Here is a 288,358-nt window from a genome sequence, read left to right on the forward strand (position 1 = left end):
TCACAGAACAGTGTTGTGTTATAATATACTTTCAACAGGTGAAATTGCTTCTATGTGTATCCTGCCTGTATTAGATTGTGGACGACTATTTGGAAAGGAGCAGAGTGCATTTTTTAACCTCTATATCATTCAGAAAGTGTCATCTGTCTAAAAGGACCCTGGTTTTAGTCTGTCAGACACCTTTGCCACTGTGTAGCAGGTACAGTTCAAGAACTACCACAGGGCACCTCTCCTTGCTGGCAGCCTGCCCCGGAGCACATCAGCACCAAAGCACCGACTTGCTGCTGTGTGCTTTGTGCCATCCCACTGAAATAATCTCTTTCACTACAGGTCCTGATAATGACAAAAGACGCTATTTCACTGTTTCTATGTCTGTGGTTAATTTTCTGTTTAAAAAACCTCAAAGTGCTGTTAATCCTATTAGTAACAGCACTTTGCAGTGCTTTCCTTACGTCTCAGAACACTTTACCTAAGAAGTTGAGTTGATACTTCTGTGCCTCACTTGACAGAAGGAAAAGCTGAAGCAGATGATGTTGAAGTGAGGTCCTGAGCACCCCTTTCCCAGAGGAGGTACCGGATAGGAGACTCACAGTCATCTCCCATCATCACTTCTGCTCCTGAGAGATAAAGGGCACACTTGTATTGTGGCCACAAGCACCAATGAAGCTTGTGTAGATGTACCTGAGCATACTTCAGAAATACAGGTTTGACCTTCAAGAGTTCCTGCTAGTTTGTTCAGTGTTCATAGAGTATGTAGCATAGGGGGCCACCACCCGTTACTATGCCTCCTGGGTGCTGCAGCAATAGGGGTTTCAGCCACTCTTCCTCTGTCTTGGGCACCTTTATCAGCCCAGCTGAAGGAAACACCTTGTGGGCTGTGAATTCCTCTCAGATGACCATGCAAATACTTGGGCAGTCAGTTCATGTTGGTCCCTGAGCTGCCACTGCTAGTATTAAACTAACTAGTTAAAGCCGATTTGCATACATTTGCAGCTGCAGCAGAAGTCGAATGATAAATATTCCCAAATGTAGCTATGCAAATAGTGGCAAATTCAGGATAAATGTATGAAATGCATTGTAGTAGTCACAAATTCTTCTCTTTTTCCTTTTAAGAAAAAAAACAAAAGACAAATTTTGCTTTATGCTACAGGCCAGGCTCTCTTTTATAATATTTTGAATTTTGTGTTGCCTTACAAGTACAAAAGGACCATAAACCAACGGTAAGCATTCAAGAATTATTTTAGCATGGACCATGTTAACTCACTGATAGCTTTCTATCCTGCCCTCCACTTCAGGGGCAAAGGGGGGTGGTTACATACTGTGGCTGTACACTAGCGAGCGCTAGTTAACAAATCACCACAAAACTGGGAGATGTTGTGTAAAAAACTTATCAGTTATAAAACCCCAACCAAACAGAAGCACCTACATGCCCTTCATCATGTTGTAAAGGATGATAAAAACTGGAGTTGCAAATGGTAATAATCCCATCCATGTATAAATTCCAAAAGATGAGAGACGGCATTCTTGGAAAAACATTGCCACCCCAAAAGATAGAGCATAGAGGCTAATCTTGTTCAAAGGAGATAGTTCCCCCTTGGCAGTGGCCTTCCTTGTACCTGAAATCACTCATCTGTGACTTAAAATCCAGTAAAACTGGCTTCTCCCCAGCCCAATGGGGACAGCTAGCTCTCAAGGTCAGCTATGGAGTGGTTCATCAGGCCAACAGCTCCATTCCCCTTTACTGTCCACCTCCATGAATGGTTATGAAAGTAAATTTCTATGGTTGCTGAGAAGGTGCCGGCAGAGAGCTGGGAAGGAGTCGGGCAGTTCTGAGGGCTGGAGCTCGGCTGCAGGAATCTGCTTCAGCTGCTGTGCCATCTCCAGAAGATAGATGAAAACGAGTGTTTATCCAAAGAAAAGGACATCCACGGGTTTATATCCATACCAACTGTATATAACTTACTAAACTCCCCAAAGAGGCAATGTCCTGTTTCCCTCCCTCCCAGGGCAGACTGGCTTCTCCTGAGCAAACCAAGTGTTTAACTGTGGGTGACCGATAACTGCTGCCATTAACTAAATGCTGTGCGTCTAAGTCAAGTGCAAGCCTTTGAAAGTAAGAGTATCGTTTTAAAAATGAGGGTTAGCAAATGAACAAAGAGCTCACAGAAATGCTGAATTTGTTTCCTTGGCATTTTAGTAACTGTTTGACCTGACCATTTCAATTTATCCCTTAAAAGAAACATAGATGTTCAGGAAGGCAGAAACTCTGTACTGCTAAAGCAAAGTACTTTTCTAAAATACTTTAACATAGTGCTTAGATATAGCTATCCAAAAGGGTATTATGCTGAGCTGTCATATTTTGAGCTGCAGCTTTTGCATATTGCTGAAATATCAATACTGTATGTACTGCATGTAAAGTACATGGTTAACTCTTGGTTTCCTAGTGTAATATGGGGCAGGAAACCTTTGTAATGTAATAACATGACCAGTGCAACGCCCACCCACCCCACCCCCAGTCCATTGTAAATCAGGCAGTATAATGTAGATTGAGGAATAATCAAAAGACATGCAAAATGAATGGTAGATTCTCATATGTGTGCGTATTCTAAAATATACTGATCTACTGTTGAAGTTAGAAAGCAGGAAAGACAGTGAGACTAAGAGAATGTGAAATTTGCAAAAATGTTTGATGCTACAAATTTTATTTTGTTGAATATTTGCATGGGAAAAACCCCTAGGTTTCCAGTGATAATCGCATGTGTTCTCTTATAATTATTGTTCTTACTCTGTATCTTGATGATTATTTGCTGTTTTTTTTTCTGTCCAGATGTAAGAACTATTCTAATTTCAGCTAGAAAAAAACAGCACAGAACACAGACTGGGATCCACTATGGAGAACATAAACAATCAGAAGCACCTGCGTTATACAAATATGTTGTTTACAGACACTAAAAGAGGCGTAAGTGCAACATATCCTTAAATATTTGTATGTAATTCTGTAGCTTTCATTCGTTCCTGTGTCTAACAATTTCTGTGGCGTGTGATAGGCCTTTGACATATGTCTGTAACTGTCGAGAGACTTGTTACGCTGATCAGAGTACAATCGGAGCCCCCAGAATCCCATCGGCTGAAGTTAAATATCACTGTGAATCACAGGTATTATTGTGTTACCAGGCAATACAACAAAATTTAATCAGAGCAAAAAACTTCATTTGATGCTGTTAGAGCCAATAGGTCTGAAATGAAAGATAATTGCATATTAAAATAGAGTGGGTAGCTCTGTTTTGATGTAGAGATATGAAGATTTCAGGCAAGCTAGTCTGTAGCAGAAGGGAATAGGTGCCCTGAAGTGATTGAGGAGCGGAGCCCAGGAGAGCATTCCTTGCATTCCTGTGGCACTCGCCCTACACATATGCCCCACAAAAAAGGGGAATCTTAGCACTCCGGGTTGGTAAATTGAGCTTCAGAAGAGCTGGCACTTTCCTGTAGCTGCAGGCTTGATTAATTTGAAGAAATGATACTCTCTGGATGACGAATGCGAGGCATATTTAAAACTCTTATTTTTTCAGGGCAAAGGACATTACATTTTCAATCTGTTAGTTAAAAAAAAAATAATCCCCCATAAAGACTACTAATAACCACCAATGAGTCAGGATGTGGAGCCCTCCCTAGTCTTTTCCCATGGTCTGTCCAGAATTATTGGTATTAGGTGCAAAAATATTTTGCTGACACATATGAGCGGGATTAACCCAGAGAGTTATCTGTGTTAATGAACCATATGTAGAAAATCGGTTGGTTTAGTAGATTGCTGTCTGAAGACACAGCCTGTGTGAGAGCCATGTATGCCTAAAGGCGTAAGATTTTTGTCTCCCGAGACCGACAGCGTATCTTGTGTGAGGGGAAAAAATGGTTACCCCTGTGAATTTTTGCAAATGAAAAATACAAATAAAAATTACACCACCGTAGTTGTGATTAAAATGTGTAAACCCCTGCCAGCGACTGGAAATTAAACGTATTTCTTAATGTTCACGTTATTTACATTGCGTGATCCATATCAGCAAAGGGTATACACCGCTTGTGAAAGCAAATACATTTAATAGTATTACCCCGCCGCTAATGGCACATTAATAATACTTTCATGGTTCCTATTTGTCAAGCCGCTGCTGAGACGTGCTCGGTGTCGTGGTAAACAAAGAAAATCAGCCATGTTGCAAGACCTTTATTCTTTAAAAACTTAAGCTCACGTGGGGAGAAGCCGCTAGGTAACCCCCAGGAAAGTGTTCGGTTTAAGGTTTCACCCGCTTCCCCTCCTCGCTTTTGTCCCAGGTAGCAATGACGGAGGGGACAGCCGGCCGGTGCGGATTCCTCTCGAGAGGAGGGGCAACAGGTGGCCTCCCCAGCCCAGGGACCCACTGAATGCAGCAGCTCAAGCCTTTCCTCACTCACGCCCGGCTTGCTCGCCACCAGTACCCGCGGGTCGCACCGCCGAGGCTGCGGGGACGCGCGCCCCTCGGGACCAAGGCGACGGCCCGTCAGCCGTCTTTTTTTTTTGGGGGGGGCGGTGGGTGGGTGGGTGTGTGCGTTACAACCGGCAGGGACAGCTTTCCCAGGGCGGCTGCGGGGGAAGGATGCTAAGGCAGCCCCCCGCCCCCCGCCGGCCCGCCCCGGCCCGCCCCCCGCCGCTCCGCCTCCCCGAGCCAGCAACTTCCCAGTCGCCGGGGCGGGCGCGGAGCCCCCCGTCAGCCCGGATGGGAGGAGGGGGAGGAGGAGGCGAGAGGCGGCGACGGCGGCGGTGCCCGGGGGGATGCGGCGGAGCGGGCCGGCGGGAGGCGTAGCGCCGGTTGGAGAGGGAGCGCCGAGCCGTTGTCGCCGCCGTTACCGGCGGGGCTCGGCCGCCGCCTCCTGCTCCGGGCGGCGGCGCTGCTGAGCCCGCGGTGCCTCCGCGCCGCGCCGCCTCCCACCTCCTCGGCTCCCAGCGCTCCGGCCGCGCAGCGCCAGGCCGCGGCCGGCCTTCCCCCATCCCCTCCCCGGGCGGCGGCGGCGGCGGCGGCGGCGGCGGGAGGCGGGAGGGGCGCGATGGCGTCCTACGTGGATAACAGCTTCCGCCAGGCGGTGATGAAGAACCCGGCGGAGAGGAGCCCCCAGGTAGGCGGCCCCTTCCCCCGCACCCCCCGGCGCCCTCCCTCCCGCCCAGCCCGGCCGGGGGGAGGCCGGAGCCCCGCGGCCCCGCTCCCGGGGGAGCCGAGCGGAGCGGCTCGGCGCGGGCTTCGCCCCCACCCCCGAGCCCCCCAGCGCGGCGTTCCCGGGCGGCGACTCCCAGGAAGGGAAGAAACGCGTTAACACCGACAACTTTCCCCCTTCTCCCTAATTTTTTCTTTTTTTTTGGGGGGGGGGGGGGGGCAGAAACGCCAGCTGAGTTTATTTTGAAGGTTGCTTCCGGTAAACAGAAAAAATGCACTTGGAGTATAATTTTATTGTTTTCTTTTTGTTTTGTTTCATTTTGTTGTTATCCCGCAGTACGCTGTGGCTCGGGATTTGAATTCAGTCCCTACTTTTACATAGCTGGCTGGAGCTGGCAGCGCTGTTTCATAATGTTGGGGCTGAGGTCAGTGGTATTCTTGGCAAGTCCTGGCTCTCCAAAGTAGGGTGAAATCCTTACACAATGGCACCAGGCAGGAATGTTTTAGATACCTGCGCCGGGCTCCTGGAGCCCTCTTTGTCGGAGGAGTAGGCGAGTCGAAGCTGTTTGTGAGCATAATTGCACTTGGAGAGGCTAAGAAAGGTTACATCGGGGGCTGGAGTACGTAGAGAAACATTTTGACTTAACATGACCTGAAAAACAACTAAACTGAATGAGTTCCTTCTGCTCCCGAAGGGTTGCTGCAGTGGCTGTTGCTGCCAACTGTCTAAAGACTAATAAGCTTTACACTGATCCCCACATCAAGCCGCGGTTCAGTAGCTAATGATACAAGGAGTTACTTTGCTTGGAGTTGTAATGCCATCTGTCCTATTTTCTGAAGGCTCGCCCTGCTCTCTGAGCAGTCCCTGTGTTCTGGTTTTGGGGAAGAGATGGTATTACTGATTATTTTGGCAGGCGGCTGATTGGCTGGTGACGTTTTCAAATTGGGGGCAAAGAGGAAACCTTGACTTTTGGTCGGCACCCATAAGTCATTCCTCCTACTATAGATACGTCAATGTGGTAATGTTATTTTTATCCTCATGCTCATGGAATATGTGTGAGAAAATAAAAACTCCCATGGAAAAACATACTGACTGCATAGGCATTGTATTTAGTGTGTCTTTTTTGCAAATATTTTTTATTTTGTCTTTTCTTTTTTAAAAAAAAAACAAAACCAAACCCCAGACTGCTTCTGGAATGTGTTTTCGTGGTGCTAAAGTTGTTTCTCTGTCCTTGTTTGACCTTTTCCAAATGTCTGTTTGCCGTCAGTGCTGGACCCAGCCCTTCAGTGCATTGTGAAAGCTGAAGGAGGCCGAGTGCTCTCCCCTGGGGAGGACACTCTCTGCAAACTGGTAGCAAGGTTCCCTGCATTGGTAGAGACATAAATTCCAGCCAGGGGAGCCTACCGGTGGCGTCCAGCCTCAGGAGATGGCTATCGAAGGATTGGCGGTTGTTCAGGAGGAGCGACACCGGCAGATGCTCAGAAACCAGTTGGTCAGGTAGTGGGGCCACCAGCCTGGGCTCGGGGGACGATGCTTCTCCTGTGACATGATCTGTGCCGTGTGAACTGTTAAAGCTTCTCCTGTCCTTGCCGGTCGGCTCTATTCTCTAGAAGGGATAACCAAAAAAAAAAAAAAAGGACAGAAAGTAAGAAATGGCGCAGTGAAGAAATCGGCCCAAATGCAGGGATAAAGCCGGTGTGAAGGGCATGGAGCAGAGAGCTAAATCAGGAACACCAGGGCTGCGTTAATGCTGTAAAACTTCCCGAATCAGCAGACCGGAGGCCTGCTGTGGCAATCGCCACAGGAAAAGAAACCCACCCTTAAATCCACGAAGCTGACACTGGCCAAAATAATCCACAAATAAGACCAAATTTGTGGAAAACATAATGTGTTGTTAGCACTGGAAATACTTGAAACCAGTGATCAGGCGTGCCCTCCTGTTGCTGCTGGGGAGAGCAGGGCTTGCAGCAGAAAACTTGGTTGGCATTTTTGTGAACGGCTCTGTCTAATTGTGTGTGTTGAGGAGTTTTCTAATGTTAGGTCTTTGTTATGGAAATTTAGTTTTATTTTACAGCAGTATTGGAATTTGAAAGGAATATGCTTATGCGCATCTTCTTTCCGCCACTAAGTAAAATTAAAAAGATGTTTATGTAGAAACACACAAAGACCTTGTTTTTTCTTCCTCCATTAAAGTAACTTCTTATTGTCTGTTTACTTGTATTTTCCTTTCCTTGCTACGCTATCTCATAAAGATAGTTAATTTTGGCTTTTGAGAAGTCATGAGGTATCTTTAAAGCTGAGAGAGGGTTGAAAAGAGAAAATATATTTATCATATTCATGTCAGTACAGGAAATAACAAGAGAAGTATGTTAGTGGCATACTTGCTGCTTACTTGCCTTAAATTCATTGGGGCTCAGCTCCTCTTAAATCATGAGGAGGTAGATAATGCGTTTGACATTACTATTTGCCCTGGACTGTCATGGTGCGAGTTTGGCAAAATGACTGCACTGCAGGCTCAGAGGAGAGGAGTGACAGTGGGATAACCAGCTCGTATCTATATGTACAGCTTTGAGAACTGCTAGATCTGATACACATTGTCAGAGAAAGCAAACTTAACTTTGCATGAACTTCTGTAGTGCAAAAGTCTTTCGGTAATTTTGGACTGGACTCTTGGGGTTTTTTTTTTGAGGGAGCTAGGCAGTGTACTCTGCAATTGCTTTAGAAAATTCTTAGCTACGTATCTCTGGTGTATCCTCACAGAGTGTTTCTGAATTGTGTGAATTACAACTCAACACTCCATTGACTAAAGAAGCTCAAAAATAGAATACGTACGTGGCCTGTACTTTAACATGCCTGTTGTGTAACAGAGCTCTCTTCTTTAATTGCTTTATTAAACTATTCATTTTCTCTTTGAAGACGTGAACTAGGAAGTTAATTTAACTACTTTGGGGAATCTAACTTCTAAATGTTCATGAATTACAAATGGCTTTATGCCCTTAAGCTGTGAGTAATAGCGATCTATTTTTTTTCTCTCCAAACATCGTCTTATATGAGCTGTTATAGCTTTGTTTTTTCAAACCAAGTTCTTATTGGCATCATAGGCCATCTTAGGTAGTGTGCAGTTTTATACTGGTGTAACTTAATCTGAAAAAATAGGGCTGCCTTTGTTTTCAAACAAGAGAAACCAAGCTCTAATCTCTTTCTTTATCCTCGCGACTCATTTGCATGGCATGGTATGTGAATAACTAGTTACCTCAGAAACTCTGCATACTAGTTCACTGTTTTCATGCCATGTAGTGACGTCTACAGGAAGAATTTTTTTTTAATGTATGCCTTATATGTTAGGTGCCTAAGGTTTTCTTCTGGACACTGCCAGTGTGGTACATGGAGGCAATTCAGTACAGTAGTAATGAATAGCAGAGAAGTAACAGACAGCATCAGACCGTGTCTTAAGGGGAGAGGGGAGAACTGTGCAGTAGGTCTTAGTTTGATACTAGCGCGCCATTTAATGTCAGAAGACATCTAAACAGGATGCCGCTGCTGCGCAGATACTCCCTTCTTGAGCACTCAAGAGGAACAATGGTTTAATTATAGGATGTACCTGTTCTTTTTCTAAATAAACTTTCAGCTTGTTCCCCAGCTGTGTTATTTTTATACTTGTTACCACTGATAGTGTGATTGTGTGCAATCTTCAGATAAGCCAGAAACGAACGTTTCATTCTTGCTATAGTGATCTCTTAGCAAATAGGTATGAGGCAGCCTAGTTTCGTGGGATTATACAAAATAAGTGTTTTATGTAGGAGTCTAGCATAAAGGATTATACTTAGTCTTTAAATTCAGGCTTATTGTGTGTATTTATATCAAACACAGCAGAAGACTAAAATTATCATTTTCAAAGGAGCTTATTTGGGATTTCTTTCATTTGGAAAACAAGTATTTTGGAGCTTGAGTTTTGGTTTCAGTTTTTTTTTTTCCACTGTCAACATGCTACATTACTATCTTTTTGATGCTAGTATTTAAAGAGAAAGATAACCCCTGTTGTCATGCTGCTAACAGCGGTAAAATGCTGAGAACCGGTTCTGTTGCTAAACTCTCCTGCTGGTTCTCAGTGGCTTTGAAAAAGTGTAGGACTGCGACACCTGATGCTTGATATTTGGCTGCATTACATCGTTAAAATGGTCTTGCCATCACGCATCTCAGGGCGTTGTAATGTAGTAATTCAGGAGTAGCTTCAGTTTGCAAGATTTGGCATTCTGGTTTTTTTGGGAGGGAGCCCGTTTGGCCAACAAAATGAGATTCCTAACTGCACTCCCCACGGTGGTGTTTAGGCTTGCTGCTGTCTCCAGTAACTAATTCAGAAGTGAGGGCACGAGCCTGTTACATTTGGTGTTAACATTGTGAGCGTGGTTAACAACGCAGCTTAATGAAGAAAGGCAGTTGCAAGATCTTGGTCCATGAACTTGCCTCTTGCTTGGCAGTCGGCTTTAGGTAAAGTTACCATCATAAAGTAAGGGTAGCTGGTCTGAGCAAAAAAAGCCTTCCAGATGTTGCACAGTTTTGGAAACTTGTTCAAAATAGTTAACATCCCCAGAATGTGGCTGACGAGCTGTAAGTTAAGTGGTGTCTTTTGGTGTCTCTTGGGCTGTAAGTGGGAAATGGATACAGATAAAACAGAAGAAGTTATAATAGACAGTTATATATAGACCTTTGGTCATAGAAGGTTTTCTGGCTGTGTTCACCATTTAACTGGGAGGATAAAAACCCAAAGTAACTATTTGGAAAAAGTGAGACCTTTACCTGACAAAGCAAGTAATGTATTTGTTTAGTGCCGAAATAATATTAGAGAATGTATTTTTGCAGTAAGTATACTTGGTTTTGCTTTTAATTTTTTTCTGTTGAGCCAGGATTACTATGCAGGATAATTTTATGCCCAACAAACTTAATTGTATGAATGTCTTTTTGTGGCTGATAGCTAAAACCAAAACCCCTTGTGTAGTTCAAGTTTTCTTGCAACCTCTCTAATCTCAGTCTGTCGAAGCAGCCCTGGAATGTCTGATTATGAACTTCCACTGACAGTTTTTGTGTCCTTCCCAAACCTAAGGGCATGCACTGCAACAGGCTGCTCAGTATCCTGTTTGTTTTGAAAGAAAATATGTTTATTTCCCAGTCTTTCTGACAGAGGGTGCATTTTCCCATAGCTGTTCATATCTTTGTTGCTAAGAGCTTTGAGAACAGTGAGAAAATTGCATTTTTAATTTCTTTTGCAGTAGTTCTTCCCTGTCATAGGGCTGGTACTTTCTGCATTTGTACATTTCTGTATCCTCTGGTAATATGAGTTTCACCAATGCTTACAAGGACCTCGGTGTGATCAGGGAGCCTTCGCCAGTTTGAAGCCTTGCCCTAAACGCTTGTCTGCTTTGTCATTATGTCAGAAGATTGCAGCTCGGTTAGCTGTACATATCCAAGCCAACTGGAAACTAGGTAACTTGGAAATTGAGGTTTAACTGTAGCACTGATAAGCTCTGTGTAGTTTCCTACTTGATTAATTGTTTGTTAGAGTTTGCTTTTGATTTCTGCCCTGCTGTGGCTGCAGAAGTGTTTGCACTGGGTTCAGGCAGGGTACGTTCCTGCGAGCATGTTTTTGACAGCCTTGTGGACATACTCTCCTGCATGTAAAAGCTGGGAACGTAATGATGGTGCCTTGCCTTTCCGTGGCAAGCTTGCCTAGGAAAGTTGCTGAAGTGAGCAGCGCTGAGCCTGAAGCCCAGGAATCTGCTGCTCAGCCCAAGTTGTTTTTTTTTTTTTTTTGTCTACTTGCCTCTTAACGTGCTGCTGAGATGTAAGAGCATGTGTCTGGACCCTTGGTCATGCCAACGAGACAGCACTGTCCCACCTGTCTTCACTCACCCCTCTGGTGGGTCAGGGGGTAGCCGCCCGTGCTGCTGGGGAGGCTGCGGTAGAGGAGGGTTATCACAAGGCAATACCAATTGCTGTGGCTAGGCTTGCCCTTCTGCTAAAACTAGTAACAAGAAAAATCATCTGTTGAACTTGAGAGGCAAAAAAGACTGACAGTTTGTTCTTGTCTTGGGTGTGAAAGTGTAGATCAGCAAAAGTAAATGGCACAAAAGCGTTTTCCCAAAATCATGTTTTTCCTTAATAGGAAGATAGTGTTCTGTGGGTTATTTATGGAAACACTTTGCACCTGAAAAAAAAAGGTTTAAATGCAATCTCTGAAGATGCTTCATTTATTTTATGCTTATTACAGTAGGAGTTAGTGAAGGTTTTGTGAAAACAGTTACTGTTTTGTGAGTTCCATTGTTTTTAAAAATCTGTATGCTTAAAAGTCTTTACAAGTCTGTATGTTTATGCGAATTATTCAGTGGTAGCTACCAATTCGTTCTGATGAATTACTGATCTGATTTTGATAGCTTTTTTTCCCCTAAGTCAGAAAGCTACTACTCAATTTGCTAGCATGTTTCAGGAATAACCATAAGTATACTGAACAGTCATTGTAAGAACTCTGACTTCCTCGTTGAGGGTTTTGTATCCTCATGAGAAAATATATTTTGGCTTGTGTTTTGGGAACTTTCCCACAGTAGGAGATCTAATTTTTGCGAGGTATTGTTTGGGAATTCAAAAGGAGCGCTGGCAGAAAGATAGCTCTACAAAGATGCTTTGTGAAGGGCAGCTGAGCCTGCGCGCCTTGTTTGCTGCAGCCAGTGTTGCAGATTTAATTTGCTGGATGTATTTTGCGTGAAGGGATGTATTTGAATAAGGCTCGAAATGGAAGTGGTGCTCCGCTTCCCTTTTTTCTGAACTTGGTGAGGCTGACCGCTTTTCTTGAAAAGGGAGGGAGAGGAGCCCTACTGCAGTGCTTTTCTTACAGCTTTGTTTTGGAGTTAAAAATAGCTATTTGTTCTCTCTGGGTATCTCTGTGTTATGCCCTTATATCTGTAGACATATTCTTTGTGTATCTCTGCCTTGTCTGACCTGAATAAAAGTGATTTAATAGTTGATAGTTCTAAAGAATTCTGGCCAACAATAATGAGCAGCATGTATGTCATTACCTGATCAAAACACTGAAGGAATAAGATATGGTTAAAATATTTAAATGTTCTTACAAAAAAGAAAAAGCATGAGTTTACTTTTCAGGACTGATAAAAATTGAATCCTTCACTTTTTTCTTGTATTAATATTTCTGTGGATAGCAAGATTTTTCAATTTTTCTTACTTTTATGTATTCTGATAAACACAAGCAACACAATGAAGATGCATTTGGTATCAGTGTAAATTACCTGGGAAAGGGTATTAAGTTTCATGGAAGTCATGTTGATCCAACATGCCTGTTGTTGACTGTCTTTACCAGACTGTTTTTGTTTGCTTGCTTTTGTATATCTTAAAGCTAAAATAAACTTGGCTTAATAAATAAAAACACTTATTTCATTGTTATTTCTAAAGGGGAAGATGGATCCTGTTGCCTGTGGGAAGATGCTTTAAAATTTTTGATTCTGCTTTTTTCCTTTGTTTTGTTTGTATTTGCAGTTCTGTATTTTTAAGGATACTCCTGCCCCTCCCATCTTTATTTTAATTTTTTCTGTAGTTGGGGGGAAAAAAATATTGGTACAGCCTTTTCTGTTTGAAATTAGTCACTCAGACTTGTTCTGGTAAGCAAAAAATAAACTAAATCTTAGAGGGGTGAGATAGGATGTTACGCACGTGTGGTTTGTAAGCAGTTGATGGGAAAACAAGGCTGTACCACCAGTACAGTTGGAAGAAGCTTCTGCTCGAGATTTGACTTGCTGAAACCAGAGTCTAAATCTTTTGTGGTACATTGTATTTTTCTAGCAGCAAAGCTTGTTTAAGAGCTTTGTTTCCCATGCTGATGTTCTCTGCTGCCTCATTTGTGTTGATCCAACTGTTTGTGAGGCTACAATATAAACAGGATAAGTGATACAATCTTGTTAGCCAAACAGAAGTGACTTATTTTTGAGAGGTGGTGTGTGAGGGTTTTTTTTCTAAAATCTAAGCGACTCACTATGATTTAGATTATGGCTCCAAATGTCAGTGTTGATGCAGCTGAAGTTGTGAAGACTTATGTTACAAGATTGAGAATAAATACTTTGGCTGTGTGTAGGTATGTCTGAAACAGCTTAACCTCTCCCAGAGAGTGTACAGTGCTCCATTTTCACACACTGTCTTGAAATATCAGAAAAATTAAACTGGATGGAATATTGTGAGATATTGTCCTTGATGCATTTTCTAAAATGAGAATCTTTTTTTTTACTTATGAGGCATTTGTGCAAGATGCTTCTTGAGAGAGAAGTCTTCCATTTTTGTTTCCTCTGAAAATTAACATTAAAGGAAACTTTTGTAGTAAGTCCCTAGCTCTAAGGTTTTTCCCCATTAAAATATAGCAATGGCAAGAAACCTGGGTAGTAATACTACCTTTGCGTGCCTTGAACTGGATCGATAAGAGATGCTAAAGCCTTTTTTTTTTGTGTTGTATTGCGAAGACTGAAACTAAACTTGTCTATATTTGTGTTGCTTTGTTGTATGGTAGCTGAAAAATGGATGCTGGTGTGCTCTCTTCCTGGGGGGAAGCGAGTACGTGGGGTGAAACAATTCTATTGGTATGCAAGTCAAGACACGTACACCTTTCTGTTTGGTGTCTGAAATCTATTGGGACATACCTAAAATATGTACCCTATGATGTTTTTACTTTGACTTTAAGTGCTTAATCTTGCCAGGGAACCATTCCCTCACCTGCACGGAACACTTTCTCAAAATATGTAGCCTTGCTGAAATCAATAGTATGTTGCAACTGTGGGAGTAGCCAGCACTCATTTGAATGGTTGTGTGGATTTCCTCTATTTGTTGAAAGACATGTCAGAATACGCAACGTACGCACTAGTAGATAGTTAGATACACTTCGAACTGAGAGACTTGGCTGTGCAGTCTTCCACATTTCTTTGAGTCCATTGTCAGTGTTGTTGTGGGTGTCAGAAGCGTCCTCCCCAATCTGCACAGCGGCGCAGGGACGTGCTGCTGAAGCAGACACGGTGCCCGATCACGTACTTTTACGGGTGAAAAAACTGAACGACCTACAGCACAGCTATAGTAAAAAAAGACACACTTTTGTTTAAATAGCTACCTCAATATTTTGAAGTCAAGTTGTGGCATTTTACTACATTTATGAAGACGGTACTAGTGTTGAAATAGGTTTGAACTTCATAAATTAAATTAAAATGTAGTTAAATTGCATTAAGTTGTATCCTTGAAGAGGAGCAGGCCCCACAGCAGACAAGCGATATTAAAGTATCGCTGCATTCTGTGATAGCTGGCAAGAAAACATTGCTATTAAAAAGCAAGAGGAAGGGAGCTGGCTGTGCCTGCCCTGACAGTCCTGCTGCGGAGCTCTGCCTGTGGAATTGTTCTTTGACCCTGGAGGAACCAGAGTCCCCAAAAAGATTCAAAAATGAGAAGAAAAATGTGGGTGCCGGGTGCTGCTGAAGCAGAGTGCGTGGCAAAGATGTTTTGTGTGGCTGGGCTTTTTGTGCCAGTTACTAAAGTCATAACAAGATGCTGAAGTGATGTAGCTGATCTTGACGCATGTTGTGATTTCCTGTTGAAGGTGGTTAGAGACTGGCAGCTTCTCCAGTGAAAGCAGTAAGCGGCCCATCGATTGAAATTACATTAGTACTGTTCCTTTGTAAAATATTAATTTAGCTCATGGATGAAATATGTCTTGAGAACATGGAGAATATGGTTTGTATAGATTCCTTTTTGGTTCTAGTCTCAAAGGACAAGTATCTTAAGAAAAACAATAAGTGGGGATATAGTTAATGGAGGATGCTCCACCAGAGTATGAAGAAATAAGATTTTGCATTGGTTAATGACTGCTGGTCAGGTGGTCTCTCTCTTTCTCTCTTGCTCTAAACTCTTCTTTATTAGTGCAGTAGCTAAGTAGTTTGAATATATTCCCTGCTAAGGAGGTCATGAGCAGATGGTAAACACTCCCAGTGAGGCAGTTTTCACTCTGAATTATGGAAAGGTAGTTGTGAGGGTCTCAGTCTGGCTTGCATTTTGTGGTCTCTGTTGATCTGGTGTACACATTTCTAGATGGTACAACAGATTTGTTGGGGGGTCTATAATGTATTCGTTACAAAAAGCATAAAAAAATCGGACCCCTGCGTGAATGGCATGCAGTGGTCCGATCTGAGAACTGAAGTATTTCACACGCGCTGTAGGTGTGGAAGCACAAGTGGCCCTGCCAGCTACATGCTGACCGGGAACAGGCGCTTGCTGGAATGAGGGTAATTGAGTTTCCATCCTTGTCACTGCTTCTCTGTTACTGCTGAACGCTGCTAATTGGTGCCGATGCTGTATTTCAATGTGTGATGATTTAGTTCGAAAATGCCAACTCCTTGGTAGTAGGCCACTGAACGACTATCAGATGGCAACACAATTCCAGGTCAGCTATTAAGAATGATTTGAGGTAACAGCGCCAAGGGAAGGATGATAGTTGTGTGCCGATATGGAAGAGAAGAGTATATTCTATCTCAGCTATATTTTAGGTAGCTGTCTATTTTAGTGCTCCTAGCTCTTACTTTACCAGACTGAGTATTGGTGGATAGCTGGTCTCCACTACTCCTAAATCCTCTTTAAGAAGCTTGTAAGACTCTCTTATTTAAGGCACCTTTTAGAGACATACAGCTTTAGTAGCTGAAAAATTCCTGGACTACTGAATATTGCTGGAAAATACAATTGTGTGTGACATGGTGGTGTATAAAGGCCTTGTTAGCTTTGTAAAGCAATTCTAAGTACCTTGAGCAAAGAAATTTGAGATTTGTGGAAGAATACTTCTTTATTGATCCACATGAGAAGATGGTATGTTTCTGAATCCCCAGGTGAATTATTAATCTTTCTTTTTAATTTCTACCTTCTCTTATTTGTTCTTTGTACCTAGCCCTGTACAATGATTTAACTTCTGTCTTATTAATTTGATGTGTTGTTTTCTCCCTTTCCTAACCTCTCTTGCTGGTATTTTTAAATTTTGTACCTTAAAGTCACCACTTCATATATTTTTTCTTATTAGTAGAGCACTTAGAAAGAAACAGCAGGGTGGTTTTGGCTAATGCTTTCATTCACATCTATTAATTTCCGAGTGGGAAGTAAACTCTTTATTTACAAATTGCGATGCAGTGTACATTAGACAAGTTGTTGTACAGTTTTAAAACAAAAAGTACAAATACCCTGAGTATGTCTTCATTGGAATTGGCGTATGTCAGATTTCTAACTTTACTGGGTCGATAAACTAGCATTGCTCTTTAAGGTCTAATGTTCTTATGTGAACAAATATTCTTTGTGAATTTAAAAGTAAAGAGAAAATAATGGCACTTTCTTACAGTCCATTGTAGCTTGATAGTAAATGAACATTTAGCCATGACCACAGTAACATGTTTTATAGTGACACAACCTACATAAATCCAGTTGGATTTGCTGTTGACATTGGCCCATGTTCCAGCATATGAGTTACCTTACATTTCTTTTGAACAAAGGAGGTTTGTTTGAAACAGGTGCTCTAACGGTTACCCCGGCCTTTATAAATAGCTTTTAGGTGAAGTATTACTTTTGTTAGCTGTGGGTAATTTCACAAGGCATCTTGGTTTATTGCATGAGGTTTCTATTTAGAAAAAAAAAAAGGCAGTCCAACATGTTGGCTATAGCTTCATGATGTTTACTGCTTCATGCCTCATACGTTGCTGTTTATTTTTAGAGTGTGCTTGTCACAATTTGTCAGCCAAATATTGGCCTGTCACCTCTGCTGTTACATAGCTGCTGAAATGCTGTTCCCAAGATGACTTTTTTAAACTACACATAATGAATTAATACCTGCCCTGGATGTTCCAGGGTAATCTTAGTTTTGGTAGGAAATAACGCAGGTAGAACTTGTCAACTTGGCAAAACCCATAAAGTGCTAGGAAGAAGTTAAATAATCTTGCCGAGTATTGTGACCATACCATAATGTGTTAAACTCAATTAACGTGCTAAAATGGTTTTGAGAGTCTGTGGTAAGTTGCCTGAGTGTGTTGAAAGGCTTGAATGTTATTTATGAACAGTAGTGAAGAATATTTCTAAATCAGTTTTAAAATGAGCCAGGAGATAACGAAGAAATAGCAGGGCCAGTCTCTAGGTTGGTAAGACATGGCTACTTACACACTGTGCTTTAAGAAAATTATATCAGAATTTCTTTTAAGGAAAAATGAAATTTCTGCTTTATACAAGTGACATACGATATCTTGATTTCTTTTCCTGTTTTTTCTATTTATAGATGTCTTGACTTTGGGATTTATCTGAAAGCTAAGGTCAGGAAGTGCCTTCCTCCAAAAACGCTACTTGTTGTGGTTTTCTGGCATGTCCTCTCCTCTCTCCTTCCCAAAAGGAATTGTACAGAAAGTATTTTTCCACAATGAAACACAGAACCTCAGCTCTGCAGATTTCATGCTCTGTGGCATATACTGCTTCACCTCCAAAAATGAAACTTTTAAAATCATCTCTTGGTGTCCACGTCAGTTATGTGACTGATTGAAATGCAAAAGGCAGTAACAACTTTATTTTGAATTATTACTGTTTTGAATAGAGTCTACACATTGGTTGTGATGTGGAGGCAGGGGAATATAGGGTGTATCCTACTTGGAGGACTTATTTCCTGTGTGGATTTTCAGACCTTAATGACTTTGTTTCAGACAGAAGCGTATATATTTGTTGTCCCCCCAACATCCCCATGCTCATCCATTCACTATGCTTCTACCAACCATTTAAGGCCATGGAGGACCTTAAATGTGAATGGTGTCTCCCCCCTTGGAGGCAATAATAAAAATCTCACGGCCATGAAACATGAAGTTTTCAGCAAGTTCTGGGGTACAGAAGAGGTTCTCCCCAACTAGTAAACAAAAGGCAATTACTTAAACCAGTCCTATGAGACAGTATGACAGTTTTCAGGGCAGCAAAGACGTGGGAGTACAAAGAATGTTTTTGGCAAAATAACTGGTTTTGTTGGAGTCATGTTTTGGTGCAAGGTCTTAAATTCGGGACTGAGTTCTCATGAGCAGCCCTGCTTAGTGATTAAAGCTTGTGCAGTTGTTTATGCAGCAGAGCAACTGAACTCGGATGCTTGTGGTATGACCACTTAGAGCAAGCATGTACCTTAAAGTACTTTTGAGGAATAGCTATCGCTATAAGGAGTTGAAAATGAAGTTATATTTGAAGGCATGATTAAAATCTTTAACTAAACAAAGGCCCTGCCCCCAGGTCTTGTTGTGAGGTTCTCCTTTTTAAAATTTATTTAAATCTATGCACTTACTGAAACTACTGATGACCAGTAACTCCTCCTTTTTGGAATACAGATTTGGCAGTATGTTATATAGACTATAATGACTGTTTTGTCATTTGACTTTGTCTTACATTGTTTTATATTTTCATATACAACAAACTATATTTAGAACTAGGACTGTCAACAGTAGTTGAATATTTTGTTTAACTTCAGATTCCTGTATCTGGCTATGGTATAACTTCATGTAATGGACCTGATTTGTGTTTCATACTTTGCATTTACTTTTAAGAGACTCTGCAATCTGTTGTCTTGAACATGTTTCAAGAAAACAAGTTGTGAATGTAATTGTCACTGTTTAACAATCTCATCCTCAGTGTGCAGTGCCAGTTGAAAGAGGCTTATGAAACCAGCTCTGTATGTCTCAAAGCTTTTTTAGCTGTTGAAATTCAAAGTATGGACCAGACTTCTTTAAGTTTATTCCAAAAGTTAGTGTGGCATTTGTTAAGAAACAATAACAAATAAAATCTTTTTCTGCATTTACGCTGCTTCTAACCTTCTTGCTGCCGTGATGATTGGGATATCAGTTTTTAATTCTGTATTTAACTAAGATGGGATAAAAAAAGCAAGTGTCATTTTAATGTGAGTCCCAGTGCTCAGCAGGCTTATGAAGCGGACCTGGTCCTTTTTTCTTGGCCAAAATCCTCCATAGACTCTGCAGAGGGAGAGTAACTTCTGCATTTTCACAACTTTTCTTTTGCTTTCAGATAGTCACCATAATAATTAGGCTGCTTTCACATTTTTCTTGTGTTCCAAATTGCTAACCCTGTAAAATAACAGGGACCTACAGTGAAGACAAAAAAAATCCTTAACATCTAACCTCTGTGTCAGGTCTTCTAGTTGTAAAACGTAGAGGGATGGTAAGCATCTTTTTGGTGCTTTGCTGTCTGTTTAAAGTTGGCCTTGAAACCAATGAAAGCAGGTTGCATGTCAAAATGGCTAAATTTGTATTCAATTTAAGGAGTAGAAGTGGTAGCGCTGTAAAATAAGGCGAGAGACCACGTGTTAAGTGCTGAAGATGATCCTTTTTGCATCAGCTACTCTGTTTCTAGTATCTCAATGCTCTCTAAAATGTCAGAATAAATATTTACTTTTTGAGGTGGATGTTTTGGGTGTGTTTTTTTTTTTTTCAGAAGAAAATGACAAATTAGTGGCTGTAAGTAGTGGTAAAAGCAAGATCTAATTGTTCTGTAGATGAGCTATGACTGCATCCAGCAACAGACCATCACACATGGTGGTCTGCAGGTAATGCAAGGGTGTTCAGCAGTGGGTTGTTGATGTTGAGGCATTTCAGCAAATTCCAGCTCTATGGATAGTATGGTCCCTGTGATGCCTGCATTGCAGCTGCTCTGGAAGGATAACCTGCTTGGAGTACACTTGCAAAACTTGAAGATGCTGCAGTCATGAGTAAGAAAATTTTAATTAGGAGGCTGCTCTGGAAGGAACATACATTTACAAACAGTAGCTGTTCAAATAGATTTTGACTTAATTCTCTTACAAATTCTTTACCTTGAGAATGTTAAAGGAAAGTTATTCCTAGGGAATTCATTCACCATTTTAGTTAATCTTTGAAGAACTTGATAAAGGTTTTTCCTGCTATTAAAAAATAAATAAAAAGAAACAAACCCCAAAAACCAAAACCAAAACCCAACCCCCCCAAACCCCTAAAAGATAACAAAAATACTAAACCCAAACCAAACAAAAAATGGGGGTGGGGGAAGTAAGTGATGCATGAGATTGTGTTTTGATCCAAGATAGGTAAAGAAAAGAGTGAGAAGCTTCCAGGTAGGGGCAAGATAGTGGCTTCTTAAAAAAGCCAGATACTGAAAAAATTATGGACTTATGTACTTATGTACATATGTACTTAGTACAGCATCACCCACATAGTGGGTAGTCTTCTGTGTGTGTCAACTTGCATATTATACTACCATCACCTAATTCTGTTTCTTGGATGAGCAGAAGGCTTTTTTTCTCTATTGAATTGAGAATCTCCAAGTTAGTATCAACTGTGATTTTTTTTTTTCTTTTCCTGTCTACTCTTCTAGCTTTACTGTTCATTCTCGCTTCTTTTCTCATTTGCTTCATAATTACAGGCATTTCTGTGTGTGGATGTTTATTTCTGATCGGTTTGTGCTGCCAGAATTCAGCTTTCTGAAATTCCCAAATTATTCATTTTGATTAATGAAAAATACGAGGAAAAAGTTCTTTAGGGGTAAATGGGAATTCAGTTTGTCATAATCACTGAAGTGTACTTGCTGCTTATGGACGGAGTCCTCCCCAACTCTAAAAACACCCCTTTTTATAAATCCCATATACCATCAAAATCTGAAGGATAAGATAGTGATTGCACTGACATCTTAGTGTGCTGAAATTTAAAAAAAAAACAACAAACCCTAGTTTTTTTTTGCTTGTTACTTATGAAATTTCTATTTAACCAATAGTCTGGTTTACATTTGCTTTTTATTAAAAAATAGAGATCCCAGTAATAACAACATGATACTGAAATGACACACATTAGAAATGGTTTCTGACTGTGTTTATATTTAAAAAATGCTATTCAAACATCTGTTTACACTTGGATAAAATCAAGAAAATGTCCTTGCTGTCCTGCGGGGTGTGTGCGGTTTCTTTGGTTTTGTTTTATTTTGCATTAAGAATAAATGTGTTATGGCAACTGAAACTAACTTAGCTGCACTGAAATTGTATTGATTGGTAGCATGAAATGTTTGAAACAACAGGAATATGCTCTGAATGTTCAGTTGTGGAGTGTTTTTTGTTATTTTGTTCTCATTATGATGTCTGTCTTCAGTTATTGTGGGTTACAGTTGCTATTAATATAGATGCAACATTTCATAATTATTCTCAGTTTCAACAAAAAGTATGTTCTTTTAAAAAGCAACAACTTCTCCACTTTGTGTAGGAGGATTATAAAATACCATTCAGAAGTGTAAGAATGAGGATGTACTTTCCTAATTGGTATTACATATTTGGGGTTTTGGGTAGTAGTTTGTCAGTCTTACCCCTGGCCTGTTAAGGCTGTAATCTAGAAAATCAGCTAGCAAATAAATTATTGAAACATTATGCTAGCTTTAAAAATATAGATGGTATCCAGAAGTACTAATTAATAAATTCTAGTGGAATGCTGAAGTTTAACTGGATTTCCATGTAGTTTGAGAAATACGCTTTTTCTTGTGCATTTTCTGGTAGCTGCTGATTGTTTAGCACTTCACAAAGTGTTGGTGGGAAAAATTGTGGATATGGATGCTAAGAAATGCTTTTATTGTCAGTGTAAACTTAGACTGAGAATAAAAGGTATATTTTTACATATGCAAGCAAATATTTTAATGACAGACTGTTTTGCTCTCTATTGTCACTAGAGCTGGGAGAGCGAGCAGAGGACTTGAGTGCTCTTTTTTCCATCCAGTTTGAATTCTTATAAATAAACCCTCTGGTGTGTGTATCCTTGTGTCCAGCTCCTTTGAGCATCACTGGAAGTTATGGTACTTCCAATGACAGCAATGTAGAGAAAAAAACCTTTCTAGTGTTTCTGCATTATGACTGTGCTGCTCTTCTGTAATTCTGTGGACAGCTGAAAGCCATTGCCTGTTTCACAAGATTTTAAGGCTTTGCTGTTGATGGGACTGTTGTTGGTAGGCTGCTGTTTGGAGGGACCTTAAAGCCATTTAAATTGGCTGAGTCAGTAAAAAGTTAATTTTAAAACACCACAATCACTTTATCTGATGCTGTCTTCCTGCCACCCGTATGCACTTACTGTCAGCACCGCCAAGAGAAAATTATTTTGTGTATCTTCCAGTTCTTTAAGGATGACCAAAGATGTTTCTGGTGCCCTGCAGTTTTACTTGCTACACGAATGTGGAAGGATCATGTAGTCTTCAGTAGCTAATGCAGTTACACCACATCCTTACATGGATTCTTGGATCTCCGTGGTTAGCCTATAAAAATATTCAAAATTGTGCGGATGAGGTGAAAGCTTTCACCACTCAAACTTAATAGTGACAAGAAAAGATTATTAGTGAAACTGTCTTTGGATGCTTTTTTCTCCTTTCTTCCCTGTGGGGCTTGCCTAGATGAGATGCGCTGCGTCAGCCTGAGCACTGCTCTGCTGCTGTCGAAGGCTTTTATTGAAATAACCATCTGTAATTTTTTTTGTCCTTCAGAATGAAGAGAGCATCCTGTAACTCTAGAACGCATTTTGTATACAAGTAGTATTTTTCCATGTTAATATTACCTTTTCTTCCTAATGGAACATCCTCCATTATCCAAACCCAAGAAAGATAATTTGGTACCGATATTTTGCCCTGTTTCTCTTAAGAGGAACTTGGTGTAGCTTACTTGGGGGGGTGCGGGAGAGTGTTCATATGCAAAAGGCATGTAATGGCCAGCTTGAAAGTGTACGTTGTATCTTATGAACGGGTGCTAATATTTAAGAATAATATGGGCAATAATTACTGTCTCGCACAACTTGGAAATATTAGCTGCAGGCATTTTAAAATGTTAATAACCTTCAGCCCACTAGTCCAGACAGTTTCTGAAGGCTGAGGAAGCTGTTAAATAATGAAGTGCGGTGATGTTCACCAGCAGCAGCCTAACAGCCAACAGTTGGTACTACTTTGTGAGATGTTCTGACATGTAGTAGGTGAATATTAACCACTTTATCAGAATGATATCTTTCTAAGAGCTTGGTGGCTTTTAAAAGCTAAACCCCAGATGGGTAATGTAGGAAAAGGAGTGAAATAGAAGTGAAATAGGCGGTCAGAGTACGTGGTGCATGTTTCCAGGTAGCTCCTTTTTCCCCGCTGTTAACTGTCCCCTCCAGCCACTTGGCACTTGATTTGTGCCTCTTTAGAAAGGCAGATTGTTTCATTTACTGTAGTGGCACAAGAAAGTAATGTTCGGAGGAAGGTTAGGTAAGGAGAAAGCGTTGGACTTGAGTTTCTAGTGACTCGGCCTTTTTTTTTTTTTGCTTACAGACAACTGTAACTGTAATTTGAATTTACAGAAGGAAGTATGTGAACATCTTCTATTACAAAATTGTGTGAAGGGCTTTTAAAGTATGACCAGCTTCTTATTTCTGGTTTGTTTTTTTTTCCACCCACTATTGCTTTCATTCAGATCCAGGCAGAAGTATGCTTTAACTGGAATCGGATTTTAGGAACTCCTTGATTTAAATGAATTGTATTGGCAAAGCTGTTCATCCACTGACTTAAGAGACTATAGTGTCATACCTAAATTGCATACAGTGTTGTAGCTGTGGGAGTTTCTTGTGTCTGGATCGGGGCTCTCAGAAGGAAGAGAAATGTTGGTGATGCTTATCTGTACAGTGGTACCAGCCTAACTTACGGTCTGATCAGTTTTTACACCAACAAAAATGCTTTTAATCATGTCATATCACCAAATACTCATTTTGTTCTGAGAAGTGACATGAACTGTACTGGCAAAGCAGCTTTTGCAGCTGTCTCTGCTCATGTCAGCTAGGTTCGACTGCCTTCGCAGGCTGTTCTTTTTATAGACCTGTCTGGGGAGAGAGGGAGTGTAGGAGTGATAATAACAGCTTTCATTTTAACGAAATTTGGTGAAGTGTTTGCAGTCTCCTTGATATCTTCCTGTACAAGGATTACTTCACCAATGAATTAAATGACTGTTAAGCTAACTGATCTGCAGGTGTTCTTAAGTTTTTGGATGTCTGTGATGTTGATAGGTGTGCCTCATCTCACTAGGCTGCTATTAGTAAGAGAAACTGAAACAGTCCTCTAACTTTTTCCAATAGATTACAAAAACATAACACAACTCATTACAAACCCTATTTGGAGAGGAAAAAGAGAGATGATAGATATCACTGTATGAAACCACTGGGCAGGCTGACTTCAAAGTAAAGGTTGGGCTACTGACTATTTCATATTTTGGGAGGATGAGCAGGGGCATGGGATGACTGGCTCTTTTATAGTAGTATTTATGACCTTACTAGTTTGGCATGTCTTTTGAAAAGAAAGTGCTGCTATTGTAAAAGGGAGGAGGGAAATACATAGATTTGTGACTGTATGGTTATAGGGGGGGGATAAACTCTTCCTGCGGAGGGACCAGATATAGTAAATTAGTAAGATAAACAACCTTTCTGTACTTTTATGCTTGGCTACAAAACAGTGCTTGTAGGGGGAAAATTGGGAGCTAGTTAACCTCTTGTCCCTGTTTCATTGACAATATAGTATCTGTAAATACAGGTCTGATACCTGAAGTTTTTGTTGCTTAAAAAATTGTTTGCGACAATTTGGAATTGATAGCAACAATGCTAATGTAAAATAAAACAGGCAAGAACTTCAAATTTTGAAGCATCCTTACATGCAAAACTTGCTGTGGTGGGTTGACCCTGGCTGGGCACCAGGTGTGCACCAAAGTCGCTCTATCACTCCCCCTCCTCAGCTGGACAGGGGAGAGAAAAATGTAACAAAAAGCTCATGTGTCAAGGTAAGGACAGGGAGAGATCATTCATCAATTACCATACTGGGCAAAACAGACTTGATTTGGGGAAAAAAATTAATTTATTACCAGTCAAATCAGTGTAGGATAATGAGACAAAAACCCCCAAATCTTCAAACACCTTTTCCCCCCTCCCCTTCCTTCTTCCTGGGTTCAACTTCACTCCTGATTTCTCTACCTCCTCCCCTCCAGTGGCACTGGGGGACGGGGAATGGGGGTTGTGGCCAGTTCATCACAGTCTCTGCTGCTTCTTCCTCCTCAGGGGGAGGACTCCTCCTCTTACCCTCCTCCTTTCTACAGGAGACAGTCCTCCATGGACTTCTCCAATATGGGTCCTTCCCACAGGCTGCAGTTCTTCACAAACTGCTCCAGCGTGGGCTCCTCCCTCCATGGGGCCACAGGTCCTGCCAGGAGCCTGTTCCAGTGTGGGCTTCCCATGGGGTCACAGCCTCCTTTGGGCACATCCACCTGCTCTGGTGTGGGGTCCTCCACAGGCTGCAGGTGGATGGGTACCTACTGTACCATTAACCGCCCTGGGCTGCAGGGGGACAGCCTGCCTCACCAGGGTCTTCACCAGGGGCTGCAGGGGAATCTCTGCTCCAGCACCTGGAGCACCTCCTCCCCCTCCTTCTTCTCTGACCTTGGTGTCTGCAGGGTTGTTCCTCTCGCATATTCTTGCTCCTCTCTCTAGCTGCATGGTTTTTTGTTCTCTCTTAAACATGTTATCTCAGAGGCACTACCACCATTGCTGATGGTCCCTGCCTTGGCCAGTGGTGGGCCCATCTTGGATCTCTCTGGGATCTGGCCTTGGACACGGTGGAAGAAACTTCTAGCAGGTCTCACGGAAGCAACACCTAAAACACCTACATTCTTCTTTAAGAACAGGCAAACCAAAAGAAAACTGAAGGAAGGTATCTGTGCTGGCATTGGTAGATACAGTGCTAGCACTGCTTCAGAACAGAAGCAACATCCAAAATTAATACATGAAACAAAGTTTAACTTGCAAGCATGAAGTAAGTAAATAACACTTCAAGATCTCCATTAACTCCCAATTTCTTTTTTTTACAGTAAAGCTTATAGACTCTCTTATTTCCATACAGCAACACAGTCTAAAAGCTGACCAAGCTCAACCTTTTGTTGCCATTAGAAGTGAAATATATGCACTCCTTGGTATCTAAGACAGCCAAGCATTTCTGTGACTTCAAATGATCTGGAAGTGTAAGGGTAAGGTTTGTGTGGGATGCCCTTGTTTTCTCAAAGACTGTATTGTATGTGAGGGGTTAAAATAACAATCATGGCATAATGTTAATAAATACCTTAAAGTTTTCTTTTTTAATTTTTGGTTCCAAACTGTACTGGAGAGAGAGTTTATATTTTGGTAATCTGAAAACAGATTTGTTTCCATCGTAGCTAAACAGTAATTTTAGAGACAATACTGCTTGTGTAAACTACAGAGGCAAAAAATAGACTTACAGTAGTCGTAAGACTTGCTTATTTTTCGTAGCTGCATTGTTGCTCATAGGAAGGTTCACAATTTGTTTAATTAAAGCTTGATCTGTAAACAGTGGAAAAAGGTGCCACTTTTTTACTTGATGATTCTTTTTATATCCTTTGAAAACTGGCATGCTGAATCTGACAGGAAAACTGACAGTGTGTTTTAAGTTTGCTTGTCTTCCACACCTGAAATTAAGAAGGAACTTCTTTTAAGTAGTCATAATCTAGATTTACCAGATTTAAAAGTGAATCATTTTAGTGCTTTTGACAGCATGCATTTAACAGCACGTGTTCTGTGTAGCAAATAGAGGGAGCAGCAAGTAAGTAGATGGAGTGGTCCATCAGCAGCTGCCAAAACTGTGCACTGGATTTAAGCTATAGCTACTAATCAGTTCTGCTATGAATAGGAATAAAAAAAAACAGGCATCAAAAGCCCTGTAGGGTGTTGGGAGGGGAAATTCCTTCACTCTACTAAACAGGAAAATATACTTTATTTAGTCATCCAGCAGCTTCTTAAAGTGTCTGAGCTAGTGGAGTGCCTTTAAACCATGTTTCACTTCAGTGAATTTCACTTGTTGCAAATAGGCTAATAAAAAGGTTTTTTTTTTTTTCTGAAAACGTAACTGAGGCTATCAGGATTAATTTATTATCTTTTAAACAAAGCTGCAAAAGTTTCATCTATTAATTTTTCTTTCGCTGTTTCCTCAGAACAGAGAAAGGAGGATGTGAACCAAAATTACTTCTGCTGTTTCTTTCAGGTATTGGAAGTTCTCTTTCCCCATATTCCCATCTGAAATACCTTTTCTAAGTCCCAAGAAGATAATGCTGTAGTATTTCTAAGTTACAAATTGTGCAACACTGAAAATGACTGAGACATCCTTTACTTGTGTGGTGTTTGTCAGAAGTATGAGTTTTGCTGGATTGGAAGTAGAACTCCAGTCGGTGGAACCTGAGGAAAATGTTTTCTTTCAGATTTATATAAGCTACCCATACTGCCTGACTTGCTCAGATTTAGAGATGTATCTGGCAAAACCCCCACAGTGAGTCACACAATTTTTTTTCTCAGGAAACTTTGAATTTCCATTTCAGGAAGTAGAATATAAATAACCCTCTGTAAGAAGACCTAAAATTCTTTAGCTAATATAAAACTTCAGTTAACATAAAATTTTAATAGTAGTTATTAGATTGCTGATATTTTCAAGGCCCAGAATTAAACAAGTGGAGTCAATAGTAGTTGTGCAGCTTTCAAAAGAAATTTTTGTTTATGTTCTTCTAGATCAGTAATGTTAAAATAGTTGCAGAGATTGGAGATGGATATAGCTATAGTGAGTCTCTGTTTTGATTTGCTTCTTTAAAGTTGTAAATTCGGGATTTGGAACAGGGGATGAGGGGCTATTAAGAAGTTAATAAAAGGCGTAATATGCACCAGTATTTCTGATTTATACTTGAATTGGTAAAAGCTGGATTTTTCTCATGAAACTGTGCTGCACAGACTGAAAATTAAAGCTGATCTTGGGTCATGTAAGGAATGTCTGCCTGTCAGTAGTCGGAATGTCACTTCTGTTGCATTGTGATTTTAAAATACCTTCTAATACAGATCACAACTCCAACACCCCACCCCCACTCCCCACTCCCCATTTTGCAGTGGTGTGTAGCTGTTGAATTGCTTACAGGAACTTATGTATTTGCTTGAGTGTTACAAGGGGTGGTAATATTTCACGAGATAGACACCTTTAAATTTTTCAAATAGATTTTGCAGATAGAATACTGATGCTTCTGTTTTTCTACCTAAACTTATTCTAAAATGTACTCTTAATATGAAAATAAACCTGATTACAGGTATTTGCATATTTCTATTATTTTGGAAGGGGACAAGTCAGAGTTTCCTAGTTATTACTATAGTATCTCAAAAGATGTCTACAAAAAGGAAACTTCTGGCTCATGTTTAAAATAACTAGGGACGTTTGACAAGTTAAAGGGTGTTTTTTATTATTCTGTGTTGTCACAGGCTCAGCATTTCTGCTGCTGCATATAACTTTCTCATACTATAAGAAAAAAATGACTTGGCTGCAGCAAAATGAGAAGACAGACTGTATTCTTCCTATGAGAAGTAGTTTCATTAGGCATCCACAGCAGAAAATTTGTACATATGCTCAGACTGAGGGAGGGGAATGTGGACGAGGTAAGAAGTTAGAAAAAGCTAGTGGAGAAAATAAACCTGCTCAGGAAAGGAAGAGGCCAGTGTTAGTGAATGATGTTACTCCTTGTTTTCAGAGTGAGTAGGAATGGTACAAAACTAACTTGTTTGACAATACAGGCTTTCACGGCCTTCTGAACCTTCTTCTATGTATTCCTTATTTTGCTGCATCAGTGACTAGAGGGGAATCTTAACGAAGGAGAACCCTAAATTAGTACCAAAGTGTGCAAGGAGGAATGTTGCCGGTATCTTTTAGTCCTGACCCTCCTCACGTTTTTCATGTTCTGTTCAGCAATTATGCTGTCAGGAATGCTAACTGACTGACAGCTCTGCTTTGCATATTGGACAAGTGAATGACGGAAAAAACAGGTCTTTGTGGCTTTGAGAGGCCTGATTTGTGTTGCGTGGAATATATGCATATTATGCCGTTATTTAAAATGCAGGATTTAATTGAAAGAAGTAATGCCAGCTCACTTGTGTAGCAAATAGGAAGTAAACATTGTAAAATAAATATGCAGATATATTATTGTTTTCTAGGCTTGTTAACTTGCTATAATGTCTTTACGGTATTGCCTAGTAATAGCAAAGTTATCAATCCTAGTGATCATGTTGAAATGGATTTTATTTTGTGATTCTTCCATTGTCTCAACTCATAAAGAAGCTAGAGAGTAATGATATTGTGGGAGAAAAATTAGTAAAAGTTTAATATTACACTGTAATTAAATACCAAATTAATACATGCCTCAGTGGAAGACAAAGTACTGTTTGCCTGCCACGTTCAAAGACTGCGCTGGCCTTGCTGATACTGACCCGACGATAAAGGCCTTTCTTATGGCAACCTCCCTATATTTGATAGGTTTAGAAGACTTGGCCAAAATTTCTATAGTATTGAAATATTTTGTTGTATGTGTTTCTTACTTCCATCATTCTCCCAGGTGCAGGACTTCCTAAGGTGAACCACTTGGGTAAACTGAGCTCTTGAAATGCCCGTGTCTCTCTCCACTGGAAAGACTGTACTATATCCCATGAGTGCATTTTCGATGTGCATAATCTGGATACTTATGCATATGTTCAGATATATTTTAAATACATTGAAGTACAAAGAACAGACTCCCTTGCAATTTCTCTATATACAAGGCTCAGGTTGACTAGAAACCTTTAGTATTTGAAAAGATATGCAAGGATTTCTTGTAAGTACTTGTAATAAGGATTCTTCAGGTCTGTGGTGTGATGACACCAATCTGTTAAACACAATGTTGTAAGAAAAAGGATGTGTATACAGTTTTTACGGGGAAGTTAAATGAGGCCTTAGAAGACAACCCTCTTCAGTCCTGACCCTGTGAATTGATTTAGTTTGCAGTCTTGTTATTTTAGTTAGGAGATTTTTGTAATGCTTGAGCTTGGTGATATGAACTACATGCCTTGCTCAGATACTTTCCAACAGTAAACTAGTAGTTCTGAGTATATATGTATTGGTTGGCATCTACCATCTATCACCTTAATCTCTGAGCCCCTCTTTTCACAAAAACTGTCTTTTAAGGAGTGTGTTTTCCCTCTGCTTCCATAATCCGTTGTGGATATTGTGGGCTGGAACCTGCAAGGGGTTGTAACAAGGTGCTTAAAGCCTGTAGCTTGTTTTCAGGGTCTTGCTTTATACAAAATGTTGTAATAATAAAGACTTGATTTACCCTGAAAGAGAAAGTGAGATATTTTGCTCCAAACAAAATACGTAAGTAATTTATGCTGTCCAGGGAACATAGAGTTCATTAAAGGTCATTGGTCAAATGTCTAACTTTTGGCTTTCCTTGTCATGAAAATATTTTCATGTCACTCTGTCTAAAATTAGTCACCGTATTCCCATATTTTTGTGCAGTTCCAAATAAAAATACATCCTGTTGATCGCGTAAAAAATATTTAATGAATATATATTTTGAAAAAAAGCTGATTTGCTTTCTTGGAAGATTAAGGGTGGGGTCACTGGACAGGAAGAGAGATGTTTGCAGACAGGAACTCTCTAAGTTTTTTGAAACAAAGATCTGTCTTTCAATAATAATGAATTCTTTTATTCTGTTCTTTAAGTTTATATGAGCCAGAGTACCACATAATCCAAATGGGAAAATAATGTAATGGAAGCCATTTTCTCATAGTATTTTTGACCTGAAAACAGATGGGAATGATGCATGCTTGTCCTTTCCACGGGAGAAACCCAAAAGTCTGGGAGCCTAACGTGCTTAGACCAGGCATAGCTCATTACAGGAGCGTGGATATTATAGAAGCTGTAACTTGCTTTAGGGTACGTTTATGTTCAATTTTATACCTAGGGCTCCATCTTTGCCCAAATCATGTGTGTGTGTGTTTGCTTCCAAAAATAAAAAACAAAATTCCAAGTTTATTAAGGTAGGTATTTTTGATCCCCCCCCCCCCCCCCCCGCAATTTTTTGAAGGCCTGACTTCTTGTATGGCTTCATTTTATAAGAATAAAAATAGTTAACTCATTGTATTTGGTAAGAGAGTCCTACAGAAAGTGTAGGATCATGGATTGATTTTTTATTTTCCCAAAAGTATGTAATCCAAATAACAAAGTTGTCAAGAATTGACTCTGAAATATGCATCGTGATTGAGGAAAACTGGGACATGAGTGGTGGCAGTGAGTAAAAGATGTAAGCCTGAATCATACTGTAGAGGGTTGACCATACCTTCAGGATGGGCACAGGCTTGTGATGAGGTGTTAAGAGTTGCACTGGAATCTCAGTCTTGGGAAACTGTTGGTATGTGTTGTAGAGTAGGAAGGAAGGTGAAATGAGCAGTTCTAACAACTCATTTTAGCATATCAAACCATACCTATTACAGTATGTGAATTTGACACCCCTGTTGGAACGGTATGCATGGAGAGATACAAATTTCTATGGAGTAAACAAAAAATGACCACTGATTCTTGTCTCACTTGAATAAGTTGCTATCAAAGGTAGTCCTGCTAATCTGTAACGCTTCCTAAAGGTAGCCTTCAAGGGTTTGTCTAGCTCTTACTTGCCTAACTTCTCTTGCAACTATTTCGCTTCTCACCATGATCATTTACCGGCTTTGACTCAGTAACTTAACATTTGCTGTAACCTCAGTGATGGTCCTTGAAAGGTGTTCTTAAACGCCTCCTTTTGGATTTGAAATTCAAGGAGGTAGGCACGGCAAGGATCACCATTTGGATGCTTAGCTGTTATGTTTGCGTAACTTGGGGGGGGAAGGAAAGAAGAGAAAAGATGGCTGTGATGGCTGACTTGCAGGTGTCCTTGTCCAAGTTTCTGGCCTGGAATTCAGAAAATCCTGGAGAAGAGGAGTGGTGGAAAAGAAAGTGTTTATAGAATTAATGAAAAAGGGGGAAGGAGGACAAAATGGAATCAGAATATTCAGAAAGCATGCTTCTAATGAGATACTGCACAGAAAGTTTCCTGCGGGAGGGCATCAGAAACCACGCTGACTCGCTTGCTGCTTGGTTGCACAAGGTGGTCAGGGATGTGCTGTAGAAGAAACTGGTGTGCATGTGCTGGTGGAGGATGTGCCAGTTGATGTGGTGGTAATCTTTTTGGCTCTTAATTTCTCTGAATCAGTTTTACAGCACAGCTGCTGTGTGGGACCAGCTCCTGTGTGTGACTGCTGCAGTATTTATGAAGTGCGAATGAATAGCATTTGTCTTTGTTTGCGGCAAGGCAAGGCAGGTTAGAGATAATAAATGGTAATTGTTTGGTAATGAGAGAGGTGTCACTTCCCAAATGAGCTTAAGCTACACTTTTCTTCTAAGCAATTGTAGTCTTTTGTTTGCTACAGCAAATGACAACTTTTACATAACAGAAAAAGATGGTGTACAGAAATTATCCTAACACTGAATAAATCTGTTCAAGTATGATCTCATTCAGTTCCCTAAATGGGTTTTCTCCTTACCTAAAGCAGCAGCTGTGAAGTTGGGAAGTGGGATACCACAGAGTACTGGCCTCCCAGAAAGTGCAGTGATGCGGGTTTCTCCCTGCCTGCACCTCTTGAAGCTTTTGCCTGTAGCAGGAGTTGTTACTTTTAAATGAACCAAACAAAAACTTTTGGGATTTTTCAGATTGTAATGAAACTTGGGGAAAAAAATGGGATAATACATTTCTTTTAGAAGTACTGATTCCGGGTAGTGGAACTCACCACTCAATACCTATGCAAAGGATAAACATTATGCTCTTAATGTCAATATTTTTAGAGCCGGATTCACTGTGCACACTGCTTAATGCTGAAAAATGAGTTTAATACAGGAAATCCTGTTTGGGTACCACTGGGAGGATGACAGAGGAATGTATTTCAGAAACAAACTTATTTGGCAGAACCAACAGCTGGTTTTGAGCCCTGTTGGCAGACGTTGATAGCTCTGACTGCGTGGGGTTTTGTCTTGTTGAGGCTGCTGTTTTCCTGTTACCTTTCTTGTATTGGCTTTCTTCTTTTTGAATACCACTTTTAATTGGTACTCCACAATTATGGAATTGCCCCTTTACATTCCAGATCAGAGACAAAATCTGAATAATGTTATCAGACAATTTTGATCTGGCATTTTCCTTTCTGTACTCATGCCAGGGTGCCATTGTTGGGTGCATTATTGGGGCATATGAAATAAACAATGGAGAAGGCTGAAGTTCTGTTGAAATGATGCTACATGTCTGTTACATAGGTCTAAAAAGGACCACCCAGAAGGCATTCAAGGGAACTACCTGCATGATTTGAACTCTGTTAGAGACTTGGATTTTGCTGCTTTTTCCCCAGGCCTTTACTTCTGGGGGGAGATCCTTGATTAGCAGAAGCCTGAGTATGGGGAGACCACAAGTTAAACCAAAAAAATTAATAATCTGAATAACTAGGAAAATTTTAATTGTCAGTAAGTGCTTGAGGCAGGGACTGTTGGGGTCTGAGCAGATTCTCTTGCTTGAAATCATTGATGGAGTACTGTTCTGTAACAGAGGATGTAGAAGGCAGGTATGGTTCTGTGTGTGGTAGTACGTGATCTGCTGCCTATGGGAGATCAGACTGGTGCTTCTGCATTTAAAGCTGATGAATGGCACATTGAATTCCAGCTACTACTTGTTTTCTGGAACATTTTGAGGTATTTGGCATGATTTAGTTGGCATCCAGCTTTTTGCCATTAAGATGGTTAATGAAGATGGGCAACTGTACTTGGTGTAGGTTATCTTGATGTTCTGTAGTTTAAAGAATCTCATAAACTGGTACGGTCTCTACTTGCCTGGATCAGCTAACGTCTGGATTTAGTGACTGACTCTAAATTACATTCCTTCTAAATTTCTCACATTGGATCAATAGACTCAGTGCTTATAACATATCAGAGTTTTTATTAGCAGCTTAGTATTTTAAATATAACTTTATTTAGCTATACTAGCTTTTCTAAGTTTATTATTGTGTGCCTAGCCTCGTTTATAGGCACAGAACTATGAATCTGCAGCTCCATCTCCCCTTCTCTCAAAGGAATCTGTTTATAATTCAGCAAAGCAAACAACTTGCCAACATTGATTTTTTTCGAGCCGTGTAACTGCTGAGAAGCATGAGAACTGAAGTACTGAGGAAATACTTGAAGTTGCTAATCTCCTAACTTTAATTGCTTTTGCCCATCTCGCTCCCTTCTTATGAATGAGAGGACTAGATTGAAATCTTCATTTACAGTAAATATATTCAATTGGAAAAAAAATTAAAGGGTGAAATGGGGAAGTAATTTTTCATCTTCAAAGAAAATATTGAGGACTTTCCTGTCTTCTTGATTGTGATGGGCTTACTGAATGCTGAACTGTGCTGGAGTTACTTGTGAGGCCACCCAGCTACCCCTGCTGATCAGAAAGGATGTAGCTAAAGATGTAAGTTTGTTTTGTTTGAACAAATGCTGCTAAGGAATGTTTAAACTCAAGTTTATGAACAGTTGATACTAAGTACTATTCTTCTGTGCCTGTGTTCAGGCAGTTAATTGTTATGTGGAGAGCTTAAGTTTTTCTCAGTAGGGGAGGCCTGCCCAGATACTTAGTTTCTTCCTGACATTCCTCTGACTTTCATTTTCCTTAACATAGCTGAGTGTCTTCAGCTTGCATTAAGCTAGGAAACGTGAGTTTAATACAACTGTGACCAGTTCTAAATTCTTCTCAGTCACCTTGAATAAGCTCAGTGCTGGTGGGAAGAGGAGAGAAAGCAGGAGAAACAATAGTTTGTACAACCCAAATTGAACTACAAGTTATCGCTGCACGCGGTTTCTGAGAAGTCAAAATCATGTTGGTCTCCAGAAGACAGAGTTTTAATTATACCTTCTGAAATATTACTTGCCCATATTTCTTTTCAAAATTCTGGTCACGCTTTTCTGTCCAGTGTTGTTCCAACTTTTGAACTAAAAGAACAAGCTCTCCTTTCACAAATGTGAGTGAACTTTTATATTAAATGTCTTACAGCATTGGTGTCAGTTCAGAGTTGCAGGAAAAGGAAAATAAAATGCTTGGCACCCAGACAGAGTGAATCTTGACACTGGCAGTTGATGAGTAGTTAAAAAAAAAAAAAAAAGGGCATTTTAAACTTAAAATTGTGCTCATTAGAAGAATCTTTTGATAGGTACTCTGAAGTGGAAAAAAAACACGTATAGGCTTTAGGTTCAGTGTTGATAGCTCTACTTCATGCAGTGAAGTTTTTGCTTCTCTTTCAACTGTTTTAATTTGGTAATTAGTGTAGTCAATGCAACTCTCTTTGCTGACAGTATCAGGTAGGCACAGGTATTTAAAATGGGCATTTTGAAAGCTTTAATGGCAAGAAGAGATCATTTGGCTATGTAACTCATGGCTCTCGGTGTAGGTGAAGGCTGAAAAAGGGCTTTGTCTCGGAGGTACAAAAGAACTATGATTTCTCTGATTCAGCTTCTGGAAGAAAATGATCTACACTTAATCTTGTTGCCTTTCTTCTCATAATTCACGCGCCAAAAGGTAGGAAGGATAATAGGGAAGAATGTGTGCCAGAGCTGAGATGAGTATCAAAGATAGATTCAAGGGAACTCAACATACTGGTTTGAGAGTTAGGAAACCAATTACTATGCTTGGGCTGGTACTAAAGAATGAGGAACTGGGGATACCACTCTCCTTAGTAATATTAACTTCATAAGTGTCAAACTGACACTTGAATGTAATCCCAAGTGTCTGTCACTCATCATCTGCGTGTCCTATTTCTTAAGCTGAAAACAACTAGCTTAGTTTGGGAAAGACGGTGGGCAGGGACTTGTGAAAAGTGAGCAGAATCACTCACGAGTAGGCGGTATTGCCCTTGCTGAGTTATACAAACTTCCTAGCTAATCTGTTAAATTATGATTAGTGTTCCGAACAGTAAAGTATGCAACTATAAACCCTTACCTGTTAAACCTCCCTATGCAAAGCAGGGTACTAGTCTGCCTACTAATAGTAGGAAACAATGAATTGATTCCCTCCCCACCAAAGTGCAGTTCTAAAGTAGGCTGGGCCACCCAGTTTGAGTGAAAAAAACCCTTGCTAGTACTTCAGTCGTGGTGTTTTTTTGTTTCTGTAAGCTTTTAAGTAACTCTCCCCAATACTACAGATAGTTTAATGACACCTCTTGGTAACCACAGGAGTTGAACTCGCTGTGCTTACTACTCTTTGATTGGGTAAATATGCACATGCTCTCTCTATTCCTTTTTATTCTATGGTGAGACTAACCATCATCTTAAATGCTAAATGGCCTAATTATCTAGGTAATAAATGGTTGAAGTAGCTGTAGTCCAATGATGCAGAGTCTTTGTACCATCTCCTACAGGTGTGGGCAGATGGCTGATATGTTATGGGCTCCTTGGGGACAGCAAGTTAGGAGCAGGTGGCTATAGTTTACTGCTTCTAGAAAATAAATTTAACTCCATGTAATTTCATTCTTTTAAAATCTTCTCTTTGTTTCTGTCCTTGCTAGAAACTTTAAAAGGTTTATGTAGCTTTTATTAAAAGCAAAATTAAGAAAGAATACAGAGTTTTGATTTTGCTGTTTGATTAAGTTACAGGCGTTCAGGAATTGTTTGTGTGGGTGAGCATGTGTAAATTGTAATAGTTTGTATATATAATTTGTAATATAAGTATTACCAAATCTAAGCAGTAAAAAAAAAAAAATCACATGTTGGGCTTCAACTATGAAACTGGCTTATTAAAGAAACGAGAAGACAGTTTGTTTTTCTAACATAATACACTTGAGCCTTGTTTTAGGACTGAAATAGAAGAGCCCCCTGGGTGACTAAATCCATCTTTTGCAGTCAGACTGTTATGCAGCACAGCACTTCCTAAACTGTTTGTATTCCCTCTCAAATTTCCTTTGCAGTGGTGCTCATGTTATTTAGCCAGTTTTTATTCCAATAGTCTGTGTATTCTTTTTAACTTTTTTTCTAGACACCTGAAATTGCCCATGACCTCTGGTGTTGTCTTAACATGGCCAGCTTTTTGGGTATCCTCTCGCGAAACACTTTTCTGCAGCTCTTCTGGTTTTGAATTAATTTGAAGGAAATGACTAGGTGGGGTCTCGAGCAGTTTATAGAAAGGCTTAAATATTTCTGCTCTTATAGGATTTACTTTTCTTATGGCTATGTTAATGGGCCCTCAAAAGTGTCATGTTACCAAGTAGTATGCAAGTTTTTTTATTACTTCATATGTTTTTTGCATAGTGTGTGACTGATTTTTTTTTTTAATGTGATTAAAATCCACTTGTTTACGCATGCTTTCTTTGTCCCATGATGCACCCCCCAATTGGGTACTTTTAGCAGATTCTTTTTTTTTGTCATAAGCATAAATTTTAGGGAAAGCTTAATAATGAAAAGATTGGCTTTAAAATCAAGCCACAAAGATACTCCAGTAATACCTTCCTATAATACTTTGCTGTATTCCTTTTTAACTAAATCCTTGGGTTTTGTGTTTCTTTACAAATAGTTACGTTCTCCAGCTTTAAAAGTTTTCTATGTGGTGCTGTACTCAATGTGGTGTTTATTAAAACCATCTAATCTTTCTGGATCCTGTCTTAGAAAGCAAAACCAACATAACCAAATGTAACCAAAAACGTGGTTTTGGTTATACTGGTGCCTGTGTGTTGTAATGACTTATATTTCTGCATTTGCGACATTTAAATTTGTTCAAAAACCCTCTGTGTGGACAAGTCTGGTTTCTTACATGCCCTGTTTAAATGAAGCTACTACAGGTGTTCTGCTCTGTATGTGCCCATCACTTGACAGACACACCAGAAATCCTGGCAGGGGTGAGCTGTTGCGTTTATGGGATGAAAATGAACCAAGCCTCTGATTTAGTGCATCAGCCCTTCTGCCTTTTGCTTGTATTTTGTGTGTGGTAGTTTACACTTCCATACCCTTTAGGGTTTTTTTTGTTAATGATTGTTGTTTTGCCTCTTAGATCCAGTGTTATGTTTTTTTCTTGGCTATTTGTAAAGATGTAGTTAATTTTGAAGGCATGATACCTAATCTTCAGTTACACATTTCAGAATAGCCCTTTCTTCTTTCTTTGCTCTTTACTAAGGTGCTTGAAGAAGCTTTGGATGTTTAATTTGCCTTGTAAGCTTTGGCTCTGATTTATGACTCAACTTTCTACCACTGCACATCCTGGTGTCAAACTCTGGCTGTTGTTACGGACCAAATAACACAGTATAGAGAATACATACAGGCTGCTGCAAAAAAAGGAGAGGAGATGAGTGCTTGAAAGTGTGGTGAGGTAGTAAAGATGCATAGTTTACAAAAATGCCTCTCCAGCTTTGTTGTCACTGTTTTAAGACATTGCTGTGGCAAAATGAGTTCTTAAGCTGCATTGGTAATGTCTGAACAACAAAACATCTGCAAATTGATGTAAACACGTGCAGTCTGAAAGTAGAGCAATTTTGCCAAAAGAGAGGAGTAAATGCAATGTTTCTCATTTTGTTCTTGGCATCCAACAAACTCATTCGTTTCGTTTGAGATAAATGATCAGACTACATCTGTGTATGCCTTGGGTGATTGCAGATCAAATTTTTGAACAGGCTGCATTGATTGCATCAGTGTGTTTTTTAAACTATTGTTATCGAGAACGTATAGGCAAATTGATGCCAGTGTCACATAACAAATACTGTAGGCTAAGCATTGGTGATGCCAGATCAGGAGAAAAGTGCAGACTTATTCACGCCAATATTCAATTTTGTCTAAAATGATTTATGATCTACTTTTTCTAGTTCATCTGGTAACTGTCCAGCTTCTGTCTGGGCAGGTGAAAAGAGCAACAATATGACAGTTGCTTGTTAAAGTGATGATTATCCTTGAAGAAATTGAAAAACTTTCAAATGCTTCATGTTGAAAAAAGATAATTAACCTTATTTCAGTTAACAAGATGAATGCGATGCAACTGTAATTCTTACGGTTCCAGGCTCAGTGCAAAACCTTGAATTAGTTGAGCAGGCAGATTTCCTTTCTATGGAGGATATTGATCACCTTTCACCAACCACCTTTCCTCAAAGTGTGCTCCTGCAAAATAATAGCAAAAGTTAAATCCTACATTCCGCACTTTGCAAATCCATGTTCTAGAAGATGAATGGGAAGAGTAAAATCTGAAGATCTACAAAAGTCTGTTCAGGAGGTAGTATCTTCTGCTCAAAAATAAAGAAAAATGTCTTTTTATGGGCAAGGAATGAAAGAAGCAAGTTTTGTTTTCATTCTGGAGTAACAAGTCTTTTTCATCTTAAGGGGCCATAATTATTCAGTGTGCAGCTGTTGTTAAATAACTGTACAAAAAAATATAGAAATTGTAAATGCTTGTTCATTCACCTCAAATCCAATGAAAGGTTGGAGGGCTAGTAATAATCTGTGTATTTTGCGCACTGTTCGGCATTCAAATCTCAGATGCAAGTACAAAGTAAATTTCACCTTAAATGTTGGTGCTGTTTGAAAGAATAGGAAGTGGTATGTAGCCCTTTTTTAAAAGCAGACTCAATAAAAATATATAAATGTAAAAGGCTTGTTGTACATAAATATTTGTATAGCAAGTGCCTGGGGTTTGGGAGTCATGCAGAGGAGAAAAGGAAGGAAAGCTGTGGCTGCCTTAATTTGCTGGTACTGTGTTACCACTGGGAAATAAAAAGTAAGGAGAACTGTATAGGTCATGATCTTTCCTGATCATATCTTTGCCGTGGCAGAAATGCTCAGATGAGTTGTACCGCTATAGCTGTTTTTCTGAAGAGTTTGTTTTGCTGAGAAGGGGATATTTCCTTATGCAATAAGGAAGGTGCTTCCTTTTAGCCCCACATGTTTGTGTTTGTGCTGCAGCCGACTTGCTCAAATTCTTATATTTTAGTAGCTCTTTTTCTGTAAATATGGTGATGCTTTCTGTTGTCAATAGCTCATACTTAACAGTGCAACCTCAATGCATATGGTGTATGGTTTTGCCTATTTTATGTACATATTGGTTGGAGTAGGGAAAAAAACAATCAAAACTAGAAAAGAGGAGTTGCTTTGTACTGGGACACAAGAAATACCTACATTAAAACCTTCTGTCCTGAAATCACCTGGCAGCTTTAGATTTGGACAGCTGGAAATATTTCTTTCTAATGAGAATGTTGTGCATGGCCTTGTTAGAGGGAACAGTCATACAAAAAGATTCTAAATATTTAACTCAGTCATGTTATGTATGGTACCTAATACAGATGATAAATTGAGTGCTGCTATAGCTTAGCTGGTATTCAGTTTAAGTAGACCTAGTATATTATTACTGCGCTTTGAGCATATGCTAAAGAAATGATGTTTTTTTTCCTATGGTCTAATACAACCTCTGCCAACTTGATTTGAAATTATAAAAATACCTCTTTGATATTGCATAGTGTATGATGCTTCATAAACTTTGTAGTGTTCCTTTTTTACTGTGACACTTTTTTTTAATTGGTGAAATGTGCAATGGGCAGTTGGGGAAAAAACCCCATTATTAGACTTAAAGAAAGCAGTTTTGAAACTTTGTCCAGGGTTTTTTCCAAAAATAAGACAATGTTTTTCAGGAAAAAGGTAAGTAGCAGATAAATATTACATAAAGATGACTTTGTAATGTCAAGACTCTTGACACATTGCTGTAAAAGTTAATGTGTTTGACTGCAGTTGTCTGTCTGATGAGCTTGTATAGCAGCTGTATGCTATTTTTTAATATATCTGGAAGCTATTTCAAGTATTGAAAATCTTTATTTGATTGATACTCAAATGTTATTTTTTTAAGGATTGGAAAAATACAGTCCTTTCTGAAAAATGGTTTGAGAACTTAAATAATCTATGTTGTATCATGTAAGTGTATATAGCGTGCCCTCTTACCAGCTAATAAGTGACTTAGCCTGTCTTCAGATGGGATTTTTTTATTATAGTTCCAGATGTTTGTAGACTTTTGTGATTTGACACAAATGATTTTCAAATGGTTTTGGCCATGACGAAAAGGGAACTAGATCATCAGTAGTCTGGGGCCGTGTGAATTAGTGCAGAGTTTATTTAATTTTGAACCTAGACTTGCTCCTCAATTTGAATATTTGTCAGAGGGATGAATGTGTGTGGAGGCAGCGCAATTTGATGTAAACAGCCTCTAATCTTTTCTTTAGTGAAAACACGCAAGTTAGTTATCCGAAGAACAGCATAAGGTACTTGGTGAATACTGCATTTCACTTTTACTCTTGATGGAAGTCACATTCTTCTGCTGGGCAAAGAGAGTCACTAACTGACACTGGAAGCTTGTGGCAGTATTGAGTGTAAAAACAGGGTTTTTCTGCTAGCAAACACAAAAAAGAAAGTTTCCTCCAACATAATGCGTGTAAACTTTTGAGATTAAAAAGCGAAGCAGAGTTGTATTCTTAGCTGTTCCTTTATGTATAACTCCACTAAATTTTAAGCACATTCTATTTTCTGTTGGGTTGTGCTTTTACTCTGTCAGTGATACTTAATGTTTTCATTCTGACTGCCACTTGTTTCCTTCAGAAGTGTTTCTGACTGCTGTTTTCCCTGCCCCCATTTTTAGTTTCTCCCCCCACCTTTTTCTGCGGGCATGACTACCTTTCAAGACCTGTAGACAACACAAAACTAAACTCTTACTCTGCCACAGTAGCATGACGCTACAAACTACCAAAGACTGTATATACCTTGTCAGGAATATAGAATCACAGAATGGTTTAGGTTGGAAGGGACCTTTAGAGGTCACCTAGTCCAACGCCCCTGCAATGAGCAGGGACATCCCCAACTAGATCAGGTTGCTCAGAGCCCTGGCCAACCTGGCCTTGAATATTTCCAGGGATGGGGCATCCACAACCTCTCTGGGCAATCTGTTCCAGTGTTTCACCACCCTCATTGTAAAACATCTACCTTCCTTTAGTCTAAAACCATTACCCCTTGTCCTGTCACAACAGGCCTTGCTAAAGAGGTTGTCCCCATCTTTCCTGTAGTCCCCCTTTAAGTACTGAAAGGCTGCAATAAGGTCTTCCCACAGCCTTCTCTTCTTCAGGCTGAACAACCACAACTCTCTCAGCCTGTCCTCACAGGAGAGGTGCTCCAGCCCTCGGATCATTTTTGTTGCCCTCCTCTGGACCCTCTGCAACAATTCCATGTGCATCCTGTGCTGAGGGCTCCAGAGCTGGACGCAGCACGGCAGGTGGGGTCTCACCAGAGCAGAGCAGAAGGGCAGAATCACCTCCCTTGACCTGCTGGTCACACTTCTTTTGATGTAGCCCAGGATATGGTCTATCAGTCTATCTTCCTTATAATACATATTTTTATATAGGTATATATGTTTTATTTTTAGGCTGTGTAGGACAGGTACAGTCTTGGTCAGCTCAGGTGTTCCTGAGTCTGGAGCCTGCTGGGATATACTCGCCTGCCTGTCAGGCTGTGTGTTGTAGATGCACCTTAAATGATGGAATCATTTTTTTTCTGCAGGGTGCTGTTTCTCTGTGGCTACCGGTGGTGGGGCTCGGGGTGCACCCCTACCCTAGGAGCTGCTGGGAAGTGTGAGCTACAAGATGCTTCAGCACAGGGTCTCTGACTCTTCGGAGAAGGAAGTTGTTCTTCTCCCTAAGCAAAACAGCCAAAAAAAGTTCCTCTGCCACCAGCAGCTCGTGAGGATCGTGCAGAGCAGCCAGATACCAATGGTGGGCTTGCTATGTAGCCAGTGCAGTACTGTTGTCTTAATAGGCTTTCTCAAGAAAAACTTAAATGATACTTTTATGAACTAAAGGTGATGATGAAAGTATCTAAGTCTTTCTAATGTAATTTAACTGATAATACTAATTTGGATTAGTGGATGGTATAACTTAATGTAATTGGTGTCATCAGGGGAAAAAAAAATACATCAGAGAGGAAATCTTTGACATGGATCAGTGAAGTTTCAGTATCTGATGAGGGTAGGTAGTGGCTTTCGCCTTTTGCCCCTCATTGGTGGATCCTCTGCTGCTCATGGCACTGAGGTCCATCCTTGTCTCCTTGAGATGCAGTTTCACAGACCTGTTGCAAAGGCACTTGGATTTCCCCATCCTCCCCTTGTTCTTTTGGTCACTTGGGGGTGAGTTCAAAGTACTGGGTACCTACAGATTGGTTTGGAGTGTGAGACATGTTAAATGCTTCCTAAACTCATGTTCCTAATAAAATGCACTCCTGTCTTGGTTGGCTAGTAATACAGGCTTTTATAGTATATTTCTTCTATGTCCTCCTTGAAAATTTGAGGTGTGATTAAAATACAAGTAAATATGTACTGATAGACCTTCCAGCTACAAAAATCTCAAAGAAAACTCAGATTTACTTTTTCCTCAGGTGTTTTAAAATATTGCTGGGTGTACAGAATTTGACGCTTTCTAATCTGATAAATGAATGTTAAAATACAAAATCAGTTCCTCTGTTAGTGGTTTCTGTCATTACTGTTCAGGTTTATCTTATGCGAAGAAGCTAGATTGTATGGAAGGTGACTTGCATAAGCTGTTGTATTTCTCTTCTGTTCACGCTTTTGGTCTTTTTCTTTTTTTTAAGATAGTGGTCCCCTCATTTCAAAGAAAGGAAAAAATGCACCTTGACCCTTGCTTCTAATCTTCTCATGTAAGTGCTGGACTGCTGAAACAATAGCAGTCACATCTGATACAACAACATCTTTTTTTATAGATGGAAGCAGCTGCATCCTCCGTCTTTGCATGCAAGAAGCCCTATTGTTTTCAAGTTACCAGGTTAATGAGACTGTGCGAAAACAAAGGCCTGTTATAAAAGCATTATTGAAGATAATTATTTAACACAAAAAGGAAGGGAGGATGTGGCTGGTACAACTTGCTCCTGAAGCTGAGTTAGGTGTGGTGTAAATGTAGAAGTTATCAGCACTGACAGTTTAAGCTATAGCATAGGCCTGAGTTTACTTGTGGATTCTTATATCACACTTATGTTTGGCTGCATCAAAAACACCTGTTTCCACAAGCCTGCGGTTTCTGATGACTGAGGGTTGAACATTAAATAAGTTCAGTGTTCAGGGAAAACTCCCTGCCCCGTTACACTCCTTTTCCACTACTGAATTCCACTGCTGAATGCTTTCTAGCCATATGCTCCCCTCAGGTGGGTTATCTGCTGGCGCAGCATGGTTTGTCAGCAGATACTTCTGTCCTGTCCTGACCAGGTCACTGGGGTAGGGCATTGCTGAGGGCACAGCAGGGAGTGGGCGGCGCTGTCTGGTGGTACGGTTTCTTCAGCTAGGAAATGCTCCTCTGGGATCTGTGACCAGCTGGCTGGCCTTTTAAACTGGAGCATGGAGTTGGGGAGCTGTAATAGGTTGTTAATCCCTCTGTTGTCATCCTCATTTTTTTTCCCCTCTGTTGGATGCCCTAGATGGAAGGAAGGATTTATGTCTTCATGAGAGTGCTCTCCCAGGCTTTTGGAGAGCATCTTGACCCTTTGTTAAGGGTCCCTGAAAGTTGGCAGATGAGCAGCCGAGACCTCTTTTCCCTGTCCTGTTTTGGTCAGTTTAAAGACCGTAGACTGTGAAGCAGGGAATACAGCTTAGTCCAGTGTGTGCTCCCCTTGTGAGGCACTTGCTCTTAGGAGCTGTGAGGTGTTTCCCATCTAGTTCATGCTGTGTTAATAAAAATAAAATTACTAAATGGAAAATATTGGGCGATAGGAGCGTTAAGAGCGAGCATCTTTTTTTCAGTGCAAACTCAAGCGACAACAGTGCTGGGTTGGTTTAAAGTTTTCATGTGAAATACTCTTTGTAAGAAAATACCTTTAAAATTTGTGCAAGTGGAAGTCTCTGACTAAATCAAGAATGTGTTAAGATCAATCTGAGTTTCTCTACAATATACGGGAGCTCTTCTGGTGTCTTCTGTAGCATACTTGCAGTTTATAGCAAATGCATCTTTTGAAAGCTACCTGGTCCTGGTGGAAAGTGATAGGATTTGCTAAATCCTTTGGGTAAGCAGACTGAATGCTTGTTTTTCACAATCTACAAGAAAAACAGTCTCCAATAGCCCCTCAAATCTCTAGTCTGAATTGCTTTGTTCCAGGTTCTGGGTTATTGAATTTCACTGTACCATCTCCTGTTGAACTGGGATTTGGAAGTCTGGCCTGTGATGCTTGCTTGCAGGTGGTCATCAAGTCTGGGTACCTCAGAGCCTTCTTTTAGTTCAGTGAGGATGAGCTCATCAGTTGGGTTTTTTGAGCTTAGTAAGATGTCTCTGTTCTAGGTCTGACATTGGTTGCTTTTCCTTCTGTTTAAAGTAATTATAACAGGTTTTGGAAGAGGATCCTATATCTGAATTGTGGAGTATACTGAATAGATAATGTTTTTACAATTTGTTTTAGACTCTCTTTTGAATTTCAACTAAGATTAGGCTTTATTGCTGGTTTGAAACATTATGCTGTTCCCAGCTACGGGATGTTTTTTGTGGGTTGTTTTTTTCTTTGGCATCTATTCTTGATCTTTAAATGTAATTAAAAACACAGGACTTATTTAACTGGTCAGCTTGTTAGTTGCCTTATGGTATAATGTGTTTATAGTAATTTTGGCTCTTGATTTAACCCATTTGGAGAGTTCGGTTTTTTAAATGAGATATTTTTATTAGAAGTCAGCAGGGTAATATCTTTTTCCTTTGGAACGTATTTTTAGTTTTAAAAGAAGCCATTATTAGGGAGATGTTTTGCACTGTTTAGGTCCCTTGACCCTTCTTATCTTGTTGCAAATCTAGCTTCAATAATCTTTTAGTATTAGACTGCTTTGTTGCACGGATTCTTTGGTAAATAGATTAATCTCTGGGTCTTGTGACTGTATTAATCTTGCTCTGCTGCTTAGGTTTGTTGAGGGATTTCTAATAATTAGGACGCCTTTGTGCTTGGTCTCAAAACAGTAACTTTTTTTTTCCCGGGAGTCTAATGGTAAAGTAGGTAACAGGGGAGACAACCAGATGTATTAGCAGTAAGAGGTTGTTTGCTTACTTTTGCTTTGTGTGTTGTGTAAAAAGCTTATAAATATTTAAGTAGTTTTTGTAAGATACTGACCTGAAACAGAACCTTCTAAAAACACAACTACTGTGGGATTTGGGGTTGATATGTTCATGTAAGAGATAAAGAAGTTTGTTTTTTTTCTTTTTAAAAAGTGCAAGCATTTTATTGCGTCTTCTGATACTTCACCATGGGTGCCTGTAAACTGTGAACTACTGCTAGGCTAAATCAAGCATTTTAATCATGTCAAAATGTATTTCTACAGTAACACAGTTCTTTAATGGCCTCCAGGACTTTGGACAATCATATGGTATCACTTCTTGCTGAACGATTTGTACTTACCAAAAGAGCTTGTTTGATCTGCTTCCTCATGCTTTTCATTAATATGGCATTCTGAATAAAAATGGTGATGCCAGAGCCAGGTACAAAGAGGCAGTGGAATATTGTGAAGAAATGAAAGCTATTGAGTGTATGTTTGTTGCAAGTCTGTTTTAGCATATTTCTTCCAATTACTCAATTTTCAAAATTTTACTGTTTCAAACTATTTTAGTATGCTTTTTAGTATCAAGTGAATAGTGAATACAAGAAGCCTTTGTTTTACATGATGCTGCATGGGCAGGAGTTTTTTTGTTCTTTGGATGAATTGTTGACCCATAAACCTTCTTCCATATGTGATGTATGTTGTTGTTAGTAAAGCATGCGCTCACCAACAAAACACACTCCAGGAGTTAATCTGGACGCGTGTGAGCCATCTCGGTGTTGTGACTGCATTCTAGGCCTCCGAGACTTTCCTCTGCTGGCTTGAGGTCAGAAATAAAACTTATTCATGGTAATAGTCGTATTAAGCACTTAAACAGCAGGCTGTTCAAGTGAATGAAATGCCATTAACCAGAAGGGCAAAAAGAGCTTGCTTTTTTTTTGTTTTAATTTGCTTAAGAGAATGAGATTACAGCCAGAAAATTGTCTTGTCAGACAGCCAGATATTGACTTCTTGGTCTTCCATTGCCAAATGCTCAAGCTTCTCCAGCTCACCCCCCTGAACCCTCTGCCAGCTTGCTGTGGGAGCCAAGAGTGAAAGCTTGGGCTAGTCCTTTCCTTGTTTGCTGGGCAAAATGTTACCCACCAGAAATCTAAGCGTTATTTTCTACAAGATGTGAGAATTTGGGTAAGCAATGTTTACTTAAAAATTGAAAAAGCTCTGTTTTTCTTGAAGTCACCTTTTATTTGGAAGCAATATAAAAGTGTATTTATAACTTGAAAGCAAGTAGGATGCTGTAATTTGCTAACACATAATTCACTTTTAGTAACTGTACTAAGGGAAACACTTGGTATTAAATATTAACTTAAATTTAGGAAGCCTGGAAAAGCTGAACTTCTGTTTCAGGTCACTTGTGTTGGTATGAAGTACTTGACAGGTTTTTTAATTTTAAAAAGTTATTCTGTAAGCATAAAAAAATGTGTGTAAATATTTGTGCTTTCAAGTGTTTAATGTTCCCAACTTGTCTTCTGTGTGCTTCCCAGCCCTTTAGCTCATTGCTTCCAGTTTCTTTGCCTTTCTTGATTTCTTCCCTTCCTGTTGTAAATCTTCCATGCTGTCAAAGAGGTTTAAAACTAGCTAGCAGGCTCATAAGTGATGAAAAGTGAGACATAGACAGGTTGTATACAAAAGCCTTCTTTATTCAGTCAAAAGACTAAATGTATTGAAATTAAAGATGGGGTCCTTTATTCGCTTGTTTTGATATGTACCTTTGGAAAAAACTAGTCCTTTGCGTACTATCTCTGTTCTCTGAATTGTCTTCTGACTTTTTTAGATCAGGTTTGCAAGTTTAATCAGTTCCTGTAAAGCTGTTAGCATAGTACTGAGTGGTGAGTGGTGTGGTTTGTTTTTTTGCTAGGGCATAAAATAAAGCTTAAAAACAAGTTTTCGTTGCTGATAAACCTTTATAATTGCATTCAGATTACTTCTGTAAAAGGTTGTTGGTGGTTTTTTGTGTTGCTTTTTGTTTGGTTGGGATTTTTTTCTGTGTTTTTTTTTACTTCCTAGGCTTAAATGAATGAAAAAGGGAATTATAAGTAACTTTTGAAAAGTCTCTATGAAATCAGGCCTGCTGCAAGTCTATTAGTTTATTACTGGGACTTGTGCTTTCTTCTTTGGGTATGTCTATGGATCAGTGTCAGTGTTGAATACAGTATTTGTTCCCCTTTCCCTGTCCCTTGGGAATTCTAAATCACTCCCAGCGAAAATAAGATAGGTTGGCCTTACATAAACTCCCGTAGTTATCAAGTGAGACCATGCCGATGCTACAAGGTGCTCAGCTATTGCCAAAGCCTAAAAACGAGAAAGACCTAATGCTCTACTGTACAATATTGCTGCTCAAAAACAATCCTTTAGTCCACTGTTTAAAATACAAAAATGATGTAATTTATTACCAAAGCACTGAATATTTTTGAAGTAACTCCAGAAAGCTCTATTACATAGCACAGTGCAAATTTGACCTGTAGACTTTCTTACGGAAGTGTTGCCTGTCATCTGCCTGCACCCTTACAATTGTAACCATTCCCACAAATGCCAAAGGAGCCCCCTGCCCAACACCCCCACTATCCCTGAGATATAGTTAAGGATACATTGTTGACCCTAAACTACCTGGAGTTATCAGCTGGTTCACTGAAGGGCAAATAGTCTTTGCATATAGTTCTTTGGCCAACTGTGCTGCCTTTGCGCACTGTGTGTGACTGTAACCTTAACCTAGTAAATAGCTAACCTCTAATAGCCAACCTCTTACTTCTTACTCAGCTTGTACATTCTGTTAGTTCATAGTGCAAGTTAATAATTTCAGAGAGTATGCGTTCTTGCATTCAATCTTGAGTTTAAACTTTTTCACGTGCTTTTGGAAAGAAAATCAAGATGTCCTTGGAAGAAACTGCTCTGTATTTTCAGGTTATGTGGGTAGAAATCCATGACTTCTTGATATACTAAAATGAAAATGTAGTATTTCAATTTTTTGAAAAACTCCAAACAAACCACCAAAAACACAAAACAAGGCATTTGCTGTTCTTGACTTATAAATACATTCATAAGTCTTCCAAAAAAAAGGCACAAAGGAGTGCAAGTCAATGGCACAAAAAAAAAGGCAAAACTGACCTCTGGGTGAGACAACTGTACAGAGTCAGCTAAATCATAACTGTAACATTGGATAATCTTCTCTGGTAAAACTTGCTGTGGAAACTTGAGGAGCAACTGTCTCTGTCTGTCAGCATGGTCTTTCATCTATACAGTACTCACCCGAGCAGAGCTGGCAGAAGAGAGCACATAGTACATGTGCTGCGTCAGTATATGGCTTGTGATTGTAAAGTGATCTCTGGGAGGCTGCAGAAAGGCCTTCCCAGTCCTCCAGGGCAAAATTTCTACTGGGTGGGGGAAGCCAAGGATGCTAGTGGGTACAGATTCCCCCAAACTGCATGCTTTTTCAAGGCAAGTTTTGGGCCACTGTACGTACTAATTGGAAGCAGGCAACTAACATTTGGCCAGAGTGGAGTCAAGGTGTTACGTGAAGACATATCCAGCTGATGTACTTGTTCTAGCTCCTGGCTGCTTCCCGTACCTTCACAAATGCCAAAAAGAATTGTTAAAAGTACAGCTGAAACCTACCTAGAACTTTTACCAGATTTTGCAGGATTTGGCTGGTCATAAAATATGTGGGGCCTTGGAGCCGCTGCTGCATTCATTCAGTCTTGGTCTGGTATCTGAGACTGCTAAGAGAGGTGACAATTTCTTTCCTTCCCTGGTAGTTCTTTAGGGCTGTTTGCCCTGTAGCAGCTGCTTTGAGGCCTCTAAATCATTTTTATGCTGGCCATCAACCACATGTCTGCCTGTTGTGGCTGAATGCTAGTATGAGGAATGTAGTAGAAATGTAATGAACTGATTTATTTGAATCAAGGATGAGGAAAATGCAAATGGTAGACGTATTTGCCAGTCTATATCAATTGCTAGGTTCATGAGCAAAAAGCATCAGATCTTTGTGAAGTGGAGCTGGTGAAATAGGTTAAAAATGCTGATGAGGGAGGGGAGGCAGAGGGGCTAGTGTCTTGGCAGAAGTGCTTGGATGTAATGCATGGGTTCTGTATGTAGAAACAAGGACTTTATAACCCGAAACCACTGTAGTTGTGTATCACCCATTGCGGATGAAAAGTTTCCAGTCTGACTGCTGTTTCTTGAACTAGACAATTTGCCTGGGGCTACTAACCATTTGCAGATTAAATAGATAAGATCTGACAGACAAGCCACCCTTTATGTTGGACACTAGAAATAATAATCATGATGTGTGTTAAACGTAACTGAGGATGTTGTTTTACGAGGAGAAAGTCTCAACCCTTACAGGCTTCCCTGTCGGTTGTTATCTGGATTACACGTGCTGTGATGATCTTTCAAAGAGAGGTCAGGTCCCGCCGGATGCTTTAGTTGAGACGCAGCACTGCGTGGAGGCAGCAAGCACGCTCTGAGGAAAGCTTGTGATGACGCAGGAATGGTGTGAGTAACTCCTGAGCTGTGTTTCTGGACCTGGGGCAGTGAGCAGGATGCAAGACACTTTGGATTTCCACAGAGCTAGTTTCGATCCAGCTCTGTTGCTCTTGAGCTGATTCCGTGTGGATCTACCTTCTGTACCTCACGCTCCAAGGTTTTTGTGGCTTATTTTGCCAGCTGAGAAGCCCTGCCTAAATGTATGGAGACTGTTGTGGGTTCTGCGAGGCTCCTGCCTTAATGAGCTCTTCCCAGTGGGGTTGGGGAGCAGAGAGCAGAAACAGTAATTAGCTCTGCTGGTACCAGCAAAAGGCCAGTGGAGACCAAAGCTAATAACAAGGCTGCCTGGATCTTGGTTCCTTGTGCCGAACACCACAGGCGTGGTGTCCTCTTGCTTCACCCTCCCAGCCCTCTGTGGCCCGGGAGCCAATTTACCTCAGTCACTGTGCACAGCCTTTGTAGGAGTCCTCTGCTTTTAGTCACACCGTCACTAATCATCCCCCTTCCTCGGTGCTTAAAGCTCAGGAGTGCTGCTGAGCATGGTGCAGCCACAAGTCCCACCAGATGCTCCTGGAATAAGCCTCCTGGCTACCACCTGGCTCCTGGAGGAGACGGCAGTGCTTCTGCGTGGGCCTCCCGTTTCTTGTCATTCAGCATCATGCTAGGCCATTGTGTCTTTAGGAGATGTTTGCAGCTGTTTAAAATAATGTTTGTCATTCCTATGTTCTTGTGTCAGACTCAGGAAAAGGAGTGGAAGGGTGTTTGTCTCTTTTCCATGTTTCAGGACATTCTAGGGCTGTACAAGCAGGTGATTAATGTTGGTCATATTTCTTAGTATGTTCTTAGGAATGCTTAGATACTGACACGGTCCTCAAACCTGTTTGGAGTTGGCTTTCTATTAGCATTGCAAGGGCTTCTGCGGGTCACCCATGGGAGAGATCACACCTATTGTCCATGTGAGTGGGTTGGGAGGGGCGTTAGCTGAGCTCTGCTTGGACTTGCTTTTAGGGTTAAAAGTGAGTCGTCAGACTCAGTGGTAAATTACATAAGGAGGTAAGAAGTAATCTCTGACGAGGAATGTGCATACTTTTAATGTCCAGTTTTGGAGTTCAAACACGTGATTTTAAGCTGCTGTGAAGGTAGGCATTCAGTGTTTAAGAACAAATGTCGCTTTCTCATCAGCTGATAAGCAGAATCTTGTTTAAGATTTGGTAAATTTATGGCTGTCATATGCTCAGTCTAAATTTAGTTTGCAAAACAACCAGTAAGCTTTTCCATAACAAGACTTGTTTTAAAAGTTTGTAAATAATGATGCTTAAGATATGGGCTAAAATACTCTTGTTATGAAACCAAGGGTATGCATTTTATTATACATGCGGAATTCAGTGTTATATCTCTAACTCTTTTATAATTTACAACTTAAGCAAAGCATGTGACATATGGTACTGCTCTGGAAAGACTATGGAGGCTGAAAAACCTGTTTCCCTTTAATATGGGTTGGATTAAGATTCTGAGAGACTGCCTGCTGCTGTCCTGTGGATGGGGTTTTCATGTGTCAGTGTGTTTGGTTTCTCCATCCCACAACACTTGCTGTTGGTCCTTTGGCAGCTGCACCACCCGCCAACTTGTAAATGTTCGTCTTTGTTGGGGCCGGTGGCGGGGAGAAGCTAGTATAACAAATGGAGGGACATTCTTGAACTTAAAAAAATCAGCTGTGACATGACAGCCAGATATCTCATTAGCAGTCATTAGAAATTAAACTCCAGTTGGCAGTTTGTAGACCAGCTGTAAGCAGTCACTGCTATTGGGTTTGCCTTGTGTTCTTAACTATGCAGCCCCTGGTCACAAAGAAACAGCTGGCAGCATCTCTCTTTTTACAGTTGTTGCTAAAGTTACTGAACAAAAAATGCAGAGGCAGCCGTGTCAGGGAACAGAGTAAGGTTTGTGCACAACTTCTAGCCTTTCCAGGATCTTGTATCTGTGTGATTGAGTGAAAATCATGTTGGTATGACCATCTCTAACCTGTGTGTCCTGGTTTCGGCTGGTATAGAGTCTGTGGTACAAATGCAGTGTTTTAAGTCATAGAGTAGGAGATTTGACAAACCATATAGATGTTAGGTCTTGGTGTTGAGCCTGTCTGATACATAGAAGTGGATTTAGATACGATGGATCCTTCCTTCCGCAGGTGTGATGAGATGAAAGGGATTTCAAAGTGGTGAGAAAAAGCTATCTAGAGCTGCTAATGGGGGATGTTAGAGAAGGGGGTTTCCAGATTCCCTCAGAGTATGGTTTAACAGTACAGCCGAATCAGTTTGAATGGCTTGTTCCCTCGGAAGGGATTTTTTAGGGGCTGGTGGAGTGTTCCAGTGAAGTTTCACTGTGTGACTTCTTTCTTATGTTCATTAAGCTTCAGAGCTGTTCCTAATGGTTCTCCCTCATGGGTGCAGTGCTAGGTAAGACTGAATCAAGAAAGTCACGCCCTTCCCTGTAAGGGCAGTGATCCATTACATCATCTGAAGCTGCTCTGTGTCACTTCATCTTAATAGGCAGAGGCAGAACAGATGGGCTGAACCCAGCTCATCTGCCTGCTTTGCCACAAAGCCAGGGTGGTCCCATGTGCCTTTCATGCTGGGGCAGCCTCATGTGGGTAGGCTTGTGACCTCTGCTCATTGGGCTTGGACCATTAAAGGGTTAAAGCATTGGTCCGAGTTAAAGAGGAGGTGGCTTTGGCAAGCAGGGTTGGCTCACTGAGGTATCAGATGCTCTCCTAGTGCCCAAGAGAAAGTCCAACTGTTCAGCCATGGAAGGCTGTTAGTTTGGTTTTTCTATCTTGTTTCATGGTAGCTGCATTTAGGTTGCAGGGTGGTGACCTGAGAGGGGCTGTACTTCATGACCACCATAACCCTACAGATGCTTGACCTTTATGGGTGTTTCCCCATTTGACCTTGAAAATTTCTTAGGTGATCAGTTTTTTGCTTCTAAGAGTGCAAAAATCTGCTCCAGTTGGATCAGAGCAGCATCCCCAGTAAGCCCATCCATCTGAGATATGGAAATTGATTAATCCCCAAGTGATACTTAAAAAAAAACAAACAAAAATAACCCTCAACAAAGCAAAACAAAAAAACCCCACAACCCAAACCAACTACAACGCACACACCCCCATCCACCCAACCCACCCCCTGACCCCCCCAACCCCAAAACTCAAGTCCCTTTCAGAATCCTACCATTGCTCGTAGGAAGGGAAAAAAAAAACCAAAAGATAAACATTTGGAGCTATTAAATGCAGCCTCTGTTTCAGGATATACCTGAGCTAACAAATTCAGGCATGGAGACTATTCTGTTGACAGTACTTCAGCATTTTTCTACTGTTTGCCTCCTTTGCAGAGTAATCTCAGCTCTGGGAGGATGTGACCACCAGCATCTTTTGAGATGAATTTTTGGGTGAGGGTTGATTTGACATGCAAATACTTCAGTGGGATCATTTGCCTGATAGTCTGGGAATAATTTTCATGTGACATACTGTTGGTGCTTCCAGTATGATCAACATCTGTCAGAAGAAATGCTCTGAAATAGGATGCTGTAAAGTCAGGTGCTCCAAAAGAATAAATGACCATGATTCTTTGCTATCTTCTTTTAAAACACAAAATAAAGTGACAGAGCTTTTGTTTAAAGTGTAAGCTGAACTAAGAGGAGTTGTATGTTTGAAAGTTGGGAAAATTTTATCAGTCTATATTAATGTTAATACTTTGTTTAAACACAGGAATATAGATGATGTATATTGGGGTATAAACCTTTGAAATTACCTGTGGTATAATCTTTTCTCCCCTTTCCTCGTGCTTTTATTTTATCTGCTTTTTTTTTTCATTCACAAAGATAAAGAAACTGAGCAACACTGTTTCTTAAATAAAAACAAAACTGTCTCAAGCAAAAGGGAATGGTGCAGTTTGACTTCAGTTAGTACCCGCTGTAGCCTCGGTGGTTGGAAAGGCGAACTTTATTTTTGTTTTGTGTTTTTGCTTTGGTTGGTTGTAAGCCAGCAGTATAAAATGGTTGTAGGCCAGCCACAGAAAATAACTCACTGTATTTTCTGTTGATTATAGTACTACCGAGATATTTCTGTTGCAAGTTCTGGCAGAGTGCAGTTTCCAACGCGTGCTGATTCTTTTGTTTCTGGATGTGAGTTGTCATGGTAATAAGGCAGCGAGCTGCAGTGCAGAGCTCCTCACTGGCTCAACCCCAGGCTGGTGGTGGCCTTTTACAAAAAGTGACATTTGGAGGGGGTTGTTGGTGTCTCCCCTGGCATTGGGGCCTTCTAGAGAATCCCAGTTTACTAAGTGGGAGGAGGTCACGGCGCTCTGGGTGATTCCGGAAAGGAGCTGTCGCTGGCTGGGTTGGGATTCAGTTGTACTTGGGAACTGATTTTTCTCAAACAGAGTGTGAGGTTTGTGTTTCTGGGTTGGTTTTGGTTTTGGTTTTATTGCTTGGCAAGGGGGAAATGCAATAAGCAGAGGGTGGAGCATGATGATATTCAGCACTTGGGACAGTGCTGAAACCCCTGGTTCATGGCTGAGATTTTCTGCCCCAAAGGCACAAGGAGGTTTATTCCAAGGCCTGTTTTAAAATAAAGGTAAAATGCCATTATTCCCAGGAAGTTAGATGGAACCTGAGAAGTTGGGACCATTACAGCTTCAGACACAGACAGATCACATGTGATTATGTGGAGGTAGCCTTACTGGATTACCCTTTCATTGGCCAAACAACATTGCTGCCTTAGCGTCTTACTGAATTTACAAAGCTTGTTTGCAATGGGAAGCTTAAAATGTTATTGTAGATAAGCTGACAAATGAGAGCTCTTTAATATCACTGTAACTTATTTCCTTGTGATTTGGAATACCATTTAAGATCTGGTATGCTACGAATACCAGTAGCTAGAAAGAGTATGTTGTTGTGATCATTAAAAATCAGTCTTTCTAATGATGCATTTGAAGAAGGAATACTGTGTAGCTGTGGTTACCGCTTGGCTGTGATGTTGAAGTACTATGACCTAAGCTTTACAGAAATTAAGGTTTCTCAGAAAATAGATTGCTGTTGCTCATTACAAGGAAAACTCTATGAAGACTTCATCTAGGCCAAGTCGAGTGGTGTGCTTGCTTCATGGCAATTTGTTTGACTGGCTTGGTTATGCTTAGATTGTCTGGACTACAGTCCTTGTTCATAAACCGGTATCATGGATATTAACCCTAGATGCTTTGAAACTAATTAACTAGACTAATTAAACACCCTAAAAAAACTCGCCACCACCAAAAGTATGAGAATTGTCATATCGTAATCTTGCTCTGACAGCTCTTGGGGAATCCTCTAAGCACAGCTAACCACTAACCCTATTTTTAGTAGGTAACCCTTCCTGATATACTGTGGTTTCCTTTTCCTGGCCACCTCAGTTGCTCTTCCTGATGGGGCTCTGTAGGCTGAGGTCCTTTACAATGCTTCTATCATCAGAACTAGGTGCCAAGTAGGAGTTACCCATGCATCCTGGATTGAACAGCCAAAAAGTATCACTTAATTTTCCCCATTTGGGTCTTTGTTCCTAATTTTTTTAAAACAAATCTTGTTATTTAAAAACTGCCAGTCATAGTCATCTGTATTTGGATAAACTTACACAAAAATAATCTCTGATACAAGTAGTTGCTTAAAGATAAGCCCCACTGTTTTTAGTAGGTGATACATTTGTTAGCATAAGATTGATTTTCATTTAGCAGAATATTGAATCTTATTCTATATAGCTAATGAAAAACATGGGGCAAATAACAGACTGTCTTAACACAATTTAAGACTCTCCTTAACATTACCAAAAAAACCACCCCACCCTAGGAACTGGCATATCTCTGCAACAAAAGATGTGAGTGTGAAAAAGGAGAGAACAGATTTAATGCAAGCTTCCAACTGTTGGCTATAAATATTGATAAGGTGCAAAAAAGGCAATTATATATATTTTTAATTGTGAATAACTTAAGTGCCTTTCATAATTATAGACTGTGCAGTCAGTGGGAGAGATCTTTTGTAGTGAAACCATTTTGTTTGCGTTTGGACATGTGACCAACGTTTGGATTTTTGACTACAGAATGTAGGCTTTTGTTAAGCGTTTAATTGTCTGACTTTGGAGAGTCTGGAAAGCAGAAAAGAAATGCATGGCACTACCCTGTAATTTCCTATGCTCATTAGTTTGTTCACTGACTTCTATGAGATGGCAGGCTTTAATTTCTCATCTACCCTTTCCACGTTTATCCCCATCTTATGGGATGATTATAATTATGAATGTCTTAATTTCTTTACTTTATTCTGCTAAAAGCTTTATGACCAGCGGGATATGTTGAATCAATTGTACTAATCTTGAGCTGGTGTTAAAAGTCTGTTAGTGTGGGTGAGTCATTGAACCTGCTGACTCATTTTTATACATTTGAGCAGGTTCTGCTGGCATGATTGAAAACCAAAACCTGTTCATATTATTATATGTAAATCTGTGAGTCATTACATGGAAGTGAGGTTTTTAACCTACTCGCCATTGGGAAAAAAAAAATCTAAAATGCAAAAATAAACATGTAACTAAATTGTCTTTTGAGGGAAGCTCATTTAAAAAGACAATAATTCACAAAACAAACAAAACATATTTGAAAGACAGGAAGGCTGATTTAAGTATCCCATTGAAACACCTTGTTTCTCTACAACTATTTGAGTGCGATCCTGTGGTGTTTCTCCAGCCTCTGACTCTGAGGCAGTAATGCAGTTGAAGTCTTTGGAGAAGCTTATTTTTGTTCTGTACTGGGACAACTTCCAGTTAAGACAAACCAGGAGAATGGGATTTCTCCTTTCTTTTTATGAGTTTTTGGAGTTGTTCCTGATTAGCTTCATGTGCGGATACTTCAGTTCCAGATTAAAATTGCCTGTTCCTCCTGTTTCTAATCCAGTTAAAAAAATTCCACTCGTAACCCAGAACGGATGTCCCCACTCTCCCCACAGTGGAGCTAAAAATAATGATTTTTGTGTGTCAACAAATAGTAACAACATCAATACAATTTCCATATTCCTTCCCAGCTGCCTAGCTGAAGCAGAGGAAGTGAAGACTTGGGTTGCCTTGATGGCCTATAAACTGCCCTCCTGATGAAGGCTGATTCCCAAGCTTAGTCAGGCCTCGTTACTGTGGAGTAATGTTTTGTCATATATTTCCTGAAATATAATGCATATTAGTTGAGACAAATTCATACAGGTTTAAGATGGTAAAATTTTTCAGAACTTTAGTGGCCACTAACACATTTGGCTGAAGTTCAAGTCACTGATTTGGCATTTGATGGCTCTAATGACCTTTAAATTCAAAAGTTGCCTTTAAATCCCAGTCACCTGTTTGGAGTATGAGTAAGAAGGTATTTGTTTTTAGAAACTCCTGTGTTTCAAATTGTCTCATCGTTGTCTTGGAGAGCCGTGGTTTTGAGGTAAGCCGAACTATTGCCTTGAACAGGCAGTTTTAGAAAAGGTAGACTAGGCTGGTGGGTGGTAAACTGGAGACAGTGAATTTACTTGTGCTACAATCAGTTGTTTTCCTACCCATGTAGCTGGCTTTGGTCCCCCCCGTCTTCAACACAACTTGCTTCCCACCCCTCCACTCTTTACATTTTCCTTATGCCAAGCAAAAGAAAAGGGAGAAATGATAATGGCAATGTGGTGTGATGGATGGTGCTTATCAGAGCAACTCTGCTGAGCTCAGTCCCCTTGAATCTGTGTCGTGAATGTTGAGTTTCCAGACTTGCAGGTTGTCTAGGAGCTGATGGCGCTGCTCCTTGGGGAGGGCTGTGTTGGGCTGCATTGTGACTGGATAAGTCTGGCTTGCTCTTGGCAGGGAAACAGGAGTCCCACAGGAGAAGAGAAGGGCAAATGGATTCCAAAATGGTGCTAAATGTGGTTGATGAACAGGGTAGGAACTTCAACTCTGCTGTGAGATTGTTGAAGACAGTAGCATCACCTGATTCTGTAGGCTTTGTCTTTGAAAAATCAGACTTTAATATTAAAAATGTCAAGTTTGGCTAAAGGAAATGCTAATTGTTTCATATGCAAAACTGATAGGCCAAGCTTTGCATCCTAGACTGTACTTAGAAACTGAATGTATTAAGAATTAGCAGTTTTATTCTATGTTCATGAATGAACTTTTAGTCTCAGCTTACAGTTTTCTTATATACTTCAAAATAGACTGATGTAAAGGAAATAGTTGTTTCAGGTAAATTTACAAAGGTAAATAACAATCTATATTCATCCTTAAAATATGGCCCATGGGATTTCATTCACAGAAGTACCAATTTGGACGACTTGACATAAGTAAATTCACTTACTTAAATATTTAATTTATAACTGTAGCTGCCAACTCAGTATCGAGTCAATAAGTTGTTTTCTATAGCTTTGGCTTTAGGTTTTTTTTAAGCCATGGATCTTTATGTAGCATGCCGTACACTAGTAAGAATGGCTTGCAGAAATCTGCTGTGGTAGCTTACAGTGAAGTTAAAAACAATAATTTATCTTAAAATGTAGTGTGATAGTTTGGATTCTGGCAGGCTTCCCACGTGGGAGCCCCCTACCCCGAATACGAAGGTTCTGATGTAAGAAAAAGGATGTCAAAAATTAATAGTACGTGACAGATACTTCATTTTAATCTCTTCAACAAATGAGTCGTGGTATGGCTCACTGGTAAGTCCATGCATACCTGGGCACGCTCCTGCACAGCAGCTATGAGGGTTTTAGGTTTTTTCCACTGCTGGCAAGCTGGTGGTAAAGATGAATACTTCATCTTCATGTGTGCGTGGTGGGGATTTTGGAATCAGTAATACTGGATTTTTTTGTCCTGGTGTAAGTTGGTTTTTGTGGCTTTGCTCCTGTATTTTGGCAGCTTAATATTTGCAAGATCTAAGGTCACCCTTAGGGGTCTTGCCTTTGGAGACAGGTTTGGCTGGGACAACTGGCGTAGCTTCCCCCCCCCCGCCTGCCCTGCCTTTTCTTCAGAGGCAGCTGTCTCTGAAGGCGGTGACTTGTATGGTCTCCTGAGCTGCTCTTGGTGAGAGCCTGGCATGTTGGTGTGAACCAGATGTGAACAAACCTGCTTAGGAGCAGACATGTCTCCTCTGTGGACACAGAAATTTCTGTTTAAGCCAGGCGGGATTGATGTTGCTGTAGTCCAGTCTGTTTCCTTTAGTGATGCGGCACTGCTTTGGTCTCGGAGAGCCAGTACAGCCAGGCAGGCAGGTGCTAAATCAGTGCTAGAGGAAAAACAAAATATAAATACTTGGTATAGCTACCTGAGTGTCTGAGGGTCAAATGATTTCAGGTGCTGGATGCAAGAAAGGAAGACAGGATTGTGCTGCTATAAAGAAAATGAGGCAGGAGTTCAGCCTGGGTTTGGATTGTGGCTTCGTTGCTTGCTAGGAAGAAAAACTTGGCATTGCTGCTTTTATTAATCTATTGTAATTTTTGGGGAAAAAAGCTTAAGAATACTTAAAGAGAAAAGGGAGATTCCACTTCAGGCTAAAATAACTGTTTAGTCAGTCATACAGAAATGACAAATGCCTCCCTTCCTGCCAGCGGTTTCGTAGTCTGTTAACCCCGTCGAAGACTCTCTGAGGTCCCACCGTCTCCCTGCCACATGAGCTGTTGCCTCCGTGACCCCAACACCAGACCTCGTGGGTCTCATGCCGCTGACAGAGAGGCTTGAAGTTGGGTCCCTGTGAGTGGGTGCTTGTCCTGGGGCCAGGGAGGTGGCAGGGGTGCAGTGGGGAGGGGCTGGGTGGGACCTCCCGTTTTCACAACAGCAAAACCTGGGCTTGGGGTGGAGTCTGGAGCTACCAGGTGTGATGGGGAGTGGGTGCACCCACCCACCTGCCCCCTCATCCTCTGAGCCTGGTGTTCCCGTGTGCTACGGGTGGTTGGCTGAATGTGAGCTAAAGATGGGTTATTTCAATAAAGATCAGCCTTTCAAAACCTGTTTTATGCTCAGTAGGCAGATCTTTTTCAGCCTAAGGTGAATATCAGGTGCTTTGAAAAGATCCTTTTTTTTTAATTCATCCAAGTGAGTGAGTTAAGGAATTATCTTGCATTTTATTTTTACCCTTTAATTTGAAGTAAAGCAAACTATTATAAGATGAAAGCGTCTCTCAGCTGGTTTGCCATTTCACAGAAATAAGTGAATTCTTCATTGAGAGCAATTTCTCAGCTCAGCGTTTTGCTTTTTAACTATGGCGAGGAGGAATAGTTGAGTTAGGCCTGTAGTTTCACACCTTAGTACAAACCAGGACTGAAAACAGTGTAAGTTTGCGATTTTTTTAGAGAGGTTTAACCTTTTCGGTCCAAAGTAGCAAATTTTTGTGTCTATCACTTAGCTAAAGTAAAAATTTCTTCATCAAGTTAGCATGAATTTGGGTCCAGCATTCTGATGTGGGTTTGTCTTGTTTGCGTATCTGGTATTGCCAAATATGTTTGAAACACAAATGAAATGGATAGAAATGCCTGGGCATAAACATACGCAGATTTTTATTAGAATGGAGAGCAGGGGTAAGGTTGCACCCCAATGTGTCTCTACACATATAATTGAAGTGGAGCTATGTTAAAACTTGAGTCCCCGTTTTGTTTCAAAGTACAGTCAGAACTTTAAACTGAGCCAGCTGACACCACAGAAACAAACAAATTAAGAAATAACACTGAATTAAACAAATTTTGGGCTGCTCCGCGCACAGCAACCCAAGCATACGACTTTGGCTGCAGTACAAATTTAAGCTTAGGTTACATTTCAGTTGTTAAGCCTTCATTTGAATAAAAACGTGCTTTAAAAACTGCCCTAACTTGTGCTTTGCATTTAATTTTTGGTTTTGGAGTTTCCGTTGAGATGTTTTTTCAAGCTGTTGCCACAATCTTTAAGTGGAACTTGATTCTTGTAGCAAGATCAGCTGAGCCTTTGCGTTGCTTTTGCAGTGAGTGGTCTTCATACAATTCTGCTGGCTGGATAAAACTAGAAAGCAGAAGGTTGGTGGTTCCTCTCTGCTTTTGTATAAATAGTTCTTACTGTAGCAGCATATTTAACCAGTTGTATTGGTGATGATTAGCTTTGCTTCTATTGACTTTTATAAACTGTTATAAAGGTACATTTAAAAAAAACCCCAAACCTGTAAAGAATGACCGTCTCTGAAGTTTTGGCGGCTCCGTCTGCCACCTGGTGGTAATTTTGAGTATATGTGTTGTGAAAACAGCCACAACCGAAAAAAGCACCAGGCTGCTGCTGTGACCTGCATGTTTTTATATATTCTGTGCATTAGTTAGAGGCAGCTTTCAGGGACGCTGCAAGCTAGCAGAAATGTTCGTGTAAATCAGTGGGGTTGAATTCAGCTGCTGCTTTCGGGTTTTGCTCCACAAGCTGGCATGAATCACAAAGGCAGGTTATGTCCTTGACAGACCAAGTTCTTTTCATGATAATTTAAAAACCTTAGCTTTTTGGAGATTTTTTTTTAGTATGTCAAAACTGAAAACTTTCATAGCTTACACGCCTGAGTGTGTGTGTGTGGTTTGTTTTTTTTTTTTTGTGAAATGGCTTTTAGTTCACCACCATTTCAAGCATTTGGAATCTATTTAGGATTTTACAGTACTCGGCAAAAATATTTTTGAAGGACTCTTGTATTCCATTAATTCACTTTTAATTAAGAAGTTGAAACAACTATTTATGTTCAATAATGAGTATGTTTGTAAGTAAGCAGAGCGTGTTTTTTTCCTGAGAAAAATGGAAAACTGAGGTGACCTAATGGCCATAACCTGATATTCTGATTTTATTTTTTTTTAAATTGTTTTCTGACTCTTTAATACTGCCTGACTGGAAGTGTGCAGTGTCTACTGACAACATATGAAAATATATTCAGCTCTTTTAACTCTGCGGTGCTTTTTTGTACCTTGCACCATTATGGAGAATTTAACTGACAGTGGTGATGCTGGTTATTCGTTACTTAAATTTCAATGCCAAACTTCTGGTGCTAGAGGGAGCTCTTTCCTGCTAGACACCCACTGGAAAGGTACAGCTTAAAGAACTGGCTGCAGCATGCTTCTCAAACAGTTGTCTGATTTAATGCCGATGCGCATCAGCTTCAATGTTATAACGACTGCTTGCTTTGACAGGACCCCACTGCCTGCACCACTGGTCTGTTTTCTTGCTACCGTTTTTTTTTTTGCAAATCAAAAGAAACCCTTTTGTTATCTCTGATGAAATTTCTCCCCTTTGCAGTTAGCAGCCATGATGGAAACACAAGTAAAGATTTGTTTAGGTTTGGGATTTTTTTTGTGTGTGGTTTTTTTCCTTCCACTCCCCTTTTTTAGATCTCCAGGTGCAGATTTGAGAGGCCAGGAGCTCCACCATATGCCGTTCCTGTTGTGGGGTCCTATGGGATGTTGTATTTGCAAATATTTGACAAGTATGCTTATATTTTGAAGAGGGATTATTTATTTTTTAAAAAGTGTTCACTAAACTTATCTTGTCTGTTGCTTGTGAAACTGGTCAGAATGACACCCTTTGGTGACCTTAAATGCATTCCCCCTGCTTTGAGTCATCTCAGCTGCATTTCTCAAGGAACGTAACCTCTGTTCTCTGCTGCTTTGTCACTAGGTTTGTGTCACCTAGCAGTTATGGAAACCAAATGTCCACAGATCCCTTTTACCATGCACTTCCACTTTTTAGATCTGTGGATTCTTGTAAGCCAGAATCTTTAATGGTTCTTTATTCCTCTGAATCCTTTACTGCCCACAAAATCTGTGCCACTCGAAAGAAACCTCAGTGCAAGCTGGTAGCAGAGGGTTATTCTCCTTCTGTTCTGTGTCTGCTTGCTGCTAGACACGCTTGTGGGAAACAAATTACAGGCGCACCTTCAGGCCAGGCTCTTCTCCATTTAAGGCACTGCTGTGGGCATCTGATCCCCAGTGGTCCACTCCCAGCTTCCCACTGCAACCGGTGGCTTGTGCAGCAGAGGCTGGCATGTCTGGATGAGTGGCAGCGGTGCCACGGGGCCTGTAGAGCTTACCCTGCCGCTGGCACAGGGCTCCCAGGAGCCTCTGGTCGCCCCCAGCCTGTCTGCCAAGTGAGCAGGTGATTGACTGCAGCAGACATGTGCTTTCACATGCTTTTATTAGTATTTTAAAAAATGGGGCATAAAAGCAAGTGACTACTGTATTTTCCCTTCAAAGCCTTCTATGTGTAAGGTCCCTCCATACTAAACTATGCATAATTATTTGTGTCCTTGATGTGTCCTCTGCTCCTTGCAGGAGGACCAAAGCCTCTAGAGGGCAAGGGAGCAGAAGGACCAGAATAGAAGCAAAATCGCAGCATTTTGGCTTGTGCATTTCTTTCACTTCTTCAAAGTGATTATTTTGCTTTTTTCATTATGAGAAAAATATGTCCTTTTAGATAGTGAAAGACAGACATCTATTTAGTCTTAACCATTGAGTGTACTCCTGGTATCTTTTCTGATCTGTAGCATGGTTTAAACAAATACAGTAACATTTCTATGCTTAATGCATTTAACTAGATTTTATTTTTATTTTTCTCACTTAAATTCAAGTTTACTGTGTGACTTCAGTTGTAACGCCTTTGCCCAAATACCACATATAGAATTCTTTCATTATGTCTGAAAACGGAAGGATTTCTCTACTTCACTGTTAATTCTAAATAAACAAATACTTCTTAGTGACCAAATCTTTCATAAATTTATAGCATTGATATATTCCATTACTTGAAAACATTTTCTTACAGCAAGTTATGAGACTGACTGATATTGGTGTTAGTTTGTTCTCAACTTTGTCAGCCTCGGCTAGTGGTTGAGAGCCACTGCTCTGATTTTTCAGTCAGTTGTGGATAATATGTCATCTCGTAACTAGCCTGTTTAAAAAATGGATAATGAAACAGCATCAAACCCATAAGGCAAAGTTAAATCATCCTAGAGGTTGTGGGCTGAACTGGAGTTTTCTCTTAAGTGCTGTAGTGATTTTAAGTATAACAATAGCAAAGCCTCTAGGCTGACATGAGTATTTCCATAGTTGCATTTTGGAAGTTTTAGTCTTGGATGTTGTTTTCATATCTCTCTTAATGTTGTTTTGTGAGGTGGATATTGGAGGTCAACAATGGTGAATGTAACACTTCTCCATGTATTTAGGATTTTTTATTATCTAATGCCAATAATTTCCTGTTCCTGCTTTTTTCTCGTTTAAGCTTGTGATTTTCCTTCCATTTGAAGATGATTCAATTCTATAAATATTTATGTACAGTGGGGTATTTTGTCAGACTATTTTGTCTTTTCCCCTGAACATGAAAAGACCAATTTCCATGAGCTTGCTTTATGGAATAAATCAAGGGTTTTGGGTACATTGGCGTTGGGAAGCAGGACATGGGTAGTTGCAAAGTAGCTCACTGGAATTCTGGACCAGGCATGTTTCCTGGGCATGACTAATGACAGCACAAGCAGAAAGGTTTCTGTTTGTATTTTCCAATGTGGACATATCATCATTCCTTTCTCATGTTGGGTTCCAGTGTATAATCAAAGGTATTACTGCAACTTGCTTTGAATGTCTTGTAAACGTATTATTTCAAACATCCCTGCTGCCCCTATTAGGGGAGCTCTGGATGCTTTGCAAAAACAGTATTTTGACAGTTTGTACCAAACTGAGAATCCTAATAATGTTCTCCTTTATTTTTGTAGGATTTGGAGATTGTGTATTCCTATTTACATGGAATGGAAGCCTTGTCTAATCTGAGAGAGCATCAGCTAAGGTATGATACTTTACCATTAAAAACACAGGTATGTTAATACACTAATAAAGCAAAGGAACAGTAAGTTTGGTAACTGTACACTACTGTTGTGTACCCTACCTCAAACTAAAAGCTGGCTATCACTGCATCCTTTTCTTCCCTTCTTTATTGTCGTAACACTTTGTCCTTGTATGTCTGCATATGTGTATCCCTATTTGTTCCTTCTGATTTCTATTATGGATGTGTTTGTTTTCTTTTCAAACTTTCAGACTAGAAGTAAATGCTTTATTTACAGAGTACAAGTTCCAGTCCTGAAAGAAAGTCCATATATAGTCCAAATAATTTATTTAATATAATAATTATGAGAGCAGAGTCTGTTTTTCAGCTTCTGTTTCAGTTTGTGCTTGCTTTCTTGTGGGAGATTTAGATGAATTATGTACTACACATGCATATGATACTTAGTAAAAAACTACTAATAAATGTCATCTACATATTTTATTATTAAAATGCTTCATTAAGCAAACAAATACAAGTAAAAAATTCCAGATGAACTTCCTACTTTTTATAGAGACTTGTGTTTATTTGATTTTTTTTTTCTGAAGTAATTATTTCAGTTGTCCTCTCATAAACATCTTACAGCGGAAGTTTCTAAGGGTATTTGAACATCGGTGTGAGGCTGCCAGGTACAGGAGGAGGCCGGCACATCTCCTGTATGCTTTATGGGAGGAGAGGGTGAATTACTGTTATTTTGCATCCTGGGGTTTGCCAACGTTTGCCGCATCTGAAGATGCTGAAGCAACTTTGACTTGATTAATGCTGGTTTAGCTTCTAATTTCTGGCCTCTTGCTTTGTCATTCTGTCAGAGTCCACATTCCTAAGCCAATATTCTGGGGTTTGGAGGAAATAAAAGGCGGCGTTTTCTTTCTCCCAGAGTGCCCAAGACACATTTTGCAATGTGAATGTTGACTTCAAAGTAGTCTCTGTAATGACTTCTGCTTTGGAAGGAGGCCATGATCATATTCAGTTAAAGTATTTTGTGTTGTGCTATTATATGCAAGACTTTTAGCACGTCAAGTTTTGCATAGCTGGACTTGAACTGATGTTAACTTGTTTACAAAGATCAAAGTGTGCACATATGGTTGTGTGGTATGTTGATGTGTGCTTTTTGGCTTCCTGTGCAGAATGAGGTTCTTGCTGAGGAATGTGTGGAACTCAGGCTTGCTCTCCCAGCACAGTGAATTCCTAGAAGAGAGCTTCTGTTTACAGTACCATACATGGAAAAGGCTGGGCTCCCAGCAGATGTGGGACAGAAAGCTTTTATAGTATCCTTTAGATACAACACTTCTTGTGGTGGTGAGATGCCACAAAAACCTCTGAGATGCATTAAAAACTAGAGTATGAAATACAGCTTCTAGTAATGAATAACTTACCTTATGGCTTGCCGACAATCTCATCCTGAATTTATTACAGTTTTTTTTTTAACTGTTAATTAAAAGCCAGTGTTGACCAGAACTAATTCAATTTTTTAAATATTTGAGGAAGCAATCTAGTTTACTACTTGGACACTGTAATTTCTAACGCTTCCAGTTTAACACAAGAATTGAAACACTTGGCTCCCTTCTGTAAGAGGCATTTGGTCCCCTATTTCTAATAACAGGACCAAAATGCTGTCAAACTCAGACAGTGCCAGTGGTGAACTTGCGTGACTTTGACAAGAATGTACTTCCTTCGCTCCCAATTCAGAGGGGAACAAAAGTTGATTGTTAAAGTGATTCTGTTTCCTGTAACTCCTACTCTTAGATGGCCCATTGCCCAGCATCGTTTTAGACCAGTAGGGCACAGACTATCCTTGAGCGGTATTTTAGTTTTTAAATGACTGCTAGCAGTGACTCTTCTTCTGGTGTCTTCTCACTAGTAATCTGATGTCCACTCTCCCCTTCCCTCTCAAAACAGAGGATCAGAGAGAAAAGGTGAGGACCCAGGACGCAGAAGCAGACAGTAGCTTTTTGGTGTTTGTAAAGGATTTTGGCAAGACCTGATTTTATGGTGGGCAATGGTGTCTGAAAAAGAGAAGGTTCTGTCATTCAGAAAGTTTTTAGCTGTGCTAGGAAGCAAGATTTTTTCATTAGCTGAAATTTGTATACAATACGTAATAATTATATACAATACAGAAATTGTCTATGAGAAAAGCTCTCAAAGGTGCTCCAAAGAGTGGATCTCAAATACCGCAATGGGGCAAAGGCCGTGGTAGTAAAACTTGATTCTTTTTTTTTTTTTTAGCAAACAGATTAAATTCTCAATTTTTTATTCAGTTCAGGAATTACCAAAATACCACTATAAGCCTGCCACTTCTGGACAGGAAAAGCATTGTTTCTTAGTGGGCTGAACTAGTAAGTAAAATCTTGAGAGAGATGAGTGCTGAGGTAACTGTTGTAGCAGCCTGTTGGCTGTTGAAAAGATCTAGGAAATAATGGGAAATGGCAATAAGAAGCCTTTTGAATGTCACATCAAACCTGGATAAACTCTTCCAGGCCTCAGATCAACTTTTTTGAGATGTCTTGCCTGAGCAAGAATTCTTGAGCACTTCTGTCTGCTTAGGATATACCCTTTCAGGCAGCCAGTCATTGGTGTGCTGAGGTTCTGATGATTGATCCTGCAAGGAATAAGAGGGTTTTTTTCCCAAATTTAAATATAGTTCCTCATTTGAATGTTCACATGAGCCTCTTAGGCAAATCTCTGTCTGACTAACTGTCAAATAGTCTTGGTGTTTGCAGTCTGCTTCAGAGCCATAGAAAGTCCAAGGGAGGCGGTGGGGTTTGTTTCCTTCTCCTTCCTTCCTTCCTTTCTGCCCCCGCCTCCATCCCTCCCAAGTAATTTACAGGGTCCATTTCCTTAAGAAAATAGGCAGAGATAACCTGTTGATTTTTTTTTTTTACACCAAGTTAACATTGCATTTCCTAATACGTGGCAAGTTCTATTATAATTGCTCTCTATGCCACATTTGTCAGGAAGACAGTGAATGCAAAAGTGCTTTAATCCTCCCTTCTAGTCAGAGGATTTTCCTGCAGGAAATTTTCTCCACTTTGAGCCCTCTGGGATTTAAGCATTAAAATCTTATGGTAATTTTTAAGTTGCTGAATTTCAGCAAAATGAGAAGCTATCTATTGGGCCTGACTTGAAAAAGTGATCCATTTTTATAACGTGGTATCTCTGATTAGTGTTGCATATCTCAAATTTCCATCCATTTCTGAAATTCTGAATTGTTTCCTTAAAACAACTTTTATCAGATCACTTTATAAAATGAGATCAGTATCATTTTTACCAGTTTTATAGAAATCTTTTTTATGGGAGCAATTACATCTAGTGTCCTAAATCAAATCTGATCTTGGATGAACTAATAACTTTAATGCTTAGATTCAACAATTTGTTCGCTTTAATTTAAAATCAGCTTAGCTTTAAATTGATGGTTAGTTTCTGCAAGTGCTGGAGGCAAACGTGGAAATGCTGACTAACTTTAGAAAGTGAAGTCTTTGACACCGATACAAATCATAATTAAAAATTACTTCTTTCCTTCTCTTTCAGACTGATGTGTGAAACTGTTAGATATGAAAGGCATGAGGCAAATGAAGTGCTGTACTAGTAAGTATTTCTGCTTCCTTTTGTGTGATGTTCAAATAATTAATTCGTTGTAAAGTGTGTTAAGGACAGTGTTTAATGCCAACTCCCTCACCCAGCGCGCAGTCTGTAAACATAAACGAGCCACTTCATTTTCATGGTCAAATAGTGGAGAAATTTGCTGGTGCCAGGGAGGGAGCTAACAGTGACTCTTGCTTGGTGATGTGTGTTGTATTAATTTTTGTAACCAGTGAGATTATATAGAATTAGGGGACGTGGGATGTCTTCTCGTTAGAGTAAGTTGTCATTTAGTCTCACTTTAATTTTGTCAAATTAGTAGTGACCAGCTTCTCGTACCAGAGGTGCCAAACTGACATATCTAACAGAGCTTATAATTATCAGGGATGTGATCTAATGTCAACTCAGGTTTACAGGAGAGATCTGAGGATTACAGTTGCTTTGTTTACGCAAGCAATTTATTGAAACAAAAGGTTTATCAGGTTTTCACTTACGCCCCTAAACCAGACTCTAAATGCAGATTTTTCTGGGTTGTTATTTGGATATTTAAGCGTACAAAGAATGCACCTGTACGCCTTCTTTTATACATGTGTAATTTTTCCTATATTCATCATCAAGAGGAAGATGTGATTGAATGAACTTTAATGCTAAGCCCTGACCATTCAGCAAAGTTAAATTAATGTTTAATGAAACCCAGTAATCAGTTACATATGGGAAATGCACAAGGTCAAAATCTATAGGTGGATAGGTAATTTTAATTAGACCAATTTAATCTTTATTCATCTTACAGACTAATTTGCTAGTGACTGGTGTGTTGATTTGTCCTTTTCTAGGCAGTTGTTTGTGTCCGTTATGTGTGCTAGAGTTTTTCTGTAGACCCAACCAATATCTTGGCTCATTCTAACTCTTGGTTTGAATTTGAATTATATGTTGAATGAATCAAGGCTGCTAGTTATGCATATACTCAGGCAAAAGTTACCAGGAAATATGTGCCTGAGTGAATACAATCTACAAACAGAAAATTGGGAAATCTGGGTTAACTTGAAGTGCTTTTTGCAATTCTTCTGCACTGATTTCCTTTGCCACTCCTTTCATGAGACTTCATCTTCACTTTGATTGTTTGCCTGTCATTTCTATTTACTCGCTTCTTGACATTTTTTTTCCCCATGATTTATTCAGTAGATTTGATGGGCAGTTTGGCAGTTTCTGGATACAGATGCTAATGCAAAATGTGCTTGCTCTAGCATTTCACATCTCTGATTTCATGTTTAATGGGCTAAACCTGAAAGTTAACATGGAATTTTTTATTAAAAAAATAAATTTAAAATTCAGTATTTTCAAGCCAGAAATATATGTTCTGTTACTCTGAGTTGTAGCTTTACATTTTAGTTTAGTGAACAATTTGAGATCCACTTGGTAAGAAATTCCCATGGAACCTGCAGTCTAATTTCAGTGTTCTATTTTTAGGATAATGAACTTGGAGGAATCCTTTTTTTGTTTCACAAATTCAGCATATATATTGAATTCTGTGTTTTAGAAGGATACGCCCTCCAGTTTTACAATATACATGTTTGGAAAAATTCTTTTGAGTACTACAGGAGATAAACCATGTGAGAGCCAGGTTAGAATCATTCCACTCAGTTATGAGCTATAGGAAATGAGACTGGAGCATACAGCCTAGTCATTTTTTATTGAATGTGCCAGAATTTATCGCTTGGAACTTTGGTCATGAAGGCCAAGGCTTTAAAAAAAGCATTAAATTTGAACCCCTAGTTACAACTACTTTTTTTTCCTCAGTGATGGTATGACTTGCATTGAAATCTGAAATTGGGTGCTAATCTTCTGTGTTCATTAAAAAAACCTATTCAAATAGCTGCAACTGTTGGAGCTGTTAATTGACCTGTGTGTGTGACCTCCTGGAGGCACAACTTAATGTCTCAACGCAGATAAGCTAAATCCTTATCCCTAAATGCTAACGTGAAAACTAATACAGTTACTCTGTTTATTTGATTAGAACTTTTTAATTGTGAAAATTTTGGTCATATCTGCATTGTCAGCTGTACTTTTAAAAAGGTAAATTTCTATTGCATGTATGCAATGCTGAAAACAATTATCTGCATTCAGTACAAACATGGTAAATTTTTTTCCCACCATTTAAAAAGTTGTTAATTTTCATAGTATCTTTATAGGTGGGGTTTTTTTGCTGTTGTTTTTAGCCAAAGGGATAAAATGGAGCACGTTGTTTAAAATTGGCTCACCTCATCTGCATTTACTTTACTATCAGCGGGTGTGCATGGTAGTGACAAATTCTCAAACCCTACGGCCATCTCCCTGTTTAAATGGAAACTGGGTTATTGAAAGTGGCAGTTCAGCTCGAGTTAGTCTTCGTTTGCCAGTCATCCTGCTACATTTGTTTGATGGGAAGTTAATGATAAAAGGGCTTAAAACCTACAAGGAAAAATTTCATAATTGAGGTTTACTTGACACATATACCTGATTTTTTTTTTTAAACTTGCTACCTTTATTCAAATTTACTTAAAGATCCAATTGGAAAAAAATTTTCTCTTTGGTCACTTGATAAGTCGTTCAAAGAAAAAAAAAAGGTTTTTTTCATATCTGCACAATAGCCATTCTTGACGTTTCCAACAGTAAATTTCCAGTTAGCATTTTCTCTGGAAACCAAAGTTTTAGCAGATTTGTAGGAGGTGTGTATACCTCTTGACAGTTGAACAAAAGTTTTCAGATCAAAATTTAAATGTTTGTTATGACAGCAGAGAGGAATCTTTGGCAATGAAAGTTTTGCTTATAAGCAAATAAATGTGTCTGTAATAAAAGGAGCTCCCCCTGTCCCCCGTCACAGAGGGGCTGTATGTGGTTTTCAGCCATGCTGTTTGGTGTTTCTGTATGTATGCATCAATGGTGTGTGGCTTACCCTTTCTGTAAAGAAGTGTTTAAGTTTTCTGTATTTTCTTCTCTAAAGATACTGGATTGGCAGAAAATATCTTAAGTTTTGATGACCTGATGTCTGAAGTCACTTGATAATAAAGCCTCATGTGTTTCTCAGTTGCTATGCTGTAGCAAAACTTGTTCTTGTGGTCGCAACTCTTTAGTTTCTGTGCAGTTGAACTTGGTGCTAACTTAGCTGTGCTTATAATGTTTTTAAAAATTACTAAGAAAACCCCAAGTCATATTCACGTAAAGTGAGTTTTTTTTAGAGAACCTTCCACTCAAAACCTGATAGGATATGTGCTCCTACCTCCCACATGTCCCTTTTGAGAAGATTGCAAGACATTTATTTTGGCATTAAGCTTTAATCAGTAACAGATTTCTCAGTCTGTAGCAATTTTAGTTGTATGCTAGTGGTTTTGATTGCACTGATTCTTAGAAAAGGACAAGTGGTTAAAGAGTAGTAGTTGTCTTGGACATTTTGAACTGAATTTTAGTGTTAATGTCTACAGCTGGAAAAAGTTCTTGTCTAATGTCAGTGTGTTTGCTTTTATGTCATTCAGTTGTGCAGACTTCTGTGCTTTAATGAAATTCAGTGTTTTCAGAGGTGTGTATTGTGAAACGAAAGGAGAAGGCATACATATAAACCGTAGATGAGAGAGAAAAAAAATTACATGTAAAACTGAGTTATTACTACAGAGAATGTCCACTGAAATGAGAAATAGCAATCTCTTTCTAAATTACTGACTGTGGTAGGCAGGGCCTGTAATAAATAGCTGTATTTGTACAATTATGTTTTGTCTTGCTTTTTGCCGCCTTCACCACTTGACAAACAATCTGATCTGAAAACCTCCGGCTGTGTTAAGACTGTGGTGCTTATACTGGGGGAGGAGTGCAGGGGAAGGGAAAAGGGGATGAGAAGCAGAGAAGGCTACAAAAAGGATAAAGATTCATAACTTCAGCTACTCTTTTTGGATATTTCCATGTTTGGTACCAAATTCTCAGGCCCAGTAGCTGTTATACCACCATCCAGTCTTAGCCAAGTTCTCTGAGTTACATCACTGTGGCAAATCACAAGATCCAAAATACTTGTTTTGGCTTCGCCATGTGGCCTTCTCCAGAGCTGGCTTGGCCCAGCTGTTGAAGCCTGGAATGAATGATTTCTGGAAAGGAAATAGAAAAGCATGACTCTCTGGTTGCTACTGAAATACTTATGATTTTTATTAGATGAAAATGTTAGCATTTTTCATGGGGTAGAGCGAAATGTTTAAAAAATGCTGGAGGGCATTGGCTCTGCATAGCTTTGGGACAGGTTGTCTTAGAAGAGGCTTGCCTGAAGGCACCAGGAAGATGGGCTGGGGGCAGCAATTGGCAGGGAACTTACAGATGCTCTTCCCAGGGAAGAGATGTGCTGTCTTCTGCCCAGGTATCATGCATTACACAAAAAGTCAAGTGGGATTTTGGATGTAGCTGTAAAGTGTCTGGGTGTGCCTTAGCTCGATGGCTAAGCTGTAGTTTTATTTGCAGCTGTAGGTCTATGTAGTTAATATACAGTAGTTCTGTGCAAGGACAGGTGAGAAGTAGATCTATGAGTAGTTTTTACAACTGGAAATACGAGAGTTAAACTTTAAGCCCTACAATAAAAGTGACATTTAGCAAATTCATGTTTTGTTCACAGTAGTGTATTCCCCTGAAGACCCTCAGGAGGATAGAGGCAGTGTGTACAAAACAGCAAAAAGTGATGCCAAAGTTGCCTTCTGTTTCTGCATAGCCTGACTTAATTGTGCAATGATGTGTGACAAAAATGAGCTAAAAGCTGCTGCTGTAGCTATTGGTGCGTGATTTTTAAATAAAACAGCTCTGCAGAGACCACCTCACTGAAACTTGTGTTCTGATGCATCCATTTGTATTATGAAGGAGTGCTCTTATGTTCTGTGCACATTCAAGAAGTTTTATGATGGTGGTATCATAGACCCAAATTCTTCTGTATAGATAAGGTACATGTAATCAATAGCTATATATGTCTATATCTTACAGATATAAAACCTAAAACCTAAAACGTTACGGAGAGGAATTATTAGAGAAGCGTATGAGGATCAAGCTGATGTTTCCACTAGTGATATTCTGAGTTATCAGTAAAATGATTCTCTTTTATTCTTCAATACTTTACTTCTAATCAGAATTTCTGATTTTTGGACAGGATGCATCTGATCAGTAAGTGCAGAAATGTGACCCAAGCCTCCATGTTTCACTGAATGCTCTTGACTTCAGAGAGCCCCTATAAAAGATTTCTTCCTTGGCTTTGTAGAAATGAGATACTTGGGAAATTATTTAAAATGCTCTGAATAAACAGTAATCTCAGAATAGGTGTTTGAAGCATCTTTTCTGGGTCAGCATCCTAATTTTCAGGTAGACCTCTGCTGGCAATATACATTTATTCTGCTTGTGCATCCATAGGTTTCTGTGGAAGTCATGCAGCAGTGTGTTTAACACTGCCGCAGCAGGGCTGGTCTCTCCTGTGTTGTTGCTGTGTGTGGTGTTTTTTTTTTTCTTAAAGTATTCCTAAATGTGTATTGCGCCTTCTGATAGTCGGGCAGTTGCCAAAGTAGCGTTGGGATGGTGCCAGTTCTGCACTGCAGTAAATCAGGAACCTGAATTTATACATTGTGTTGTGGATACGTTTTCTGTGGGGAATTTCTCAGGCAATATGTATCATTAAAACAAATACATCCAAGGACTTGGCAGTTGGCTCCGTGTAAGCAGAGACTGAATCAAGGCTTCTTAATAGTGTCAGTGATAAATGTTACTCTGTTGGCTTTGTGTAGCCTGTTCCAAATTTCTGTGTTAGTTTGCCCTGATTTTGAGACTGCTTTGAATGCAGACTAAGGTTTTTGTAGAGATTTTGTTTTGTACCTTCCTTACTGTAAATGTTTCACTGAGGGCTATCATGTTTTTGTTGTTGTAATTTTGAGAATAAAAACTTTGATTTTTGGAGAAATATTAGAAGGGTATAAGATTTAATAGTAGAATTGTCTTGATTGACCTCAGATTATTTTGGATGGAAGATCATTTTATTTTTCTACTTGTGTCATTGTTTTCTTGATGATTTAGGAATTTATCTTCTGATATCAAGGCCTAATTCGCTGAATAAGTTTAATACCAAGACTTCAATGACAATAGGTCAGTTAGCTTGGGTATGTATATTTGCATAATGTTTGTATTGATTGCCTGTTTAATCAGCTGTTTTAGACTAGCACTCTTCAATAATGTCTGATTTGACTGAATTTTTTACCGATTTTATTTCAAAAATGGAAAAGAATACAAATAAATGAAGTAAACATGCTTCTTATTATTTGTTTTCCTGTGTACTGAAGAATTGTTTCCTGTGGTCCCTTTCTTATTTCCCACTCTTGTGACCAGGAGACAAGACATCAGTTTTGGTCTTGTGTCCATTAGTAAAAGATAACCAGGGACATCAGTTGAAATTTTCACTGAAAAGTGATCTTAAAGTGCATATTAGAAGTTCTGAATTCTGAGCTACCAGTGTGATGACTGGATATGTATAAGATTTTTTCTTACATTTAGAGTAAAGATTAGTTATAAGAACAAACATAAGTTTAATATGTTAATCTTAAAAAAAAAAAAAAAGTATTTGGAAATTTCTGTGGCTGATGCATTAAGTACTCAATCTGTTTTACTTCTATGTTTGGGATGTACCTCTTAATGTCATGAAGAGCATCTAAAATGCTCTGGCAGATGTTAGGTAACTGCTTAACTAGCTTATTAAGGAAGGTTATAGACAGTGCTGACAATGTGAGTAAATGGTTTTCTGATTATTCTGAGTGTTACCACAATACAGTGCCAGTGGGCAGGATCTTCAGGCAATGAGATGTCTACCTGAGAGAATCATTGCACTTGAAGATGTTTGACATCCCTAGGCACTTCAGGGCTAATGTCTAATTGTGGCAATGGTTATTCAGTTAAACAATAAACTACCTATAGCTTTCAGCAGACAGAGGATAACAGAAATGAGCAAAGAGAAACAGACAGATTAATCTACTGAAACAATATCCTATGGAGCATAAGCTTGCAGAGCAATGTTCTTTCTAATTTCTTCTTGTGTGGTGCTTAAATGCCTGAAAGAGGTCCCAGTTCTGACATGTCAAATTTTCATTGTTTCTGTTCCTTTCAAGTGGTGATCTGGGAGCATGAACAGTGTCTGTTCTGAATTACTCTGTGTTTACTTACTGAAATTTATTCAATTTTCAATAACATTGAGCATGATTTTATGAAAAAGTAATCTGCTAGGTACGTCTTGGTTTGTAATATAAGTTTTTATCAAAACAGGTACAAATGTTAACTTGTAGGCATGGTACTATATCCAGTCTAAATGTAAGTCTTCAATGAATCCTTTAGTGGTTGGAATTTTAATGATTTATGGAGAGAATAATTCTAACTAGCTCTTTCACAACCAAGAAATTGTTCTTGCTGATTTCATGACCTTTTTATGAAGTAACTTGGAAAGTACCTCTGAATTGGAAAGTATTTCTGGATTATGATGTTTGACTTATGTTAGGGGTCCTGCCAGCAACTGGTGTTGCGGGGCCATTCAGTCCAGTGTTGGAGGGAGAATGACACTGTTATTTTTAGGTCTCTGGATAGACACATCTCCTATAAAAGAAATCCTAAGCAGTAATTATATGGAAGCCATTTCCATGCTTGTTTCCCTTGAGACCTGCATACTGCTTAGCTTTTTTCAAGTGCTGTTCTAAAGGGTTGCCTGAGAAACCGATGACCAGAAGGTGGTGAGAGCAGCAAAGACTTGTGTTCGGCATGTACTTTCAAGTCCAGGTGCTGAATTTTGCACTGAAGTGATGTCTTATTTGACAGAATTAAAGCATGTTTGACAACAGTCATCACAAAGACCTGCAAATTCTTGCCACTGCACGTACTTGTTACCTCAGTTGAACCAAATGCACACAAATAAGAATGTGGTGTTTATTCCAGAGGTTTTAATAGTGCTGCATCTCATCATGATGGAGAATAAGAATTAAATGGATTGCTCTTGTTAAAATGTAGCTGTTTCGAAATAAGTTTTAAAGGAAAGTGATACATCAGGATTTGTTAGGATAACAAAATATTTATGATATATAATTAGAAAATAAAATTTCAGTTTTAAGTAGTCTATATGTAGTTAGTTGGGGATCTGGGAATAAGAAGCTGCCTCTTCCAGTAGAATAAATAGCTCACAGCGTGAAGGGTTTGATACAAGTGCTGAAGACTTTGAGAGAGCCTGCAAACTTCTTGGATCTTGGCAGTCTGGACATTTATAAATGCTTCCTGATTTTTGAACTTTGAGTACCTCTGAGGTTGCAAAGAGTAGTCATGTGCTGGAAAAATGTGAAGGCTTTAGTCTGAAAATACTGTCTCACCTTATCAGTGGTGATGGCCTGGTGATGCAATCATAGGCTAATGCATAATTATGTAACTGAAGTTTCCAAACAGAACAGTTAGAATAACAGCTATGAAGTTACTTTGCAAAGTTCTGTCTTCAGTTTTTTGTGTCATTTTCAAAGCAGAGAAGTGTGCTGTCTGGCTGCAGGTCGTGTTGTGTAAAAGGGCTACATCAAGGAAGCTGTGGAGCAAAATGCAATGGGAAGGCATTGCAATCCAGTCTCTGCGTTTCCGTTTCTAGCTCCTGAATTCCTGTAAATCAAGCTCTCTGCATTCTGGGAAATTAAATGGAGATTCCCCAGGAAATCCCCTGCTGTCAAAGGTCCTATAATAGTAAAGATTTAAAGTAGCTCTGTTTAAGTTCTGTACAACTAACAAGTGCAGATTATGAATAAAGCCTGCCTATTGGTGACTGTTTTGGTATTGGCTTTCAGTTTTGCACCACTTTAAAGTTGCTGCTAGAAGTTGCATATTCTGAAAACCTTGTCAGTAGGTAGCTCTATCATAGCAGTTATAAGAGAAGAACGTTATATCTTGGTACCTGAGTCCTTTTGTTGTTGTCTTCACGGAATACAAATTTTATATTTGGCTAAAGATTTCTTGTTCTTCTGCTTCTTATCTTAAGATTTAGGCTCTTTCCTCTGCACGGCAATCAAATGAGTCGAGTGCGTGTAGACGTATGGGCATCTGTCTAACCCTAGTGTGCTAACACGAGTTAAAGTTGTAGTGCAGCCGATGTCTTGAATCTGGCTCTAGGTCCTGTTGGTTAGGTAAGGAATGGATGGAAGTTTGTCTCCAGCGTTTCACTGGGGCTTTTGTTGCCTTTAATATAGCTAGGACAGAATGACTACATGTATTGATTTTGTTCTTCTGACTGCCTCTTAATGTGTGACTTCTGGGTTGACTTAGTTCTGATTCTCTGCAGGATAAATTGCGTGTGTCATCCTACTTTCTTGGTAATCTTGTTTTCTGTAACTTGGAAATGGATGTCTGTGCTGCATTCGGTAGGCAATATGACTTTAACAGTCCTGAGTTTCATCAGATGAATATGCAGAACAGTAGATGAGCTGAAAAAAAAAACCCAAAACAAACAAGCCCCCACCAGTCTTACATATTTGAAGCAATGTGCTCCATTGATTGAGGCTAACAAGTAATTTCTTGCCTGCAAAGATGATCTGTGAATGCCTGCTTGGAAACGTGCAACATGTTCCAATAACTTCTGATTTCAAGTGTTTTCACTCCTGTACATGCAGCCTTGCAAGACTGGAGGGAGGGTAGGGAGAGGAACTCAAAACTAGGTAGAAGTGTGGTTTGCCTTGCCTGGGTGGGCTTTGCTTTCAGCCTGGTGTGGATTGTTCACTTTACTTACCGTCCCCTAGTGTCTTGACAGCTCCTGCTGCTGTGGTGGTGGTGGTGGTGATGAGGGACAGCAGTGGCACCCGTACAAAACTATAAAGATCTTGCCTAAGTAAATGTCAGCTTGACTGAGAGGTGCTACTGGACCCTCCCCTCAAGTGTCCCCAGACCAAAAAAACCCAAATCTCACTCTTAAGGATACCTTTGAGGGGACATCATCAGCATCTATTTTGCTTCAGCTAATTCTGGGTGAAGTGCTTACACTTAATACCCTTCTGCAAATCTGATCAGGGATGTGTCCTGTCCACAAAAGAACCCTTTTTAGCACAATTTGTTGTCATCCCTTTGACAGAAGAAATATTTAGGAGGACAAGTACAGTTTCTAGATACTGTTGTGGACTACCAGTGCTAGGCAGTTTTCTAGCAGTGGAACAAAACTCCATAATTAGGTTTAGATTTATTCTTTAGAATTCAATTTTGATGTTTAAAAACAACGTGTAAAATGTGATTGCAAAGAAAACCTTTCAAATATGGGTACTCTACATAGGATAAAATGGTATTTGCACGAGACCTCGTGTGGCTTGAAAAAGTGCTTTTGTAGTTCAGCATGGGCTTCTTTGACAGTTCCTTCTGTCATTCATTACAGGCAAAAAGCCCGGAAGAATGCAAAATGCATTGTTGAACAAATGTCAAGCATAGTACAGAAAACATGGAAACTTGATTGAAAGCCATCTGAAGTTTGAATAGAACTGTGGAAAGCCCGGGATCCTTAAAATGAAAGAATTGCATGTGTGTTTTGTAACAGCATTGTCTAGCAAAAGCTGTCTGCCAAATGGCTGCTTTGAGGCTTAATTCTGAACAACTTAAAGTGTAGCAAGTGTTGAGAAGTGCAGGAGTTAAATATATTTTCATATGAAAGAAATAGATCAGTCTTTCATTTGTCTGTGGTTTTTTTTTCGGAGGGGAGCATGTGTGTTCTGGAGGAAGGAATGTATTTGCTATATGCATAGGCTTTTTTCAGATGTTTTGTTCAAGACTAGTAAGAGACTGGTAGCCGTAAGAATGAAGAGAATGAAAATCCTTCAGCATTCTTTGCTCTTGAAGACTGTCTTGGAAATATTTATGATGTTCTGGATGGCAATGGAAGTTTAAAAGAATACGCAGAGTATTTTGAAGATACCTTGAATACAGGCTTGTCCTGTAGCAACCTTCTGCTACTGTGACACAGCAATATTGACAATTTATTTTTTAACTTAGATAATTAAGGAATTGAGTCCAATAGAATTGTTTTGCACAACATGATGCAAATACCTTAGAAATCTAACATGACTGTAAGAATAAAAAGTTATCAAAGTATGCGTAAAGCAAAAGGGGAACCGACCCAATCAGATGGTAATCCTGAAGTTTGATTTATTTTTTTAATTAGCACTTTCAGCTGTCAAATGAACAGATGCTTCTTTTATATATAGATAAAGTATGATGTTCATGACAGGTAAGTGAGAAGGAGCAACGACTGTTGAAGAGGTAACTTGGAGAGAAAGTGGATAAACCTTTGAACTGGCAAAAAAAAGATAAAGCTGAGTTGGATGATTAACTGAGTGAAAAGTCATGCTGTGAGTGATCACGTAAGAAAAATGTAAACTGCTGCAGTTAAATGTATAATCTCAGCTGTTTGTTAAATGATTGAAAGGGTGATTCAAAAGTAGCATTAAGATGAATTTGAATATTGAACATATCAACTGATGCTTTTTGAAAGCCAGTGGCTGCCTTTGTCTTTGGAGATAAAGATCTCCAATGAGAAAAGATAGCTACAGGTGATTTGACAGAGGGATTTAAAATAGTTCAGCAACTCTTAAGGGCGGGGGGAGAACTTGTGTGTTACTACATTCACAAAAGTTAAAATATTTTACTATTGGTTTAAACACTTTTTCTAAAATTCTTGCTTCTATTAATTTATGCTTGGAAATGGCTTTCTGTAAAAGTATAAACAGATCTCCTAGGTTACTTTTGCTTTAGAGTCATAAAGCCTGTGGCCCCAGGTGAGGTTCTTTTCTGTCAGACTTCCCTTTTATGCATAGGCAAACTGCCAATTCTTAGGAAAAGGGGAAAAAAAAAAACCACAAAAATTCTTATGTGATAATATAACACACTGTATTCCACATGGAAAAATTATAATTTCCATCCTAGTAGAGTTACTTCCCAGAAACTTGGGAAATCACTCAGTCTAACAGCCATTGCTGAAAATGACTGTTAGAAAGTTTCAACTATACTAATTAGTGCAGATTATTTGTATTTAGACTGGCATCTATTAGAAACCAGAAACAACAAAAAATCCCGAGATACGCAGTTCAGCAGCAATGTTGGCTATATGCCTGTAAGCTTAGGACTCATTTGGGGGGAGGAGTGTTTGAAGATGTGTGACTTAACTCAGGTGCATGTTTATGCTTTTGAGAACAATACTTTCTTTTGAAGTAGTGGTTTTCTTGAGTTTATCTGCTTTAACCTGGTTCTCTGTACTTAAGTACAACATTGATTTTCCTAGACTAACAACTTTGAGGGCAATACAGGTCCCTGTGAGAAGCAAGCATGTGAAGCACGCTTCAGAAAAGGGAGCTTGGTGCAGTTCAACTATGTAAATCAAAATGGTTTGTTGTTTTAGCTGTGGCACCATGATATGGCTTCATTTCCATTGCCTATCAGTATAAAGAAGTATTTTCTGAAGTGTTCACGTTGAAGATGTTAGGTCTTCACTGGTGAGTGTGTCTTCAGTGATCAGGTCATAGGCTGGTAGAAAAGAAATACAGGCTGCTTCAGCTTAGTTGGTTCTTGTGTTCTTGGTCATAGGTCGTGCCCTCAACTTCTTCTGTTAATTCTCCATGTTTCCAATGTTTGTCCTTTCTCTCATTGTTACATTATTAAGTGCAAAATGGAAATAGAGCACACTTCTAGATTTGATACTTTGCTGTTTTTCTCTCAGCTGTTTTAGGCCAGTTCCCTCCCTCTTTCTAACCTCAGCTTTCCTTTTAGAAAGCATAATAGAGTGTGAGTGCCAAGGAAACGGCGCTCTTGAGGACCCTGCTGTGTAGGTACTTCTTAAATTGAAGCTCTTCAAATGAAAAACATGCTGCTAACATGCACGTAGCTTACTTAGATTTAAGATGGGGTTTTAATACTATGCTGTCATTGTCATTAAAGGATGTGGGCTGTTCTTGCTTGAAGTTAAAACTAAATGTTGCTAAAGACTTGAGGTATGTAATTTAAAAAAGTGAAGGTGCTACAGGTTAATTAAGTAATCTGCATCTCTTAGTGTCACTAGGGATGTGGTTTTCAGATAAGAATACTCGTGCAGTTCCTAACGGTGTACTTGAATCCAATTAATGAGTTTCTTTGGAAGACGCAGGAGTGGTAAAAACTGAAGTGCAGATACTCTGTGTTACCTGTCAAAAGGGCACAAGACTTCTGCTGCAGCTACTTCTAGTAACCTTAAACTATTTTACTTCCAGTCTAAGCATTATTTGAAACTATCCAAGAAGAGTCTAAGCCTATGAAATATTTTTGTATTACTCAAGGAGGAAGATCTGAATCTATGGTAGAATGAACTGGGCCTGGATGACAAAGTCATCCAGTTCCTCTACAGGATGAAGAGAGGGGGGGAAAAAAAGCCCTCTTTGTCCCTTTTATTGAGAATTTATTCTCATGCCAGGAAGAGGCATGAAAGGGGCAATGAGTAGTAGCAGCAGATAAAGTTGATTAACAAATCTGATGTAGGTTTACCATCTGCAAATGTATCCAATGCTGTCTTACCTTGTGGGAGGGCAGACTGTTGCTGAAAGGCAAATTTCTGTCTTGACGAAAGGGAGAAGATGTCTAGAATTGGGAAAGCAAGCCTTATTTATAGAGGGGAAGATACTGCAGTTAGCTTCAGCAAGAAGAAAGTAAGGGATTTGACAGAATACAATACAATATATTTACTGTAGCTTGACTTAATTTTAATCACTTTAATTATATTTAATTGGATTTGTGCTGTTACCAAATGGATCAATATAGGGTTTTTAAAAAGAAGTAAATGAAATGGGGCCTTCTAATAATGTATATATTTGCAGGTGGAGATGAGAATAGTTTGACAGAATTCTCCTGTAAATGATTGAACTGTGGCTTTCTTCCCTAATTTTGAGCATTTTTGCCTCTTCAGTGTTCTTTGTACTGCAAATTTGATAGTGCTATGAGTAATTTAATGAGTAATTTAAATCAAGTGTCTTAAACTGTCTTTTTTTTTTTTTATTCCAGCCCTGATGATATTGGTACCTGTTGGTATATCCTGCTGTCTGGTTCAGTCTTCATTAAAGAATCTATGTTTCTTCCAAGGAGCAGGTATGTCAGTTATAAATGTTCTGTATTTCAAACAGAAATCATGAGACGTAGAGAATGTTCAGAATTAAAAGGCAAAGTTTTATGCTTATTGAAACACAAACGTACACACGTAAGCACACTCTTCCTACCTCTACTAGCTGTGGTGGTAGTTTTATACCCATAGAGAGAATTGAAAGCCCATCGTGAACAGTGTAAGCAGCCAAAGTGTCATGCAAATGCTGTCAGCTGGGCTTCATGTAAATGAATTTGCAATAAAAAGTGATATTTTGCATGGAAAAAGATGAGTTTGAGTGTGAGACGCTCAAAATATACATCGCTACAGTAAAAATTAAATTATTTTGAGCTATGGAAAAAATGCAAATGACTGCAAGGATTTTAGACTAAGGCGGCTGAGCTTGATTATTTAGTGGAAGCAGAGCAGAATCACTCTAAAATGCTGGTTATATGCATATTCATTCATGCTATTCTAAAAGGCTCCTTTGAAGTAAATAGCACGTAATAAAATTTGTGAAAGGCACAATGAAAGAATGACCTATCTCTATGGTATGATGAGAATGAAAGCACTAGAAACTTCCTTACAGTTTTAAACAGTGGGGAACTAGTTGAAAGCTAGTGTTGGTTGGCATTTAAACAATTAGATGTTCAGGGCTGTCCTTCAGTGGGAGAGCAATGCTGGGCTTGGGACTTCCATTTGATGACGGTGGCATGTTCTTGGTGTAAGCAAGTGTCTTGCATATGTAAGAGGACAGGCACTGCTGATAAAATGATATATTTGATGTGCCATCAAACAGTACCGTCTATGATAAAGGTTCAAAACTGGTTATTGTAAAAAGTAACACAACAACAGATTATAGGATCCCTGCTGCTGGCAGATGGAAGAAAATTGTCCCATATGTCATCCATGAACAGGCAATGCCAGAAAAATTCTGGCAGAAAGTGCTACCTCTAAATGCCAGGAGAAGGCATATATGATATCTGAATTAATGTAGGCTGGTTGTATATAGTCTGTGGCAAGAATCTTCTGTTCCTCTGAATTACAGCAATGCTTGTGCTTGATGAGAGGTGAGATTTAATAGGATAAAGAAGAATGGAAGAATGAACAGAAAATTACAGGACCTGTGACTAAGTAGAACATTTAAGGGCTGTTCACCTGGAGAAATTTAAAAAATGACATCTGGGACAGTGTCTGAGATCTTGGTGAATTTCAAGTGTGGAATTTGGAATTAGAAAAAGCTTCATAGTTCTGGATAGAGTCAAATAGCTGCCAAAGCTGGTATCTTGGGAAGCAAATGCAAGAGAGATGGTTTGTTAATTAACAAAGATAACATAAGTCCATGAAAGCAAAATGAAAAAACTTTAACAAGACAAAGTATTTCAGGAGAGCAAACCCAGAGTCATTCTAGTGAGAGGTGTTGTCCTCAGAAGCTATAGTTATTAGGAGGACAGAGGAGGGCCTTATTTAAATTTAGGACAAGGATAATCAGGATGTTTACTTTCTAAATGTGTAAGCTGCTTGGGCTTGAATAAGAAGCTTGGGAAAAGTAAGAGGACACCCAGGTTGAACTTCTGATTGGAATACCTGTGGATAATACGGGATTTTTTTAAAATTTTTTTTTTTAATTTCAAGCAAAGACTTGAGAAGACAACTAAGTTTTTCATCTTTACTTATGCTGCCAGTAAACTGCTCACGAGGAAATAGTAAACTGCTCAGATATACAGACTGGGTGGAAGAGACTGATTACTAGCAATACTAAAGTAAAATTTTACAGCGCTCTAGAAAAAGGGGAGTGAGACCTTATCAAAAGGTTGCTATCTAAAAAGAATTGATAAGGCGGTGGTTTGAAATCTAAAGAGTAGTGTCAAAAGTGGGCAAAAGGCAGTTACTGGATAACTGCGTAAACTGACTATTTACACATACAGGGAGTAATTTCAAGAGCCCTTTTGAGCATTGCATAATTTGGGAGTCTTGATGCCTTATTGCTGTTAAGATGAATTTGCTATGCTTTCGCAAATGGAGCATGTCCTGATGCATCACTGATGTCAGGTAATGGAAAGAGACCTAAACATTGCCAGGTAGAGATAATCTACTTTTGATCTTGTTTGAGCAAACTTATTGTAAATTAATATTTAGGCTATTTTAGTGGGTGTTTTCAAGTTTCATCCATTTTATCTTTGCCTATCTAGAAAGCCACAAGGAAATACCTTTGCAACATGTGAAGCTTGTGGGTAAGAGAGCATGATGGAGCTGAGAAGTCTGTGTAGGAGCAGAAAGCAAGAATTATGTTGCTCTCCTCAAATCCGAGTGATGTAGAAAGTTCACATTTCCCTAACTTTCTTTTTCCCAGAGCTCAGTGTGATCAGTACATGCTATCCCCTAGTTCCCCCCAATCTTACTATCCAAAAGCATCACGTTTTTCCCTACCTGAAAATTATCCCCTCTCCTTTGACATCTTAACCCAGCGTGTCTCATGCACCTGCAGTAAATCCCCTTGCACAGGTTCCCTGGCTTGCATCCAGCCCTCCCAGCAGGACACCAGGAGCTGCTGGTGCTGCTCAGACTGCGGGGTTCCCCTTGTCCCTCCTGCTGGCTTTATCAAGCTGGGCTTCACCGAATGATGGCTGAGCAGTAGCTGGCCAAATTTAAAATAAAATACATGTTTTCCCCGAGAGTTTCAAGAGCATTTGCTATTCTTTATTGGATTCCAGTCTTTTAAAATGCATGTCTGTACAAACCAGGGTAAAAGTAGTACATAGTTAGGGTAGTTCAGCTAGCCCCACTGAATCAACCTGCTTGCAGTCTTGGAGGTGTTTTCTCAGTCCTGTGGTGGATTCCGTCCTACTCTTAACTTCATGGCTGTTGGCATTTGAGCCTATAAGAAATAGGATGGAGAGCTATCATATTTATAGCTGCAACTTGGGAGCACCTTAGTACATTTGACTGAATATACTCAGCATATTGTTTGGGGCCTCTATTAGCTAATTTAGTTGCATTATTTTCAGATGTCGCGTCCTCAGGCTGGTTGGTGGGTAACACTGGAAATGCTGTATTATTGTGTACTGTCAGGTAATATTTTTTTTCTTTTTCCTGGATGGAAATAATTTTTTCCATGTCTTTCATTCCTACTGTTAAATACAATTTAAAATTCTTTGGGGAGAGGGAGTGATAACTAGAGTTGGCAGTCAGATAATATACAGTTGGGAAGAAGAATGTCTTAAAGAATGATAATAATAAAATAATCAAGCTGTCTAAATGCATAGGAAATGACCACCCCCTGCTTTCCCACTCAAACCACAAATAAATAATAGTATAGCTGTTCAAAAATAAGCAGCTTTCTAATGTAATAAATATGGTCAAATAGCTGTGACTTGAAATAATTTGAGATGAGTGGCGTAACTGCCAAAGTTATGAAATTTACTGTGTGACTTGTAAAACTACTTGCAACTAGCCACTTGACAAGTCTTTAATTCAAAATAATACAAAAAGTTCAAGATGGAATATTGGAATAGAGTAACATTTTGGAAACTAACTTCTAAACCATGTCTATTTTGTGAAAATAGTATTAGTGTAACTTTATTTGCATATTATAATATAGTCAAGCTTGTATTTGTTGAAATGCAATCAGCTAGCAAATAGTGTTCATAAGCTGGATTTTATTCAGTTAATTGATTATTTTGGGAAAACTTAAAATTCAGGGTTTTAAAGAATTTTGACTTAAACAATTAAAGCTGCCATATTTTTTTTGTGTGAAATAAAGTAAAGCTTAATCTTGTTCTCCTATTTAATTTCTGTAAATTGCAATAATTTATTTTGACAGTTTAATGTGAGGAAGATTCCCTCCCATACTTTACTGTTAAAAATTTTCATACTTACTGCTTTAATTCAACATAAAGCACATGTTATAGTCAAAATAAATGTACCTTAATTCCTCCTTCCCATCATGACCACCAAACTAGATCAAATTAACACTTCCCCTCACCACTGCCCTTGAACATCTGTACCCTGAAGCAGTTCGCATGGTAGAATGAGGTTTATGATAAATGAGCAGAAAATACAATCCCTGAAGGTTGTCCTGGCTCTCCTATGTTTTCACGTGGTCACTGACAGCAGTAATTTGACAGTCCCTCAAAATATCTTCTGGAATGGCCTCCAGCATCCCTAGGTCTGCTCCGTGCTCCATCACATTTACTCAGCTGTTCAGACTTCCTGTGTGGTTTTTCTTCCAGGACTTTGCTTCTAGTGTAAATTTTACCATGGTCTTTTCTCTTATTTGACTTGGAGCTGCACTATGAAAACGTCTCCTAGATCTCTCACAGCTAACCTCGTGCTTGCACATGGCCTCCGTGACCGGAGGACATGACTAACTCTTAACTGCAACAAAATATGGAATTGCTGGGCAGTTTTTATGGGACTGGTAAGCTCCAGTCCTTGGGTTTGTCTGCCTTTCTCCTAGAATTCTTCTGGCCATCTGTGTGGTGTGTGCTGCACTGCTCAGGCACGCTGTGGTGCCGACTTGCCATGCGCAAACCTGGCTTTGCTCTTGTCTTAAACCACTCAGTCTTTCTTTGCTGTGGGCTCTTCTTTGCCTTCCTTACTGCCACACACAGCCAGGTCTCCTCTCGCCACTTCATATGGTGACGGAGAGCTGCGCTCTTTTTGGCAAGTTCACAAATTTTACATACAAGAGCAATTATTTAAGATTTTCCCTCTAATTAAAAGATTAAGTTTTGAAGTTGAGAGAACATCTGTGTTTTTCTTTCTTCAAAATGAAAAGGGATCTATCTATTTAAATATTGATGATTTAGCCCTCTGGTTTTTCCTATACTAAAACAACTTTAAAAACAGAGCGGAATATCTAATTCTACTGGAGAGCCACTGAAGAAATTATGGACTTGTTTTGGATATTTTTACAGCAATAACAAAACTCCATTTGTGCAGAAATTATTTGTCCTCATCCAAGTCTGTCCTGATTAAGTTAGTCACCTCTCTCAGAAGAAAATTTGTTAGGGGTTTTGGCCGTTTTTAAAAATTTTGTCAGGTAATGGCATGTGAGTATAACAGTGCTGGAGCAGAGCTCTTGGCTATGTGCATGCATTTACAGAGCTGTTTGTATCCTGAAACATACTTTCTAATTCTTCTGATGCCTGGGGTATGCTCTCTGGTATGGTTTGCGTATATTTGTCTGATGATACATTTACATTTTGCATAGAGAACTGTTTGATTAATCCTTTCAGTGAATAAAATTACATTGATAGCTTTAGTAACAATGATAAAATCCTTCTCTTACTATATGACCCTACTCTATTTGAACCTAGCATTTATTAACAATGGCTAATGCTGGTTGAAACTTATGAGATAACAGAACGAAACTGGTGTTTTAACTGAAAGTGAGTGACCAATGTACACAAATATTTAAACCAAGATAAATTTTGAATTTGATTAAAAAGGGATATTTTTTCCCTGAGCAATGGATTTGCAGAATCCTCAGGGTTGTACTTTTGGGAGCTACTGGTTTAGTTATTTAAGCTGCAGAGGGAGTTGATCAAGAGCTGTGCTGAGCTTATTGAGCTGTTCTGTTTCTCAGCTTTGCTCATGGCTAAAGATTTACAGCGTCACGGTGGAAACAAAGACCCAATGGATGGTCTTCGTAAGGAAAAATAACTCCCCAGGTTATGGTTTCAAGTCTATTTAAGAAATTACTTGAAAATGTGTGCTTTGGATTTAGTTTGCCCCAGAACTCTCTTGAATACTAAACTTTATTTTTTTTGCGGCTAGTTGCTGCGGCTGGATTTTCCCATAACTTGTTTGCTGCTTCCTTATTTCTGTATCTGGCTAGTGCCGTTCTGAAGCCACGCTCAGGACTGTCTCTCACGGCTGGTGGGAAGGTATACATTATGGTATTGTGGGCTGACTCCCAGTGCCATCTATTCTTCTGTCTGGTTTTAATGCCTTGGTTCAGCATTTCGGTCCATCAGCTGAAACTGAGGCATGGAGGAGAGTGATCCTACCATTTAATCTAGGAAAGACTGAGATCACAGGCTGAAGAAAAGTTGGAAGAAGCAGTGGAGATGTCAGTCCATTTATGCCTGACCATATGTCTACCATGAATTCTTCACAATGGATTTCAAATAGACATCAAGAAAGTAACGCTAATTGCTTTGTACCATCTTCATCTACCTAAAAGACTCTATGTCCTTTTGGATGGAGACGCTTACTGTGACCCGCAAGCACAAAATTAGACTATCACAGTGCATGCGACTATAACTATTTGTTGAGACTCAAACTCCTGGGGAAAATATAAGCTTGCTTACAAGAGGGAACGTTTTATTGGGAGTGCCTGGTCTGGCCATCTACCTTGAATCTGGAATCGTGGCCAGTGTGATCAGGGAAGCCTGGAGCTCGCTGATGTGCAGCGTTTACCTTCTTTCGTGCGAGGTGCTGGAGAAGCTGGCACTGCAAGAGCTGCCAGGGTTTGTCCCCGAGCTCAGCTCCCTGAGGGCTGGCCATTAGGGTTTCAAGATCTCTGAATCTGGCTTCCTCACTTAGACGCAGTCACAGTCAACTCCAGATGTAGCTGAATTAGCTGAGCCATAAATTAAGGGGGCCTTTTCTTGTCATATCACCTGCTCTTAAAGCAAAGTTCATGACGCAGAGCACATGCTACTTGGACTAGTAACATCATCTGAAACTGTCCTTACTGTTTGTAGAAATTGGTGTACAGTTTTTTAAATGCTAATACTTTAAAATGTTTTTTACAGCTAAGCGAGTTTGGTGTTGTATACATTTTGCTTTATTCCACCCATCTCGTATTCTGCTGAATAATTTGAGTTCATTGAGGTTTGAAATTGGTCATTTGCCCAGTGTGCTGCCAGTATCTGAGGTGTTGGGAAATAGAAGAGGACACAGTTCCTAAATGATGAGATTGGGTGGTGACTGGTGTTGTTCCTGTCAAAACAATTATTTCAACGCTACTGGAATTTTGTTCTTGCACATCTGATGAAATGTTAAGGGACTTAATCTATTACACTGGCATCCTTTGAAAATAAAAATAGAAATCGAGCGTAGTGGGGCTAGTGCTACCAGGCTTTCTTCCAAGTTTGAAGTGAGGAGATGAGAAGGTAGCAAAGAAGCAGAAAGTGTCACATGATGTGAGTAACTTTTAAGTGAGCCTGATTATTTCTGATTCCTCTTAAGGCAGGGGAGGTTTTCAGGGATGGAAATGCTTCATCCTAGGAGAGAAGCCAAGAAGCCCTCGCGAGCTGACAAATGCAAGCCTTATACTAGTTTCTAGGTTTAAATTCTAGAGCTACAGGCTTTTGTCTCTCTCCATACGAAAGACCCTATGATGGACTTCAGAGAGTCTGGATCACCTGCTGATGCTCAGGTGCATCGGTGGAATGTCAGAACAACTTCATGCACTTTCTATAGGAGAGACACCATTAATTGATGGCTTAGCGCTTGTAGATTCAAGAGTCCTCATTCTGATCCAGTTTTTCATTGCTTCACACACAATAATTGTAAGTCAAGATGCCGCTTCCTGCCACTGTTGCTATATCAAAAATAAATTAAAAAAAAGTAGACTTTTCTTATGTTGTGCTTTATTCAGGTCAATGGTGTTAATCTCCCCCACTGAAACCACAATTATGTAAAAATACTGAAAAGTTAAATGTATCTTTTTTAATGTCAGAATTATGCTTAGGAATCTGTAATATGGAACATAGAAAAAGTGTATAACAATACAAATCTAAACCACTGCTTTTAGAGCAAGTCCTGCCTGTGAACCAATTGCATTTGCTATATAGAATAAGTATAATGGAATTTTTTCAGTATAATATGAGTATGGGATATAGCCAATGCTAAGGAAAACCGCAAAATCTGAGGTAACGTGGAGAGCAGAAATTTTCTGTGTAAGCATGAATGAATCTTAATAGCTCAATGTAACCGGAAAGGACCTAAAGGAAAAATTAAAATTAAGCAGGCAGAGGGGTTTAACAGACTAGATTCATGGGGGATAATCTTTTAGCAGAAAGAAAGCAGACGAAAGAAGAGAATCCTTGAAGGTGGCAGATAAAGGAAATATAAAATTGGATATCTATGAATGAACTTGGACATCTTTCTAACATTTTTCTGAATGTTAGAAAACGCTTAAAATTATGGCTATTTAGTGTTTGGAAAATGTGCTGAAATTGTGGGCTTTTTGTTTTTGCTGGGAACGTTTTAGGATGTTCTCCAGGATGGGCGGGAAAAACATTAATTCCACTGGAGACTTTTTTTCCTGAAAATGTTGATGCATTCTCATTGCTGAAAATTTTGGTGCTTTTTAGTTGATACCTGGTTTCTAAAATGTGCTGCAGTGAAAACTGGTCATGAAACAGTGTGGTTTTTATTGCTGACTCTTTAGCTTATTTTGTGTCTCATTGGTTAGAGAGACCTTTTTAATCCCAACATTAGGGTTTCTAATGGACCATGTCACAATTTGAAGTAATTGAGAACAACATCTAACTGATCTTGGAAACGTTGTTCATCTTTGCTTTCGCTTTTATTGTTCTTCCATACAATATATTTGTGATATTCATTTAATTTCAACAGTTCTCACTTACACTGGTATCTTCTTTGTAAGACTTCAGGCTTGATTGTAATATTAAAAAGCTGTTATCTGAAATTATAATAAACTGCTTGCATACAAATGGGGATGTGGAAAAAATTGAGAGCTCTTTCTGAGAAGTTAAGGGGGGAGAACTTTTTGTGTGTAATAAAGTATGTGGTTATTACAAAGTTAAATGTGAGATCTGTTATACCTGGATATTCACTACTGCCTATGTTGCTAATTAAAGATGTCTGTCAGAAGAAAACTGTTGCTTTTTCACAATTGATATTGCAGCTGGTGAGATGACCTGTTCTGAAATCTGTTTCTCCTGATTTAAGGTTCCTTGTGATTCAGTACTCTAGCATTTAAGGTCTTGAGTTTTAGTACAAACCTACCAAACATAAAAAAAAAAACCCTCACTCACTTGGGAAAACTGCATTACGAGATTCCTGCTGAGGGCAAAAGAAAGGCAGTGTTTGTTTTACAGGCTCTCAGGTCTCTTGGCAAGTTTTATAAGTGTAATGAACTGACGAGTGATCTGGTCATTGCTTACCCCCAAATAACAACAGAATGAACTATGTGCAAAAATAGCATAAAGAAAAGCAAAGAGGGAGAATAATACCCGTGTCAGGAGAGGGGACAGAGTGTACTGCAGAGCAAGAAGGTGAGGATGCTGGGCTAGGTATGATATGCTGGCGAAAAGACCATCTTCAGCAGGGTGGTGGAATGCAGCCTGGGGAGCAACATTAACTAGAGAGAGAGGTCCATCTCAAATCCTGAAACTGGAGATGATTTATTACTGCTGAATAATTATATTTAAAAGAAGAATATACAGAGTGGAAGATCATGCTCACCAAAATCTGTATGCTTGACAGAAAAGTCAGAAGGTACCTTAGAGTCCATTCTGTGGTTACAAGTGCAAGTGTCTCTTGATATTTGTACTTTTTACTACAAAATGTCTGAGAAAACTCTTGAGGGAAGTTCAGTGTATATATATGTGTTATGGAATGGCTGTCCCTGCATTTAGGTTTGGGGTATATGTGGGGAAGAGCCTTTTCTTTGCCTTATATGGAACTCAGGTAATCTAAACTTCTATAGACTTATCTTTGGTGAAGGACAATCTTGATAAGCTGAAGTAATGACTTTTACTTACTTAGGTATTTGCAGGACTGTAGAAAGGTGGAAGGAATCAAAAGTATTGTTTTGATTATTAGCATAATCTACTAAAGCTACTATAATTCTTCTACAAATGAGGTTTTTAAAAAAAATGTGATTCCATAATGTAGGCGACTTTAAAATGTCTGAGAGTTTTTATTCAGGTGATGCTAAAATTTTCAAATGTTTCTGAAAAATAAATTCAGGGACACTAGACGTAGTATAACATGCTAAGTGAGGGATAATCTATTTTCAAATTATCTAAATAGCTAAAACAAAATTTTCACTATTACTTCACTGTTTCAGTTTGTTTATTCATCTACAATTATAGGGCACTTATTTCAGAGATCTTGAATACATCTATGTTGCACTAATATACTAATACAATTTATGGAAATGAGTTATTGAGGTCATGTGTTTAGCCCTCCATGTGAATGAATTGGTTATATTGGATGAGTTAGGCGTATAAGTGGGAGCGGAAATTGCCAATATGTATAGTCTTATTTTGCTACTAGAAACCTAGATGATACATCAAATTATTAATTTTTGTTTTAGTTTTTTAAAAAGGTGAAAATTTCTGATATGTTAATTATTGAAGTCTATGGGGGACTTAAAAAAAGCTTACTATATATTTTTCAAGGTAAAAAAAAGTCTTCATTTAGGATCTGACATCTAAAGGCTTTGTATGAGGTTGGAAAAATACTTCTCTGTTTTAATGAATTTCATGAATGTTAATAAGCCAAACTCTGTTCAGACGAGGTCTTGCCTCTTAAGTAATGTTTTCCTACTACTTCTTATTCTTTGAGACCATTATGTAGATCTCATGATGTCACAGTCATCTCCATGGCAACACAGATGTCATTAAGATGAAGCATAAGCAAAGCTGTCTTTATTCAAACCATTTATTAAAATATTTTCTTTTAAAAAAGGAATAATAATAAAAAGGTAGGTTAGGAAAAAAGCTTTCATCTTTGAATGTTTTCCAAGATGAAATGAGAACTTTAAGGACAAATTTAAAAACAAAATGAGGGTGATTTTTTCCAAATAACAATCTTTCTGTCAGATGTTCTGATGAGGTACCTGCCTTCTAACTTTCTCTGCTAGAGACGCTGCAAAGTTCAACTGCTGCAACAAGCTGAACTTCGTTGTTGCCACTGCTACTCTGTTCCGGTTTTGTTTATGTATATATTTGTGTATCTAGTTTATAAATACAGATCTTGAATTTCACAGGAAAATTTTCATAAACATGTTTCTCTTGTTTAGTATATATGAAAGTGTCATAAAGAACCTTGAGTGGTATTCTAGTCTGAAAAGTATTCAGGGTCACTTACTGCTATAAAGGCCCTGAGCATCTACCCTCATTTGCAAAACAATTGGTTATTCTTTACAACACTTTTTCAGGTCGGGTTTTAAACCATTTTTCAGCTTAACTTTCGTTTCAAAGTAACATTATAAAAAGCTAAAATAAGCAATAAATGTGAAAATGTGCTTTTATTTTTTTTTCTACATAAACTAGTCAAAGTCGGTACCATACTCAGTCTTGTAACTAGGTAAAATTTTAACATTAACCACACTTTTCAAAACAATAGTCTGTACTAAAAGAAAAACTATGTGAAGATTATAAGGCATGTTTTAGGGGTTGGCTAAAGTCTCTGGAAGCAAACCTCCTGAAGCTGGCTCATTCCAAATTATTTACCGTGGGTTTTCTGAAGCATCTTTTGACATGCTTTCAGTAGTCAGCTATAAATTCCCAGATTAACACAACCTCTGATCTGGATTGTATTTGCATAAGATATAAATAGATCCTCATGAGTATTATGTAGGTAAAGTACTATAGTCTGTCATCTGTAAGGATGCTAACTAAACGTGTTCAAAATACTGAAGAAGGTTACTAAAGCTTTCAGCTGGAGTTCAAATTAACTTTCACACACTTTTAGCAGGAATTAAAGTATTAATATACTATAAATGTGCTTATCCTATAATTTTAGTGTCCTTCACACAGACAGGTTAGTAGTCGGGTGTTCTCTGTCTGTCTGGGTTCTTCCCTTCTTTACACCCTTCTTCTGCAGCACCGGGGTTATTGCCCTTGACACGACGATTCCTCTTCCCCCACAGGCAGTGGGTGGTTTGGGTCCCAGAACAAGCAAAGGAGCTGCACTGATGTTTGAGGCTTTTTCCTCTTGTGAAACAGCCCCGAAAAGTATTTTTAAGTGGCATGTACTTAGCTGTGATGTTGCAAGTCCCTTCCCTGACACATGAGCTGTTGTATCGGAGGCTGTAAACAGCTAAGCTATCATATGACACTGGATAAGTCTAATCATCCTTATCCATGCTATGTAGTGAGCTCATGTCTCCAGGATTTGCAAACAGTGACAGGTCTGCAAATGCCTCTTCAACTCCTCTTCCAGTTGCTAGCATCTCTCTTTTCTTTTCAGCTGAAAAGCATTTCTGTAAAGCAGCTATCTCTCTTGCTGGAAAAAGTGCTGTAAATATAATAACATTGTGAGAATTGAAGAAGTTAAAGGAAAACAAAAAAGGTGAATCAACTGATTATTTTGATATGTAGTGACTGTCACATTTTAATTAAAAATAGTATTTAACACAAACAGCTTGGGGATTCGCTCGCATACTTGCTTACTTTTTCTAAAAGGCAGGCACTAATTCGAACGAGAATCGGAAAAGTCAGCCTATATTACACAGAAGATGGAATTGGAACAATCCTCTGTCTTTTAGCTGACAAACCCTTGCTTTCATAGTTTCCAGTGCGCAGCCTAAGTATGGGGAAACCCACTGCTGCTTTCCCTCCTTGCATCATCCCCAGTGGAGGGCTCTTCACGTTAGGGCTGCTCTGCATGCATGAAGGGCTCTGTCTTTTTTTTTTCTGAGGGGTCAGAAAACGGCCATGCCAAATTTAGTTTTCATCAGAACACTTAAGCGTTCCCCTAGGGATGGCTTGCGCATGTATACACACTTCTAAATTGTAACTTTCCTTTTTTTCATCCCTGGAAAGGGCAAGTTGAGTTGAGGAACAGTCTCTGTTTCACAGCACATTCATGTGAAACCAACCTTGGTTAGAATAAACCATGAACAGGGCTGATGTTTTAATGCTAATTTGGACATACCAAAGTGAAATGTGGTGTTTTTAATTAAAAAAAGATACAGCAGGAGGAACGTGACTGAATCCTTTACTATATTTCTAAGTGGCAGATAGAAAATAGTCCTCCTTTTTTTTTTTCCATCTAGACTTCAAGTAACTACTGCTGTACCACTATTTCGTGCAGGAATTCGGTGTGACTGGTTTGCTTTAGAACTAAATCTAACGCGGTTTGGCGTTGTTGCAAGTTAATGTTGATTATTACATCAAGACTTGACTTTGGGATTTGTCAGAGACCAGACATTCTGCTCATGTTTGCTTCTGTATCATCAGAGAATAATGGATGCAGTGATGGAAAGCAGCTGCTGGTCATGGCTGAGGTCATGGTGCTGGTATGAGGAAGCAGTGCCATGCAACATGTGGAGGCGGGACCTGCAGCAAGCGATCCATTGAGAGGAACGGTGGCTCTTCTCTGCCCCGAGCTTGAGAAGTCAAGGGTAGAGGGGAGATGGGAAATGCAGTAGAGCATTTGAGTCTAAATAGCGATGGTGGTAGCACTTGCAGGGTGGGTACTACCCAAAAGCAAATGGAGACTGTGCCTTGCACAACTTCAAATTCTAAATATGCTTGAGACAATACATCTGTACTTAATTTTGGTAGTTTTCTATGATTCTCCCAAATGTAGATGTCAACTGGAGCAATGTAATTTTCAGGAAGAGAGTTAGGAGGGACTTGGTTTATGTAACTTAAGATCTGCTTTTTTATCATTAATATGTTAAAAGCTTGGGGAATGGAACTCAACTCAAGCCTTGTGCTTACAGATTGTGCTTACAGGTACGGTCTAGAAGAAAAAAAAGATTCATTTCAGGGACAGTGGGGGAGGGAAAACATTTACTTTAACCTCCACATATATTTAGACATCCTGTATTAGCAAATATTGCACAGTAGTGATCTTAAGCTTTTTTTTTTGTACATCCCATTTGAAAACTTCAGAGGAAAGATTTTGAATATCTGATTGCTAGAGTTTTGGCATAAATAATTTCAACAATAATGCATTAGATTTCTAGTTTTAGTATCTGGTAGAACTTTTTTAAAAAAAGCAAACTCTATGTGGAATTTATTTGCTTGCATAAATATACCACAGAAAATACTTAGAAATTGAGAAACAAGAAAATGTGTTATTTGTATTTTTCCTTGCTCTAGAATACATCTAAATGGAGTGTACTTTCTGAATTAAAGGAAATGCCAATTAAATAGCCTTTATCCTAAATCAGCAGCTTAATTCAAAATACTGCATTTGCAAACATATAAAACTAACAACATTTTGCACTGTAAAATGTGCTGAAGAATGTGTATGATGTAGATGAGCATACTTTGTGGAGCTTTTTTGTGAGACTAATTTCACTAAGACTTGTGATTCATGTGTGCATTAATTATTACTTTAAGCTAGTGCAAGGTGGTGAATATCAAAAGAAATAAAGGTTTAGTTTTTCCTCCTATCATGTAATCTTAAGTTTTATATGTCCTTCTGAAAAAATAGTTGTCACCAGTGAAATTTTCTGTGAGAGATCTTTGATCTTTAAGAGGGAGGAAGAAAAGGGCTTCTCACTGAAAAACCTTTCCTTGGTGTTCGTTGTCAGTGGAGTTTTCTTCAGATTCTGCATGACTTTTGATGAATGCGTTTACATTCCAGTGCTGAGAAATAACTTTCCATTTGGGAGCTGGGCTGACGTGAAAACAGGAATGTGGAGGCCCCGGGCAAGGGGACAGGGCTGAATGCTGATAGGGAAATGTTCCCTCTTCAGTAGCTGCCGCCTTTCCTGTGGGCTTTGAAAAGAGCATCTCTGTGTGTGTATGAGTATGTCTGGGGACCTGGGGAGATGGATGGGTCACGTCGGGAGAAAAGTGCTCTGTCCCCCAGTGTCATGGTGATAGTAGAAAGGATAGAACGAGTCACTGTCAGTACCTGGAAGTTTTTTGCTGTCTCTGTGCGTAAGTGCTTATAAAAACTAACGTGTTGCTTGTATCCTTAGGTGTTTCAGTTAATGGAGGTACTTTGTTGTTTTGGTTTATTAGTAAATGTAATAAATTTGAAAGGAAAGAAGTGCAGACAGTGGTCTTAAATTATTCTCATGTTGCTGTTTGTTAGCCACTACACTAATTGTAGTTTTATAATAGTAAGGGTGTTTTTAATGAAAACAAAGCATAAACTTGGAAAACATGGAAACCCTCAGCTTTCACTTAAAACTTGACTTCTATTGACCAGCGTATTGTAAACTGTAATACATCTGTTCTTTAGCCAGCTGTGTATGTTTTGAGTATAACAAGTTATGAGATATATATCTGATAATGTACGCTTTCGGAGAAGGGAACTGTCATGTATGGTCAGTGTAAACTCAATCTTAGAAAGCATTAGAATGGAAATGAAGTTGTAAATTACTTGGATTGAAATACCTGCTTTTAATACATAGTGACCAAAAGGTGTGGTGTTGTTTGTTTGGGGTTTTTTTGTGTTTGTTTTTTTTTTTTTGGTGTGGGTTTTTTTTTTAAAGTATTAATTTATTTGGAAATAATGCTTTTGAATAGTCAGGCAGGAAATTAAACTTTTGTCAGTTAGTTCAGGGAATAGTATAGTTAGGGAGCAGTTGCTTGGGGAGAATACTTAACCTTGTAAGAATTGGGTTTGTGGGGTTTTTTACCATCTGCTTTCAAAATTGCTACTGTAAGGTGATTCCTGCAAGTAAATTTTTTTTTTTTATATCTTTAAGGGTTTTTTTTAAAGTAGATTTGTATTCACATCATGCATTCAGTAGCTTTGTGGGGAGTAAAAGTTAACTGGGATAGAAAAGGACTCCAGAAGTGAAATTGCCTCTAGGACAGGTACTGAGGAGAGCATCTGTGAAGTTTAATATTTGGGGAACCACAAGTCAGAGCTTACGGGGTAGCAAGAAGAAAAGTGTTGGAAAAACTGCTGGAAAACAAGGTTCTTTGGGGAATTTAGATGAGGCAGCAGTATCCTAACCAGGCAGCCTTCTGGCTATCTAAATTACTGTTATAACCTCTAGATCCCATATTGACAGCCACCATCACGAAGATAACTTTAAGCTGCTTGAGCTTCCTTTGGTGAAATTCTTTCATGCACATCACTGATTTGGAGAAAATACTTGCAAAGCTGGGATTGTCTGAGGTACATCACTGACTTAATAGTTGCTATTTTTAGAGGTTGAAATTAATAAGGCTTGGGTAGGAAAGAATTTTATCTTTATGTAATAAGACAATTTCAATTGAAATTATTAAGGAATAATATGATATAACCAAATGTGAGGTGTATTGATGTAAAACTCCCTACTGCGTTTTAAACACAAAAATGTGGTTTAACCTTAAACTCCGTAGTGGTGAAGTCATATATCCACATGCTTATTTTGCACTGCATAAGGGAAGAAATACATTTGTCAAATCCCTGGTCCAAAGGTTTTTTTACATTTCACGTTAGCCAGTGCTCATGTAGGCTGCATAGTTTGTGATAAATCTGGGTAGCCAAACTCACTTTTTATGGTAGGTCTGGTCTGGCATCCAAATTTGGGAAGAACAGTGTCTAGCAGAAGGTACTAAAGTAGAGCTGGTATTATGAAGATAATCTGTCAACCCTTCCATTGAAACTTTATTTGCTGCTGCTGTTTCTTTGTGATACCTGGGATCCCTCAAGCCAGCTTGCATGCCAGCTTGTGGTCCCTTCTATGAAGCTGTTCTGGTATTTTATAAAAGGCTTTAAAGCTTGGGCTTTTTGATCAGCTTAGTAAACAGGCTGTATTATGTGTTGGGTATTTGCTTCTTTTTACTGCTTACTAATATTTTAAGTAAGTTACTTTCAGCTAAATCAAGCTTGTTTGGTGGTTTCATCTGCCTAGTGGCTGGTTACTGCCGCTAGGGATTTCGAGTGAAGAAGTGTCACCAAAGTCCTTTTTTGTTGGTCTTTGCTCTTCACCCTTGTGTGAAGCTCTGAGAAATTAATTCTGATAAGACTTACTGATTTTGATACTAGTCTTCTGAACTGAAATGGTGGGACTGGTGGTTCCATAAGATCCCAGTTGTTTCTCAAAGTTGCATCTCACAGGTATTTGCACGACTATGTAGGTATCAAAGTGCCTGCAACGGATAACATGCAATACAGTAATGGGTGTTCTACTACAGAGTTGGAAACCTCTGAAGTTGTAGTGGAAAGTGACAAGGGAGTTTCCTAATTGTCACTGATGATGTGAATTCCTCACTGATGATGAATTTTCAGCAGCAGATTGGAAATCAGGAGGTTTAGCTAGCATGGCAATATCTGAGAACTGCAATACTTGAAAGGTCATTTAACTTTCTCCTGCTTTGATTTACTTGTCTTCTTGCCTACAAAATTTCAGAAAGATTAGAGAGTTGGGAGCCTGAAATGCCTTGTGATCTTTGGTCAAAGATAACATGTACGTGTGATGCACTGTCTGCTCTGATAATTTTTGTGCTGTCATAGGAATCTGAGCAGTACAGCAATGATGTGGTTATTTGCTGTGAGAACCAGTGTGTTACTGGGGACAGAAACCATGAATTTTCTTTGCAGTAATTCAGTGCATGCCTTCTGTCTTAATATGTTGACTACCTGTTCCCTTGAGCTAAAGGCTAAAATCAAACAAGTTATTAAAGAATAGAAAAGGACATCCAAAATACAGCCCTTCTTATTTATTTATTTATTTACTGTGTTTGCTAAAGCTTGAAACTTTCGGATGTCAGCACTGATTAGCAATGGGCAGAAGTTTAAAGTTGATCCTTACAGGCAGCAATAGAGGAAGAAAACATGGTGGAGTGGAAAAGTGTATATGCGTTTTCTGCTGAAATTAGTGTTTGCTGTGAGGCTAGAAAATGGGCTGGCAAAAAAGCAGCAATAGTGTATGCTAGACCAAAACCATTGGTTACAAAGAGGGGGACAAGGATCTGCAAGGGGAAAGGGAATGTTTCTGTGTTTGTTTTCAGTTAGAATATCAAATAAGTTGACTTCCTAATCACCATTTTTGCATTGTTGTTTGCAATCAATGAGTTGACTGACTTTCTCCTTTCTCTCCCTCTTCTATCCTTTTTTTAAGGAGAAACTGTGTGTGTGGATCAGGTTAATGACCGAGAAAATAAGTTTGTCACTTTTGCAACAGTCTAATGAATCAAGATAATGGCATCGTTTTCTGGTATCTTTAAGAGTAGTTGAAATGGTATAAAATTCAAGATGACATTGTAAAGAATCCTGTGATTGGTTGCTGGACTATAGGAGGAAGCATGTGTTTGCCTCTAGGAAAATATGCATTTTGTCAAAAGGCTTCTTTATTGAATGTTTCTTTTCAAGAGGCTTAGTATTCTGGAAAATTTTTTATTGTAGCAGTCCCATGTACCATTAAATGCGATTATTATTTTGATGAATAAGCACAGCTGGCATTTCTTTTCAATATTTGTCTGCCTTCTTTTTGAGCTATAAACACGCTGTTGTCAAGAGATTAGCCTTTGGGGTAGCAAGTTAAATTGTTCATTTCTACCAATCACCAGGCGGGACAGGAGAATAGGTATAGACTGGTTAGATATGCTGTTCCGAATGGTATATGAGCTGCTTCAGTTTGCTTGTTATGAAATAAAGCTTTAAAAACTTACTTTCCACAAACTTAGTCACCGTGACTGTGTATTACAGGATTGGTTAAAATTCAGATGTTACAGTTTCATTGAGTCTGGTTTGTTTTTTCAGAAACTTATTTAATAGCTATTGCCCTGTGAGCTTCAGATACGAAGATTTCCCATGCCTGTTGCACAGTGATGGGTTGCAGAAAGGGAAAGGCTAAATAGTCATATTGGCCCTTGGCAAATTTTAGGGCAGGTTTGTTACAGCAGGCTGCAAGGAGGGTCCTGAAGTTCCAGCCATTGGTCATCTGTCCTGCCTTCCTCTCTGCAACGGGAAGGGTCTGGCATTGACCTGGCAGGCTTAAATATGAACTATGCAGTGGGGGAAGCACACACCCCAGAAACAAACTTTAGCTGGTTGTCTCTCTAGTCTGACAGCATATGGTTAAGGTCTTGTATTTCACTGGATTATGTCCTGGTTCTCTGCCCTCCACCTTTACCCCTGCATTTTGAGGATTCTTCGCAGTTAAGCCCACAGACACACACATTCATTTACTACAGGCAGAGCACTTCAGAAACTGAAACAAAGACAGCTTTCTATTTTATCCTACAGGAAGCAAAATAGTATCATGCATAATTATTGCACTAAGGTGGGAACGTGTCATGAAAGGCAGAAAAAACTTTTGTCGTCATCTGTTCAATTTGGGAATACCCTCATGTTCAGCGTCCTTATTCTATTAATTTAAGTAAAGAAAGAGCTAACTGAAGTTGATCAGCCTTTTCATTCTTTCCTTGGTATGTTAGTTAGCTTTCTTCATAGAAATGCAGATAGCTCAGGTAATGTAGTACTGTAATGTCAGAAGATACTAGATCAAACTCTGTAACGTAGTTCAGAATCAGCTGTGCAGCTTCAGTAGGTAGCACTTGATTGACACTTATTTTAGTGTTGATAGCATTATTTAGCAAATACTCTTAGTAAACTATGTAAATACAAAATATACAGCTCTTGATGTCCTTGGGTATCAGTTACTTGTCAAAGGACACATGCATGAAACTTGTATTGTGCAGAGGTATGTACATTTTTTTTATGCTTTATAATATCTGGAGAAGGTGTAAATGTGCTTATGGAATAGTTCTGATTTTAGTTCTGATTGAATTATTTTTGTTTTTCAGTTTTGGCAAGCGTTCTGCAGGAAGCTTCAGGCGTGGCTGTGAATGCATTGTTTTAGAGCCATCTGAAATGATTGTGGTAAGACTATTTTCATTCAGTTGCTTTCATGTTTTACAGATCAGCTTTGGTAACGCTTCAGCTTCGAAGGGTTTTTCTGTTTTGCACATGATCTTTTTATAAATCTAATATCATAGATAACTTTCTTGCCATTCTTTGCAAACATACTTGCATTGTTTGAATGATAAAGGAGTCATATATTGTTGCTACATTTGCTTTTGCAGATTTCTTATAAAACTGAAGTTTTCTTGTGCTAGCAGAATAGTGGAACAGTTTGGTTTTTTTAAAGCTGCTTTATTATTATAGGTAAGCACAGATGCTTTACAGTATTAATCTCAGGTTAGCTTCAGTAATTAATGTTTGTTTGAATTAAAATTATTTGCAGCTGTCTGAGGTTTTAAGAAGCAATCTGAACATTTAAAAATTCTACCAGCTTTTCTGGGTGTAGGCTGTTTCGTCAGCAGTATCTGCTACAGGCTAGTATCTAGTACCTGCGTTCTAGTGGCAGAACAGCATTGTCTCTGAGGGGTCACAGGCTCAAAAGTTTTTAGTTGCCACCTTAGAGTGCATCACCTGAATAAATACACAATCAACGGGCTAAATTTTTTTCTTCTCTGTCACTGAGATAGCGATAGGTTCATAATACAGGCATGACAATTACCTAAGCCATATATAGATGATAGTTCAAATATAGGTTTTGACACTAAACATGTTTTTCCTAAAAAGTGACAGTTTCTGTAAAACTTGCAGAAGCTCATGAAATTGTGGTATAGCTTTAGGCTTGTAGGAGAGATTAGGTTACTTGTTTAAAGTTGATTCGTTTAAAAAAAAAAAAAAAAAGTAGCTTTTTAACTTACCTTCATGTAAATTCTTTGATAAGTTATAAGGAAGAGTGATGCAACGATAGGCATAAGCGAAGGAGATGACTAAACAACAAGAGTCCAGAAGAAATCTTATCCAGAAGAAATCTTCTGGACTGATGGACAGTGTTGGGTCTGGGGCAGGTTTTCCCACATGTATTGTCTTAGTCCAAAAAACCCAGCCTCTAGAGTTTTGGGAAAGCTGAAATTGAACATTCAACTTGAATCCAGCCTTTCAAAGGAATCATTTTGCCTTGAATAGAAAGACTCCCATCCCCAGAGTTAGTCAGGCACAGTAACTTTCAGTCTCAGGGCTGATGGGGTCACTTTATGGGGAGGAGACGTGGGAGAGGTGTGTAGTGCGAGTGTGACTGTGTCACATGTGAAATAGATACCCTGCGGTGAGGGGGTAAGCGGTACCAGCTCTTCTGGTGAACCAGGAACTGTGCTCATCCCCTTGTGTAAGTACACTGAAAGTTGTACATAGTGACATGAGCTGACTAGTATTTGACACTTCTGACAGGTGTATTTTGTCTAATATTTCTTTCCATTGTTGAAAAATATGGAGGAACTTTGCAAGGTGCCTCATAAGCTCTTCTCTACATCTTCAGAAATACTGCTTATCCCTGGGGGTGGAATTGAATGGAATGAGTTAACTGAATCCCCATAAATAGCCAATCATGAAAGGTGGGGTTTTTTTCTCATTTCCCTGTTAGTCTTGAGTAAGGTTTCTATTAGTAGGGTGAATACAGAAGAGATGTTGATTTTCAGCCAAATTACTCTAAGGAGATTATGCTCTTTCAGGAAAACCAGAATTCCTAGTTCAAATATTTTCATTGCAGTATACTGTTGTGTAGTAATTTAGGACTATTTATTTGAAGACTCTGAAACTGAAAAAATACCAAATAGGTATTTTTTATTCCCCCAGTTGTTGTTTTGAAGTGATTTGTTTTTATGTAAATCCAGTCTATTAGAAATCCTTCTTTTATGCCCTCAAAATATTTGAAGTAAATCATAAAACCAGTGCTGCCTATTGAAGAGTGAAGCCTTTGCCATAGGTTGGTTAGGGAAGATACCAAGTAACAAATAGAGGTCAGAAGGAAAACTATCAAGTGCTCTCTCACCAGTTTTCTGTAATGTATTGAGTGGTGAAATGTTTGTATTTGTACAAGAGTAAGAAGGGGGGAGGAAGGGAGAATTTTTCTCCTGTCATTTTTGAATATTGGTCATATTTAGTGATGCTGTTCATACCAATGTTGATTTTTTTTTTTTTTTCAATAGTGGCTTCACTCAGTGCTGAAAAGGCAGGAAATTCGCAGCTAACTGCTGTTTTTTGATAATAGAATTTGTTGTGTTTCTAATAAGAAGACATATTTTTATTTCTTGTGGGAAATGACACTTGCTTGTATCTATCATAGGTTGATTACATGGATGAAAATGAGGAGTATTTTCAGCGTCAAGCTTCTCATAGGCAATCTCGAAGAAGATTTAGGAAAATCAACCAAAAAGGGGAGCGACAAACCATTATTGATACTGTTGACCCTTATCCTGTGGGGAAGCCACCTCTCCCTAGAGGCTACCATACGGTAAGCTGTCTGTATTTTTGGTTCACAAAAACATAAGCAGGAAAATTAATGAAAATAAAACAATCAAAAAAGACTTGCTGGTATCTTTAAAGCAGCATGCTTCTGTAGGGAGGCTTCCCCTTAAAATACTGTGAAATTGGCTCCATCAGTATGTGAACATGTATGCAGCTTGCGTCTTGGTTCAGAGTTGAAAGCCTATTTCTTATAACTGTGAATGGCATGTATTATGTCTTAATGTTCCAGTGGTTATTTGAAATTGTGAAAGAAACTGTGTTTCATTTCCTTTTGATATTAAATTACAGTACAAATAGTTTAGTGTACAGCGTTAAAAGGTCAGTTAGTGAAGCACTTGTTCACGTATATGATAACAGTTATTGCCTGAAAAGGCTTGTGCTGTATTACAGTTGGTCAAATTCTTGGATTAAATCTGTCATTATTTTTTGGTATCCAGAACTTAAATGTCGAATTAACTGTTACTGGTGTTTGCCTCAAGAGCCCTTTATACTTGAGCTACATAGCCTGCCCATCACCAGGGAGATAATTTGGTCATTTCACTTGATTTCTTTTTTTGGGGTGTGGGGGTGTGTGTGTGTGTAATCTTACATGTTGAAAGTTTCCAGGCATTCTCTTGAGATGAAAATAAACTAATAATTAAAACTTATTCTGCAAAGTATTTATATGGCTTCTAAATTGAGAAAAGCTTTATTAATATGTTTGCTTGGTATTGATTTCAGCTATAAGCAAAACACTGGAAATTCTGTTTGTCTTTGGCTCTCATTTATTTAACCCCCAAATCTGCTAGAGCTATAAAGGCATGGGCATAAATAACTTTGTGCATATTTAATCTCATTGAGTTATTTGGGCTGAATTTTGCACAATGTAAGCCACATGCATATAAATTTGCAGGATTAGAGCTTCAGTGTTTTTGAAATGATGTCTTTGATCCAATGCAGTTGTACGTTTTTTCCATTTTTCCTTCTTTATCATTATTCCTTGACTTGTTTGCCAGTTCCCTGTATATCCAGTGTGTGTCTGTAAGTGTAGATGTTTGATTACATCTGTTAATTATACAGGCTTTTCCTCATGAGTTGAATAATTACATTTTATGCCAACAATTTGTTTTTGTTTATACAACAGCTTTTAATGGTTTAATTTTCAGTGCAGTTTTAATTGCCTCTAAATTTAATATGGATTGAGCCAGTTCACTTGGTTTGAAGATGAAACATTTTACTAGTCTTTTTGGAAAAACTAAATGTGTGGTATTGTACTTTGTAGGAATTACAGGAAGAATTACTTCTGTTCGTATCATTTAGATGTGTACGTTGTGCTTAGCAAACAGTTCTGTTGTGATTTTGCCTAACTCTAGAAGGGCAATATTTAGATTACAGTGCTATTTGCATTTGTAGGTCCTTGCCTGTTGTATAAATTTCACTTTAGGTATGCCTAATGAGTTTTTGTAAGCTTAACTGTTGCTAAGAGCAAAAGTCCATTGTGTGCCATTCCGTTGTGCGAGTTCATAATGATTTTGTGTATGTGTTGGGAACTTCATTGCAAGGAAGATTTCATATTGAGTTGGAAGAGATTGCCAAATAAACTGTAAAATCTACAATAATTACAGTCAAATGTTGCTTTAAAAAGTATAACATGAGGCATATGACTGGTGGGATTTTTTTGGTTGTTGGGTGTTCCCTGCTGCCCCAATCAAATAGTCAGCTAAGCGCAAATGAGATTTACAATGTAGTCAAGACTCTCCATGCTGAACCATTCCCTCCTATTTTTACAGTATTTGGTGATCTTGTATACATTGTTCTCTCATTCACTTCTATTTATATTATTTCTATTGCTTTAACCATACATGTTAAAGGCTGCATTGTCTTTTCTCCCTTCCTATTTTATGTCCCTTGACCTAATTTTTTAGTCTTAATTTCTGGAAAAACTGACTGAAGAAAGCAGGTGTGGTTTTTTCTTTTTTTTTTTAAACACATAGGAATTAAAAGCATTTTATAGCACATATCCATTCTTTTGTCAGCGTCTGTCAGGGTCTTATCTTTGGTTCTACTCTTAATGCTTTTTTTCACTTATTCAAAATTAAAAATGCAGATGTTCAGATATTGCAGCAAATGATGTCTTGAAGTCAAACTGAAAAAATTAATATGATGCATTTGTTTTCAAGTTTGCTCTTCCTTGTGGATGTGTTCTGGTTTAGGTGTTAGGTACATGAGATTCAAAGTAATAAAGCTGCTTTGATAGCATCCTCAATCTTCACAGAATGTGTAATTTGCTTATATTTTGTTTTACTCTAAATCTGTAGTTACCATGTTGAATGATTATTTTTTGTTAAATTATTAATACTTTATTTGCAGTAGTCTCTGAATACTGTTCTTCAGAAAGTTCAAATAGTATTTTCTGAAGAAAGTTTTCTCTGTCTTTGTGAAAATGTAGAGCAAAATACAGAGCTTAAATGAAGATGCATGGCTGTGCTTTTCAAGAATTAAAAATTAAATGCAGTGGTCTCAGTTGTGGCATGGCATTCTGCAATAGAGTCAACTTGTAGGGGATGGTGGACCCTCATTAACATAATTTTAACATTATCTTCATAGTGGTGGAATGTACTATGGCATGTCTGATAATGTTCATCTTTTCCTTTCCTCCTATATGGCATTCATTTCATTTTGGCTCACAGGAATGCACTAAACCTCAGGTATCGTAACTTACTGTGTATGGTCCACTAACAATTTACTTGCGCGTTTGCAGTGTGATACCATAATACTGACGCAATGCTATGACTAAAACTGCCTCCTAGCCTTTGCTTTAGTACTTGAGCAATCTCATTATGATGTTAAAATACTAATGTAAGTGTGGAATTTGGTGACAGCACAATGTCTCTTGCCCAGCTTGATTGACTTTTCTTCCTTGCTCTGATGTCCTGAAATTTAGAGAAAATGGAGAACAATAAGTAAAGGATATCTATAAAATGTCTAGTGTTTGACAGACGCTTTACTCAAGTATTTCTTCCATGACACAGAGGAGTACATCTTTGATTTTGATTTAAAAAGTAGCCCCTCTGTAGCTATTCAGTACCTGTAAGTCACTAAATAGAATATGGCAAGGTTAGCACCAAAGATGTAACAGAAAGTTTTCCGTTAGCTGAAAACTTGTAGCAGTGCTTCTTACTTGTTTTCGGTTCTGACGATGTGTACTGATTAGGTGTAAAGCAGTTGCATTTTAAAGACTCTTATCAAAGTATGTGTAAATGGCTGTTATTTGAAAGGCTGAAGGGTTGGACACAGGCTTGTCAAGCTAGGGAGAAAAGCGTGCCCGAGTGGGTCTAGTATCTTGGAATGGCACCAAACCAAACAAGACATAGAAGTTTTGATTGACATCGGATCTCAAATACAGTCAAAGTAATCTGAAGATCTGAGTGACATCTTTTAAAGTTAAATTGCATTTGTAATTGCTTTTGTAGATGTCAAAGTGAGTAAATACTGAGCATCCAGCAAATACAACATTTGATTGATAAGAATGTGTTTTGTCAAACTGCTAAATGTCTCCACTCTTATGGTGGAGAAATCTCTTGTGTTAGAGCTGAAAAGAAATTAAAAATATTTTCCTTTAGTCAAAATTCTTCCTTTCCTCAAATATTACTTTGGTCGATTCTTCTGATATTTGTATCAGGAAATGTATTGATTTTAGAAGTTCCTTCTGAATCTCGTTGTTCAATTCATTTCTTTAAAAGACTTCGAAGGTTCAGATTTCAATATGGTTCCGGTATGGCAAATTATTTCTGTGCTGAAATTCTCTTTCTTCAAGAAATATCCTATGTTTCTTTTAGGAACCCAGTTCCTTATCTTGAGGTCAGTGCTCACCAGTTCTTCAGTGGAATGAGCCCCATGTAAACCTACGGTTACTAAAATATTATGGCTAAGAGTGAAAATGTGTTCCTCAGATTATGATAGGAATTTGAAATACTTCATAATATTTTGATAACTTACCCTAATGCTTGAAAGATGATTTGAAGTAAAATCTAATCTTGCATATCGTACTTAGGCATGTTACTTTTGGAAACAGTGTTGCTGATTTCTAGGATGAGGAAAATAGAAACTTCAGAGTGAATGGTGATAAAGTGAATGTGTTTTATCAGACTGATAAAATGGTTTCCTTTTTGCCACCATTTGTAGTTTGGTAAAATGGATCTGTTCTTTTTCAGAGAAGAAAAAAAATCCTGATAAGTTGAGGCTGAGCTTTTCTTACTTGAATCTGGAAAACCTTGTTCAGATTTTTTTGTAATAGAAAATTTGTGCTTGTACTTTTAAGGTGTCAGAAACTGTCTTTAGCTAGATAAGTGTAACATCTTCTTACTTAATAATAGAAATTTTAACTTCTGAGAGTGGGTTTTTCTTTTGTATGTATCTATTCTTAAGGCTACTTAATGTTTTCTGTGAAAAGCCCTTGTTTTGAGAGACTGGACTGAAAGAGTGTGGACCCTTTCTCCTGAGAACTGACATGGCCTTTCTTCTGCTTTAGGCGGATTTTTTTTCTTTAATTTTAAAGTAGAATAGTCACCTATGGAGTGAATTTTAAGAAGTGCAGACTTTTCTTAAAATATCTTATTACCAGTAACTTTGTGGCTGCTATAGTGCGTCTGTGAAGAATTGGTCATGCCTGATCTGGATGTTGCTGCGGTGGTTACTATGTTTTTACTTTGCTAAAGGCAATATATCAAGGCTTGCTGGGGAATATTTAGAGAGATGCAGGTAGGCCTGTAAATAAAACGCTGAAGAACCTGTGAATACCCCTAGACAGAAACTATGGTGTGTGATTTTTTTTTTATGCTGTGAGAACCTGTCCAGATTTGAATTCGTTAACAGGCTTATGAAAACTGCAGCTAGTGCATCCTCATCCAGGCTTTTTAAAGCTAGCTGCTGAAATCCCTGCAAAGGGGGTCTCTGTCTTTAGTAGCCTTTCTTATCCCATTTAGCTTGAGATTCACGTGAGGTGACAATCCGTTTACCTGGTGTTGGAAGGAAAATTGCGGTGGGCATGGAGCCGTCAATAACCCCAGCTTCTTCCCCAAATTACAAGCATGTAACAATTTTATCCTCGCACACTGTGCTATGGAGGCAGGCATCACGCCGATGTGATAAGGGCAGACAAGCATTGTCCTTCTGGATTTTATTTGAAGGAGGTGATTGAAAATTTGAGTGAGGGTTGGAAATGAAAGCATGTCTAATGTGGCTGAGTCAAGTCTCATCTGCAGCCACAACTTCCTGAAAAAAAAAAGTATGAGGGTTTTTTCTAGCATTTAAAATAGGTTTTTAAGTATTTGAATTTGCTCACCTTGAAAGTCAGTAACAAATTTCAGAAACCTTGCTCCCTGCCCTAGTCTTCTCTTGTAATTAATAATTATTGCAAAGCATTGGCAAAGTAGCCTTTTTCCCTGATACCATTTGCATTCACGTTGTCTGCTGAGAGTCTAAAAAGTCCTGGATTGAAAAAAATGCACGTTCAGGTTGCTCTGTTTTATGAAACAAATTTAACTTTTCATGTGTTTGCGAAATTACAGTTTAAAAATCAACAAAGCTGCTGTTTGACATATTTCTATATTTAGCAAGGGTTTAAAGAATATGAATATTAAAATTTTTTGCCTGAACTTAATGCAAAATCATAGTAGTTTTCCTCTCTTCAGTGTGTGTGGCTACTGAAGTAATGTGGAAGTTTACAAGATGACAAGCAGTGTTTTCTTGTGGTTAATACAGTAGATGAGAATTCAAAAAAGCTGGCTTTATTTTAGGACTTTCTTACAGATGTCCAGTATAATTTGGGATGAGAATTAAGGTTAAAAAACAGCATAATACAATTGTTTCTCTGCATGTATATTTATGTTTATGTTGTAAAATACATATTATGGTTGTCTTTCTATGGGCCACTACAAAAGATCATGAAATACCTGATATCTGCTTGCTTCTCAACAGTGTGGACTTCTACAGTATTGTGATATACCTTGCTATAATGTATTCTTGTTAGTGCATTGTGTTCTAACAGTAAATAGATGCCAATATAGTAGTGTATTTAGCCATCTGTATTGCATACAGAATTTCAGTCATTTCTGTTTAAATCAATAGGAACAATTATCAGATACCAAAACTACAAGAAATTGGTTGAATACTGTCAATCTTTCAAGCCTGTAAACAGCTGTAGATTTTCATGTTCCTTGTGATTTTTGGATTATTTAGCACTTTCATTTTAATACAAGTTCACTTAATAAAACAAAAAAAACAAACCACAGAATCAGTTGTGAATATTCACATTAAGAAGAATGAACCACATCTGAATTAATTTGCCAAGTCTAGGAAGATTGCTTGAGAGGGCAGCGAACAAGCTGTGAACACTGAAAGTTTGACTTTATGCAAAGAGATAAAGCATATGAAGACATCGTGGGGAAAAACCATTTTTTAAACATCCTTGACCTTGGAAGTGTTAAACAAGTCTGTTTACAAAGGAGAAAAGGCACAGAAAAAACTGCTGGCGGTTCTAGTGTCAGGTATGCTTGGTAGTCAAAAATATTTAGGGAAGCAGGATGTTTGAGGGTTTAGAGAGTTGTATGAGTTATTGCAGCTGAACCTATTCAAATAGATTTAATTTTTGAACTTCATGCTAACTTAGTTTTCCCCCAGATAGAGGAAAAATGGGAAGAGCAAGGAGAAAGGAAGCTGAGACGGTCCTGTCATGTGCAATATGCAAAATGAAAGCTAAAGGTCACTTCACTTAAAATAAATAGAAATTGAACTGGACTCATTCTGTTCTTGGTTATGAAACTAATTCATTTAAGTAATGTAAGCACAGAAATGGTATTCAAAACATAATTGTACACACCCCTAAATTTGCAGTGTATTGCTGATGGGAGGTGGCATGGTATGTGAGGGTGTTTTGATCACATGTTTGCACATGTGATTAAACATGTTTGCATGTTTGCATAAATGAATTTCTCTAGTGATAACATACTCAGTTTAAAATAATTTATGTAAAATTTCTAGTTTTTATATTTAAAATAAAATATACTGTATTGATCCATTAATAAAGGGGCTAGTTCTTAACATTGTCAAGTGCAAGTGTCCTTTTACCAGGAAGGATACTTATTTAGTTGCTTTTGTTCATTTACAAAATTCAGTGTGCTATTTCAAAAGCAACTGTTTTTATTATTCCATGGTGGTGATAATCTAATCATGATTTGGAATGCGATTGATGTGTGCATCATACTAGGGCTTAGTATCAAATACTAAACTGATATACAGTCTGTATATGTAATGGTTGAGCGCATGCAGTAATGCTAATTCCTGAAGTGTGTGACTGTGTTATATATGCAGGTGTATTTTTGAAGTGATATGCTACAAAAACTGTAGGGTAACTTTATCTGAAATATGAAAATCCATTTTTTGTATAGAAGTTGGATGTTTCTTCATGGGAACGTCCACTGGTAATGTTATAATGACAATACGTAGTTCCTATCCCTATGTTCTGTGTTTTGTAGCAAAACAAAACCTTTTTAGCCATACGGCTTCCTTCATCCATGTTGTAAGGGACTATTGCTGTTAGAAGCTCTGCGTTATGTTATGTATTATTGTTAATATATGAGCAGTGCTATCATCTCATTTTGTGTAGCACCCGAAGCAAAACAAAATTGTTTGTTCATCATCCTTTTAGTAATGTCTACTGGCAAGCTAATGCAAAATTAATGACACGCAGTGTGTTATTTACTCAACTTGCAGCTTCTGTCAAAGGATGTCTATTTTTATATATTACATCACCCTTTCTGCAGAACTCGTATATCCATTGGGATTTACTGTTCTTCCATTCCCTTTGGAAGGGCTCACATTGATGTCATAACTGGATTTGTAATTGTGATTAGATTTGGAAATTCAAAGAGAAACATTGAAGCTATGCAGTATTTTCTGCAACTGAAGTGTCAGTAATATTACTGAGTTTCCTTTTTTCAGTTATATTACTGACACTAGGTCCTGTTTACAGCTTGTAGAGTTGCCACTACTTTATGACTACACATACGTGAAACCTTGGTTAGTAATAGCACAGATTTTCCAGAGTAGCATGAGTTTTTGCTTTTACTGACTTGTGATGTGGTCTTTTATATTACATAAAAGATTGCTTTTCTGGGATGTAGGGTATAAAACTAAATAAATATGAGGTTTGTAATCAAAGCAGAAAGATGTTTGTGCAGCAGAAAAAAAAGGATTTTTCATAACTCTTTTCTAAACTGATCATTGCGTAATGTAACTAAGTGGTGGAAATTCAATATTTGTATTTAAACTTGATTAGAGCTGAGGAAGATTAAAAATCCAAACATATATATGTGTTCTTAAGTATTTTTTAAATAGGATATCCCCATTAGTGTGAGGTTGTTCATTTAGAAACAGCGTTTTCATACAAAGTATGAAACACATGGGGAAAGGGGAGATCTGCCTATGCATTATACTTGTAGAATACCAGTACAGATTGTTTCGACACAAGCATCTCTATACAGATGAACATCATGAGTGATAGTCCTAATGTGGACATATGTCCACTAAAGCATGGAAGGAAGCTGTCAGTTCATTTTTTCCCAGGCATCCGAGACACTGTTACATGACCTGTGCTGGTCATAGTGACTTAAAGATAAAATTATTAGTATTTGGTATCAATCTTTCTACAAAAGGTTCTGTTTCTGAGCACTTTTAATAGTGCTTTTGTATTTGATTTGAATAATTTAAAACTATCACTTTGCTGAGTGAATTTCAAAGCTCTAAAAAAACCAATAAAAGTTGTAGTTTACATATCCTGAGCAACTAAGGAAATATGTATAGAATTGAAACATGGGAAGGATTGAATTGGTATTTGAAGAAGGCCAATGGCATCCTGGCTTGTATCAGGAGTAGTGTGGCCAGCAGGAGCAGGGAGGTGATCCATCCCCCTGTACTCGGCACTGGTGAGGCCGCACCTCGAATCCTGTGTTCAGTTTTGGGCCTCTCACTACACAAAGGACATCGAGGTGCTGGAGCGTGTCCAGAGAAGGACAACGAAGTTGGTGAAGGGTCCGGAGGACAAGTCTTACAAGGATCACCTGAGGGAGCTGGGGTGGTTTAGTCTGGAGAAGAGGAGGCTGAGGGAGACCTTATCGCTCTCTACAACTACCTGAAAGGAGGCTGTAGTGAGGTGGGTGTTGGCCTCTTCTCCTACGTCACTAGCGACGGAACGAGAGGAAATGGCTTCAAGTTAACATCAGGGGAGGTTTAGATTGGATATTAGGAAAAGTTTCTTCACTGAAAGATTTGTCAGGTATTGAAAAGTGGTGGAGTCTCCATCCCTGGAGGTGTTTAAGAGGTGTTGTAGACATGGTGCTTAGGGACATGGTTTATTGGTGGACTTGGCAGTGTTGGGTTAATGGTTGTACTTCATGATCTTAAAGGTCATTTCCAACCTAAATGATTCTAAGTCCAGAAGGCGAGTTTTTATTTCACTTTCTGTTTTGGATTTGCAAATATTTCTTTATTCTTGGACAACTGGCATATGTTAGTTCCTCACTGGTCTTGTAGTTGTCAACTGTGAAGGGGAGGGGATAAAAAACCCACAAGACTGTTTCTCCATATATTGAAATATTGATGTTATAGTCATGCCTAACGGCTTCACCAAAGACTGGAACCTATTCGAACACATTACACATGAGCCTTCCATGACGAGTTCTGGTACATGAGTATCAAACAAGTTTGAGATGAGAAAGGAGGAAATCAAAGGCAATGCAATAATTTAGTAATAAACCAAGAACTGTAACCTGCAACTCCTGGCTTCTAGTCTGGAGTCACGATCTTACAGTAATTTGTGGAAATATATTAGAATAGTGATAATAAATTAGAAGTAAATTGTATATATTTAGTTTAACGTAACTTGGATTTTCCTGTATTTGCAGCTTTGTGCTACTTGTAACTTCTGCTATGTGGAAAGAATGCTGTAATTTCTATTTGTGAATTATTTCAAGATATAAAAAAAGTGCCAAAAATCCTTTAAAATGAAATATTTCAGAGTCAGAGATTGACAACATGCTTAAGGAATAAAGGAGTTGACCAAGGTCTCAGGATAGATCTTTGAGGTTGTCTGTAGTGGTAGTTTAGTGCTGGTGAGTTTTCTGGGGTGAAAGAGATCGTGGTGCTTTGGTTTATTTAAAAGCTGTGTTTGTTTCAAGTGAAGGAAATCCAGTTGTTAAAATGCCAATTGCCCATTCAACAGAATTCTAAGCTTTTAGTTGAGACTCAGTAGCCCAAGTTACAGATGCAGCAGTCCTCATCGTACTTTCCAGGTAGTCTTAATCCTAAAATTCAAGTAACGATTTGTCTTGGCCAAAGGTGCTGGTTAGGAAAAAAAAGGTGGAATAAGTTGCTTTATTTAAACACTAATGAATCTGATTTTCTAAAAAATTTTCTAATAAAATTTTCTAATGTGGAAACCCTTTTTACTTTACTGGGTAGGTGTGTATATTACAGAGCCCTGGCAGTCCTGCTAAAGTGCTGTTGCCCATGCTTGCGTCTTCTGGTAGGTGACAGCTCAGTTCAGGGGAGCTAAGAAGTCCGTAGTAAAGAAAGGTAGTTACTCTGAGTTTACCACAAGGCTTGTGTGTTAATTCTTTCCCTTTCCTTCACCACCTTGCTAACATGGTTATGTAGCCATACTCAGGTCACTGTGAAACAAAGTTGTTCTTAGATGTGAGGTTGAGCACCCTTGAGGACTTTTTAAATTCCTGGTATTTTCACATCTCTGATGGAAAGAGGTTTGGTGTTCTGGTTTTGGGTGGGGTTTTTTTTTTGTGTGTGTGTATAATGAAGAAAACTTATGTTGTTTTAGGTAAGGTGTAGTCAAATCTTAGTAGTCTGTTGTATCAGTAATGGGTAGGAAGAGCTGGGCTTTATTTTTGAGCGGCTAGTATTAATTATCTTTTAATTTTCAGGTAGTAAAGTTTTGGCCTGCACCTGGAACAGCTGGCAGGTGCTATGTGTATTGATGTGGCTGGCATAAAAACTACAAAGATTGTGCTCTTGCTCTGTTTTGCATTATTTGTGTGTGCGTATGCATGTGCAAAACTGTAAAATACTTTACCTTTTCTTCCTTTCAGTTGACTAAATTATATTCTCTATGTGACTCTTCATCGCTGTAATGTAGTGAGTACAAAGGCCTGCAGCGAGCTGGTTTTAAAGTCTGCAAATGATCCATGGTGCACAAAAGAGTCTTAAAAGTAAGCAGCTGACAGCTTTTCTGATAGTAACTTTGGAATACAAAACAGTGTAGAAACAAATTATTAGGGATACTCAGTCTGGTGAGTGCACTTCTACTTAACTTTATTTAGCGCTTCTATATCTAGGTAACTAATCTTGTAATTGCAAGGGAAATATGTAGCGTTAAATTTGCAAAATGGGACATCCATCAGTTGATGGTAGTTGGCTCCCTGATTGATTTGGCTGGGGAAGAGGAGAAGGAAAGGGCATTTCTTAGAATTTATGTTAAGGTCTCTGTATTTTAAGGTTGTTTTGTTGTTGACTTTTTCCTGTCGAAAAACAATTTGGCTCATTTTGCTTGATACCTATTTTTAAAAGTAAGGGACAACTGAAGTTGCATAAGTTTAGTACTGATAAAAGCAAAAGGTCTGGGTAAATGACTTCTGTGCAGTTGCTAGAGCCGGGGCACAAAGCTCTCGAGATATGTTAGCGCATGGTGCATTACACAAGGGAGGATATGCAGCGGCACGAGGAGAGAGTTTTCCAAAAAGGAAAATTATCTTATGCTGGTAAACTGGTTTTTTAGTGTTGATTTTAATTGGGAACCCCTGGAGTAGGCTCTTTGGAGAGCCTCCCTGGATAAGACTGGAGACAAAACCAAAACTTATGTCCTTCCAACAGACAGCTGAAGTGAATGGGACTCTACTGTAAGAGCAACCGGCCCTTTCAAAGTTAAACTTCCTCAAAATACCAGAGATAAGTAGTTAGTTACCCCAGGTGATACCCAAATAAACATTCAAGAAGATGGACAGAAAGGACTCAACATCACATATAGTAGGAAAAATGACACACAATTTCCACCATTATTTGGGGAACCTGGAAACCTGACAGCAGACTGGAGTTTTTCTGTCAGTCCCCTCTACGTCTGCACCTTGAACGTAGTGATGAGAGTTTCAGCTTCTCCCTTAAAGCTGCTCAGTAAGTTGAAGGAAAACTGTTAGAAAGCATGTCATATTTGCCTAAAACAAAAATACTCCCCCTCCACTACTGCCAAAATGTCCCAATGAATAAACAACAACAAAAACCAACAGACCAGCTAGCATTTAGAGAAGATTGGAAAATCTGGTTTTCATTTGTTTTGAATCCATTCATGTTTCATACTGAAACTTTACATAATTGTTCCCCTGTCTTGGATGGTCTCAGACACATTCGGTTCCGTGGCCGGAACAATCCTTGTGATCAAAACGTGTCAGTGTATTTCAGATAACAGGATTCAAAGGGGCTGGCAAATAATGGTCTAGAATTTGGGCAGTTGACTGACCTTGGAAAAATCCCTGATTTTTGTTCTCACCTTTTAACAGTGCAGCAGTAGAATACTCATGAAAGAGGTATGCAGTTATCCAGCTTTTGTAAAGTTTTCCTGCATTATTATACAGTGAAGAACATGAACTATTGGGGGTGCCTCATGTAAGTGAAGAACTTGTGTCCCTGGATTCCTGTTGTTAAATTGGTACAGACACAATGATATGGGGTTTTGTGGTTTGTTTTGTTGTTGTCTTGTTTTCCTCCAAGATAGTAAGGTGATTTGTGTCTCGGTAGTGAACCTCATCCCCAGCAGGTATGGATGTCAAGGTATTGTTTAGATCTGGTAAAGAGGCCTTGCTTGGTCCTAGATGCCCGATATCATAACTCTTGACCTTAAAAGAGTGTTTGCTTTTTTGCTTTCGTGCTTTTTTCACAGTTTAAAAGCAGAAAGCACATTCTCATGTTCTCTGATTTAATTAACACGTTATCCTAAACTCTTGTCCTTACACCAAAGTGAGAAAAATTTTACGAACATTGGGAAAAACTTGTCTATGCTGACAGACTGCATTTTTTCCACTCCTGAAAAGGAAATTAAGGTAATCTGTGACCATTCTGACAGTTGAAGTCATTAATATGTTGAATTTTGATGTCTAACGTTTAACATTTAATAATTATAATATATACTTTAAAATCCATGTTATGTGCACTAAAGTTTAGGCTTAAGTAATAACCCTTTGCTTTATGTAAAAAATGGAGATAAATCAGTTAAACATCACATAAAGTGACTTCACAAACATACAAACTAAATATTATTTTGATCTTGCAAGTAAAATTTAATAAGACTGACCTTACAAGTGTTGGAGGAACACAAAAGATATGCTGATTTTTAATTTTTTTTTTGTTAAAAGCATTGTTAGATTTAACGCATAAATAAATATGGTGTCTAGAAAAAAGTTTGTGGCTCTTTTACTGTGGTAACCTTTGCTCAAGTCAAACCTCAAGCTTACAAGCCTTTTGTAAGCTAAAGTAGGTACTCTGGAAATGGGACATCTTGTCACATTTGGGATGAGTATCCATCAGTTATATATTTTCTTCATGTCTGTTCTAATGTAGTTGTCATATGTAAGAGTTTTCAATGGCAAGTAATTTAAATGAATAGTATAACTTGCTCCCATTTTAAGATGGCATGCAAACAGAAAGTTTGCTATACTGAAAGCAAAGCTGTGCACAGGTGGTGACAAATGCTTCTGCTGTCAAAGGGAAGATTGGCAGTCTACTGCACATCCACCCAGCTGAGGCACCAGCCCGACTGCACTGGGCTTGTCATTATTTTAAAGATCCGGATTATAGATTCATCTGCAGCAGCAGCTCAACAGGAGAGCATTTGTTCAAATGGTCTGTAACATTAGTAAATGTGTTATCGAAACAGCACGCATAGCTCCTTTGTAACTGTTGCTTTGGTGTTGCCAGTGGTGCGGGGAACATCATTGTAATGATGTTAACGAATAAAAAAATTAGTTTGGCAAATACTATTACTTTATCCATATGTTTTGGTCGAGGTGGTATTTTAGTCATACAAACTCACCTTGGAGAACAGATTTGTCAATTTTCTTTGTTCGACAGAGTTTTATTTGAAGTTCTTAAAGTTCTTGAGAAAACGCAAGTAGGACAGGTATGCCTGGACCATCCCATGCCTGTGTTATTCTGATAAACAGGAATTTGCTTGCATGAAATTGGGTCATATGGCCAGAGATTTAAATTACTGGCAGTATATTTGCCTAAAAACATTCAAATAAGACTTTCATGTTGGATGGGGCATTTAAATGCGTTGCAGCATTTGGAGTGAATGATTGTTCTGTGTTTTTAGTGTTTTCAGTTGGTGTTCTTAAATCTGATGGGAGAATCAGATTGTTACTTAGCAATCTCTCTCATGAGGCTAGTGGGAGGGAGAGAGCATCAGCATTATAAGATTCAGAAGCATGCTCCTGGGAGTTTAACAGTTTTGTGTCCAATAGCCCTGAGCTTTAAGTTTTAAACCTCCATTTCTTTCCAAGTGAGGAGGGCAGGGGGAAGTGAACGTACCTCTGCCTTATTTTCCTTGAAATTATGTACTCCGTTCCTGCACTCTTCAATTTAGCTGTCTATATTCCACCTACACAACTGTGTAATATCTGTGTAATAGTCCCTTCACTGTGAACGTTTTTGGGACACACAGTGATTGTAGGGTTTTTTGCCTTATTCCTTGGTCTTTTTTTCTATTTCTTTGACTTCCTTCCCCCCCCCCCCAGCCCCCCCCCCACTCCCCCGCTGGTTTTCTACCTACTGCAGTCATGAAGTGGCAGTAAGATTTGGTGACCTTACAGTGTGCTTTTGTTTTTTGCCTAAGTTTTTGAACATGAAGGAAATGATACTTTACATTGTGTTTAAAGGGAAGGGGAAAATGTGCTGATAACTTCTGTTTTTGAGGTACTTCAGAAGAAGAATGGTTTCTGCATACGTAATCTGTATAAAATTCTAAGTACTCCTGTAAATAGTTGTGAGTTAAGGTGACTGCTTGAAATTGAAGATTTGAGGTGATCTGTTGCTGCAGCAATTGTCATTAACCTAAAAGGGTTTAATAGTCCAAGCACTTGTTGACACTGCTTAGGAGAATAATATCCGTGTGAGATTAAATTCGAGAATGTAAAATAGTTGAGAGGCATTACAGTCAGATGGTACGTGCTGCTGAGATCTCTGCCAATCTTTACCTTGAATTCAGAACTAGTGTTTATGAATCTTGAATCCTGTGGGTAGTCTAAGGATGTCCTAATGTTTGTGGTTACTTTTGAAAGGGTTTCTGTGACTCCTAAAGAGATGCCACTTTGCTTATACAATATTTTGGAAGCAGCTGGGGATAGCCTGTCATGTCCGATTATTGCACATCATGTTTATTAATATCTTACTTTAATCACCTAAAAGCGAACACAAAGTGAACACAACGTTGCAGTTAGGTTTTGGATGAACTGTTCATACTTGTTCATTCATTCTTCACTGAAACATATATCGATTCACTGAACTTCTGCTTTAATTATTTTTTAATAAAATATAATTTATATGTAATTATTAACTGATAATGGACAGTACATATGATTACGCTGCACCACTGTACCTTGAAAGTGGTGGCAGTTGAGGAGGAAGGAATAGGGAAATGGAATCTACCATTTATTTCTTGAAATTGTTTTGTCTTACAAATTCCCTGAGAGTGGTGTTCTATTCACCTAATTACATAAGTATCACTTTTCACATTTTGAATATAAAGAGTCTTTTTTCTGCTTTGGAAACAACCAAGTTTTTATCAGTCAGATGCACAGGAACATCAGTTAGACTTTGTTAGGCTGACTTAAATTTTCCATTACTGTATGAAATGCTGACTTAATTTTCTAACAGGTGAGTAGAGGTGCGTAGTAGTGGTAAGTGTAAATAGTCAGGGGGTATTTCATGGCATGGCCATCTGGAAGTTTTGACTTTCACTACTGTTTTAATGGGTTTTATTGATGTTTTTATGTTATTCTTCAAGGCTTATGCCACAGAAACCTAGGCTAGATTTTGGCTGAAAATACCAACTAATGCAGAGTAAGATGCGTGTTGATAGTTAGGTATGTAATAGGAGTTCAGAAAGTGGTGTCCTCCCTTCCTGAGCTGGGGAGGCATTTCTGTCTTGGCAGAACTTCATTTTTTTCCTGACATGAGTGTAACACACCGTGCTCAAATTCTGCTTATGGTGTTAACGGCAAGGCCACCGAATCAGACTGAAGAGGATTTTAATTGCTTTGTCAATAAGTAGTCATTTTTAATTTTGTGCTAGACTTCATAGAATGAATAACTTCCGCTCTTTCTGGTCAGCACTTCATCATAAAATTGTTTGAGCTCAGCATTAGACTGTTTTACAAGCCTTAAGCGTATTTTAACATTTTAAAATCATCTATTGGTTGCACTGTCTCACATTACAAAGACTTTTAAAAATTCTAAACTAATTTCTGTAATTCAATCATTTAAATAATAACATCTTTTAGCATATACTAGAAGACCAAGGGCACAAGTGTCATTAAACTCTCATAAATGTAAATATATTCCATTTAAAGTAAATGTGCTCTGTATGAAATGGTGTCCTTAGAATAACCCTGTGTAAAAAGAAAAAAAAAAAAAAAACAACCAAAACCCCCCAAACAAAAAACCAAACACAACCCACCAAAAGAAAAAAACCCAGATATTTCAGGATCTTGCTTTACTAGAATTAATTTCCACTAATTTTATAGCTGCATTGACTAGCAGTCTTTGTCAGTACCGAAAGAAATCACTGTGAAACAAACAAGTCATTCTCAGTGGACATACTATTTTGGTGGAAGGCAGCTGCAGATTGTATGATGTAGTATTCTGTCATATTCATTTTTTTCCTGTGTAACAACTGCTAAGTCTTTTTTCTATTGTTCTTTTTTTAAAAAAAAAACACCACACCAACTTTGAAGTTACTTTAAGCACAGATGTTCTCTGATTTTTAAAGAATGTGTTGTAAATGTGTTATAGAGAACTGTCCTAAACTTGAAGCCTAATGGAAGAGTGGCATGTTCCTGTTTGCCCTGGCTTGGTCTCCCCTGTGTCAAGTGGTGTGAATTTGTGGCACTTGAGATATATGTCACATAGGGCTGACAATTAGTTTATTGCTTGAGCACGTTCCCCATTGCATTTCAGCTCCTCTGCAGTATGGTGTTGCTAGTATAACATGAGAAGTGGTACAGCGTAAATGGGAGTGACTGGGGAAATTTCTTAGTTTAAGATATAATTGCAGTCAGAGAAGAGAATTATAGAAGCCATATGTATGTGAATCTCTTCCAGATCTTGCATCCCCTTTTGTTTTTAGTGGAACTTGTGATTTCAGTGCGTGTGGAGAAGCAGGAGCTGTATTCAGAAGGACTTTAAGTGATGTGTTGAAGGGTTCTGGACGTTTACCTGCCACAGCCCCTGCAGATCTGTGGCCTGCGTAGCAGCGAAACTGCTGAAAATCCGAGAGAGCTCGTCAAGTGCACTGTTTATAAATACTTGATAACAGTGTTTACGGCTCTGCAGCAGCACTCTTTTTGGTGGGGGAAAAAGGGAGGTGATGTCAAACCCTCTGCTTTATCCTCCTCTTCATGAAAAGTCGAGTTCAGTTCAGGATTTGGCGAGGTAAACGTGGGTCCTTATTCCCGCCCTGACTTCAGTGGTATTCTTAGGAGCCAGCAGCGAACGGATCTCCCCCCCTCTGGGGCTGCCTTGATCTTCAGAGGCTGATACCAGATACAGGCAAGAGCTTGCTGTTTTATCTGCATTGTCCATCTCTACCTTAATGAGTGAAATGGTTAAGTATCCAAGGGGGCGAGCCTCAAGGAACGTGTCTTCCATTTGACTTGAATATTTCGGTGGATAAAGGGAGAGGGAGGGAGAGGAGAGAGAGAAATCCACTTACATCACTCGAACTGCATTGAGTGTGTGCCTGTGTGCAGGTTAAGAGACAGACTACAGTGTCTTTGCTTTCTGCAGGAAGCAGCAATGCCGTTTGTATCCTAAGAGGAATTTTTTATTTAGAAAAGGAAGCATTCTTTCTACCCAGGAAATGGCTTTCCTTGTGCGTTGCTATGCCAACTGCCTGCAGCCATGGTCTTCCAAAGTAAGCACAATAACGTAATTATATTGGCGTATTGCATTCAGACTCATGATTCTCTGGGTTTTTGTGTGTGTGTAACTGTGTTGTGTTTCTGTTGCTGACTCTTTGGGCAGTAGACATGCTTGTCTTGATTGCGAGGAACAGGCATCATAAAATTAAATGTCCATCAATGTCATGCTGCTAAGATTAATTGTGCAAACTTGGTTAGCTGAGTGGAACAGAGATCACTGGTCACTACTCTGTCAGCATCATTAGCAGCCAGGGGAGGAGGTCCCTATTCGTGTGCTCTGCCCTGATTTTGGGGGAGTGGAGGGTAGTGGTGGAGGGGGGGAGGCTGCGTGTGTGAGTGTGTGTGATGGCAAATGAAACAGGAGTATTAACAATGCTTGGCTGAATGCTGGAGGCTGGTTCCCTGCACCCTGACTAATATAATACTGTATTAAGCTGTTTTGAGGGAGTCTCTGTGCAGTCAGCCATTTTAGCTTTTTTTCCTCCTTTTTCTTTTCCTCCCATTCCTCAGGCTCAGGGAATGGTTTTGTTCCCTTGGATGAATGCTGGATATGTAGGGTTTCATCAGGCTCCGTGCGTCCTGACATGCTTAGACTTTCAGTGTTACAAAAATGGAGACTAACACTGTCGTTTGGATTGCTGCTCTGCACTACAAGTGCGAGGGGGGTTTTGAGCTTACCAGTAGTGACACTTTCAGCTCCAGCTTGGCTTCCCCCCCTCCTCCTCTTTTTAATTTAATGCTGTAGAGGGTGACTTGCCATCCATAAGAAATTGGTACATGATGTGTAAATTCAGTTCGGCTTATGTTTCTTCATTATGAAACCACTTGCAATCCCAGCTAACCATGGAGTTATGGGCCAGCAGGAGAAACACTCAGTAAGTACTGCAAATTGTTTGTTCTATGAATAACCTGTCACGGGCAAACTGCATGGAGATTGAAACTGCTTGTCGTCCTGCTCGCGGGCTTTCCTGCTTGTGAATTTAATAGCGGGTTTCGAGGGAAAGCTGTACCTGAGGTGGCATTAGAGTCAGTGGCTGTATTTAAGGTCATTTTTAGCTTAGAAAAGGCAACTCTGTAGGTTCTTTTTGAATGTTAAAAATTTACTGAAAAAATGCTGACGTATTTTCATTGGGCAAGAAGCTATGAGCATTCAGTTAAAACTTATGCATTTGTTAAAACTTTAAAGAAATATTCAAGCTGTATAACAAGTGATATAATTGTAGGTGGTGATAAGAATAGATTTATTCTGTCTAGTGTATGGTACTAGCATGCTGTTGCCTTGTAGCATGGCGTTTAACATCTGTGATACACTTACGCTGAAAATGCAGAAACTGTTAGTAAAACATGGAATGAACAAAAGGTGTAAGTACTGATGCTTTCTAATTGATCCCATGAGTCAGCTACACCTTTGTCATGCTTTAATCCCATAGGCTGCCTGTGTTTATTGTTTGGGAAAAATGCATTCATAAGCAGAAGAGCAAACATTATTTAACAAGGCCTCAGGTGTCAGGAATTGTAAAGCCTAAATTTCTATGACAAAAAGATCCTAGAGGTACAGATTCTTATTACTCAGCTAACACATTTAAATTTTCATGCTAGATGTTACATGGTTCAATATAATTTTCAATCTTAAAATTTGTTTCTTGAAAAGATATTTTTATATATATATATGTTCTGTGCACAGTGTATGTTAGAATTTGCATGGGAATGTGGACCATATACTCAGCATACACAGCTAAGAATCGTAAACATTGGGAAGATGAGATAGGAACTTTTTAAAGGAAGAACATTTTCTCCAGGAATTTAGTTTTGATAGTGTAGAAATACGGAAACTAATCTAGAAACATTTCAGAATGTGACTAGTGGATTTTTCTTATGCATGTAGCAGACATATCACAGTTTCTTGTTGTAGGCTGTTTTGTTTCTTTCCCTTCTTCTTAATTACATTCTAAGTATAAAGGAGTTCATGTTACCAAATCATTTGGTGTTCATGAAATATTTAGAACTTAATCTAAAAAAAATTCTCCTCTCCTCCTGAAACTCGAGTACTGAAGAAGCTGAAATAGAACAGGATACCTTGAATTTGCAAATAGGAATAAAATAAGAAAGCTGCATGTATATTAGTTTTTCCTGCTCTTCCTACTCTCCAGAGAATGTCGATGAAAAGTTCTAGGTTGATTCTGGTAACACAGCAAGCCTAAGTAATATAAAATAATTCCTTATAGATAAAGGAAAAAAAATAACCTGGCATTTTAGAGACTCTATGTTACAAGCTCTGTCATATTACAGTTGTATTACTTCGAGGTAATTAAAACTCAGACTTAAGTTTCACACTGTGGACCAAAATGAAGGAATAATAAAACGGAGAAGGTTGAGGTATTGATTTACAAGAAAATTAGTTTACCTTAAGGAATGTCCACATATATGTAAGAGAGAAAAATCATACTTTGACATAGGGCTGGCATACAATTGCAGATTTTGCATTAAGAAAAGCCGTAGTTTAGCATTTATGTAGATGTTTAAAATGAAACTGTTAGGACACAATGTAGCTCAGCAAAAAATGCCACTTCGGCAATGAAAGTTCTCCATGCTTGCTCTCCGGGTAGAGGTTATTTTGCTTGGAAAATGGGACTGAATGATGTGGATTCTTGGTAGAAAGGGAAGGCAAGCTTGGAGTTTCAAAGTATACAAACTTTGACTTGCTTTCCTTAATAGTAAAACTTACTGAATTAATAATTTCTGGTGATGAGTTATTTTCATGCTAGTATGTTCCCAGAATCCTAAATCTCTTACTGATATCTGACTTGATTTTCAAGCAGAGCACCATAACTGCTTCTGTGACATCCCTGCCTAGAGTCTCACAGCTTGATTTGCTGGGACAATCCGGAGTTGAATGCAAAAATCTCCTGTGCAAGGTTTCACAAAATTATGTGAATTAATTTTAGTTAATGCTGTTAAATCTTGATTTCACACTAGTTTAGTTAGGGAATGAGGGATATGGGTTAAAACTACTGTTCTGTGAAAATGGTTTGCAAACCAACTGTTACATTCATCATGGTGGGAATGGAAGGAGGAAAAAGTGAAAAATTGTGTTGTTTCCTAGATTACTTATATAAAAAATAAAAGCAGCAGTATCAATCAAGTGTACTGGTCCTCCATGCCTCATATTTCATAAATCTCAAGAGTTTGATATAGTGCTATGGACACCTATCTGAAGGTGTTGATCCTTGATACACAACTGTTGTAATTTGCTGAACAGGGAGTAAAATTATGCTCTGAGTGAAAGACAGCAGAGAAATGAAAGCTGAATTGTTGAAAGGCATTCTGCTTAGTTATTGTATTTGAAGTACTTAACCAGATTTTGTGTAGTTCAGTAGGTTCATTCTATTTGGCTGTATCCTTGCTGGTTTTAAGAGTCCTCTCAACTAACTTTGTAGTATTTTCATTATAATTTTCCTAATTTTATATGTTAGGAGGATGAGTGGTGTTTCCAAAAATGGTCATTTTGTGGATGTTGAAACGTCTCCTGAAAAGTTTCACACATTGTATCATATACCTGCTTTATTATGTGGAAAAATCACGTGAAGATCTAGCATATGAAGGTTCCCATATGAAGGTAGACTTGGGCCTTCTAAAATGTTATCTATCTCATTTCTTCTCTTCCTTTGTGTTGTTTGTAGGAACTTTATACCTGTAAGTTTTTTAATTTTTTAAATAATGGCTTTTAAAAATGTGACTTGAGGTGCATGGTTCTTTCGTGACTGTGTAATGATTTACAACTCACGAATTGCAGGGTACATTAGAGTGACTTATACACAACCTGTAAGAAAGGATAAGTTACATTTTTACTTTGGGTATTACTGAAGTAAAGTCTGCTAATAAAGGATATTTATTTGTGACTTTCCTTTAGTGATCATGTAGGTACTGCAGTCTTTTGATGTGTTTGACCTGTCTTGAATTACTGAAAAATACTGAAAGCAGTAAGTCAAACCTTTGGCCATATTTTAGTTCACAAAGATATGTGGCCCTGTGCCAGGGGCCCCCTCACTCCCAGCAATGAGAAGGAAATGAGTGGTATTTTGAGGAGGAGTCCTGAGTGGTAATTGTTCAAATACAGTTAGTTTAGTTTGGTGTGTAGTAAGGGTGTTGGTTGGCATGTTTTCCTAAGAAAGCCGGAACTATACAGAAGAAGCATAATTTTCTGGAAAAGATAATCAGTATTGCTTTATAACTTAAACAATGAAAGTAATCTGGGATAGTTATTTGTCTTTAGAGTGAGCATCATGCAGTACTAATAAGACATGGGAGAGAGAGGTGTGATGATGTGATCAGTGGCACTTGGTAAGCTGAACCATCTGAGGTGGCATCATAACCGGATTTTTTGGAGAGATATATTCCATATATATACATATTCCAGATATATATATCTCTCGAAAAATAGATGTATGAAAAAGAATTCCAACTAGGTAGTAACCTATTAGCTACTGTAGCTGCTGCTGGCTGTGATTTTGTTCATCTTAATGAATTACATTGCACTGGGACTTGATACAGACTTTCTTCTGTGGGTGTTAGGCACCTTTGGTTTCAATAAGTGACAAAAATAGATTTCTGGTTTGGCCCCTTCTCATTATTCCTTTCCTTTTAATTTGTATATTTTGAAAAAAATCCTCTCTCAAGATCAATGAAGGATTTGTGGATTTTTCATGTGACTAAGAATAGTGTTTCACCTCTTCATAGATGCATTATGGTACAGTCTTTAATTACATGATCATATATCTTCCACAAGATTCATCTCAAGATGGATAGCTCTGGTTTAATGAGCAGCTGTTGGATATTTTCGGCTAGTTTCATTGCTCAAATGGCAATGTTGTGTTTATGGCGTACTATTCAAGTCCTGCTCAGAAGATGAAAGCATTAATTATTTTTCCTTCTGTGGCTTTCAAAAGTGTTTGTAACTACAGTGTTCATGTGATCCCTTAAAGTAATGGGGGGGTGGAATTAGCTTAATTTTTCAGGTAGCTCTGCTGAAGCAAATCTTTGGCAAAAAGTAAGGACAGAATTTTGAGAACTCAGCATAGCTGGGCCTAAGTAAGTGCTCAAAGGATGGAATTTTTTATTTGAGTTTTCTGTGTATTGGCCCAGTTCAGGTACCCATGGCCTAATGATCATCTGAAAGGTTGAGCTTAAGTGATTCACCTGGCATCCTGCCAGAGATCTGTGGTAGAGTTTCACTGAATTCTTGTTCTCCAGGACAGTATTTAACTGCAGATTTTCACAAAAGCTTATAAATGGTGAAATTTGGGTCATTTCATAGGAATGACGGTGAACGCATTAGTGACCTGTAGAGATGGCAACGAAAGGATCCTTGGCACATATGAGATGTCCTGCCACCTTTCTGTTACTGTTTCAAGGCCTGGGGATTGCACGACATATTTAAGAGAGAAGGAAAAAAAAAAGAAAACCATGCCAAAAAGCCACCATCTATATGTATATTGTGCATTTGTGCACAAATCTTTCTCTGCTTTCTTAAGAAGTCGCTGAAATTTCTTCAGATCAACATGGATGGCTGGTGTAGAATACCTCATGGCAGGGCATTTTTTTACCAAGTTTATGAAGTAGGAAAGGTTCAGGCCTCATGATGAGAATTGGGAAGCTGACCTAATCAGTACTACTGGTTCTGGTTTACATTCCAAAGTGGCCAAATCTAGTGGTGGTGTTGGAGTGCTTACAAAGTGACATTTACGATGGCGCACACTGAAATGTGTCATTTATAGTCACAATACAGACGTGAACCTGAAAAGGCAAGTCAGCTTCTTCCAAAATGCTATATGGAGACCAACAGACTAATACTGTTTATCATTGCTGAATTGTAGGCAATCCTGCCTGATCTTCAGCCGTGCTGAAAATCCAGTTGAAATTTGACAGTTGCTGATACTCAACAATTTAAAAAAAAAAAAAAAAAACAAAAAAAACAAAAAAACCAAAAACAACCCACAACCCAAGCAGCCAAAAAGCATAATGTCAAAAGAAAAAAAAATCCTAAATCCCTTAAGATACTGTTGATTTGCTCCTGATTCTACAAGTTAACAAAGACACAGGAATTAATAGAAGCTCTAAAAAGCAAAAGATAATGGACTGCGTTATGTTAAGTAGCATAGGTTAAAAATATCAGGAAATTAGCAATATGCACATAGAATAGCATGAAGTGCATTTTAACTAGAAGCAGCCACAGTCAACTAAGGAAATCCTGTGCCTCAGTATTTCAAGCTGATTCTTCCACCTGCAAAATATTTGCACTCCCTTGCAGAATACTGGCTCAGGATTTTTAAACAGTGGTACTTATGCTTGCACTTATACAATTTCCAAGTGATGTAAACTTACCAGTTCAGCAAATGGACATCTAAAAATATACCAGCAAGATGAATTAAATTAGATTTTTGGAAATTTCATTTTTAGTTATCTAAGGCAGGGAATCTCAGATGCAAAGAAATACATAGCTTATAAAGTGATTAGAAACTGCTGACAGTTGCATTGCTTGTTTTTGCACTTGTGATTGCTGCTGCTGCTGGTACTACTCCAGTGTGCAAAAATGGTGTCTCATATGACCTGAAGCTCATCTGCAAAATACTTCTGTACTTGACAGCTTTACAGATTGTCTGCAAAATCAATGAAATATCATAAGATAACTGCATGTGATTTAACATTACTAGCATTAGGAACCATGATTTTTAATTTCTGAGCTAGAATTGGATAAACATTTAAACTGTGTTCAGACCATCAGCTCTCTGGGATAATGAATGATGTTGATGTTGGATATATAATTTTTTTAAGTATAATTTTTTTAAAGCTTATTTAAAGTTTGTTTTTCTTCAACTGTCTTAGCTATTTTTTTTACTCCTTGGTGTATTCTAGGCTTTAGATTGCTACAAATTAGTCCTTAACAGCATCCTTGATCTTTGAAAAGCTGAACTAATTTTACTAACCCTTTCATGAATACACAGTGGTGTGATTTTTCTCTGACTGAAATAAATACAAGATTGGCAGGATCTCAGGATTATTTTATTAAAGTCTGATTTTGATTTTTGATATCTCAGTTGGAACAGCAGATGTATAACCAGGCTATTCTTTTCACTATTATTGATGCATTCTTATTAACATTCTCTAAATTTAAAAGTTACTTCAATTAATACTACTAGAAAGAAGAAAAGACTTGATAGTGGGCTTTTTCAGGAATTCTTGCAGGTGAGGGTAATACTGAAGCAGTATTTCCAGTGTTCTTCATTGCCAACGGATGAGAAGTACTAGTGACTGTGAAGACCCTACATAATAAGTATAGTTAATGTTAAGGATTTGAGAAAAATGAAATACTAATGTCTCAAGGTTTACCCTTGACCAAAGAACCTCATACCTGCCACACTTCATTTTCAATATTATATTTAAAGGAGTCTTGTAGCTATAGTGTAAGAGAAGTGCGGGATGACCCCAGCGGGTCTGCAGGCTTTTTAGGGTTCTAACCTCTGCATGCTTAACCCATCAAGCTGTTACTGAACTGTAACTGGGACTCATGTGGTATCCCAGTAGTGGATGATCGGTGGTTCTTCCAACTTTGTCAGCTTGCCAGTAGTCTTTTTTGCTGTTCATTTTGAGATGGTGATGATTCAGCTGGGAACCACAGGAAGAATAAACTACTGAAGGGAGTCTCTGCTCAGTGGGTTGCTTGTGAAAGCTGATGCAGTGCCCAGGAGCTGGAATTCATAGGAGTGTGTGTCATTCCTTCCTAAACTCTGTGTTTGTATGGGGATACTAGAAGGACAGATGAAGGACAACAGATTGTAATGCATTTATGTGGGTGATGTTGAAGGTAAATAGCCTTATGGTAGCATAGAACCTGACCCAAATAGTGCTGCTACTAAGTCCCTAGTACATCTGAGACATAGGGGTGGAGGTGAGCCTATTGCTCACATAGCTGCTTGACAAAACGTGAATATGATGATGGTTTTAACTCTCTCTGCTCAAATATATGCGTACCTCCATGGCATTTTCTGCCTGTAATGGAGGTGACCTTTCTCCTTTGGACTGGGAATATGAAAACTGATTTAATACCAACACTCTCTTTCACCCCTGGCTTCTTGACTTGAATCGAGAGCCAATTACTTTTCAAAATAGAGGAAAAGCAGGCTCGTGAGTTAGGTTGCAAAGAAGTGCAAAGTCTTACATTAGAGCTGCATTTAGTATCTGTTAATAAGCTAAAAAATGCTACAGCAATGGTAAAATATATCTCCATGTAGCACTTCTAACTTTCTACCTGTAGATAATTATTTCAACTGTTCCAGGGTTGGCTAGTGACCGAATGTTTATTTTTGGTAGTAGTAATGCATCCTCTTGGTAACCGCAGTTACCTGATCTTCAGAGGTATATGGATAGCCAGGAACCACACTGTAAAGCCAGACAATAATCCAGTGGTCCAAATTCCTCAACCTGTAATTTCTTTAACTCAGTCTATATATTGCCTTGTTTTATCCAACTGCAGCCTTTGAGCTTGCTTGCTTACAAGCGTAGGTGCTGTGCGCTGGGTCATTTGGACACACTGACTGGGTAGGATTTATTAGTTTATAGCTTGACTCCAAACTGTGACTTTGCAAGTAAGAAAAAAGGATTAAAGGTTTTTTTCTCCTCCTCTGAAGAATGATTTCATTAAAATGACGTGCTATTTTGTAGGTCTGCTCCCTTTGTGTATTTAGTTGTGTTGGCTTGCTTTATAGTTAAAAATAGGCCTTTACTGTTCTGTGCTGCTGTTATTCCTGCAGAGCTCGGAGAATGGGAGCTGGGCTGTGCTGTTAGGACTCCCATCCATCCATTGTTCCCTAAAAGCCTATCTGCTGCTGCACACCTGCCAGCCTGCCGAGTGCTGTAGGAGTTACATGAGTGTCAGGAAAGTCTAACGTGGGATGATTTGAAAGGGTGTGGTAAAGCCTGAAAAAGAGACTATGGCTGCAGAACTGGTCCATTAAATTTAATATTGGTAGTGGGTTCAGTGGTTTGAAAATGGGGTGATGAAGGATATTGTACCTGAACACTGGATGTATTTGGTTGTGGTGGAAAAAAAAATATAGTTTAAATTTTGGGAAATCTAAACTGAATTGTGGGAATTACTTCTTAGCTAGCTATATCCTAGATTTGCTGAACCATCAGCTCTGCTCTCATTTTAACCCAACTACATATTTTTGTGATCTTGATTCTTTTTTCTTATACATAAGCAGTTAAAGGTACTTCAAACCTTGCATTGTACACTGTCTGCCTCTGTTGCTTCACTGATCAGTATACAGCTTGACCTCTAAATCTTAATGTATTCCTGATAACGAGCTAGGAAAAAAAAAATCTTCCAATTACTTGGCAGGCAGTAGCTCTTCACTCTTATAGATTGCTCAGCAAAAAGCCAGATGTCAGACTTGGATGTTGCGTCTCCCTGGCGCGCTTGCCTTTTCAGTTTTGACCCGCATCACCAGTGGATTTTTAGCTAGATTTTTTGGCCTTTGATTAAGAAGTTGACCATAGGGGGCTTTTCTTTTTAATACCCATAAATAATGGAGAAGGATCTTTCTTCTCTTGTCCTCACTTTTAAGGAACCACAAGGAAAAAGGAAAATGCATTAATTTATGGATTTCGGAGCCTTTCTAAAGTGTCTTATTTAAATAATTAACGCCACATCTGGAAATGGTGGTCCACTGAATTTTTTAAGGCAACGGACAAGACTTATACTAATTCTTTAAAAAGTGAAGCTGTTCAGAATAAACTGTAAACAGTGTTAGTTTCTGTTAATAACTGTAGAAGCCTGTGTGCTAGATGTACCTATCCTCGGTGTTGGTATATGACTTCTGCAAACATTTTTCTGTTATCTGAATCTAGGAGTTTCTGTCCTGTTCAGTCTTGCTCTTTTCCAAAACAGGTCATTCTTTTAGTTGCTAATATATTATTTTTTAGTTTTGTGAAAAGATGAGAGATCTCTTGCACTTCAGAGCAAAGGATTTCAGAGATTTCTGTTTAGTAGAGAGTTTCCAAGGTCCCTGAATACAGCTGCTATTCCTAAATAAATGGGTACAAAAGTGTAGTTTCACAAACAGTGGCGTGCATGTCTGCAGTAGTATACAAAAAATCTAGTTATCTACCTCTTTCCTGTTGAAGGAAGAGGTTGTTTAGGCAGTTAAATGTCGCTCCTACACCTGCCACTTCCATTAGCATTGTACATTACTGTTCTTTCTGTGATGATGGTACCCAGGGAAAACTAAATTTAGGAATTCCTGAGTTAGAGTAATATGATTTTTTTTTTTAAGTGGAGGTTCAGTGTTCCAGCTGGGGTTTTACTCAGTTAAGCATGCAGAGATAACATGTTTAATGTAGGAAATTAGTAAAATGTCTACCACTGTTATGAAAGAAACTAACGTTAATTATCTCTTGCACCATGGGGTGTTACAGCAAAGACCATTCTAGTATCGCCGCAAATCAGACTCTCAGATTTCCTGGTTATTGTAAGGTGACCTAATGCAGTAGGTAATGTACCTGCACTCACCCTGGGTCTCTGGAACTTGTCTTCTGGTAGGTGGGAGGAAAAAAAGATGAACTTCACTAATTGTATTTGTACAATGGGCTTCATTTATTAGTCCTAGTATTTCCATTGGTTTCTGTGCTACTTATTTTTTCTGCAGCTTGGCAATCTCTGGGTTAAAATGTTTTCCTAAATAGGCACTGCTGAAATATTTCATGATGTCAGGAGAATATATAAGTTGCTACATGAATTACGTTTTTTAGTATGCCGTTGACCTACGGCAGGAATATAAGGGATGATTTAAACTCTGTGTACACACCTGCACATGCATAAATAAATTTCTGGAAGTCACATCTGAATGTCAGTATTTTAAGCAGAATAATATGGCGCTTCAATTCGACTCACAATGTGTCCTTGCTCTAAAGCAGCCTTGGTTTTAGCAGGCACCATGTAGGGGCATCTTGTTTTGCTTCATCGTTGAAGAAAGATGGGAAATCATTACCTTCTGAATATGTTGTTGTGGACATTTGGAAAAGCTAGGTGATTTTTTTTAAAAAAAAAAAAAGGCTAATTGAACTTAGCATTTGATATTACAGTTTTGAATAACTGACACTTAGACTACAAAGAAAAGCTCTGCAGGTTGTTTGAAAATTCAGTGGAAATATTGCTAATGTAAAAGATAGTTCTTCGTTGGTTTGTGTAACTAATTTTGAATGGCTCTGCATGGTTGTTGCTGTACGGTGCTCCAGAATTTAGGGAACATCTTTGCACTTACCTGAAGACTCTCTGATGAAAAGAAGAAAAATAGTCCTTTACTTTTTCCCTGCCTGTGATCACAGTGAGCACACACAAGTAGGTCTTTTGCCCAAACTAGCACATTTTTGTAGTAGTTCGAAGAAGTCAGGATCTTGTTCTGTGCAACAATGTGGAAGCTCTGGGTGTATCGGGAATGCATATACCACGCATAGTTTTAAGAGTTTGTGTCAGTGTGAAAAATTTTCATTAATTTTCTTTAGCTACCATATGAGGACAATGTAAATAAAATAATGTAGCAAGCAAAGCTGGGGATGTTATAGCAACATTGACTGCTGTTATATTGCTGTGGCATTAGTACAGTTGCATTTTCAAAACTCATCAGTAATAAAGCTGTTTAACTAGTAGGCATGGTAGTATAGCATTAAAAAATCATAGGTAAGGTAAAATCATACTATTTTAAGATTTTGCAACATTAGTCATGTATAAAGGGAAATGCTTGTAGTTTAAAAATATTTCGAGGGTTATCTTGTTGCTGTCCTGTTTTTGTTATCCAGAAAAACAGCGAGACATTACGTATATTACTTTACAATGCAAATATGAAACCTTTCTGGTCTCTGTGTATCAGTCTCAGAAGTATTATCTATAACCTCTTTCAAAAATCACCTTATTTTAAAAATATCTCCATTTTTAAGCAAAATAATTTGCCTTTTTACTGGCTATTCTTTAAATTTTTATATCATTATTTTGAAATGCTCACTATTATGCATAGCAGTGCATATGCAATGTGCATATTATTCAATTAAGAATCTCAAAACTTTGTTTCTACACATTTTTGCTTTATATCGAAGAATGCCACAATCAGAATATTCTTAAAACCAAGGTTGAGCAAGTACTTTGATAGCCTCTTGTGTGTCGAGAATATGCATCCTGCAGTATTGCATTTCTTCACTTTTTTGCTTGAGATGAAACAAAAATGTGCATCTTTCATTGTCAGACAAGGGAAATAGAGGAAGCTTCCACTGTAGAGCAAGCACATGGAAAACAAGTAGTTGCAGTGCATGATTTCTTATTTGGAGCCAGGCATTAGCAGAAGAAATGATGCATGTTCCTCTCCTATTTCTTAAGCTATTGAGAAGCAAAGTCATTGCATTAGGAAATAAAAATCCAACCCACTTTTCTCATGAACTATTCCTTAATACTATAATGCAAAGATAATCCTTTAGTTAAAACTCTTAACAGTGGCATTGACGTGGTTGCAGCCATCAAACAAAAAAATTTCCATTTAATTGTTTGTGAATTTTCATGTTTCTGTTTAAATTTGCATCAAATTATTTTCAGTTAATTTGGTATTTTATAGGGGTAAGACTCAGTGTACAAATGGAAATCGCCAGATTTTGAATCTGTGCACAGCAATTTCCTATGTATCTATATCTTTTAAAAATATTTTCTTTGGAAGTGTACTGAATACTTAAGTCTCTACTAAGAAGCTACCAGTAAGAAAACCTAAAATGTTATGATGTTAATTCTATTGATTTTGTCTATTTTCCTCTGTTGGTTAGTGTGTTTCTGAATGATATGTATATTAAAAAAAAACAAGCTTGCTTCAGATTTTTGTGCTTGGAGGAGTGACATAGATCTGGAAGGGATTTTCTGGGTCACTGCTATTATACACTGTTGCACAGCACGTTCATAACTTTGTCTAGCTTCAGTTTGAAAGCCTTCTCTACCACAGCTCCTGTTGAGCCTGGTTTTGAGAATCTCTGTGGTTCATTAGATAGCAACCTTCTTTAAACTTCCTGCTCGTTAGGCTTTGCACCTGCATTACCTTGTACTGGAAATATTTCTTTTTCTTCTTTCCTATTTCTAGATAGTGATCATACCTCTCTCACCTTGCGCTGCTCCTTTTGTGCTTTCTCAAATACTAGTTTTTCTTCTGATAGCTCTTCTCTGAATCTGTGTATGTGTACAGCTTTAAGTCCATCTCTATTGAAAACATATAGCTGGGAATGTGTGCTGCATTTCCAAATAAGGTCTCTGCTGGGAGCATGGAGGAGAGCCAGAACTTCTGTATTTCTGGATGATGTGTGCTGTGATCTCACTGGGTTTTCCTGCTGCTGCATCACCTGAACAGTTCAGTCACCTTCTGATTAGCGAATACACTGAAACTCTTCACAGTCATTTCTGACAGATAAGTTCCTAGATTCTTGGTTTTTTTACTCTGAGTGCATGATCTTGCATCTTCTCATACTGCATTTTATTTCTCTTACTCCAAGCAGGAGTCATCCTACTCTCACAGAAGAGTGTCCTGTTCATCCCTTGTACCAGGGGTGTCTCTTTGCACTGTGTTACCAACAGGTTTTGCCAGCATGTTTGTTTTTCCCCCCACTTGGAAAGAGGGGAATTCTAAGATCTTTCCCATATCTGTGATTTTTTTTATATCTTACCTTTTAAAAAAAAACCCTAAAAATTACTTGGGTAGCCCTTAATTTAATTTTTCTTTATTCTAGAATCAATTAACTTTTATTTATTTTACTATTATAAATTAGTTCAGGGCAATAAAATTCAGTGCCTTAGTTCAGTAGTAAACTGCAGTAGTTCAGATTAAACAGCTGCAGTGCAAAACGGAGAAGTCCCCTCATGAGTGTTTGAAAAACTTAGCCAAGCTTGGTTAGATTGGCTAGAGTGCTGTAATGGTGAAACGAAATATTCCATGATCAGGTATACACCAAAAAAAAAAGCAACATGTGGTATAAGAGTGCCCTACTGATGGAGGCTTTCAACGCTTGGAATTGTATATATATGTCATAGGTCTTTGCTTTAGCATTTAAAATGTGCCCAGGATAGATGCTTTCACCTTTGGGCTAGACTCCACTTGTCTGTAGGGGTTTTCAATCCTGAGTGCTGCTTTAAAGCTGAAGATAAACTCTGGCTGCAGGTGCCACCAGTTTTGCCCCTGCTGATGTAATTGCTCTTTAGCATCCCCCATGTCCACTTGTTAGACTGCTGTATAAGAAACCCCAAATGAGTCTGCATACGAGGTATACATGAGCATCCCCTCACTTAAAATGTTCAGCAGGATTTAAAATATCTTGCTTGAAAAGTTTGAATTCACATTTCCTGAAAACATATGTGCCCGCATAAAGTGTTCTTGAACTTTTTTTTGCTTTTACATCCTTAGGCATAAATCTTTTGTCTGATTTCCTGTGGAAGCAAAGTTTGACCAGGTTCTCTGTTCCTTCCTTTCCCACAGTTACTTGTGGGAGTTCAAAATTTAACCTTACAGGTCCCCAAAAATCCTGAAAGTAGGCCATTTAGTTTCCAGTCCAGCAGTAGTTATCAGCATATTAAAACAGCCACAGAGGAAGTATTTGGAAATATCTCACTGTGGGAAAAACATCCAATGGAACATGTATTATATTAAGATGAAAATCAGTTATTCCCAAGAGAGAGGTCTCTGCAAAGCCAGGCTTTATTCATTTTTTGTCCTCCATGTCTATTGCTATTAATAATGGGGAACTTTTCCTGAAGTTGAGTGGTTAAGCTCAGTTTCCTATGCTCCTACTTTCAGAATTCAATTCAAATGCCTCAGAACAGTCATTCCTTCAGCCTAAACTGCAGTCGTCATTGAGTGCCTGTCCCTAGTTGACAGTTCTCATTAAATAGATTTCCACGATATGAATTCCCTTCCCAATTTTATTCAGTGTTTTTGGGAAGCTGTTAGTTCGTACGCTGGTGTGGGCTGTTAGGGCTCTAAATGCAAGTGCTTGGTGAGGCGGTGGGGTGCTACTGAGAGTTATGTGTTATGTCCTTGTACATGTGCAGCTGTAATATACTGCAATAGCGATTCTGCTTTTCACAGTAGTCCAAAGTGACTACTAATGGGATCTGACCTAACTGTAAACACCTTATGAAACAAACCAAACTGATCAACGTAATAGCAGATGCTTAATCAAAAGAGAGAAGGAAGACCTGAAAATCCGATGTACTTCCCCCACAGGGGTTTTACTTCCACTGCCCTGTTTGGGAAAAAGTCTAGCAGACCATGTTTCCCCGTGTGGTTGAGGTTGTCACAGTTGTTGGTACTGAAATGTATATCCACAGTCGAAACTGTCGTAGAATGGTCTTTTTAGTTTGATCCCTGGAGCAGAACTGCTCCAACTGCTCCACCTCAGATTGCGTATTTTAAAAGTACTAAATTATCCTTTATTGCCCAGTGAAGAAGTTACGCTTTTACCAGGTATTTTCTGACTGAGACAGACTTCTGAGTAAGGTTCTAAATAAAAATATTCTGCTCTTGCAGATCTGTTGTTGTTCATTGTAAATGACAGTGTAATGGTTTGATTTCAAAATTTCAAAAACATGAGAAGAGCTTTGGAAAATTGTTTAACACTATTTAGTTTAGTATGATTTAGTTCAAATCCATTCTACATTTTTTTCTTTTGTATTCTTGGTTCACAGTCGCTGTAAATACCTGTATGATACAATAAAAAAAAAAAATAATTATTTGAGCTGTTGCCAGTAAATTGACATTTGTGTTTGTGGAAAGAATATTTTTTATGCCAGATTTCCTGAAGAAGACACTCTGGAATATAAAGTGCTGCATTGAATCTGTGACACGAATGCTGTCAGAACAAAAAGCAAATGCTAACAGATCTGGTCCTACAACAGTTAAGGTAGTTACGTTAAATAGGAATGGGCGTGTGTCAATGATGCATTTCATACCTTTCCTTTGAAAAGAGTTGTCCCTGAGAGCTTTTCTCCACTCCCCAGATACCCATTTACATTTTACCACCTCTGTCCCTCTGCAGAAGTCAATAATCCTTCAGGCAAAGGATAAATATGTTCAGTGTGTTAAATGCCCATAGGATTAGCTGCTGAGAGCTATGAGATGTACAGTAAGTGGTAGTCATTGTGTGTTTTCTAAGTGAAACGAAGTTCCCATGTACTTGCTCTGTCTTGCTCTCTCCCCGAGACCAGCAGGTCACACTGCATTAGCTTAAACCTCTGAAAAGTTTTTTGTGGGGCTACCTATAGGAAAGTGTCAGTGCAAGAAAATATGAAGAGCTTGCCAGAAAAGATCCTTATAATGGCTTTTTGTTGTTGTTAGATGCGTTCTGCTATGGACTGTCTATATAAAAAACTGCTTAACAGTGACAGTACCCAACTGCAATATTTTTGGAACATGGGTTGTGTCTTGTGTTGTACTCAAAAATTAAGAACATTTTTAAGAGTAGGTCCTTATGAAGTTTAAGCCACAGTTTCATATAAAGATGTTTTTTTGAGGAAAATTTGGAGATTCAAAATACATGAGATGCTATTGTATAAAGTGAATGATATACAGAAGACATAATTCAAATCAGAAGATATTTTTTTTAACTCTTACTGAAGTTTTCAGAGAAAATATGGAGAAACTTCTTAATGTTTTCCATCCCACCCCTAAGTACAAGGCAGTACTGCTTCTATGGGAATTGTATCCTAATGTCCTGGATATGGTTTAAACTTTTATTTTAAACTTAATTCTGCACTGGACATGTCAGCCTGCATCATGTCTGTAGACAAAATCGATAGAGATTACTTTATTATTCTGTAATTACTTACATTGACTGCTGTGTTTTAAATCACTGAACCGTAAAAATGTTTTCCTTGATGTCTCTGTTAGTGAAAAAATTATGTTGAAATAGCATGTTGATGAATACCCACCATTATTAGAAGCATTTCTTCCTTCAGTCATTAAATATCATAAATCTGGGTGTATACTTAAAACACGTAAAACAGACTTACAAACATTTAATATAAAAAGGAACATTTACATAACATAGTGAAATAAAATGTTAGTGATAGGATACTGTAGAGTACTGGGTTGGTGATCTACACTCTTGTAGCACAATAAACATTTTAAAATTTCTGTCTTGGTGGGGAAAAAAGGGGGAACACTAAGGCATAGTATTTATTTTATTTGGCTGCTGTTGTTCTTCCCTTAAGAAAAGATACAGAACACCAAAATAACTTTTTAATTTCCTTATTTGGATTTGTGGGACTAAGTACATCATCTATAAAAGAAATAAACCACATTTTTAATTATGGTGGCTTTTATTGCTTTATTAGTAAAGAGATACTACAGAATACGCACTCAGGTGCATGTGCTTAGAGGCTGAAGAATCGGTGTTTGCTTGTGTTTCTTTAATTTTAGAAAGAGGAAATAGAGGCTCTAAAGGTGGTATTTTGTGTTGTCTTATCTCTACTGTACTTGCTTGTCCTGTCTCAGTGGCACTGAATTACCTATAGAACCGTTCACTGGGAATTGCATAACAATGTGACACCTTTGCTCTCTTCCGTCTTTCTGCAGATGTACTTCAGCCACTTTGCAGGCTTTATAAATCTTTCATAAAGTGCTGACTGGCCGAAGCATAAAATGCTTACTGACATGTTTGGTCTAAAATGAGTAGTGTAGTAGAGCTCTCCAACCAGAATTCCTCTTGTATTTTAACATTTCGTTCTTGTGGCTGTCTGTCCCATTGTTGCGTTTATACTTGTTTTCACATACAACTGCATTTAAAAAACAAAACAAAACCCTCACAACAAAAAACTATAGAGGAATACTATTTAAATGAAGAAAAGTTTTTGGTACCATTTCACTCATGTTTTGCTGTTTTCATACTTTTTTGCTATATCCAAAGATTTTAATTTCTTGTCCAGTAAATAATCTGAAAATATATTCTTTTTTTAAAATACTGGATTAGTAGGATGAACCCAATGATCACTTGAGTAGAAACTGCAACAGAAGTTGCCTTTTGTTATACAGAATGGCACGCTTTAGGGTAGGAGAAAATCATTATGCTCTTAAAATAGGAGGAACATATTCAGAGCAAAGTAATTGTTAGCTTTGCATACATAAAGTGGTGACTCACTTTGAGGGTGGAAGTAATAAAACGCTGCTTTTAAGATTGGAAGATGTGATAGGCTTTGAGCTGTTGTACAGTTCAAAATGGAGATGCCTTTTTGTCCTTAAGATAGTTTCACATAATTGTTTAAGTTTTCATTTGTTTTAGGGTTTTTAAGAAGTAGAAGCTTGGAGTTCCCAGATATACTGTTTTTCCTCTGGTTTCTGAACATGTGTGTAGACTGTTTAAGTGTATATATGTACGCATGCATGCTCACTTATTAAAAGCTACATGTATATTTATAAAATGCTGTTTTGACCTCTGTCAAATTAAGATTAGGGCTTTGGTGTTAGCTGTTTTAGCAGTTCATGTTTTGTATTAAAAAAATTTTGTACCCCTGTTATACTTCATTAGGCCTATGCATATGCAGCTTAAATGTTTCTCACTAAATTACCCTGCTATGTTTTTACTGTGTGCTAGTTCCTTCTGATGCTGCAACTCCAAGTGTTCAGTTAAGAAACATTATAGTTGCTGGCTTCAGCAAAGCTGTAGTTTAGGGCTGTTGCAGAAAAATAAGTGCTTGTTATGCAAAACATACAAGTTGCTTTTGATCCTTATTACTTTGCATGACTCCTTAAACTAGCCATTGTTTAATGAAAATGGAAAACAAGGTAAAAATTACTCTTCAGTTACGTTGCTATTTGTGGTGTCTTCAGTCTGTGATAGATGATGTTACTGAGGCAAAGCGTATGTCCTTAGACGTACTCATATTGTTGCATGGTCTGGAAGATAAAGCATGTGCTAGATACAGCCTGTACCTGCTTTAAAACATTCCAAGAAAACCTTAATTTTTACTGGGATACTAAATAATAAAGCCAGTTCTAAACTGTTGAACGGAATGATAGCTGAGTACAAGCACAGAGTGCTTAAAAATTTCATAATGAGGTGATATTCAGTAGCACAGCAAAGATACCTTTTGTAGTGATGTTCTGATGTGTTTCCCAAAAGCAGAGATTGATATTCCTAGCCATTTTCTCCACTGGATATAATAGCATGGTTTCATGATGTTATTTTCTAATCATGTTCTACTGCAAGTAAGAAATTAGATGTAAATATCCTGGTGTGGGTCAGACAACTTTGTGCTGGTTGCCGGCACTACCAAGGTTGTTGAACATTGCATTTTATTCCTGCTCTGCTTATCAAAAACCATTTACCAGACACTGTGCTCCAGGAGTGACAGGCGTCGCCTCTTACATGGAAGACTTAAGCACATGCGGTTTTTCATTGTCATCAGTGCCTTACATTTTTTCCCCCATTGTGTACAACTCTGTACATTAAATATCTTAAATCGCAGTGTATGACTAAGGTAGAAATGCATGTATTTCTCACACACACTGTTCATTCATCTCACAATTTAAATGTTTCAGCTTATTTAATTTTTGTATTTTTTCCCTCTCACAACTTCTCACCCTAACTTATCGGGGGTAGGGCAGTCAAAGTGGATGCTGCTTTCAGGCATGTAGCACAGAGATGTAGTATTCTGCAAAGATGTGAGCATGTGCTTCATGCTTGTGAATAGTCCTATTTGAGTAGGATCAAAGTGAATGGTTAGGTTGACGTAAGTAAAATGCCCGCTTCTGATCTTCTGCTGTCACCACTTGGCAAGTCCAGCTCATCCAGCATGGCTTTGACTTGAAGAGTTATTCTGAAACCAGTAATCACCAAACATTCAGCTGATCGTCTGCAGTCAAAAAATGTCAGAAGGCTTGCTTTTATTTGCAATGTGTATCATCAGTTATTGTGGAATTCCCTGCCTCTTCCTATTGCCTGTGTAATAACAAAACCTAAATCCTTACTGTTCATTTAAAACTTCAAATGCAGGCATTATATTAAACATAGCTGGATTTAATTTTTTAACATACTAACTGGATTTCCTTTGACGTAAGGTTCTTAAGGATTTTTATTGCATTGTTACAAAATAAATTCAAGCATTAATGGCATGGAGATATTTGAAGGGCAGTATGAAAAATCGAACACGTTTAGGTGGGCTCAATACTGTGTGGATATGCACCTCCCTGTGGGGTTAATATTTATTTGTGATTGAAATAGTTATTACTTTATAAAATGTAAAGCTCTCACACTATTGTATCTTTGTGAGTTATCAAATGTGCAAATCTTAGATGATTTGTGCATGTGCCTCAAAAAAATATATGATTTGTACTTGGAAATAAGCCTGGACTACCTGAATTCTAAGAGATTGTACCTTTAGGAGTATTTATCAACACATTGCAAAAGCTGTGGTGGTTCGTTTACATTCTACCTATGGAATGTATACTTGTGGAATGACTTGAATCATGATTAAAAAATGTATATAGTGGCCTGGATATCAGTAAATACAGTTCAGTTTTGTGCTAATTCGAACGTAGAGATCAAAAAGGGAAGCGGCAGAGACAAGAGATACTATAACTAATGCACTCCTTCATACTGTATTTTCTCCTTCTGGTATATTATCAAAAGTGGTGAGCGTAATTAGATTTTTCTGGAGGCAGCATCCATGTCTGTATATATTAGAGTATTGCTTTTGTAATTGCCCTTTCTTTGTTGATTGGTATATGAAGATCAACTCTAGCTCTGGGCTTTATTGAAGCTTTCTAGGATTATTAATGCCTGGTTCCTGTTTTTTAGCCCCTCTTAAACAATACTTCCTTAATATTTTACCTGGAAAATGTAGCCTTTTTTGCTGTCAGCGATGCAGTCATGCTGGAATAAGGAAGAAATCCTTTTCAGGTGTATTAGAATAGGAAATGCCAGTCAGTCTAAATAAGACTAAGGTTTCCAGTTGTGTGTGCTTTCACCACAAATCCTAAAGCTGAGGTTCTTTCAGGGCATGTTCCATGAACAGACTTAAACCAGGCAAGCAGGAGTAAAACCATTCAGTACCTTTAACTATATGGAGCTAATAATTTTCTCAATCACACTCTCTTGTGACTTGCAGATGACTTTTTTCATAACCTTTTATACTGCTTGACCTAACATATCTTAGTGAGCTCTTATTTTCAGTTCCATCCAGGGAGAATGGTAATAGCGCCAAGGTAGCATTCATAACTGACATGGATGGACACGTTCTTAGAACAAACACACCTCCATAGACAGTACCTGCCTTGCCTGATTTGAAAAAAAACCAACACCACACACACACAAAAAGAAAAAGTGGGCAAAGTTTTTTAAATTACTGAAGCATTTATTGCATACCAAAATTGATATATTAACATACTTTTATTAACTTAGTAGTAAGATGCAAGCTTCTTAGGGAGATGAGTAATTTGCACCCAAAATAGCATTTAAGTATTTCTTCAGACAACATATATTTTCCTTATCAAAGTTCTCTTTCTGCAGTCTGGCAGTGTTTACGGTTCTTAGATTTTCATGGAAAGTATGCACATAAAGCAATATTAAAAATATACATCACAAATCCTGGTGGATCACAGAATGACAGGGATTGGAAGGGACCTCTTAAGATCATCACGTCCAACCCCCTGCTTGAGCAGGGACACCTAGAGCAGGGGGCACAGGAACGTGTCCAGGCAGGGTTTGAATATTTCTAGTGAAGGAGACAGGATGATTGTTAAACTATCAAATACACTGTCTCGATTGTTCTTCAGCACCGTGTGTGAGCAAACTAATTTCAGGCTTGTAGCTCTTTGCAGTTGTGTGGGTCTTCCCACATTTCCAATTTGCCATCATATTATTTGACTCAAAATATAACAGATAGCTCAGTGGCTTGGATTTTACTTGTCCCTAATGTACTTTGTCAACTTCAGAAGCAAAAGAGCTAGCCACATCCAGAGCAATGCTTTTTTAAGTATGTGACTTTACTCACTGTTAATCCCCATTCCACAGGAAACCGTTAATATTGAAACTAGCACAATATTCATATGCGCTTTAATTCTACCCAAACCCCATAGCAACATATGGAAGGCTTTTGGCGTAAGGGTTATTGCTCGCTGGCGTTCGACCTCAAATACAGGTTTTTTTAAAAATCTCGTTTGCAGCAATTTGGTGGTATGTTGCTGACCTCTGCATGAATAAAAAAAAAAAAAGGCAAAACTCAAACTTCTATGCTGCATTCTCAAGCCCCAGTGGTTCTCTTAATATACTTGGTACTGGCAGAGAGTAAAGTGTGACATAAATGATTTGAATTCATTTTGCTCTGTATCTACCTCAAATTGTAATGATGCTTTTTCTGCTCCACCTATAGCTTCCTGCAGATTTCACAAAGCTGCACCTTACTGACAGTCTCCACCCACAGGTGACCCACGTTTCATCTAGTCACTCAGGATGTAGCATCACTAGTGATTCAGGAAGCAGCAGCCTTTCTGATATCTACCAGGTAAGACTGGAATGGATGCTGATGGGAGGTGCAACTGCCAACAGTTTTGACGTTAATAGCTGAACGCCTGTACTATCACACTTTGTCAGTTTTTGTCTGAAGCAGCACTCAATAGATTTCAAAAAAATGTATTTCTGTTTGAATCGTAATAATTTCAGGGTTTTATCTGCTGCGTACTAAATTTGATATTTGGGAAAACTCGGCAAGTAATCTGCAGCACGGTGACATGAGGTGTTGCCTTAGCTTGTCAGGATCCAAGTCAACAATGTAGAGGTGTGGTGTTTGGCAACATTTCAGGATTGTGCTTCACTAATTTTATTTGTAATTTGTGATTTTGTGGGAGGAAACGTTCTCCTTGCTCAAGTTCAGGAACAAGTGTGACCGCTCCAGCAGAGGTCCCTGGTGAGACCTCGGAGGTAAAGGGGTTTTGTTCCTGATTCCAGCGCTTCACTTCGTCTTTCTGTCTGTCCAATTTGCCGTGCATAAAAACAACAGCTGTGATGTTCAGTGCTACAAGACTAGACTTTGAGATCTGCTGATGAAAAGTGCATGTGAGATGGGTGTTATGATTAAAAACTGGATCAGAATTTCAAAACTATAGATTTAGGATGTTGTAAAGTGAGGGATTTTTCTTCTTCTGGATGCTGTTTTGCAGTTCTTAAAGGTATTGGCTTCAAAATCTAGAACATATTCAGTGTTAGGGAGAAAGAAATATGCAGCGAGCAGCCTGTGCTGGCATGACTTGAGGGATATATTCCAGTTTCCCCACCCCGTAGAGACCTGCTGCCAGCATCTTGGTGGTGCTTTCTCTTCTGGCTGTCCTGGGAAACATGGAGAGGTTGAACTGGTGAGATTTTTTAAGTTGTTGTACTTCTAGGGGTGCTTCTTGTCATAAAGATCTATGCTCTTTGTTTGGAGCAGCTTGAGTTTGGGGAGATTTACTGTTAAACTGCTCCAGAGGGTCCCTAGAACACTTTGGGGTATGCATGCTTCCATTAAATAAAAATTAGGGAAAAAAAAATTGAAATAAAGGTCTATATCCTTAATTTGATTTTTACAGCTCTTGCAGTGTCAGAGAGGAGGATTTGTCCTTCTGATAAGAAACTGTAGCAATTTCTTAGTCTGAAAAAAAAAAGAATGAAATCTAATTAATGTTGTCCTACCAAAGCAATTGTAAAATATTTAATGAGACCAGTTCCATATGAAGTACTGTTTACTAGAAGAGGAATAATGTTTGTTTGGGATGCATTTTAAAAGGCATCATGTCACCATTTTAAACAATGGGAAAAGCACAATCTATACCAATACATACAAGTTCCGTTGTGAGCATAGTTGTAGCATGTAGTCTGCTTCAGGTGAATAAGTTTGTTGGCTTTTTCTGTGGGAGAAGATAGGCTGTAAAAAGGTCCCAGTTCAATTTAGGCAGTCATTGCAATAATGCAAATGTTTATTTTTGTGAAAAATGTCAAAGTAACTGAACACTTTAGGCATAGCATATGCCAGTCAAGTATGTTTGTCAGAATTTCTTCTGAGAGGGGAGTACTTCGAGGCAGGATTTAGATTTATACTTTGAGGGTGAAGAAGATGTGAAATCAGCTTTTATTTTCAACTCCTCTATAGACTTTCATACCTTTCATTCCAAAGATTTTACAATTTAACATAAAAAAGAACAAGTACCTCTAGAGACGCAGTTGTAGGTGGCTTTTAGTTATAGTTGGCTTTTAGTTATAGTTGTACAGTTACTCTCTAGATAAAGTGGAAGTCAATTTTTGCAGAGTTTCAGCAAAACTTTTATAACTGAAAAGGATCACTGAATTTCTGGGAAACTAAAAAAATACTAAACTGGGAAACTAAAAAAATACTGTACATAAGCTTCAGAGAAATACATCTTTCTGTACTCACCAACCTGTTGTGTGAGTCCCATAATAAGTTTGCAATAATGGAATCAATGGGATGGCTGGTGTTTGAAGAGAGTTAATGGTTTTGTGAAGTATTTATATGAGGAACATTTACTTTTTAATATTCTCTCCAATTTAATTAAAATATAATTGAGGATACCTTGTCATTCCTGGTGATGTTAAAAAATATTATCTCATTTCTTAAATAAAGCTACAGTTAATACCTCATTTAAAGATGTATTGGAACAGATTTATTGACCTGTGTAATTGTACAGTGTCACAGTAATTATTAAAATGACCTATGTCTTTATCAACATCAAGAAATATAAGCATGTATTGTGGATTGTAGCCCTGTGTTTGTGTTAATACACATACTTGAAGAAACATTTATTAAAAAAAAAAAAAAAGAGAATTGATAAGTTCAGGTGAGGAAACTGATATGGTTCTTAAATTATTGAATTTAGGATACCAAGTATTGTTTGATTTAATTTCTTACCTCAATTTCAGTTGTAAAGGAATGTAATTTAGCAAGTTAAGTTCAGTTAAAATACTGCCAAAAGCAAAAGCCACAGCAAAATGAAGTGGCTGCAATTTCAGTTCTCTGGGGTCAAGTCAAGAATTAAATAAACAGAAATACTTTTTAAAACTCCTCTCAATTATTTGCCTTTTAATTCTCTCCCAAGTGTTTATTCAAAACCAATAAATCATAACCAAATCATCTACATGTTGGTTTTTTTACTTCAATTTTTACTCAGTGTCGTTGTTCCTCTGATTCTGATGTTTTGTATATAATGTCATTTTTCTGTTCAGTAGAATGGACTGCTGTTCATTATGTCTAAGTAGAAAGGAATAATTTAGAAAGAATGCTATGTTATCTTTCAATAGATAAACAAGAGAAACGCTTTCTTTTTTCAATTATTCTATTAATTAGATCTGTACTGTTGAAATCCGAGTTAATGATTTGTCAAGTTTTGCATCCTAGTAAGTTTTAGTTCTGTAGCCTTAAGAGCAGCTGTTTGCAGTGAAAATACATTCATGGCCTTTTAAGATTTTTTTTAATAAATCATGAAGCTGAATCTTCAGATGCTTTCAGCACTGAGCTGAGACTATTTCCTTTTAAATATTAATGCTGTAACTAAATTTGTTTGTCAAATGTTGCACATGAAAGGACTTCTTTTAGGATAAGAAGTACCCAAATAAAATAACTAATCCTTTGTGTTTACCCCACCCAAGTGTCAAAAATATTTCAGGTGCCAATCAGTAAGGTCCTTAAATGTTATTACTTTTATTTTAGGAAGTAAGTTCATACAGTGACTAACTGCAATGTGACTGGAGAGGAAGGGGATGCTGAATGTCAATAGATTGTGTGCTGGCTTCTCTTTGCCAAGAACAATACTTGTGTTGATCTGGCAAAGCAAATCGTTCCCTGCTGCTTCTCATGTACGGCCGCTCACTCATGTTGCTCATGCTTAGTTAATGCTTCCTGTATGGATGCGTATACCTGTTCCTACATGGTCCTAAACGCTTCCTATTGCTGTCATGTATATTACCAGATGATGAGCCGGGTTTGAGCGCGAGGAGATTTAAGCCTGTGAATACGTGTTATTCCCACTCTCTGTTTTAGGCACGCGGTGTTGTGTTGCCTCAGCTCTTTCCTTTGCCAGCCTTTCTTTGCCTTATCCTGTCCTCAGCCCGGTGGCTTCCTGTCGGCCCTACGTGCCCTCTGGTGTCTGCCCACATACTCCCAGCCGTAAAGGAAACCAGGAACATCCTTTCCGAGACCCTCCCAGGATGTGTGTATTGCTTGGAAACCTTCAAGATGTCAACTTTGTTTTCTCATGAGTCTGATACGGTAACTCTTAGAAGAAAGGTCCATCCTCCAGAACATCTCACTGAGAGAGCCCAAACCTTTATCTCTCAAACCAGAGAGTCCATGCAACGTGCCCCGAAGTAGCTGTATGCAAAATAAAAAGATCTTACCTTAAGATTGTCAGTCTTTCTGACTGTGTCAGCCTCTGCAGTGCAGGGCTCTGGGTAATGCAAGGATGGCTGAAACGGCTCAGGTAAACTAAGTCTTGCTGAACTCCCCCACCCAGTTTCAGCTAAGTCCTATGCAGTACCTTATCACTTCTTTTGAGTTTGGGTCCTCCAATCTATTCTGCAGTTGATAGCCTAGGAGTAACTTTCAGAGTCCTAATTCTGCATGTCTGTGGTCTCAGCAAACGTTGCTCCATTTTGAAAAAAATGGCAATTAGTTGGTGATAGGGGAGGGTGCCGTTCCTGGTGTGCGATGTCTGGATTATTACATTTTTCCATCTCTAGGGAGGAATAGCACTCAGGCTGACTCCTGTGACAGATGTAGGCTGCTGTGCTGTAAATTTTGTAGTAGATAATGAAAGAATAAATATAAAGAGAGAGCAGTAAAAATCTTAGACTGAAGGAGTTCTAAGGTATTTCATGGCCATTTGCACTCATGTTAGTAGAGTATGAAAAAATAATTTTACTACCTTAGATTTATGTATGTTTCGTGTGTATGTAATAGTTACAATTGATTGCTATATATATATGATAATTGTTTAACAAATACGTATTATAATTACATGGCTGAAATTTCACAGAAGTTTACAGTATAAACTTTTGTCCATTGAGTCAAAACCTAATACAAAACAAAACATCAGCCATGTTTTCTCTCTGTGGAAAAGCTGGATCCAGTTTGCATATATAATGACAGGAGGAAATCTTTCAAGATCATGGAACTTTTGCAAGTGATTTCACAAAAGGTGTTCTTGATGTTTTATCAGTATCGGCTTATAAATTAAAGTAAAAATTGAATGTTTTCAGAAATAAACATTCTTAATTTAATTTTTTAGTTTATTTTTTAGCCCTTAAACTACAATGGTAGAAAAATAAGGTGGGGGTGTTTTTTGCAAGCTAAGCTTGACTGCTTTCTTTGATAGCTTCATGGTCTTGTAGGACTGCAGCAGACAATGAACATATTTCTGGTCTGAACAAGTGTCTTCTACGCTTTTTTCATTTTTAATTTTTTTTTCCCCCCAGTACTTTTCTCTTGCATGTTTGGAGATTTTGGATTGACGATTTAGGTGGTGACATTAATCACAAAGGGGATTTGTTATTCAAGATGGTGCATTTTTTTCTTAACATTTCCTAAAGGAAGTGGTTAAAATAAAAATAAAGAAAAGCCTAGGCTAAAATATTCTGTTTAAAATAATAAGAAAATGATAGTGTGGTTAATGATTTTCTAGTTTTTTCTTTTTATATTGTTAACATCGCTGGAGGCGTTTTCCCCAAACCAGTGTAGAAAGCTGTGAAGGCCAGGTAAAACAGACAGTCATATTGTAAGCAGTTTTCCCAAGTCTTCCCACTTTTCTCCCATAGTAAAGCTGGTATGTGTGTGCAGGCATGTGTGGTGAAGAAGTTGTAATATGGGAGGGAGGGTTACTTGATAGTAAAGGTATAGATCTGTTGGATAAGCCAACATTCCTCTTGGCCTCTTCTGATCTTTTTCTCAACAGACACACAAAAATTGGGTGGAGAAGGAAATGAGGCAGTAAAGGAGGTCATCTTCTTTAGATGTTCATGTAGTCCATCACCTCTCTCATGATGTCCATTTTCATGATGCTTCCAAATGATGAAAGGCCAGTAGAGTTGGGCGTAATCCGTTTCCTCTCATACCAGTCTGAAGGGACCAACAGGGTCTTCCATTTCCCCAGTCTGCCCAGTTTGACCTAATGGGAATGAATGATAGTTCTTTTTCTTTCTCCCTCTTAGAATCAGTCAAGGAACCAAAGTTTAACTGAGAACTTACACAAGGCTCCTTTTACTTTCCATCTTTTCCTAGTTGTTTCATGGTATTTGTTTAATTAGCTGTTATTACTCAAATCTAGAAGTGACTTTGGTCTTGGAGGTCCTTAGCAGTTAGAACAACCATTTTTGCATGTTAGCCTTTACGGAAACTGCTTAAAATTGAGCAGGTCTCCTTAGGTATCAAATGTGAAATAACTCTTCACCTCAGGCTTGAAAATATCTGTCTTAAGTTTCCTGACTTTCTTGTTGGTGGTGTGACAAATGAAATATTACGCTGTTATCATGGGATTACTTTGAAGCTTCATCAAATTTTTCATGCCACCTTTCCAACTGTGAAGAAAATTTTTACTGCAACTGGTGCTCAGACTTCCAGGAGACATTGTTTTGTACTTTAAGCTGCAAGCAGCATTTTTCTTACATGAAATCTCTTTAGATTTATTTCAGTGAAGCCACTTTCTCTTATTACCCCAGAAACAAAGGGCAGCATGCACCTATGAAAGCGCTGACTTCTGAGGTGCATTTCATCCTTGATTAAATGTCCTGGGAAGCTCTAAGCCTCATGATTGACCATAGTACAAATTCTGTATGGTATTCAACTTGTGTTCTGGATTTCCCACTGCCAAGTCTTATAAGGAAGCCTCAGTCCTCAAAGGAGCTAATCAAGGTTTTCTCTTTAGTCTTATACAAATGCATGGCTATTGTTCCGTAACTAAGGGTTCTTGTGTGGATGTGCTTGATTTTTCTAATACGAGGGAGTACAAAAGACCTCAAAGTAGGTGGGTTATGAAGTTTAACGTGTCAGCAAGAGGACCTTGAATCTTTAATGTTGGACTTGATGCTACTAAGCCTCAAGAAGCTGTTTGCAATGGTTTCTTTTTAGATAAATTGGTGCATGCTTTTAACAAGAAGACAGATCCAAGTATTCTTTGTAACATAACAAAACTCGTACAAAACTTGCATGTTTAAACAGAGTTCTTGTGGGATGAGTTGTTTGATTCTTTACTACAATGAATGTATATTGCCTATGTGGAAAGGCTACATTTGTGTTCTTTTGCACACTTTTGTGTAATCATAACGTTTTCAGAAATTTGCTTGAAAAAATGTTGGGTTTTTTTTTCTTCCCTCAAAAGATAAGGTTTATTTTTAAAGGTGTCCTAAGGTAAAATAATACATTTTCTTATGACTCTGGATTGTGGCATTCAATTCTGAGCTGCTTTATTGCAGTGGTTTGTATTTTTTGATAATTAGTAATAGTTGCTTTATCATTCAGGTTTCTACCAATAACTTAAGTTGTCAAAAAGATTTAATTAGCTCTGTAGAACGTGACGATCTTTGGGAATTGTTTGTAGCCTTCAGTAGTATTTTTAATGTATTTTCTGAATGCAAAGTTACATTTCATTTCAGCGTGAGAATTTTTTTAAAATAGCATCAACTTTTCTTGGTAATAGAGCTTCAACTTCTATCCAGTTTTGGTTTACTGTTTTAAGACAGTCAAATAACTTGTACAGAATCTGATTATTAAAAGGCAATATGTGGAATTCTGTCATGTATGTTAGCATTGCGTGACTAAATTTAGTTCTGCATTCATTCTATTAACATGCTTTTAAGAGAGCTTAATCTAGGCAGGGAGGAGGTGCGCTTGTTAGTAATGGGAAGGTTTGCAAAATTGACTGCATTAGTCAGTCCCGCTGTCACTGGGATTGTCACTGTTGGAGACTTCTGATTCTGACAGATCGGTGTCATAAGCTGTGTATCTACTGACTCATCATCACTAATTTTCCACCAGTCGCTTTTGATGAAGGCTATTTTGTAAGAGTAGTTAGAGCAACTGTTTCAACTATATCATAGGGAACATGCATGTTAAGCGCAGTAGGAATGCTAATGAAAATACTGGTATCAGTGCTATCATTTTTTTGTTTGTATGCTGGTATAACAGCCTTCTTTATCCTGCTTAAGAAATGGTCAGCATTTTTTTTTCTTAAAAGTAACCAAAAAACCTAAACCAACCAACCAAAAAACTCCAACAAAACAACCAAAAACCGCAAAGTGAGAATAATTTGGATATTGTATAGGTGGTGTTATTGTGCTTTTTATATTAACCAAACCCTGTTACAAAGCTTGTGTTGTGCTGTAGGACAGAAGTGTTTAAGAATGACACTAGCTGCTCTGATCTGTCTTCAGCCATATGCTATCATTCATAAGGTGGCTGAATATAATGGCATTAAAGTAACAGATGTCAGCTGCAGCTAGTGAGGCAGGAATAGGGAAGATGATTCTACAAAAATACCAACGTAATTTGTCTTACCTTCTCTGTGTTTGGAGGTTGACCTACTTTAGGGTGGATTTTTTTACCAGTGTGAGAGACAGATCGATAAAGCAGGCTTTAGTATAGATGTGTTTGCCACATATAGTGTGTTTAAAGTAGACATGAATGCACTGTGTGCTTCCAGAGTCTCAGAAACAAACCATCCCTATAAGGCATGTGAAGCTGGATTTCTCAAGCCATAGCTCAAAACTTGCTCATTAGAAGCTTGCATTTCTTTAAAAATTGTCATAGCTGAGCCTTGGCAGCTGCCATGGTATTAAATCAGATTCTGGGAAAAAGCAGCTTTATCAGCTGTGACAGACAAAGGTTTGTGGGATTTATTAAGTGTTTGGTCTTAAAACTGAATCATTAAAATGTTTTTAACTTTAGGTGCTATACTGATGACCTCAGGCTATATATATGGACTATGTTTTCCTTCATTTTAATACAGTTTAATGGAGGTTAAGTTTGGCAGATATTCTATGTAGTCCATCTGTGGTGTTTAAGCAGTGACTACGCATTTTTTTATGCATCTGTAAATTCTTATACTGTTTATCAGCAAATGAAAGCCATATTTAACTATGTTCAACTGGAATTGTTAAAAAGTCCTAGATTACTGGGAGATAGCAAAATTCCTGTAGCGTTTTGATGCTGTACTTATTTCCCCAAGCTGACTACTTAAAATTACATTGCATTTCTAAGTGTCTTCAGATGTGAAGTGGGGGTGGGAACAGAAACACTGTTTTGAATGAACTGTTTATTTAAAAAAATATATATATTCAGCTAATATTCCAAGAAATTGTTCCTTGAAATATAATTGCCTTTGATGTCCCCAAGACCTACTGTTTAATGTATGTTGAATCCTGTTTGTGTGGCTGATTGAAACAAGTGTTAAAAGCCCTGTTTAAAAATGGTTTGGTGTTGATTAATGGTTGGTTCTTTTAAAAAGATATGTAAAGAAAAAATCAATATAAAACATATTGAGTGAATTTGAATGATCTGTTAGGTGACAGAATTAATTTCTGTATATTTACCTAGAAAACTATAGAAGTGAAGAACACATTTAAATGTTGGTTGTTTTTTTTTTAATTGTTTATACCTGAATTTAGGCTACAGAAAGTGAGGCTGGTGATATGGATCTCAGTGGGTTGCCAGAGACAGCAGTGGATTCTGAGGATGATGATGATGAAGAAGACATTGAAAGAGCATCAGATCCTTTGATGAGTAGGGATATTGTTAGAGACTGCTTGGAGAAAGACCCAATAGACAGGACAGATGATGATATTGGTAAGTATTGCAATGTAGTAAAATACTATCAAATTTCTTCTTGTCCACCAAAAAAGGATTAACTTTTGAGCTTGAGGTTTTATGTTAATCATTCATTTTTGTAGTTGGTAAGTTTAGTGTTTATTCTGTAAGGTGATTCAGAAATGTCATAAATTCAGCCATTGAATGAGTACAACCAAAGAAGAGGAGGGAAACACACATGGGTGAAAACTATTAGTTACTGGCCCTTGAGATCTCGAACATCAACTTTTAATTGACATCAGAACTGGTTTATGAAGTAAACACCATTGTGTACTGGAAAACCTTGGGAAAGTCAACATTAATGTCAGCACTGGATGCTTATCACATTAAAGTTTTTAATTGTAGGTTGTGATGTGTCTGTTTTAAACTACAGATACAGTTCTGTGTTAAACATTGGAGCCTTTAAGACCTCTACATAAATGTGCATCTAATCAAACTGATTTGCTATGTTAGTGTACAGGCTAATGCATTGAAAGCAAAGCAGAACTAGAATTCAAATTCTTAAAATTTCTAATCTAATCTGTTTCACTGCCTGAGTTTTAATTTTTTTCTTTTGTCAAAGCATGACTAAATGATGATTAAGGTCGACTATCAGATGATTAAGGGGACTGAAGCATCTCTCATATGAGGAAGGTCTAAGAGAACTGGGACTGTTCAGCCTGGAGAAGAAAAGTCTCGGGGTGGATCTTATTCATGCATGCAAATACCTGGAGGGAGGGTGTAAAGATGACAGAGCCAGGCTCTTCTTAGTGGTGCCTGGTGACAGGACCAGAGGCAGTGAGCACAAACTGAAATCCAGAAGGGTCTGTCTGATGACCAGGAAACGCTTTGTTTGTTTGTTTGTTTCCTGTGAGGGTGACTGAGCACTGCATAGGTTGCCCAGAGAGGTGGTACAGAGGTCCCCTTCCTTGGAGGTATTCAGAAGCCAGCTGGAATTGGTCCTGGGCAATTGGCTGTAGGTGGCCCTGCTTGAGCAGGAGGGCTTGACTGGACAGCCTCCAGAGGTCCCTTCCAATCTCAACCATTCTGTGTTTCAGGGTGAATATAAATATAGGAAAAAGATGAGGTCCTACTGACTACTTTCAGTAGGTTTTTTAGATCAAACTGAATGCAAAAAATGTCTAGCATTTAGGTTACATAATTCCTCAGCAGGACTACTAAGAAAAATTGAACTCTAGTTACGAACAATGTAAAAAGTGAAAATATGGGAGAAGTTAACAGCTGAGTACAAGTATAACTCCAGGGCCTACAGAAGACAGACCAGCAATAGTCACCTTTGAGATAGTAATACTGTTCTGTCTGGAATTTTGTGAACATGCCAGGTGATGATCATGTACAATTTACTGTTAGGCCTAGCCGAGGAAGGGATGGCTTTACTAATGCCCTAGCTCAGTTTTTGAAATTTCTGTTCTTAATGTCTTGCTGTGTGTCCTGGTTTCAGCTGGAATAGAGTTAATTTTCTTCCTAGTAGCTGGTATAGTGCTGTGTTTGGGATTTAGTATGAGAATAATGTCAATGACACACTGATGTTTTAGTTGTTGCTCAGTAGTGCTTACACTAGTCAAGGACTTTTCAGTTCCCATGCTCTGCCGGGTGCATAAGAAGCTGGGAGGGGGCACAGCCGGGGCAGCTGGCCCCGACTGACCAAAGGGATATTCCATACCATATGGCATCATGCTCAGCATATTAACTGGGGGGAGTCGGCTGGGAGGGGTGCGATCCACTGCTTGGGGACTGGCTGGGTAGTGGTTGATGGGTGGTGAGTGGTTGCCTCACTTGTTTTTCCTGTTTTTTGTTCTTCTCTCTCTCTCTCTTATTGTTTTCCTTTTCATTAATACTATTATTATTGCATTTTATTTCAGTTATTAAACTGTTCTTACCCCAACCCATGATTTTTCTTACTTTTGTTCTTCAGATTCTCTATTCCATCCCACCAGGTGGGAGGGTGAGCGAGGTCCTGTGTGGTGCTTGGTTGCTGACTGGAGTTAAACCACGAGACTGTGTTTTATGTAGGCCTATCGTAGTCTTCATGGACTTATTGCCCTGTCTAGCTGGAGAATTAGAATTTCATCGGTTGTGTTCAGAGCTCTCGGGTTACGTTACAATTCTTCCATTATACTGACTTTTACTTTGCAGGGCTTCTATTGATGATATGACCAGCCAGTCTGTGTCTACAAAATACCCAGTAATTACAACAGGCCACTGTACATGATTTATTAGTATACAGAAACGATTGTGCAGCATTTTAGCTTAAGTAGCCTCAGGCATCTTGCTGAAGAACTGCCTTTGCTGTGCTTTATTGTTTTGACATGCACGATTCAGTGGGCTTTTTCTCCTTCAGAACAACTACTGGAATTCATGCATCAATTGCCTGCTTTTGCCAACATGACAATGTCAGTGAGGAGAGAGCTCTGTGCTGTAATGGTGTTTGCAGTTGTGGAGAGAGCAGGAACTATTGTACTAAACGATGGGGAAGAGGTCAGTAGAAGTTACTTTGGACTCTCCTATTATACCAGATGTCCCAGATTCAACAGGGTTAAGGTCCTCTTTTGTTGCTTAAAAATTAAAAAAGAAAAAGTAACATCGATCAGTTAAATTACGTCTCTTTTTGTTCTGCATTCCATTTTTTGTTTAAGCACTCACACAACATTTATGCAATAAAAGCATACGAGAATACTCTTCATAATGTACAAAATGCTTCCTGCCTATTGGAGTGGATTTTGGGAGTTTATTTCAGTGTTTAAGTGGTGGTTTAAAACCACCATTTTTATTTTTATTTTTTCCTTTTAAAATAAAAAATATATGTTTATTTTTACAGTCTTCCATAAATTCTTAACATTATAATTAAATGTAGGATTCCAGTTTTCTTAAGCTGGAAATAGCTGCACGTGTTTTCATAAATGTTTTCAAAACATTCATAAATGTTTTCAATAGGTGCTAGAAAATAACTTTTTCTTTGGAAAAATGGTAAGGGTTTTACCTGTAGAGTATGATATTAGAATTTCAAGTGATTCTGTTTTCACGTATCCTGCAACATTTGATTTATAGCTGGATTCCTGGTCAGTCATTTTGAATGGCTCTGTGGAGGTGACGTACCCTGATGGAAGAACAGAGATACTCTGCATGGGGAACAGTTTTGGTGTTTCCCCTACCATGGAAAAGGAATATATGAAAGGAGTGATGAGAACCAAAGTGGATGACTGCCAGGTAGTGTGTTGGACTGTAATACACGCAAAATCATATACATATAGGCTTAATGCAACTTAATAACCAGATGTGGTTTTATTTTACACTGAATATATGTAAAATCTCCAGCATGTAACCCTGTACAATGGTTGGGAAATACAGTTCCTGCATACCCACAGTCTGGGAAATTGAATTCGCATCATCATTTTGGGTGAAGAGGTTTGTTTACATGCTTCCTCCAGAACTTGGGGTCCAGCAGCCTGTTGCATAAATCCATTGCTTCAAACTTTCCCTTAGGATCTCAAGATCCATTAGCCATTACAGGCTCTTACTTCTACAGGTGATAACCTTCTTCCTTAATTCAGCTACTGAATCTTGAAGTAGTACAAGCTCTTTGTCCCACGGTTTGAGTAGACATTCTAGTTTCAGCCAATCCGGCCTTTCAGGAAAAATGCCTTGATGTTTGCTGTAGCATAAAACTACTAGCCTGTGGTTGCTATTTACTTATTCCCATCCAGAAGATAATACCCAAACTCTGGGTGAATTAAGCATTTTGCTTGGTCCTGATGGCTAATTAGCTTCTAGTAGATGCCATTTGAAATAGGTGTAAATGTATCTTAAGTTAGTCACCTGGTTTAGTTTGCCCATCTAACTTCCAAAAAGTGCATAAATGGTATCTTGTTAGGATAATGTTTTTCAACAAATCTAAACTGTGGGAGTTCTGTTTCAGCTGCTATTAGCTGCTGGAAATAAAAAGGATATGTAAAGAAATTCTGAAGAATGCAGGAGGAAAGACTATCTCTTTGGATCTCATGCTCATTTATCAACTTTTCAATCAGAAGACAGTATCACGTCCTTTCAGTTAAATACCCAAGTTAACATAAGATGACAATTTATTTCTGAGTATTTGCCCCCAAAAAGATACAGAAGTATGAAACTTTTAACAAGTTATAGAAAACAATTCATGGTCTATACAGTATTTTTTTTTACTAAGTTGTAGTAGGTAGTCTTAATTACGTTTGCATAGTGTTGGTGCTAGGAATATTCTTCAGATATTTATTCTTGCATTTTTTCTTGGCTGAGCAGAAGACTGTAGAAAATATTTTTTCCTGCTGTATGCTTTAATCCAGAAGTAATTTGTTTCTGTGTGCCCACACTCATGTAATTGAATAAAAGTTAGTTTTCTTTATGATTGACTTCATTAATAATAAATATCAAAAATGAGAATTATTTACGGCAGCAGTAGGCACAAAAACCTAAAAGCTTGGTTTTCCCTTCAATCTCTTAACCCTCTAAACACCACACAAAAACTTGCATGGGAGAAAAAATACTAGCTAGGATACTGAGCTTCATCTCCAGCAGAGGGGAGGTGAAAGCAACTAAACAAAAATGGCTGATAATGCTAAATCTTCTTGCTCTGACGAATCTTGGCCTCCTCTAACTGCAAGATTGTAGTGGAAGTACTGTCCTTGTGTGTTCATCTGCTTACTGCAGCTGAACTGCTGGAAAGACGAATTTGGCTCGCTGCAGGTTGAGAAACTTTGGCTCACTGCAGGCTGAGAAGCTACTTTATCTTTTCTATTAATAGAGTACTTGCATCTTAAGTCTAACTGCTTTTCTGAAGATTTTTACGTTTTAATACTGGTGCACAACGATTCTTTCCAGTTTGTTTGTATAGCCCAGCAAGATTACTGCCGCATCCTCAATCAAGTGGAAAAGAACATGCAGAAGGTAGAAGAGGAAGGGGAGATTGTGATGGTGAAGGAGCACAGGGAGCTTGATCGCACTGGAACAAGAAAAGGTCACATTGTCATCAAGGTAAAAGCAAAAGAGGGAGTGCCTTGCAAAAGTCTGTGTTCTATAAACTACTTAACTTGGCAAGTTAGGTCCAGGATTAGTTGAGATATATATTATAAAAATATATATTTGAAAATAGAGAATAATTCTAGTTTTTCTCTTTATTATTATGTGCAGGTGATTTCTATAAAAAATTACATAAATTTTTTACATTTCTAATCACAGTGGTTATACTGTTGCGTTTGCTTAGCTCATTAGTCAGTAGATGCCACTATTCTTTCTAGTGTAACAAATCTGCAGTATGTTACAAGAAAACAATTTTGCATTTTTTAAAAAATCTGGTTTAATAACTAAGATTTTTTTCTTTTTAATAGGGAACAGCTGAAAGGTTAACAATGCATTTGGTGGAAGAACACTCTGTGGTAGACCCAACATTTATAGAAGACTTCCTCTTGACATATCGGACCTTTCTTTCCAGCCCAATGGAAGTGGGCAAGAAGTTGTTGGAGTGGTTCAATGACCCCAGCCTCAGGGATAAGGTTAAAATCCCCTGAATTACATACCTGTTACCATTTCCATTGAAATATAAGCTATTAAGAATAAAATGTATTTTAGAGAGAATGACTAAACTGAATAAGACAGAAATAGCTGGTGCTACATTTTAATGGCAGAATATGTAGATAACACTAACAAAATATTTTTTCCTTATTTTCTTTTATTTAAGTATTAATGTGCTCAGGCAAGGCAAATTAGCCATGTTTTACCTTGCTGTGGTTTTACTGCATAACTGAGTTGCTTGCAAGTATAGGGAAAGCTTTTTTCCAATAATTAGTATTTTTATTTAATATAATTCAATAGAATTAAATTGTGTCTTGAAATTTGAGCATGTAACTAAGTTCTGTGTTCTCCATACATAATACATACATACATAATACTACTTAACACAACTTGGCAAACATTTTGTGATAATTTCTTTTTATATCAAGAGACTAGAAATATAGCCATTGTTAAGAATCTGATGAGCCTTACACAGCATTTAGAAATACCCAACCCAAATACAAGAAAGCAATCAAACATCTTCTTCCCTAAACAAAACTACCATGATGGAAGAGTAAGGCCCTGTATATCCAGTTTTGGCACACTGTCTGTTGAGGCTATGCTGTGCTTCACACTGTAGTGCTTTGTTTTCACTTGTATACAAATTTCTTATCTGTAAAAAAAAAACCTAGTAAAAATTTCCAAATGTTTTTTGCAAGTATGAAACCAAGGGAATTATATCAATAAGGTTAAAAAGAAATTTGGTTTTCAACTCCTATTTAGATCTGGGTATTGCTTTGAGAAATGCTACTATGCCTGTGTATTGGAGGAAGGATCTTCCATTTGGGAGAGACGATAGGCTTTGCAGCTAATATTGTTTAGCATAGGCTTGTTACAGATTCAGAGCTATAATATTGGAGTTAATCTTTAAACTTATTTTTCTTGTCCTCCAATGGATAATCCCCTCAGCCTCTGTAAAAGCATGAGCCAGCACAGTTCGTGGTATCAGGTCTGAAAACAGAGCAGCTCTTTGTTCTGCCGTCTCAATAACCAGCCCTTTCTGACATCCAGTAGCACTGACAGAAAGGCAGGAGTCAGAGAACAGCTTGGGACAAGTGGAGATAAGCAAGTGAGGAGCAAGGGATCTGGAAGATTTTGGCTGTTTTGTGTTAGGGGCTGATAGGCAGCGAGGAGAGGGAAAGGGGTGAGCAGAACTTCCTGAGGATGATCAGTACTCAGTAGTAATCACACTGGGACATTTGAGGTGATCATTTGCTGGTGATTTTGCCCAGGAGCAGGGTACTTGACTTTACAGCTTTAATCTTCTTTTAACGCTGTTCCTGGTTGTGACACAAGTAATAGCATTCCTCTGGAAGTCACCGTCCAACCCTTTCCAGCACAGTGTTGTTTGCGTGTACATTAGTAAGTCCCAACTTTGAAAGCAGCATTGATATTGAAACTATCACTGCAGTGACTGAAAATATATTATGTGGTATGGCTTACAACTTCCCAGCCAATTTTGAAAATCTACAATTAGCCTAAGTTTAACCAGACATTGTCTGGATCTTCCAATGTCATCCACATTAACGAGAAACACCACAGATGTTTAACAGAAAGGAAGTTCATCTTGGATTTCAAAGGTGGAAAAATCTCAAATATGTTGGAAATGGTACCCCTAGCCTACACCCCTGTGGCTGCAGCACATAGTGCTGTGCAGTTGCCTCCTGTTAGAAATCTGAACTCTTGAGGAGTTCTGAAGTACTTGATTAGTTTGGTGATTAATTTTAGCAATTATTCTGAATTCACTGGCTTTTCTGGGGTAAAAGGCAAACTACTTGGAAACTGTATATGAGGGTGGCAGGGTTTGGTTTTGGATGCCTGGTGTCAGACCTTTAGCATAAGAGGCTGCAGAGGTTTAGATTTTGTGCAGATGCAAAGAATGTACAGGGGTTAGCTTCAGCTGATGAAAATTTGTATGAGATTTTGTTCTTAAGCTCTAGTTTTTGAAATGTTTAGAGGTTTTTCTCTACTAAATTACTTTCCCAACATAACAGAAGAAACGCAGCAGTATTTTTAGAGATAACTTTGAGTGGCACAACCATTTTGGGTTCAGGAGCTTTTTAAAAATAGTGTCAATGAATATTAATTCAAGACATCAAAACTCTCTTATTTTGTAAGAACAAGTGCTGCCGATGTTCCAGGTCAAATCGCACACTAAGATAAAATTGTATAGTGGAAGCATATAATTTTAAAAAATGCAGCTCTAATTTTGTGGCTTTACCTTCAATAACATTAACTGATAGTATTTCTTTACACTTTGTTAGGAAAAACCCTTAAAATACCACCTAAGATCCTTCTGAACTTAATAATCATAGTTGCTTGAGGGTAGTAGGGGTGGAGAGAAAGGAGTAGTAGTAGACTGAAAGATTGACTCTAAGAGAAAGAATTGCATGTATTTGCTGTTAAAACCTCTTTCCTGCTTCTCACAATAGCTCCTTTTTTCCTGCCTCTCTAAACATACAATAGTTCTTTTACACAGGTAAATGCCTAATGAAGTTAATGGTAGCTTATCTAAAAATTTGTGAGATTCAAGAACCAATATAAAGCAGTTTCAGAAGCTTTATGATCATGTGCTTGAAGAAGTAAGCAGATTTGGAAATGTACATGAACAGGAAATTGTTGCCTCATACCTGTGTGCTCTATTCCCTACTCAATCAAATTTGATACGGCCAGTGTTAATTTTCTAACTCACGGTATTCTTTCTGAGATACAACATAAAATAGCTTATACAAAAGAAAGCAATTTTAATACTTAATTCTTTCTATCCTCCTGGTAAATGATTGTGTATTAGTAAGGTTAGGTTTGGATGTGTATATATAATATAATATTTAGGATCCCAGTGGAAATTTACAGGGGCTTTAAGGAGCAGTATTTTTAAAGGACTTACCAGTAGTGCTGTTCTAGATATTCCTGGAGAATATTTATATTATTGATTGATTTTCAGGTTACACGGGTAGTATTGTTGTGGGTGAACAATCACTTCAATGATTTTGAAGGAGATCCTGCTATGACTCGATTTTTGGAAGAATTTGAGAACAATTTGGAGAGGGAGGTAAGAGTGAGGGTTTTTTCTGACAGTTTGGGATGTCGGGGAGTAGTCAGGCTGTTAGGTATAACTCATGCTTTTCTTTTGTAGAAAATGGGTGGACATTTGAGGCTGTTAAATATTGCTTGTGCTGCTAAAGCTAAACGAAGATTGATAACCTTAACAAAGCCATCTCGAGAAGCCCCTTTGCCTTTTATCTTGCTGGGAGGGTCAGAAAAGGGATTTGGAATCTTTGTTGACAGTGTAGATTTTGGTAGCAAAGCTACAGAAGCAGGCTTGAAACGTGGAGACCAGGTATGTAATTTTAAAATGTCTCCCCCCTCCTATCCCCCCCCCCCCCTTTTGTTTCCTTTCTCTTTGCTAAATAAAAATAACACCACCTGTTTGTAATTTTAGATACTGGAAGTGAATGGTCAAAACTTTGAAAACATTCAGCTGTCAAAAGCCATGGAAATCCTTAGAAATAACACTCATCTGTCTATCACTGTGAAAACCAATTTATTTGGTAAGTTTGTGTACACTTTCCATTCTAATTTATGTGGAGTCTTCATTTTTATTTTAATGGTTTAAAATTTTTTGTTTGAAATGCTTTTTTTGGGGAGAATAGAAAAAGGAAGCTTGCAGGTCCTAAAATACTTTTGTTCATAATTGCAGAGAAAAATTTATGAATAGGGTCTTATATGAAGTGGCTTCACTCTCACAAGTCCATGTTTCTCGATTAAGAGGAACTATTGCAACCATTTAGCTTGAGTTTATAAAACTTGTTTGTACAGGCAATGTTAGTCCTTTTTCAAGAAGCAAGCCTCTTCTGGAATTTCATCTGATTAGTGATCTTAATCTGTCTGCTGAATTTGCTCATAGTTTTCCAGTCGGTGCCCACAATGAGTGCAACAAGGTTAATAGAAACTTTCTTGCCAGCTGCGTGAAAACAATCTTGCTGCCCTCCGAATCTATTCTCTTCATTTCTCCCTCTAAAAAGTACTAAAGCAGTCACGAAGCTTTAAGCAGCTCAAGACCTCAGCTAGCATCATAAGTTATTAATAGTTTGTGGGGTTTGTCTGATTTTTACTACTGGATACTTGGATTATTTATATAATTTAGTGATGTGTTCCCCAAATATTTTTTTCAGGATCAGGTTCTTTGTCGCAAATAAGTAGGGCAGAATATTACCACAGGATGTCACTGCACTAAACAATTGATTAAATATGCTTAGGTTATCTCCAGAAGTAATTTGTCGAATCTATTTCCGGGGGAGGATTTTTTTTTGTTTTGCAGTACAGATTCTAATATTTTGTTCCTAATAATTAAGGCATTTCTTCATATATCTGTATATGCTTGTTTAGCAGTATGTGCTTGTTTCTCTATGTGTAAGTTCTGTGTAACAATCCTTCACACACTAGGTTTTTGGATCTCGTGTTGCTTTAGTATGTTTAAGATTAAACCCGATTTCTTAATTTCTTCAGAAGTTGTGTTTCTCTAAGTTTTTAATCTTGTTGCTCCACTGCAAATACTGAAATCATGTCACAGAAGAGTCTCAGAATGGTTACTTTCTGGTGTATTGCATGCAGTATTTCATGTCAACAAATCCCAAAAGGAGAGTTTCCTTTTTTTAAACAGCATCATTTTGTCTGTATCTAATTTGTCTCTCCAGCCCCCAGCTCCTTTTCAACAATATGCTTATTGGCTTGGATTACCTCCCTCCACTTTTCTTTGTGTTTCTTACTTGAAGCTTTTGAAGTCTCTTGGTGATTTGTTGTGTACCTCTGGAGATAAGGATGAATATTAAGGACGACAAAATTATTATGTAATAGTAAAACCTAGCCCATAATACTCATCCTTAGCTTTTTGCTCTTATTTCTACTACTTCTACAATTGGTCCCGCTTTTTCTACAGTTCCTCGGTTTTAATTAACACTTTTAATTTAGTTTTCATTCATTTTAATTCATTATTACAAATCAACTCATCAGATGACTTTTCCAGTTATATATGGAGACTTCCTCTCATGCTTAGAATATGTGACCTCATCTCCAGATCAGTTTTGTTTGATTTATTTAAGTATATCAACATTTTTGTGAAGCTAAAAGTTGCAGTAGAAGAACTAATTCACAAATTCGTCAGGTATTTCTGATGTTTTTTGTGTATATCTGGCAGATGGATGCAACACCCCTGTCAAACATCGAAGGTGTCTCAGTAGTCTCATACTTTCTTGCATTTTCCTTATGACTTTGCAGTTTCCCCTCTGATTTCTGATTTTCTGATCCTGTTGCTAATAATTTCTTGTCCATATGAGAGCTTTTGTTGCTGGCTAAAACTTTCTTTCTCATTTGTTAGTTTTCCTATCTCATTTTTGCCTAGTGGGCTCTTTTTATGCGTGTTACTGTTCTGCAGAAGCCTGTGTCCTTAGGTGGAAAAGTCAAAGTCGTCCCGTTGACGCCATCTGTGCAAACATGTGGTCATTGAGTGTATTTCTATTGTGAGCTGGCCCAATTTACTGATTTTTGATTCGCCTACAGAAAATTGAATGTCCTTTTAAAAATTTAAAAATTTTTTAAAGTCGTATCTCTAATTTAATACTTGAATTGACAGAACATCCTAATCAGTTTTTTGTGATGATTAATATTAAATTGATCTGGTGCACAGGGCTTTCTTTTAAATTTTTGTTCTTTTTCTTTCCTCCCTTTTCCTGTCTTGTGCAGTTTTTAAAGAATTGTTAACACGGTTGTCAGAGGAAAAAAGAAATGGTGCTCCCCACCTGCCTAAAATTGGTGATATTAAAAAGGCGAGTCGTTATTCCATCCCAGACCTTGCTGTTGATGTGGAGCAGGTAATAGGATTAGAAAAAGTAAATAAGAAAAGTAAAGCCAATACAGTTGGGGGAAGAAATAAGTTAAAGAAGATACTTGACAAGACTCGAATCAGTATTCTGCCTCAGAAACCATACAAGTGAGTATTTCCTCTTAAATGTTTGCTTTGTGTTGAATTTTAATAATTTCTCATGATTCTTACAGTTTTTCATGATGCTTTTTAACTTATTAATGCAAATCACACTTATATCTGAAAAACTATACTGGAAAATCGTAGTTTGAATATTTGAATGATCATAGACTACTAACAATGCACTCCTGACATCAATATGGATGTATCATATTTCTTATAGATGAAGTGATGGCACAAATACTTTTTCATGTCATTAACTCATTTATTTTAAGAGGACTGTTAACTGGAAGTATCCCAGGCAATTAATTTCAGAATAACTCTGCAAACAGGTTTGCTTCCAAATGGTTGATAGAAGCAATTATTTCAATTCATCCACGTTCCAGTGGTCTACAAGAATTTCTGTGTACTGCCATAAGGGAGACAGAGGTGAAAATTTTAACTTGGATTCTTTGATAGAAATGAGTATTTCTTTTAACGAAAGCTAAATATGGTATCGGATATGTTCTATTCTATGAACAGATTTTAGAAATAGAGTTCTGATAAGGACTGTTGGAAACAATAGGAGAATGAGGTTTATATGATTTTTATGGGAATGTGGTTCTTGGCCAAGACAGATGGCATCGATGGGAAAAATGAATTGTAGAGGGTAGTTGATGTGTAATCACTGTTTTCTCTTGCATTCTTCTTTTCTGTGTCCCACTGAGGAATAAATCTATTCTATGTAAATTCATGAAAAAGACACTTGTGCTGAAAATCCAGGATTTTTTCCCTGCTGTTACTTTAAAAACAAAGTTTGCTTAAGTAGTGCGAGGTATTTCCTACTAAATGAATACTGTTCCGAAACATTACAAATAGAATGTTAGTAATGTAAAGATTAAATGAATATAAATTATTTTACCCAAATACTGGATATTTCTTAAATAGATACATTTCAGCAGAGGAGAATCTGTAAATCCTCTTTCTATGTTGTATGTCTTTAGAAGGCCTTCTTTTATTTCACAGGTCTTGTATGTTTGTTCCTCTGGTGAGCCATGCGTACTGTTAGGCATGATATTTTGCATTGTTCACCATTATTCCGAGCTTTTCCATAAAATTTTCTTCTTGGTTTTCTTTTTTTGATTGATTCCTTTCATTTTTGCACTTCTGTGCAGGGACCTCTTTGGGTAAGACTCAGAAAAACAGTACATTTGACCTATTTTCTTTTCCTTTTGCTAGCTTTACTTCGTGTGTTATATATAGCAATTTGTCTGCAGAGCCTGTTGACATTCAGTTGTTTGTGGCTGCACAGTTTCTGCATAGAGATGTGTAGCTGTAGACTTTCCTGTTTGTGCTTTTTTCCCCCTCCCCCGTTGGATAGAAACTTCTATCTCATTCTCCCTAATAAGTAATCGTGTTGCATATATTAAGGGACTTTACCTATTCTGACATGTTTTTAAATACCAAAAATCAAGAGGGATGAAAAAAGCTGATTTACTCATTAATTAAAGTAGGTATTTAAAGACTTCATGAGTCAGCTAGCTTATGGCATGAAACTGTCCATCTTTTTGGAACATGAGTGCTGCCGAGGTCTCCAGTGCCTCCAGAATGTATCCAGATAAAACTAATCTTTAAACTAGAATGAGGTCACTCTCAGAGGGAGCTTGTCTGCTTCATGAGACATTGAATCAGTACTAAAGATGAATCAGTTTCAGCAGGAGATAATGCCTTCCTTCAGTCTTGCTTTTTAGTCCAATAATGTCAAGTAACTTCCCGAACTGAGCAAACAGCACCATTTCCTCTGCATCTACTGGGAAATCTTCTCTCCGCCAGCTATGAGGCATCTCTTGAAGTGTGCTTTTGGCTACAGCCTCCGCTTAAGCATTTTGCTTTCTTTACTCTTCTAATCCAGAGTGGTTTTGTGGTCTGTAGGCTCAATTGTCCAAATAAGGACTAAACACAACCCCCACCTCCATCTCTAGCAAAGTTCTGCTAGTCCATAGTGCAGCATCCCAGACAAAGAAGCAGCCCCCTTCTCTCCTCTCTCTGTTTGCATCTCTGCAGTGGGATGTACAGGATACTGTGCTTTGAAGGAAGAAGCACTCAGACAGCTCTGCCATTCCATTATCCCTTCTACCCTATTTGACATTCAGCAGGAAAGTTATTTCTTAGTTAATGCTATCTCCCTGCGTGGCAAATGCATATAGAAAGCAATAGAAATGCCTTTCCTTTCAAACCACAGTCTTTTTTCACCAGCATAATAAAATATTTTATCTAACAGCAGGGGCAGTTGATCTTCATGGGACCTGGAGTTTTCTAGTGTTGCTATTTGTATCTGAAATTTCTGGGGCTCATTTCTTGTTTGCATACATTAGAACTCACTCAGATTCTGATTTAAGTTTTAAAAACAGAGTAAACTGAGTGCAGAGTAAGTACTTTCCAATTTAGTATATGAATACTTAGAATTGAGAAGAATCTTAGGAACTGTACTTATATTTTTTTTTTTAAACCTAACATTTGTCATTGATCCACTTTACTGAAGCTGCTTCGGTCATGATGTACAGGATAGATGTAAGATTGTATAAAACTGACAACAAAAGGAATACATAATGCGAGTGAAACTATTAATATTGGGAGGGTCACATTGACTTAATTTGAGTTGAATTTAGAGAAAATACTGGTGTTGGCACATTTATGAAAAACACTCTGTGGTTGTTTAGAACCACCAGAAAGCACTTTTGAGTTTTGGGGGATTTGGGGTTTCTTGTTTGCATTGTGGTATTTTTTTTATGTCTGTGTAGTGGTTCCTACTTGAAAGACAAGATGTTGATTGCTGGGATTGCTTTTAGTTGTAGTGAAAGTCATTCTTGCTTGTGGCTCACCATAAAAGTCCCCTGTGCTGAGGTGATCATCACTGCTTGTCACAGTATATTGTGCTTTATGTGGAGGTAGAGAAATGCAGGCATTCAGATTCATCTTAACTTCTGATTGAGAGATCATCCAAGCACTTCTTTTTCAGTGGACTTGAGCATTTCTGTCACTCTCATGGCTTGGGGTTTACACTTTGTAAAATATTTTGGTAACACAGGGTTATGGTGTTTTGTGAAAACAAAACAATGAGGAAACCCAAACACATCGTATAGAGAGACCCCTTCAACCTTTTCCGAGTTGATTTGCCTTCTAAAAAGCAGTTGCTGTGTCCATGTAATTAAAAACGTGTCTGAAATGCCCGGAGATACTGTCCTAGCTTCCCAGAGTACTGTTCAATTCATAGCACTTAAAGAAGTGGTACAAGACTGTACTGGGTAAAATAATTCAATGGTAAGCACAAAAGGATGCTTGTGCTCTTAACAGCTCAACGGGGGTAATTATCAGGCCCTTAATGACCTTTGTTTAGGTTTTCTGAGGAGGGATAGAACACTAGACAAAAGCTTAAGTGCCCAAAATTAGAGTACAAATGGTCATTTGTGTGGCATCATTTAATTTAGTAGCTTGACTCTTTAGAGGTGCAGCAGTTTGCAATGAAACCTGCATTCCGGTTTATGCTTTATTTACATGTGTAGATACAGATGTAGATGTGCTTGGCTTTTAAAAAGGCTGTGTCTGTGGTAGCTAGATTTTTTATTTATTTTCATTTCCTGTAATGGCTGATATGCAACATTTTGCACCCTCAGAGTGTTTTATTACGTATTTGCACCTATATATTAATAGAAAAGTTCAATGGCTTGCTCCAACTCTACATCCTGTAGCAGTTTTTCTGCTTCACTTGCTAATTATGAATGCAAAAGCAATAAGCAAATTAGTGCCTGCTATATTATGATGATAGCTCTGTCTCTGATCCATCTAGCACTACTGACCTCCTTTGGGACCCTGCCTTTCACAATTTAATAACACAAAATCCTTCACCTTTATCGCAGAACACTTTATTTATGCCTGTCAGGCACTTTGGAGGGGATACTGGTGTCACCCAAGTGCAGATGCTTACTTTAGCCTTCCGAGTTAGCTGGCATCGCTTCAGTCACATTAAGTGAAGAGAAACTCAGAGAAGGTGATACAGGGTAGGGAAATGGATGATCTCAGCAATCCTCACTTATCTGTCTGTTGAAAGGTCTTAGACTGTATGGCTAGAATAAGGCCAGAGTACAATTGCAAATCCTATCTGTGATGGCCTGAAAGATCTATGAAATTCAGGTTTTATAAAAGCACTGAGGGGACAGCAGTATTAGTCAAAGTCTGGGTGATGGTGGGTGCAAGAATGATGAGGTATGATGCCACCTTTTGAATGAAGATCTTGGCTGCTGTGAGAATTCGTCAAAAAATAACGAGCCTAGCAACTCCTCAGAGCTTAGTGCTGAACACGAGGATCTTCTGGCAGTGTGAGCAGGCAGATCTAATCACTTTGAGTGGCCGTTTGGGTGCTGTTGACAAAGCTAGACAGCAAGCACTGTTGTTGGGAGAATTTTAACTTCTAAATGGTGATCACTGTACTAACAATTGAACATGTGAAAATGTATCAATATAGATGTCCCTGCATCCCTCTAGTGTAGTCCAAGCTCTGAATGTCTGAGAGTCCTGATTTTATTTCTTTCTGGATGCAGTGACATTGGAATTGGCCAGTCTCAGGATGACAGCATTGTGGGACTGAGGCAAACAAAGCACATTCCTCCTGCTTTACCTGTCAGCGGAACCCTGTCATCCAGTAATCCTGATCTACTGCAGTCTCATCACCGCATCTTAGACTTCAATACTACTCCAGGTAAGGATCCTTTTGTTGTTGTTCTTGACCTTATAATTTCCTTTCATTTATATCTCTCTTTTTTTTGTTTTTGTGGACTCCCAGGGTCTGAAGATGTGTGTGAATTTTTATTAACTGCATGCTGTCACCTGCACATTAGCCACATATTAATTCATTAGGATTTATTACATCTGATCCAACATACTTTACGCGAATGTATCAGATGTCTATTTTTCAAGTATGTAGTATACAGAGTGCCTCTTACTGATCGAATGCTCTGGGCCAGTGAAAACATATTTTGTTTGGTATTTTATAATTTGCCCCGATAGGTCAGTCTTTACAAGACTGCAGTACTTTCAAATAGCACAGTAGATCATTAACTTACAGTAAAGCGAAAGGGCATTGGACTAGGACACAGGACATGCTTTTCGGTCTTTTTTGGAACGGACTTATATAATCTTGTACTACATCGGTAAGGGACAGAGTTTCAAAGTTCCCTGTTAGTCACCCTGCCCTAGAGCTGTATGCTGAGTTCTTTGTATATAAAAGTGATTTAAAATCCCATTCTGGAATAGATAAAAAATGAACACATTTAGCAGAGAGGAACAAAGCATGAGGGCAAGTGAGGGAGAGAAAAGGCGAGGATATGAGAAGCTTGAGAGCCTTACCTTATGAGAAGGGTTTAGCTGGAGCTCCTGGCAAGGTTGGGATTTGGGCTCTTACCTGGCTGAAGGATGGTTCTTAGTGGGAAACCTTCTCTGAGTTAAGTATCTAAGTCTTTGCTGCTGGAGGAGAATATGGTGATGGTAGCTGAGCAGGCGCTTGGTTATATTAGTCTAAACTTGTAGAGTATTTATCAAAAGTAGAGTTGAAAATTCAGTGCCTTCCTAAGCCTGAGGGATTTCAAACCTTACCTAAAGGGACAGTTCTTAAACATCAGCCTACATACTGGCCAACTTGGTGCAACTGTGATACTGAGCATCATCTCATCTCAGGTTTTTTAGGGCTAGAGAAGGCTACAAGAAGGTGGTGTGTGATTTTCTGCCCCCCACCCCCAGCGCCTAGGATTGCTCCTGAGAGAGTGGGAAGATTTTTTTATTTTATTGTATCTAACAACTAGTGCCCAACACTTTGAAGATATTCTTTATCAATAAAAGCCAAACTTTTAATCAGCACTTCATAAATGGGTGAAGATTCCATTCTTCAGCTTGCCATTTACCTAGACCAGATGGTTCTAGGTAATTATTGTGCTCCCAATGCTGGGCAGAGTGACTGGCTAACTTCCAGAGCTGTGGGCATCGCTGTCTCACACAGCTCGAACAAACTCCATTAATTGAGAAGGAAAACCATTACAGATCTGAAGATCCTTCAATCACAGATGGAGTTTGAAGAAGTTTAATAAATGAATAATGTTCTACTGCTTGCCTTTTGCTTTGAGGCAAGGAGATAAATAATGATGTAATGCCATTGCTTCAGCGTTATAGCAGCTTTTCCATTACCTTTATAGAAAATTTCCATTATCTTCATAGAAAAAGTATTAAGTAATTAGGGCTTTCTCATTTAAAAAACAAAATAAAAATTATTTTTTTTCTTTTCCTTTCCTTAAAATTTGCCCAGACATCCACACGCTGTATATTTTTTAAGTAATTGGCAGGTGTAATTTTTCCCTGTGTGGAAAGAAGGGGAAAGGGGGACTGAAATAAAAAACACATACCTTAAGGGCTTTAGGGATTCAATTGCAATTGGTTGCATTGTAGATTGAAGAGTTGAATTATACTTCCTTATACTTTAAGACTTTGAAAAAAATTAAAGCCTGCAATTTTAATTCCTTTTATTACCTTGGACTAAATTAAACATGGAAAGGGAGGCAGCTTGCAAGAAATTGAATGCACTGGAGAAGAAAGAGAAAAGTGGTAGAATAGCCATCCTTTGAGGCTTTGGAGAATATCCCTCAGGACAGAAAATAAAACAACTTGCTGTTTTGGAAGTGTAGTCTTCGAGGAGAAAATGAGAGCAGCTTGAAATCTGCAAGGAGACATTTTAGTTTCTCTCCTGATTTGCTCAGGCTTTTTCAAATATACGTTTTAAGATTTATTTTTAAATGTTCAAATAGTGAATACGACTTTGGTTTATCTTCTCTTGTGCTGTCTTTGCTATTTGATTGGAAATCAAAATAATATAGCAATGATTAGCTGCCAATCACTGGTACTATTTTTTTTTTTCCCATGCAAGCTTTTTAAGGCACTAGATTCCTATCATATAGCATTGCATCCTTCAGTCTGCCACTCCAGTTTCCTTTTTTGAAAAGGAGTGAAGGGAAAATACAATGGCAATTCTCTTCAAGTGCTGTGTATTTAAAAATTATTGTGCTGAATTACTTTGTGCTGAAAAATTATTGTGCTGAACAGCTACCATTGCTGTAGCTGTTATCATTTTGGTTTCTGGCAGACTTCTCTGTATTTTGTGTAGTGCTTTTGCTACCTGCTCTGATAGGTAGAGCCTGAGAAATTGCATGGTAAAATACAGTGCAAAGATGATACTATTCCATTTGCTGTTCTCCGCATTTCTTCATATTGACTTCAGTGATCCAGCAGAGCAGGTTAGTTTCTCCTTGGAGAAAGCACTTGTTTCACAGGAGTGTTAAGCAAGTTCCCACCTTGGTATTGTTTACAGTAGCTTCCCATCTTCATAGCATTTTTCCAAGTGGCAAGTATTTCTGTAACAAGAGGCAGCAAGATCTAGAGAATGGTCTGGTTTTTAATAACATCTCTGGAAGGCTGTCTCTTAGCATGTACCTTCCTCGAGATGTCAAAAAATGTAAAAATTATTTTGGGCACTGCTCTGTATCCCTCCTCAAACAATTACTGAAGGAAGACAGGTCCTTCAGAGTTGGTGAAAAAAGGCAAAATTGGCTTGCTGGTTATAAGGTATTTGTACATTTGACTCAAGTACTTAGAAAAGGCTAAAAACTGGCATGTAGTGACACCTGTTATGTGTAACTGATGATGTAATGACTCAGTTCCAATGTGTTTCAGTATTAATGTTTCTCAAGCTTCAGAAATAGCACCGTGAGCTTAAAAGTTATGGGCTTAGTTGCATGAAATTCGTAAACTAATATATTTAAGCCTAAACAGCCTTTGTGGCATGTAAATCAATCATATCAGAGAGAACTATCTCAATGCTTTCTGAATTATTATTTTGGAGACATACAGCAGCAGTGGGAAGACATTAATTTTTGTTCTTTCATCACAAGATTTCTGTTGCTGAATAGATCTTCCTGTAGTAACTTAAATGCATGTTATGCACACTCAGTACTTGTCAAAAAAGATTGTGGTTGTGTGAAAGTGAATGTTTCCATCTGGCAGCTGTTTTATCAGTTTTTAAAATAATGATAACTTTTTTGGCTGTAGATCCAGAAAGCTTTCTATTATTTTCTACTTTCTTGTTCATATGACCTTTATGATAAAAAAAAAACCCACCAAATTTTTTGGAAAACATGTTCATTAAAGAAAGTATAATGACAAGATGCCCTGCCACACAACACTAGAAAAGATTATTCGTAACAGAGGGAAGAAATGAAAATAATTGAAAGTATTTGTCAGTTAAAAATACCTTATGTTAAAAAATATCCAGAGGTGGATAGCCCCACAATTTTGGCTTTTTTTTAAAAACTTTTTATAATACAATGGTAACATTCAAACTTCAGCTGATTAATGGGTCTAGATTTCAATATATTAATGAAAATATGGAAATATATATGGATTTGGTATTTCTGTATAGCTTATGGAAATACAAAATCCAAAATCCAGAGTTAGGCTGGTTATTTTGCAGATTTCCTGAAAACAGCTGCCTTGTAGGTGTTCACTGTAAGTTTTTTGTCATCAGTCACTTGAAACAATAATATATTTAGAACGCAAATATTTGTGAAGTGTTTTTCTATCTCTGGCTGCTTTAGTTCTTAATTACTAAAACATTGGCACAGAGAAATAAAGAGCAAATTTTCAGTCTGTTACTTACACATTTATTGTGATTTAAATGTGTCAAGGATAGAGTATTTTGCATAATTAAGTACTTGGATGCATTAGTACTACCGCAGTTTATTTGTGTATACATGCATGCTGGCTGTTATACATGCATCTTCCTAGCTACCTCTATGGACATGACGTAACTTTGTGTGTGGCACTATGTGTGAGTGTCAGACTTGGGTAAATTAATCTGTTTTCTTAAAAATATCTGTAGGAAGATTGACACTCCTATCACCTAATTTGCTTTAACTATACTTGTATGTCAGTGTATAGGATAGTATTGTTGAGTGTAATTGATTTTTGTTAGACTTAAATGGAATTTACCAGGACTCAACACCTGTAAAAATCAGACTGCTCATTAGTTTGTCTGTCCAAACTTTGGAAAAGTTAACAAAGTTAACCTATTTTTGTGGCTTGCCCCAGCAATAGCCTAACCAACTTCTTTTTCTGGTAGTTAATAAAACTAGTCTTTCATTAAAAACAAAAACAAACCCAAACAAAAAAAAAACCATAACTCCCCCCCGCCCCCCAAAACAAAAACAAAAACAAAAAAAAACCAAACAACAAATAAGAAGGAGAGAGGTGAAACAATGATACTTAAGTAAAAACTGGTAGCACTAGTAATTAGACTCGGTGTAACTGATATTGTTGCTTGGTTTTGTACCATTAATTTTTTGTTTGCTTTAATAAATTGCATACCTTGCATGTAACTTTTTTCCAGACTTACCAGATCAAGTTCTGAGGGTCTTCAAGGCAGATCAGCAAAGTCGCTACATCATGATCAGTAAGGACACAACAGCAAAAGAAGTGGTCATCCAGGCTATCAGGGAATTTGCTCTCACGGCAACCCCTGATGCATATTCTCTATGCGAAGTCTCTGTCACACCTGAGGGTGTAATCAAGCAAAGGAGGCTTCCTGATCAGTTATCCAAGCTTGCTGACAGGATACAGCTGAGTGGCAGGTGAGATTGGAGACTGTGAGCTGAAGCTGAAGATGCCAGTTTATTAAGTAAAAAAAATCCTGTTAATAGGAGTATTATTTAATTATTAATGTTGTGTTTCTTTACAAGAAAGTTCTCCTTATGCCACTTCTACTTAATATGTAGGCCTGGGGAAATTTGATTTATTCTAAGATTTCAACTGGGTCATTACTGTAACTTCCACTAGCATTTGAGTATATTGTATCTAGTGTCTTTTTAACTTTTGTTTTTGCAGGTATTACCTGAAGAACAACATGGAAACAGAAACTCTTTGTTCAGATGAAGATGCTCAAGAGTTACTAAGGGAAAGTCAAATATCCCTACTGCAGCTCAGTACTGTTGAGGTGGCTACGCAACTCTCTATGAGAAACTTTGAGCTATTCCGTAATATTGAACCCACGGAATACATAGATGACTTGTTTAAACTCAAATCAAAAACAGGTTGCACTAATCTAAAAAAGTTTGAAGAGGTGATAAATCAAGAAACATTCTGGGTGGCTTCTGAGATTCTGAGAGAGACCAACCAGCTGAAAAGGATGAAGATCATTAAGCATTTCATTAAGATAGCACTACACTGCAGAGAATGCAAGAACTTCAACTCGATGTTTGCCATCATTAGGTATTGCCCCTTAATAATCTTGCTTATAAGTAAAAAGCAAAGTCTTACTTATGTCAGTCTGAAAAAATGTATTTAACAGAGTAAACCAGTTAATACTGCTAACAGCAACACTTGGCAATCCAATAAGGAGGGCATTTTCCAGTATTCTGAACTTGGCATTGAATTGTTTGCTGAAATAGTAGCATTCCAAATAATATTATGTACTTATTGCTCAAGACAGTGAGGCAGGAGTCATTGGGGAGCATGGCACTAGAGAAACTACTGCCTTTCGCTAAAAACAAAGACCAAAAGAAACAGCAGTTATATAAAGAAAAATTATACCGTTGTCCTAAATGAATGGGTTAATTTCCCAAAAGGAGCTCATCATTTTATACATAGTTCCCAGTAGCTTGAATTCATTGAGCCATGATATGTTGCCTTTGGTTTTCTTTGTATCAGCGATTTCTTGGATGGAACTCTGATAATAGTCAGTAGCAGACTACGATGCCATATAATAAGCCGTAAATAAAGATCTTTTAATAAGAATTCAAAAAAGCACTGAAAATCTCAGATAGAAAACATTTCTTAGTTTTGGAATGAAAAGGAGGAGAGGAAACGCCAATGTGTGTGTTTATACACTTTTTTAAAACATTCACATTTTCTTTAGAGTCTCCCAAGTTAGGCAGAAAGAACCTAACAATGACGACAAAAAAACCCACAAACCCTAAATATTGTCTTTCATAAAAACGCTCGAGTAAGATGTATTAAAATGACAGTTTTACCAGTGTCTTTGGCAAAAGCCCATGTCACATCCAAGCAACAGATTGAATGTGACACTTTTTCTGAAGATCACTGGTTTTGAATACTATTCAAACGCGTCAAGTTCCAAAGTCAAGGATCCATGCTAATAATCAGTCTCCATCTCTGACACATGAAAATCTCAAGATTTAACTCTGCTATTTCAGATGATCTCAATGAGAAATAAAAGCAGCCTGCCTGCTAGCAAAAACTTGAGCGAAGGACAGGTTCTAGATAGCAAATTTTCCCGTAGGTCCACAGGTAAAAATTAATAGCAAGACAGGAAATGCCATTAAGGGAAAAAAACCCTGGGTTTTGTACCAGCTACAGCTTCAGAATAACCTCAGATATACAGAGTCTGCTATAACAATTTGATCTAAACGCAGTCAGGTGGATTATTGCAGCAAGAACGTGGGTCACTGTGCTGTCACCACCTAAACGTTATGTAAGTGGAAGATGGTTTTTCCTCCAGTCTGGTAATCTGGAAATAAGCGGTGATCCTGAGGTACTCTTAGATTATGATATTGTTATCAAATTTGGACACTGTTCCAAGTAATACAAATAAGGTGTAATTACTTATCCAAGTGTAACTTTTATCTGTTTATGGTTACATCACGCAGATGTGTCCAGTTTTTACAGCTTTTATAAAAATTATCTTAATTGTTCTGTAATATACACTGGCAAAAGGAGTTTTCGCTTTCTGTTTCTTTATTGACATTGTCGTGCTATGCTATTCTGGCTACATGGTATTTCTCCTATACAAAATTAACTTGGTTTTTTCTAGGGTTCTTTTTGTTTCTTTCTATTGTTCTTGAACTTTTTTTCACTTTTTTGGTTTTTTTTCCAGTGGCCTGAATTTGGCACCAGTTGCAAGGCTCCGAACTACTTGGGAAAAGCTTCCAAGCAAGTATGAAAAACTATTTCAAGATCTACAGGACTTGTTTGATCCATCTAGGAATATGGCAAAATATCGTAATGTTCTTAACAGCCAAAACCTACAGCCCCCCATTATCCCCCTGTTTCCTGTTATCAAAAAAGACCTTACATTCCTTCATGAAGGTAAAAGCAGAAGTATGTCATCTTTTACCAGCTAGGGAAAACTAACTTTGCTACCTAATAACTGATGTTGTAAATTGTTGACTGTAGGAAATGATTCCAAAGTGGAGGGCTTGGTCAATTTTGAGAAGCTGAGAATGATTGCGAAGGAGATACGCCATGTTGGTCGCATGGCATCTGTGAACATGGATCCTGCTCTAATGTTTAGAACAAGGTAAGTGTGTTGTATTAGGCAGAGCTTTCCCAGCTGAGAGTACGCTAGATATCAGCAAGAAGTGCTTTTTCAAGTGCCCCTTGTTGAATTGGAGCAGTACGAGTTCTTTGTTGTTAACAATTTACCAAAATTATGTGGTTTCTGGAGAAATCATTACGTTTTGTGTTTATCAGTATGTGTTAGAATGTTCTGTATTGTTCCTTAGCTGCCAGTTTCCTCATAAAAATAAGATTCCATCAGTGGGCGGGAGGGGAGATACTGTCTTGAACACCTATGCATTATTCTGTCTGAAACGGCGTTGCGTGCCAGCCTTAACGTTTTGATTTAGTAGAAGTGGGAATGTATCTGAAGTAGTGTCAGCTAGTAGTGTTAGAAAACGTGGAGTGAATGATCTTTGGCTTCATGTTAGATCAGCTTATTGCATACTCTTTTTCTTAATTTGAACGAGAAGAGTTTGTAATATCTGACTGTATGCCCGAGTCAAGGCTCTCTTTAATGTGTTTGGGCTTCCAGAACTGCTTGTCCTGAGGTCTGGTCTTTTTCTTTCTGAGCTTGTGATCTTTCTCTGTCTCTTCTTAAACCCATGCTTTACTCTTCCTGGCTCTCACTTGCAGGAAGAAGAAATGGAGGAGTTTGGGGTAAGTGGCTGGAGACAACGCACACAGGCATTCATTCTTCCCTTACCATTTGCATTGTTTCTTACTTGCTATCTTTAATTTTCTGGTGCTTTGACATTTTTTTCTTTTAACCCTTTTATACTGACAATACTTTTTAATCCAGGAGTGCTTTTGAGGTTAAAACCCAAAAGTTGTGAATTATTTATAAGTGGTTGTAGATAGGAATGGGGTGTTCTTCCCCCCCGCCTCCAATTTAAATTGCCAAAGAAAGTGACTTTCAGTAAAAGAGAAATTATAAAATGGCAAGGTTGCAAAAGCTGAAAATTGCTGTTAACTTTTTAATGCCTAATAAGCAATTATCACAATCAAATACAAAAGTTAAAACCTACAGTATCTGCTAAACTAACTTATTTTCATATTATAATTCAGCCATCATTTTTACCTCTAACAATTCAGGAGCAATGCATAGCTTTCATATAGACACACACACATTGAAACGTGCATGACATTTCATCACAAACTAGCTGATCATTTCATTTAACGTAAAGCTGTCTTCAACCTAGCAAGTTACAAGGAAGACCTATTCTGTGAAACTGAGCTCTACATTTTGTATATGGACTGATTTAAAAAGTATTAGAGCGCTTTCAAAATGCCGTCTGTATATGTATTGAAATTTGAACCTCAACTATAGTCTTCTGTCAGCATTGCCTTACTGCATGAGCTTTTCCTAATGCTCCAGCCTTCTCAGTAGCTGGCTTATGTGAGAGAGCTAGCTTGAATGCTTTTCTAGATGTGTGAAGTGATATTGCCTAGTTGGAGCAGAATAGGTTAAAATATTTGTGTAATTAAAATAGTGCCTGTAAGCAAGTAAAAATATTTCCTGACCCTCATCTTTCTATCTTTTATAGCTATTTGACTTACTGGAATGAGGCATGTAAGCTTTGACCGTAGACTGACATTCATGCAATCTTTTGCACGTTTCATGTTTATCAACTGATATCGTGTTGGACTAAGTCATACTTTTCCCCTCTTTCCTCCCCGTCATGCCCCTCCTTCACTCCAGGTCTCTCAGCCAGGGTAGTACGAACGCAGCCGTGCTGGATGTCGCGCAAACGGGGGGTCATAAAAAGCGGGTCCGGCGGAGCTCCTTCCTTAATGCTAAAAAACTGTATGAAGATGCTCAGATGGCACGGAAAGTAAAGCAGTATCTCTCAAACTTGGATCTGGAAATGGATGAAGAGAGCCTTCAGACACTGTCTCTGCAGTGTGAGCCAGCCACCAACACATGTGAGCGTTGTCATTTGTTATGGATTTCAAAGAAACTGTTAAATATACCTCTGCTTCTTCTCCAAGGAAGTAATTGGGAACAGTAAACAATGAGGTGGAAAACGATGAGTTTCTAAGTACTGAATATGTATGAATCTTAAGGAAATCATCTTACGGATTGACAATATAGAGACATAGCGTTTATGTAGGGGCATAAGGCTTTCAGGTGATGTCATGCTGAAGTGCACAAGGGTTCTTTAGATTTGTCCGTACAGAGGGTATGGAGGAGCCAGAAGTTTCTCTACAGTTCTGTTATACTCAGACTATTGGTGTGAATAGGGTTGATCATCCTGGATATCTTGGCACTGAGAGGGTAAAGGGGATTTCCTTAACGTCCAGGTGTTTCAGAGATGCCTGGAGGGCTGTGCCTGGCTGCAGCAGAGGGAGACATTATGCTGGATGTTGGTTTTATTTTTATCTGCGGGAATGCTGTATCTTACACCCTTCCCTTCCTTCAGGGTAGCAAAAAGTAGAAATTATATATCCATTCTAAACCAGTTGTAGTCCTTATGATAGCCCAGTATAACTTCTGGTCATGTTTTTGATATCTGTAGGAGTAGTCTTATGAGAGTTTTATTTTGAGAAAGAGAATAAATGTTCTTTGATAATGTACATATTTTAAACTGAGTTAAATCTCCCCCTCTTTTCCTCTTGATCTTTTCTTTTTATCCTCCTGCATTTATTGTACAAGTATTTGAGCACCTTTCAATTATTAATTAGATGGCTTTGCACTGCTCAGATTAAAACTCCCACAATATTTTTAGCGAGTAGTCATTCTGTGCTTTTTCCCATTTCTTGCAAAGTGCCGAAGAATACAGGAGACAAACGATCTGGAAAATCTGAAACGTCACCGGTGGCTCCCCGAGCAGGCATCCAGCAGAAGGTGCAGCAGCAGCAGCAGCAACATAAAGTAAACCAAGCATTGCAGGTCCCTGCCGTATCCCTCTATCCTTCTCGCAAGAAAGTGCCAGTCAAAGACCTCCCACCATTTGGTAAGTGGAATGACAGAGTTCCGTTTAATACTCTTGTTTGTTTGCTTATGTCAGGGAGATATTATTAATCAAATAAGGTTCAGACACTTATTTCTGGTAGTATTAAATGCAGGCTCTGCCAGCTCATGCAGTGTGTATGCATAATTCTCTTCTCTAGAAATGGAAGGGAAGAAATCTAGGAAAACATTCTGTCAATTTTATCAGTATAGGTATTTACCTGTTACTAGTAGCTGGAAAGAATGAATGTTTCTGACTATCTGCCCTGGGATCTTGGCTTAACTTCTCCAAAGGGATTAGTGACTTAGGTCACTCAAAAACTCCATCTGAGATGCCTCAGAAGTTTTGGTGTTTTTTCAAAGGCTGAACATTTAATGTGAAATTCAGGCCTGCTGAAACTGGTGGTCCTGTTAGAAATGTAGGCCTGAAGTTTCACATTGAGAATTGTCCCTTTGGCTTCTGTTCCCTAGCGCTTTTTAATTGTTGTTATTCAGTCATTGCTGCCTGCCATGTCGCTTAGGAAGATACTGGACCATATTCTTCTAATCTGATTTCCAAATTTGTGCCCCAGCAAGAGCTTAATTCTGATTTCACTTTATATTAATTTTATTTGTGCACTGCTTAAGCTGCTAGCAAAACATTAGAAGCAGCAAAATGAGTAAGAAACTATTCAATATTCATCCTGTTCTTGTTGATTTTTACCATTAAATTTTAATCTTAAAATAACTTTGAGGTGTCATAGACTGCATTTTTGCTCATGGAGGGAAAGTTTCTGAAAACTGACTAGGTTATGTTGATGAAACAGCTGTAAATTATTGATAGCAGCATTGTCATCAACAGATCAAAGATAAATTCTATATAATGCTGGAAAATAACCTCTACGTCAAACGTTGGCAAAACTGTCAGAGAAGCTCCGTCTTCACTTTTAAGACTGTCCCAGGGTCGATTTTTGAGGGGAGGGGAAGAGAAACATGGGTAAATGTTGCCTGAGAGAGGAATTCTTGATGCCCTAGATCTTTGCATCATACATCATCTTCAGGATGTTTTTACTCTTTAGTTTCCCAAAATAAGCTGCTGCAGAGATAGTTCTCAGAAATGAAAGGGAGAAAGGCAGCTGCAGGATAACCTTGTTTTGTAAACCTAATCTCAATAACCTCCTTTCCACCTTTCTTTGACCTTCTAGGCTACTCTTAATAGAAAAGAAACAGAACAGTTTCAATTCTTACTATATATCCCTTCACTAGCCAGGGAGATTTGCGTATGTTTGTGTTCAATGTAATTTTAGTTCAAGTTTCTCAGTAACAATTACTATGCATATCCTTGATTTATATAGGCAGTGTTCTGCAACACCAAATCTGCGTTGAGTTTTCTGTGACAAAGTATTTCTTTTTATGGTGGCCGGAATGAAAGATTGGCTGCACTAATATGCAGAAATAAAGCACTATATATTAAACAAGAGTAGGTTTAAACATTTTGTTTCATTTAAGCTGGTGTCAGAAACTCACAAATATACAGGAAAAAAATTTAGGGTTTTTCCCTTATGGTGTCTGCTCAGTAAATGCATTGTGAAACAGAAAGATGTATTTATACTGAACTTTACATCTGCCTACATTAATTCTTATTTAAAGGCATTAACTCCCCACAAGCTTTAAAGAAAATTCTTTCATTATCTGAAGAAGGAAGTTTGGATCGTCACAAGAAACAATCTGAAGACACAGTCTCAAGTGCATCTTCACAGCTGTCTTCTCCTCCCACTTCACCACAGAGCTCTCCAAGGAAAGGTATTAGGCGTGCAGTATTTCTCATCCTGTTTCCTGAAGCTCGCAGACTTTGGAAACTTCAGAGAGAGAATTTGGACAGTGAGGATAAGCTACTGCTGCTCCTATTTTTGTCACATATGGTCAGAAAGAGGACAGGAAGTGTAGTGCAGAGCGGGATACATGAAAGAATACCTGGGAAACTGATTTCGGGATGCCTGAAAGCCCATTGGTTAGCAAAACCCAGGAAAGGCAGCCTGGTCTGATACAGGATTTGATGCAGTAGGTCACTCTCACTGCAGCTGCTTCTGACAAAAATATTCCCATTGTCAGTGTTTCCTGCCAGTGGAAGGATGTGCAGACTGAAACTTAAAATCTTTGTACAACATTGAGCATACCAATCGCATCTGGATGCGATGTGACTTATGCATGACAGGCAGGCAGGCTTAAGATATTTGGGATTCAAATCACTAATAAACAATGTTTTACTAGCAGCCTGATTATTCAAACAATGAATATGGATATTTGAGGAATGGTATACAGATTGGAGCTTTCTTGACTGAATTCTTTTTAAGTGATTTCACAGAGTTTTTTTTAAAGTGGATTTAGGACATTAAAGGGATTTTTTTAAAGCTTTTTTTTTTTTTTCATTGTACAAGTTCTGGTTATGAATTGACAAAACAGAGAATGGAGGTATTTTCCTGCAGTTTAAACAAATAAAAATCCCTTTGGAAGTATGGTAGCCTGCTTGTATTGCCGATAACTTGTAAGTTATTATCTTTTCAGAGTATTATAAAAGTTCAGTTTAACAGTTACATAATATAACATTATGGTAAAATATACTGAGGTTGGGTCCTCATAATAGGAGTTCAAAATGCTAATAAGATGAGTGTGTTGGAGACTTCTCTGCAGCAATAACTTTCCCTAAACTGCACAGGGATGGTAAGGATTTGAAACTTGTGGGACTATCACATTTTCTACTTTCTTATCAAATGAATAGCTAGGCCATTTTCTTAACGTGGTAGGTGGCAGTGCCCATCAGTTGAGGCTTTATGTCTCCAGGCTAATGGACCTAACCAGTTCCTCCTCTCAGAAGCAAGAGCAGTAACAAGATTAACAGTTCACCAAGGACCTCTGGGATAGGTGGGGTTTATGGAAACAAAAGGGGAAAAAATAAATCCAAATTGATCAGCAGAGATCTGAAAAGGGGAGAGGTGAATATGGCAAGAAAGTACAAATGCCTGTCCAAAATATATTGAAGTGATATTTACTAAGGTCAGATGGAGGAGGATGTTAAGTAGAGAAGACTTAGATGATCGCCTTGAATCCTTGGAAGCTATCATCAAGATTTCTCAAAAAAACTACAATAGCAAAGAGTGAATTTATGTAAACATGGTCAGGCCTGTGCATTTCTTGAAAAAGAAATTGGGATTTTGTATTTGGCTCATAGTGGGCAAAAAGCAAATAATAAACATGATTATAAATTTGAAAGAAAAATCCTTGGTTTGGTGGTGACATTAAGCTAATGCTATGTTCTTTCAGACAAAAATGGCAGCATTAATTCTGTGCGCTCAGCAAGTGAATTAGGTTAGATCAGTTGAAGTCATCTTGGCAGGTGTAGACCGAACGCAAAAAACGAAAACTGCAGTTACTTGTGGATGTATGTTCTTTAATGATCTTAGCTGGCAAGACCATTCAGCACAATTTCGTTTAATACTAAAACAAAAGCTGAATTTGATGAATTTGCTTCTGTGACATGGTTTGCAAATTTTCTCAGCCTGGCAGTGTCAATGCTACCTCCAAATTACAGCATAATTTTGGTAATATATGCTATTTGAAATGTAATTAGTTAGCCAAGTACCACAAAGAAAGCTTGAAAATCTGGCCCTCTCTCAGCCAAGATACGCAATAAGCAGTCAGCTCAGACATCTGGGCTTCACATTGTTTCTGCTGTTCATCTCTCAAGTGTAGCTTTGCAGAACAGGAAAACTGTTTGAGAGGGTCTCTTGGATTACTTTAAGAAGTCCAGGGCGTCTCTTTCAGTCCAATCTTGGAGACATTGTTTATGTACAGGCAGTTTTTTGAGAAGCGATGTTTCATAATGCGGGGAGACAAGTACGATAATGCATTTGAAAATAATTTGGGGGAGGAGGGCAGAGGAGGAGGAAGGTGAGCGGTTGCTTTCTGAATGAGTAGTGCATGTTCCCACAATCTTAGACCTCTTATTAAGAGACAGAATACACAGTGTTACACAGTTCTGCTGTGTATCTTTACCTTTTTGCAGTGCTGCTGCTGTGTAAATGTAATCGTAGTTTTGATTTACTATGGTAGTAGTATCGCCGGCTGCCTGGCAATAACTGAGCAGGCTTCTCGGAGAGCCTGATTAACGTGATGTTCCCTTTGCAGGCTATACTTTGGCTCCTAGTGGCACGGTGGATAACTTTTCAGATTCTGGTCACAGCGAAATTTCTTCCAGATCTAGTATTGTCAGCAATTCATCTTTTGACTCTATGCCAGTCTCCCTGCATGATGAGAGGAGACAGAGGCATTCTGTCAGCATCGTGGAGACAAATCTTGGTGTGGGAAGGATTGATAGAAGAATCATGATTGAACCAGATCAATACAGCTTAGGGTAGGAATTTTATTTGTGCTTACTTACATTATACTTTCATATAGATTGTATGTGGCATGTATTTGTATATGTGTTCATGTAACTTCCCCTGTATCTCTCTGAAATACACTTTTTCTCCCCTGCTCTTAAAAACTATTTCAATGCTGCATTTTGTGATAATGCTTCATTTTCTGACAGGAAAAGGTTTTGCACTCCTGAGTGTGTGATGAGGTCTACAGCAGCAAGACTTTACCTCAGTAGATTTTATCACCTGAGCATTTTGTAGTGCTGTAGATTATCCTCTTTATGGCAGAGTAGTATCCTAGCCTGTTTTCTAGATGGGGAATTAGTAGAGTTAGATGAGAGATTATTCATACAATTATTCAGTGATCAAGCCGAAAACAGAAGTAGCTAGTAATTTTCCAGTCTGTTTCATAGAAAAGTGCATATTTATCTAACTCAAAAATATTTTCCCCCAAATATCTCTTCTAGTCAACAATAATTGGAAGCTAAAATTCACATGAGGCTGCTGGTTTTCTAGGTAATTTTCTAGGTAATTAACTTCTGTAATGGTGGGGAAGCTGGTGTTATGAGGACTTCTCTAAATCTCTAGCAGTGAGCCTTGTTCTGAAAATAATTGGAACTCTGGCTCCTATTTATTCTCTACTTTCCTGAGCCATTATTTGGATGCTTCAGTCCTCTGAATGGTTTCGGGGTTTTTAATCCTGTGGGGTCTGTGGATGGCAGGCCTGTTCCAAAACTGGTGAACTTCAGCTTTGGAAATCCCAGGCTGTGCGAACTCTTTAATGAGAGATCTTAAATATTTGGAAGAGCAGAGTTCCAGTCTGCATAGCAAGCTGTCCTAGAAGGATGAATCCCAGGGGCCTGGATAGCCGCTAAACAAAAGCGACACTTCGTTGGTTTTCTCTGCTGCTATGCAACTGATAGCGTCAGACTAAATCACCGAAAGGCTACAGAGAGCTCACTTGCTCTATGAGGTACCATGAGTTTCCAAAATTAAGGTTAAAATATGTTTCCATTTGCAAGAAATGTGGAAAAGTTGGCTTTTAGAGTTTCCTAAGCAGAAAAATAAATCCGAAAAGCTGAAACCTAAACCTGAATATCGGCCACCTCCTGTTAAAACTCTGTTTCTAACTTCTGATCCTTTGCTTTGCATGGCTGGAAAAGCAGCAGAAACACTATCTGTCAGTCTGTTGCCCTTTGTATATGTCAATGTGGTTTGCCTGTCTTAAAAGGCTGCTGCAAAGTTAAGATTTTTACCTTTGGAAATTACTCCACTGAAGTTTTGTCAGGATATCTATCCAGTAATTTTTTTTGTTTGTTTTATTGAGGATGAATTTGAACGTGTTCTCAAAAGTGAATTAGTCATTAATGCAAATAATTCTTAATATAAATGGCATCAAAACCTTCAATAATAGAATCATAGAATGGTTTGGGTTGGAAGGGACCTTTTAAAGGTCATCTAGTCCAATCCCCCAATATGCTTGGTTTTCTCTTGACTGTTGAATTCTTCATGGGTCTTGTAAATGATCTTCAATTCCAACACATGATTTTTTTCCCCCCCCCCCTCCCTCTTCAATGTGCATCTAGCTCATATGCACCACTGTCAGAGACCAGAGGCCTGTATGCTGGAGCAACTGTGCTTTCTTCTCCTAGTACAGAAGAACTGTCACAGGATCAGGGGGACAGAGCTTCGCTTGATGCAGCTGACAGTGGCCGTGGTAGCTGGACTTCTTGTTCGAGTGGTTCTCATGACAACATACAAACCATACAGCACCAGAGAAGCTGGGAGACTCTGCCTTTTGGACATGCTCATTTTGATAGTTCAGGCGATGGGGCAGGACTGTGGGCCTCGAGCAGTCATATGGACCAGCTGATGTTTCCCGATCATGGCACAAAGTATGGCAGGCAAAGTCAAGGTAGGGAGGGCCTTGATCAAGCACAGTCCAGAGCAAGCTGGGCATCCTCAACAGGTTGCTGGGGAGAGGACTCAGAAGGCGATACAGGTACCATTAAGCGGAGGGGTGGGAAGGATGTTTCAATTGAAGCTGAAACCAGTAGCATAACATCTGTACCAGCAGAGGAGTCAAAGCCAGCTCCCGTGCCTGCTCATATAGCAGTATCATCAAGTAGTACAAAGGGGCTTATTGGTAAGTTAAGTTTTGTTTACCATGAAGTATTTTAGTTCATTTGCTTATGGTTCTTTGTATTGTTCTAAAACTGCATTTTTTTTTGTCTGGTCTGATTTTTTTTTTTAAACGCAAAACAGAACATTTTGCAGTCTCTCTCAAATTTTCCCCTTTAACTGTGCATTCGTTGCTAGGGAAGATATCACTTATTGTTGATTCTCAGCTCTGGCGGTGCCTTTGTGTTTCAAGAGAGCCTGCCATACATCAAAGAAACTAGCTCAACTGCTGGACAGTGTTTTGAGAGGTTGATGTATTTAGGTGTCTGTTCTGAAAAGTGAATTTCTCTTCACAGTAAGGCTCCACTTTCTATATTTAGATATCTTAATAAATGTGGCCTGATTTTTTTAGAAGCCTTTTACTTTGTACATCTGTATGACTTGTCCGATAATTGTCAATATTCCTTACTTCTGAAAATGGAATCACTTTGTGCTTAAATACCAACTGAGAAGTTTCTTTGGACTGCAGAAACTGAAGAGGTTCCTAAGAAATTAGAGCTGAAATACATTTGTAATCATTCAACAAAAGAAAGATCAGATAATATATAAATTAATATGGAGGTGTCTTTGGCAGTGCTTAACATTTTTCTCATACTGTTCCTTCAACGCATCCCAGCCTTTGGGCCATCCAAGACATCTGCATTCTTGTCTTTTTCATGCCTTTCATTCCCCTTTGCTTTGCCTTTCTTCAGTTTAATATGAAGGGCTATCTAAAAGCCATTTTGCACTGACACAGCTGAAAAAGTCTGCCAGATTGAGGTCGTGCTGAGACCACTGTGATAAACTGTCTTTCCATTCTCTGCCCAAGTATATTGCTTAGCAATGGCCCATTGCCTCAAAGCTTGGGTGCAGATCAGAATCCCTGACCTATAAAGAGGGAGAAGCTGTTCAGTTTAGGACTCCAGGTTCTGATTCATGCCACTCTCTAATTTTACTCTTTGATGCCCTTGGTTTCCACCAGAATGTGGAACAAGCAGGTCCAAACTTGCCTGTCAAGGCAGTGCTTTCCACTACATTGAGAGACTTGAGAGAACATGAAAGAGATCTGAAAATTCAAGCCACACATTTCGATACACCTCAGTACTCTTACCTAATTAGGCTGCAAATGTAACTCTGCATATCACTGTCCAACAGAAGCCACAATTTTTACATGGTGGTTCTGCACTGAATAAGCATTGACTTCTTGCAGTATTTCAATAGAGTTGTTCTATAGAATTTCTTCTGCATCAGAGTTACTTTCAGAAATCTTTGAACAAAATTTCTCAGAAACTTCATCATGCTGCTTTGCTCAGTTAAAACAATTTGTTCAAGAAATTACTTCAATTATACTGGCAACTATTTGGTTTTGTTAAAATATGAAGACTTTATTTTTAGTCTATAAAACCTCACATCCAAGTAGCACCAGTCCGTTTTAAGCTTGTACTGCCCTTTCAGTCAGTTCTATGCCGCATAATGCGGGGTGATGTTGTCATCTCCACTTGTGCAAGAATATACAGTGTATGACAAGCTACAGGGAGTAAATTGTCTGTGTCAGTGTGTTTTCCTGCCACGTTTGCCTTTAACACGTCGTCACTTATAGTACAAAGGGCTGGAGCCAAAAAAAGCATTCAGTATCAAAGGCCCAGCTGACTTCTTTAAGTACATAACTCCAAAACAGATAGTCATGCCTATCTGCTGTGTGTCCCTGCAGATGCTTAAAATTCTTAATTGCTGCTTCTTCCTGTGAAGTCTCTGCAAGAGACAACTTCTAAGTATGCCCAGAGTTAAGTCCTGTTCAGGTAAACAGTTGCACCTCAATGAGATCCACAAACTAGGTGCGGTGGTCTTTCCATCTCCTATATAAAATCATATCCAATCATTGTTCTTACGGACATACTTTCAAGTTTTAATTTTGCAGCTAATACAACTGTAAAAGCAGCAGGCAGTAATGCATACAGAAAGTATGAAGATGAAGCCTACTTCTCTTCCTTAACTTTTCGAATGCCCATCTTCAGGATTTAGATAGATAGTCATGCGTTTGGGGAGATGCCAATATTAATGATGGTTGCCACTTCTGTGGACTCTTAAGTCTTCCACGTTACTTTGATCAGTGTACGTTTTCTTCTATACAATAGATGGATGAGCTTCAGTTGCTAAGTTTGAACAAAATCCCCATGTAATGTGGCAAATTTTATCAGGGTAATACTTCACTGTGGTGGTAATAGCTATATCCTGTGTAGGTTGCGTATTCTGTACTTTCTTGCATGGCTTATTTTTCAAGACCTCGTTGTCTACCATACGGTAGTAAACGTCTGTCCTTCAGACCTGCGATGTGGAGTTGCTGATGTTCATTCAACTTTCACTGTTTATTTTCCTTTGAGCAGTTTTCCTAACACTATCTCTTATAATAATCTGTTGTTTTTCCTACAGCACGAAAAGAGGGTCGATATCGGGAACCACCTCCAACTCCTCCTGGTTACGTAGGAATACCTATTGCCGAGTTTGCAGAAGGTGGTTCCCATCCAACCAGAAAGCCTCCAGATTACAACATAGCACTTCAGAGGTCTAGGATGGTGGCACGGACATGTGAGACCCATGGGACATCAGCTCCTCAGCAGCAGTCGCAGGGCCATTCAGCTAGCAGGCCTGTGAACAAACCTCAGTGGCATAAACCAAATGAGTCAGATCCACGACTTGCTCACTACCCGTCTCAAGGGTTTTCCACAGAGGAAGACGGTAAATTTCTAATTGTTAGATTTTGAGTGTGCTGCATGCAAAAACGGTTAATGCTTTCACAGACACAAAGCAAATTACACAAATTTGTTCTGCCATAGAAATTCTTGCCATAATTTGAGCTCTCTTCCATCTTTCAAAACTTGCTGTTTGTTAACTCTTTGGAAGGGGAGGAATTCAGGTCATCCTAAATAAAATTTTTAAATTTGGAATGTAGGTCCACCTGAATCTTTGAAAACCAAGCAGTTGGCTTAGGCAACTTTTCTGGAGGTGCCTGTGTTCACCAGGTACAGCCCTGACTGCCCTGAAAGTTTCCAGCATACCTAGTGTTTGGCACTTACGATGTATTTAATGGTTGAAAAAAATACCCTGGTCTATAGAATAGCTGCTCATCTGCCCCCTAGAGCATCGTTGGTCAGATTTATTTGGATAGTCACTCACATTCTACTTAAAACTTACACTGTGGATACTGGGTCTTCCACACCAATTGCTTAACATAACAAGCCCACGCTTTTGCTACCTCGCTTGGCCAAGCGTGTCTGTATCTTTATGCTTTAGCTCAACTATAATCATAGCTGTTTCTCTGTACAGTGCAAGTGTAGCTGGATTGCCTCTTTAGGGCTAGGTGTTCCCTAGCTGCTGTGGTTTAACCCTTAAGGCTTAACTCCTTACTAAGGTTTTATGTCCAGGATGAAGTCTGCAGTTGAATACGATGGAAAAAAATTAAGTCTTCCTTAATTGAATTGCCTCAAACTTTGATTATTACCATGACAGAGAATTTTAATTTTTTCTGCCAATGATGACTAAAGCTGCCCTCAATTTTTATGCAATTTTAAGTTAAATAAATAACAGATGTATTCAAGGAAAAATATAAGATAGCTTTACATAGCTCCTGGATATCTAGGAGTAGCTGTTGTGTTCCTCAGGCTGAGGATTGCACCTAGCTCAGTTACAGCAATTGTGTTATTGTCTTCAAGAACAGAATAACAAAGGAAAACTACTCATGAGACCTGAAATGTACAGATATTTGGATTGTTTTATAATATGTACCTAGTACAACAAAACAGAAAACACATGAGCACAGTACAGGTTGTTTCATTCAGTAGCAGTCTTGTTCTATATGAACTAAATTCTATTTTCCCCTATCCTGTTGTGTTCGCAGAAGATGAACAAGTCTCTGCTGTCTAAGACTCGGGGCTTTTCTGGATCCAGAGTGAGCCACCTTAAAGGAGAGCACAAGAAGACGTCCCTAGAATAGGAGCCTTGGAACTATAGTTAAAGGATGGTGGACCTATTTGCCTCCTTCCCTGCCTTAAAGCAGCATGGGGCTTCTTCCTCCGCCCCTCCCCCTTCTGTCCCCTCTCCCCTTGCATGTGAAATACTGTGAAGAAATCGCCCTGGCACTTTTCAAACTGTGTTGCTTGAAATGCACAGTGCAGCAATCTCCAAGCTACCACTGTCGCTGTCTGCCACATCACACAGTATCATTCCAAATTCCAAGATCATCACATCAGGATGATTAACTCTGGCTGCACTTCCCAATGCCTGGAAGGGTTTTTTTTTAAATCTTCCTTTTTAGATTTTAATCACAGTCCTAGCACTTAGTCTCATTGGGATAATGAGATAAGCTAGTTGTCAAATTACATTTGGCCTTTAACCTACAAAGAGAAAAACGCATTGAAATCCTTCAAGGAGGCAGTGCTTATTTGCTTGTTTACAATGCCTTTGTTATGATTTTGTACGTTTGCGTTTTGGAAAGCAAATACTGCATCTGCATAGTAATTACAGTATTATTTCGTACCTGTAAGTAGGGTTGCCAGCCTGAGCTCCTGGAAAGAATATTGCTGTCACGTGGCTGAGCAGGGCAGAAGGGAAGGCAGAGATTACGGGGATGCAGCCTTTCCTTGACCTTCTCGCTTCACTTTTAATGTGCCCCACCCTGGAATCTTCAAAAGTGTGCAAATGTTAGCATTAATGGCATCCTCAGCCGGGTCTAGTGTAAATGCAGAAACAGGCGCTTACAACTGGCCGGTGATGGAAGAGGACACTGTGTGTCTCATACCTGTGCCTTGTGGAATACAGGATGGCATACTACACAAGGAAGTGTCCCATTCTAATGAGACAGACGGCAACCCCACCTTTAAGTTATTTTTTTTTTTTTTACTACAGTAGTTACATTAAAAGAAAAATTAACTGGATAACATTGCAGTGAAGGCAAGTTGGGATGTCACAGCTTGTGTCAGCTGTTAACACTGATCTAATAACCTCCATCTATTGACTTCGGCATTAGGGGATAAACGAGCCTTTAAGTAATGAAAAATAACACGTTTAGATTTGCCAGCCTTTGCAATGCAGAAATAGTCACAACTGTTAATGGCTTCATGGAACACTGCATGTGTAGAGAAGGCCAATGTGTAGCAACCACCTGCTCACAGCTGCTATTAACTCTATAATGACTGAAATGACCCTCCCCTCTATTTTTGTGTTGTTTTTGCACAGACTCCGGAGAAGTGAAGGCTGCCAATCCGAGTAGTACTCAAATGTGAGGAACTGCTGGTCTTGGATTTTTTTTTTTTTCCATTGAACTCAGCTGATCATATTGATCAGTAGATAAACGTAAATAGCTTCAACTTTTAAAGATCAAATTGCAGTGTTTTTTCACTGTATCAAGCAAATGTCAGTGCTTTATTTAATTCTCTCTCCTGTAATCATAGCTTTTGTCTATTTGCTTATATATCACGTTGTCAATTATGCATTTGTAATTTTACACGTAATATGCATTATTTGCCAGTTTTATTCTCAAGGCTATGGACCTCATGTGCATATAGAAATACAAAATCCTAGCGCTATCACAAGTTGCACAAATGTTATATAAGCATTAAGTAATTGTAGACCATAGGACTGCTAATCTCAGTTCGCTCTGTGATGTCAAGTGCAGAATGTACAATTAACTGGTGATTTCCTCATACTTTTGATACTACTTGTACCTGTATGTCTTTTAGAAAGACATTGGTGGAGTCTGTATCCCTTTTGTATTTTTAATACAATAATTGTACATATTGGTTATATTTTTGTTGAAAATGGTAGAAATGTACTATGTTTATGCTTCTACATCCAGTTTGTATGAAGCTGGAAAATAAATAAATATAACATTAATGAAGTCCATATTGATTCTTATGCATTTTACATGTTCCACATACTTGAACAAATTTATGAAAAAATTTTACTTCTCTGTGTATTAATATTAAAGGGACATTGCCAAGTGATGTGGGCAAACCATCGGTGTGGAGTTTTTCTTAATGTATAGTTGTGTTGCTGACAATTTTTGAAAAGTCTGGTGTGTGTACTGCTGAATGAGAAGGACTGATGTTGCGTGTCCCCAGCTGAAGCATTTGAGATGCCAAAATGAGAAGTTCCTGTCGGTATGGTCTTAGGTACATATAGCATGTAAAGAGTTTTAAAGGAGGGATCGTGTTGATTTGATATTCTGTATGCTGTAAAAATAAGGAATGCATGTTTTAACATTTGGGCAGGGAAAAGTATGCAAAGTGGTCCATTTGAGTTTTTACCGAAGCAGATATTTCAAGTAATAAAGCAATAGCATCCCCAGTAATGAAAGTTGATGTTAATTCAATGTCAAATCTGTAGATTTGTTCTTTTCCAGACGTTAGATTTTCCCATTATTTTCAGTAGTATGCGGAAGACTGGGTTAAAATGTCACTGCTAATGCCATTATCAGCTATATCCCATTTAGCTTTGAAATGTTTGACAGGCATTGCCTCCAAATCTCAAATGAGCTCATTGCAAAGAGAAGCAACCAAATGGTCTGTATAGATTTAATTCTTCCTAACATAACTCTAAAAACATTCTACGCTTAAGCAAGTTAAAAGTCATTGAAAATATAGGACTCATGTAAACATTCTCTTTTTATCACTGGGTCTTTAGCACCGTAAGGAAATAATTTATGGAGACTATTAGATTTGTGGGGGGTGGGGGGGTGGGTGGAACTAGGCTCTGCTAATTTGTGGCTAATACTTGTTGGGTATGTTTCAACAAGCTGGAGAACTACTGTTGATTCTGACATTAGTAGAATGAAAGCACGGTTTTACATATTTTACCTGTGAATTTGTCTTTTGTAAATACAAGAGGTACATTGCTGGAGAAATAATTCCTCTTATGGCCTTGTGAGGTATGTGAACCATTTTGCACGCTTGTCAATTTTTTCCTATATGCTTGGTATAGTATTGAATTAGGCAGCATTCCCTATGCTCCTGTTTGTGCTTCCCTTTTGTAATGAATATTTTAAGAACACAGTATGTAGAGACATCCTTGATACTCATCATCCTGTACACATAGCTTAATTCATTGTGGACTGGGAGATAAAGAACACTTAACGCAGCAACCGATTCAGTAGAAGTAAAAGCCTTGCTATGGTATGACTCCTTATGAAACGGATATGATAGTTGTTCTAGTCCGTGCAATATGAATGTTGCACTTACGGCATGGATGCAGCACGATGCGGACAAGGAAACTGCTGATTGCTGGGTTTTGGTGTTGCATCAACAAAAAATCACACTGAACACTGAAATCTAAGGAAAATTTTCCTGTCTTCAGAAATGTCATTCAATTATCTCTACTCTCATAACTTTTTTTGCTGAAAGTCATTGAGGCAGAGGCAACTTCTTTATGCAGTACATTACACACTCAGTCAGCCATAAAAAGTCTTAAAGGTGAGGTATTGCAGGTACTGCTTTAATGGATTAACCTTGCTCATTTGGAGAAGCATGCATGTTTCACATCTAAAATCTGAGACTAAAATATTTGGTCCACCTGAAGTGGGGAACAGTGTTGCTACTTTAAAACAAACTCGTTGCTTCAAAACTAGTAGGAAGAGCAACGAAGTTCCAGATTTGCTCTATCATTTGGACTGTGCAATAGTTGAGACAAAATCAGGTTTGGGGAATGCAAGCAATGACTTAATTGCAAGTAATTAATACTGGTGGTATTACTTGGTATGTGACAAAACATCAAAAATACTTTTGTGGGCAAAGCTTATCTGGCAGCAACAGCCGAATGGTCATTAAGTAACACGGATCTCCTGAGGAAGATATGAACATTCTTAAAAGTACTCTGAAAATTGACCAACTCAGGAGAAAGCACCCATCTGAGACGTTTAGTATATTTTGGTCACCTATTCCCAGGCCATGCTGTAAGCAAGCTTTACAGTCTTGCATCTAAAAATGGTGTGCTTTGATAGAAGGCTGGGAGTGAAAGTAGGTTTATTATTCACCTAAAATAGAATAAATTTCTTTGTTTTCCACAACACTTAATAAGTGATAAATGAAAATTTGTAGTTTTTACTAGAATCCAAAAATCTTCAAAGCTCTATCTTGCTTATATGAAGTGATTATTTAGGAATGAGTAGATATGTCCCAGGTACCAGGATATTAGCTGTTCTTCAGATTAATAAATTGACATAATTTTATCACAGGAACAAGACTGGAAGCTATAAACCTTGAAGGCACTCCACTACTAGCAACCGTCAACTGCATAATATAAATTATTCCTATTTGGTTTGCCTGGGATTAAATCTGTACGGTGACATTCAACACTCACGACTGCACTGTCAGGGGGTGAATTGCTTTCTGTGTCAAGTCTCAGTTTGTGTTAATTAGAAGTGCTGGCTTCTCCCTAAGTGTAGACTTGTCTACCTCGGCTGTTTATGTGGTGACACTGTCATGGCTTGGCATGCTTACTCTTTTCCTTCAGTTTGGAGAATTTGTTTGGGTATTATTTGGTTTTTTGGTGGATCCTTAAATGGGTAGTTTCGTCCTAGGTAGTCTTGCCTCTGAAAGTAGGACCACTTTCATTGCAGAACTTTTGCCCTTGCTGGCAACAGAACTGTGTACATATATATATGTGTAAAAAAACATTGTATACTCATACAGCATTCACTTTTTTTAGCTAGGTTGTGTGCACTGGAAAAGGAGCCAGTACAGCATTATGTAAAGGTATTTGAGGGGTGAAGTTTGTAAATCTTCTTTTTTTTTTCTGAAACTCCCACCAGAGCAGTGATGTTTAAAATACCTCTCAGTCATTGCCAAAGTATTTTGACATGCAGTTGTTATCTTCTGATACAGTTCCAGAAGAAAAATTGCCCCTTGCCCCAGGGTCAGTAGCTGTGGCAGAGATAAATTGCGTAGGTGGCGTGCTCAATATTTTTTGAGGCTTTTCTCATCACTAGAGAAATATGAGGGTTTTTTAAAACTAGTTTATGTTGAGTTTTCTGTAACAAATAAGATCATCTGAACCGTGGCTTTTTCTAACAGAAGGCAGTCCATGTGGCCCAGGATGGCTTTGCTTCCTTGGTGTCTGTGGTCAAAGTCCAAGTAAAACATAGGGAATTGCACTGATAAAAAGCAACCTTCCAGACCAAGGCCCCGCTTTTCAACATCAGTGTAGAACTGGAAGAGCTGTTCTGACTGGGCAGTGCAGGGAACCCTCATATAACCTTCTTGATGCATGTGTCTCGCTCTTCTTAAGAGATAGCCTTAGTTGCTGTATTTCTTAATTGGAAGGCTGATTCACAGCCCCAGTAGTCAAATGGTAATGAGCCTCCATGTGCTGGATTACGAGTGCACAATTCTTGCATTAAGCATTCTTTAAGCTCTCTTCCTTTCTCTTTTCTTGTATCTACGTCTTACAATGGTCGTACGTTCTTCCTTTCTGTCTTGTCAGAATAAGCCAAACTTAAGTAGGACAGGTGGAAACTTGTGTAGCCACTCTGCATCTTGTGCAGTTTGATTTTTTTTAAATGTAGATGTCCAAAACTACTGCTTGAAATGAAACGTGATCTGCATCATGATCTGAATTTTATCCTATTTCTGTCACTGTGGTTATCGTGTTATCACATCCTACTCATTCAGATCTGTCTGTTGTCAGTGCCTTCCAACACTGTGTTCTCAGCCAGCTCTATTTGTGCTATGGTGATTATTATTAATTATTAAATTTCGTCCCAACCTGATCATCGAGAACTCCAGCAGTAGTCCCTCTCCAAACTGATACTTTCTCTTCTTACAGCACAGCTTAAGCACAGCTTATTCCCACCTCCCATGCAGGTCGGTAGTTTCTTTTGCTTGACCTCATCTCTACCTTGCATTTTACTCCTTTCTGTGTTTAGTTCAGGAACTAGAAACAATTTTCTTTTTTTTAGACTTGTTCTCAAGGTTTTATTTAGGTCAAGTTGGTGGATTGTTTGTTCCCCCCACTTCTCTCATATGTTCGTTATTCTTCAGTCACCCGGTATAGCCCCCCGTGCAATAGGGGGGCTTCATCAAGTTTTGTTACTCATACTGTGATATCTGATACCAGTTCTTTCAGACCTCTGGGCTCGATACCATCGCTGTTTTCGTTAGCTCCTGTATTTAATGACAGTTTCCATATTGAAGAATACTTCACTTTGTTCGGTAGCTATAGACGGATTGTTCTTGAGCTCTGTTCTTTCCTGGCCTTATATTGGCCCTGATGACTCATTTTGGTTTTGAGGTATTTATTCAGTTGAAGAATCTTACGCTTTTTTTGTCAATGAAAGTCTAATTTGGCTTGACTTCTGTCAATTTTCATTTTTCATCTCCATCCTCCAAAACACTAGCTTGTTAATCTTTGTTTGCTGATTTTGATTTGGGTTAGAGGATAGGAATCGGGTCTTTTTTCTGTTTACACTAAAAACCTGGTTGGTTGGTTGGTGTTTTTTTTTTATTATCCAGGAGTCTTGCCCTACATTTTTCTTCCTCTTGCTGATGACACACGTTCTGCATAGCTTTTGTATCTCGGGTAACCTACAAAATAAGTGAGTCTTTCACTGTGTATTGTTAGTTGAGACATTGGCTGAAGAATTTTACCTAGGTTTTAATACCTTTGAGGCTGTATGTTGTGAACGGAGGTATTAGCACAGTGCAACTGTTTGAGCTGAACAGTGATGGAGGTCCCTCTGTGATTAAGGCTGAACATAAAAGTTTCTAAAGGATTTTGAATTTTATGTTCAAATAATAATGTTGAAAAAATCACCAAGATTGCTGAAATTTTGAACGGTGTCGGGGTCCACATGATGTTCATTTGGCAAATCAGGTACATCTGTGAAAAGGTCATATCAAAGACTTCACTGAAATTCACATTCATAAGGTTTATATATTTATTGCACTTGAATATGATTCAAGAAAACATTCATGTTTTAAGTGCTTTGCTTTGTTGACTAAGAAAGGGTGTACTTAGCTGCTTCTCTTCCCAGTGCATACATGCTTTTCCTCCTTCTCATGCCTTCCTTGTTCTTTAAATGCACAATTCTCCCTCCCTATTAACCTCTTCCTGTTGCTTGTATTAGCTGCTTTCTCACACAGCTTCTCTTTGCTCCTTTGTAGAACATAGTACCACCCATTTCCTTCCTCCCAAAGTGTGTTTTGTATGCAGCCTTCAGAAACAATGGAAGGAGGCAGCACTTCAGTGCTCAAAAAGCTTGAAAGGCGTGTACCCATGCAGGGCAAATTCAGACCTCAGTTCTTTGTCTGCATATACATAGCCCTTTTCTCAATTGTTTGCTGAAAGCTGGTTTGTTCAGGTTTCTCTGTAGTACCCGATGTATATTCGTGGCATAATGCTTACTTTGTTGTACTTGAAATAGTTACAATCTGATGACTACTGAACTTTTATTTGCTGAAGTCTTTGGGTACAACCCGAGTGTGGCTTAGGACCAGCGGAGGGAGCTGGGGAGGAAGGGAAACAAGGGAGGAGGTGGTGTTTCTGGCAAGACTTCTTAAATTCAGTCATCTTACAATGTACAAGAGACTGTGTAATTCCAGGGGTCTAGTCTATCTGACTAATTACATTGCTGCTGCTTTGAATCACGTTTGACCAATATATGTTCTCTCCAGAAAAAACGTGATTCTATCCAAGTTTTTGTTGAATAACTCCCGTTGTTAGTGACCTGGCCAGGGCTGAGCTACCTCCACTCTGGGTGTTACAATATTTGGTTGGTTGGGATGTCTCCATTCTGGCGCTTGCTCTTCAAATGGCCGGCTTTCCGGAGTGATGAGCATAGGCACTGTTATTTGGTGTAGCCTTACGTTTGGATCTTCTCCATTCTCTTTATGGAAACTGGCACGTCACAGGTTTATTTAATGTTTTTGAAGCCTCCCTTTGTCTTCTGTAATTCATTGAAGATTATTTCCAGTTCCTGGTTGCTTATGCTGCAGGGCTACTGGGGTTAAGGAGCCAATCAAATACTTCCTAATTCTTTTCTTGTGACGTGTAAGTGGGATGAAATGCAGGCTTTTCAGTCAGTATGGAGTAGTTTACAATTCTGATAATTTCCGAATAGCTGAAGTCAGGTCTTCAGGCAATTAGTTCACTCTTTTCCTTTAGGGGGTTGGACTAAGGCTTGCAGAGGTCAGCAAGTGTCCTGTAGGTACTATTGCAGCCAATTTTAATTTCACTTTGGCAGGCATTCGAAGGTTGTGGCTCTAGCTTCCTTTTATGTTATCTTTGCATTAGGGACATAAAAATGTCATCACTTGTGGTCAAGGCTCCCTTAAAGGCCTATTTGCACATCTGGTTGATACACTGAGCACAAATATAATTTTCAAAATCTCTGTTCGCTTGCAGAAAGTGGAGTTACTCATTTATTCAGTCAAGTGATATTGTCTATAATTATCACTAACTGGGGATGAGGCTTGGATCTGATGCAGACATTGTTTTGGTGTCGTTACAACTACTGGTCTGGGGTTTAAGTGTCTGATTTTAGCAATTTTGCCTTTGTTTTCCAGGATTTGTTTTTTATTTCAGTGCAATGGGCTCTTCCTGAGGTAGGTGTTGCATGCTCTGCATCTTTTTAAATCTTTGCAGACCTCTAAGCTGCTGGGATGTCACACTACATTGTTTTGCTCTTTGGCCTTTTTTGGTTTGGGTTTTGTTTTTTTACTTGCCTAGCTCTTGGATGATTTCTTTTTTCAGGCCTAGGGTCATTGAGGTTTCTGAATTTGCATGGTTTAACTGAAATCAGGAGCATGTGGTGGTTTTGTAGTACCTGCAGTGTCAGCCTTTATTCAGTTCTTAGTTGTAAACTTGTCCTTGGTTGTAGAGTTGTCCTGATGATTGTGCCCTCGTAATTTGAATAACTTTGGCTGAATTTTCGCTTTCTTCATTTGCATATTGTTAAAGAAAGCATTGCAGCTGAATGCATTTGCTGCCTGCTGATGTGCTGATATTCTGTTCCTCTTTGCATCTGGTGCTAGTCCAAGTGTCACGAACAATTTCCTTTTCTTGCTTTGAGGCGCACTAATGCTATGTGCACGAGCTACACTTGACACTTAAGATGAGCTTTTCCTGGGCATACTTTCATTTGCAGTAGTTAGTGTCTTTGGCCAACAAGCAGGACAGTTTCTCTTGAGGATGCATCTCAGCATGCAGACAGATGGCTATGAAAGAAAATGTTGTTTGTCCTGTGTCCTGAGAAGTTGTGGCTTGTACTGTTATAATTCCTAATTCTTCATGCAATTCACAGATGCCTGAAGGAACTTACGGTTTCTCATGACAGCCTGTACTGTAATGTCTTGTTTTCTATTATTTCCTTAAAACTATCTTCTTTACTGCATAATGATACTGGTTGTCCTGACAAGCTGTTCCTAAAGGGATCATTTTTATGGATGGGAAGCAGAGTAGCACAGATTCTGCTGCAGATAGCTACTAGGTTTTCCTTAGTCCTTACTTCCAGTCTTTGCCAAATGGAGAAGTATGTAACTATCTAGGGATGTAGTTGGCGTTCTCAACACCTTATATTGTGGAGTGAAGAAACATGCTTATTTGTTATCAGTGGAAAACCAATAATGCTTGTTTTTAACAAGAATTCTATAAGCAAAATTTATACTTCTTTCAATTAGTTGGTCTGCCTTTAATTCCTCCTTCCTGCTGCCCAATGTTGTGGCTATATTATCCAATGTTTCAGTTCTAACACTCTTTCATTAGGATGAAGACCTGAATCATATTTCATTCTAGTGAGCCATCCCAATGGCTACACGATTTGCTATGTACTTTTTCGGCAGCAGAAAGTCCCGGTTTAGTTCACTCTGGAGTGATCTGTGCTCTGAGAAGTTCCTGCCCTCAGGCCCTGTGGGCGTTTATGAAGGTTGCCTGCTGGTGTGGGTCACTACAAAACAGCACTGTGGTTGAAGCGTGAGCTTCTGAAGATTTCTGATGCTCTGAAAGCGTGCATGAACAAAAGGTACACGTACATAAATGGGGGAAAAATGCAAATCGCTGGCCTGTGGAAAGCAGTCATGTGCCCCCTTCATGCTGAATGAGCTGCTTGACAGTAGTTCAGGTTCCTGTGGCATGATGGGCTGAAGGCTCTCTTGTGGGCCGTTCCACTCTGAGTGCACTGGGGATCCTTGCCTGCTTTGTGTCCTTGTGGAGACAAGGGCATAAAGCTGACTTGGCCCAGTGATCTGTGGTGTTCTTTTGATTATTCACCTAGGACTGCCAAATAAATCCTTGTTGCTGCTGTTTGGGAGTTAGGGGTTGTAGGTTAATGTTTTATACATTATTTTACTGCTTTTTCTCCCTTCAGGTGTATATCATGCAGTCTTTGTAAATTTATCCTATACCAATATTTATTTAACGTATGAGCTTTCACTGCATTGTAACAGCACAATTTGCCCTTCATTCCAGTCCCTCCCCACTGTTTACCTTCACTTACTACATCAAATATGGATGTTTAATTTAGACTAGAGGCCTGTTGAGAAAGGCAGTATGCATTTATAAAATAATATCTGTGGATAACTCTGTTTTCCCTAACAAAATTTTTTTTCTTTCTTGAAGCTAGCTCTGCATTGCCAAGGTTAAAAAAAAAACAAACCACACAACACAAACGCCTATTTCTCTGCAGATTTCTTAAATTATAGATGGAGACATAAATAGTTTAAAAAACACTGCTTCCTTAGTGAAGGTCACCTTCTTTCACCTGAAATATTATTTTATAAATGAAATGTGTTGGGATTGTAGAAACATGGAATTGGCCAGGTGTACCCAATCAATACCTTTCACAAATCTGCTAAAAATATGTACTTAATAGAATACTGCATGTTGATGACATAGCATTTATTCTTATTACGATAAATTGGGTTTTTCAAAGATGAGAGTTCAGTTAAATTTATTGACCTCTTAATCCATACTTAAGGAAGAAAAATAGTGATGGAATGACTTAGACTGCTACTGTTATAATGGTCTGGAGAATGTGAACAAATACAACAGTAATTTCAGTCTTCACCTGTTACTTGTTGCAAGCAAAGACATTAGCGCTTGTAACTTTTCACTACAAAATGGCATGTTTCATTCCAAGGAGAAAAATGTACAAGGAAGGTAATTAGTCAAAACCACAGAACTGGCATCATGCTGAACTGACCTTCTTTCAGTAATCTTTTAGGTAAACTCAAATCACAAGCATGCAGAGCATGGGTAATACACACAAAAAAAATCTTGAATGCACTTAGTTCTGCAAGACAGAGTGGCAGCAGTTCCTTCAGTGGCCATTTAGTGTTAGAAATGTCAATCAAATGAGATTAGATGTCTGTGTTTGCTGATCTCATTTCTTGTCGTAAATGACTGATAAAAGTTATCCAGCCTAGTACAAAGAACAAAGTACAACTCAAGGAACAAGGTACAAAAACAATATGAGAGAATTACAGCTTAAAATGTGTCATGGGAATTAATACCTGAAGTTAACAATTCTGAAATTTTGTGCTTTAAAATCAAATTATCTGTGTTTATAAAGATGAATTCTGTTCATAAGGCTGATTTTGCTTGCTGATCATTACTTTGAGCTCTCTTGGGGTCTCCCTTTTGTCTAAGGTGCATAGATGTTTTATTACTTACTGCCTACAACGTATTTACAGATGAGTAAAGTGCTGGGGCAAGCAAGGCTCAAGGTAAGCTCAGTATGTTTGGCATGTTTGTTGCTTCCTTTGACTGTAATCTACATGGAGACAGAAGATCAGGTTTTTTACTGTATGCAAAATGTATGCTGCCTTTTAAAGACATCTAGAAAACATCTGGAGAAAAATAGGGATGGGATAACAAAGCATAGAGAAATTGTATTTGAACAAGTCAAAGAGGAGCGGGAAAATCAAGGCTGTATTCCTAAAATTCCTAATACTGGCTTGTGCCTGAGTGTTGCAATGTGCTGCAAGAGGAGCACGCTAATAGTGTGTTACAAATAGGTGGTATAGTTGTGTACAGAGTAGAAATAAGTAAGGGAAATGCAGGATGAGGAAGAAGGCAGCTCAAGGGCTATGACTGCTCTGAGGATGTCCCTGTGTGCCTGCAGCTGAAGCGCAGTGGTACTTCCCACATGTTTTTGTACTGACAAAAATATAATCTCTCCATTTCTTTTCTATAAAACCTTGCAGCTTAAGGGCTTGGCACCATGCTTATGTGAGCCTAGCTGTTTCGGGGAGAGGTCCCAGATTTCAAAGCTAACCTGTGAAATGCTATTTTTAGTGAACTATGTATGAGGAAACGCTGAGGAATTCGTCTCTGCGTGTGCTGACCTCGTGTGCTGACTGTGAGGTACTGCACTACTTCTGGGGGTGCCCGGAAAGCTTGTTTTGCTTGTGAAGGTGTTGCACGTCTCTGCCTAGAAATCCTGAGATGATTTCTTAGCTTTTTTTCATTTTCTTTTTTTCCCCCTAAAGATGCTGCTGCAAAATCCTTCGATTTTAATGTAATAGTTTTGTAAAGAAAATTGAATCTCCTCCTAAGGTAGGAACAAGACTAGAAGAGCAGCTGGATTTTAGAAACTGGTATGCTATCCACACATGGCAACCACTTGTATATTGAACAGGGGCCATTTACTGTAAATTTCAGAGATGCTGGGTTTGCAGGGACTTTTTTGTTTGGGTGTTTTGGGTTTTTTTATTTGCTCTTGTTGGGTTGTTTTTTTAAAAGTATGTGGCGATCATGAGCCAGCCCGGAGTTGGCAATGGTTAACATGTCCAAGGAGAATGGAAGAGCTGAGAATGTGGTGATCTAAACTGTGTAATCCTCCTTAAGCTGTTATAAATAAAGAGTCCAGCTTCAACATCTTTATTATTCCATTTTGAGTAGTCTGCTTTCAAGCCCAAGTTCTGCAAGCACATGTATCTTGTTTACATTTGGAGATTGTTACTCTGAAGATGAAGCCTGTGACCTGAGAAGAGTGAGTGAAATTGCTCTTTGAGACAGTTTACAGGAACCCGTGTGTGTATCCAAGCCTTATTGCATCGAAAATGTACTCGTATCACAGGAAAAGATAGTCACTTAGCAAACAAGTAATCTCTAGAACTGAGGTCTCTCTTCTGGAATGGAATATTGGTCTTTCCAAACTTATAATGGAAAGTCAATGTAACTGACATAAATTCCTTAATGAGTAACTGCAGGCTATGCGCAGTTTGAATTTTTTGGTCATGTCAGGGACCTATGTTGGGTGCTGTTAATGCACCAGTATCAAAAGATACAATCTAAAAATGGGACAGCAACTGAAGAGTGGGAAACAACAACACTTGATTTTTATCCTTGTTTCCTGCACGGATTTTCTGACATTTGAAGCCCAGTAACCTTTCTGCTACAGTTTCCTATGCACCAGAAAGAAGAACACTTGCTACACATCCCAGGGATGTTGTCATGTTTCAAAGAGACGGGAGCTGTAAGTGAGTCCAATATAGTGTAGAAACTTTTGGTTGTCCAGGAATGTAGAGTAGCGTCTTAAACACATTGCCCGAGTTATCAAAATTTGTGCATTTTCTTCAGTAATAACTAAATGCTTGGGGGAGGGGTTGCCTCCTGCAAAACATGCTATTAAGAAGCATGTTTCAAGCTGCTTTATTATAATATCAGATCTGGGAAGCAAAAATCTGGGCACTGGAGCTTTTTGGAAAAAACATGCACCAAATGCTCTGAGCCTTGTTTAGAAAAACAAAATCATGCAAGCTGACAGCAGGTGGCTGTTTTCAACTTGCTCTATCAGCAACAAGTGTGCCACTGAATGTTTCTCGGCGGTCAGCAGGCCATCTTGGATGAAGGCTGGTATGCAGGCATTTGGCAGAGAGGCCAATGTTCCCACTAGCTTTCCTCCCAAGCTGGTCTTCCACTTGACTACTCACTCATTGCCTTTAGAAGAAAAAACTTAATTTGCAAATACTTTTCAGTAGTGGGAGACACATAGGAACGGTGACCTGTTAAGTGTTGCCAATAGCAAGACAAAAAATACCTTGCTCTGGAAGGTACCAACAGCTATGACTAAACATATAGCTTCAAAATTGTCAGAAAATTAGAATAACTCTAAGGATCTTAAAATAAAGTCTAAATGCTGCTCAGCAGAATGGCTTTTGGAAAGCCTAGAGAGGGAACAAATTCAGTTCATGAGGGATTTATTAAAAAACTTTTCTTGTAAAATAATTTAAACTGTTTGAATTTACGCTCGTTGCTGAACATAGATCTGCCTGTAAGCTACTTGACATTTGGAATGGTTTTCTGCAGCTCTGCTTGCCAACTCCTTGTGCATGGTGTTTAGTTTTGCATGTATACACGCTCTTGCCTGCTAAAAGTATGTAGCACTTGCAAGGTGTAGCTTGTCTAAGTTTTCTCAGAATCACAGAATGGTTGAGGTTGGAAGTGACCTCTGGAGGTCATCTGGTCAAATCTGCCTGCTCAAGCAGGGCCACCTACAGCAGGTTGTCCAGGACCATGCCTGCATGGCTTTTGAATATCTCCAAGGAAACAGACTCTACCACCTCTCTGGGTGACCTCTGCTCAGTCACCCTTAAAGTAAAAAAGTATTTCCTCGTGTTCAGATGTAGCCTCCTGCATTTCAGTTTGTGCCCGTTGCCTCTGGTCCTGTCACTGGGCACCACTGAAGACAGCCTGGCTTTGCCATCTTTACACCCTCTCTCCAGGTATGTTTATGCATGAATAAGAGCCACCCTGAACCTTCTCTTCTCTAGGCTGAACATAGAATCAAAAAAGAAACAGCCCACAGCTCTTTCGGCCCTCCCTCATGGGAAAGATGCTCCAGCCCCTTAATCATCTTAGTGGCCCTTCACTGGACTTTCTCCATTACGTCCATTTTTCTCCTGTACTAGGGAACCCAGAGCTGGACAGATCACTCCAGATGTGGCCCCACCAGTGCTGAGCAGATGGGAAGAATCAGGTCCCTCAACCTGCTGGTAACATTCCTTCTAGCACAGCCCAGGTATCCGTTATCCTTCTTTACCGTGAATGCACATTGCTGCCTCATGATCAACTTTGGGGCCACCAGGACCCCCAGGCCCTTTTCTGCGAAGCTGCTTCCCACCTGGGTAGCCACCAGCACACATTGCTGCATGGGGTTGTTCCTCCCCAGGTGCAGGACTTTGCACTTACCCTTATTGAACTTCATGAGGTTCCTGGCAGCCCATTTGTCCAGCCTGTTGAGGTCGCTCTGATTGGCAGTGCAACCTGCCGACGTATCAGCCACTCCTTCCAGTTCTGTGCCATCAGCAAACTTGCTGAGGGTACACCCTGCCTCATCATCCAGACCATTAATGAAAATGTTGAACAGGACTGGACCCAGTGTTCACCCCTGGGGTACACTGCTCTTCAACTAGACATCCACTGATTTCCACCCTCTGCACCAGGCTGTTCAGAAAGGTTTTCAATCCACCTCACTGCTTGTCCAGGACGTGCTTCAGCAGCTTCCCTGTGAAGATCTTATGTAAGATGGCATCAAAAGCCTTACTGAAGTTCAGGTAAACAATATCCACTGCTCTCTTCTCATCTATCAGACTGGTCATTTTTATTGTAGAAGTCTATAAAGTTGTTCAAGCATTATTTCCCCTGGGTGAAGCCATGCTGACTACTCCCATTCACTTTCTTGCCTTTCATGTGCCTGGAAATGTTTTCCCGGAATAGCTGCTCCATCACCTTCCCAGAGACTGACATGAGGCTGAGTAGCCTGTAGTTCCCCGAGTCCTTCCTGAAGACAGGAGGGATGTTTGCTCCCCTTCAGTCTTCGGGCATTTCTCCCAATCGCTATGATCAATCAAAGATTATCAAAAGTGGCCTTGCGATGACATCTGCCTGCTACCTTGGCACTTAGTGGGTGTATCCCATCAGGACCCATGGATTTATGTAAATCTATTTTGCCTAATTATTCCCTGACCCTCTTCTACCAAGGATACATCTTAGTTTCAGATTTTCCTCTTGGTCTCTAGGATCTCGGGTTCCTGAAGGCCAGACTTGCTAGAAAAGGTTGACATGAGGAAAGCATTTGGTACCTCAGCCTTTTCCATGTCCTGTGTCAGCTGGGGCCCTGCTTCATTCAGCAGTGGACCCACATTTTCCCATATGCGCATGTGTAATCAAGCTCCTAAAAATGTTCATAGGCAATATTTTCAGATAATTTACCTTTGAAATAATTTACTTTATTAACATAAGGGCCTTGCAACAAGCATTCTGTACAAGCAAAACTCTCTCTCCGGTTACTGTATTAACATAAGGGCCTTATTACAAGTGAAACCATCTCTTCTGTTGCACAATCTGTTACATTATAATCATGCTCTACATGCTGTTATTGCTGTTGGGGATAGATCCAGCTGGTATTTATTATCTGAACAGATTCATTGTATAATAGGAAACTTCACGTACTTGTATCAGTTGACTATAACCTACTTTAAGAATAGAAAAATATAGTCTCTTTTAGTGGGATAGCTATCTACTAAAATAAGACAATAAAAAAATGTTCTAAGAAAATGAGACTTGGTTGTTTGTTTTATTTTTTAACCCGGGTTTTTCTCCTCGTTGGTATTCCCAGAAATTTATTCAAGATTTTTATTATCATACTTTTTTCTTTGAGTTGTGATCTGATAATTGTTTGGAAATATATCCAAGGAATAGATGTGTGGAATAACATCAGCCAGATTTCAAGTGCCTTCAGTACATATTGTACATCTCCTCATGTGCACAGTTTGTGATGTATACATGCAAGCTGAGAATGTGTGCAGCAGTAAAACTGTCACATGAAGGTTTAAAAAACCTGCTGTAGTTCTGTTTCAAAGTAATGCGTATCAGGAGATTCATTCAAAAGCTTCTGTCTTCAAACAAATTTCTTCCTATAGTCATCATCTTAATGTTGGATAGTGTAATATTACATTTTCAATCCTCAGATATGAGGGTATTAAATAATTAAAGTGGTCTATTTTAAGAAGAAAAGACATCTCAGATTTCAAGTTTCACACATCCAAAATAGGGCTTAATGGAGTGCATCCTTTCTGCAGAGTTATTAGACATTTTAAATGGAAAACACTGGAGTCGGATTTTCTTTTTCATCAGCAAAATTATCTTTTTCTGCTTGTTTCTCTCTGCGTCCCCCTTCCCACCCCGCAATGGGCAGCTTCACAGTGTTACTTAAGCCAATCCAAGCATCAGCTGCCTTTGAAACACGCAGCCCCATCTTTGGCAAGCTGTTCCTACTTTGCATTAACACAGACACTAGATATGCCAGATACAGAAACTGATACGGCTGGAAACAACTTCAGGGGGAAAAAAATGTAGCTGGATCAGTTTCCCACAGCGAATGGTGACACAGAAGAAGAAAAAGCAACATGTGGCCAGGAAGCAGAGTGGCATGGAGCAGAATGAGCCCATTTTGGCAACTGCAGCCTTCACTCATCCTGTAATTCTTTATCATCCCAGCTTCTGTTACCTGTGTATGTTGCTGGCTGATTCCTTGATGTATTGAAGTGTGCAGCACTTTGCTGGTCCTGCCACCTCATGCAGTTTTCTGCCCTGTCCCCAGGCTGAGGCAGTCAGTGCAGCCAGGTTTGCAGGGAGTGTAGGGTTTCTGTCTGTATGTTTGCTCCCAAGTCTTGTCAAATGCTGATTTAGACAATGATGCCACTCTCATACTGGAGCTAAGCCATTGATTACAATAGTTTTTCTGTAAATGATGTGACATGCAAGTGGATCTTCAAAGAAGAGTGAGAAAGGGAGGGAATAACTTGGTGCCAGAGGCTCCAGAAGATTAAACAGGATGTTTATGTTCTCCATTTCGACATTAAATGCAAATTCAGAGGATGTATGCTAACATTGGTCTAGCTATTTTCCTAATATTTTAGCTGTGCTCCTTGCTTGTATTTTAGTTAAGCTGCGTGTGCACAGGACAACATATCTGTACTCTATGTATGTATTTAGCAAGAAAGCCTCAGCAAATTTATGATTCTGTCTATGGTGTTTGTTCTAGGCATAAACTGAAGTTATGTTGTTGATACAAAGGTAAGTGGCTCAGCTTCCTTTCAGCAGAGTGGAATTCCTGATAGAACTTACATAAGAATCTGAAGGGGTTGAGCAAATGGCTCATAAAAGTGACTCTCTACGCTTTAAAATAAGATACAGTTCCAATACAGATTGTGTGATTAAAATAATGCCAAATTTAATTAACACCCCAAAAAAAACCCCAACCCAAACCAAAACCACAAAAAAGCCCGCAAAGAAACAACAAAACCAACCCAAAACCCAAAAACCTCAAACTCCAGTGATTCCTTGGTCTATCACAAAAAAAATCCCCAAACAATAACAAAAGAAAACAAAAAAAAAAACCCCAACCCGTTGTCTAAATAAGTTTGTGATCTGTGTATTAAAATGATCAGGTTTATTTTTAACAGAGGAAATATGTTGTAAAATTCTCCTGTTCCCCCCTTGATTTAGAGATGAAGTGTGCTGGTTGGAGAGTTTAAAGATTTCTTTGAACTCTGAACTGTTTACAGCGTAATTCAGTTCTCAGTTTCAGGTAGCTGGTTTCTTAATGGTTAACTTCACTTTAGTTTCTCAGATATTAAGAGTTAAATCCTGATTTCCAAGGAGGTAGAAGCATGCAGTCAATCATAACATTTCATATCACATCAAAACCCCAAGTTTTTATCAGTAAAGTGTTATGAGGAAATGCAAAGAAATAAAATGTAGTCTAAGGACATGGGGGTCTGTGAAGGCTATCTTTAGTGAAGACCCTGAAATGTGAAAGAGGACACTGGCATTTAAACATCTGCTGCTCTGCATCAGATTTTCTAAACTTGATATTGCAAGAAGTTAACTCAGGTGAAATTATGCTTATTGACAAACAGGGCATATTAATGTAATATGTTACTATTTGTCTTTACAGGATAGTTCATAGAGAGCGTCCACCTAGGGTCTGAAATGGCAGTACAACAGCCATGCCACTTGCGTTTTGCCCCTCGCTCAGGAGAGCTGCATTTGGGCAGAGTTAGCACGCAATATTCTGTAGGTACCTGGCAAGGGGGTCGATAGGGTTTTCTCAGTGCCTATCTGAAAGTAAATATTTTTGGGGATAATTGCAAAGGCAAGTTCATACCTTCTGAGATCATGGGGTTTTTTGTGTGTGTCTTATAGGAGGTATTAAAGACAGCTCTGCACGCAGATTGATTACAAATGCAGTAGTTCTCGGTGCCCATCTAGCCCTGCACAGAAAGCCGCAGCGGTGACAGCCACCTATGTGCCTTCAAGTCCGCAATGGAGAATCTGTGTGTTCTTTTGTTGGACCTAAGGAGGTTCAGCTGGAGGATGGTATTGCAGTTATGCTAGAGAGAGGCAGGTGGTGACTAGATTCAATAGTTCACAGAAGTGCTGTGGTGAGAATATGCTACTTTTCTAACACATAACAGTGGTTGCCTCAACTAGGAGAGGTGAAGAATTTAATGCTTTTAAGCTAGGGTTGTGTACGGTTGAAACTTATTCTCCTTCACTGGGGCCTTTGAGTTTTCAAAAGCTGAAGTAGCAATTGCTTTTTTGTGTCTGCATTCGCTTGTGTGTGCAGACACGTATATACATACATACGCATGCCTGAGTTCCAAGTTTGATCTTAACACATCTTCTCTAATGTTACAGGTAAATCCATTCAGCCCTAAGATGTTTGGGTTTTTTAATCTTTATATAAATACACATACTTTTAGGCAGAATGAGGCTTTGTTTTACTGCAACACAAATGAACCACAACACACAAGCTCACTTTTAAAACCCGTTAATATAGTGTTAACAATTCTTCTTGGAATATGAAGCTTAATAATGTTTGTAGTATAAGCATAGAGCTAGAATGCAAGTCTGAAAATAGTTCTATTGGGAAACAATTCTGGCTCATTGCTTTCTATTGTTTTTTACTATCCCAAGGCGGGGAGGGTGGCTTTTTGCTTTCAGAATTTGAAGCATAATGACGTTATAGGAATGCGATGATCATTTAGAAAGCTGATTTATTTTTGTTTCAGTTTCTCTAAGGCTTCAGTAATTTTCTTTAGCTGCTCTGTTAAACAGCTGCTTCGTCCTGAGCTTGCAGGTGGTTGACAGTCTCCCCAGAGTGGTGACTTGCCGTAACTGCAGCTTAGCTCCTTACATTAGGAGTCGGGTACATCTGAGAGATTCCCATGCAGAGAACACTACCATCCAAGTGTAGTTTAAGGACGCATGTTCAAGGAGTGCACTGTTTTATAGATTACTCTTATGCAGTCTAAACTTCACCTCTTTCTGTAAGACTTCAGACACACGGTTAATATAGAAAAGTCACGGATTAAAAAGCTTACACCTGTAAACTGCTCTAGATAACATGGTATAGTGGCTAGTACCACCTCTAGCTCCTTTGCATCTAGTTCAAAACTAATCTTATATAGTTTTGGATTCTTTGCGATCTATATTATCTAATGGGGTGATAATATAACAGGTTCACACCCTACACAGAGGGGGTTTCTATGTATTGTGCAGTTTTACTGAAAAATAATGACATAACGAAACTCCAAATAGTTAGCCAGTGAGATTAGGTTATTCAATATTAACATTATTGTTTACTGAGTAATTGCCTGGGTCTGCTCTCCATTCAGACATCTGATTCAAACCCCAGTTTTCTGTGATGTAAGCTTAGACAACTAGCTTTTAGACACCTATATTCAGGACCTCTGTCTGGAAGAGCTCTTACTCCTGGAGCTCAGTTGTTGTGCATCCCTCAGTATTTATTGGTCACCAAAAGGGCAGGCACTGCAGTGAGCATATGTAGACTATCCTTGGATGCAAGGTAGGGGCAATTAAACCAAGTTCTTAAAATTTTTCCATCCAAAATAACTACCTTTTGAAAAAGGATCTCTAGCGTGAAACTGCCAAATGCTTATTATTTAGTATTTATTGCGTGGCAGTATCCAAAAGATCCAATTCGTAACGGACTCCTTAGTAGCTTCTATTGTTATAAAAATGTACACATAAAAAGACAATGCTTGACTAAAAGGGATTCTCATACTAAAGCTCTGGATTTAAACAAAAGTTAGTGGGCAGAAGCATGAACGCATCTGAGTAGGAGGGAGGTCAGTGCTCAAGGGCCAAGCTGACGTTAGTGTGTCAGTGTGTACCCAGGTGTGCTTTTTAAGTCAATCTGCTGACTATTCCCACCTACTGTACGTTGGTTTGCATCCTGGAGCAGACTCAAAGTTAATGAACTGGATTCCTCTTGGATGAATCGTTGGCAACAAGCCTCCAGGAGTCACCTAAAATTCACCAGCCACAGATGAGCATTATGTTCATGGGGAAAAGAAGAGAGCTAGTCCAAAGTGAATAAACAGGCAAGCCCTAACCACGTCTGGTGTGGATGTCGGGTCCTCAGGGTCAAATAGCTTTCATTATAAATCTGCTCCTATTTTTCCACAGTGCCTCCTGGTAGTCTACGATGTCGTGCTGCCACATGCTGTCACGCTCCATTGGTAGGGTGCGACACCACAAAATGTTGTCATGGCTGATAGAGAATTACAGCAATGCTTGGTAAGGTGTGAACTCATCTGAAACTAGTTTTGGGTAAGTAGCCTGAAGCTTGAAGTTGGACTGCAAGGCAGGGAGGTACAGACAGTGGGAGAGGGGACCCTTTTCAAAAACTCTTTTCTAATTCAGCAATGCCTTTTCATCCCAAGTGAAAACAGTGTCATGGGTTCAAAGTAGTGTATACAAGTTGGACAGAACCTTTCCCTCAGGAGCTCATGTCAGCTAAAAGAAGTTTATAAATAACCGAAATAGTGCCTGCAAGAAAAAAAGAACTCTTTCTCCTGAGCTAGAGCAATATATTTTCAGGAAACTAGTGTCTGCAGTTAATCAGCCTCTGCTCTTTCCACAAGCAAATTAGACATTGATTTTTTGGGGGGGGGGGGGGGGGAAATCTTATGTACACATTCAGCATTAAATTAGTGACATTCTAATCCTAAATCTATTTTCACTGGGTTCAAGTGAGTTGATTTGCATGTGAATGATGTTCTGTGACACAATTACAATGCATTATAGTATCTTCTGTGTTACTAGCAAGAATGTCATTAGTGTAATAGGAAATTGTAGTTAAGACTGAAGGCATACATCTACTAAGGGTTTGGTTATCATATGAAAAATTAATATCTGAGAGATGTTACACTTATTAAAGTTTAATGTTGTATCAAAAATAACAGTAATATTAGAGAAGACTTCATGGTCTTACCGTGTAAATTTTCTGCTCACAAGACATTTATTAAAAGGAAGGTGACTATTCTTTTTTATTTCTTCTTGGTTAATAGTTGTTACTGACATAAAATGACAATGTAAGGACACATAGCTTCACAGTACCATAAGGTTTTCTGCAGTGTTTCAGTATAGTGTGTAATACTTATTTCCACCGATGCCTAAAATGAAGGACCAACATGCTGCAATTCTCGAAAAATAAGAGTGAAAGCTTACAAGAGCTACTGCTGTCAAATTCTGCAATAACAGTGACAATGAGATCAAATGTTAGATATCTATATTTGCTGTGAAATCTAGCTCTTGGACCTTATAGTGATGACAGGGAACAGCAGTACTTTGATATGCGGGTAGGCAAGTCAACAATTACTCACTGTACCTAAATGCTGCTGCTATTCTGTGGTCCCTGGACCTACCTGGAATACACCCAGAACTGTTCTCAACCTTTCAGTGCTTGCAAAATCAGTAGAGACCAGCCATATACATTTGGGTTCTCCCATATAATATGAAAATACAGTAATGCTAGAGACTGTTCCCTGTATGTGCCACTAATGAGGCTGTGACTCTATACTTTACAGACATGTCCATGAGGAATTCTTTTAAGTATCCAGTAGCATCACCTCAAGCACCTTTAGTCTGTGAATCCTGTTGCACCATTAAGTTCCATAATCCACCTCCTCTTCAGCACGTATCCTTAGAGTTGAAATGAAGGATGTCTCACTGTTACCAGCTGTTGACAGCTAAATTAACCAGCGACTAATACTGTTCTCTCTGCCTTCACTGAGAAGAAAAAGGCTAATTTGGTGGGTGATTTATGGTGCCTCATTTAAATGCTCTGAATTGCACAAGGAAGGACTTTCTTTCTCTTGACTACAGAAAGACTTTAGATCAGCTAAATTAAAAGTTTAGCTGAGGTAATATTGACTATTGTCTGTGCTGATAATACTGCATTCAAGTTAATTATTTCATAGATTTACTAATCAACGTCATATTTTCCTATAGTCATACATTTTTTTTTCTCTTTATTTCCCATAGCTCCCTCACTGACATGGAGTGTTTCTCTAACATCACCAGAGAAAGCTGATATCCCCTGCCCGAGCACTGAGTGGCACTGGAACATAAAGAGAACAAACAAGGCAAGTCCAAGGATGGGAAAATGGGGCAGCCAAAACTTCTGCTGTTATTGAGATTCACTAGAATCTGGTGAGGGACAATGGGAGGAAGAGTTGTAAGTAGTTGCAGCTACAAAAAAAGGGAGATTGTTAGATAGCTTTATTTTAACAACAGCTGGTTTTAAGCCATTTAGTCTTTCCAACTGTTAACAATCAAATTTAGTCAGAAGAAGCTGTGAATTACAAAGGCTCCACAGTCCTGTTTGTTATGTAAAAAGGAAGGAATAAGAAATGTTTTGAAGAGCAAGTGACCTTTACTTCCCTCAATGTAGAGACATTATTTTCTCCAGTTAGAGGATATGATTTGTAGGTCATTGCAAGGACTTAAGGAAAGGCCACTGGAACAAGGTTCAGAGCTCGATTAGGTACCTATGAATCTGACCAAAAAAAAACCCCACACACAGGTGGCCTGTGATAGCTGAGGAATTACATGAAATTATTAGGGAAACACAAGATAAGGCATGTATTTACAAGTCACAGTAAAGGCACCATGTTTTTACTATCAAACAATGTTGAATATATGTGTTCCTGCTTGCATGTTTGGCAGGAGGCAGCCATGTGTCTGTACAGCTTGCCTGCCCCTGCCAAGGAAAGCGTGGTGAATGGTACAGAAAGGTTATCTGGGGTTTGGAAAATCTAATCAAAAGGCCAGAATTATATTAGTCTCAAGCTAACTATGGCATTGTAAAAATTCTTAAGGCTTTCACACAGGCCAAAAATACAAACTAAATCAAGCAGTATACATCGTGTTTGATGCTAGAGGAAAAAAATGTTGCCAGCAATGAGGTAGGCAGGGATTTGTTTTTTTGCACTGAAGGGAAAAAAGACCACACATAACTTACTTGCTTTGATACTGTCTTTATTTCCTTGAGATGAACTCACCAGAGACTGTTATAGCTAAATAAGTGATCATGCTTAGTAAAGTGTTTGGGTGGTTCTTTTTTTTTTTTCCCCCTTGTCATGTGTTACCTATTTTTCAGATGCAACAATCTTTAGACAATGGGACAGAGTTTGCTGAGACTAAATGTAGTAAATTTAGTAAATTGGTGGAAGAGCGAAGGTTTAGACATGAGGTTGCTAGAGCCAATTATCTCCAGTAAAACAGGGTACTGGGAAACGGTTTCACGATAATTAAGGTCATGCCAGAAGAGACAAGAGAATCACTCTGATCCACATTTAACATTGTTAAATTGCAGAGTAATGTTAATGAAGCATAAGTTGTTATGTGCTAATAATTTGGTTGCTATTTAGAAGGACGTCTGTTGGGATTTGCAGACCTTTGAAGACCCAGATAAGGAGAAAAAAAATCCCCAAAACCCCTTGCCCCATGAACCTAACAGAGCTTTGTATGATTTAGTATGCAGGGAATTCTCCCCATTTCATGAAAATAATGATATGAATGAATCTATGCTGTGCAATGAAGGACTGTGTAATTACCAGGACAGTTGTAGAGAGACAATCTCCCATAATTACGAAAGTTTGCATCCCCAGGGGAGAAATATGCAGTGTTCTCACTGACCCTCTCAGAAAGAGGTAAGAATAAAGGGTTATGAGTCCTCTATTTATCTGAGAAAGGAGCAGTTACTGCAGAGGCTATGTCTGCAACCCCATCCTCTCTGCAGCCAGGCTGGATCTGGAAAGACTTAAACTAGCTCCGAGTAAACTATTGTCTACCTGATGACGCAAAGATGCCTGCTTGATTTTCTGGAACTGTGGCATTATGGTGGCAGTTCCTGTGCTACTTATCCATCACAACAAAGCTAGTTAGTCTGGGAGCATGCTGTGAGTATGATACTGCATTGCTTCTGATGCTGGGGCTGGTTCAGGAATGCGTGCATTGCTCTGTTTTGTGCAGCATAGACGTGCCTTTTGTATAACTGCTGGGGAAGAAAGGCCAGGGCTGTCACTAGAAATAACCTTCCAAGTTGTATGACTTTGCCATCCCAAATAGCTACATGCTTTGCAGAAATAAGCAATGCTTATCAAACTTAAGAAGGGAGGGCGTGAAGTGGGTCAGACTTGGGCATTTTTCCTGGAAGGGCATCACCTTTGTCTGGGCAGCATTGACAGGGACAGATTAGAGCTGGTTCAGTTGCTGAACCAGAGAACGCTGCAGCCAAGGTCTGGGGGAGCCACCCGTGCTGTGACAGCTGAACCTGCTGTATATTTGTATTTTGAGGTGATATGTATCTCTCGGATAATTCAAAAACTCCTGTGTAAGGACTGCTGAATTGTTGGTCACATTCAGCAAGCATTAATTTAACCTCAGGCAATGCTATAGCTATGATGTAGTTTTGGACCAGTGGGGTTTGTCTATCAACAGTTACCTTTTAGATTTGTAGATATGTTTAGCCTCACAGTTATCTTTCTTCTAATGCCATCTTTGAAATAGCTGCATGTATCCATCCATTTGTGTTCTCATCTGCATATGGACATGTGATTGTCTCAACCTTATTAATATACTTTACTCTGGCTTTCTGGGCCATATATTTAAAGAAGTGTGAAGTGGTACCAAAATGTGAGATAGCACCATAAAGGCAAAACCCCAGAGTATTACCTGCAATGGATTCGTATGTGGTATGAAATAACTTTCTCTAGAGTTGGAAGAGATTAGACTACTGTAACTACAGTTTTGGGGCAAAACCACAGCTGTAATTTGAAGGTATTTTATTTTTAGCTGAGTGTCACACTTTCCAGAAATATATTAGAGAAAGGTCAATGAAGCCACTGTGCAATTTCAAATAGAGGTTCTTTCTGTAATGTATTTCTGAGGAGACACTGAAATAAATATTTGCAATCCAGCCTGGTAATTCTGAACACCACCATATCACTCATCAAAACGTTCAGTGTGTAAGGCCTCTGTAAGAGCATGTGTTATTGCAAGGTAGTTTATAGGGCAAACAATGGCTAGTGTCAATGTACAGTGCTGTGCACTAAATCAATGAGAGGTGATTTTGACTTCAGGATTGCACAGGTTCACAAAAGAATTTTTTCACTTCAGTCTCAGCACTCAGCTGTGAGATGTGTTAGTCTCCTGGTGAATGCATTCTCATTGGTTTTTTTTGTTCTAGGACCTCTAGATGCCTTGCCAACAGAGGACGCTATTGATTAAAAAATCAATATTATTGATTTTTTTTCTTTTTTCCAGTGTTGTCGGGATAAATTACTGAGCCGGTGTCCCCACTGAAAACCTTCAAATAGTTCCAGTGTGCTTTATGAGAAAATACAGTTGGTTCAACATATTACAACCCGTTTCTTTATCTAGTATCTTGTTGTAATGAGAGATGACACTATTACTTAGTAAAATCATTGTTTGGTTCTGAAAACTTGTAGCAGTTTTAGCAGGTTAAAGTTAAACTCAGGTTACCTTCAGCAATACCAAATGTGGTACTGATCTCCCAAAAAGTCCCCACTTCCTATTTAAAACTAATAGTGCATAATATGGGAAAAACCCCGTTGCGAGGTATAAGATAAAGATAAGAAGTAATTTGTATAGCAAAACTCCAAACTCTTTGCTTTGGAAGTGCATGAAGAAAATATTCCTAATCCCACCTCCAAGACACTTTTTAAAATCTTCTTGTGAGTTTCTCTCTCTTGCCTGTGTGCTCATAGGAAAAGATGACCACAAAGGACGGTAAAAGGGGTTAAATAATAATTTCACCTTGATGTGCCATTTAAAATGTCTCTCTTCTGTGCCTGCTGAGTTCCTGCTCATTCCTTCATCCCCCTTTCCCAAGTTCGTGGCTTTGCACCGTCCCTGCTGCACCTACTGCAATCAGATGGGATGCAAACACCCAAACTCCCTCCCTCCCTCCTTGCAGATGGGCACAAGATGGGTGTTGCTCCGAAGATGTATATCCCTGACAGAGTCTTTCTGTGGGGAGTGACTGGCTGGTGTTTGAGGTGGTGTCAAGAAGATTGATGCAGGAGGACATTACGCTGTGAGCTGCATGAGGAAGAAACCAACAAAGGAATCAGAAGAATTTTGAATTAGTGAGATTTGTCCAGGAGAGGACTTGCCACCAAATCACTTCAGAGAGAGCGTGCTAACTGGGTTGTGGTGAAAAAGGGAGCCTGATGCCACCAACTCACCCACATTTATATTTGTGGTAAAAGAATTGAGACTGTTCACATTTATTTTTGTCTGTTCTTCTCCTTCCCTGGCAGTCAGTCCCAGGCACTGAGGCGTCTCAGGGAAGCATCTGTCCCTGAGGTGGAGGCAGCAGCAGCAATGGACTGGGAGCCACCGAGCACTTGGCAAAGGCCGGCAGGAAACAAGACGCTGCCCTGACACCTCCCAGGGCCTTCCCTGCTCCAGAGGTGCCAGCCAGGAGGGTGCCATGGGGCCAGTGCTGACCTCTCTGAGCAGTGGAGGTATCTCAGGCACAGTCAGTTTGCTGTCAGGTGAGACACAGGGCTGTGCCCCCATCTGAAGGGGGCAGCCGCCTGCCGCATGCCACCTTGGCCTTCCTCCCGCCTCTGCCCGGCCTGGGCCTGCAGATAATAGCCTGTCGCCCTTCTGAGGGGCAGGGTGCTTGTGTTTCGATGGATTTGTTTTTAAAAACCCTCTCTTGGAGGCTTTGCTGGTGCGCTGTAGATTACGCTGTGCCGTTGCTAGGTGGCAATGTGCCTTCAGGAAAGGCGGCTGCAGTGGTGCGGGGAAGGGGCCTCAGCTCTGGCCTGGCAAGGCCTCAGCAGTGGCCCCCGCCCGCAGGGATCGCCGAGGTAACCCCTCCTCCCCGCAGTTCGGGGGTGCTGCTTGGGGCACCTGGATCAAACCATAGATATACATAGAATTTTTTTTTTTTAAATGGCTCAAAATGTTTTTTATTATATAATTGATTGGGTTCCATTTCCCCCCCCCCCCACCCCCCAAGAAATCAAATCCCTGCTCTGCCTTAAGTTAATTTAGCACAAAGGGTATAATCTGGGTGCAGGGACTGGGAGCAGGGGAGCGGCGGGTGCCGCTGCAGCCAGGGTGCTGCAGAGCCACCCCAGCCTGGGGACCCCAGCCCCAGCCTCTCCGTGCGGGAGATGCTGCACACTGCGGTAGTTGGCACCTAACAGGAAGGGGCTAGCTGACAAACCTCAGTATAAAACTTTATACAATTTACGACAACTGTTGGCAGAGATAAGCTACTACTTTAGAGGCTGATGAGCATTCTTGGGCTTTGTGTGGATTTTTGTATTTTTTTAATGAAATAGGAACATGCTGCAAGATGCAAACCAAAGATGTCTCAAAACCTGCCTGCAACCTTTGCATGCTCAAGAGTGCATTGCCTTCAGAATGCTTTTCCTTCTGGTTCTTCTCCTCCTCTTCGTAAAAAGACCTTGTGTTATGTGGATGAACATAAATTAAATTACCCTGTGCTAATTGATGTGCAGGAGGTAGCTATTGCTCAAGAGCAAGTCACAGTCCTGGGTTCAGAAAGCTTTGCTCTATATAAACAAGTGCCATTTTTTATAGATGTTATAATGTGTTCCAACTTTATTTGTTCTGAGCAAGATGTGCCAAGGATACACCCAGGGGTTTTTTCCCGTACTGGTAATTGGGGGTGGAAGGGAAAATTCTTTTCATCCATCTGATCCTGGTTGTTATTTACACAGAAATGACAATTATTTTAAAGAGAATTAATTATGAACCAGTCATAGAGCTCTAGTTCAGTGCAGCTGGCTGGCAATGACTGATTCAAAAGTGGTAATTATTACAGGTTTGGAAAGAGAGCTGAAATGACCCAGGTGGTTAGCCTGATTAAACTGATCCAAAAGTCACCAGAAGTAGTGCTAATCCTTTATTTCTACTGGGTACAGCAGTGCATAAAGACCTGCGACAGCAGGGGACAGGTGCTAGTGAATCAGGTTGAGGTGACTGAGAGCTGTACCATAAAGACATTCTGCCATAAGCCAGCTGGATAGACTTTCAAAGGACCTGGTGGTGAAAAGCTAAGAGGTTAAAATCAGATACTGAATGAAATAGACCCCCTCTGCCAGTTTCTGACTGAGTGGTTATTGGCCCATACACAGAAAAGGGATAAAACAAACTAAGAAAATAATCTGAGAAGGAGAAAGAAGGCAAGAAGAGCCCCATTCAGAGTTAAAGCTCTCTGGAAAATAATGAGGACAGAGTTTAAGTGGTGTTTTGTTTTCTGACGTATCTGCAAACATTATATTCCAAGAAAAAACAAGATTGTCTGGCAGTAGTCTTATGTGTGACTAGTTTTGGAGCACTTAATGTACTCTGGCAGTAATAGCTGTACAAATGTGTTAATGGAAGCTGCTTCTCTATGATAAAAAGAAACACGTGACAAATGTTTAAGAAGTGAGCAAAAAAGTGTGTTGTTGTGAAAATGTATTCATGACTGCTAAATCTGGTAATGTTGAGGGATTAGAATAATAGGTGAAAAAGAATGCAGAAGGACCCTTAAGATTGAAAAAAATATGAAAGAAGGATCATAGATGCTGTATGTTTTCTTCAGCTAAAGAATGACATTAAGGAAGCTTTTAAAGTAGGGCAAGCAGTTTCCAAAAGATCAGGCCCCTGATGGGAAAGAGCTATAGTAGTATCAGAGAATGCACTAGTCAGGTGGCTATGAGGTTGCAGTGAAGTATTGGTGTGGCATGTGAAATCCATGAGTTTATATATAATAATTTGGCAGAAAAGGATGTCACAATACTTGAGTGTCTACTGGAGGGGTATGTAGGTTCAGCCTGTGATCTCGTCTTAGCTCTGCTAAATTACATAATGGAGACAGTGAGTGTGGTTTGTCATCTTTGCCAGTTTGTTCAAATAGGAACTGAAAACAAAAAAGGGCTCCAGAATTAAAACCCAATGTCTGTGTCAGCAGCAAATGGCAGATGTGTATGGAGGCAACTAAGGCAAATGAAACCAAACCTTGTTATGCTCTGGGATCTTGGGAACTACCCTTAACCTGTAAAGATGGTGAGGCTGGAATAGAAAGTGCCTGCAATAGAAAATAAAGGCTACGAGAAGCAGGACTGTCTCAAGAGGTGGCCATTGGAATGAGTGAGGTTGTCATTCCAGACAGTCCCATACTCTAAAGTTACATTTTCTACAGGTTCCAGAAGGAAACAAGATAGGGGACCTGAATTAGCTGGCATGACCAAGGAATAGACAACAGAGAGCGCAGTTTTAATTTGTGGAATTAATTATCTTAGTATCACCTGGTAACTATGATGCCCATGTGATGGGGAGATCACAAGAAAATGAAAGGATACACGAAGACCCTTAAACATTGCTATTAAGTTTACATACATATGTATATTTCTGGCCTTCTGAATTACATATAAGCTGGTGGTTAATTGCCTTTATATTTGCATGGGAAGGTAAGACATGGTGAACTGTCCCCTTAGGAGGTGCTCAAACGAGCTGCTGGTTGTTGTGTGACTACTTATGTTGAATAACATTGTGTTAGAGGTCCGACACTAAATGAAGCTGATCTCTCCCTGCCTTGGACTTCTAAATTCTACAGTGTGCACAAGACAGATGCATATGCAACTGAAAAAAGTATCATACCAGACAGTCCTTTTTTCAGAGAGACTGAATTCCAACATAGAAATTGCTCCTTAAAAAGCTTAATGTGATTTAAATGAGGTTGTCCAATAATTTGCAATATACTTATTATATTTTAAAGAATGAAATTGGACAGTCTTTCTTCAAATAATCTAATCTCATCCTTGTCCTCTGTACTCCTTGCTGTAGAGCTTAGAAAATCAGCAATTGCATTGTGCTGTTAATTCCATTTACTTCTTTATATATTTTACATTATAAATATTAAAAAGGGTAATTACCTGAAAAGTCAAAGTTAACTGATCTTTGTTGACAGGCTGTAATGACTTAAATTAGCATCTTGTCCACAGCAGTCCCTTTGAGATGAAGGCAGTTATAAAAGCATATTCATGAGTTTGCCTAGCCACTGTACAAATATTTTAGAAAATAGGGTCTTTGCTCCAAGAAATATCAGTTAAACAGATACTGAGCCAGCAAAGACACCAAATCAAATGGAAGAGATAGGGATGGCTGTTAAGAGGAAGGATTAAGTTATTCATGTCTGAATGGCGTTTCCATTACTGTGAAACTACTTGGAATGAAATGGGCAAATAGCTTTGTCTGAAGAAAAAATAGCTGCAGTGTGGTGGTATCATTTGCTTAGGTTATTATGAGATGACTTTGATTTGGAGGAAGGGCGAAGAAGAGTTAGAAAGGAACTTTAATCAGTGTTAGTAGCAAAAATGAAAGGACAAAATGTGATTCATGCAGAGGAGCATACCCTGATCGACAGGCACTTACACAGCTGGGCAGACTGAGTTAATTTCCTTGAGCGTTGCCTCCTTCATCCTCTTTCCAGCCAGGCTGTGGGTATATTGGTCAATGTTTGCACAGTGCCACACACAGCCTTCCAGCTCCCTCTCTACTTGTTCGTGAGGTTGGCAGCACACTGCTCTGTTCTGAATGGAGCATGGGAGAAAGAGGAAAGTGTTCATGGAAATGCAAAGGAGGGCAGTCTGAGGCAGGCAGTGCCATCACAAGACTCCTGCTTTTGATCAGATTGTGTTATCGCTGGTGGCCTAAGCATGGAGCCAGGATTTGTACAGGATGGTTTGAAGATTATAATAAGTGTTACAGGTAGTGGTAGAACCAAACACCAGTGAAGGGAAATCTATTGGAGTTGTGCTGGAGATAATACAGGTGTTGGTGCTATGCTCCTTTCTCTTCCCTGAGCCATTGTGAAAGAAACTAGTTTGGCTTCAATTACCACAATGAGTTTTTCATAAAAATTTATGAAGCAGGCAATGGTTTTGGAAACACCTGGAAGATTCCCAGACTGAAAAAAGTGCACCCTGATATCTTCTGCTGTTGCAAGGAAGAACTGTGGGGACAAAGGAAGGGATAACTTGGGAGTGTCAGATTGCTTTCAGAAACCCCAGTGACTGCTATTTCACTGTTTAGGAGAACTGGGAGGGTTTGGTTTTGGTTTACCAGGGATTTTTGGTTTGTGGTTTGGGCGGGGTTTTTTTTGGTTTAGTTTTTGTTTTGGTTTGTTTGTTTTTTTTAAAGGTGGGAGGGAACGAGTTACACAAAGGGAGGAAATGTGCTTGATTTCCTCAGTACTTGCCAATTCCTGGCTTTCAAATCACTCCTGTACCTTTACTCTATTCGAGCGCACATTCCTGTCAAACAGGTTGTGATAGATATATATCAATATGAGCTTTGAGACAGAGGTGTAACTTCTGCTTCTCCCCCCCCCCCCCCCCCCCCCAACATTAACAGTGTCACAGGAAATTTAGAAAATTGCTCAGTCTAGTTTATCGTTCCTCTGTAATATTTCCAGTTTGGTTTATTGCTCCTCTGCACTATTTCAGAACCCTCCAAAGCTGTGAGGTTCTCTCACATTCAGAAACACTGCTGACTTGATACAAAGATATTAAACTTTTTAAAAAAATAAATGGTGTAAATTGAATCTAACTGTCAAGTAAAGCAGTCAGCAGATCTTGCTGGCTCTGTGAGCAGGGTGAGAGAACTAGGCCACAGAGGTGGAGGAGAAGGGTGATAAATAGTTGCTTGCTGCATAGAGAGGACAGAGAGGGATGGTGAATTTCAGAAAGAATATTTGGTACTCTCAGCCTAGTAAAAAAAAATGGGCGGGGGGCATGGGGGAGGGAAAGAAAACAGGGAATTTAGGTCATAGTCCAAATATGCACACTTACTATTGCAGAGCATCTACGTGATCCTTTCTGCAATTTAGGGAGAGCTGGTGGTAAGCATTCTTTGTTTCCTTAGGACTTGGACACAGAGTGCTCTGGTGGCTCCCTATCATGCTCTTTATTATAAGTTGTTGAACTTGGATTTTAATTTTTTAACTTTTTTTTAAATTTACCTGCTACTTTTCATTTACGCTTTTCTTTATGAGCTGAACAGCCTGTTCTGCTAAGGTCAAAATAGTTTCATAATATCTTGTGATTTTGTACATCCCTAGTAAACAGAACAATATTGAAAAAAGCACACACTAAAATGGTAAAATGAATGCAGTCATGTACATCCTTATTTATAAATATGTGCTAACATGAAGCACTGATGTCAAACAGTTTACAAATATAGACATACAGTTGTTCAAGTCGTCCAAAACTAGCCAAGTAGGAATATGAATGGACTTTTATTCCCATGGCTGTGTAATACTGATAGTCCCTTAGAGTTTGTTTCTAGTCTACAAGTCAGTATATTTTCTTGCATATTCTGTTTCTAAGTACTTTTTTTGTGCAGCAAATGTCCTGCTCTGTAATACTGTTTTTACTAATGCTAATCTAAAATTGTAATACAAACATTGCAGAATGACAGAATCTTATACCCCAGGTGACAAAATTGTGTTTCAGTACTGTGTTCAGTATTTACTTTGGGTATCATTAAAGTCCTTCAACTGGGTAACCACATATTGGATCAAATTTTGCCACCTACGGAATAAATGTACGCCTTTAATATATATGATGGACAGAAATACCCATTAATACTCATACTGTTGAGAAGGAAGAGAGCACGTATTTATTTGCTTATTACTAGGCCAACTTTATGATGGGTCTTCAAAACAGGCATCTCAACGTAGTGTGAGGAAGGTGAAGGGTGTCTTTCTAGTGTATATAGCCTTGTTCACCTTCAGATGGGACAGGTAATGGTCGTATATGTTATACTGATGGGCTTGGTTTAGGGAACCTAGTTAATGTAAGTTAAGTTATTTCAAAGACAATGCCCACCTCGCCATCCACAGAAGCACCAAACTTCTGTCATCGCAGTGCTAAAAGGCAACTTGTCAAGAATGTAAACACCTGCACTGCAGGCAAAATTGTGATTAGAAGTGGAGAATGCCAAGCCCATGCTCGGGTGCTCTGGGGCCTTGCTATCTTCTTTCTTTAAATAGTGCTTCTGTTCCAGATCTTTGTTGCTCTCCAGTGGTTCTTCCAAAATGTGCGCTTACTTGATCAAGTTGGATACCAGTGTTTTACTCTCCAAGCATCAAAGCACTGTGACTTTCATTTCTGTTATTGCTAAAAGAATGAATCACTCCCAATTTCCCATTTAGAATATTTACCATTAGTTCCATCTTGTTGCTCTGCAAGTCCAGTTTGACTAGCTGCTACTAAAGATACATTAACATTAAAACTGAAAATCTCTCCTTTTCCTTCGTATTGGTATGCTTGCCTGCTTTGGAATATCTTCATCTTTATACATTGGACTGAGACATCTGTGTAATGCTTGTTCCCATTTTTAAGCAAATTCAGGACTCCAGCATTTTCAGTTCCCAAAATATTACTTACTTATATATGCTTTAAAGCCTTTTCAGCTCCTGGCTCCTGCTGATCTATAGTCACATTGCTCCAATTTTTTTTTACTGTGTTGTGACATCATAACAGAATATTAGATTATAGTGCTGTAATGTCACACATAATAACATGAAAACATGTAAAATCTGAAGCTTGACTTAGCCAGTATACTCACATCTGTAAACCCAAACTTGATTTCTTTTTAGAAGGCTGCTTCAATTATTCAAACATTTTGAACGCTTCCATAAGAAAATGTAAGTATTTTTTTTTTTTTAAAGCAGGCTTTTCAAAAGATTCACACCTTTATGAATCAGACATTTTGCACTCTGGAGTGGTAGATGAATAGATTAGGTTCTTGCTAGAAATGATTTAATAAGTTGGACTGGCAAGTGCTGAATCAGACAGCATTTAAAAAGTCTTAAGTAAGTCAGTATACTGTTTCCTATGTCAGATCTTGCATTTGTCGTCTTCTATCTTTTCTCTATTCCAGGTTAAAATCTCCAGATCTCAAGACTGGGACTAGAGCAGAGCCTGAATGAATCCTGTGTTTTGATAACAGTTCCTTGCCTTTCTCACAGGGTTTGCTCTGCTAATTAATCAATCTTTGAATTGTGGCGAAAACATAGGCATAAAAGTACATGTATATGTGAAAAAGAAGACAATGACAATTTTATAGGAGGGGTTTGTTTGAAAGCTGTCATTTTCAGGTTTAGATACTAGAAAAAGCTGCTATTACCTACCATATATTCAAAATAGTTAATCTTTTTAAGTTCCCTCAGACTTGATTTACATTGTATGGAGTCCTTTTGCACCCCCTGAAAAAATAATCACTACATCTTCTTTCCAGTGTAGGTTTTACCCATTTACAGCCATTCTATGAAAGCTGTTTTAGGTTCCCAGAGATTCATTCGTGTATTTCTTTTTACTTTTGCTTTGCTATCACTAACCATTTATACTTCCTGCCTTTGACTTTTTGCCAAGCAGTGAAAAAGTTGATATTTTCATATGGTCAGAAAAACCTGGCAGATCAATGTGAAGAGTATCCAACGTGACGCTCCCTCAAATACATGTGTATTTATATGTATGTATAATATACATATTTAAGTGCATGCCCAAATTTAAAGTTAGGCAATCTTAGCCTCAACGATACATATTTATGATGAGAATACCTGACAAAAAGACTGGAAAGAAGTTACTGGGAAAAAAACCCAACACAACAACAAAAAAATCCCCACAACAAAATGTGACCTTATTTAACATTGTTGGCTAAGAAAAGAAATATCGCATGAGCCTATGTGGAACATCAGCCCTCTGAAAAGAGGCAAGGGATTCAGAAGCCAAAGGGGAATGCAAAACCTTCCAAGTGGCAGGCAAGAGTAAAGCAGGGCACAGCTGGAAAGTGGGCCTCTCAACGTTGGAGGTCAGTCAGGCTTTTGCATGTTCCTTGAGTAGAAATGGCGTAACTTTCTACATAAATCTTGGGAAAGAGCCCCTGTAATGGCTAAATGAGCCAGAGAATAAAGCTAGCAGTTTTGGATTGAGACAGCTGATTTTTTTTGGTTCAGTGACTGAAATGAGAAAAAACGCAGGGCAGGTACTGTCTCACAACAGCTTAAACCCGAAATTTTTCCCCTAGGTGAAAAAAGACAAAAACTCCACTATGATTCACTTTCTCTTAGAAAACAGTTCTGACTGTTCTGATTAAATGTAACCAACTTTGAAATGGAAAACTGACCTTTTTTTTTTACTCTTAAATCAGGTCTTTTAAAAAATTATTTTAAATATTTCTTGGCTTTAAAGATAATACTAAACTTGACTTGAATTCACAAGGGCAAACAGTTGAAACTCCTCTCAGTTTTGTTATAGAAATGCAGAATTATCAACTTTCGGTTGCTGCTTTTCAAGGCAATAACAACACACCAGAAGTCAGTCGAAGAAGCTGGAAGAAATTATAGCTTCTGAAAGAGGCCATTTAAAAACTACCTGTTTGGCCTGCCTACTGCTGTCATGGCAAATCCTCTGTTGCTTCAGCGAACTCCACTTGGACGGCTGTGTGCACTCATGTGAAATACCCATTAAAATCACGGGGGAGCCTGCAGAGACTCCGGCGTTCGCAAGTGTAAAATTTAATGCTGCATTATTGACTAAACTGCCCCTCTAAGGCAGGTATGGCTAAAAAATAGATTGATCTCTGAAAGCAGCAGATGCAAAAGGTCTCAATTAATGCTTTCATCTTATTAAGTAAGGAACGTAATGCAGAATGAAAGATGGCAGAAAAAATAAGAGTCTTGATAGAAAGTTAAAATGTTGTGTCATGCTTTCTATTAGTGTGAGTAAGCTCTTTTTAAAACTTCAGGTTTACTCTTAATTTCTGATGCAGCTTTTTTCTGCATTGAACAAGAAGAGATGCCAAAACTTTAGTTGACATTGGGATGAAAATGATTGGTGCTCCTTGATATGAGCAGGATGATTGAAAGGATGAATTTTAATGTTGTAAAAATAACACCGAAGAGTTTGCTCTTCTGATAGACAAGGTGATGTTTTCATTCAGCAGCAAAAAGAGTGTGAGCAAATGGTTAACGTTAATGGGAAGGGAAAGCTATGCATCTAAGTAGAGGTCTGTACAAAATGGCTGCCTGCAGCCTTAACTGTTAATTAGCTCCGATACTGGTTCAGCAACCACAGCCATGTTTTGTGTGACCTCACTGGTGTGGCATCTGGGCAATTATCTTTGGGATAATGAGCCCCTTCATCCATAGCAGAACAACAACATCTCACTTGGCTTGCAAAAGATCAGAGCCAATCTGCTGCTCATCAGGGTGCCTGCCATCCCCTTTGTATCACACCTTATTTCAAACCTAACCTTTCACATCCTACATTAATTGTTTTTAGATTAAAAATTAATGAATCAATTTTAAGAGCATGAAGGGGAGGAGGGAGGAGGTGGATAATAAGCACAAAGTATCATCCAAGGGGTAATTTGGATCTTAAATATTCCTGTCTGAGTTTTGAAAAGAAAGAGAAACATCATTCCAGATCACTGGTTACAAGTGATCATAACCTTTTTCATCGATGAAGAACTGTAATTAACAGAAAGTATGGCCCTTCTTCCTCAACAATCCAGTTTTAATGAAAATAATTCTTACTAACTATTCACATAATGTATAAAAATTATAGAAACACCCACCAAGAGATTGTTCCTTTTTTCTTATTAATTTTTTGTATTCCACACCATGATGTAGAGGAAAGCTTTTAAAACATTTGACCCTTCACAGAGGTTTTTCTCTTATTTCAGTTCATTCTTAAGGGGTAATGTTAAGACTTGCTTGATTCCAGTGAAATGATTGAACATGTCGTAGCTAAATTTCTGTAAGACTACTCTTTCATGTTTATTGATGAGCTATGAAGCTTTTCCCCTTGCTTTGAAGAGCGCTTATGAAGATACGTTGCAATTTCAAAAGGTGTGGCAATCAGTGCAGGAACATGACATGAATTGCTAATGTTCTGAATTGCTTTGTTTCAACAAAGTATAAATAGAAAATACTTACAGAAGCTCGAATTCTGTCTCCATTCCCTAGATTTTGCAGAGTTTATACAGTTTCACCTTTTCTCCCCCACTTCTACAGTTAAGTTAGGCAGCTTCTGCAGACTTTGATTAAACTGAAAGACAGAGAATTATGGTTTAATTTTCCTCATGGTCTGAGGCAAGGGCGCTTCTTCCAGCTCAGAGTAGCTATTGAGTTTCCTTGAAACGACAGCTAGAAAGGTGCCCATTGGCTAATATAAAGCAGCAACATAAAAATTTTTTCAGTCCTCCTTTTTTTTATATAAGCTAAAACTAATAAATCGTCATGTTGTGAGACCTACAGAACATGTCTTTGGCTCTGAAAATATCTTCCTTGTTTTTATTCACATGGCTACCTCAAATTTGCTTTTATGTCCATTCAACTGTAACTCTCTACTTATGGTTTTCCATGCCTTTGAACTGTTAATTTCACAACTCTTGTTTTTCTTCTCTTTGGATCAAACTAATCAAATACAAGTAATTAATTTACCCTGTAATGTGCGGACTTTTCATTATCACACTGGGAAGGCGAGAAATTCAGAGATTAACATGTATGGGATATTTGCTTAAGAAAGGAGATGATTTTTATTGTTTTATATATTAAAAATATATAAAAACCTAGGTTACCCTGGTCATCCTTCTGCATGGCTTAAAAATTACTTTGAATTTCAGCTGTTCAACCTTCATGAACGCAGTAAGTTGAAAAACCTGTTAAGGAGTTTAAATTACACAGGTAATTCAAAGGCAGGGTATTTTCCCTCAAAAGTTACCTCTGTCAGAGTCATTCAAAAATTTAACTTTCTGACTGGTTTGCATGGTGTGCTATGAGGGATGAGAGCAATGTTTTGGGAAAAACATATGTCACAGTGGACTCCCGGTGCCTTGTCAGCTAGCACTGATGCCATCTGATGGCTCTTTCTTATCTGAACCTGTATCCTTTTATTTTGGATACCTAGTGAATGCAGCTTCTTTTGCTGTGCTTAAGTAGCCATTTCCCTACATTAATTATCATCTGTGCAGTTCTTCTATTGATCCATTCCTGTTTTCTTTTTGCCCTTTCAAGTGCTGCCATAGCTTTGATGAGGGAAAAATAAAAAAGTCTATTGTTACCTACAAACACTTTTCCTTTTCAGTGGATTGGCAATTTCGTATATAGGCTCTTCTGCTGTTAAAAATCCCCCTTATGAATCTTTATGAGACATCACAAATGTGCAGACTGCAAATACGACAGAGCACAGTTCAATCAGCAAAGGTTAATGAAGACAGCCTATTAGTATCCTGCTGGGTTTGTTGCTGAATGCATTGTAGTAGTGCCTAGAGGCTTTGCTCTCAAGGGAGCCCCAGTACAGTAAGGCAGGGCACGCACCACATGTGGCCAGAGAAAGAGAGAATGCTTCTAAAATCATAGACAAGGCTGACAAAAGAAGTGTAATTGAAATGACTGACTTAAAAATAACATTTAAAGAGCACGCAAGGAGCATTCACAAGGGTCCCTATGTCCTTCTTTGCTAAGGTGGTTATGGAAATAGTTATTAAGCACATGGCTTGAAAAGGGAGGCAGAGGAAATTCTGTGATTCAGTGAAAATGTGGTCCAAAAGAATGTCTAAGACTCTTTTTAACAACGGTGGTGTTCTTTGCATTGTGACTGTCCCAGTCAGACCAGTATTATTCTAACTTTACAGAGGAAGACTAAAGGTGGATGAATTTTCTTCTTGTAAAAGTGAATGGGAGTGACTGGCTAAGGCTTATGTTCAAGGTAAGGAACAGAAGATGATGTATGATTGAGTTGCAAAATGGATTCCTATCTCCTGCATCACACTTCTACCTCAAAAGTATCATCTTTCCTTGCATTCTGTGTTGTTATAAATCCAAGCGCTGTCTCATATGACACAGGAAAATCTTCAGCACAGTTCTTTACTAGTTTTATACTTTTTCTGAATTTTCTCTATCTGTAATCAAACCCTTTGTTTTTTAAATTCAAGGTGGCTCTTGTGCATTCAGGGTTTGAGTAAAATCTTTCAAGGCAATGAATTCCTGGGGACTCACCACCCTCCACCTCTCTGCCCCCCCCCCCCCCCCCCCCCCAAGTTTTCCTTTCAATTTTGCTTGGAAAATATTTTGTTGTGTCATTCCTGGATTCTTTGCTCCTTTTATAACCAGTATATAACTGTCATTTCTTCACACTGAATAGAAATGTACTTAGCAATTGCTCTTTTTTCTTCACTTTATCTGCTTTTTTTAAAGATCTATTTAGATTACATTATGCACATGGGCATAAATTATAAAAGACATCTGTTAGCCTAGTGTCCTGGTTTTGGCTGGGATAAAGTTAATTTTCTTCCTAGTAGCTGGTATAGTGCTGTGTTTTGGATTTAGGATGAGAATAACATTGATTACAGTGATGTTTTAGTTCATGCTGAGCAGTGCTTATGCTAAGTCAAAGACTTGTCAGCTTCTTATACTGCCCTGCAAGTAAGGAGGCTAGAGGTGCACAAGAAGCTGGGAGGGGACGCAGCTGACCAAAACCAGCCATAGCCATAGATTCCATACCATAGAATCATAGAATCATTAAGATTGGAAAAGACCTCTAGGATCATCAAGTCCAACCATCAACCCAACACTATCATGTCTCCTAAACCATGCCATGAAGTGCCACGTCTACTGAAGTGCCAGGTTTTTTTAAATACATCCAGGGACTGCGACTCCACCACCTCTCTGGGCAGCCTGTTCCAGTGCCTGACCACTCTGTCAGTAAAGAAAATTTTCCTAATATCCAATCTACACCTCCCCTGATGCAGCTTGAACCCGTTTCCTCTCGTTTTGTCGCTAGTGACCTGGGAGAAGAGACCAACACCCACCTCACTACAACCTCCTTTCAGGTAGTTGTAGGGAGCGATAAGATCCCCCCTCAGCCTCCTCTTCTCCAGACTAAACAACCCCAGTTCCCTCAACATCTCCTTATAATACTTGCTCTCCAGACCCTTCACCAGCTTCGTTGCCCTTCTCTGGACACGCTCCAGCAACTCAAAGTCCTTCTTGTAGTGAGGGGCCCAAAACTGAACACAATATTCAAGGTGTGGCCTCACCAGTGCTGAGTACAGGGGGATGGATCACCTCCTTAGTCCTGCTGGCCACACTATTCCTGATACAAGCCAGGATGCTGTTGACCTTCTTGGCCACCTGGGCACACTGCTGGCTCATGTTCAGGCAGCTGTCAACCAACACCTCCAGGTCCTTCTCTGCCAGGCAGCCCCCCAGCCACTCCTCCCCAAGCCTGTAGCACTGTAGGAGGAGATGGCCAGGGGAGTGCAGCCACTGCTTGTGAACTGGCTGGGCATCGGTCAGTGGGTGGTCAGCAATTTGTATTGTGCATCCCTTGTATGGTATATGCTTCTATCATTATTATTCTTTTCCCTTCCTTTTCTGTCCTATTAAACTGTTTTTATCTCAGTCCATGAGTTTTAGCTTTTTTCTGAGTGTCTCCCTTGTCTCACTGGGTGGGAGCGAGTGAAGGGCTGTGTGGTGTTTAGCTGCCTGACAGGTTAAACCACGACACCTAGAGCTTCCTATTTATCTCTCACTTTAAACAATCTTGTGCTCCCATGGTATTGCACAAGAGGAAGTGGTGGCTGGTGCTAACCGGGAGACAATGCCAAAAATGTGTTCCCAGCTCTGCTGCTTGCTTGTTCTGAGACCTCTGTGATGCGCTGTGATACCTCCCCCAAGTTTTCCAACCTGGGCTCTAAAAATTGCTCTCTCTGGTTGCCTGTGGAAAACATGCCATTGCTGATTTTCAGAGTTGCTCATTGCATGCTGTTTCCTCACACTTTAAATAATTTCAGGCCTGCAGTGCCTCCAGAAAATCAGGTTGCTTCCTCTAATGCCAAACTACGGATATAGACTCCTCATGCTGTGCATACATTTGACTTCATAGGTCATCCACCATAGTTATTTTATTTAAACTGTCTCACTCTGATGTGGTTTTTGCCTGCATTTTTCCCCCCCCGAGCTCATGATTTTGCCTCAGGTCACTTAGATTATTATTAGTGGTACATATTATATTGATGGGGGAAAAAAATGACAATTTAGGTGAGTTAGGCTGAAACACTCCCCTCCCCCTTCTGTGATTATCAGAGGAACATTCTCTTCTTTGCTGCCAGGCCAAAGTCAAGAGTTTGGGGGTAGATCAAGTAATCCAAAGGTCATTAAGGCCCAGGGTCTAGCTGGTTTATGTGCCAGTCTAGTAAGGGATGATAGAGACTGCAACACAGAAGCTGAAGTTTCTCAAAGAATTCCAGTAATTGCAGATGAGCATATTCGAGGACAAAACCTGCTTTTGATACTAGAGGTTGTTTGTGATCTGGAAGAGGAAGGCTGTTTTGGTACTGAAGTTATTCCTGAGGGTTGAGCTGGACAGTAAGCTGCTTGCTGATAGCAAATGACATCTATATAACCTATCAGAGGCTTTCCAGATTCTCTGTCTCTGGTTTGAATGCCAAGGGCAGGTCTGGCCCGTCTCTTTTTGGAGCTGACTGGCAATGAGTGTTATTTTAAACAGGTCCTTTGCTTGTCTGAGTGCTGACATATGCAGGGTGAAGTATTAGCATTTTATAATGTTGTGAAGTGTTGCCAGCTCAGGAGCTCCAACCTCACAAGTCAAACAGCCAAATTATGAAGTACAACTATTAAGTTTGTTAAATTTTCATTGTTAGTGAAACTTGAAGCGTTCTAGTTTCCAGACCTCTCTCTATTCTGACAAGAAGGGCTAGAAACACAGTACTGAAAACCCCAAACGAAAATCAAAGGTTCTTCAGTAGCTGATCTTCTTCAGCTGGAGTGACAGCGATAGAAATACTAAATATAGCATGGCCTGGTGACTCTGAAGATACCACATCTTGCTGCAGGAGAGAGCCATTTGAAGGAAATATTTTTTTTTTTAAATTATGGTGCCAATATTCTGAGTCTGAAGATATCCTTCTCATGTTACAGCCACCTCCTGCCAAGCTGTGTAAAATGGACAGTTTGTGCCACGTGGCTTAGATGTGGGGCATTACCAAACACTGTTGCAGAATGATTGATAGGAAAAAACGCCGCCTCCTTCTAGAGGCATTCCTTGAAGTGATAGCAGAGCTAAGAGTAGCAGTTTGAGAAATGTGTTTAATCTAGCAAAAAGTCCTGTAATTTGCAATATCTCTTTCTATGACATAGCACAACAATGATTTTAAATGCTAGTGGCTATGCATGCTTTAACATGAGATTAGTGTTACTCTCTTGTTACGCATCCTAGTTATATCAGGATGTGCTTAAAAGGCATGCTAAAACCAATATAAGCCATTCATGTAAATATTTCTCTTTCCTGTGAATGAGTAAGCATAGAAAGTTCTGATATTTGAGAGGCAACAAATACATTTATAAAGAAACTACTCAAGTCAATGGTTTGTGAAGGATGTTAACATAAGTTAATGCCATCTGGAAACCAATTATTAGATGAAGATGGAGAAAATAAAAATTGGTGTGGCATAACTTCAATAGATGTTATTTGTCTGTGACTAGAAGTCTAAGCTGTACCCTGAGTTTACTGAAATGTTACCTTTATTTAAGTTTAAAGTAAATACTGAATACTGTAAAATTCAGCAAACCATCTTCTGCTTAAGAAGTCACATGCAACTTCATGTGCTTAGCAGGCTTGAAAGCTGCTCTTTTCTGAGGCAGGTTGCAGCTATGTGGAACAATACATGTAATGGTAGCTATAGTTCTTTAGATTAGTTTCTTCTGTATCCTCTTTTTTGATACTCAGTGTCAAAGAAGGTTGAATAGCTTTTCATTACTCCCTTTCCCTGCAGTGGAGATGTGCAATTCTTTAGTTTTTGTGATATATCAACATGTAGAAGTTTAAGAGCTCATCTTTCCTTTTCTTGACTATTGAATAACTCCTGTCCAGCTGATGCACTTCAAACCACAGGGTTTTTTTGTCTATGTGGAGTACTGATCCTTGCTGAACTTTATGCTGCTACGTCTGATGATAGCACTTACAGTATAGTCAAGCTCCAGCAAAAGATGACCAGGTTTTACATATAATTTCTGTTTGTTTGCAGAGACCAGACAGACTCAGGTGTGTGGCTGTGTAACACACCACTGGATGTTTCTTGTATGACCTAGTCAAGAATTCAAAATTAATGCTTTAAAAAACAACTATAACATATCCACATGGTTCCTATAAATTTAATACGATGTAATACAAAATAATGCATGTGTGCAAGAGCATGAGTGATGATGCCTATGGGAACCATAACTTTGCATTTCCTGACTTTTGAGCGTTAAAGTGGGTTTTAAATTCCTAGTCATACTAGCATTAATATAGTTGAGTGCAGCAAATACCTCTCCTGGCCCTCACCCATTTTTCTTCCAGACCCCCCCACCAGTTTCACTGGGGTTTTTTTTTGGAAATAACCAAACTCTTTGTATGTACTTAAGATCAGCTGATTCTTGCTCTACCTGAGTTAACAAATCCAGGTCATACTTTACATAAAATAACCCTCAGTATTTTACTTAGTTTGCACAGCAGGAATAAAGGAGAAGGTGAGAGAGCTGTTCAGCTGTGGGTGCTTGTTAAACAGTGGGGAATGCAGAAACTTCTAAATAAAACAAATCATGCTTGCAGGCAGAAAACTTGAAAAAAAAGGAGTTTAACTACATCACTACTGCTTCTATTTAACACATGGGATTTCACAGTGTTGTAATAGCAATTTAAAGGTTAATGCAGAAGTAAAAATGAGGGTTTTTTCAAACTTAACATGGTTTCCCGTCTGCGAATGTATTAGTGGCAATTCTGAACGGTAATTTTGTCAGCAGTGTGGAAGCTGTGTTGTTCTCAAAGGCTCTGTCTGAAATATATGTAAAATTAAGATATCTGATGAGAAGATGGTGGACCTGGACTAGAATACTGCTTCTGGAAGAGTCTGGAGTTTTGATCTTGATACTTATTCATGTTCTTGATACTTATCATGTTACCTTGTTTACTTCCTTGAGTTAAAATGAAAAAATTTGATGTTTGAAATGACAGCGATGGGAAGCAATATCTTTTGCCTCTGTGAAGCCCTTAACAGGCTCTAAACTATTAGTGTAGGGACGTAAAAGGGAGACTTAAAGAAGAAGCTGTTACTGCCTGACCCATTTCCTTTCTGAAATACTGGCAGATGCAGCTGTAGAGTTCCCCATTGACATTATCATCCTGGCACTGCATCAAATGAGTGTAAAAATATTCAGCAATCTTAATAATTCTAAGGGCGTTCAGATTTCTTTCATGCTGCCCTTTTCAAGGTAGAAAGATTAAATTTGGATGGTCCTGTAAATATTTATATTTGTCCATCTTAATTACAAATGGTTACAGTGCTTAGAGGCAGAAATTTTAGCCTGAAGTCGTATATTATGTCCCTCGTTCAGAATAATTTTTAAATATGGATAGAGAGTTGTAGCTACGGAAAGATAATGCAATGCTGTGGTAGTATTTTGTATGTTGAATCACGGAATCATAAAACAGTTTGGGTTGGAAGGGACCTTAAAGATAATCCAGTTCCAAACCCCCTTGCCATGGGCAGGGACACCTTCCACTAGACCAGGTTGCTCAAAGCCCCAACCTGGCCTTGAAGATGTCCATGGACGGGGCATCCAAAATGTCTCTGGACAACCTGTTGCAGTGCCTCACCACCCTCATAGTGAAGAATTTCTTCCTTATATCTAATCTAAATCTGCTCTCTTTCAGTTTAAAGCCATTACCCCTTCTCCTATCACTACATGCCCTTGTGGTCCCTCTCCAGCTTTCTTGAAGGCTCCCTTGCATAAGTACTTGTGTACCGTTCAGGTTCCTTAGATGGTCTTGAACCTGATCTTCTTCTACAGTGGACGGTTCTTCATTTTCCGAGTCTCTGCCTTTGCATTCTGTGACTTGGGCAGTGTGGCTTGACCACTAGCTGGTGAAAACTGGGGCAAAAAAGCCACTGAGTACATCAGCCTTCCTTGTATCCTGGGTAAACAGGTCTCCCATTTCCTTCCAGAGGGGGCCCACATTTTCCCTAGTCTCCCTTTTTTCACTGACATACCTATAAGAGTTTTTCTTGTTGCCCTTGATGTCCCTGGTCAGATTTAAGTCTTTCAGGGCTTTAGCTTTCCTAACCTGATTCCTGGCTGCTCAGAAAATTTCTCTGTGTTCCTTCTCCCAGCTACCTGTCCTGGCTTTCACCCTCTGTAGGCTTCTTTTTTGCATTTGAGTTTGTCCAGGAGCTCCTTGTTCATCCATGAAAGCCTCCTGGTTTTTTTGCATGACTTCCTCTTTCTTGGGATGCATTGCTCCTGAGCTTAGAGGAGGTGATCCTTGGTTATTAACCAGTTTTATTGGGCCCCTCTTTCCTCCAGGGCTTTATCCTCTGGTACTCTATGAAGCAGATCCCTGAAGAGGCCAAAGTCTGCTCTCCTGAAGTGCAGGGTAGTAAGCTTGCTCTGTACCTTCCTTGGTGCCCTAAGGATCTTGAACTCTCCACCATTTCATGGTCACTGGAGCAAAAGCTGCCTTTAAGCTTCACATTCCCCACCAGCCTCTCCTTGTTGGTGAGAACAAGGTCCAGCATAACACCTGTCCTCATTGGCTCCTCTATCACTTGAAGAAGGAAGTTATCATCAATGCATTCCATGAACCTCCTGGATTGTTTATGCCCTGCTGTGTTGTCCCTCCCACAGATAATGGGGTGGTCGAAGTCCCCCATGAGGGCCAGGGCTTGTGACCGTGAGGCTGCTCCCATCTGTCTATAGAGGGCCTCATCTGCTTGCTCTTCCTGGTCATCAGGTGGCCTGTGGCAGAGCCCCTGTGTAATGTCACCTGTCCCTGTCCTCCCTTTAATCCTTACCCATAAGGTCTTGGTCATCTCCTCATCCATCCCCAGGTGGAGCTCCATGCATTCCAGCTGGTCACTGATATAGAGGATGACACCCTGTACTTGTCTCCCCTGCCTGTCCTTCTTAAAGCACCTGTATCCTTCCATTCCAACGCTCCAGTTACAGGAACCACCCCACCACAGCTCCATGATGTCAGTAAGATCATAGCTATGCAGGCGTGCGCACATCTCTCACTCCTCTTGTTTATTCCCCATGCTGCGTGTGTTTGCATCGGGGCATTTAAGTTAGGCCCCCAATGAAGCTGACTTACTGGCTGGGATTCCTTTGTGCTGCTGACCTGTGATCCTCCTCCAGGCTCTGGGTATCTATTACTGGTACTGGCATCAAGCTGGTAGGAGTGGGATGGATTGAGGTTCCCCTCCCCTGGCAACTTTAGTTTAAAGCCCTAAAGTTGAATAACAGGTTCAGTAATTCTGGAAACCATTTATTCTCTTAAGTCCATTTCATTTTACTGCATCTTCCTAATTTTTTGTGCTCCTAGCACTTGTGCTTACTGGACTGGTGCAGAATTGACGAAATGCCTATCATTCAGGCGGCTGATAATCACATTTGTTAGGATCCATGCTCATAAAGCGCAGACACACAATTACACAGGAGATAATACCTTCATTCTATGAACTTTCATTTTATTATGGAGTTACTGTTGCTACACGATTAGTTAACACTAAGCTCCATTTTTCACTTTAATTCTATCAGTTTTGTGCAACTAAAGCAACATATCTTTCCTAGGTTCACAGCACTTCTCGCGTATAGATTCAACATTTTTGATAATTTAAGTCCAACTCTTAGCTTTGGTTAAACTTTAGATATTCAGGAACCTCTGTAACTAGTCCTGTTTTCTCTTTTCAGAATTTTATACTGATTCCTGCAGTTTCACAGATAAAAAACTGAATGCCCAGATATCAGCCTTGGTTCTCAATAAATTAGGCTTATGTTCCATGCAGCTGTCAAGTTTATCACTAATATTTTTTTAACTTTTTGTCTAGCCTCAGCCATATTGACAGAGTGTAGAGATCTAAAAGGTATGAAAGGTCTACTGGCTTCTGTAAATTGGTGGTTGAATAGAAAAGGGAGATCCAAATCAGTGTTAATTACATGTTGTCAGTGATGCCGGGCAGCTGAGAGATGCAGCAGCCAGCTGGCCGGCTGTGTGGTCTGATCAGTCAGGGCAGGCCATGCTCTGAACTGGCCCTGACCCCCAGTGCCTGGGAAAGAGGCAGGAGACTGAGGGAGCGAAGGGGATGTGATGAAAGAGGAGGAGAAGGGGTTGGAGGGTGGCACTGCATACAGATCCATACAGAACTGGGTGTCTTCAGTTTTGCTGCCTGTTGAACAGCTTGTTATGGAGATATGGTAGTGTAGGTAAAATACAAAGGACGGCTATACATATATATGTAATTGCTTTCTTAGGTCAATAACTGTAGTTATTTTGAAACAAACCTGTGGCAGTTTAATCAGCCCTGACCTTGAGTGATTCTGTTGGTAGAAACAGGTGAGGGAGAGCACAGGTTGGTCATACCGACAGATTACTTGGGCCCACACCTTCCTCTGTAAAAGCCTCCATTTGGCTGCATGATATTTTCATATATTAGTGGAACTATTGCTTTAGCAACATCAAACTTGTAATCAGATTCATGTCGCCGGATATCATCACTGAAGGGTTTGAGCAAGTGTGTCACTTGCCATTCCTTTTATCCAAATTATATTATATTCTCTACTTTGTATATATTTGTAAGTTTTCTTTTTATATAGGAAAATTAATGATTTTTCAAAGCCCAGGTTATTGTGATATTACTACTGTTACATATTGTAACTATTTACAATAAGAAAACAGCAGGAATAATGTGGATTGTTGTAAATTCCAAATATGTGTTACAGGAAAAATCTTCCGCTAGTATGATTTTAAGTTAATGGCGACATAAAACTGTGTAGCTGTTAAGATCATCTATGATTGTTGCTTACAAAGTTTATTATGCTCTATATTTGATGAGACAATATGCTATCACATTTTCTCTTCATGCATATGCCTCTGCCTGTATAGTATGCCAAATAATCATCATAGAATATTCTACAACCTGAGGAACTTTTGGGACAAAGCTTGGTGAGAGTAGTTTTGAATTATGCCACGTAGAATTTTCTATATAATTCTTATGCATACTAAAATGTTTTCACATGTTGAATTTGAAGCCTATTTGATTTTGTATAGGGACTAAAGGACTGGAGAGCTTGTTATGGAGTCATGAGTAGTTTTGTCCTCCAGCAGAAACCTTATGCATACAGTACATTGTAATGCTTAAATTGTTCTGAGGCCTAAACAGTGACTGTTCCTTCTGTTGGAACAGGCCTGATTAATTTCTGGGATAACTGCAGTTATGAAGGGATTGATACACTGTGCAGTATCAGCATACCTTGGTTGGCAGCTGCCTTATGTCCTCCTCTACTTTGACAAGAATTGTCATGTGCTGTCTTGCGGCAATGGCAGGTTGCCCAATATTCAGATCGCTGTGTATCCTGCAAATGGGATTTTGACCTTTCTAGACTGGGGAAATCGTTGTGGCAAATAGTATCTGGCCCTGAGTTTCTGAAATCAGAAATACCCTGGGACAAAAAAAAAAAAAGAAATCCCAGGCTGTTAGTATACTTTTTCCAGTTTGGGAACACTCATTAATACATTTTCATCTTTTTGTACGGTGCAGATAGTGCTATGCAGCCATATGGTCCATCACTGACAATGGCTCCAAAGCTGTCTGTTTGCCAGCAGAAATAGGAAATGGAAATGTATGCAGTTGTGGTTTGAAGAAACAGTGTTTCCTGCACACTGTGATTCATGTGGAAGCAGAAGAGAATGTATGTCAGCAAGCATGCATCCTCAGTAAGTAAGAGTATCCACGTTGCAAACTGAAGAATTTTACTTGTTCATTTTGACTTTGAACTTTACAAGTTCAGTTGATTCAGCTGAAGAAGTTGAGACAATCAAGGTAGTTGATTTGCTTCGTAGTGTCTTATTCTGGGTCTGTGAAAAGAGCAAAACTGGTGGATAAGACTTTTGTAACAAAGAGGATATGGTCTCCACTCCAAGGAGAACTTGAAAATATGAAAAGGGACATTTATGTAGGCCTTTGAACTTTTTACACTGAAGCAGTGATTTAACTCAGCTGCCCAAGGAGGTTTAGATTTAAACTTAGCATTAAAATCAGATTGATCAAGGTTCAGACTATGGTCATATTTATGAAATAAACACCATTCTGAACGGGAGATATTTTACCTCACACTGTGCTATGTGACTTCAAATCTATGTCCTTCCTGGAATTTGTAAACTTAAATGATATTAAAAATTGCAAAACATTTTTTTTCCTGTAATCAAAGATAATTTCAATATTTTCTTCACAGATTTCCTTGCCCTAGATCCAAATTCTGTCACTCCTTAAGTAAATGTGCTTCTCTACAGATAGTGAGGTTTAGGAGAGGGTCGCTAGGAAACACATAGTACTTCCCTAAGGCTTCTAACACCTGCTAATATTTTGAATATACAGAAGGAAGCTGAGCTTGATTATAATTTTAGAGAAATACAGTCTAGTTGTTCAGAAATGTTCACTTGTAAGATTTTTAGGTTACTTGACTTTTAAAACTGTTTATAAAACCCTATCACAGGTCTAATGCTTTCTGGTAGTTTCAGTATTTAAAAAACAAAACAAGACATTTAAAAGCTGTTTTCAGTTGCACTTTAATGCCCTTTTTCATAGAGACTTTAAATTATTGTATTTAATATTATTCTGTCTTAAGTTTAAGCTCAATTAAAGGGCATTATTGCAATGCACGTGGTAATGTAGTCTCATTAAAACTGATCTTTGGACCCAACCAAAATTCTCCCCTCCTCATCTCCAATGGTTACTAGAGATATTTATGTAAAAGTCGTGGTGGTCTATGTGCATGTATTTTGAACTGGGTGGGTGACTACTGTAGCAAAATTATTTGAGAAATAAATCTACATGTAAATAAACATGTAGATATTATTGAATCATAGAATAGTTTAGGTTGAAAGGGACCTTTAGAGATCACCTAGTCCAACCCCCCTGCAGTGAGCAGGGACATCTACAACTAGGTCAGGTTGCTCAGAGCCCTGTCCAACCTCACCTTGAATGTTCCTAGGGACGGGGCATCCCCAACCTCTCTGGGCAACCTGTTCCAGTGTTTCACCACCCTCATTGTAAAAAATTTCTTCCTTATATCCAGCCTAAATCTACCCTCCTTTAGTTTAAAACCATTACCCCTTGTCCTGTCACAACAGGCCTTGCTAAAGAGGTTGCCCCCATCCTTCCTATAGTCCCCCTTTAAGTATTGGAAGGCCACAATAATGTCTCCCCACAGCCTTCTCTTTTCCAGGCTGAACAACCACAACTCTTTCAGCCTGTCCTCACAGGAGAGGTCCTCCAGCCCTTGGATCATTTTTGTTGCCCTCCTCTAGACCTGCTCCAACAGTTCCATGCCCTTTCTGTGTTGAGGCCTCCAGAGCTGGGTGCAGTACTCTGGGTGGGGTCTCACCAGAGCGGAGCAGAGGGGCAGAATCACCTCCCTGACCCGCTGGCCACGCTTCTTTTGATGCAGCTTGGGATATGGTTGGCCTTCTGGGCTGCAGGTGCACATTGTTGGCTCATGTCCATCTTTTCATCCACCAGTACCCCCAAGTCCTTCTCCTCAGAGCTGCTCTCAATCCCTTCATCCCACATCCTGTATTGATATCAGGGGTTGCTCCAGCCCAGGTGCAGGACCTTGCACTTGGCCTTGTGGAACCTCATAAGGTTGTCACAGGCCTGCCTCTCCAGCTTGTCCAAGTCTCTTTGGATGACATCCTACCCTTCTGGTGTACCAACTGCACCAATCAGCTTGGTGTCATCTTCAAACTTGCTGAGGGTGCACTCAACCCCACTATGTCATTGATGAAGATATTAAACAGTACTGGTCCCAGTATGGACCCTTGAGGGACACCGCTTGTCACTGGTCTCCATCTGGAGATCGATCCATTGACCACTACCCACTGGACGTGACCATCCAACCAATTCCTTATCCACCGAACAGTCCACCCATCAAATCCATATATCCCCAGTTTAGAGAGAAGGATGCTGTGGGGGACTGTGTCAAAAGCCTTATAGAAGTCCAGGTAGATGACATCTGTTTCTCTTCCCTTGTCCACTGATGCAGTCACTTCATCATAGAAGGCCACTAGGTTAGTCAGGCAGGACTTGCCTTTGGTGAAGCCATGCTGGCTGCCTCGAATCACCTCCCTGTGCTTTAGCATAGCTTCTAGGAGGATCTGTTCCATGATCTTCCCAGGCAGAGATGTAAAACTGCCAGGACAGTAGTTCCTGGGTCCTTCTTTTTACCCTTTTTAAGGACGGGCACAATGTTTCCCTTCTTCCAGTGTCCAGGGACTTCACCTGACTGCCATGACTTTTCAAATAGTATGAAGAGTGGCTTGGCAACTAAATCAGTTGCCTCAGGACTCTGGGATGCATCTCATCAGGTCCCATAGACTTGTATATATCCAGGTTCCTCAGGCAGTCATGAACCTGATCTTCCCTTACAGTGGGAGGGGCTTTATCCCCCTGGTCTCCATCCTGATGTCCATTGACTTGGGAGGGGTGAAGTGACTCACAGAAGCACAGAATCACAGGTTGGAAGGGACCTCGGGGATCATCTAGTCCAACATTTCTAGGAGGAGCACAGTCTAGAAAAGATGGCCCAGCACCTTGTCCATCCAACTCCTGAAAGTGTCTAATGTGGCTGAGTCAACCACTTCCCTGGGGAGATTATTCCAATGGTGACTGTCCTCAATGTGAAAAATTTTCCTCTCGTGTCCAATTGGAATCTCCCGAAGAGCAACTTGTGTCCATTCCCCCTTGTCCTCTCCATGTGACTCCTTGTAAAAAGGGAGTCTCCTTTTTCTTTGTAGCTACCCCTTAAGTACTGGTACATGGTGTTAAGATCCCCTCTAAGCCTCCTTTTCTCAAGGCTGAACAAACCCAGCTCTCCCAGCCTATCCTCGTATGGCAGCTTCCCAGTCCTTTGATCATCTTCGTAGCCCTTCTCTGGACCCCTTCCAGCCTGTCCCATCCTTTTTGTACAGCGGGGACCAGAACTGTTAAAGAGTACTCCAGGTGTGGCCTGACAAGCGCTGAGTAGAGAGGGATGATGACTTCTTTATCTCTGCTGGCAATGTCCTTTTTGATGCAACCCAGCATCCCATTGGTCGTCTTGGCTGCAGCAGCACATTGTTCGCTCATGTTGAGCTTTCTGTCCACCAGGACCCCCAGGTCCCTTTCCACCGAGCTGCTCTCCAGCCAGGTGGATCCCAGCCTGTGCTGTACTCCCACATTATGTTTCCCAGGTGCAAGACCTTACACTTCTCCTTGTTGAACTTCATAAGGTTCTTGCTGGCCCACTCTTCCAGCCTATCCAGATCTTCCTGCAGAGCAGCTCTCCCTTCTGGAGTGCCTACTTCCCCACTCAACTTGGTGTCATCCGCAAACTTCATCAGGCTACATTTGATGCTGGTATCCAGATCACTTATGAGGATGTTGAATAACATTGGGCCCAATATTGATCCCTAGGGGGCCCCACTTCTGACAGGTTGCCACTTTGAAAAGAGCTGTTTACCACCACCCTTAGGGTGCGGCCTGTCAGCCAGTTCCCCACCCACTGCACAGACCACTTGTCTAGGCCATAACGCATCAATTTCTCCAAGAGGAGGCTGTGGGGGACTGCATCAAAGGCCTTGGAGAAGTCCAGGTAGACAACGTCCACCACCCGCCCCATGTCAACCAGGCAAGTCACTTTGTCATAGAAGGCCACCAGGTTTGTCAAGCATGATCTGCCTTTAGTGAAGCCATGCTGGCGTTTCCCAATCACGTGCTTCATTTGACTTGTGATGGCCCCCAGGAGGATTCGTTCCGTAACTTTCCCAGGGATTGAGGTAAGGCTGATGGGCCTATAGTTACCTGAATCTTCTCTCGAGCCTTTCCTGTAGATAGGGGTAACATTTGTATTCCTCCAGTCCTCTGGGACGTCCCCCGTTCTCCATGACGTCTCAAAGATTATGGAGAGTGGCCTTGCAATGATGTTAGCCAGCTCTCTCAACACCCTCGGGTGGATGGCGTCAGGGCCCATTGATTTGTAGGGGTCCAGCTCCTGTAGCAATTAATGTACTAACTCTTCCTTCACTGATGGTGGGTCAGTGTTTGGATCAATCGGCAATTTCGTTCCCAAAGCCTGGGACCCGGCAGTGCTGGTAAAGACAGAGGTGAAGAAAGTGTTAAGGACCTCTGCCTTTTCAGCATCGTTGGTGACTGACTCTCCTGTTTAAGAATGGGCCTATATTTTCCTTCTTTTTCTGCTTGTGGTTGACACACCTGAAGAAACCTTTCTTGTTATTTTTGACATCTACATCCAGTTTAATTTCAATCTGGGCTTTTCCTTTTCTAACTTCACCTCTGCAAGCTCTGGCAATGCCCTTGTAGCTCTAAATGGATAATCCTCCACTTCTCCATCTCTGGTATGCTTCCCTTTTGGACTTGAGTAGACCCAGGAGATCATGGTTGAGCCGAGGGAGCCTCTTGCTCTGCTTACTTCCCTTTCCTTTGTAGGGGATAAACTGGTTTTGTGCTTCTTGAAGAACTCCCAGCACTCACTAGCTCCTTTATCTTCCGTGGAAGTGTCCCACGGGATCCTTCCCAAATGACCCCTGAGTGAACTGAAGTTTGCTATTCTAAAATCCAGAACCCTTGTCTTAGAGCTGACCTTCAGCACACTCAGCAGGATCCCAAACTCCACAATATTGTGATCACTGCAGCCAAGGCTATCATTAACCAAGATATTACAAAGCAGGTTTTCTTGGTTTGTGAATAGCAATTCCAGCAGTTCCTCCTTCCTGGTTGGCACATCTAACATTTGTATCAGGAAACAGTCTTTACACATTCCAGGGACTTGGCAGATGCCATGTGAGCTGCCGTATTGTTCTTCCAGCAGATGTCTGGGTAGTTGAAGTCACCCATCAGGACCAGGTTCTGTTGGCCAGAAGCTTGCTTTAGTGCCCCAAATATTGCTGCTTCAGCAGTGTCATCGTGGTTAGGAGGTCGATAGCAGATGCCCACTGTGAGGTCCTGCTTGGAGACAACCCCTTTGACTTGAACCCACAGCCATTTGATACAGCAGTTTCCTTAAGGTAGAGTGTGGCTCCTCCACCTCTTCTACCCTACCTGTCCTTATGAAAGAGCCTGTAACCGTCCACTGCGATCCCCCAGTCATTTGAGTTGTCCCACCATGTTTCAGTTACTCCTATGATGCCATACCCTTCTCAGTGGGCACGGAGCTCCAGTTCCTCCTGTTTGTTACCTAGACTGTGTGCATTCATATACGTACACTTGAGGTGATTACTCTCCTGTTTCATGTCTTGGGAGACAACTAAGAGACATTTGTCACCACACTGCTTGGCCTGACTTACTGCCTTGCTGGATGTGCTGGTATGAGCATTCCACAATGGATCCCATGCCCCCAAGTCCTTCAGTTTAAAGCTCACCTCACCAAGTTAGCCAGCCTACTGCTGAAGATTCCCTTAACCTTTTGGACAGGTGGATTCCATCCCTCCCTAGCATGTTGTAGTCATTGAAGAACACCCCATTGCCATAAAAGCCACACCCCTCACAGCAGTACCAGCCACGTAGCCAGGAGTTGATATACATTATGCGCCTGTTTCTGGCTTCTCCTTTCCCTTGAACTGGCAAAATGGAAGAGAAGATCACTTGGGTGCCAATATTTTTCACTTGCTCCCCCAGGGCTCGAAATTCTTCCTTGATTTTACCCAGGTTACAGCTCTCAGTGTCATTCATGCCTACATGAAATAGCAGCGGTGGATAGTATTCTGTTCTCTTGATGAAATGTGGCACCCTCTCAGCCACGTCTTGGACCTTGGCTCCTGGAAGGCAGCATACTTCTCATGACTGCTTGTCAGGTTGGCAAATGGGTGCCTCAGTGCCCTTCAACAGAGAGTCACCCACCACGAGCACTCATCGTTTCTTTTTACTATATCCGCTGTATGTTGCTGGTACAGTTTCTCCTTGCAGGGGACTTTGCAGACCTTGCTTATGGGTGTCCTCAGTCGTTAAGGCTTCATATCTGGTTCTGATTGTGATGGTGGAGGGTGCAGGCTGATGTGGAATCCTGCTCCTGTGAGTAACCAGGGTCCACTTTCAAAGTAAGAGTTCTTCCTTTTTCATCTATATGCAGCTATTCAGAAAAATGTGGAAAATTATAATAAAAATATGGAATCACGGAAAAAATAACCTTTTCTCTCAATCCTCCCACTTTTAATAAATTATCAGAATGTAACAATCTTTTGAAAGTGAAAGAAATTAAAAATTTTGTTTGATACTCAATTCACATAGCTAAGAAAACAGAAATACACTAAATCCTTCACCCATCTGGTTCTAACGCAACCACTGTTATTCCATGTTCTCCTTAAATCCTGTGTTAATATTCATGATATATTTTCACCCCCAGGAGTTTGCTGACCATTTTCAGTCATCACATTAGTTGTTGGTAACATTCTGTGGAAAGAGAAAGTGTGAGGGCAATGAAAGATGAGTATAACTTGAGGTGATGATTAAAATAATGGATGTCTCAGAGCATGACTTCTTTTTTTCCTATTCTTCTTGGTTTATTGGAACACTCTTTCCTTGTTGCTGGTGACAATATTACTCACTAGTGAAGGGAGCATATTTTTAAAATGTGAAAGAATGTACTTGAAAAATTCAAAGCACTAGGGAAAGATCTAGACTGTAACCCAGTGAGGTATGTCACACAGGTTGGTTTGTGTACTCTGATTTTACCTTCTCCTGAATATCTCTGTAATAACTCCCTTTTGTGAAGATCCCCAAAAAGTCAGAATGAAATAAGAAAGAGATAGAATAATTTGGCTGACTTCTCTAACCAAGAATTTTACTACTAAATAAGGTATGTTCAGTCAGATTTAGAAAACAACGAGCGTATTCCTAAGTGAATCATCTACTGCGAAGGTATAAATAAAAACATAAATCAAATGTATCTGTTTAGTAGTTACTGTACCCATCAGAATATGACCAGAATCCCTTACTGAGACCAAAATTTATTTACAGCTGTCAGTATTCTGAACTATATTTGTTTGTTAGTAGAAACTGCTCATTCATGAAGTGAAATTAATTTATGGAAATATTGGTTACAGCATTTAAATGTAACCTGAAAAATGATGAGCTGGTATTAACAGAAGAATGATGAATAAATACCTTGCTAAATTGATCTGATAGTCTTGACTGATTTTAACCTTATGAATGAAGCAGTTTAAAATGACCCTGGCTTTATACATTTTTTTTTTTCTAAAATAACTACAGGCGTGGAGACCTGATTTCCATGGACTCTAACTGAAAGACTCATCGTTAAGCCTTGTACAGGTGAATATCAAATCCTTAATCACTGCATGTGATGATTTTCAAGTCTTCACAGAGGGAGGAAAAAAAAATTTCCATATGTACTGGAATTGAGAGGAGCAGAGGATCCTGGGGCTTTGGGCATCTGTTGGATTTGCTAATAATGGGGAGGAGAATTCCAAAGGAGTGACAAGGAAGAGACTGACCTCTCAGTGAAGGTTGATAATGGAGAAGAAAGGAGAAATGGGACAGCACTGGAAGAACGATATTGACCAAAGTAAGTGGAAGGGAACTTTAGCTAAAGCTAAAGTACTCTCGTCATATATGCAAAAGGTGACAAATATTAAGATCAGTGGACTATTAAAGCCACAGCCTAGTTTGATTCAACATTAGGTTTTGCATTAATACCAGCGGGACGCAGGGAGATGAAGGTAATGAAAACAAGTTTTACATGATTATTAAATAGTGTCATTATTTAATTGTCATATCCAACGACATGAGAATAGAAGGTATACTGGTAAGATAGTTTCTGCGTTATTTTTTAAATTTTCCTTTCCCTTCCTGTTTCTCAGCTTTATGTTTCTCTTCTGTTTTGTTTTAGTTTTTCCTGCATTCATGTGTTTCAAAGCAGCCCCTTCTTCTCATCCCATAGAATCATTAATGAAGATAGTTAATGTGATCATTAGGTTTCATGTTAACTCAAATAATGGAGGGACAGAAAGGGAGACATAACATTTACCTGGATGTTTTTAGACTCCGCAACATTATTTGCAGGTGTAAATAAGACCAAGTAAAGACATGACTGTCTCTGATACGTGGTCTACTGACTTATATCTAGCTTAAGTTTGTAGTACAGTATTTGTGCAGGAATGCATTTCATATTCTTAAAATTCAAAAAGAAATACAGCATAGAATCAGATTAATCCCCACAGGTCTGATAAAGTAGTTAGATTAGGTGAATGTTCAGTAATGCTCTTCATATGTTTACCCTCTTTCAGGAATACTTTAAAAAGTGAAAGTAAAAATTGTTACCTATGTAAGAGTACTGTGGGTCAAGGATCAATGAAGAGCTGAAGAAAGTGAATTTGAATAACTGAAGGAATAGCGTAATACAAAGGGAATATCCACCAAAACCCCTCTCTCTTATTGTGAATGAGGTATGTTGTAATTTACATTTGACTTCTGGCAACTGTCATTTCAGGGCAAGGTCTGGCACTATCAAGAGTACAAAATTAGAGGCATTGAAGATGAAAGTAATGGGCTATACAGGAGCTACTATACGAGGGACAGGAGAACATACTGTTAATATTGCCCCAAAGGCAATATTATTCAGTGTTAGAAAGAAGCCGGTACCTCTTGAACGTACCCAAAGTGTACAAAGATTTTAACACGGAGCAGAAATCAGTGGTCTAAGCTTAGTGTCACTCATTACGCCATGGAAGTGAATGAAAAAAATCAGAAATATGCCATGTGTTTAACTATGGCTTCAAACTCTTCTGGGAATGATATCAGGATTTGTTTTATTGGTGTGGCTGCTTACTTGGTCATCAAAGAAGCAGAATACATCTCTACAGGAATATTGCAAATTTAATGTGGCTTATGGATACATTGATAATTAGTTATTCCTCTAATACCAGTGGAATAACATGTGTATAACATTAGGACTCAGAAAGGACAGTCCAGCTAAATACTTGCTCTTTGGGAGGTATTAGTGGTTGGCTATCTTTTCAAGTTACCCTGAATATTGATTAGCAACTAAATGGGTACATTTTTATTTGCTGGAAGCCAGAAGAATGCTGAGCTGCAAATGCACTTAGGCTCCAGAGACTTTTAACAGGGCTATAAAAAGAGAACTTCTTGAATTTGGAGTCAGAAAGAAGTCACAGGCTCCTCAAAAATAACACGTTGTTTAAGAATTAGGTGTCTTCTCAGTGTTTTCATGATCTGAACTAACAGAAACATAGTCTACTGTTCAGTAATCACAGGTGAAAACTAAGCCTTGTGAGAATCGATAGGAATTCTGCCATCAGCATCAAAGGAGCTAGCATTTGCATATTAATTTCTGGATGTGTGTGCATTATATTCATGAATAGAGAGAGTAAAACACTCTGCCTATATCCATAAATATGCATTTTGTGGTTCTACATACACAATAGGTATAAAATCACATATACTGTACTCTGGAGCCTATACTGTTGGATGTGAAAAAAAATGGGTCCTAAACATGTCTATTGAGAAATATACAGATTCCCTGATAAAATCCTTAGATGCAGAAATTTAATACTGGCTATATACAGTATGTATGCGTATCAATTGCAATGACACACTAAAGAACATTATAGATTTTCTGCAGAGTAATGTGATATCAAGTTTAAAAGGTGCTTGAGGAATATAAACTACCAATGAAAACTGCAGGGAAGAAAAAAAAAAACCCTGTGTCTCTATGTACTAGAAGAACAGTGTTAAGAGCATTTAACCTGATGGAGGTTTAAACTAGCTGCATTAATGTATACATTTTACAGTGTACATAATACAGCACCATTTTTAGGAACACTGAATAGCCCACTGAAGATTTGTCAAGTTTTCCTGTAAGGGTATGAATTCTGAAAGAACATGGATCATTAAATTTTTTTTGGTAAGCAGCAGAGGTGGATGACCATTCATATTTTAAAATTGATACGATTTTTCTGTGTGTTCCCTTTTTGTTCACTTTCCATGTACATTTATGTAATTGAGTTTTATTGGCATGGCAGTTGGCAAAAAGTGAGTTTCAAAGTCACGTGCATGGTGATAAAAGGAAAAAAGGATGTTAAATTTATGTGCATAAAGTACTCTCACCAGCAGTGTTTGCACATTCATCTACTTAGGAAACAGGTCTAATGGTGATGTTCATTTGTGTCTGCTCACAATGAATGAAGCGCACAATAGCTTGTGAGCTCTTTAAGATTACTGTGAGAACTAAGGCATTTCTCAGAAGATTTTAAAAGTTGTGTTCCTGTGTTGAGTGATTGCAAAGATCTTTCATTTGGTTTCATTAGAAGGTTCCAGTAACCAGATAAGCTGGAGAACATTTTGCTGTAACTTTAATGTAGATTTTATCTTCACTGACATTTAAAAATACTTTATTATGCTGTGTCACTTTTTCTCAGATGCCTTCTTCCAGCTTCCCCCTACAACCCATCCCAAACTCACTTCATGCTGTCTAAAAGAATAAATTTTCTGCCTAAGGGGACAAAAATTAGAAACCATTCAAAGTTTTTCAGAATAACCTATATTTTATACAAGTTATTTTTAAAGAGTAAAATTGTACTGCATTTCTACAAAGCCTTTGGAACCTGTGCATACCAATGTTGATTTGCAGTATTCATATACATTTCATGTGAATCTGATGAACAAAATTTAATTCCGACATCTATTTAATTGTCTTGATCAGTTTCCGTTGAGGTGTTTTATCGGATCGGGACCAGACAGAGGGAAAATTTCTCTTTTGGGTAATCTTGTCTATTGTTTTTTGAATGGAACTTAATTTCCTCTTATGTTGTGCTCTCTGGAGCTTTGTTCAGGATGGTTTTTGAAAGATTGAGTGATGGGTCCCTACAGTGGGAACCTACAAGATCTTTTCCAAAAAGCCTCTACCGCTACTGATGTAAGAGGGAATGGGGTATGAATTAATGTGTGTCTTTAACAGGAAGTGTTGGTATACAGTCTAAGTTCTAATGGATGGATCATTTTATTTCTCAATGAAAGCCAAAACAATGCTGCTGTTTAGACATTGAGCTATTAAAAAATGGAAACTGTCTTGGTACAGAAGGTGTTTCTTCCATTGAGTTACAATTCCCTCTGTGACACTGAAATCCAAAGTTAAACTTACAAGTAATCTGATCTAAATATTAAAATATGCGCTCTTCCACATGCCAGACAGTAATGAGCAGCCTGCAGTCACACAAGTTATGTTTCCCTTATTTAATTGGCACCAAAATTAAACGAAAAATGTTTTTTTTCTAGTTTTCTCTGTTATGCAGTGAAAAGCATAAAAAATACAGCAGTTCCACTGGGCCAATACATAGATTTCATTTTCAATCTTTAATATCACATTTATATTCTCTAAGTTGCTTTATTACTTCTTCCGTTTTACCTGTATAGAAATTAAATGCTGTAGCACAAATTCATGTTGCAGAGAAAATTCTCTACTATTGAAGGTGAATTGTTTCCTTTCTGTTTGCAAGAGTTTTGTTTTTTATTTCCCTAATGAAAAAGTTGGTTGTTGAATTATGGAGTTAAACTAGAGCATGTAATTTCAAACTTAGTACTTTACAGTCTATTAACCTAGCTTTTGTTTCTCCACATTTTTCATTTTCACATATGGATCCATTATATTGTTCCAAACTGAAAATACAGTTTTACAGTCAAAACATTTTATGTTTCTTCAGCTTGAAAATTAGATTTGTTTACATTTTTTAAGGTGTCTGTCAAACTAGGTGTCAAAATTGTGGAAGAATTGGAAGAAAAAAGGGACCAGAAAAAAGGACTGGCCACTTGGGAGAAATATAGGAATGTTGTCAGTGTATGTAGAGATGCAACGAGGAAGGCCAAGGCCCACTTGGAATTAAATCTGGCAAAGGATGTCAAGGATAACAAGAAGGGCTTCTTCAAATACATCAGTAGTAAAAGGAAGACTGGCGAAACTGTGGTTCTGCTGCTGAACAAGGTGGGGGCCCTGGTGAAGCAGGATGCAGAGAAAGCAGATTTACTGAATGCCTTCTTTGCCTCGGTCTTTACTGCTAAGGCTGGCCCTCAGGCATCCCAGCCCCCAGAGGTGAGAGACAAAATCTGGAGAAAGGAGGACTTCCCCTTGGTTGAGGAGATTTGGGTTAGAGATCATTGAAGCAAAGTGGATCCGCACAAATCTGTGGGCCCCGACAGGATGCATCCATGAGTGATGTGGGAGCTGGCAGATGCTGTCACTAAGCCACTCTCTGTCATCTTTGAAAGGTCATGGAGGACAGGAGAGGTGCCCGAGGACTGGAAGGTAGCCAATGTCACTCCACTCTTCAAAAAGGGCAAGAAGGAGGACCCAGGAAACTACAGGCCAGTCAGTCTCACCTCCATCCCCAGAAAGGTGATGGAACAGTTCATTCTGGAGGTCATCTCCAGGCATGTAGAGGAAAAGAAGTAGTCTACCTGGATTCACCAAGGGGAGATCAGGAGATCATGCTTGACCAACCTGATAGCCTTCTGTGATGACCTGACTGGCTGGGTAGGTGAAGGGAGAGCAGTGGATGTTGTTTACCTTGACTTCAGCAAGGCTTATGACACTGTCTCCCATAACATCCTCACAGCAAAGCTTAGGAAGCATGGGTTAGATGAGTAGACAGTGAGGTGGATTGAAACTGGCTGAATGGCAGAGCTCAGAGGGTTGTGATCAATGAGGCAGAGTCTGGTTGGAGGCCCATAACTAGCGGTGTTCCCTAGGGGTGGTCTGTGCTGGGTCTAGTCCTGTTCAATATATTCATCAATGACCTGGATGAAGGGATAGAGTGTACCCTCAGCAAGTTCGCTGATGATACCAAGCTGGGAGGAGTGGCTGATACACCAGAAGGCTGTGCTGCCATCCAGTGAGACCTGGACAGGCTGGAGAGCTGGGCTGAGGGGAACCTGATGAAATTCAACAAGAGCAAGTGCAAGGTCCTGCACCTGGGGAGGAACAACCCCATGCACCAGCACAGGTGGGGGGTTGACCTGCTGGAAATCAGCTCTGTTGAGAAGGTCCTGGGAGTGCTGGTGGACAGCAGGTTGACCATAAGCCAGCACTGTGCCGTTGTGGCCAAGAAGGTCAATGGTGTCCTGGGGTGCATTAGAAGGAGTGTGGCCAGCAGGTTGAGGGAGGTTATCTTCCCCCTCTGTTCTGCCCTAGTGAGGCCACATCAGGAGCACTGCATCCAGCTCTGGGCTCCCCAGTTCAAGAAAGGCAGGGAACTATTGGATGGAGTCCAGCGGAGAGTTACCGAGATGATCAGGGGACTGGAGCACCTGTCTCATGAGAAAAGGCTGAGGCACCTGGGTTTGTTCAGCCTGGAGAAGAGAAGGCTGAGGTGGGATCTTATCAATGCTTATAAATACCTAAAGGGTGGGTGTCAAGAGGATGGGGCTGGACTCTCTTCAGTGGTGCCCAACGACAGGACAAGGGGCAATGGGCACAAGTTAGAACACAGGAAGTTCCACCTCAATATGAGGAAAAACTTCTTTCCTGTGAGGGTGACAGAGCAGTGGCACAGGCTGCCCAGGGAGGTTGTGGAGTCTCCTTCCCTGGAGACATTCAAAACCTACCTGGACGCGTTCCTGTGCCCCCTGCTCTGGTTGTGCCTGCTCAAGCAGAGGGGTTGGACTAGATGATCTCCAGAGGTCCCTTCCAACCCCTGCCATTCTGTGATTCTGTAACTGTAACCAAAAGGATCCTATTAACATGTAGTTTTGTTCAGCCTGAGCATGGTTGACAGCACAACTATGCAGTGCCTATGTCAGTTTAGAAGACAGTGGTTCCCAGGAGAAAATGTTTTGTTCTTTGTTGGTGTAAGCCTGCTGATCAAAGGTTTACACACACCTAAAATGTAACTGAACTTTACATGCACTCTGGAAGAAAAGACAGCCTGTGCACCCCACTTGCTATTTCGTCTTCTGCTAATACAAGTACTTTTGAGTTTGTATTTCTAACCAAGTTATGGAAATGGTAGAGGCTAAGAAAACAAAGCAATCAACCCGATTGTTTCATCCTAAGATAATTTCATTGTTCCAGATCACAGAGTTAACTCTCTAAATGATTTATTTGGCACATCTGATGGGAGACTGGCCTGAAATTGTGAACACTTTTATCTTGGAGGAAGGATTGTCTCACGCTTTCTTTTATATAAATTTTGAACTCTGTCTTAGTTGTGTCTAGGAAATCTTCACTCCTACCAGTCAAAAAGCCTTAACAAAGATAGGGGCTATTTTGTTTTATTTTGTTTAGTATGGGAATGAAGTGGATGCACTTCTGTATGGTAGCTAGATAACCTTCTCAATGTAGCTTACTTGATAAAACCTAGCTTTAGGTATCTTCAGTTAGCCCCAAATCTTCAATTATCTTCATAATTATCCTCAATTATTCCCAAAATATTGGGAATGTTGGTGCTATAAAAGTGCAAGAGGAAGAGAAAACTTCACTTAACATAATTATGCATGTTGCGATATAGAAGTTACCCCCCCATTCAGATTCTCTTTGTAAATCAAACAAAAAGCAGAAATATTTGTTAGAACACTTTTTTTTTTTTTTTGTAGCGAAGTGCAAAGGTAAGCTGGAAAAGCAAAGTAACAAGGTAAATGTTGCTCTTCGAAAATTAAATGAATGAGTAGTGTAACCAAAAAGAATCTGATCTGTTAGTATCGTTAAATGTTTGAAATAAAAAAATAGCTTTGCAGATAAGGTATAAAAAGCAGATTTGTGATGGAGTTCTTAAAAACCTTTTTAGAGAGCAATGCTTGCTAGAATTTGTCATGTAAATATAAATGTATGTAAAAGGCTGAAGTTGCTTTTATTCTAGTATTATGCATTGAGCTTGAAAGAGGGGGAAAATGCTTTATTTTTTCTACTAAAGGTGTGTTAACTCACTATCTTTTTTTGTCTATGCAAATACGTGGATACCCTGTGAAATCTAAGTTGACTATTCAGTGGGATAAATCTACCAAAATTTGTTGTAGTTAATGTGCCGTAGGTCCCACTGCAGGCGCTAAGATCCACAAGAGAAGGTGGAATCTCAGACCAGTGTATTGCTTTGATCTGGCATTTTGTATTAAAATTTTGATCGGATTCCAACATTTTAATCAGACTACTCAGTACCAACACCCTCACAATCTCTATCCTTCCTCTTCCTGCAACAAGAGTGGGAGTCTTAGACACCTTCAGGGTGTTTTACCCTAATTAAAGATATTTTAGAACATACAGCTCTAATACTTCCTCCAATTTTTGATGTCTCAACAGGAACCCTGTCCTATATTGTAGGCAGAAAAATGAATAGTAGGTAAATCCCAGATTACAGGGTCAGGAGAAACTGTATGAAGCCCTGCTTGGCCAAAGGTGTGCTAAATACACATTGAAATTTTTGCATCACTTTGTAATTAAAAATAGTAAAATAGTGTTTTCTTTAGTGTTCACATTTTCTTTACGTAGGTTTTCAGAAAGCTATAACCCATGTGGTGATAAGTTATAGCTTTCTGAGGACCTACGCAAAGAAAGTATAATCATGTGGTGATACTTATCCTCCAACTAATGGTGAAAGTGGTAGAAGTGGGGGGGAGGGAGAAGCTTTTTTAAGCAGAATTTGAGTTCCCACAGTGACTTGCAAACCAGCTTGGAAGATACATGCAATGCCAACATTTTACGTTCAGATCCATAGCCTGGGTGCTCGTAATGTTTCTTTGGGATTGATAAAACTCTTTTTTTATGATAGAGTATAGCCAAACATCAGAATTAAGGACTTCCATTCAGTCTGATGAATAGAACTAAATTAATTAAGTCCCAAGTGACTTAACTGAAAGCACTACTGGCTGATGAAAACTGTGTAAACAAACTGCTATCTCTTATTCCTTCATTCAGACAGTTTTTGTTCTCCTTCAGTAGTTTTTTCTGTGATGTGTTGAAAAGAAACATTTCTGGTTCCCAAATAACAAATTATTTCACTAGACTCAAGTTTCTTGCATAGAAGGAAGTGACAACCACAAGAAAAGTAAGATGCAGCGCATTGTTTAAAGGGACACAGAAGGAAAATGCCTTTTCTTATTGGGTATTGCGTATTTTTTTCCCCCAACTATATGTTTCTTCCACCCTTCTGTGTATAATTCATTTTATCATAAACTCCAATTTACTCTTTAGTAGCTCCTCTAAAAAAGTCTTAAAGTTATTTATGTATACAGGTGAAATTTCACTGTATTCTGTTTTAGTGGTATCAATATTTTCCAACAACATTGTCCTGGTTTCAGCTCAGATAGAGTTAATTTCCTTCCTAGTAGCTGGCATAGTGCTGTGTTTTGCATTTAGGATGAGAATAATGTTGATAACACAGGGACATTTTCACAATTGCTGAGCAGGGCTTACACAGAGGAAAGGCCCGTTCTGCTCCTCACCCACCCCACCAGTGAGTGGGCTGGGGGTGCACAAGAAGCTGGGAGGGGACACAGCCGGGACAGCTGACCCCAGCTGACCAAAGGGATATCCCACACCATATGACGTCATCCTCTGTATATAAAGCTGGGGGAAGAAGAAGGATGGGGAGGCGGCATTTGGAATTATGGTGTTTTTTCTTCCAAGGAAACCACTATGTGTGGTGGAGCCCTGCTTTCCTGGAGATGGCTGAACACCTGCCTGCCAATGGCAAGTAGTAAATTAATTCCTTATTTTACTTTGCTTGTGTGTGCAGCTTTTGCTTTACTTATTAAAATGTCTTTATCTCGACCTACAAGTTTTCTCATTTTTACTCTTCTGGTTCTTTATCCTATCCCACTGTGTGGACGTAAGCAAGCAGCTGTGTGGTGCTTAGTTGCTGGCTGGGGTTAAACCAGGAGAAGAGTTTACAGAGGATTTATTTTTCTTTACTGGTGAATTACAGGTAGGGTCAGACTTAAAAAAAAAAATCCATAGGTAGCTAAAAAAAAAAAGCTAAGATGAAAAGTACTTCTTATTACAAGATTTCTCAAGTGTATATTCCCTATCTCCAAATACATAATATTGCTTATGCTTTCATCAGAAAGCCAGAATTTTTCCAGAGCAAGTGATTGACTAAGGACTGAAATAAATATTTGAAATCAGATATTCAGAACTTACTGTATACCACTGCATGAATTCACTTCTGATTTTTCTCTTTATCATGCTGTTTTTTTAAGACAGAAGTTACAGTTATGGATAAAAAAGTAGTTATCAGTGCTTTGTTGTGATTGCCCTGCATATGAAACTTTATATTATAAACATCATTCTATCTAAGAGTAAAAAATCTGATTTCAGGAATGTCTGATTAAAAAGTTTTAATCTACTATGAAGGATGTAGGTTAGTATTTAATCACTGAAAACATGAAGTTGTCAGAATTTTGTTTCCTTGCATGTCTTTTTGTAATCTTGGTTACAAATGAAAGGTCTAGGATAATATCTCATCTAATGAAGCAAGGTCTTAATCATCAAACCACATGCACCACTGTTGTTAAGGCACAGAATTCTGTGCAGATACAAGACAATAAATGCAGAAGAATAATAATTTGTAAATCCTTGTAGCTTCAGTTAAAAAAATCAAAACCCCCCGGCTTTCACTGTATATCCTAATTTGCTGGTTTCTACACATGAGAATCAGACTTCATTACAAGTTAGTGGTGGTCTGTGAATATTTTATTGAGTGATTCAGTCTTCCTCATTAGACAAGAGGATGAACTGGCATTCTTTAATGCAAATGGAACGTGACCACCCTCAGTGACTCTCACCGCTGGCAGCATATATTCCTCTCAAAATTAAGGAAGTCAAAATCAGCTCAGGTAAATCGCACTTCAGACTAAAGGAGGCAAAATAAACTGCAGAGCTGATACAAATATAAGATTGGGTTTTCCCCCACATTTTAGTAATTATTTAGTAAGCTGATACCAAACCATGTATTTCCAGTAAGTCATATGGTGAGAGCATCATGGGTATCTGCTTGTTATTACTTGTTCAGTGATGTCTTCCTTCAAATCACACAATGTATTTTTTCAACCTGAAGAAGAGTAGGCAAAGGATATGATCTAATTTCTGTCTTCAAGTGCCTAATGGGGGCATTTGAAGTGAAGAGGGAACCAGACTCTTTACTGAGGTGAGCAGCAAAAGGTTGAGAAACAAAGAGTAAAAGTTTCAGCACAGAAAGTTCTTATTAGACGTAAGGAAATGAAGGTAGGCAAACACTGAAACAGACTGTCCTGAGAGGTGGTGGAATCTCCATCCTTGGAGATATTCTGAATTCAGCTGGACCAAGGTCCTGAGTGACCTGACCTGATGCTGGAGTTGGCCCTACTTTGATAGTGTGTGTGTTTGTAGGTTGGATTACATGACCTCCAAAGATCCAGCTTAAATTATTCTATAACTATATGATACAGCTGAAGTGGGAAATTCATAGCAAAGTGGTAACGCCAGATGATTTTAAATTTAGATTGCAATAATGAGTATCCATACAGAGTCACCTGAATGCCAGATGTCCTACAGGGTTCCAGTGGGATAGTTTGCAAAGCAACAGTCATCACATTTTGAATAAGCACTGCAGAAAGAATGGATATTTACTTTGGAATCTTTCCAGTGGGAGCAAAAAAAGTAAAGTCTGATTCCAGAAATCAGGAGACTAGTATAAAGCTTCGTTTCTGTGTAACCATGTTGCACGTAACCTGAGTGAGCTTGGCCAAGCAAAAATAGCATTTTCAAGCTAATACATATTTACAAGGTTTGCAAGTAAATAAATCCTTTCCAAAATGATGTGAAGTCAGAGTGCACTTCTGATAAGCAATCCAATTTTACAAATACCAGTTACCTCTGCTGTGGACAATCCATGCAAGAAGAAAAATCTTGGATGTAAAAGTGAGTCTGAAATCTCCTTAAAAATCTTTGATTTTTCTTGGAGCTCAAACTGAGGATGCACCTCTGCTAGGTCTATGGAATCTGTAGGGGATTAAAAGAAATCTTTAAATGATTGTGTGGTATATATTATGGGACAGAAGAGTATCAGTACCTTTTCCTGTCCACAGTACATCTTTCATACTGTTTCCTCCTTTCAAACACATAATACTGCTTCTTCCTTACCCACCCCATCAGGCTTTTTGTATCAGCCAGATATGAATTCCAGCTCTCATGGTAGACTTGCAATCCCTTTTTTTGGTGACAGCAACCACAGTTTTCACCAGAAATGGGTATTATTTGTCCCTTTTGGCATCCCTTTTCATCTCACTCAATGTTATGGCTGTCAGAGTTTTATATAGCCAAAATATTTTAGCAAGCTTTTATCTGGGTCTTCAGCAAATTTCCTTCAAGGATTTTGCAAAAGTTACTGCCAGATTCTATTCTGTAGAAGTATTTCAGAATTTTACATTATTTTTAATGGGAGCAACAAGCCTAACATCTAAGGAAATTCAAGTGTTATCCGACGTTACCTTTCCAAATCCAATAACTCATTGCACATTTGGTTACATATCAAATCAAGAAGGCAGAAAAAGTTTGTATGCATGTATATTTAGCAGTGTTGGAAACAGTGAAAGTAGGCAAAAGCAAGATCCTTTAGCTGGTCAATGCTTATTTTTAGCCTGATGGTGAAAGCAGAGGGAATGGCATAATAAGCAATTTTAGAATAAAAATTGTTATGGTGTTCAGTTTAGCTGAAGGACAGGAGGGCAAGTGGATTAATCCTCTAAGCCCTATATCAGGGAATCTTATCTACCTTAAAGAAACCTCTGTTTCAGACAATCACAATGTCTTGAAGTTGTTATTAGGTGTAGCCTTAATATATTTGGTACAGATAAGAATTAAGCTTTTTTTTTTTTTTTTAAAAAAGGATCAGATTAAATATTAATGAGAAAAATCCCATTGACCTCTGGGATTTTACTTACCTTGTCTTCTACAAAGATGTCCTGGGAAAAGCATGAATGAAAGAGCATTCTAAAAATCTGAGTGACTTTGTTATTGATGTGAATGAATGTGCTATTTATTTGTGTTCATTTATTTGCTTACTTACAACTTAGATATGAAATGCAATCTGAGGACAAATTGATATTTCATTTTTGCTTAATAAAACTGAATTGAAATAAGTGATACTGCAGTTGACTTCTGCATGGTATGGTGATTTTTTCCAATTCCAGAAAAAATTAGTGATCCAAATTTACTTTGAAAAAACTGCTGTCTAAGCCATGAAGCTGTCTTAGTCTCTTGTTCAACTCAACACTAAGATAAGAAGGCATTCTTTAAAACAACCCATTAGACAGCTGAAGTGTAAATAACTATTTATTCCAGTTCTCTGGAGGAAAATACATCTAGTTTAGGCATTGATTCAGCCCTGAAAACTATCTGATTGTACTTATAAAAGACATTCTGACATAAAAAAGAAAAAAAGAAAAAAAGAAAGGAAAAGTGGAAAGAAGGAAGGAAATAGTCTGAAAGGGACTTATCACTGTCAATATAGTGAGAAACAAGGGAAATGAGGCTTTGACATGAAATGTCTTTTGCTGATATTAACATCCTAAAAAACACAGTCTGCAGGAACCACGCAGGGTGGAGAAGCATGTCAACAAATTCGCAAACATCACCAAGCTACCCATCTTCTACCTGTGCTACAAAGAAATTGTGCTGGTGATAACACCTTCTAACTGCCTTAGATGGGGGAAGGCAAAGGCAGTTTTATGAGCGTTTAGGATTTTGATTTCTTCTATGGGAATGGATCTTGTCGAATTTCAGGGATTTAAGATATGTTTTCTGGGAAAATCAGTGGATAGAGAACTGGTGACTCCTACTGAACATCGCAGAATGGTTGGTTAGTGAGAACACAGGAGGCCCGAGGACGAGTTCAATTCGGCACAGCAATGTTTAAACCCTTTGATCAGTGCAGCTATATATGGAAGCCCCAAATTCATTTGCCTGAAGCCACAGCTGCAGTAAACACCACTCCAAAACCCTTGACAGAAATTTCCATATGGTTGGTCTCTGATAAGCTATGCCAAGGCCTCTAGGAGGCTAGTGATCATGTCAGGCTATGGTTGCGGTTTTGTGTACAACTGATGCCGGCACAGTTGCAAAAGGGAGCTGCCCTGGGCTTGGCTGCTGCGCGGTCCTGTCCTGTGCAGTCCCTTTCAGCCAGCTGAAGGACATCACCTCAACCACATAATCCTGCCACCTTTTCTCCTCCCCTTCTGCACAGGGAATAATGAAATGATGACTGGAGCCTCCAGGTGCCTTTAGGAATTGGAAATCTACCTCCCCATCTGAAACCCATCATTGCTGATATGTAGTTGTTGCAGAGAAGACCTACCTTTTTGCTCTTCTGCTGAAATCCCAGGCCACTTTTTCAGTGTCGGCAGACTTGCAAGGGTTTGTCTTGCAAGGGTTCAAGGTTTGTCTATTTCAAATCTATCTCTTAGTTCACCTGCTCTTCTCCCTCCTCTCTTTTCATACGTAAACAATCATTACCTCTGTCTGGATAGTATTTGAACACATTATTTAACAGATGATAATGTATTCAATAACATTTGTTTTGTATTGTTTAGTTTTCCAGCTGGTCTGACACTGTTTGAATACAGTATTCTGTAAATCTAGCCGGAAGGCTGGATTCTGCCTCTCACTGAGCATTTATAGCCTCACTTACAAAAGTGAAAAAATACTAACAGTGGGTAAGAATGGCAGAATGGAAACTAAATAGCTGGATTGCTTTCTTAGTGCTGCTCCAGAAATGCTGAATTACTGACCTTGGGATCTGACTTGTCAGAATGCAAGAAGTCATAGTACTGCAGAGGAAATAGATAATAATCACATTTTTATTGGAAATATGTGTATCTCATTATCTGCTCAGTTGTGTGTTGTGATCTACTGGAGGAATTAATCTGTGTTCTGGGACAAATGATTAAACATATCAGCTGTGCCAGGAGAAGGAATTACTTTGATGAACGTGCCTGTCTGTCAGAGATTATTCTGTACTGCTGGTTGGACAGTTAGTATGACTTGTGTACCTGTTTCGACGAAAATTAGTTGGGTTCACGTACACTTTTTAAATAGTAAATCTTTGGTAACTTGGCTCTGGTTGTGACTGTGGCCTTAGAGGTGGTGACAGTAACAGGGACAAATTTGTTTCAAAATGCTGAGGGCTGTCAGTGTCATCTGATTGCAGGGACACTAGAACTATGACAGCAGTACATACCTTTTTATGTTGGTAGCTGAAGACCGATGCAGAAGGGAGATCAGCTCATGGTAAAAAAGGCACAGAGAGAACTTGAAGGAAAGAGAGCCACCGTAATGTGGGGGAAAACCTACCCTCCTAAACACAGTAGGAGAAATGCTTGATAACTTGAGCCAGAGAGGCAGGCAGGGTTGCCAGTACGCATTGATGGTGCAGCATCCCTTGCCCTTTTAATTCAAGAAACCTAAACAGGGTGTGCTACTTGGTTAACAAAGATCATTCAACATATCTCCTAGGAAAGACAAATCTCCAGTGTTCCTTTGGAGCTGGATGGAGGGTGATTGCTATGATAAGAAACAGAAATGCTGAAGCTGGTAAAACAGGTTTTGGCATTGTGGAGTTCTGTCACCTAACTTTGTGTTCTTAATGTACGTTATATCTAAAGCAGATTAAACTCTTATTCAATTTGTATTTAAACTGTTTAAATCTCAAACCTGAAGTCATGCTGACTACATTTTGAACATGCTGATGCTCTGGGTCAAGGGCCCATCAATATTAAAACAGAAGCTTTTGCCAATGTGCTTAAATATCATCTTGTTTAAGCTTCTTCTGGGTGTGCTCCTGGGTCATGTCAGGTTGTTTTTTCAGTGAATTTTGTTTCCCTGCTGCAGTGCTTTACCCTTGCACAGTGCCTCTTTCTGAACCAGATCTCTGCCATTTTACAGTTTCCCACATGACAAAGGACAGATAATCAAATGTTAAAGATCCTAAATAATCCCCTTGTCTAATGATGTGAATGTAAGCTTGTAGTTTTTCTCTCGAATATATCAGCCTGGCTATAAAAAAGGGAGGAAGGATAACGCTTTATGATGATTAACAAAGGATGCCTAAAAAACTTCCCTTTTTCACTCCACCTTCTCACCTCAGTCACTGCTGACTGCAAAATCATTGACCTTTTGTACCTAGTCAGGACCCCCCTAGCACAGGATTTTACAAAAAACCAAGAAGGCAGAGCTAGGAAACATTATTTTTCTGCTTCAACAACTTGCTACAAGTTGTGGACTGTATTTACTGGAAATTTGTAAATTACTAGCAGTAACTACCATGGTTTTGCCTGCCTAGTTTTAATTTCCGAGAAGAAAGATGACCCAAAGTGCAAACACAACTCTGTACACACCTGTTTTACTCAATACTTCCCTTGAACAAAGCTGCCTTCATTAACCTGCTGTGTACTTTTGGACTAATCACTGTACCCATACCCTGTGTGATTTTAGCTCACTATCTGAAATTTAAGGATAGTTTTTCCTTTGTTAAATCTCTTCCAGAATGCCTGAGGAAAATATTATGTTTGAGCCAAGTACTAAAATCTTTGAAGTAAAAAGGGTGCTCCTCAGTCAGTGGTGGTTTTTCACTCCTGTTCTTCCCCGTTTTTCAGCGTAGATTATGTCAACCCAGTAAACTGCAGTGGATCTATTGCTTCCTTATTTGTTAGTTTGATTTTAAAAAGTGGGGAAGGAATTATGAGGGAAGGCATTTGCAATCTAAATTGCTGAGGTGTTTTCTTAATATAACACCCATAGAAGATTATGTACCTAGTGGCTTTATACTCACAGATGAAATACAGAAATTCCAAAGCCATAAAGCAGCTGATAGGAACTTCAGCTTCAATCTGCTTATTTTGATGTGACTGTTGTTCTTCACGTGTTTTGAGGTTGAGTGTTGCTCAGTTTTAAAATGAAAAATGAGGCTTTCTAATCTTAAATGCTGTAACTAATGGCATGATTCTAATGAATTGTGATCCATGTTACTACAGTGAAATATTTACAACAGTTGGAAATCTCAGTTAGGTTATAGGGTATTTACCAGATGGATTTTATGAAAAAGCGAACTAAGGATGGGGACTAGGAAAGCTTAATTTGTTGGAGTGCTGCCAGTGTTACTCTGGGGATCAGCCATAATTCAGGCAAGTGTATGGTCTGCCATCCTGGGGATCTGTGGTCGCTAGGCACAGCTATCATTGCCAAATGTCTGGAATTCTCCAAAACAGGCCTGCATAAAAAAAAAAATAAAAAAATTCACTGCTGCATAGAGATCAACGGAGAGTTTATAATAATAAAAAGGGTCATGATGTCAGGCATGATTTGCAATATAACAGTATCAATTACTCTTGTAATGACGGGAAACCGTTCTTAAAGCATGCAAGCAGATCAGCAGGAGTGGAGAGTTTTCATTCTAAGATTTCTGCCTGTTCAGTGTCTTGTTCCTTGGCCAGCCTTCAGTCACAGAGGTGCCTATTTTGTGGAAGATATTAACCAACTGTCAGATAATCATACTGAATAAAGGAGGCGAAAACAGAACAGTTAAAGGAGCAGTTACTGAGGTATATCCTTAATATACTGTAAGCAGTTGATAGTATTATTAGTCATTCCCTTTTTCATTTTCATGAAATATTGAGCAGAATCAGTCACATAGCAAATAAACACTTAAGAACTTGGGACTTTTATTCCACCCAATCTATCCTAATAGATTGTCTCCACAACTTTTTCAGTAGAAATTGTGCAAGAGCCTTATAAAGACCTGCCCTTCTAGTGACTTTGTAAAAAGACTTAAATAGAAGAGAGATTAAAAAGAAAAAAACATAGGAAAGAAAGATGCAAATCCTTTTAGAAGTTTTTAATTTATGTTGGAGCAGAGAAGTGGTCATGAGCCATAGTGATTTAATTTATTGAAGTTCTGTTTTTGTTCTAGTTTTGATTTATTCATATTTGGGTATGAGCAGAAGCTGATTCTCTCACTTTAAATCTCTCACTCAAAAACTAAAGAGGAGTAAGTGCAGTATGTACTCAGTTAAATTATATTGATGTAAAACTTCTATGAAAAGAAGATTGGCTTTGAGGTTGGGAAGACCTCACACTAAGAAAGTTAGTGGTAAAGTTTATCCCTGAATTTGCATGAGCTGTGACATTCTCATATACATATATAAAGCTTTTATCACTGAGAAAGTACAGGATAACGGAAAAATTATATAGCACATGAAGAACAGCATTCTGTAATTTTTCCAATCATGCCATATCTATGTATAAAATTGATGAAACTGCCCAGACTGGATGAATAGGACAGTGAATTAAGGACAATGCAAGAACAAAGGAAAAAAAGTTTCTATTAAGACACTTATTCTTCTGTTGTTAGCTCTCCGTCAGCACTGATAAAACCTAGACTAGTAAAACTACTGAGGTAGTAACTGTATTTGGGTAATGGCACAGACAACAGAGACCGTTGAAAAGTGCTGGTGACTCATGTTTTTTCTGTCATTGATTGTAGCTAAGAGCCTGCCTCATAATGAAGTGAGTAAGGAGCAGAAAAATTTGTATGATTCATTCTAAGCATTCAATATGCATGTGCACCTCACTGTTCATTTTTCTTGAACAATAGGTCAAGACAAAGTTCCAGATGAAACAATTCGTGCTTTAGATGGGGAAAATATATGAACAAGACACATGCAGAGACTTTGTACGCTTTGACCTTTCAGCTGCCCACAGGGTTCAAATGCCATTTACTGCAAGGAATAAATCAGTCCTGGTTTTCTTTGTACTCTCTACTTGTACAGAACATAGGATCAAAAGTGTTTCCTTACCCAAGCTGTTCGAGTAGAATTTTCTTTTTCACATCAGTATCACATATTTTAATTAATTTGTGGCAGCATAAATTTTGTCATCAACCTTCTTCACTCCTGTTATGGAGCACTTATTGAAACTTAGACTCCTTGGCATTTTTGCCTTTCGGTATATGAAATTCATTGCACTGACATTTAATCACTTCAAGATTTCCACCTCCATTTTTCTAACGCTAGTAGACTGACATCAGCGCAAAGGTACATTCTGCAATTTGGCTTACAAATGAAGTACCGGAAAGTCTGATGAATCAGAGTCCTTAAGCACATAGTTAATTTGAGCTGATGCTCTCTTGACTTCAGAAGGAGTACACCCGCTTCTTAAATGTTTGTGCAGGTCAATAAAGGCATCAAATGCTGGCCTTTTATACATCACTTTCTGATTAGAACTTTGGAAGACAGATGACTGGTATGTGATTACTGGGTAACCTTCAAGTCATTTTAAAAGGAGCTCCACTACTCCCACTTATGCTTAGAACTGGAAATCTTTCAAGATCACTTAAACTGTTATAGACAACAAGTGAACATACTGGAGGAACCACAAGGACAAAGTCAGGATCTGATGTGTGAGGTGTGGGAAAATAACCTTTTGCTGATAGGGACCTTGATGAGATGCTGAGAGAGGTAGAGATAGAAAAAAAGGACACATTTAAGTGTCTGCAAAAATCACCCGGAAAAGAAAAGCAAAGAGATTTAGAAAATGAGATATCCAAATAGTTTTTCAGCTCTTCAGAATAGCTGAGAAGTTGCTGCATGAATAATTATCGAAGAACAGTACTGTAATGTATAAATATATTTGTTGCCTATAAATCTGGGAGAAACTCGATGTCTAGAAAATCCCTAGAACAAAAATAAAAGCTGGTCTGGTGCACTTTGTCTGGATCTATTTGACCAGATTGAATAGTTGGTGGAAATACCTGAAATGGATTAATATTTAAGAGTGTGTTAGGTAATACAGGTAGGAGTCTACTATAAGGGAAGTTCATATTCTCTGGGATGTCTTTTCTCACTTCATTGCCAGTTATTCTGCAGTCTATCTCTCAGTAAATGAATTAGTTTTTAATCTCTAGCACTTAGATGTCCACCAGGTATCATGTTCTTACCTGTAAAGGAAAAAACCTTATATTAATTGTTAAGGGTTTTTCATGCTTTCCACACAGAAATGTTAGGGCAATTTTGCCATATACTTAATTTTCTTTTATCTGGAAATGATTTGTTTGAGTTTCTTATACCAAGATCACTGATGATGCTCACTAAGCTCTTGAGTATAGTGTGTTTCTTCTTTTGACAATGCTGTGTTAAATCCTTACTGTGTTAAACCTTGTGTTAAAAATGACTTTTTTTTTTTCTGTAACAAATTCTAAAAATGAAGAAAAAAATACAGTATTTGCAGGATTTTTCTCACTGAACTACAAACATTATTTATTTAATTTCCAGTGGGCACTTAGAGTATTTGTGCTCCTTTTGCTGCAAAGGCTTGACATCTACCAAATTCCATTTTCTTTCATCTTATTTGAAAGAGAGCTGAAGAAAGTACTTGCATCTGGTACAATATAAATATACTTGCTAGGCTTTTACTGAAAGAAGTGTTTTTATTGTAAGGAGACAATTCAAAGTTGTAACTGAGAGATTCTAAAGGTCTCATGACTCACCATCTTTCATCCTCATCTGTCCTCTAGCGTATGGGTGGAGATCTGGGCTATTTTTTCAATCAGAGGTGAGCAGGAGGGCGTGCATCAAATTAAACAAATAAATTACTTATTTGATTCCTCTAAGAAAAAAGTTGCTTTCTTTTTCTTTCTTACTCCCATCATAAGTTATCCTGTTTTCTTATAGCGATTATTACTGACTAATGAGTAGCATTCTGACAAAGATCTACAATAAATCTTAGTTAAACATCTGGCAAATGTAGACAGTAGTAGTTAAAACTCTTTACTCAATAAATGAGCATTCCAGCAATCAGTTCATAAGTGCTTTAACCTTTTATTTGACATGAACTTTTTTAGTATATCAGATTTTAACCTCCGTTTTTAGATCAGATGGTACCCTGCATGGTGTATATAAAGTGTATGGCAGTTCAGGAACTGTGTGACAAAACTAAATAATTTTATACTTTGGAAATGCATAGACATGTTAATGTTCCTTTGCAGCAAAGCATCCTCTCTGGTTAGGAACTCTATCAGAAAGAAAGTCTAAATTATTATCTGGGTGGTTGTAACAGCAGTTCTGTGTTGTGAAAAACAGAATAAAAGGAAGTCCTTTATTTGAAGATGTAATCTCCAAACCTTAGCAACAGCCTACTCAAGGCAACTCTAGTCCTTCAAACATTTGAATTGAAGGGTTTGTTTGACTAGAATTGTCTGTATGAGACAGTGGGGTGGAAAATAGAAGAAGGGGGGAGAAGAAGCACTCCTAGAGTTATGGCAGAACAAATGACAGGCAGAACCTTTAGAAAAAGTCTGGAGGTTAAGTGATGTGATGAAGCAATTTTGCATTGGTTGTTACATATTATTCACTGAGTTCAAAGAAATACTCTTGAGCCAGCTGAAAAAAAATATCAAGCAAAGAAAATTGTGTTGTGCAAAGGGGTCACCTTTAAAAGGATGTTCCCAAAATGGTGAAGCGTGGGATATGAGGGAGACTGGGAGGGAAGCAGCCCTGCTTCCCTCAGTAAAGAGCCCTCACCTCTTTACTGAGAAACAGCGCTTTGGGAGAGGGAAGGGGGGCCCCTCATTACAGTCAGCCTCTGGTCTCAAGGCTGAAATGACACGACCTCTCCGCAGCTTTGTTATTACAAGGGGACCATGGCATTACCTAGATGCAGGGAAATGGCAGCAGCACAGTGTCATTCTGCACTTTGTGGGGAAGGAAAGTAACACTACCAAATGGACCGTACCCCGTGCTGGCATCCCTTGGCTTTGCCATGCAGTGAGGTCAGTGACTGTGGAGGCAACACCAAGGGGCTGGGAAGCAGAAGATGGAAGACATACATACTCTACTGTGGATCTGAGGAACTGAACAAGAAAGGGGTTAGAGAGGGTTCTGAGATGGCAGGAGAGCATGAAGAATGTTGACAATGAAATCTGCCTAAAAGAGGGCAAAATCACTTTTGACAGGGTGGTCTGTATTTGAATTTCTCTGCCTCTGTACACTGAGCTAGTGTGTAAACAGACTGTAGCATAAAGAATATTTCCAGAGCTTCTTCCCATAACTAAATTAAAGGTGTAAGGGAAAGAGGAAGTCACTGTAGAAGGCTTCATATTTGTCACTATTCACACAGATGACAAGCTGTAACGCAGGTTCAAATTTCCCCATCCCTCAGGCTAGAGAAACTCCTAAACAACTTAATCTAGTTTTCAAAATATGTATCTACACTGCTGTCTTTCTTCTGACAATAACAACCATATTTTGTGCTGTTAGAGAACAGTGAACTTCACCATTGATAACTGTGGAATACATTTTTTTAATGCTTTTAATAATCTTGTCACCATCCTTGGAGGAGTTCTTGTTTTGATTCATCTTTTATTTTAGTGCATAATGGGCAATGAACTTTATACAGAATAAGGAAAAGTTTATGTAACATCAATGCCATATTTCATCAGTCATGTCTGTCTCATGCTGTGAGTAGTCTAACCTGTGGCTTACACTGATACTGCTGAAATGGGAGCTGAGAAGCTGTTGGTGACATATAGCACTTCTTCCAAATAAGAATGAGTTATTAGTCTGCTGAAATGCCCAAATTATTTTTTTCAGGGTGCTTGCACATGTATAATAATAAACCAACACATTTCAACAATCACTTATCTCTGAAGAGGAGTCTAATAGCAGAGCATAAGGGTGTTCAATCCTTAGAACCTGAAAAAGGAAAGTCAGTAAGTAGTTTTTCGAAGATGGTCTGCAACAAGTGATCCCCTCTTCTCCCTTCAAAGTTGCATAGGCTAATTCCTAAAGTCTATAGGGAGGAATTTCAAAGCATAAGGTGAGCACAGGTTTCTTTCTACCTTATGGACAGAGAGCTCTAGAGCCCTTGACTCAAGATCAATACGATAGCTTTGCTGTTGTGGGTCAGAGGTTACTCTCATGAGCTTTTCTACTGTGACAGGAATAACAGAATTATTTGAATGACTTTACATCTGCTACGTGAAGAGTAACATTTGATGAATACTGATATAATTCAAGGTATGAACAAATGGGGCAGTGTCTCTGCTGGGTTTCACAAACAGTTCTGGGTAGCTCATTTTCCTCTATTTAGATTTGTATTTCTGCTTGCCTAAAAACAGAAAGTTAAGTGGAAGTTATCTATGATGTTTCAGACTAAGCCAGTAATATGGCGGTGTCAAAGGGGAGATGGCATTTGGAAAAGCATGAAGCTAAGATAAAATCAGACTGCCTGCAGGGAGCAATATGCATGCCAGGAGGTAGGCTTTGGGAATTTCCTCAGAAAAGGAAGACTGTTGAAATGGTGGAAGGCTATGGCCAAGAATTACTCTTACAGCAAGGCAACCCCACTGGAAGTTGTGGGGGGTATTTAATGTGATTTTAAGAAATATTGAGCTCATTCTATGTTATGAATAAAGATAACCAGGTAAAGAGAGAAAAGACATATGTAAAGTATTCTTGTATTTGGCTTTTGATTTTTCAGGTTGAGATACTTTAGCTGGCTGCTGCTTTAGACTCCTGGGCACAATCCTTTGCCCTGTCTAGAGTCGAGTGGGCCTGTAAGTAGTACTGAGAGTATCTGGGAGCAACAAGTTGGAGACTGATTGAACCCAAGCAAATTGCAGATTTCCACGTATCTCAATACTAGGAGGTACAAAGGCCTGAGAGTAGAGACATGCCACAGCAGCTGAATATTTGAGCAGAACCAGCTGCTTCCACCCATGCTGACCCCATGTCTATGTGATTATTTCTCATAACTAAAGAAATCCTGATCACCCTGGATCTCCCAACAAGGTCAGTTGGTCTTCACGCAGTGGTGGGTGTTGTACGTGGCAATAAATATTTCTTAGTTTTTATTCTCATTTGGTGAGAGATATGTTCATGGTGCTGGTGAACTCCAGATGATACAAAAGCAAGGTAAGAGAAGCAATTACTGGGATTTGGGTGCTGCTAGGAAAAAAATCAGGAGCTGTAGCTGTATGGAACAGGATCAAAAAGTCCCCCGAGTGCAGCTGTAAGAATAATATCCTCAGCTGACATTTAAGAACAAGGTCTGCTTACATGTCAGGCAAACAACTGAAATAAGAACTGTTTCCTTAGGTACTATACTTTTTATATATAGTGAGAAATGTGAGGGAAGAGCATCAGAAATAACGATAAATTGGCACCTTAAAATGGCAAAAGATCCATTCTATATCATTCAGTAAATTTTTCCCTCTGTTGCCTTTCCTAAAGGCAATAATAGGAATTAAGGCAGTTTTAACCCATTTGTTGATATTTTTCAGTTAATTCAAATATCAAAAGTGGTGCTCATTTCCTCCTCAAATTCCAGATAATTTTGTCCTCTGCCAGTTCCCCTCTTTTGCCCAAATTTGATGTGGAATATATATGTATACGTGTATAAATTGCTTCAGCTTGCGTCCAGATTTAAGATCAGATGCGATCTGGACACTCCTTGCTTTTGAGCAGCTGTCTGATGCCTGCGAGTTGGATGTTGGTCTCTCTCACACTCCACCATTAGATGGGAAGGCAACATTTAGCATTAAGTGCAATCTCAAACAGCTGTGTGCAAGCATGAAGGCAGCCAGTTCAGTGAGATTTGAAAATATCTGCTAAAATCCTATTGAATGCCACTTGCAGTGAAATATTTCCCATTACCATATAACATTAAGGTTTGTAGCACAAGGGCGAAGGAACAAATGCAATGAGCCTCAGAAAGACATTGCAAATGCTCACAAGTGTCCCATCCCCTGCACTAACATTGTATTAGTTAAATGAAACTCCAATCTGAGTTTAGTTTATGCTGCATGCCATGGTAGTGAACATGAAAAAACAACCCAAAAGCCCAAACCATGAATGCTGCAGACCCACTATAAGGAAAGAATTATTTCTGCCTCTGTCTGGTGATGATGGCGAGTGCCACCTGGACACTCAGAAGTCTATGGGGCCAGATGGGATCTGCGCAAGAGTACTAAGGGAGCTGGTGGAGGAGAAGGTGAAGCCACTCTCCATCATTTATCAGCAGTCGTGGTTAATAGGGGAGGTCCCAGATGACTGGAGTCTTGACAATGTGATGCCCATCAACAAGAAGGACCGGAAGGAGGATGAGGGGAACTACAGGCCTGTCAGCCTGACCTCAGTACCAGGGAAGATTATAGAGCAGTTAATCTTGAGTGCACTCATGAGGCATGTGCAAGACAACCAGGGGATCAGGCCCAGCCAGCATGGCTTCATGAAAGGCAGGTCCTGCCTGACCAACCACATCTTCTTCTGTGACAAAGTGACCTGCCTAGTGGATGAGGGGAAGGCTGTGGATGTTGTCTACCTGGACTTCAGTAAAGCCTTTGACACTGTTTCCCACAACGTTCTCCTAGAGAAGCTGGCGCCTCGTGGCTTGGGCAGGTGTACTCTTTGGTAAGTAAAAAATTCCATTCACTGTGGTGAATGGAGCCAAATCCAGTTGGTGATCAGTCATGAGCAGGGTTCCCCATGGCTCAGTGTTGGGGCCACTGTTTAATATCTTTATCAGTGGTCTGGATGTGGGGATCAAGTGCACCCTCAGTAAGTTTGCAGATGACACCAAATTGGGTGGGAGTGTTGATCTGCTCGAGGGTAGGAAGGCTCTGCGGAAGGATCTGGAGAGGCTGGATTGATGGGCTGAGGTCAACTGTATGAGGTTTAACAAGGCCAAGTGCCAGTTCCTGCACTTTCGTCACAACAACCCCGTGCAATGCTACAGGCCTGGGGAGGAGTGGCTGAAAGCTGCCTGGCAGAGAAGGACCTGGGGGTGTTGGTTGACAGCCGCCTGAACGTGAGCCAGCAGCGTGCCCAGGTGGCCAAGAAGGTCAACAGCATCCTGGCTTGTATCAGGAATAGTATGGCCAGCAGGACTAGGGAGGTGATCCATCCCCCTGTACTCGGCACTGATGAGGCCGCACCTCGAGTACTGTGTTCAGTTTTGGGCCCCTCACTACAAGAAGGACATTGAGGTGCTGGAGTGTGTCCAAAGGTTGAGGGAACTGGTGTTGTTTAATCTGGAGAAGAGGAGGCTGAGGGGATCTTATTGCTCTCTACAACTACCTGAAAGGAGGTTGTAGTGAGGTGGGTGTTGGTCTCTTCTCCCAAGTAGCTAGAAATAGGACAAAAGGAAATGGCCAAAAGTTACATCAGGGGAGGTGTAGATTGGATATTAGGAAAATTTTCTTTACTGAAAGAGTGGTCAGGCATTGGAACAGGCTGCCCAGAGAGGTGGTGGAGTCACAGTCCCTGGAGGTATTTAAAAAACCTGTAGACATGGCACTTCAGGACATGGTGTAGGAGGTAGTGTTGAGTTGAGAATTGGACTTGATGATCCTAGAGGTCTTTTTCTGTCTTAATGACTCTATGGTCCTATGATTACCAGTCCTCTTGGATATGTCATTCAGATAATTTCCATGTGTGTATGTAACTTTTTAAATATATGTAGCCCTCTAGGAATGCTTGCAAGAGGAATAAGAATTCTTACCACAAGGAATTCTTTTATCCATTTACACAGTTGTATATATAAACTTATTAGTCTTCATCTTGAAATAATAGAATTTTCTTGGTTGCTTTCAGTACTCTATCTGGAAGCCTTTTCCTGAACTTGTAAGGATGTATTTGTAGCTGATTTATCATTATTTGATCTTGTGCTGATAATACTGCTCTATTTAGTTCTCTTTAGTATTTCTAATTATCTTTCTTAGCAGTTATTCCAATTAATCTTCACTGAAACTGGTTGACCACTGAACACTATATTCCTAATTAGGCCTTTCAGTTCCTTTCACAAAAAATGTCTTTCCTGATGCATTTGTGAATTCATTAGCCCTTTCATAGCTTCAACAATCATGGTTCATAGCCATCTTCCAATATACTACTTCCAGTAGACTACATCTTCCAATATACCTACTTTTTAATGCAGTTTTCAACCTGTATGATCACCCATAATTAATGAGCCACAAGCTCTTAGCGGATGTCCCCAAGTGCATAAGTCTGCTCTTCCTGCTATTAAATTATATCTCATTCTATCAGTCAAATTAATACAGTAATTCAGTGCTTTTATGAGATGATCTAGTCTTTGTAATAATGACAATACTGCACAACTTTACATTGGCTGCTAATTTCTTCTATATTTTTCCTTGAGATCTTTAAATAACTTATTAAACAGGACTGGTAAGACACCTAGTAAACTGTCCCCAGTCCATGGCTATGTAGTCAGTATAAGCTATTGTTGATCCCTCTAGCCATATTCTTAGCTGCTTTAGGAACCCTGTATTACCACCTGTTTTCTCTCCCTTTAGCAAGCCTTTTCTGTAGGGATATTGCATCAAATGCCTGATTTAAATCTCTGATAAATAATATTTGTCTGTCTAATAAAACATGTAAAAGAGATACTAGATTGGTTTGAGATGATCTACTGTTGATAAAGCCATATAATAATTTATACTGCTTTTCATTTATCTCTCTGCCCCTAATTCTTCCTTTGAACATTATTCTAGTGCTTTTTTTTTTTATTAAGTCAGTTTAATAAATCTAGTGCTTCCAGAATTGGTCTTTGTTCCCATTCTTTTGAATATAGTTTCTATGTTTACTGTTCTCCAGTCATAAGATGCTGCTTCTAAAAATCCTAGCAGTTGGACTTGAAATTTCATTTGACAGTTTCATATTCTATATTCCATCATGGAGATTATCCAGCTTGTCTTATTTTTGCTTTGCGAGATATTAAGAATGTTAACATTTATTTCTCTCTCGTGTGTCATAATTTCTTGCTCTACCTTGATATTTACTCCTTACTCTGCTAATGACCTCATCATTAACTTTGTCAAAAATGGAGGCAAAATATATATTTAATAGGTTGAGCAGACCTAGATTAATGTTAACCTTCATTAAATAAAATCTCTGTTGACTCATAAATGCTTTATTTGCAGAACTGTAATTTTGTTGTTCCCCATGTTTCTTTATTTTTATTTTTTGTAAAGAATTGTTGCAGATTGTTTAAATGGTAAATGCAAAGCCTGTCTCAAGAACTCTCAGCCATTTTCCTTCTTTCTACATCCTCTGACTTCTGAGGAACAGTGCTTGCTCTTTGTTCTTGGTAGATTTGCATGTGTACAAAATAGGCTGATTCACTGGAAGAAGCCCATAAGCTTTTTCTGTTAGCTTTTTTTCTTGCTTGCGATGTGAACTCTAAACAGCCTCTGCCCTTAGATTTAAAGTAATTCCTTACTTTCTATGTTTTAAAAGCTCTGCATTCCTGAATCCACTCCGCATGGTTTCTTTAGTTCTATTCTAAAATCCCAAACACTAGTCATAGCCAGACCTGTTGTCTGTCTTGCCATTTGATAAAGACTGATTCAGCTCATGATCACTCAATCCAAGATTATTTTCTAGGAAAAGCTGTTCTGTAAGACCTTGTTTCTTGCTAAACCTATGTCCAAAGCAGCATTAATTTTCATTGGTTCACTGGGTATTTATTAAAGAAATCTGTCTTCTAGCAAGTTCAAGGCTACCTAAGCCTTCAGCCCTTAGTGATGGCATTTTTATTGCATTCAAGTATGGGAGATTAGTCTCCCACGTTCACATGATCACTACTCTTTATTTCTCATAATCCTGTAGAGATTTCTCTTCATATTCTATCCCAAGCTTAGTGATTCTGTAACAGTAGTCCAAAGCTCTCTCTTCTAGGGCTTTTCAACTTTTATCCTAAAAAGATTGTGTTTTTTCACTACAGGATTAGTTTTCAACCTGTGGTCCACAGGCCCAAGGAATTCCAGTGTCTACTTCTTCAGGGTGAGTAGAAAGTAATTAAGAAAGGCAAGTTTAGTGTCAATAGGCCTAAATACCTATATTCTCTCTAGACAGTTTATGCCTCCCTATTAATTGTCATATATTTCTATAACATGCAGAGCTGCCCAATCACCTCCAGTCTTATTTTTGTTCTTGAATAACTGAAAGGTTTAGCTCTTTGACTCAAATCACAAATAACTTTTCTGCGTGTTTCTATTCCTGCAATATTCAGTTACATTTTATTCTTGATGTTAGGCTTGCTAGAACTAGTTGAACATGTTTTACTCAAAAAGTAATTCAGTGGATTATGGACAATTTTTTCTTTTTGAAACCAAATTAGGAAATGTTTGGGGGTTTTTGTAATACAGCACTTTGTCCAATCCTCCAAACTACAGGTTGGAACCAATATATTATAATACTAAATCTTACATGTTTTCTAATCCCCCCCTGCCCCGAAACATAAAATAGTCTATTTAAAATTAAAGTAGTTCTAATGTTAATATTTTTGTGTTGGGCAATACATTTCTAAAGTAGCTCCTGACCAAACTGTCCTTCAGAAGTTGTGCTTTTCTTCATTACCTGAACACTAACTAGTAAACTGACATTAAATGCTTCTGACATTAATGTAAGTAAATCCTTTCTGTGGAGAAGATACTAAACAAAAATACAAAAGGCTGCAAAGCATCAAAGTCTTCTTTGTGACAGCTGTGCTTTTATAGTTTAGGAAGCAATAACAGAGCTAGAGAAGGTTAGAAAATTATAATAATTAACAGGAAAAAAAAAAAAAGCAACAAACCTTCAAGCAGCCAGAACTAATTAGTGAAGACATTTTAAAATCCTGTCATTGAATAGGCTGGATTTATAATAAATATCACTTCCTTTCCCCACAAGAAGAGAGAAAATTTCACCTGTCATACTTTATTAGGGTTATCAGGGGTATATTGCTGCTGAGCCATCAGGCAGGACTGCAATAACTCTCAGTACACTGGTCAGCAATTACTGCTGGCATCCAAGTATGAAACGCTGAGGAGAAAGAACTGCCTGTTTCACTGGATATTTTCTTTCCATATGATTTGCTACACTAGGTGTTATAAAGCATCTTGTTCTCAGAATTTCCCATGGTGTTCCAAAGGCACCTTATGGCTCTCCTCAAGGACAAATAATTTCACCCCAAATAAACCAATGAATGGAACTGCGTGGAAAAGACAGTTTTCTACTGTCTGATGAAACCTACAAGTAGATTCCTAGACATAAAATCAACAGGATTCTCAGGAAATAGAAGATTTTTAAAAGTCAATATGATGTTAATATTTACAAATACTTCTATCTGAGCAACTGACTTCACTAGTGTTATTTTAAAGCTAGTATTAAATACACTGCTATTTTAGAACCATGGATTAACGACCTGTGATCTAGTATGCTTGCTTTCTGTTGTTGGATCCAGGTGTTTCACTTTCAGATCTTCTTGACTGATGATAACTTTCTATATTTTTTCTTTTTCTCTCTGGAACCAAAACTGAATTAAGTGTATTTTGCAAAAGATTTGCTCAAGAAATGAAAGATTCATGACCATGAGCCCAAGTGAGTTATTCTGCCTTTTTTCCTTACAGATTTTAATCTTGATATAATGTATAACTTGAACATTAGTCTTAGGTGCCTGATCAGCAGGAATACTAATGCACAGCACTAATACTTTGGCTTTATGAGCTCTTTCTAGTCTAGAGAGCCAAAGCTTGAAAGAGATATAGGTGTATAGTCTTTTGTAAAACTGAAAATAGCATCCCTCACTTACAGGCGGCAAAATGATGTGCAAAATGTATAAATTGCCAAATGATACATTTGAGTCTTACGTAAAAATAGAATGTCCTATCCTGCTTTTGTGAACAAGAGATGACATTTCCTTATTTGTCCTGACTAGAAATTTTTGGGTGCCATTTTTATAAGATCTAGTTTAAGAGCCATAAAAAGTATATATTTTTTGCATAAGGAATTTTTGAATTGATATCAGAGTGTGCATGTATGGAACACGACCATATTTAAAAGCTTTCTTTAAAAATAAAAGCAAATATCTGACTTCAAAGCAATATTTAGAATATCTGGGTGAAATTTTCAAAAGTGCAATATGGCTGTTCAAATTGAAAATAACATTAGCTATTGCAGTATTACTTATTAGTGTTAGCTATTAGTATTGTGTCTATGTGGGATTTTATAGGCCCTTAAATGAGACTGAAACATGTTAATGGGAGAGCTTGTGTTTCCCTTGATCTATTTTTTTCTTTTTTGAGGAAGAAGGAACAAAGATTTTCCAGCATTTTGTACATATTCTAGTTTTTCTTTTAACTGCTGTCTCTCCCTAGATATCCCACGATGAAAGCTTTATACCCATGCACGTTGAAAGAGATTAAATATCTCTGGAATGCTTATGTGCAAAATGTGTCCTTTAGAGTCAATTATAATTAAGGCTGGGGTAAATAGTGTGAAGTGTTTTGAACAGTTAAATGAATTTGTTTCCAACAATCTTTCTCCTTCTTTTCACCTCTCTGCGCTCTCCAGATAGTCTGACAATCCCAAACGTTCACAGAATGCAAACCCCAAGGTTTCATGCTCTGTGGGAAAGAGCTGCATTTTATGTTCAGTTGCACAACAGTTGTTCGATATGCCTGTGAACTCATCCAGTCAGGAGAGTGCGCAAGCATCCTGTAACATAGCTGACCAACTGCAGCTAAACGTAGCTCGGATTTTGACTATTTCAGTTAAACAACGAGATCAATATTTTGTTAGATATGAATCAAATCTGAGTATAAAATTCAAACAAAGGGTAACCTGCTGGCAGTTTGTCCTGAGCACCCACTGTATCAGTATCACTGAAGAAACTGTTCTGTGAGAATTATTCAGCAAGCTCTTTGCAAAGTAGAGGAATGTTCAAAGCTTTCCTGCTCCTGACTGCTACAGGATAGCCTGACTTTTTCTGGCGTCATATGATACTGCTCCACAGTTAGTGTGATGCAGATGATGGCAGTCTCAGATGTACATAGCTCTGAAGTTATTTTATGCCCATATTGCAACACTTGTGTATTTTGGAGGCTTCAGATCAACTCCAAAGAAGGATTTGTGAAACCTTTGAAGCAGTATTTTTGTAATTCACTGTTAGATCCTACTGGAGTGAGCAACTTTTGCAGTGACGAGAGCTGCTTGTTTTTTGGTTCAGCTGGAGCTTCTCCAGAATGTCTACTACCTCTATGACAACTGGGAACTACACTTGGAAAATATCCAGTGAACTGCAGATTGTTGTTGGTTTTTCTGCCAAAAAAAAAAATCAAGATCTGTTGAAGCCCTGATGGCTGTACCTTGTCATGGAGAAAAAGAAATGACCATTAATCTTGATAGTACATTACTGTCTAATGACATCTCATACAGCAGTTTTTACTGCTTAGATATTGCTGTCATAGTTTCCCCTGAGCAACCACCAGGAGTTCATTTCTTTTTGCAAATCAGTCTTGAAACTTCATATCTTGTCTTTTAATTCAAAATTACAATTGAATGTTATAGGAGTCTAAGGGGATTTTGTCTGAATAAGAAAAACAGTATGAGAATAATTTTGAAAATAATATTGGACCTGAAATAACTAGGGTGATGGTTGATAGCAAATAGCTGATTAACTACCATGAAAAGGACCTTGCAATGGGTAGCAGTTGTATTTCAATGGCACTGTTAGCTTTCACACTTTCTCATGGTGTTTGAGCACAAATAATTTCATTTATATTTGGAGTTACCATTACTAAATACTGTTATTTTCTATAAAAGTTTATTGGGAAATTTTCATTTGGCATAGTAACTTCATGGCTATAGGTTAGCTTGACTGATTTATCTGCAACTATGGAAATGGAACCAATTTCATTATCCATATTGATAACAAACTGAATTCATGTTATCTTCCTGATTCTCTGAACTGCACAGAGAAAGTGTTACTCTGAAATACTGGCATGTCTTTGGAGTGAATGTCAGAAATATGCTTTCATGCCAAATAACTGTATTTGGTTGTCAGATATGCAAGGATGAGGTAAGTGGGCACTACTGATATTCCTGCTGGATTAGGAAAAACTGTTGTAGGAAAAGGGTCATGTGAGCCCTACAGATTTAGGATCTAGATCCTAGCAAAACTCAACCTTTGTCTTTTTTATGGAAAAAAAAAAAAATTCCCTTCTACTTCTTTGCTCCTGCCTTCTTTTCTTTTTACTTATTCTTGGCTCTGCAGTTCTGCGCTTCTCTTGTGCCAGCTTTGGTGCCTGTCAGACGTTTACAGGAGCCATCGGAGTTCCATAAACCAGCAAAAAACACCCCCTGCCCTCCTCCTTTTTTGAGCTAGTTTCCTGCCCCCCCCTTTCTTTTTTGTTTTGTTTTGAGATAGTTTTCTGCTATGTTAATGCTTTGAATTTTATTACATGGCAGGTCTAACAAATGCTAGGGCTGGTTCAAGGCTGATGAAAGTGCACGGCATTTGGAGAGGTGCAGAGGGATCAGTGCCAGCTGGAGATAGTAAGCTGCTGGATATTAGTATCATCTAGTTCTATGAGGTTTTTTTAAGAATCAAGAGTGAGAAACAGTCTCCTTAAGTGCTTCCAGTTGCCCAAGAACAACTAAACACCTGTAATGGCTGGCAACATCTCCATTCCTCCAAAGTCAGGGAATAAGTATAAATACTCTAAAACAGGATTTTTGGCTAGTTCTCACTCCTCAGCTCTAGAGGCACTGAACTGTTGCCAACTCAGGGTGCCACTCAATGAATTTGAGAAATGCTCTTATAAAATAGAATAACTTTTCCAGCGACTGTCTAAGTATCTGATGCTACAGCTAAGGCAGTTTCAGTTGAGTTCAGACCTTAAAATAATGTATAATATAATGGTGTGTAATTAGTTCTGTTAACTTTGATGTAGAAGGTAAGCCCCAGGAAGAAAAGTCAATAATAATGCCTAGTATTAAGATATATTGGTAAACAGATAATCCTGCAACTGAAATTCCTCTTCATAATACTAAGACTGCCTATGTCAGAGATTATAATGACCTCATACTTTTGATCCAAACAGACAATTTTAGGGAAGCTTACAAGTCCTTCCCAAGAGGGGAATAAACTGATAATGGAACCATACTTCTTTCACATAATCCTGATCATTTCAGAGAAAGAAAACTGAGATCCCATGAACACTGTGTGAATCAAACAGTGAAAAAATATTTCCTTTTACACAGTTCAGAGCATCTTTCCAGCTAGTACTTTATCCAAATTTTTTCCTAGCTATTTGGTATTTGAATATTATGGCTTTCTTGTTGCCTTTTTTCCTGTGTAGCTATCTGGTCTGTCTTCTGTGTCGCATGTTTTAAGAGGTCCCAGAGAGCACTCCTTTGTTTTCTAGACTGCTCATCCAGATCTATTTCAGCTGAATTGTCTTCTGCCAACAGAAGACTGTCCAGAAACGGGCAAGAGTCTTTCAGTTCAGTAGCTGAAAAAACAGGTAGTAAGTGCAGTCACAGTTCACTTTTGGGGAGGTTAAGGAGGTGAGCAAAGCCTTGGTCTCTGGTTGGGTAGCTCAGGCACATGTGAATTAGAAGTATCTGACAGGAAAGCAGAGATCCAATGTCCTCAGCAGCCTGCCTGAAGACAATAAGTAAATGTGAATACAGTTCTCCTGACAGCAGTGAGGTGTCCGTCATTTCAAGTTCCCAGTGGGAAAATGATGGTTTCTCAGGTATTTTTAATGCTGTGAAAAACACAGATTTCATGAGGAGGATATTTTTTTTATCAGAGTATCATGAAGACTGGGTACTCTTAGCCAGTCATAACGTTGGATAGTATTCAAGAATACTATCACAAAGTGGCTGTGGTTCAATCACAGCCATCATTCTTGCCTTGTGCTTAGCCTGGAGGATGTTTTCCTCCCTGTTCAGTCTGCATTGTATTTCTTCTCTTTAGGACAGAATTTGAGCTGAGTTACATCCATGTATTCAATTTTTCATGGGCACTAAAAAGGGACAAACACTAATAAATAAGCTTAATGTAACATACAGAATGGATGCATCTCCTGTGTAATAATGGCACTGAGCTCTCTTGTACTTGTCCCAGTATAACGATCATGTCCTGGAAAACACAAGCTGGCCTCTGGAAATTGCTGCAAGTTCTTGCCGGTTCCCAAAATCCTGTAGGCAGGAAGACAAATTTGGAGAGAAATGTTGACTGTCTTGGGACTTTATAAGCAGGGGACAGAGGCGGGGGATGAATGGAGTAGGTGAGACATTTCAGAATGCCCTTCCTAGGACATTCTCTTGACTGGTTTCCAGTATCCTCTGAGTAGACTCTGTGACAGTTTTAGGGAAAGTCCTGTGTAAATTGGTTGGATCATGCCCAATGAGAATCGTGTAATAGTGCAGTCCTTTGTCTTTTTGGTCTGTAGGAGCTTTGAGGATCACTCTCATGCTAGACAGACTGTTTAGAGACCTTAACTACTAAGCGCTTTGAAAATCTCTCTGGACATGGGCAAATGACAGGTGTTTTCATGGCTGTAGAACCTGGCCAAATATGGATGAACTCAAGTCTTTCAAAACGTAGACAGTGGTGAATGGTGACTCCCTAGCAAATTTGAAGTTCCACCTTGAGGTTCAAGAAGCACTAGAATTTATTAGCGCAACCGCCAAACTGATACTTCTGTAGGTGGACCTCTTTCCCATTCCCCAAGCTTTCTCAAGTGTTTACAATGTTGTTTGTTTGGCTACATCTAAACAGGATTGCAGAATATTAAAAACAAAACTCCCCCAAATCCGTTGGTCTGTGCAGACATGCAGCATGGAAAATTTCAGCCAAAATTATAATGCCAATGAAAGTTATGAAAATAAATGAAGACAAGGAATTTAACTGTCTTAATGCTTCCTGTGCCACCTGTGAAGAGCTTCATGTTACAGGAACCAGTACAAATTTGTACTGACACATACAGATGGTGGAAGGAACTGCTTTCAGTCTGTTCCCTTCTTCTGTCACAACTCTCAGTGAGCTTTGTTATCCTTATACAGCCAAATAATTTTTGTTTTATATAAGCAAACAAAAAACTCAGGAGCTAAACCCCAAGTACTCTGGAGACTGAATATTATTCTTTCCAAATGTGTGCAACTCTCTGATAGTTTCAAGACGACAGCATTTATTGTGGGGATATTCTATGATTCTATGACTTTTTATAACAGATGGCAGAGAACTAAAGGAAGCTTTTGATCCAGATATTCCTTCCTGTTGAAATAATTCAGTCTTCTTTCCCTTACTTTTGGCCATCATTAAACAATCCTGATGATAAGATCCAGCTCTCTAACCCAGGAGATCCCAAGCTCTTCCTGTTTGCTCAAGCACCACAAGAAGGGGCAGCAACAGCTTGGGGATTTTGGCAGCATTAGCAGCTCTGTACCAGGCCAAGAGTATGACACTGCCACAGTCTGCTCCCTCTCTTCCTTCTGTAGGTCTAAAAGGCTTCAAAACCATTACGCTCCCTGACTGCCACACTACCTCAGACTGAAAACCACAATCTTATGGCCATAGATATGTCCTTCATGTCACAAAACCTATCATCTCGACTTCCATCCGTTTAATATTTCTGTCTCTCCTGTTTGCCCTGATGGTGGGGAAAGCCCTACTCACAGGTGGCTCCAGATGTGCAGAGGCGTCACCCTCCCAAATGGGGTGAATCACCTCATAGGGACGTTAGGCACTGCTGCCACAAAGCACTTGGAAGTACTTTAGATTGATGGCACGCATGCGCACTTTGGGAATTTCTACTGTAAGCAACACTCTCAATGGCAATTATCTTACACTTGTGTAAAACAAATTTAACTTAGCCCATGTAAAATTTCATAGGTAAGGATGGGAAATATTTGTTGCATGCAGAATGAATGGTAATGACAACAATAAATATTAAACAATTGCTTCAGAGCTATGTGTTTAAATTATTTTCTCAATGCAATATTTCAATACTCAAAAAGCCAACAAGCATTTCAGTGGAGAATAGTGAAAAAAAAAATTCTGGAGACATAGTTGAAATATTTTGTGTTGCTTTTTTCATGATTAAAAACAAAAATGAGAGCTGTGTACATACTTGTTTTGTACTGTCCAACTGTACATCGGATATTGTGACTTTATTTTTGATGCTTTTTAAATCAAGTTTTCCCTTTTATGTACTAAAACATATGTACTTATATTTACCACAGATTTGTGTTACCTTTGAGACAGATCACTGCATTGCAGGAAGTCACAGCCTTTGGGCTTATTTATGGTGTTCTCAGTAGTACAAGTACCAGGATATTTAACTGACTGTTAACTCATATCCAATTTCCATAAAGTGTTGATTTACTTCGTTTCTTGCTTAACAAACTTGAGATTAATCTACTTTTCAAAAAACTCAGTACAGGATACCTGCATTTTGTGCAGGTGAACTAAGAAAGGTTTTATACAAGGATAAAAAATGGAATATCTGAATTGCCTCTAGGTGGCAGTGAGTCATTATTTCTTGACATCCACTAAACTGGCTGTTACAGTGTCCCTGCAAAAAGAGGCTTTCTTAGTTGCAGCCTGAGCTTTGTTCAGTTTTCAGACCATTTTGGGTATATCTTGAAATACTAAACGCTGTATTGTGATAGTATATACATGGTTGCATATCAGCTAGTCCTGGAAATGCAGACAAATGGCATGCGTGCTGTGAAACAGCAGGCCTCCGATGCACAATTTTGTGTGACCAGAGGGTGCACAGCCACCAGAGCTTGTGTCCAGCCACTGTAGTACATATACACCCCCACACCCCCACCCTCTCCCCGAGTTGAAGGGCTGTGTAGCATATGCATAGTAACTTTAAACACTCTGGATGTACAATGTGGTGGACTGCACACTTGTGTAAACTGTGATCACTGGTAACATTGGCGGGTCAACAGAAGATCTTCCTTTCCCCAGAAACCAATGGC

The 288,358-nt window shown here is 38.9% G+C and overlaps 1 protein-coding gene across 13 annotated transcripts; it reads left to right on the top strand.

Annotated features, from left to right (window-relative positions):
• Nucleotides 1-4,742: 4,742 nt before the first annotated feature.
• On the top strand, nt 4,743-194,951 carry RAPGEF2 (Rap guanine nucleotide exchange factor 2). Of its 13 annotated transcripts, none has more exons than XM_075091045.1 (30): nt 4,743-5,145; nt 65,524-65,594; nt 69,156-69,212; nt 83,250-83,333; nt 102,972-103,047; nt 105,305-105,472; nt 108,156-108,173; nt 146,158-146,289; nt 155,427-155,604; nt 157,967-158,103; nt 158,674-158,832; nt 160,477-160,629; nt 160,983-161,147; nt 164,150-164,257; nt 164,342-164,545; nt 164,648-164,756; nt 166,948-167,194; nt 171,763-171,920; nt 176,646-176,886; nt 177,140-177,523; nt 179,148-179,359; nt 179,447-179,570; nt 180,185-180,208; nt 181,251-181,474; nt 182,317-182,505; nt 184,131-184,283; nt 186,666-186,891; nt 188,482-189,041; nt 191,486-191,791; nt 194,288-194,951. In XM_075091045.1, exons 1-30 carry the CDS (start codon nt 5,077-5,079, stop codon nt 194,332-194,334), a joined length of 4,983 nt encoding a protein of 1,660 aa, XP_074947146.1. In that variant the 5' UTR covers nt 4,743-5,076; the 3' UTR covers nt 194,335-194,951. The 13 variants fall into 13 exon arrangements, with proteins under 13 accessions (XP_074947146.1, XP_074947145.1, XP_074947141.1 ...); XM_075091039.1 differs by having other exon boundaries at nt 4,960-5,145; nt 192,951-194,951; XM_075091044.1 differs by lacking the exon at nt 184,131-184,283 and having other exon boundaries at nt 4,959-5,145.
• The last annotated feature ends 93,407 nt before the right edge of the window (nt 194,952-288,358 follow it).

This window comes from Phalacrocorax aristotelis, chromosome 4 (assembly GCF_949628215.1).
Source record: "Phalacrocorax aristotelis chromosome 4, bGulAri2.1, whole genome shotgun sequence".
Taxonomy (NCBI): domain Eukaryota; kingdom Metazoa; phylum Chordata; class Aves; order Suliformes; family Phalacrocoracidae; genus Phalacrocorax; species Phalacrocorax aristotelis.

Coding starts and splice junctions, on each gene's coding strand:
- RAPGEF2 (XM_075091045.1), top strand. CDS start 5,077: ATGGCGTCCTACGTGGATAACAGCTTCCGCCAGGCGGTGATGAAGAAC. Junction 158,833..160,476: donor CCAAAGTGGATGACTGCCAG/GTAGTGTGTTGG, acceptor GATTCTTTCCAG/TTTGTTTGTATAGCCCAGCA. Junction 176,887..177,139: donor AGGATACAGCTGAGTGGCAG/GTGAGATTGGAG, acceptor TTGTTTTTGCAG/GTATTACCTGAAGAACAACA.